Source organism: Vicugna pacos, chromosome 25 (genome assembly GCF_048564905.1).
Source record: "Vicugna pacos chromosome 25, VicPac4, whole genome shotgun sequence".
In the NCBI taxonomy this organism is placed as follows: Eukaryota; Metazoa; Chordata; class Mammalia; order Artiodactyla; family Camelidae; genus Vicugna; species Vicugna pacos.
This window is the reverse complement of record NC_133011.1, coordinates 12,997,750-13,236,728: the sequence shown is the minus strand read 5'-3', so window position 1 is coordinate 13,236,728 and position 238,979 is coordinate 12,997,750. Positions and strand designations below refer to the sequence as shown.

Genomic DNA, 238,979 nt, shown 5'->3' with positions numbered 1-238,979 from the left:
CAAATAAAAGAACTACTGTTTTAGAGGGAAGTATCTTGACATAGCACTTTTATATATTTACTCTCTTCACAGAGTCTCTGGTCACCCCCTGACCCTTTTCTCTTGGCCTCTAGTGAGTTGATCAATGAAGGAGGTATGTAAGTTTCACTCCGTTATTTTGGCCATGACCCCAGCCCTAGCACTCCAGTCCCATTCAGGGGTACTTGTATGCGGGCTAGTTTTCCCTGTGTTTCCTCCTGCTGTATTTCCCTCGATGATCCTTCCTGTAGGACAGATTTCTCAAATTTATGAAGTGATGCTCTCTCTGGTGTCCTGAATATCCACACCATGGCCAGATTTCTCCCACAGCTATTCTCTACTCTGGGCAAGATACCCTGGAACTGACTGGAATGAAAATTGAGACAGCAATATTTCACAAACACGTGCACCTCCCCCAGAGATGATATGTACTGGTTAATGAATTTTAACCTCAGCATTTTAGAAGGTAGACATTGCCAACTGCATACCATGAACAATAAAATCCCTTAACAGTGCTTCTGTGCCTGCTACAAGACTTCCTGTTGAATCAACCAGGATAAACTGGTTTCAAATTCAGCTCCCCATAACTGCATAAGTTCTACCCAATTAAATCTGATCTTGCTAGATTTCAGTCTAATAGACTTCAGCCTATTATTCTATTTGGCTACGTTCTCTTTGATCCTGATTCTATCACTCTTTGCACTAAGCCTTTTATCTAGTTTCTTGTCACCTGCAAGTCTGAAGAGCACTATTTGATAATGAAGTCAGCTAGGACAAGACAGAGGAAAACCCCGTGGCATCACTGTAGACCTCTCTTCAGGCTGGTATTCATCCTCTGGTTCCTCTGCTCTGAATACCGCCCTTCCATCAATGTCAGTTCCTTCTAGCCACATTATCATATTTCCTCATTTTGTCCACCAGAACGTCATAAGAGATACGCTAGAGTTTCCCTGATCATTTCCTACAGTTTCACAGTCATACTAGAAAATAACGACAATAAGAGGAAGGATGTGAGGTTGTTTTGGTTTGATTCCTAAATGATCACTCATTTTGTTTCTAAATTACTGAAACGAAACATTTAATAATCTATTCTGGTGTTTCCATGGCACTGAATCAAACATAACAATCTTTAGCATGTAGACTCCAAATTCTTCCCTTTTGGAAACTTGGAACAAGTCTTCTACCACTTCTTCCATTTTTCATTGCCCTTTAGTGTTCAGCAAGAACTCCTCTTGAAACCCTTAGGATAAATTCATTACAGCCAGGAGAGTTGGACTTTTAAAACGTCTTGGCCCTCTTTTTGCATTGCATTGTTTATTTAATCGCCTCTTCACTAGCACTGCTCTATTCTTTCTGGTGTAAAGAGCCCTCACTATTCTTGACAGAGGGAGGGAACAAATGTTAAGGGTTGAGTAGTGCTTCTCTACCCACTGCATCAGTTTTCCTAACACAAACTGTCCCATAGAGAAGACTTGCTCCATCTCATAGTTTTTCTTCTGAATATAGGGTAGAAGCCCCTTAATTAATGTGATTCATCTGAAGTAGCTGATGGATTAGGTGTGTGTAAACTATCCAAAAGTATATTGTTTCACCATTCCTTTAACACAAGGTGAAGTTTCATTCTTTGAGTGTGAATCCCCTATTTGGTGTTCTGTACTTTTTTTTTTTTTTTTGCATATACCACACCTCTAAAACATAGGCTACAATCTTACACTTTTAGTTCCTTAAAGTGCAATGAAATTTTAAAACATCAGCAAAATCATCTGAATGCAGTAATCTTCTAGATTTACAAAATTTTTCCCAATCTCTTTTAGTTATAATGTAATTTTAAATTATTATTTTTAGCCATTCATCTTTATAGTCTTTCTGAAACATTTAACTTAGTATTAATTTCTTTTTAAAAAAATCTTTTAGTCATTTCATGAGTTTGCATACTATTTAACTACCACAAAATACAAAAGCTGGCGTAAACTGAGGAGAAACACAATTGAACCCTGGGGTGTATACAGCTCCGGTGGCAGGTTCTGCCTGGTACTCACAGGCATCCTAGAAAGGGCCCAAGAACCATGAGCCCTCAGTGGCCTGCAGTCTTTATCAGGCATGTTTTAAAAACAGGAAGACGAGTGTCTGTTAATCTGGCATGCCATTAGGCAGAGGTCAGCTAGGAGAGCTTATTCTATAACTTTCTGAAACTCCTTTTTATGATTCTTAGCAGGTTTCACAAACCACGGCATCTTAGCATTTTGTTCCACGATATAATGGAACTCTTACAAGCTGTTCTCAGTCGTTTTCTTCCTGGGCAACGGCTGCCCACTTCCCTTCACTATGAATGCTTAAAGAGAGAGAGCTTCTTGTAGCAATCGCCTCATCCTCCTTAAAAGTGTCCACTTAAATCCCTCTATTTGTGACAACATGATGGACCTTGAAGGCATTATGCTAAGTGAGATAAGTCAGACAGAGAAAGACAAATACTGTGTGGTCTTACTTACACATGGAATCTTAAAAAAATAAAACAAACTCATAGAAAAAGAGATTAAACCTGTGGTTACCAGAGGAGGCGGTGTGTTGGGGGGGATTGGAGGAAAGTGGTCAAAAAGTGCAAACTTCCAGTTGTAAGATAAATACATACTAGGATTACAGTTAACACCGCTGTGTGATATATAGGAAAGATGTTAAGAGAGTAAATTCTAAGAGTTCTCATCACAAGGAGAAACATTTTTTCTTCTCTCTTCTTTCTTTTTTTAATATGGTAATTATATGAGATGATGGATATTAACTGAAACTATTGTGATAATCATTTTACAATATATGCAAATCAAATTATCATGCTGTACACATTAAACTTATACAATGATGTAGTCAATTATTTCTCAATAAAACTGGGGGAAAATGTATCCTTTAACGGTAGCAGCAGATTTCTAATATTGGTAAATTTAATCTAACTCTATTCAATGAAACCACTGTTGAGTGCATGCCCATTATGTGAAAGGCACTGGGCCTCTCTTTTCTTTTCTTTTTCTTTTTTTTTTTTAACAGCTTCTCTTTCTGCTCTTTCAGCTATGAGAACTTAAATTTCATGTTACTGATTTATTTATTTTTTAATTTGCCATGCTTAAATATGATATACATCTGGCATTCTCTTATTTTTCTTTTTTTCTTGGTCTAGAATTCATCTGGTTCCAAGTGTCAGAACCCTTTAACTGGCTTAAAGAAAAAGAAAAGATGAAGAGTGAGTGAGTGAGTGAGTGTGTGTGTGTGAGTGCTTGTGTATGTAGGAAAACCTCTTTCCTACTGTAGCTGCAAGTCCAGGAGATTTAGTCCAAACTCACAGTGTCATCAGGCATCTGATTCCACCTCCCTGCAGTTCTCTTGGCTTTGACCTCATCTATGATTCAGATTTGTCCTAAGACTGGCTCTTTTCATGAAACTAAAAATCAATCGGCTATGTAGTCATTCAATATGTCTCCCTCCCTCCAGGCAACCTCCACAAGCACAGGGGCTGCACCTTGTTTGTTAGACTTCACTGTGCCTGCCATCTAGCATGGGATCCGGCATGAGGGAGGTACTCAGCAAACATGTGCCGAAGGAATAATGATAGCCTGTCTTACGCCAGGCACTGAACTGGTGAGATGCTTTGTATATGTCATCTCCAAAACGTGTGTGAATATCAAATGGGAATATCAGAGTTTCAGGGTGTCACTTTTTTCCTTTTTCATTTCTCTGAATCCAATGATATCTGCTCCAAGCTCCCAACCTCTGGGCTAAGGAGACTTTAAATCTTAGTCATTAGGGTACCTGTCGCCATTCTGTTTTGTACCATGCAAAACTACTGAACATATGCAGTGCCAGAAAACTGGATGAGAAGGAGCTTCTTTCACCCATGTTCACTGCAGTCCTGGTATTTCCTGTTCCACATCACACATCACACAGGTGAACACTTGTCAACGATCTCTGTCTTAATCACCACCATTCTAGATGGACTCTCAGAGACTTGCCTCGCTGACGACTGACTCGGTATCTCACACACCATTCTGAGTCTTTTGTGCCACTGGCCTTTGTCACATCATCCCTGGTCTAGGGAAACAGACTCCCCCCTCCAGGGGTTACCACTTCTATTCCCACCACTCAAAGCACTTTCCTACATTTCAGGGACAACCCATATAATTCCCCTCACTGAGTCATTCTGAGGGGTGGAAGTGGGCAAAGATGATGTTAATATGAGCTATTCCTTTATTTTTTAAATTAATAACTCATCTTTGTATCTCTCAGATCTGTGTTTTATATAAGATGGTCCTCAAAGTACAGGGTAACATGCAGAAAAGTTGGCAACTCTGACCCCTGTTCAGTGGCAGATTCTGTAGATGTATCCATCAGTCTCTAACATGTTCTCCACATTGTCAGTCAGAACGAAGTGTGAAATGGTCTCCTGTCCCCATTTGTTGGCTTTTAACACTTTTTTCCTGCCATCACAAGAGGAAGTGACACTAAGCACACCCAGCTAATTAGCTGAGGGATCAATGTTTGTCAAAGGGACTCTTCACTCAAAATGTATGCCAACACTAATACACTTTTAATCCCAGTGGGCAGAATTTGACTTGCACAGTGACTGCCCCGTGATGTATTTTTCTCCTAGTGGAGTAGGTACCAGGAATTTTATCACCAATTTTGTTTATCACCTCCAATAATATGCCAACCTTAACTATCAGTGTGAGATCACCACTGACAACAAAACAATCCTGAGCGTTCAATCACAGTTCTAGCCACAAAGAGACTGGACCTTTACTTTCTGGAAAAGACATCAGCATGATCATTTCTCCGAGAGCAGTGGTCCCAATATCCAGTATAAATTCTTCATCTTCAAGTCAAAATACGTAGTATATGAAAACACTGACTATGATTTGAATATATTTTAAACACAAATTAGGAAGAAAGATTCTTGGTTGTTTGTTTTTAATGTCTTGACATGGGGGAGTGTGCACTAATCCGGTCAACCCCGGTCAGTCTAGACAGCTACATAAATCATCTAAGCACTAGTACTCAAACCACCTACATCATCTAAATGAGTTGGATAATCTATGCAAGATCGGGTCCAGTTAGGTACAGTCTTGGCTGACATGCATCTGCATCCTGGAAGCAAAAAGGAAAAGAAAAAAGTGATGATGCTTAAGTTCACAAAATTGGTTTGGACCACTCACAGACACTCTCCAAGAGATGACTGTTGGCAACGCTTCCTTCCCCTTGTGCTAGAAAGGCTCTAAGGAAAGCTTTCTCACATTATCCTGGTATACCTGTGGCCTAGAGAAATGTGCAGAGGCAGAAAAAAAGGGTAAATAATATTTTAAAATCCACCCAAATTTTAAAATTCCAAATCAGCCTACTTTAGTGCTGAAGAAATATCTAGTCACTCATATGAATTATTATTGTTTCCTCAGCTCCAGTTCCATGTACGTAAATAGGTTTATATTTTTAAACATGGAGAAATCCTTTGGGGTGAATACTAGCAACTCTGGTAATACTTTGTATCTGAGGTTTCTATTAAAGTTTGGCTAGCACCATTTTGAAAGAAAGAGCCTTCCCTGTGTGCTACTGTTAAGACCTGCAGTCCTCCTAGATAAGATGCCTGCCTTCCTTAGCTCGCTTCTTGTGCCTTCTAGGTTTAAAAAGGTATGAATAGTCTTCATCCTCACTCTAAAATCCATTCAAAATTGCCTTGCATAAAGTAAGGCAACTAAATTTGAAGTTTAAAATAAGACAATCCTTGCAGGGAAAATCAGTTATCAGTAGAGTTCCATGCAGCTCATTGGAAATTCAGAATTTGGAACACAAATTTAGAATATTGAACATGGCATTATTCATTGCCTGGCACAGAGTCATGCAAGGCAGTTAGCCAAACAAGCTATCTCTCTACTTACAGGTGAAACAACGGTTTGGAGAATCTTAAAAATTTGAAAACATTCATAAATCAACATAGGAGGTTTTCTAAGAAGGAAGTTAACACTCTGCCAAGTTAAGCAAGCTAAAGAAGAAAAAAAAGTCGGCTGTTAAAATGGTTTTCATGACAGATACTTACAGTTCCTCAAACAGTATCAATTAGTGTCTTTAGAACAGACTTCCCAAAGATGATATTTCAATCAGTACATTTTCTGGATATAAAGAGCTTTCTTTCATTGTTCCAGACGGCAGAAAACAGGACGACGGTAGTACGGCTGACAGTGGTAGAGCTGGGGTTTTCTGTGTATGTAAATGCCTGAGCTGATTCAAAAATTACAACTCACCCAGAACCTCAGATGAAAACTCTTCCCTACTTACCAACGATGGAACTTGTTCGTGTGTGAGTGTCCTCAGCTTACATGTATACGTCCCTCTTTGCCAAAAATAATTTTGTCTTTTGAGAACCAGCTAATTTTTGCCCTTGACTTCTAAGGTCTGGTCTGTTCTTACCACCTGATTATGAGGCTGTATCAAGAACACGGATAAAAAGATACGAGATTCTAAAGAAGAGAAAAATGGAAGACCTTCTTTACTGAGTCAATTACTTTTTTTTTTACTGAGTTCTCCTTTGTTGGAAAAAAACCTAGACTGGGAATTGGGCCAAGGGACTTAAATCAATCTATAGTATAAAGACTTGACGAAGAGAAGTATCCACGGGTGTAACACAGAGAAGCTGCCTGGACTGGGTTTTGGGGAGAAATTTTTAAAGTTTGGAGTGTGAAACGTTGCAATGCTGCAGTCAGGGGAAAGAGAGAACACAATGAAGATGTGCAGGATGTATCGTGAATTGAATCCCTTCAATATGTAAACGATGCAAATAAAAGTGCCAAGTCTTCCGTTTGCTGTATTTGTTTCTCTGAAGCCACTTCATGAAAAGTCTATGCAATGCAGTGCACTGGTTACAATCGCACTACAAGTTAACTCACTCATGTCCAAAAAGATTGTGCTCGTTCTGGATCCTCAACAAATTATCCACAGAATAGAGGCACAAAAATCCTCCTTCAGTGGCAGTAACACCAACTATGACCAAGTTGTCACGCTTGGAGCTGCGTCTGAGTTCATTATGTGAACGTATCGCTTGACATGGGTTGTGACTAAAAGAGAGGGGCTGTCAGACTTTTTAGTCTTTCTTATAGATTATAATGGTGGTGGCATTTTGGAAATAGTGCATCATTTGCTTAAAATCACTCAATAATAGGGATAAAACAGAGCTTTCCTAAATCATCTGTTTAGCATTCTTTATGGTCTCTTGTTAAAACCAAAACCCAAAAAAACCTCCTGTCTGAGAAAAACAACTGCTAGGCATGGATATCAAGCTTTTTCTCTTTTTTCCTTTAAGGAAATACAAGTCAGCCGTGAGCACAATTTGACCTACTCAGCATCTCTGTGCAAGCTGCTGCTTGTTCCAGAGTATAGCCCCCTTTGCTCTTCTGCAACACTGATGGCAGACTTGCGTCCACATGATGGATTTACTGGGATTGACCTGGAGCCTCCCTTGGCCTGCTCCAGCCTGGGTGATGATTCTCCAGGACTGCTGCATAGCAGTTATCCTGGGGTATTTTTCTGCTGTCTTTCTGAGAAGTCCTTTGGTTTGCATCTCTTTTACCTGGCCAATCCTGTCCTTATCCTTGCTTAATTGCCTCCAATAGCTCCATAAGAAATGGTACAAAGGGTCCACGTATTAAGTGAGATTACACAGTACTTGTCTTTCTGTGTTTGACTTATTTCACTTAGCATAATATCCTCCATGGTCATCCATGTTGTCACAAACAGCAGAATGTTCTTCTTTTTAAAGGGTGTATAATATTTCATAATATAGTCAAACTTCACTCCTTGGTATTTATCCAAAGGAACTGAAAATTTATGTCCACACAAAAACCTACATGTAGATGTTTATAGCAGCTTTATTTATAACTGACAAAACTTGGAAGCAACCAAGATGCTTTTCTGTAGATAAATGAACAAATAAACTAGTACATCCAGACAATGGAATAGTATTCGGAGTTTGTTGTTTATCTATTTTATGTATAGTAGTTAGTATCTGCAAATCCCAAACCCCCAATGTATGCTTCCACCCTCTCCCCCTTTCCCCTCTGGCACCCGTAAGTTTGTTTTCTATGTCTGTGAGTCTGTTTCTGTTTTATAAATAAGTTCATTTGTGTCATTTTTTTTTAGATTCCACATATAAGTGATACCATATGGTATTTTCCTTTCTCTTTCTGACTTTCTCCACTTAGTATGACAATCTCCATGTCCACCCCTATTGCTGCAAATGGCATTATCTTATTCTTTTTTTATGGCTGAGAAATATTCCACTTTATATATATATATATATATATATATATATATATATATATATATATACACACACACACCGCAATTTCTTTATACAATCATCTGTCTATGGACATTTAGGTTGCTTTCTTGTTGACTGACATTTTCATGAGTATAGATTTCTAGGTTGAGAATCATTCTCCCTCAGAATTTTGTCAGTGAGATTCTAGGGTTGCTGTTGAAAGTCTAAAGTCATTTCTATCCCTGTTCCTTTCCTTATATGTGACCATTGTGACCTATTCATTTGTATATTTCTCTCTGGAATCTGTAAGGATTTGCTCTCCACCTCTGCTGTTCTGAATTCCATAGAATGATGCTGGACATTTTGCACTTTCATGGGCCCCTAACATGATGGGCATTTTCACTTGGTAACACTTTTAGATCTAGAAATTATTATCTTGGAAATTTTCCTTGTATTATTCATTTGATAATTTCTTTCTCATCATTTCCTTTGTTATCTTCTCTAGTAACTTATATTTTTGGATACTGAAACTCTGAGAATGATTTAACTTTCCTGTCCTTTTTTCCTATATTTTTTGTATTTTTAATTTTTTGTTCTTTCTTCAGGAAGTTTTGCTCAAGTATATTATTCAACCTTTACATTGAATCTTAATACCTATTTCATATTTTTTTAACTTCCAAAAGCTCTTTTTAATACTTTGAATCTTTCTTTCTTATAGAATCCTGGTTTCATTTTCATCTGTGCTGTATCTTCTCTTACCTCTCTTGGGATAACAATACAGTTTGAAATTTGTTCAGCTCCCTCAATGGTCTCTTTCTTCTCTGGCTTCCTTTTTCCTGTTTGTTTTGATCGCTGTCTTTTACGTTAAAGTCATATCTCAAAAATCAGGTAATCTTTGGGTCCATTTCAACTTCAGCAAAGTAGTAAAATGCTGGTTGAAACTTATCTGTTTGTGGGTGGGGTCTGTCAAACAGTGGGCTTCAGGAACAGAAACTGGGTGCAGGGCGTTCTCCAGACTGTCAGTGTTCCGGGGAAATCTTAAACGTCCATTTTTGTAAACCTTTTCTCTTGAGTGAGTCAGTTTCCTCAGACAGAAATCCTTCCTTCTCCTGCGTGAGTGGGAAAAGAGAGATCTCCTGTGCTCTGGGAAGTGAAAGTGGAAAAGAGGGATGAGGGTTTCTCTGTTTAGCATGAAATTTCTTACATGGTTGTTCTGAAGATTAAATAATAGAGGAGAAGCCCTCTGAGCAGAAACCAGCCTGTGGTAAAGCAGTGAATACATACTAGCTATTACTACGTGCTTCCAGAGCCCCTAGAAAATTTCCTACCATGACACTTATTAACACTGTGTCAGAATCTGAGGAGTTTTTTTAAAATACATCAGTTGACTGTGGTAAATACACACACAAACACACACTATTCCAAGTACACAATTTAGAAGCAAATTATTTAGCAAATTGGAATGACAGTGCCACAGGTTGTTTTTCAGCAACTGAAATGACAGTTTCAGGGTCCTAGGCACAACATGGCAGCCGAAAGCCTTCAGGCAGCGGTCTGCGGAGCCCTTACTCTGCTGTGACGGGTTTAAGTGCCACTGCAGCTGCTGCCTTGACAATGCAGAATCTGAGTTTTTAATTTTCTGTATCCTACTCCTCACCTTCCATGGGATTATGAGCCCCCAGAGGGCAAAGCCCATGTCTACGCTATTTAACGTTGTATCCTACCACTTAGCGCAGTGCCGTGAATGTAAACAGCATTTAATAAATAGTTGTTGAAAATGAGAGTCAATGAATGAATACTTGTAGGAATTCAACTCCTTTGGGTGAGTTTTACATGTGCAGAAAACAGGTGAGGGTAGAATACTCATTTAGCTTCCAGCAGAAACATGGTCATTACAAGGAGCAAAGGCAGATCCCGTCACAGCTCTCACTTGGAATCAGAAGTGCAGGCTCTAAGGGCTGTATTCTTGATTCCCTGACCATGTGATCCTGGGCAAGTCAGTTAAACCCTCCAAGTTTCACTCACCAAATAGGTTGGTGTGAAAATCAAGTGAGACTGTGTATGTGCAAGCATTCTATAAAAAAAATCAAGTGAGATCATGTATGTGCAAGCATTCTATAAACCCGTAAAGGGTTCCTATAAAAGATTTCTCCCCAGACCGTATCACTCTGGAAGCACAGTTCAGATATTAGTTTAATAAGCCTGTCATTCTCTAAGGTGTTTCATGAACTGTTGTCTTCCCACCATCCTAAGTGCCTGTTAGACTCCTTATTGATGACAAATATATTTAGATTGTGTGAGTGGAGAAAGGGGGTAGGGCAGAGACAGGAAGCAGAAACTATTTGTGCTTCACTTTACCCCCAAGTTCCTAGAGGACAAAAAGAGAACTGAAATGTTTAGAAAAGTTTTAGAAGTGCTAAAAGTGCATAAAGTCAGCTACAGAACCTGAAAGCATAAATAATGATTCCATTTGTTTCTGCAACGGTGCTAGGGGAAGAAAAATCTCAAATTGCTTAATAAGATAGGAAAAAAGAAATAACAGTGAGTTTCATCTTAGACAGAGACCAACTATCACCTCTTCCCACACATTATTTAATTAACAATAAATCAACCACCTAAATAATGTGTATATTTGTTCAATCGATATGTGCAGGGCCTCATAGCTACATCGGCAAGCAAAAGGAAGGGATGTGTCACCTCTCGAAACTTACAGCCTCGGGGACATGCACTCGGCTATCCTATGCCTATGCCTCTGCCTCTGGTCTGGAATAACCCTGGTTTGGAGTGAGTTTTTCTTCATTAAAGAAACTACGATAGTTAACAATGGGAGATGCCCTTCTACAGAGAATAGTAGACAGACATTTATTGGAATATATATCCAGTTTGGAATATCATTCCTGAAAAAGAAAGTGAGTTCTGGTAGTAAGGATAAAAATATTTAAATTTTAAAATCTATATCATATAAAAAATTAAATGATTTTTAAAATCTAAACAGAAGAAACCAAAGTCTAATTTAATTTCTGCATTTAATAAAAGGTTTCATGCAAGAAATTATCATGCAAGAAAATAATGCAGGAGAATTGCAGTCCTCACCTAAGGAAGGATTGGAATGGGCAACCAAGGACACCTAGAGAACCTGTTTCCAGGAGACCCATGGATTACACATCAAATTGTTTATTGCAGAAGCATAAGCAAAACCATCTCTTCCAGTGCTTTTCAGCTGCACAGATAAGTGAGAAGCCAATTAAAATCGATGGCTATTAATTCCGTGTAGAGAAAATAGAATAGAGAAAATGAATTTGTTTGGATTCTATTTATACTTCTATTTCAAAAACCAGACCAGCTCCTATAAATCACTTCAACATTATTGGACCCTTTTTATGTGTCAGGCACTGTACTGGGTGATGGAAATCTACAAAGATTCTTCTATTTTTAGTAAATGCACAATTTGCTGGAAAGACACAGCTCATAGCTAGTCACTGTCAAATAACCCCTTACTTTGTGCCAGGCATTTTGTTAAGTATTTTAAATGCTTGATTTTATTTAATTTTTACAGAAACCCTAGGAGGTATGTATTATCATCTGCATGTACAACAATCCAGAGCCTTTGAAATGTTAACTAAGTTATCAAGTTATCAAGGGTTCAGAGCCAAATCATGGAGCCAGAATTCAAAACCAGTCTACCTGATCCAAAGCCTGTATACTCTTGACCATTGCTTCCCGCTTGGTGCTGTGCTCCAAAGCAAATGATGGTGACGACGACAGTAATGATGACAGTAATAACAAGTGACAGTAACAACAATGACAAACTAATGCTTGTTATAAGAAAGGTATAAAAATGTTTTGGGATTAGAGAAGATGGAGCAATCAATTTCAATTGGAGATCACTGGAAATCTTTGACAGAAGGTCATCTTAGAAAGGTGACTGTCACTAGTATATGTGTCCCTACTTCCCCAGCAGAGCAGTCACTTGGGAGGAGCTACCCAGCCCACCCAACATTTCTCAGCCCTGTGCCATGACTAATTCTCACTGGTGGAGTCTGAGTGAAAGTGATGTGGGTCCCTCCTCCGCCAAGGCAGTAAAGATGCAGACGTGTTTTTCCCACATTCTACTTCTTCCTACTGAACAGGATACCAATATAATGCTGCATAGCAAAACATAAACTTTTATTCTGTTGAGCCACTGACATTTGGGGATTTACTTCGTTAAAACCACTAGCATTACACTAACTAACACAGAAAGCATTCTAAGCAAGGAGTAGAAAATAAGCAATACCATTGAGGCATGGCATGTGCAAGGAGAGTGAATAATTCGGTTCTTTGGAGTATAGATATGGGAGAAAAGGACACTGATGGCAAAGGTCACCAGGGACTCTGAATACCAGGTACAGTGTTCAAATTCTCAGTAATGGAGATCCCTGAGACAAGGCAGGTCATAAGTGAAATGTATCTCAGTTAAAGCTAACAAATTAGACATATGAGCAGAAAGAATACTGGATCATGGATGGCAAGTTGCTCTGCCGTGTTAAATAAATACGGCTATGTTTGGTTTTAGTTGGAATACACACACACCTAAGTTCACACATATGCACACACACAAACATGCACACATATACACAGGCACACACACATCCACATGCACACATGCAAAACACAGACATGCACACTGGTGAATGCATACATTACACATTCACACGTGTGCACACACATACTGACACATGTGCATGCTCACCATTTTTCTCCTCAAGCAGTATTCAATGTTATCTAAATAATCTCATAACTGTATATTTATGTAGCTGTATATTCATTTCTGGAACTGCATCTGTGTTGACACCTGGCTCACATATTTCTGTGAGGAAGAAAAATGGCAATTTATAAAACTAGAGTGCATGGCCTAATACTTGTATTATCATTGCTTTGTGGTCACCATTTCCTCTTCTTTGCCTCGTGAAAGGAAGTCAGAAATGGAAGGGGTATAACTCAAGGACAGACAGAAAGCATATCTTTTTCATTTCTCTGTCTCCTTTTCTTCTTATTCATTAAGCACTTTCTTCTCTTGGTCTCCACAAACCTTCCTCAGGTGGGTTCAGAAGGTCCTGAGAGCTGCCAACACTTCTCCTCCAGTAAGAAACTTGTGCAAAAGGCCGGCTGCTTCCCAGAGGGACGTGGCAGATGGCAGGATCACCGTGCCGAGCTCGGACGGCTCACCCAGGTGGAGAGACATCAGGGAGCTGGAAGCAGAGCCCTGGAAATTATTCCTGGCCTGTGCTAGCTTCTCATATTAACAGTTGCACACCCTTCTAGTCTGTGAATTTTGGAGGTTGCAGAGACCAGATGCATGCTTTTTTTTTTCCCCTGAAAGAGCAAATTTGTTTGAATTCTCCAGCGCCACCATGTCACTGGGGACATTTTCTTTACTGCATTATGTACTATTTGCTAGCCTTCACTGATGCCTGACTCAGTCTGATTTTCTTACCTGGGTGTGATGCTGACTTACTAGTGGTAAACCGCAGAATAACCTCTAACCAGCTTATAAAGAGGGCTCTTCAACACTTCACAGTGCAGCCAAAGCCAAGAGGGCACATGGAATGACATGCCTGGTTGTGGCCTGATATGATTAGTCAAGGCTTTGCAACTGGCCTGATGGAGGAGTGGCAAGTGTGGGACGCTCAGAAATCATAGCTTACTTAGAAAGAACAAACATTTCCTCTCTAGGACACATTGTTTGTGTCCTTCCTCCCAAGAGCCACAAGGGAATGCCAAGCAGGCAGCTTTGCTCTGAGATACGGGCCCTGGATGGAAAAACCTTACAAGGCAGAGGTTGAAGCACCACATCTAACCTTTACTTCCAAATAACAGAAAAAGTTGCAAATGTCAACCCCCTTATCACCATAGGATTAATGAGGTTAACATTAGCATCCGTGCAAGTTACTAGATTGAAGATGTTTACTGCTAGAAAGCAGGAATTCTGTTTATCTGTTGCTCTCTTGTTAGTGAGATGCTGACTACCATAGTTTTGCTATGTCCAGTGGTTGTACCCTGTCTCTTTGTCACCAAAGGAACATCAGCAGAAAAATAAGTGACTAACACCCACCCCAAAGTAGCATCTGGCAACTTGTGTCAAGATGAAGAGCACTTGTGTTAAATTTAAGACTGGAAAAAGCTCCTTAACAGATCCTTGATGTGCTTTTTTTCCCCCCAAAGTTAAGGTGACATTGAGCTTGAACAATGTACTGTATACCTGTGAGTAGATTTTAGTAACATATGTTCCAAGAAGCCCAGCAAAGTGAGAGCACAATGCATGCACTTGGAAATGTCCTGTTTATAATAGATTTTTTTGATGCTTAGCTAAGTAGCCTCCAAGCAGATCAAACCCACAATTCTGGCAACAGTATAACTATATTCTACCTAAAAGGCTTTCAAGTGTGTTTGTCCATAGAAGCACCTGGGGAACGTGATAAACCACAGAATCCAGGGCTGGACTGACTCCCCAAGAGTCTCAGAGTCAGCAAGTCTGAAGTGGGGCCCAAGGATGTGCGTCTTAATAACCTCCCAGGAGATTCTGATGCAACAGTCCTGAAACCAAACGCAGAAGTAGTGTCAACTGAGCCTGATGCCAATTTGAAAGTTTGTATTGCCCTTTCAGATAATAGAACTACACGGTTTTGTCACCGTGGGTTAATCTTATTTGCCACGGTGAAAGCGGGAAAGAGAAAGAAAGTAGGAAAATGACAACGAGAGAAAGAGGGGATGTTTTATGTTGGGTTCCCCAGAGGCTGAGGCTGAGGCAGGAGTTCTCGTGCAGGTGATTTTTGAGGGAGTCCTCTCAGGAGAAAGGGGTGAGGGAGGCAGGCTAGGACAGGACAAGGAGCAAATCAGAGAGAGCGGTCTCTGCTGGAGTCCAGCTTCATCCTGGACTTCATCTAGAGCATCAATCACACACACAGTTTGAGGCCAGATCAGTTTTTTGTAACCCCATTTCAGTTTATCTTTGGCTGTGGGCCATGCCTGAGGGTGGGGCTTAAGCTCTCAGGCATCTCTGTTTGGGATGGTTTCTTCCAGTGGGGAACAATATTTTGGAGGAAGCAGCAGCTGTGAGCTTTACTCAGCCAACCCTTCCAGCAGGTGGGGGAAAGATGCACCAGCCCAACTGAAGGACATTCTGGTGGAGCACCAACAGCATCAGATACAGGGAGGAAGGAAAGTAGGGAAAGAGAGAAAGAATGATAAACAAATACTTCTCAGCTAAGGATGATCTAAACCAACAAAAGTTTAACTGTTCCAGTCAACAACCTGAATGGCACTAAAAAGCCAACAAGCCACTTTCTGTGGTACATTCCACTGAGTGTTCACAAGTTTCAGCATTCTTGAGCATCTACAGATTTGATGCTACTGCCAAGATAGCTGCCTCTAGAGCAATCTGTGTTCATGAGACTCAAGGGCACAGAGGTTTGAGAGGAGGTAAGACCACACACCAAATCACAGAATCTTAAGAGTTGAACAACTTGAGCAGTCTGATTATCCCTACCCAAAACACAGGCAATCATACTCAGCTCTGTGCCTTCTGCAAATCTAGTAAACACAGATTTTCACCACAGTTAAACTAAAATGCAGCGTGTCAATCAAGACCACTAAATGAATCAAAATTTCAAAACCCTTCATGTAAGGTAAACCACCACTAGGATAAATCCGTCTAAGTCACTATTTCCATCTTATCCAAAATTGCATCAATTATTTTGTCCAATAAATGCCTTCTAAAATCAAAGATTCCATTACTATGCCATTTCCCTACCCACTCCAATTGCCTCATTTTAGAAGGAAATCAATTGGATTGTATCAATGGGTCAATATTTGCCCCTAGTATCAATAATTTTAACAAATATTAATAAACCACAGGCATGATCATTTATTCCAAAAACACTGTCAGGGTTTGATAGTATTTTATTGAACATTAAAGTTTTAGAAATTCCACCACTTGCCCCTTTTTAAAAGCATGTCATATACCCCTCTACAGTGCCTTGGTTAAGTCTCTCATTCACCATGATTGCTAAAAGGGCCTGGAGTAACATACGGTGTTCTCTGCACGATCTTCCAGTACCTCACAATTTAATTCATCTGAGACTTTACTCACATAAAGCTAATAGATGTTCCTTCACAATTTATTTTCTCATGTAACCTGGGCCTCTATATCCTCTTAATGATCTTTGTTCTAACTTGTCAAGCTTGAAGATGGTCTTCCTTGCTGGTAAATATATAATCAAAGTAGGGTCTAAATAATTTTTGTATTACCTTGGGCATATATCTACTGTAGCATTTACAGATCCACTTATCTGTTTCTTACTCTCCTTGCTCTCCAAAGAGCAATAAGCCTTTTGGGTTGTATTCCATTGTTACTGAAACTTACTTTTCACCCTGGACTTTAGCTTTCCTAATATTCTTCTACAGATGCACTTCCTGTGTGCTTCTGGGTCTACACCTCCCTCCACTTTTGCAGATGCCCTTCTACTAGATGACTTTATCAGAGGACTTCTTTTTGGCTGCATTGTTAGCTTTAGGTTTCACATTTCTACTTCTTAATAACGCTTATTTGTGTTAAGTTGTTACAAATTCTACTTTCCAAAGATTCCTCTCAAGCCAGATGAACTTTTGACTTCACTGACCATGGAACGAAGCTTGCCCTTGTTACAAACTCTAGTAAATGTATTTCCTAAAGCCTAAGATACAGTATTGAGTGCCTCCTGTGATTTCTTAATTGAATATCTCAAATGCTTTGTCTACTTCCTACAAAGGTCCCTATCACGTCCCTATCACAACAGTTCTCTCAAAATTTGGTTCATAATACTGTTTTCTTTCCTTGCTTCTTCATCTTCCTGAGTTGTCAGCAAGGCTAGAATTTATCAGATGCCCTGCCTTTGGTAGAATAAGACTTCAGCAGACATTCCGACGTGTGTATTTTCCCTTCTCTTCAAGGCCAGTTTTGTAGTCTGCATTCGGAAACCTTTATCCGTATCCTCTGTCTGGTCTGTTGCTCTGCAGAATACTTCAAGAATAATATCACTTCTAATTCTCTTTTATCTTATCCTCCCTGAGAGGAAAATTTGCAGTGTCCATTCTTCGTACAGAAGGAAAAAGAACATTTTAAGTCATAGCTGTCGCCTGGGTTTCCGTATGCTGCTGAACATGTGAATGCTCAACAGAGAAGGAACTCAAAGGCCAATAAAATACATACTTTTTGACAAAGCAGCAAAAAGATCACTTGTCATTTTCTCTTGAAAGTTCCCCATACCAATGACAACCCCTGTCCCAGGTTGTACTAAAACATACACTTATCTAACAGAAGTAGAATTAATTGAAGTATTATGTACAGGAAAACAGAGAGTCATTAACCACAGGAGCTTGAAGCCCTGAGCTGACTGGACATTGAGTCCCAGCTGCAATGCCTATGCTGTGTGCCATTGATAATTTCTCTAAGTCTCAAGTGTTATCTATAAAATGGATTTATTACCAGTACCAATCTCATAGGATGGCTGTGAAAATTCTTTTTAAAAAGCTAAGCCTAGCACCTGGATTTCAATCAATGTATTTATTTAATAAAAAACAATTAACAATTGCTTAGTATGTGCTATGTGCCAGGAAATATTCTACATATTATTACTACAACAGTGAACAAGTATTTCAAGAGTCCTGGCATCACTGGGTGGGGGAAGTCAAATGCAAACTATAAAGTCATCCACACATAAAGCATATATAAATTATGGGCAGCAGTAAATGCAATGAAGTAAATAAAAATACATAAAACAGGAACCAGTAATTAACTGTGTATGTGTGGTGAGGGGGAGGGGAGCTACTTTAGCTAGAATGGTCAGGAAAGGCTTAAAGGATTCTCTAAAGAGGTAACATTACAACGGAGCAAGAGCAATGAGAAAGCACCAGAAATACAAAAGTCTGAGAAAAAAGTATTCTAGGCAGAGGGATGAGCAAGTGTAGATAATAGTAAACTACTTCTCAGTACATATGTTTCCCTTAGACTTTGGCCAAGTGTTCGCCCAGATTGTCTATTATCTGTTTGGACATTATCCATTTTCATTTAAAAATGAACAGATTCCTCTTGATCCTCCTCTATGATGCCACTCAATCAATCATCAATATTTTAAGCTTTTGCAAAGTGCAAGTTGATGTTGTACACATTCACATTTTATCACTGAGAGACTGTGGCTGAATGCCATGTAGATGAATTTGACTCTGGAAAGCCTGTCCCTTCAATTATCTGTTTAATGCCTCTTTTTACACCCAACCTGCTGACAAAAATGAGAAAGCAAACAAATGAGATGAGTTGCAGTGAGGACACAGGAAGCCAAGAGAGCAGAGTATCTAATTGGAAGAGCACAGGAAAATGTTTAAAATAAGTTTCAGAGTAGCGATAAGGATGAAGATGATGTTATCTCTTGGATAGAAGAAGCTATTAAAATACACCAGAGTGTTTTCAATCACTTAATCAGAAAGCCCTTTTCCTGAGAACTGTCTTTTGTCTGTGTGCCATGAACAAACATAAATATTTTGGATTTCCTGCATCCTTCACCCTGATAATGGGCTCTTAACTATAAGCTCTTCCCACCTCAAAGAAAAAGCTAAAAACAATGATAAAACATGAAAGATAGATATAATGTCTTTTCCAGATGAATTATTGAATCCCACAAATAGTTTTTTAGTGTTATTCCTTCCCTAGCTCTTGCTTTTTTTAAACAGGTTATTTTACATGATTTTTATATGTAATACAGTATGCATCTGGGATTTAGAGCATAACACACAATGTACACATGTACACAAGAGCTGAACTTAGGTAAAATGAATAAGCTTTTTGAAAAATCTCAAGTGAATTTCTTTTAAGATGCCACATAATTGTAACCTTTCGTTTGGACATAAATTTTTACCTCACATTTAATATTTTAAAAATTCTTAAATAATTTCATAAAATATTGTTATGAAATGTTCATTTAGGGCTTAAATAATTTTAAATTCTTAACATCAATATGAGTTACTGTGTCTACATGTTTTTTAACAAAATAATTTATGTTGAAATCAAAATACAGAAAAACTTATGTTAACAAGCCTATTTAGGAAAAAATTTAAACTATGTATTTTTTAAAACTATAATTAAAACAAATAATTTGGCAGAAAGTTCTTTTATTGTTATGGGAATAAAGTTTCATGAGATGTTTACGTTCTTATGAGATTTCAAATAACATTTTCTAGATCCAAATAGAAATGTGTCAATCATTTGAATCATAATAAACCAGAAGCTCTCTTTTGTGTTATACAAATAAACCCAAGTGAAATTCTACTTGAGCAAAGGGTGAAATTAAGTTGAAGTGACCATATTCATGAATAAAATCACTATGAGGTACAATTAAATGCATTTTTGCTACTGTTATAAGTGGCAAATTTTCCCATTATACCTATATTTTAATTTATAATTGGAAATTGAAATCCTAGTACTCCAATTGATCCCATCCAGAGTTTTACTTTGAAGTTTGACCTCAGAATTTGTGCAATAATATCAAGTAGATGATAAAATTTCAGGGGAAATTGTGTAATAATAGCACTCCTGTAGAACTCTTTACTTGTAGCCCCTGATTCTTATATACCAACCCGGCTTTGCTTTCCATAAGGATATAATACCCGTATCTATTTGAACCTCGTGTTACCAAGGCACTAAAATACAAATCTGGTTTAATTAAATGGCCAAGACCAACAGAAAGGATCCAATCAATATGAATAATATTCCTGCTTCTCTCTCCAAAACAAAATAGACTGCTTGAGTGTTTTATGTTCAGGCACAGCAAGCCAGTGAGTGCCGGGTGCTGTGTCAGATGATAATTCAAGGGTTAAAAAGGACAAAATTATCATTCACGTATGAGAGAAGCGGCTATCAGCTTGCTTACTGACCTTACGTGTGCTCATGGGTAAGATGCACTTTACTTATAATAAGATGAGAAATGGATTTATCTGGATAAACCATTACAGGCATCTGATGGTCTCATTAGTAAGGTGGCTTCCTGGCCATCAACACTGCCTCCCCTTACCAAGGAAGCCACTGCTAATCAAACATGCTTCTGGAGAACTACAACAGGATTTGGGACTAAATTTTGAGATAATGATGGTCAAGTAGGGCTTGATTTATCCTGTGCCTTGCTTTTATTCTCTTTATTGATTCCTACAAAAATAAAGATGGCTGTGCCTGTTACCGAATCTGAAAGAACTGGAATCATTTACATATGATTTCATTTTTGCAGAAGTTGGGGAGTGGGTAGGGAGGGGGTGGCAGGCCAGGGGAGCAGTGTCCTTTGAACAACTGCCTTTGGAAGAAATATTCCAGTTATAAACTGCCTCCAGCGTTTGTCTAAAATAAAGAAATAAATAAATGCCGCATCGGGTGAATCACATCAAAATCTCAAGACAATTCCAAGATGAACCAACTCGGAGAGTAAATGACCTCTTCATCTGGGTGATAAAGTTCCAGCCAAAATATTCTCTGGGCCCGAGACGTGATTCATTAGAAATATGTGCATGGTGGGGCGCTCCTCTCTCTATCTGGCAGAGTCCGGTCTGCACACTGATAAGAAGCAAATGCAAATGTCCTGATAAGAACTGAATGCAAATATTTATGATATGATATTCCCTGGGAATTATGTGCAGATAAAACAAAGTGTATTATTTTCCTGCTTCTCTTTCAGGTTTGCCAAAATGCCCTTTTTCGCTTTTGGAATTTGCATTTCTTCAAAATTGATTCGGCTTGCGTATTATGTTAAGCTATTTGTTTGCTAAGGATGGTAATTAGTTACTGTAATTACAGCAATGACAGTTGCTAAATTGTTTTTAAAGCATTACAGTGGGCCTGTGCCAGAAGATTGCAGTATTTTTTTGGATTTAAGCAGAGGCTGGAAAAACTCCCACTCTAGGGCCAGCATGGGATTTTCAACTACAAAGCTGCTTTTCCTGATTGAAATTTTTTTTAAAAAGTCATTAATTTGCATTGATTGTAAGTGCTAACTTTTACATTTAGGTTTATTCACATATCACAGAAATATTAGTGATAGTGGACTTTGGTGTAAAAGAGACACAGGGGACACCCATCGTAAATAAAAGTGAAAGCTGATAGCGGAGGAAAAATGGTATAACTATTACATGGAGCCTGTTAATTAAACTTTTTAGCCTGTTTTTAGATAAATTAAAAACAATTAAAAATGTTTCTCTGAAAGCCATTCCCAAACTTTTCTAAGTCTTCCTGGTTAAAATGAGTAATGTGGAAAAGAACAGTTTGGCATACTCTATTTTTGACATGTGTAAAGGAACAAAAAAAAAGGAAGAAAGGTTATTTACTCAAATATTTCTTACAGATTTAGTTTAACAGAAAAGAACTGAGGAGAAGAGACCTGAGCTATAGCTCCTGTCCAAGATGGTTCCTATGATTGACGTTTTATATCAACATCCCTTAAAGGCAGAGGTTAAAGGCAGAGAATGTGGTTCTCTCTACTGTCTATTGTCCCAAGAATGTCTTCTAACACTACTTTCTAGAGTCTAGAAAATTCAGCTGAGCTCAAAGTTTGTCCCCAGACACTTGAGGTCAAAATAATCCAGACTTACAAGTATATACTGGAAAAACTGCAGGGTTTTATACTCACATAGTCACACTCACAAATACCTCATAAATAATAAATACTACTATATTTTAAATGTTGAGCTTCCTCTGCTGGAGGAAATTATTTTCATAACAACAACAACAATAATAACAGCAACTAGCATTTCTTGAATAGTTTTTTTTTTTTTTTTGGTGGGGGTAGGTAATTAGGTTCACTTATTTATTCTTAGAGGAAGTACTGGGGATGCGAACCCAGGACCTCATGCATGGCAAGCATGCACTCTACCACTTGAGCTATACCCTCCCCCACAACTAGCATTTCTTGAGATCTTTCCATATTCCAGACACGGTGCCAAACACTTTACATGCATTTTCTCAACAACTTACAGGACATTATTATTACCTCCATTTTACAGGAAGACATACTGAGGCTTAGAGGTGTTAGAACTTGCTAGAGTCACACTTCTGGTAAAACTTGAACCAGAAGAATTTACCTCAGGAAGCTTACGTCCCCAGCCTGTGCTCTCAATATGAGAGGATATGACTTTGTATTTGAATGTACAGAAATAAATAATATTTTAAAAGCCTTGACTTCCTCCTTTCATTGAAAGCTAAGCTGAAAGCTAAAGCACACAGTCAAGATATCAGAAATTGAATTTTCATCTCAAAAGCTTTTTCTCCTATTTCCTTGTTATAGCTATAAATATAATTTCCTTAATGATGACTCCAAAAGTACTAGTACTTGATGGGAAGTTTGACTTTTTACACAAAGAATAGGAGTTGACTTCTAGGAATTGACTACTTTTGTTCCAAAAAAGACTCAACAATTATTGTTTGTATATTTATCATCATTTGAGAACTATAAATCCCAGTTTGTGTAATATGGTTCTTATATCTATATGAATACAGATGAAATTGATAAATAGGCATTTTATAGCATTTTTTGAATTGTTTTGAAAATTACCTCATGCTGTGCATACTTATGTATGACCCTCATTCTGTAACAGCTGCTTTATGCATGACCCACATACATATCCGCAGTGTGGGATGCAAGTATCTCACAGGTGTACACACACATGAAAGAACAGATCAGTACATTTTACACAAGCAGTATTTCCAATTAACGCATTCAATGATTCTTTATAAAGTGATTCCTGATATACTTTTACCCCCTCCAAGCTGGACATTATCTCTTCAATTTCACAACCCACATGACACTGTAAATTTTAGCCCTTATAGCACCCATCACAAGACTCACAGTGCCTTATATGAGCCTGGCTCATTGTATAACCATCTGCCTCCTCCAGTAGCCTAGAAGCTCTTTGAAGGCTGAATCTTTTTTATCTCCTGGATCTAGCACAGAGCTTATTACATAGTAAATAGCCAATAAAGCCTTACTGAATGAATAAGCGCTGAACCCATTCAAACAGCTACAAAACTTCAGTGCACACACAATGAGCTTTTATTTCTCACCCATGGGCCCACAGGGCAGCTAGGACACCTCTGCTTCAGACTGGGGCTCAGTTGGTTCTGTACATTTGTCTCAATTCAGGTCTAGGATAGAGGGGCACAGCTACCTGAGGCATGTTTTTCTCTCATCGTGAGGGTCAGAAGCTGCCAGAAGGGTAGGTGGAAACAAGCAATGTCTTTTAAGACCTAGATTCAGAACTAGTACCTTTCATTTTTATCCACATTTCATTCTCCAAAGTGAGTTAAGAGCCAAGCCAAATATCAATGCGGGGGCAAAATATACTCTTCCCATGGAGATGTGGAGGGTAGACAGCAAAAGAAGAGTAAATGTTTGCTGAATAATAATATAACAAACAACAAATACTCATATAGTAAAAAGATTACCCTTTCTTTAATGTAAGGCATCTAAAAGAGATAAGAAAGATGGAATAACTGTCTCACTATCAAGACAGTGGAAACCACTTCATGATTTCCACTGATAATTATTTTTTAGTTCAAAAACTGACATGAATTTTTTTTGCACATTCAGTATTAACAGAGTAAGCTACAGCTTGGTGCTTTTCTCCTTTTATCCTTTGTATGTCTGGAGAAGAAATCCACCCTCCTCTTCCATACCTGAAGACCAATAGTCAATTGTTTCCTATGTTCTCTGCTCCTGGCTGACATTTATTTCATCTCCACTCTAACATTTATTTCACTTGTCAAACCATATCCCACTTTTGTGACTCTTCTTTGGGAATCTCCCCACTTAGAGCCTAAAGCTATATCCAAATCTCTTCTTACCATCGAGCAATCAAAACTGGAAAAGGAATCTTATTTCCTTAGAGAAAGATACTGGCAAGTTTCCAGCAGAAGGGAAACATGTGGGTTCACACCCCCACTCCCACATTTTCCTAACCCCCACTCCAATCCGCAAACATATCAGAGTCAATTGGACTAAACTGTACTGGATCAAAGAAGAGCTCCAAAGAGTGTGAAGTCAGGCTTCAAATATCAGCTAAGCTCAGTTTGGTTACAGAAAGGAAAACATCCCTCCTGGAGTGAGACATCTTTCTCGTCCAGACGTTCAAAGAGTGTTATTCATTACGAAGTTTATGGTACCCACACTGGGAGCACAGTTCATTACTTCAGAATTCCTGCCCAGTTTACAAGGAAGGTCTCCTGTTAGCCGCCTCATGCTTTCCATGGCAGATTCAGCCTCAGAGAATATAAAATAGATCATTAGACACTCTCTAACTGCACTTGGTCAGACGGTGACTGTAAACACTCACCCTAGAGCCTGAAACTTTTAAGATTTTCATTTAAGTTTCCAAATTAGGAGGGTAATTTATTCTGCATGTTAGAAAGTAAGATTCAGTCACACTTTTTTTTTCATTTAATTCACCTGTTTAACCAAACTCCATTGAAATAGAGAAAGTTGATATGTAAATGTCCACGTATAGGGAAAAAATCACACCTTTGAAACATAATTTAATATAATCCATGGTGAGAGGAAAAGAAAGGGCATCCAAAATTCTAACTTATATCAGGAGTTCACATATTCAAGTTCCAGACCACAAAATTGGGACCACATGGCATATTAATCAGGGTTCTCCAGAGAAACAGAACCAATAGGATATGTAAATACAGAGAGAGAGAGATTTATTTAAGGAATTGGCTCATGCAATTTTGAGAGCTGACAAGCCTGAAATATGCAGGGAACACTGGCCGGCTGGAGACCAGGAGAGAGATGGTGCTGCAGCTCAGACCCACAGGCAGTCCAGAGGCAGAATTCCCCCTGCACTCAGGGGACCTCAGTCCTTTCTCTAAGGATGAGGCCTGCCCACATTATGGAGAGTAATTCACTTTACTCAAAGTCTATGGATTCAAATATTCATCTCTTCTAAGAAAAAACAAAAAAACCCAAAAACCTTGACGGCTACATCTAGACTGGTTTTGGATCAAACATCTGGTTACCGTGGCTTAGCCAAGTTGACTCCTTAAAGTAACCCTTACACGTGGCAGAATTATCTGCTCTATCACTTACTTAATCACTAAGCATGTACTGAACAACTACCACATACTTGATGGTACCCAGGATTCCTGGGAAAGCTGGGAAATCAGTGAATCCGAAGTACTGTTCAAATGTACTGATTCTCAGAAACATCAGGAAATAAACAGACTTGGAATCATACCTGAATTTGGTCTTTCCTAAAACCTAAAAGCAATTAGCACAAATATGCAAAACATTAGTCAAGCAGGCTAAAAGAAATTTATCAAGATCTACCCAAATGGGATATACCCATTTTGCAGGATATCATATTCGCTAGGGTAGAAGCGGGAGAAATTTAATTAGCTAATAAAATACAAACCAATAGTCTGTGGGCTGGTAGAAATGCTCCTTGGATTGTACATTTTTGTAAAGCTGCTTAACCTAAATCATCATTCACCCTTCCAACCCAAATAGCAAGTCAGTCAGGCTCTTGCCTCATAATTTTAGCCTCTCCGTGCACCACACTGAGTCTGAGAACCTCAGACTAAGCACTCCAGAGGGAAGGGTACAGCTCATCTTGACATTCATGAAGAAGAAGAAATCAAGCAGATGGCAGCCCAATGCAGTGAAAGCTCATCTGACTTTCCCATTCAAGGCCAAATACAAGCCCACATATTGATTGTGGGTGAAATGTTGCTTTAGAAGCTGCTTCTGCTATTTTGTGAGTTCACAGACCTACACGGCCTCTCTACGGGGTAACTGCCCAGATCAGGAAGACATAGGGCTTTTCAGGAACAAGCCTTGCAGAAAATCTGAAACAATTCAGGCAGCCTCCCTTTCAGCACAGAATGTTTCTTACTCACTAAGGAAATCTCAAGTTCCCAGAAAAAAAAAAGAGTGATTTCTCTCCATTAAAAAAAAAAAAAACTTGCACATTCAGATCTTTCTAATTTTAAAACATATTCAAGCTTAACATCATCGGTTCCCATAGGATTGCACAAAAACCCCAGAAAACAGTAGCTCTAGATCTTCTTAGGGTGTACAACCTGCATTATTTCATATATTTCTCTTTGGTCCCCTCAACCACCATGGGGTTTGCTGTGCGTGAACGATGCTGGGACTGCTGGGGCAGACATAAGTAGGCGTCTTAACTCTCTCAGAAGGATGCCTTGCTCCTCATAACATGCTGTTCAACATTTAATCAACTTTCCAGCACAGCTTTCAGGATCAATCTGTAGAAGTCAGGGATTTCCTGTCATACCTTCGAGACTCGCTTTCTATGTTATAATATATGTGTGTATGTGACACGAACTGAATGTTTGTGTTCCTCCCAAAATTCATGCGTTGAAATCTTAACCCACAAAGTCATGGTATTTGGAAATGAGGCCTTTCAGAGGTGGTTAGTTCATGAGGATGGAGCCCTCATGGATGTGAATAGTGCCCTTATAAAAGAGTCCCCAGAAAGAGCTCTCTCTTACCATGTGAGGACCCAGCAAGAAGACAGTTGTCTATAAACCAGAAGGCAAGTCCTTACCAGACACAAATCTCCTGCCACCTTGATCCTGAACTTCCCAGCCTCCAGAACCATAAGTATTTGTTGTTTAAGCCACCCAATCTATAGTATTTTTGGCTTATCAGCCTAAATAGACTAAGACAATATAGGTATGTATGTGTAATATGTAAGTGTGTGTATTTGATAAAATGTTCAACCAAAATTTACTGAAGAACTGCTGTGTATGAGCTACCTTCCAGACACTGACAGCTTAGTGGTCGACCAAAAATCATACTCATAGTTCTCATGAATTTAGTAGTCTAATGTGGGAAAGAAGAAATAAAATGCACACTATATTTAAAATCCTGGTAAAGCATCTGAGAGGGAAGGAGTAAATGCTAAAAATGTCTTTAGCAGGGGAAGCTAATTTATCCAGGGAAGTTAGAAGAGGCTTCCCTGAAAAAGTGATATATTGATTCTATCTTGAAATTTAAAAAATAACTGTCAGGTGATAAGGAATTCTGGGGGTAGTGTATTCCACGCAGTGGGAATAGCATATGAAAAACACATTTGAGAAATATACAAAAATCCAGTGTATCCTCAAAGGCCATTTTAGGTCACCACAGTGATTTTACATTTGATCCTAAGTGCACAGGGGAGTTAGTATAGGGTTTTAAACAGGTGAGTAACATGATAATATCTGCAATCTTAAATGGCCATGCTAGCTGCTGCATAAGGAATTATTTTGAGGGAAGCAAAAATGGATACTGGGAGGCCCATGAAGAGGCTATTGCAGCAGTTCAAAATGATGGAGCAACAGAAATAGGAAAAAACAACAGAACACACATGAGATGCATTTTGTTGGTCAAATTCACTCAAACTAGGCTATTTTTTGAATGAGAGTATAATGCAGAGGAAGGTGCTAAGGTTGACTCCCTGGATTCCAGCATAAACAGCTAAGATAGAGAACATGGGATGAGGATCAATTTTAAAGATATGGGTTCAGTTTAAGAAATGTTGAGATGCCTGTGAGACATTCAACAGGAAATAAGGAATCATTGGTTAGGTACATAGTTCTGGAGGCAGTTGAGACATATGAGTTACAATTATAAATTTAGGAGTCATCAGATCATACCAATGAGAAAGCATGAGAAAGAATTTTTTCATGTTGAGTAAAGAGAAATAAAGGTCCAGGGAAATCTCTGTCTAGAAGAGTCCAGAAGAAAGGCTCTCAGAGGGGAAGGAAGAAAGAAAAAACAAGAGAATGTGGTAACCCAGAAGTCAAGAGAAGAATGCTTCAAAAGGACGAGAGGCCAATCATATCAAATGATGATAAGAAGCAAAGTAGGGGTAGATGACTTGGTGTGTCACCAGATCCCCTTCCAGACTGAGCCCCTGATTCCTCCAGTTTCTGGGAGTGTTGGCAGCAAACAACTCTCAGCAGACCTCTCCTTGAGAACTGCCTTCAACTCTAAAAGAACTTCCTGACCTAAGGTCATACCCTATTCCCAGGGTGGCCAGCATTTGATGACTAGACAACAAGGAGGGGAAAAAGGCTCCCTCTCACCCAATCCAGGACAATTCTGAAGGGCCAAGTCAGTTCCAGAGCTCTCCTTTAGGACTAGCAGCAGATTTTGTTACAACTGCATCACAGTCTTCCTTCTCCCTCTGCCCAATCTTGCTTTCTCCACTGTGGTTGGTCCTGAATGCAACCTACTAACCTCTTTCCATGGAAGTCTTTATTTTAGAGTCTGTTTCCCAGGGCACTCACCTTCAGCAGTAAGATAAATACTAAAAAAAAAAAAAAAAAAGCTAGCTTTGAACTTAATAAACTTGGAGAACATTGATAATCTTAGCAAGAACAATTTTTTTTTGGAAATAGAGCAAAAATAATACTATGGCTGAATGATATTCCATTATTGTAGTGGAATACATGTTCAGTTGATGGTCATTTAAGTTCTTTCAATTATTACTATTGTAAACCATGCTGTGATGCACATCCTTGTACAGATATTTTATTCAGATAACATTTCAAATCTTGAAGAATGTACCTTACCCCAAGCAACACTATAATTTCTAGACAATGTGTCCCAAACCAGTCACCTTATAGCAAAAAAAAATCATGGGAAAACCACTATCTTAACACAAATCTCTAAGATGTTTCTGTTATTCCTGTTCTTAAGCACTCAGGTTCCAGTTTAAATCCACCAAAAATGTCAGTGGAGGAGCAAGTATGCTTTCCTTACCTACTGAAGAAAGTCAAACGCCTTTATTTCCCTTGGGTAATTTAACTTTCATATTACTAAGAGCTTACTTAATGAAATATATTTTCAGTGCAACAACCATACCCAAGGTAAATGTGCTCAGTTATTTGCTTTTTTTTTTTAACAAAATACAAATACAGTTGTTTTGGGGTTTTGTACTTTTCTTTCCTTTCCATTTATTGAGTGTACAGAAATCTACTATACATCACTCCTAGTGGTTTTGCTTCTTAGAGAAAAAAAGAAATAGAACAATTATAACTAATGCCCAGTGTGTACCAGATGCTCTGTTAAGACTCTGTATATATTACAGTAACTAATACCCACAAAAATTCTATGTGGGTCTCTGTAGAGGACATTTGTCCATTATTTGTTTGTTCGGCTGCCTATTACCTATGCATGAGGGTACTGTATGAATTGAAAAGACCAGATACTTTCCCTGACACATCTAGGCCTGGTCAATGACTAGCCAAGGCTTACTCAACTGGATTCCCTACCTGAACTCCAGGTTTGCAGTACGTGATCAAAGAAGCCACTACACCTTAAAGCTCACTCAAAGGGTGGAAAGGGCACCCTGACCAGACTAATCCCAGAGAGGACTGAGCTGTGTATCTCCTCCAGCATAACACGGTTCCAGCCCAATTTCTGAGCTCCATTCTCCAGATTTCTCATGAATTCTATGAACCTTCCTTCCAGCATATTTCTTTTTTGCCTAAGTTTGAAAAAAAACCCTAACTAGTGAGCAGGTACAATTAGTATATATATTTTACAAATGAGGAAAATTAAAGCTCAGAGAAGTAAAGTGACATGCAAATTTTCCCAGATTCAAAGAATATTGATCTCAATCAATATACTATGATGTCTCATTTATTTATTTATTTATTGTGTTTGATTCCTTGTCACTAGACATTTTTATTGGCTCCATGTTGGAAAGCAGAATGTTAGTACAAAAGCTACAAGTATAAAATAGATACATAACAGACCATCTTCCCCTGTAAATATGTGGAAACAGGTATTTAATAACATTAAATAATCATGTATCCAATACTTTTTTCATCTGGTTTAAATTTGTTGATGACAGTTATATTAAGTCTTATTTAGTACATGTAGAAATTTGGATTTTACATTATATAAAATGAAGTCAAACCAAGCAAATACATCCATGCCAAATTAGTTCCTATTTCTTAACACAGCTTTTTGAGAACCATGATTAGCTTCTGCTGCATAATGCAGGAGTGCACACACTGCCAGGCAAAGCCTCTGCTTTCTCTCTTTCTCGGGGACATTTGCAGTCCTAAATAGAAAAGCCAAGTGACTTGGGGCACAGGCGGTGTGTTCATCTCCAGTCCCCATATAAAATTATGGCTTTGGAAAGAAAGAAAAAGGACAAGCTGGACATGTGAGTGCTGCTGCATTTCAGAACGTTTCCTCAGACCATGGCTTATGGTGTGGGAACAATGAGCTCCTGGCAATGGATTAAGTGCCCTGCTTTCTGAAGACAGGGAAGGATGACTCCGGCAGCAGGCGACCCGAGCTCACCAAGGTGGCCGTTATCAGAAGCGGGAAAGGAGAAAAACTCATGGACTGCACTCTAAAACTACTACTATGCAGGTCAGAATTTTGTTAGAGGAAATACAGTATTAAAAAGTCTACAAATCCATTTTCAAGGGAATAAGGCAAAAAAAAGAGATTTGGAGCAATATTTAGATCTAATATATCTCATATCAAACTTACAAAGAATGAACTAGGTCATAAAACAATGAATACATTTAAAAGGATTGAAATTATACCAAGTATGTTCTCTGACTACAGTGGAGTGAAACTGGAAATCAACAACAGAAGGAAATTTGGTTATCCACAAATATTTGCAAATTAAACAACAGATTTTTAAATAACCCACAGGTCAAAGAAGAAATTGCAAGGGAAATGAGTAAGTATTTTTTTGATCTGTATGAAAACAAATTTAAAGAGAATGAATAATAAAGTGAACTTAAAATATTAATAAAATAACATCACAGACAATAGCAAACATACTTTGAATGCTTGCTATATGTCTAGTGTTTTGCACATATTTTCTCCTTTAATTCTCCCTGCAGCCCAATAAGGTACTATCATGATCCTTCCTCAAAAGACATGGATAATGAAACTTAGAGAGTCCACACACTAATGAAGTGGTGGGGTAAGGCTTCAACTCAGGTCTGTCTGACACCCAAGTCTTGTTTTCAACCTCTAAGCTATGCTGCCAACATAAGATTAAAGCGAACTATAGTAACTGCTTAAGTTTGCTTAAAGTCAAGCAATGAATTGAAAAATATGCAATATAACAGGGAATAGCATTCTATTTCAAGAGCTACCCTTGTACTTGGAAATTTGTACTCTTAAGCATGGAAGCTATGCTGAAGAACATTTCCATCACAATAAGGGGAAAGAGGGAGAAGACAGTTTATGGACATGTGTTACCCCCACTCAACTGGAAGAAAGACACATGATTTGGTAAGATTCATTTCAAAATCCTCACAAAGGTAAGATTTGGAAACATTTACTGAATAACAACAGCTCCTGAAATATAGAGACGAATAAGGCTTATTCTGTGCCCCCAGCGTGCTGATAATTTGCTAGAATCAGACAATGAAGACGAAAATACTAATGATTTCAATTGGGTTTCCCTGGAAACAGACGCTGGAAGTTTACTGGTGAGTGCTCTTAGAAGTGAGGACAGTGAGATTGGCCCAAGTGTCAAGTTAGTCCTGTCATTATCTCTCTTCAGAAGACAATGAAATTTAGAGGCCACACACTAAGGAAGTGATGGAGGAAGGCTTCAATTCAGGTCTGTCATGACACCAAAATCTTGTTTTCAGTCACTGCACAAACATAGATCCTTTGCATAACATACACAGTGACTGATAAGTTTTACCCTCTGTAACCTTTCATTCGATGTCACTAAATGTTAGAAAGCTCTTTTCACATGAAACCTGAATCTGTCTCCAGCTTTAAACCACTGGTCTTTGTTCTATTTCCAGAAGGTCTACAGAATTTAAAGTCTCCTTTTTCTCGATCTTAGAATTTCAATTATTTGGAGATACCTTTCAGGTCTTTCCCAGATTGTATTTGGCTAAACATGGACATTTTTTCTGCCTTTCTCCATATCAACTGCTTTCCAGACCTTTCCACCCTTCTGGTTCTCTTGCTGGTAAACAGGTGACACCCTGTTATGTGTTTCATGGTGGGTCAAGCATGAAGGGTTCACCCTGCAACAACACCTACCCATCAGGGGGCAGCAGGCCCTATATACAAGCCTTAGGAGGAAGTCTACACGGAAGACATAACAGCGTCCAAGTAACGCAGCAGCACGCAAGACCTAGGGCGAGGTTTTTAAACTATCAATTAACCAAGCAGTTGGCTGAGTATAAGGAGGTGGAGCTGGCATAAAATATCAGGAGTGTCCTGACAGACGAGAAGAAGGACCTTCAAAATTTTCATGAAAAAAAAAAAATCAACACAAAGGATCATCTCTGCAAGTGAACATTGTTCCTACATGATAAAAGCCAGAAAACCAATTAAGAGGAAGTTGACTTGTGAGCACTAAGTAATTAGTATTTTATCCCATTCAAAGAATTAATGAAACTACTACCACCAAAAAACTACATGTAGCAATGCAAACACATTTTTAAAATGCCTTATTAGGTCAGAGTAGGATCCATCCAATACACTTTTCTGTCTTTGGAACTGCCCCTTGGAAATGTGTTTTTTAGAGATGAAGGTTTTATGAAATTCAGTTTCAACAGCACTGATAAAAGAAATAAATTTGTTATGACAAAGACAGACTATGGAAGGCAACAAATCTGATGATGGCTCTATAAATTTGTAGTTCAACCAAATTTTTATCCTATTTACACTACAATTGGAGGTTGAATATATAAAAGCTAAATGTAAAATTCTCCAAATTCTGTGTGATTCACAAGCCCCTCTGCTAATCATCTCTAGCTACAACTTCTTCCCTAAGCTCCAGACTTGTATCTCCAGCTAGCTGTTCAACATTTCCACCTGGATATTCCATAAACATCCAGAACCCACTGAAGTCAAGGAGAATAAACACGTTGTCTTCATGTCTGAAACCTGACCATCTTCCTGTCCTATCTCTGTGAATGGTACCACTGTATATCAAAGCCAAAAATATTCTGTTTCCCACGTTCTCAACAACAATTAGCGATCTGACCCCCTTTTAATCACCTCTTCCTGAGTCCCATTCTCCTTACTCTCACTGCCACAGCTGTGATTCATGTCCTTATTTTCCACATCTATCTTATATCCATAACTGCAACCGTCTCCTAATGCTCCTCCTTTCTCCTTTCCAGTCTTTCTTTATTATTTTTCTCACCAGAGTGAGGTTTTAAAAACTTTGAATATGAACCTACAACTTCTTCAGTGGCGTTCATTGCCCACGAAATATATTTTACAGTCTCAGGACGTCACCTCGTGGCCCCTCTTCACTGTGCCTTTCCAGTCATAGCTGTTCCTGCTCCACCTGACAATCTACACAGCAGCTATTCTAAAGCATAAATGTTCCTGGAAATCTCTTGCCTCAAATGTTTGTTCCTTTGAATGGAATACATGCCACCCTCTTCTACCTGCATGGTTCGGGTTTATCCTTTAAGACTGACTCAAATGCCAACTGGCAAAGAAAACTAGGAAATGTCGTTCGCAGACCAATGTCAGAGTACAACGGCTATTTCTACTTTGGCTTCTTTTAAAGCTGTTCAGTCCCCTCCACTTTCAGGATACAGAGCATAATCTCAACAAGGAAGTCAGATCTTTACAAAAGACAGAAAAAAGTGTTCATTCCCGGTAGCTTCTATTTTCTGCTCTGCAAAAATGCCAAGGCAGTGAATTATTAAGGACTTTTCTCTCTACTTGATATCAAATTGGAGAGAAAATTACCAAGAATACTGCATTTCAAAAACTTTTCCTTCATAGTGGCACTAACGCAAAGCAGGAAAGTTGAGTGAACACAGGATTTGGTAAAAAGAAATTATAATGGACAACTTTGGCTTGTTTGCATGGCACATAAATCAGTGCCTCCTTGCTTTCTCTTGAACTGCTCCCAACTACATGACGAAAGGGGTGAGATTCCAGTAGCCCTGTTTGTAGGGCATCACCTCCTCTCTTAGTTGCCTACTCCAAAAGTGGGGCTCTTACCTAAGTTGTGCCAGTTGAGATCTCTTCCCTAAGAATTTGGAACCGAGATGAAACGAGACTTAATCTGCAACATATGAACTCAGGAGCTGTGGGACAGCTGTGTTTTCCACCATAGGCCTGAAGAACAGAGAAAGCTGGCTAAAGAAAGAGGTTATTAAAAAATGAAACAAACACACAGAAAAGGAGAGACCTTACTGTCTTAGTTTACCAATGCCTTCCGGTTTTCATTTTAACTTTTTAAGACCTGAACAACTTTTATAACCTTAGGGACTATATGTTTACAATAATACCTCTACACTTTGTTTACTGCTGTTACTTGCAACTAAAAAAGCCTTAAGTAATACAGAAGTGATTGGATATAGTTCCAGAACTTGCAAGCTTCAACCACATCCCATTTAATAACCTTTTTTTTTTTTTTTAGTGTCTTCAATGTATCAGGCACTTTGCTGGGCATACAGAGATGAACTTATCCTCACGCTGGGACAAATCTCTAAATCTAAGCCTCAGTTTTCTATTCTATTTAATAAGGAGACAAGTAACAATGATAAATAACAATGATAAATCAGAGTGAGGCAAGGTTCCCACAGGATCAAATAAATGAAGAATCTTGCAAACAGTAGGTTTCAAATGAATGTTCTTTTACATTCACTATAATATAACTTTGGCTTTGTCCCTTTTTTGTCATGTTTGTAATCTCTGGGATGAGAGTGTTCCTAGTGTGACTTTTATCTCCAAAATCTCCTCTTACTAATAAGGCATGTTCTGGCATATTTCCAAGTCAGCTGACATCAGATCATAAATATGAGGGACTCCTCAGGGGTCAATTACACAAAGATCATCAAGGTGAAGCACAGAAGAAAGTTGCCAAACCCAGCTTCATCCAGCTTCAAGTAAGCTAGCTAAGTTCTCCTCACCAGTAATCAAGCAAGTAACCCTTTCTTGTTTTCCAGGTCCTGTCCCACCTTCAAATCCAAAGTCACCCCACCACTGAGTGATAAATTTCTTTGAGAGCAGTCTTACCACGCACACACTCAAATGTCCCCCGTGTTTATTTTCTTCTCCTTTCACTATTTGCTTTAGTATACATGGGACTTAGTGCCATCACTTTCATAAATTTTGTAGCACGTCTTTCTGTCTGCATACTACTCCCTTATTCAACTGATGAAACAAAAGCATGGGGTTTTACTCATGGCAGGCGATGGTCTATATTTAGTGAAGGGATGGGTAAGGTTATTGTCCAATTTTCTAACTCTGTTCTGTGATTGGTTAGTGAAAAAGTCTGAAGGTCTAATTGAGTCAAGATTTATTTAAGAAGCTCTTGAAGATTCTCAACTTCTAACAGCATTGGGTATGTCTAGATCTTATAAAAATGTAACTACATAGCACTTATACAGTATTATTACTAGGACACCCCATCCTACATGTCCATTTTTCAGATATCACCCTGTAAGTTAATAGTGATCAAAAAACAAATCAAGGATTTACTAGGCTGCTAAGCAATGTACTTACTAATGGTCTAGTCCTTTCCTACGAAGGTTATCAGTCTTCACTTTCCTTTCAAGTCTTATGACTTTTATCTGTGGAATACATTTTAGCCACAGCATTAACGAAAAATATATAGAAGACTCATACAGATTTCAGATTACTAATCAGCACACATAATTCATCACCAAGTACTAACCTAGCCTATCTTCTTAATGCACAACTTAGTTAAAACAAGAAGGACTACAGTGTATATTAACTCCAAAGGGTTACTGCATCTCTAGAGAAGGATGGTGGTACACAATTTATTAACAGTATGTTTCTGATTCCCAAATGGTGTGTTACTGATTATAAAACAATTTGTGATTATTCTGCTGCAGTGCTTAAAGCAATGCACATTAACAGAAGATGAATTCTTTTTTTTTTCCTAGTATGGTTAAACAGTACAAATGTAAACACTGAAAATTCCCCAGACTGATGCAAAGCAAATATCACACTGGGTAAAGATTCTCCATATGGAACTTTGATGTGCAGCGAAAACCTAAGTGCCACAATGTAACACTCAAGTTTGCTTTCTGGAGACTACATCAGAGAGCAGGGTAAGGCACAATGTCTAGTGAAAAACTTCTCATCCTATTTACTCAGAAAATACACAACCCCACTGGTTTATACTGTATCAGGAAGCTCTTTTAAGGCAAGGAAGGGGTAAATCACCTTCAAATAAAAATGATTCTGTAAAATTTGACCATTATTCTTCTGGAGACTTGAGTTATTATATCGAGGTACCAATTATGTACTTACTAATCTCTGTCCCAGCATCAGAGAGAAAATTCAGAAGAACTATTTTTCTCCCCTATGGAGTTTCCCACTGAGTCCTAATCTCCAGGAATCTCACTGTCATTAGTACTTTAGAGCCCTGGGTTCTCTTAAATGCCTCAAGGATCATCAGATAAAGCCAAGCAGGGTGGACGCTAGGCTTCTCAGTGCTCTTCATGTAAAAAATCTCCTCTCTTTTAAGTGTGTGTGTGAGTGTGTGTGTCTGTATAAAATCTCCACAGTTTGTTTTCCAAGAATTATTTCTCTGTCAAACATTTTTGAAGCCTGCCGTTTCAAACAAAATAGTTGACTGACCCAACACATCAGACTCAACTGATGCCTCAGTTTACCTGGAGCTTTTAAAGATGTGGCCAGGAAAGAAAGCCCCATAACTTCTGCCAAGTGTCTACTGCACCATTTATGCACCCACATATATTTGAAATTTCAGTCCTCCATGAGGTTGTAGTGCTTCACTTCTGTGACATTTAAACATGTGACTTTCTAAATGACTTGGAAATGAGAACCGTCTTTCTACAGGTGAAAAATACTGTGAAAAAAATTTTTATATAATATTTTGTGTTTTATATCCCTATCTGCTTTCAAAAACATTCTGGAACAGCAAATAATCACAAATGGGAAAGTAGCTTAAAAGTTTCAAGTCCCTCCCCCCGAAAAAACAATAATGAGAGAAAAAAGATGTATTTTAAAAGTCTGAAGCACCCAAGGAGGAATTGTTTGATTGTGAGACGAGTGATGCTCAATAGCTGAGTGATTTTCCCAGCTCATAAGAAATGATAATTAGAAACTGAGTTATGTGCTATTGAACAGTATCTAAGCTATCCTAAAGGAGACACTTCTCTGAGGAAAAGCAGACTGATCCTTGAACCACTCTAGCTATTTACACCTAAGAGAGTCCCAATTTTGATCACATGAGGTTTTAGTTTCATGAAAAATCCTTCAGGATGTGTACAGGATGTGTTCTGATACTTTCTTTGCTCACTGGAATAGCTCCACCCGGTTCCTTCTCTCCCCAACTTGCCCAGGTGTGAGGGGATATCCCTCTCTTAACCCCATCACCTCCCTTATGGTCCAGAACTTTGAACACTGACCTGAGATCAATGAAAGGTACTGCCCACTCAGAGCAGGTCTTGAGCACAACTCCAGGACACAAGCGAGCACCATTCCTCAAAGACAGTCTAGGATGCTGACAAGATGCTACTGATGAACTGTTTTCAGTCTTTTGCTGGCTTTTTGGCCCTGGTGCTGGACAGTCTCGCTAATATACGTCCGCGCAGCTTTTGAATACCAACTCAGCTTACGCCCACATCAAAGTCTCTGCCAGTTGGAGAGGTAGAGCCAAGTCTTTAACCGACTCCATTTGATAACTACTCTCACTGCACTTTTTGGAAGAGGCCAGAACTTGTATTAGAACTTCTTGTAGACATTTGCTTTCTCTTTCATCAAACTTTCATGCTTGGATGTCCAAGAAGTTTTGGAACACCTTCCACACCTCCGGGAAATTAAAGGCTGTGTCTTGCCTTCTTTTCCCCAGTTCTATTATACGACATTTGTAATTAAATGGTGGTTTCTCTGGGTTTCATTAAGCATGTGAAATACAGGTCCTCTGTCCCCTCAGACTGAGGGTTGGGGTGTCTGTCATGCTTCTCACATGGTACAAGGGGAAAAGTCTACATCAAGAGACAGGCAGGTTGCAGAACCTCCACACTAACTGTACTGCATTCATACTATCTCTTCTCTCTCCTCTCCTCCCAGACTCAGAGGGCCTATAATGAGTTTGGATGGGAGGTGTGTGGACACAGAAAATATCTGATTTTGATCATTCTTACTGCTTCCTAAAATATTTTACCTCATCCTTGAATGTGTTACCTTTTTATATTAGTAAAGATTTTCCATAAAAATAGAAGAAATGTGATGTGTATATACATTGAGATTTATTTTAAGGAATTTGCACCTGCATTAGTGAAGGCTTGGCCAGTTCAAAACTTAATGGAGAAGGCCAGCAGGCAGGCCACTCAGGAAAGAGTGCCAGTTCAAGCCCAGAGGCAGTCTGCTTTGGAAGCAAGAGATGCTGATTTGCAGGTAAAGTCGGAAGGCCACCTGCTGAGTAACTTTCTCTTGTTTGGGGGAGGTTAGCCTTTTGCTCTACTCAGGCCTTCACCTCACTGGATGAGGTCCACCCACATCATGAAGGACAATCTGCTTTACATAAATCCAGTGATTTAAATGTGTTATCTCATCCAAAAATACCCTCACGGAAACATCCAGACTACTGTCTGACCAAATGTCTGAGCCCTATGGCCCAGACAAATTGACACATAACATGAACCATCGCACATTTGAACCTACAAGGAAACAAATGTTTTTTTTCTATTGTTTTCAAGTTTCAATTCTAATAGCCATCCCTTGGGGCTAATGATAGACCTACGTCTTAGAAAAGGGAGAAATGATGGCCGTAATCAGAGAGGAAAGAGAGGGGAAAAAAAAACCAGTCTGGTTAACATTCACTGAACAAATACTCATCAGTTACTTACCACATACCAAGCAATATTCTAGACACTATGTTTTAAATGATTACTCTGTCACATTAGCAAATGTAAAAGGTGGGGATTTTTTCTTCTTAAATTGTATTGATCTGAAATCTGAAAGTATGACAAAGATATAGAATTTTTTTTTAATCCAAAGTTTTCTATCTCACTTCATAGAGTCATGGCGTGAATTAATTCAAGTTTTAGATGTTGAGAGACCTTTACACTCCCCAGTATCTATTTAACTTCATTCCAAAACAGGCCCTCCAGCTACAGAATGTTATTAAGGAACCAAAATTCTGCCTTGAAATATAAGACAGGATGAAAAATCTGTAAACTATGTGGAACTACAGTTACTCACCTGGGGAAGCAAATTCAGATTATAATCTGGTCCCACATTTTCTTTGCTGTGATAAACACTGGTAACTCATGATAATTGCCCCCCCACCCCAGGAAACATCATGCCTGGTCTTTAGATTCAAATGCTTGCATAGTAAATTGTTCTGAAATACATGAAGAGGTATTTTATAAGTAATTTCTTGAAATAGCATCTTTATAGGGGAGAAAATGGACTCCATCTAGGACCGATTTTGCCTGTAAGTCCCTTCCTGACACCACTCACTTTGGAAAGGTTCTAGCCCTTTCTCCTATCAATAAGGAGATACTGTCTTTTCAGAGCTGTTAGAACAAAGAGATTGTTTTCTCTTCCTGGGAGGCCACTCAGACAGGATTAAGTAGCACAATCCAGTAGCCATAACAGAGACAGATGTGTGGCTCATAGACAGCCGATGAACTGCCTCAGTGCTTGGAAAGACCATGTCTATCATCAGTGACAGACAATGCCTGACTGTCCTCAGAGAAAAACTAAAGAAACCCGACCATTACTTATATTGAGAAAGCCTTAGGCCACTTTCTACCATACAGGCATGTCGAGGCAACGTGGGAGGAGAATCATTCAAAATACCTCACTGGCAAGGCTAAACCCACGCACAAAACTTGTACTAATGGTAGTTACAGAACAGCAATTTTCAAACATTTCCATTCATGACCTATAAAGCTTCCTTACTTAAAATCTTTCTAAATGTAAACTTTCTACTAAACAGATTGTGTCTTTTTAGAAATAGGTCAACTTGGAACATTGATTTTTTAACTTATATTCCTGAGTAAATATAGTAGGTGCTTACAAATTATTAAATTGGTCTAAAATCTCTCATTGTCCTCCACTGGAATTTTAACTCTCTCTTTTTTTTTTTAATTCTTCCTATCATTTTAGGGTCAAGAGGCTTTTTCCAAGTTACTGGAGTTCCAAGAACTCAGAAGCTGAACTGCTATGGCCAAAGACACCCTCCCTGTAAAATAAGTCTACTGGTATCTTGTTAGACGAGGGCTTTCCATGTGCCTCGTGAGCTCTGTAAGAGAGGAGGCAAGAGCTGAACACCAAATACCTGGCCTTCAAATGTGGACGGTGTTAAAGTGGTCTTCTGAGCGTAAACTTCTTGAAAAATGGCTTCCCTGAAATAAATCTGAATCTAAAAACATTATAACAAAATTTCCTAGTTGTATTAAAGGATTTTAACCTTAGTATTTATGTGACTCATATACACTAGATAATTTCACAAAAGGCCCTAACTTCTTTTCCAAAAAAGCAAATGAAAATCTCCGTTAATAATGTTTCTTTTCCATGGTGTCATTGCATAAATAAAATGTCCTTATCACTTGTTAAGAAAATTAATTACAAAAGCTGAACACAAAGTGAGTTATTAGACCTTTTAGCAGCACTGTGCAACGCTGAAATCAATTTAAATACGAAACATCTGAAACAGATTAGACTGATAGTCTCAGTATCTGACACGATAGCTAGAGGAGTTCATACGTTAACTGAGCAAGTATTTATTGAGCAGTTATTAATGCAGGCATAGGGCTAGACGCTATGTCAGTTGAAATGATCAATAAAAAAAATAGCCTTTGTCCTCAGTAATTCAATATTCTAGAGCTGCAGGAAGGGAAAAACAAGCAACCATATGAGGTCATATTTGATGTACTGAATAGAGATATAAATGAAGAGTTACTACTGTTAAAATAAAGAGATGAAGAGTTTTAAAAAAGAGATAAAATTAGGAAAAGCTTTATTGACTAAATGACATTTAAACTGCATTGAAATATACTCAGCATAGTGTATTGCACATAGTAGGAGGTTTAATAATTATAAATTAATGAATGAGATTTTGATTGGCAGAGAGATAAGATGGAAATTTCAAGGCAGAAGAAATACTGCTAGAAAGAGCTCAGAAGCAGGAAATGATCAAGTAAAACTGGGGCACATGGAAGAGCTAAGATTGTATTGACGATACATAAAAGGAGTAGAGTATATAAATCTACACATGGATGGTGTTTGTGGCAGTACATAACCGAGGGCTTTTAATAATCATTCAAGGACTTTGAGAGGAAATCATCAAGAATATTAATATTAAAATGGAAAAAAATGAAAAATGGAAACTATTTTTAAATCTTTAAATTATTTCCAAATTTGCTCATGTTTTAGCAATGTGTATCAGAAAATACTGTGGAATAAAAATTCTCTGAATGTTCTTAAACTCAAGTGTCATAACTTTTCCATGTTGCCCAAGCCAATGATTTTCTCTGTGCTCCTGAAATGTTTGTTCACTTGTTAAAACCCATGTCACAAATCTTCAGTGCAGCAGATAATATTTTACAATTGATCAAATAGTCTTGGATATATATTCCAAATATGTGACTTAATAAAAACAACCTAAAGATTTATGCTTCATTTAATGTGCTTAGCTAAACTCATGGGATTTCAAAAGAAGATAAAAACAAAAGGCAACATGGGTTAATGCTTAGTTATCTTTTGGTTAACTTATATAGCTTGGCAATTGAAGAACATGAAAGAGGAATCTTTGATAAAGCTCAGTTGCTTTTTAAAATCCATAAAAGGCAGCTGCTTTTCCAGGAAGGGCCATATTAACATTGGAATGCACCACTTTTAAACAAAAGCTCTTACTAAGCTTCATTTGTAATTGACAGTCAAGACACAATTTTTTAAGCTGTTGACACTCAATGGTGCTAGCAAAATGAGCCTAGGGTGGGAATACCCTTTTTCTTTTTTTTAACTTATTACATAAATGAAACGTCAGGCCTTGCTCCACATTTCCTAAGGAATTCAGTGGTTGAGAAAGAGCAGGCATGGGTTCCTGGGGCTCACTGATGGTAGGTGCAGACTTGATAGAACCAAAGGCATGACTATAAATTTGTTGAATATCTGGGAGTGTCCATTTTGTCTTGGGGGTCCTTCTGAAGGTAATTTAGGCCACATATTAAAGTTTTCATCATTTTCTCAAATATACATCAGCATACTGATCCATCCAAAAGCTTTCTTTAGCAGTATGAACATGAAACACTATTACCAGCAATCCTAGAGTCTTTAGCAGTATGAACATGAAACACTATTACCAGCAATCCTAGGGAGCAGAACTTGGACCACAGGAGGGTTAAGTGGCAGGGTTTGAGCTGTGATAGGGGATGGCAGATGTAGAGTAAGGAAAAAACATAGAGGGTGGCTTGACGTTGGAAGAGCACCGCCCAAGTTTCATGGCATTCAAAGGGCTGGGACAAGATAATGGTGGCTGATGATAAACAGGACTTGGCCACCACACCAACCATCACAGAACTGGGTCCCTTATTCACCAGGTACACATTTGCCTATATCCCAAATTATAAGGCCAATCCTATTTTTATCCAAAGGAAATAAAAGGAAGCAGGGGGCTATAACTCAGCATTAAGTTACATTTGCTTATCAGTCTTACGATGGCAGTTCTCTAACACACCCTAACACATTCCATAGCCACCTCCATCTACTGTACTCCCTAGGGCCCTGAAAATTAACTTTTTCTAGAAGTTTCCCCAAGGTCCAAAGTTCTTGCCATGAAATTAGATCTCTGTTATTAGAGATGCCTAATGTGAAAAGGCAACCCGTCTAAAGGACCTCTCACTGTTGCCTCTTAGGAACATCTTTTAATGTTCCTGATAAACTTGTACCTGTCTCACTCACAGCCCTTGCCAGATACTTGGCACTGTTTATTTTTGCTGTTACTGGTAGCCAAGACCCCGAGTTTCTTGATGATCTTCCCAAATTTCTCACCTATCTTTGGTGGCTTTGTCCCTCCTATGAGCTATAACCTTCACCATCTGGGTCATTCTAAAACTTAGTAACCTACTTTCTGTCCACATGAGTGATGTGCCCTCTAGCGAATATACAAACAAGTAAGGCAAGAACTGGTGACATTACTGCAGGTAAATACCAGAGATCAACGGTAAATAGGGAATTTGGTGTAGATAAGCAAATCAATATTTGACAGGTATGAACTTCCTAGTCACACAATCAACCAACTGAGAACTGCAAAAAATATCTTAAACTTTATTTTTCTAGAGCTTGAGCCCTTCTTTCGTCTGATTCAGAAAACTTAATCTAGTCACTTCCAAATAGGTTCATCAAATTCAGTGTCTTTTCAAGTCATTTTGGCTTTAAAATTTATCCACATTCAGTGTTCCCCAACCTCACCATTTTTCCTCTGAAACTAGTGCTCTGCTCTAGTGGTTTCTGTGCACACAGACCTTGGGAGACTTCTCTATTTCTCAAAATGGTCTATCTCATCCCTGCGCAGACCTCTGTCTCCAGTCTGATCATCAGGCATGTCCTTTTCCATAGGAGCAATCCTTTGACAAGTAGCCACATTCTAAAGCAATCTGCAACCTGGCTTCCTCTGCTCTGAGCCACCCTTGCTTGGCACTGAGACCCTCCACACACCCACCGGTGCACTCACATTTGCTCAAGCACACTCTCTCGATTTCTGCCTCTCAGATAATTTCTTAACCCTTTTTCAAAAGCACAGGGAAGGCCGAAGCTCCCTCCCAAGCCCTTCTGAGGCCACAGGAGTGCTGGAGTTGTGAGCGGGTGACCACCTGCTCTACCACACTCCACAGGTGTCTCTGCACTGCTGTTCTTATGTCACACGTCTACACATCTCTGCGGAGCTGCCCCGCCCAGAGCTCCAGAGGGGAGGAGCAGTGAGACCTCTCCTCCCTCTTCTCACTGATTTTCTCAAATCCATCTGGGATCACAGAAACAGGCAAAATATGAGTTCTCCCTTTCCTTTCTCCTTTCACTCTCTAGCTAGTGGAGTCTTTAGCAGATCTGGAGTATTTAAGAGAAGGGGGTGAGGGACAGAAAGCCAACTCTGACTGCAGGGTCTCACGAGGCTGAAATAAAGGTGTGAACCAGGTGTTCTCACCTGAAGAGTTGACTAGAGAAGCTCAATTCAGGTTGTTGACAAAATTTATTCCCTGTGGCTGTGTGACTGGCAGACCCGTCTTCTTCCTGACCGTCTGCTAGAGGATACCCTCAGGTCCTACAGGCTGCTACACTTCTCTGCCACGTGGCCGTCTCAGTCAGTGACGTGCAACATGGCTGTTCACATCGTTAATACCATTGCAGGAATCTCTCTCAGTCCAGTCTACTAGAATAGAGTCTTAATATACTGTAAGTCAATCAGAGAAGCAACAACCCATCTCCCTTGTCACATTCTATTGGTTAAAAGAAAGTTTCCACCTGTACTCAAGGCAAAGAGATTATACAAAGGTAAAACCTGTGAATGGCCACCTTAGGGTATACCTGTCACAGTGGACCTTTTTCCAAATTAAAAAAAAAAACTGTGAATATATTTTGAAAACTAAGGATACTGTAGGAAGAAAACTAACTTGCACACTCTGATTTTGAGACAGGAAGGGGGCAGGGTACAGCCATTCAAGCAATGCTACAGCAATTAAAAACAAAATGGTAAAAGATTCAACCCCCAGTAGGCCTAGGCCTTGAGGCTCAAGATGATGGAAGATATAACTTCCGGTAAATCTTAAGCTTCACTATACACTCACTGTAATATATTAACATGGTGAATAACACACCCACAGGAACCATGGCAGTCCCAAGGCTAGCCACAAAAGGTCAAAGAATGGGAAATGGCCAACTTTCTGGGAGTCCCAGGCCTTTCCCCAGACTAGTTAGACAGTCCTTCCATTTATTTGCATATGAAGCTACCAAAGCCCATAAAAATGGGCAACACTGCCCCTCACGGCCGACCCCCTCTCTCTCCCTCTTCCGTCTATGGAAAGTATATCTACTTCTACTCTAATCTGAGCACCCAACCCCCACACCTCGTGGCCTCTCTCTTGCCTTTCAATGTGTCTCTCTGAATAAATCTACCTTTACTCACTCTTGTGGCTCACTCTTGAATTCTTTTCTGCGCGAAGCCAAGGACCCACACTTGGCGGGGCGTGTCCCAGGGGCTCAACTGAAGCCTGGGACACGGCCCTCCTCACACCCCACATCTGTTTTCCTGCATCAATTTCAAAGGTAAAACAATTGCATTGTATAGAAAGGAATGTATACTATTAATTCAACTGGTTTACTGCAGCTGAGACTGATGAATGCCCTCTCATATTTAATTGATCTAATTCCTTCTCTTGGTTGACAATATTTTTACTGACAATTTTTAATTAAACTATTTCTCAGGCCTCCTTGACCTGTGGGTGCTCTGTTCTGAGGAGTCTTTTGAAAGCTCTCATCTAACTAATGGTGTCTACCAAATTCAGAACAAGTCCCTTGCACTATGACAATAAATACAGGCAAAATACACTAGAATCCCTAATATACTGACCCAGCCATAACTACCAGTTCAAAAATACAACGTTTGTTACCCTATTCTTGGACCATTTCCCTATTGAGAGGAAAACAAGCCTTAGGAGAACTGTGTTTTACAGCATCAAGCACCTCACTGGACTCAAAAGGAGCTTAAGAAATCCCGTTGGCATAGCTTGAAGAGTATTGAAACAACATTTTTACCAGTGGAGATACTTAATTTTGCAGTTTAATGAATTCCTGGGCAAAGAGGTAAATGAAGAGTTAAATATAAATGCCTGATATGCATTCCCCTAGATCATGCCCTTTTTGTAGGGAAGAGAAGATACTGGGATGTGCTTTTCTTTTGTAAAATTTTCCTTTGTAATTAAATATCCTTCCTGAGAAACTATTCATAGCATCTGGTTTACAGCATCCTGTTGAACAGAAAGTACGGTATCCTGATTACACAGCCTTAGGCTGACTATAAGGAAAACACTTTTCAGTTTTATCTTTTCCCATCTGACTACCCAGAGACTTAATTATAGATGTGGTATATATTGTCCTGACCAAATACTTTGCCCTGTAATACACAAAGCAAATTGATATTATAACCTTTATTTCTCTATCATGTTTTAAATGTACTCACCTCTGACCATTTTCATAACAGAGATCCACATAGATACTGAACAATCTGCTTCTTTCTGAAAGGAAATAAAAAGTTTTCATGAAATTTTGGTTTAAGAACCTCAGTTAAGTAATATATACTTATAGCTTAATTTTCCTCCATGACCATGAAAATTAAAACACATCAAGTTTAATGCTATGGTTATAAAAATCTAATCTGATAATTCTCGATAATTATATAGTTAAAACCATGTCTGATGCTTCTTTCTGTTTTCCTTGAGTCAACATTTTTTTCACCATTTATTAATTTACTGATGATGATGATGATGATGATAGCTAATATTTATTAAGCACCTATAACTTGCCAAGCACTTAAGCCAAGTACTTACCATGCATTATTTCATTAAGTTTCACAATACCCAAAAATACCCATTTTACAGATGAGAAAACTGAGGTTTAGAAATTAACAGCATCCTCAAAAGTCATACTGGTGGCAGATCCAGGACTAGACACAGTTCATTCTATCATCAAAGAATATTGGTCTCTTTGCCCAATCCAACACCATGTATTTTTAGTGGCTAAATTTTATGAATCAATGTTACTCACAGAAAAATATGTGAATCTTCAACATATGTATGCTGGAAACATTTTAACACTGTGTATGGTTACTACAATATCTACTTTCCATAAATTTGATAAAATTGACACAAAGATGGCACCATAGTTGACAATATACCAGATTAACATAATTTTAGCTTCAAAATATCTGTGAGATACGATCTTGTCCTCATATAGCTTAGCAGAATGTGCATATCTGTCATTTCTTTAAAGGTGTTAATATACACCATGGTCATTTTGTAGAGATCTCCCTAGAAAACATAATGGCTAGATACAACGACATGCATGTTACCAATAATGAATATATATATATATGTATGTGTGTATACACACACATACATACACACACACAATGAGACACATATTTGGCAATATAAACTGAAGAATGAATACTGACTGACAAATATCAAGAATATTCTTATCTCTTTAAGAGGATAGTCTTCTTTAATGGGCCAATGAAACAGGGTAGCAAGATTATATTGAAGGCTGGATTAGTTTTCTAAGGCTGACATAACAAAGTACCACAGACTCAGTCTTAAACAACAAAAATTTATTTTCCCAAAATTCTGGAGGCCAGAAGTCCAAGATCAAAGTGTAGGCAGGTTTGGTTTCTTCTCGGCTTGCACATGCTGCCTTCATCATCACGTGGTCTTCCCTCTGTATGTGTCTGTGACCTAATATCCTCGTCTTACAACAATCTAGGGCAAACTGGATCAGGGCGCAACCGGACGACCTCATTTTACCTGAATTACCTCTTTAAATTCCCTATCTCTAAATACAATTATATTCTGAGGTACTGAAGTTTAGAACTTCAATGTATGAATTTCAAGGGGACATAATTCAGCCCCTAACAGAGGCATATCCTGAAGTATGTCGAACAAGTAACAAAAACATTCCATTGGGTTGGTGCCTAAAAATCCTTCTCTTTCCTAACCACAATTGTCAATAAATTATTTCAGGAGATAAAAAGGTGAAAATGCTCACAAAAAAGTAACAATCTCTACTCCTCAAAAGAAAACAAAGCAGAAATTGGTTAAGAATCTACAAAAGGCAAAAATGTTCTCCTAAATTTCAGTTAAGGACTCTGGACTCCACCTTACATTAGATAATAAATAATTTTGACAAATTGCTCAAGATCAGTTTTGATAAAGGAAATCACAATTTTTCCTACTGACTTTTAATATAAAAGTAAGATGTGTCTCTTTCATGGGCACCAGGGACTCCTTTACCTTTAATTTCTGAGAGCGTCTCAGGACCAGTCATCACTTACCTGTTGCTTTTGGATCAGTTCCATCTATCTCAACTCTTCAAATAAGCAAGTGATAAGTAGCAGTGACCCATGTGGCTCCTACACTGCATAGGGATTACAGATTTGTTTACTTTTGCAATTAACACATAGCACAGTATCCCTTCCTGAAAGTTGTGATTGGGGCTCACAGACATAATTACTTGCTAATTCATCTTCATTTTTCACTTTGACTAGGATTTGGCAAAGAACTTGTGGTAGTACTTGACGTTTAAAATTGGGGCTTTTGATTACATTAGTGATAAAGAACAGAGTAGGATGAATATTTTTAAATGTCATAAAGCAGAGGTTACTGTTTATCATTTTTTAAATCATGGACCACTGTGAGGAATTTGTGAAAGCTACAGAGGTTCATTTGTCCACAATCACACAAAATTTTACACCCCATTTTAAAGAGTTCAAAGATTTTTTGAAAACCAGTGGAACTCAGGTTAAAATCTCTGGTTTGGAGGCACCAGTCTCAGTTCAGGGACATAGCGAACTGGAAAGAACCCAACTCCTGATCAGATTAAAACTAACCTCCACACTAATGGCCTAGAAGGTGATAAAGTGATCGCCAAACCGTAAGTTCTCCAAATATAAAAACTATACACCGCGGGTCCCTACTGCTTCGTAAGATGTTTTGCTTTCAACAGAAAATAGCAAGGTATATGAAAGGTTAAAAAAAAACTCCCAAGAAACAAAGCAATCATCCAAACCAGACTCAGACATGACATAATGTTAGAACTACCTGAAAGGGAATTTTAGAATAACTATAATTAATATTAATTGACAAGTTAAAGGATCTAATGGCAATGGTGCAAGACATGCAAGATCAAAAGGATAATTTCAGTAGAGCAGTTTAAAATATAAGAAAAAAATCAAACATAAATGCTAGGCATGTATAATACAGTAACACAGTTGAGGAATGCCTTCAATAAACAGCCAAGTAAAGGATAATTAAATTTAGTTAGAGCTATAGAAATTACCCACACTGAAACACAAAAAAACATTGGGGAAAAAAACATAAGGGAATATCCAAGAGCTATTTTCTATTTGTTACTTCTGTTCTTTGTTTCCAATAAAAATTTTTTTAACTTTCTTAAAGATTTTCTCTAACACATTATTCAAAATGGATAGTTTAATTTTCAAATATTTGGGTATTTGAAAAAAACTTTCTGTTACCGGTTTCCAGTTTAATTCCAATAGGTCAAAGAACATACTTTATATAATTTCTTTTAAGTTCTATAAGATTTGTTTCGTAGCCCCAGGTATGGTCTCTCTTGCTAAATTTTCCACATGCATTTGAGAAGAATGTATGCTACTGCTGTTGGGTGGAGTGTTTCAGAAATGAGTATCAGGTCAAATTGGTTGATAATGCTGTTCATATTATCTATATCATTTCTTACTTTCTGCCTACTCCTTTTTTGATTATTCAGAATGGTGTTAATGTCTCCAAGTATAAAGATAGATTTGTGTATTACACTTTCCAGATATATCTGTTTTTCTTTCATGTAAATTGAAGATCTCTGTTATGTGAATACACATTTAACATTGTTATGTTCTCTTGGAGAATGATGGCTTTCTCAAACCTGTAGAAAAAAAACAGACAATCTGTGTGGTCTTGAGGTTGGCAAAGAATTTTAAAACACAGAACCAAAAGCACCAACCATAAAATAAAAAAATAATAAGTAGAATGCTACAAAATTTTAAAACTTTTTCTCTTCAAAAGGAACTCTAAAAAATTTTTTTAAAAGAAACCACAGAGTGAGACAAAATACTGGAAAAACACATATGTAATACAGGACTTGTATCCAGAATATAGAAAGAATTCTCAAAATTCAACAATAAGAAAACAAAACAACCTGATTTTCTAAATAGGTAAAAGATATAAACAAGCACTTCATCAAAAAAGAGATGCAGAGGGCAAATAAACGTATGAAAAGATACTTAATTTCATTACTCATTAGATAAATGCAAAATAAAACCAAAATGAGTTATCACTACTCATTTATTACAATAATAGTATAGATAGTATTTGAATGTATAATACTATACAACCAGTAATCTAGGTGTTTACTCAAGTGAATTGAAAACATATATTTACACAAAAGCCTGTATCATGAATATTTATTGCAGCTTTATTCATAATCTCCAAAAACTAGAAACAACCCAGATGTCATTCAACAGGAGAATGGATAAACAAACTGAGGTATATCCATATAAGGAATACTACTCCAAAATGAAAAATGAACTATTGATCTATATTAATGATAAGGATGAATCTTGAATACAACCAAAGTGAAAGAAATCAAAACTAAAGAGCTTGTATGATCTTACAATTCCCTTTATATGACATTCCTGAAAAGTCAATCTAAAGGAACTGAAATCATATTACCGGTAGTCAGGGACTGAGAATGGAGGAAGAGCTGATACAAAGTGAGCGTAAGGAAATTCTGGGTGCCATGGAGCTATCCTGTATGGTTCTATGGTGCTCAATGTACAACTTTATGTATTTGGGCAAAACCCATTGAAATAAACATCAAAATGAATCTCACTACAGGCAACTTAAAAAAAAAAAATCAAACACATTGTCAGGCGACCCCAAGATGGAATGCAGACCATGACAATCATACCATGTAAAATGTTAACCTCAGGGGGAGCTGGGTGAAGACTGTTCGGGAACTCTCTGTACTATCTTGCAACTTTAAAATTACAAAAAAATTTGAAGTTAAAAAACCATGGTTGCATGACTATCAATATAATACTACCCCAACACCAGATTAGAAAAGTAGATACAATCTCATAACAAAGCACATTTTCTAAAATTTGCTAAATGTAATGTTTAAAACAAACAAACAAACAAAGGTTTGGCAATCAATGAGAGCTCCAAAAGTATCCTTTTTCAAATGTGTCAGGGAAGAAAATGGAAGAGTATCCATCTAGGAGGTGCTTAAGAAAGACTTCTGAATGAATAAATGAATGAATAAACAAATACATAAATAAATAAATAAATAAATAAATAAATAAATACTCAAATTCAACTCATCATCTTTTTCTTAGCCCAGTGCCTTCCTCTAATTGTATAATTTAAGTTAATGATGATTTTACTGTCTCAGTGCCCCAGACTCCAAACCTTGACATCTCTTTAAACCCTAGGTTTTCATCTCAACATTTCTCCCCACCCTACATGCATCAAGTCACCAATTTCTACCCCTGCTTTTTATTTGCTACTCTTTATCACAATAGTTAAAGCTCCCATAAATTCTCTTACACGTGATTACAATATGACTTTGAATGGCCTCCTTTTGTAAAACAGCTGCCAGATAAATCTTCCTTCCTTACTCTGATCGTGACATGATAATGCTCCAAAACTTACAATGATTCACCATTTACTACTAAATAAATTATAACCTCTTTAGGGCATGTAGTAGCTTCCAGTATTTACCAACACAGGCAAGGACGACATCAGTGTTACAGTTTTCATGCGTTTGTTATTGCTATCCCTTCCCCTGGCATAGCTTTCCTGTCTGTTCGTAGAAATTCAGCCCTCTTAGTTCACATTTCATATTCGTTATAAACCTTTGCCTGGTTTCTTGAAGAGTGGATGCAAACTCCCATGCCCTCCAAAACCCCATGCCATTTTGTATGAACCTCTCTTACAGATTTTATTACATTTTTACCTTGTATTATGATTATTTAACCAATTTACTGTCTCCTTTCATAAGAAAATAGAGGCTGCGATTCACCTTTATTTTTTATATTCCCTACTGAACCACAAAAAGTGCTGACATGTGACCCTAAAACAATAAATACTGAATGAATAAATAAATAAATAAATGAAATACCAGTGTATGAGTAAGTGAATGTTGACTAAATTGTAATGGAGGAGGACATAAAGTTTGCACTTGAAAGTGTAAGTTGTTCCTTTTCTCCTATGATAACGACTACTGGAGAAGAAAACTAGCTTACTAGCAAGGAACACCAGTGGTTTTTCACAAAGTCTGCTGGCTACTGAACCTACTATTTTAGTCACAGGCACACTGGGGACTGTATGGCTTTTTCTGGGAGCTTGCATGACAACAAAAGAAGGCAGTCAGTCTCCTTCAGACCTTAGAGCTGACTCTGTGAGCTCTGGCAATGGCTATCTTGATTCTTAGGAATATAAGCTCTTCCATCAGTTTCCATGTACTGAAAAAAAGGTATTATAAAAACACTTGATTTATCTCTTTTACATAAAAGAAACTAAGCTGTACAGAAAGAACACTAGAGAATTTACCTCAGATAATAGAAATCTCAGTAAAAAGCACCCGCTGACCCATACAAGATTAAGACACCACATGGCACATACATTAAAGATACACATCAAATCAATTCTAATACTCCAAATGACACTCTTCTTTATTAAGCATGATGGAAAGCAAGAGCCTATGAGTGACAGGTATTTTCCTGCATAGCCATAGGTAAAGGGTATTTTCTGGTTGAAACATCTTTTAAACATCACACTGAAAGTTCTAAACAAAGTAAGCCTGCATTTTTTTTCTTTACAAAAACAAAAAACCAGTCTTTCTTGCTGTTTTTTCTTGCTGTGAAATATTTTGCATATTTACACAGAAGTATTTGAAAATCTTTCACGGAAGTGAGCAGATGTTGCCTAAAATCATTCATGAACACAAGAAAAATAAAGAAACCCTCAGTTACTTCTGCTGCTTTGTGCATAGGACCCATCAATGGCCCCATATAAATGAACCTTATTCATGTGGTGGATAAAGTTATGGAAAAACCCAACGTTGAAATAAGAATAATTAACCTACAAGTTATTCCGTTTGGCCTTTAAAATGTTGGTTTTTTTAACATGTCCATACTGACTTCTTACTACTTTCATTTTCCCTCGAACAAAAAACAACAGTAGAAAATTTTTAAAAATTCAACTAAGGCATTTCATTGGGTATAGATTCTATGATAAGCCAAACTCTTTATTCAGATTCATTGTCTGGTGTCATTTAGGTGAATTTTTTTTAAAGCTCTGAGCACATGGGCTAAAACTTACTTCCATGGCTGGATTATAACATTTTATGCATTTAGCCAAGCTCTTTAGATGGTTATCTATGTTGCAGCTTTCTCCAGACTCTGGATCACTGAAGTCTACATAAGCATCCTCCAGGTTTATAATATTTTTCACTGATAAATCTAGAATACACACGTTCACATAAATTTTGGATTAATTTATACTAAATGAGTATATTCTTTTAAAGCCTTTATTGTAAATACTGCTGAACCCCTACTTCAAGAAAATTGCAATTAAAAAAAAAAAGAGAAGAGTTTGTAAAGGAAGCCTCCAGTGAATCCTTTTGCAAAGTGAGTAATCCCATTCTACTTATCTGTTTTGCAAGTTGAGAAACAAGACTCTCGTTTCTGTATCTCTGGTAGAGGAGATGAGAATGAGGGCAAAGAGCATCTCTTGGACGGCCCAAGAGGAAAGGGTGAGATGAGAGGAGAGGGCAGCAGCCCGGGTTCTCTCCCTGGAAACTTAAATGTCAGCAGGGTTAGGCCTTGCCAATATAAATACAATCACAATGATGGTATAAAAAGACATGCATTTTCACCTCTATTGACTTTTCACGTTCATGGGATAATTATTGTAACATTTTCTTAAAGGGCAAAAAGCTTTTGATGATGAATACATCTCATTACATGGAATTTTACGTGTAATCCTTACATGAATCTCATTGTAATTCAATGGATGAATTACGTGTTAATGCTAGCATAACAAGCCTTTAACCTATTTGACTTAATTACAGGCATATCATCAGATTTACTGGGAAAAGGTTTCTTCCCTATGCTCTGAAAAGTCTTTTCACTTTTTTAACCATTTGGTTAAACCTTTGGAAGGCAGTATCAGCTTCTGTTACTCACAGTCTGTCTCCTACTATTATATAGATTTCACCTAGAGGAACAGAGAGGACAGACTACAGAAGACATCACTTTGCCTAACATGGAGAACGTCTATACAGAAGTTGGGGGCTCCCAGTATGCCTAGTCCCTTACAAGCAGGACCATTTTCAAATCAAGAGATGCAGTGAGATAGAATGAACTTGGGCTGCGAGCCAGAAATCTAGCTCTGACAGTCATTAACAGGGTAGCTTTGGAAAAGTCAGTTAAGTAGAATGAACCTCATTTCTTTTCTTTTCTGTTACATGGAGATATGACACCCACTTGCCCAGTCACAGGATTTTGGTGAAGACCTAAGGATGTAATGTAAGCAGTATTTGGAATAGTGCTGTGTGGAAAATAAAACCCAATACAACCTGGGAGTATAGAAGGATGGGAAGGAGAAAAAGAAAAAGAACAAGAAGCCAGTCAACAGTAACATAACAAATCAGCACTCTAAAGAGCATCAGTAAACATCCAATGCACGTACATACAAAAAAAGGGAATGAACAGAATGCCCGGGAACACACGGCAGGGATACCTAATTCAGAGAAGGGTTCTAGAGCAAACAACTAATCTGGGACTAATCTGAAGATAAGTGGGAAAGAACAGGCGTTGTGCTGGGGGTGAGGTGTGTATGGCGGTAAGAAGATGCACAGACTTCATGACAGAGATTATAATGTGTGCCTTCCTACAAAGTCAGGACCCAGTAAATTTTTTTGTTGAATAAATGAAAGGGAGGGCGTATTTGAGCACAGAGTGCAAGATGGGATGGGTTGAAGATGGGACGAGAGGGAAGTGAAGGCATGACATAATGGGGTTCAGTTTTAGAACACTGACTCTGGCTACTACATGAAGAATGCTGTTGAGAGGGGTGGGAGCAGAGAAGCCAGATAGCAGACAATTGCAGCGAGTCCATGGCCTTGAAGAGACAGCAAGGGACTGGACTTTTGATTGGGTTTGGGGTGTGAGGATGTTCTGAGAAAAAAGGGTTAAGGAAACACTGGCATCCCAGGTTTAACGAGAACAGAGGTACCGAGCCAGGGATCTTAAATCTTCCCCGCAGTTACAGGAGCATAAAGGAAGAAAGGCCAAAGTCTTAGCATGTCAGTAGACACTTCCTGGAAGAAGTTCACTTAGCTTATTCCTGAAGGATGAGGAGTCCCCCAGGTGAATGGTACAAGCTTTTTACTCCTCACGCATCTGGAGGTCAGCAGGGGGAGCTGTGCCTCAGGCTATGTACAGTGGCTGCAGTCTTCTCGCTGAAGGCTTGCCCTTCAACCACTTGCCTCCATTTGTGCTCATTCTAGAGCCTGGGCTGAAGAGGCAGCCAACCTGGGGCATGCTCTCCTCAGGGCAATGGCAGAAGCACAAAAGGGCCAATGGAAGAATCAGCTTGGAGTCAGCACACGATCACTTCTGCCCATGTACCATTGGCCAAGGCAAGTCACATGTCCAAGGCCAAGTCAAGGGGCCAGGGAGGAGGGAACTGCACTCTGCTTTTAGCATGAGGTATTGCAAAAAGTGACACAGCAAAGGGCACAGCTACAGGAGTTAGGGTGAGAGGCAATGAGGAGTGGGCTCAGTAATTCCTTCTCCCACAGTTGTATGACATGAACCTCCGGAGAGACATGCGTGAACAGAGAGTGTATGAGAGGACAGACCAGAAATCGGTTCACCTCTGCTTCATGGCACAACGGGGGGTCGGGAGGAAGGGAGAGAGAAACTGAGAAGAAAGGTGGGCATGTGCTTCATGAAGAGCTTATTTTAAGTCATGGAATGAACAAAAGTGCGAAATGCCAACAAGCACAGGGTGCTCTGGGAGCAGGGCTCGTATCAAAGTCTTAGGAGGTTTCTGGGGAGACCTACTGGGCAGAGGGAGTGGGATGAGCCAAGACTGTAGCACTGCAAGCCCTTTAACAAAGCCGGGACTCACTGACACAAGGCCCCGTGTCTTTGTGGTGCTATAATGCATGTTTTGGCAGGGTTTATACTTAAGCAAAGTAGCCAGTCTCCTCTGTTGTGATTTGGTGAATACCAGGAAACGTCCTCTACCCACATCTAGAGAGACAATGGGGGTCCAGGATGCATTGCTCAAGAACAGAGGAGAAGACAGAGAGTCTGGCTTCGTGCTGTGCTGAGCCCAGCCTACCCCATGGCAGGTGCTCCAGTGGGATTAAAGTGTTTGTTCTCCTGTCAGCAGGCTAGTTAATCCTCCAAACCCGTGCCAGGGATAGGCACATAGTAAATACGGCTCTGTGAGAGCTGTCCTGTCAAAAACCGAGAGAGTCGACTCCCTTGCAGATCAGAGCACCTCTCTTAGCTCCCTTTCTCTGCAATTACCAGAGGTGATAACTGATCTCCCAAAATGATACCAGATTTCACAGAAGTCTTACTAATTCCTCCCCTTTTTGTTGGCCAAGTAAATAGTGTGTGTGTGTGTGTGTGTGTGATTGAGTGAGGCCAACAAACTCCAGAGAGTGGCTGGCGGTCACACAGAATCAGTGGCTCAACATGGATTAGCAAAGCCTCATGCCCTGCCTGGCCCCCACTCCTTTTTATCTAACCACAGAACAAGTTGCCATATAAAGAAAACATAAAAAAGCATTAACCTCTGATGGGTTACATTTATTTTTCTCGTGTATTTGGCATTTATTTGGGGCATTTCAATTTGTGTGTCTTGGTATATAGAGTCCTGTAGGTTGTCCTCTGAATTCTGAGTCTTTTGTTTCTGGTGGCATTTCTCTTATTCTTTAAAGTTACAGTTTTCCATTTCAGTAAAAATTGTCTCAAAACCGCCCTTGGCTTTGGTGTCACCTCAATGAGGAATTTAGCAGAATTTCCCTCCCTCCACACCAACGTGAAAAGTCATTTCAGCATCAGCCATTTAAAAAATTTTCTTCTGCTGCTTTTCTTGAGCTGTAATTGACATACAGCACTGCATAAGTTCCAGGTGTACAAGCATAATGACCTGACTTACATGCATCATGAAACGATTACCACAGTAAGTTTAGGGACCATCCATCATCTAATATACATACAACATTAAAGAAATAGGAAAAAAATATTTTCCTTGTGGGGCGAAACCTTAGGATTTACTCTCTTAACTTTCATATATAACACACAGCAGTGCTAATTATATTGATCATGTTGCACATTACATTCCGAACACTTATTTCTCTTATAACTGGAAGTTTGTACCTTTTGATGGCCTTCATCCAGTTCCCTCTCCCCCAACACCCTGATCATCATGAGCCATTCTTGACCAACTGATCTGAATGTTTCCTGGGAGAATACAATTATTTTAACTGTGATTTCACATATTTTCTCTGGTCATTGGTCTCTCTGGTCTTTAAATCTGCCCTAACATTTCCCCCACTCACAATGCAGTTGGTGTCTGTTTAAATCTATGGTGCACTTCATGTCTGTGCATGCCTGCAGCTAATTCTCTTTGAGATGCAGAGCTGCTGACTTCGGCAGGGCAGCACCACAGACTGGACACAGTAGTCTCAGGGCCTCTGAGAGGCCACTTTCTGAAAAGATAGAAATGACTCCCAGAAAATACAGGGCTTCCCTTGATGCAATGTAAGCAGACTGTACTTACCTGCTTTGCACTAACTGTCAAGCATATGTGGTGAGATTCACAGATTGTCTGAGTACAAACGAGCATAAAGATGAACTCAATTCCCTTTGCCACACCATGTTATTCTAAAAGACAGAAATCCACCTGAGAAATAAGAACAGCTATTTCTAAAGATTATCATTTAAATGGTCATGTAGAGCTGGGGGAAAAAAAAAAGCATCACAATCTCCAATAATGTGGTTTATCATAAAATAATTGGGTTTCTAAATTAGGGGAAAAATCATTAGGTAATTGTGATGGAAGACTCATTAATGAGCATCATGGGCTGTCCACATCTAAGACGTTCTTGCCTCCTGTACTCGCAGGGCTGAAACTAGAGTGTGGTGATCGTTTTGGGCACAGAATTTAAGGAGGTGCCAGAAATTCAGTAATCAAGATAAATATTTTAATGCAATATTTTAAAAACCAAAATTAGCGCAAAAAAAATCCATGATGAACAAAATACCAAAACTGATTGATCAAAGTGGATTGATTGTAAAGTGTCTGCCGTTCGGATGGGTGTAACACCAGAAGACGGACAGAAATGACAATCAGTTTAAAAGACACGGTTGTTGGAGCAACATCCAATACGTTCCAAGGGATTTTACAGAGAGAGAACAAGAAAGGGGAGAACCTATGCATATTTAGTGTTGAGCTTTATCCACCTTAGATTAAAAGAGACTGGAAAACTGGAGAAGAGAAAGCCTATAGGAAAAGGAAAAAGAAGACTTACAGCTGCCCAAGGTCATCATTAACTTTGATCTGTTCCATCTACTCAGGACCCCCTACTTTGAAGAGAGGATAACATTCTCTGGCTCCAATCTAAGCTCTGCAATTGGCTTCATTCCTTTATTCATGAGCATCATACCCTGGGAACTATCGTCATGTTCAAGCCATAACTCTGTGCTCACTGAGTGCCTGGCTGTCAGGCCAAGAGGACATGGGAAGTGACAACAACAGCTCAGGTAATTAGACAAAAATATCTGGCTGAAATTATCCTGAGAACCAAGTTGTGGAATATATTAACCATTAAAATTGTATTTGGAGACAGTGGAGAACAAAAATGTTTGTTATGGAAAGACTGGGTGTTATAATGTGTGCTGTATAATTTCAAGTGTGGAGCGTTATCCATCACAGTCACTGGAACAGGAAAGTACACCCACCAAAGCACTGCTTTGGGAGAAGGAGTCCCTGAGCAGAGAACAAGCACGCATCCCACGCAGGGTGAGCTGAGGCCACTGTCTGGGTGCCATGTGATACTTTTATCAATTTCAACTACTGAGAGCTTCAGATCTTTTCATTAGGCTTTCCAAGTAAAAGGCATATTTTTTAAGAATTAAACTTTAAATCATCATCATTAAAAATTATTATCATGAATATACTTTAAAATAAAGCACTGAAGTCATCATATGCATCTCCCAAACTGAAGTGAGGTAAAGGGAAGATTATCTTTGAGAAAGGGAGACCTTGGATAATCAAGTTGTATCAAAGACAAGGTCCATGTTGGCTCAGTCTCACCACCTTTATGTCTCATCACCTGCACCCAACGAATGGACTCATAAACCCATCTCATTCATTCTGTTCATTCACTCATTCATTCATTCACTCAACAAATATTTATTGAGTACCCACTATGGGTCAAGCACTGAATTAGATTCTGAGCAAAAAGGCTACAATGTCTGCTCTCATGGAGCAAACAATCCTGTGCAGAAGACAGCCTTTAAGAGAATCATCACCTAGTTGTATTCCACTATATATATATATGCTGCATCTTCTTTGTCATCTACCGATGTACACTTATGATGCTTCTTTATCTTAGCAATTATACATAATGTTGCTGTTAACAGAGGGGTGTATGTATCTTTTTTAATTAATTCTTCTTTTGTGGTTGGCTTAGATAACTAAGTTTAAAAAGTTAAAGCTCTAAATGTACTTAGAAACAATGAACAGTACATATATGTAAATTTTAAAAATATGTGCAGTATATTGTGTATATCTATGTATATGCCATACACTGTATATGTTGTCAAATTGTAACAATTCTACCTAATAAAACTGAAAAATGAAAAAAAAACTTTTTTAAAAGAGAACCATCACCTAAATAAATGTAGAAGGACACCTAACTGGGGGATCTGAACTAAATTAGGGTTCAAGGAAGAACTTTCTGAGAAAGTCAGATGTATGTTCAGATGTGGATGGGTAAGACACAGGTAACTTGGTGAAAGAGCATCGGCACAGGAATAGTAACAAGGGAAGCATCTGAGAAAAGGTGCAAAGAAAGAAGCTATGACAATGGAAAATGAACATTTTTTTCAATATTTTAATTGAAATGTAGTTGATTTACAATATTGTGTTAGTTTCAGGTGTACAGCAAAGGGGAGAGGGAGGTAGGGCCAAATTAAGAGAATGGGATTAACAGAAAACGGCAGATTCTTTAATTTTTAGGGAATGTAGAGAATTTGCAGGAGATGTAGGCAGGTTCAGGTTAACATAGGAACCAGAGCTTTCAGGAAAGTGACAACAGTTGGACAAGTGGACGTCTAGAAGGATGAAGCTGGAAAATCTGAGGAAGGGTCACCAACAGCTTCAGTCTGGGGGACTGGAGTATGAATGGGGAAGCAAACTCTCAGGGAAGCTTGTAAACAGCCCATCTCAAAACAGAGTGAGCATTTCCAGAAGTCTATGAAGCTTCTGGGTGTGTGACAAAACCCCTTGTCTCAATTCCACAGTTGCCCGAGAATAATGGCTCCCCCTACGCCTCTGCCTTTTAAACCTCACATCAGGTCCTATCATCAGGAATTTCTGACCCAGGACCATAAATGGACAGGGGTATTCTAGAAATGGTAGCTTAGGCTTTGGTGCAGGAGTGGAGATGGGAACAGCCAGGCAGGCAAAGATCACTTAGGGCTTGTTATCCAGCTTAGAATTTGAGATTTAATCCTACAATCAATGGGAAGCCATCGTAGGGAAAAGTGTATTATTAGATGTTCATTTTTTCCATTTTACTCTGGCCATACTACATAGTACAGATTAGAAGGCAGCCAGGGAGAAGCAGAAATACAGGTTAGAAGACTTTTGTAAAGCAAGGGATCATATTTGGACTAGAGTAGAGACTGAGAGAAGTGAAAAGATTTAAGATGTAAAATAGGACTTTGCTATGAATTGAGTATGGATGGTGAAGAGCGGGGAGGAAGAAGTGAAAAAGCACATGGGTTTCATTACTGGTATAATTCTCCCACCATCTTTAGATTCAGACAATCAGGATCGCATGGGCCTTCAGGTCAATTCGACTAACTCAAACCCTAGTTCTGACTGATTACTGTCTTTATTCAACACCTCCCCAGTTGATTAGATGAAGGTTGCATGCATGCATATTTCACGAATTATTGTCAGTCCACAAAATTTTCATGTCTTTGCATGAGAAAGTCACCGTAGCAACACAGATTTAGGAATTATAGTGCAAACCTTTTCTTTCTTACTGCACATGGTTGGTAGCATGAGCAGGACGCTAGACAAAAACTAGGACAAGTGAAGTCAGGCATTCAGTGAAGACAGGTCTCCCCCTTTGGAAGCTGTGTCTGGATTAGCAACCAGAAGATCAAGTTTAGAGATGGGTAAGAGTGGAGCTTAAAGGGGATCTGAAGGTGATTAGAAGAAACCCTATCTCTATATGGATACAGAAAGAGATACCGCAGGCAGCGAAGGCAACGCTCCTCGCCATCTCCTTTAGCTGTCTTGGAAGCTCCGTGGATTGGCAGGAACTGCCTCACTTCGAGAGAAGTGTTAAGATAAGTTAATTACGTGTTTGTATTCGATACCATGTTAGAAAAAAAATGCCAACTTTTTGCCGTTCGGCAATGTAGCTATTATAAACGGAAAGTGCTTACAATCCAAGTGTGCCTTGTTCTAAATAAATTTGAAGATAGGCTTTCAAGTTTATAAAAACCTTACCAAATTAGTAGGAAACTAATGTCTCCCTGAAATCTTGAACTTGGGGATTTTCTGAATTATGAGTGAGATGGCGAGACCTCCTGGCAAAGTGCAATGTTGCAGCCTAGTATACATATGGAGAACAATAACCTAGGCTTGGTTTTAGCCTGTAAACCAAGAAAGGATGCAATGAAGCTTTGCTGGGTTTGACCGCGAAGTCAAGGAACTGGCCAGAAAGAAAAAAATATTTGTGTCCACCTTACCCAAGAAGAAAAAAAGAGGGAGAACGACACCTAACATTCAGAAGACAGGATATCATCAAGTTAAAAAATGCCTTAAGGAAAAGGCAAATTTCTTGTTTAAATCTTTCTTCAGCCAATAAATATTTTATAATCCAGAGATGCACTATGAGACCCAGTAGCTCTAAAACTGAGAATATCTTAGTTAACCTCGCTGACTCCAAAACATTTCAAGTCTCTCCATTTGTGAATTTTCCTCTGAAGGTATTTATTTTTAATTTTACAACAAACTCCAATCAGAAATAGCATTCACCTTCAAGGGGTATGTTTTATAAAAAGCTTCATTTACAGGATATACAACTGTGTTTTATAAACATCTTATAGGAGATATGGGTTTATTCTTATGAAATGGTCTTGAATAATCAACCTTCTCCAACATATCTTAAAAGAACTGTAAAGCCACTATTTCAATTTTAAAATAAAAATGTGATGATATGCAGTTACAAAAATTGATTCTTCATCGCTGTTATTCAGAAATGCAATGCCTCTCTCTCTTCTTTCTAACTCCTTACTTAATATATAGTTGTCAACCAATGAAGCATGAAGCATTGAATAAAATTACTTTCAAATATAAAATAACAGTGTATTTTGAAAAATTAATTTTACGTCCTGTACTGAAAGCAAATTTTCAAAAACTGTGATGTGTTATTCAAACCCAGAAGAACCAATAGCGAAGATTTCAGAAAAAGATTAATGTCAGTATCTAAAGTAACAATTTTCAAGTTGATGAATGAAACAAAACCATTCAGGAGGGACCCATTTGCATCCTGAGTGGGATCATGATCGTTTATATCACGTTGAATGGTAATGCAGCAATGCCCCAAGGTGGTCTGAGATTATTAACCCTCATCAACCTCTTAACTGCACCCCCAGGTCCCATTCCTGCTGCATTTCTAATGTTGTATTGTATGAAAAATAGCATATGGAAACAACATCCCAAGTGTTTGCAAAGACTAAATGAAATAATGCATGTAAAGCACTTAACACAATACCTAACATAAAGTTAATGCCCAAAAAACAATTGCTATCATTATAGTTTAACCTTCCTGACAGCAGGGACATTCCATTAGCTGGAACATGAGAACAGTTTTTCGATTGTGGGTTGAGGTGCTCTCAGTAACTTATACTCTGTCATCTTCATCTAACGACAATAAAAGAGAGTTGACTCCAGATCAGCTAGTTATCCTTTGTGGGTGAATTTCAGGGGAATATAAGCCTGAGAATGTCCCAAATTTGAAAGAATTTTGTAAAATGCCTCCAAGTTTTAAAACTTAAAAAAAAGTACTTAAAAGTCCACCATAATCTGTTCTATCTGTGTGAGCTATATCAAAAGACAGGGTTTCAATTCTTAATTTATAGAGTAACTCATATGAGATCATGCACTCACCAGCAGGCTTCTTGATGCAGAAGTGTTTCAATCGGTAAAATAGGAACATTAATCATATACTACACCTTGTGAACAAACTCCCACAGAGAGCTGTGAAGCTAAGGTCTAGATAACCATGGTTCTCTTCCCCTGCCTCTTCTTTTCTTCTTGTCTATAACTCAACATGCTCCAGTAGTCTTCACAGTTGAGTTTGGTCAAAATAAGCAATACTTGTGTTCCAATTAAAAAAAAAATCAAAGTGGTTTGAATGGTAAAGACACTAAGTTGTTTATGCACCAGAAAAATCCAGAAGTAGAATGGCTTCAGGTCTATTTTGCAGGGTTATACCTCTGTTTGATCAGGGTTCTACCTCTGTTTCTGCACAAATGCACTGTCTCTCTACCCTCCATAGTCAGTCTTGCCTTCAGGCTGGCTTCCCACATGGGGCAAAAGGGCCTCACTAAATCCAGGTATTTCTTCTGCATATCACTTTTTCCAGGAGAAAGGATTTTTCCTCCTCTATGCATCAAATACAAGTCCTGAGCTTCACTCTGAGCCATTTCTCATTCTGTGCCATCCTGCAAACTAATCCTTATGGCATGGAGATGAAACTATGCTCAGTGACTCAGGGGGGTGGAGGCAGAATTACTGCTGCCCGTAGCAAGGCTGTGACTCAGTGAGGAAGCGATGGATGTGGAGACAGCCAGAATTTGTACCACCTGTTAGTTGCCATCACAGGGGGACTAAAAAGCAGCTCCAAGGGACTTAACCAAGATTCTTTTGTGATCCACCTCTGAGATCTACTCGAGTTCCAGACTGCCAAAGAACATCTGAAAAATACATTTCTTTCTCTGCTGAAAATCAGTACTCCTCTGAAAACACTGTCCTGGGACCAAGCTTGTGTATTGCTCCAGTTTCCTTCTCACTTTAGATGATTTCTTTTCATAAAATGCCTTCCTTTTGGGGGCCTTAAACAAATAGACTGCCAGTTATTTCTCCAGCAAAAACTGGTTTACTTGGGATCAGCAAAGAATTGCAATTTGAAGTCTGCAACCACGGCGAGCCATGGGCAAGTACTACACACCAAGGAGAGAACTCTTTTATAAAAGGGAAAAGGAGGTTGGGAGGGCTAGAGTAAACAGAGTCTGGGGCTTTTCACTGGCTGAGTTTTGACAGACTCTCATTGGCTGACTTCTGGCCAGGCAAGAAAGGGACATGAGAGCTCCCTGTTCTGGCCTCCCAACTCTTATTTTAATTGTGTTTTCTGTTTATTAAGTTTTATAGCCCCGTATACAAATAGGCCCTTGATTAGTCCATCCAGACTGTGGGGTATGTGGTTTAAATTGGTGTCTAGGAACCCTGCTGTACATTTATACTGAAACCTTACATAGACACCAAAAATTTTGTAAGAACAAATTGAGATTCAAAGCCACTAGATAAAAGTCAATGAATAAGTAAGAAAGCATAAACAGAAATCACATGGATTTGTCCCTGGATGGATTTCAGCACACAGCACCATATGTGTCCATATTTTTAAGGGTATGATGTAGGAAATGCTGTAATGTCATATTGCACTTTGTCTGACCCTCATTTTTTAGACTGAAAGAAATAACCTAAAGACCTTCAGGTCCTGAAATTTTCTCAAGAGTTTTCAAAAATGGTTTAGAACTTGAATGAAGTGTTTTAACACATTTAAATTCTTTCCAAAAGAATTCTTTTCCTTTGTGGAGTTTAACTGAAAAGGTAACAAGCACACTTTTTTCCCATGTATTTAATGTGTCAAAAGTGTCATCCTGCTATTCATATTGAAAGGAATAAATGCAGATTAAAAGGAAAAACAAACACCAAAAATATAGCTTACTGGGAATGGAGGGGAAAATCATATTTTTTCAAACTTTTTCAGGCCACCCAAGCTATCCACTGAACAGAATTATGTCTCTCTGTGTGTATATGTGTTTGTGTGTTTAGAGAATTTTGAGTTTTCCATAAAGGTTGCATAATCTTTTTGAGCTACAGATTCCTTTGGCTCTCTGATGAAACCTATGAAATCCTCCTCAAAAATAAGACTAGAATAGAAATAAAGTATATTAAAATACAGTTGTCAAAATAACAAATATGTGATACAGTAATATACATGCTTCCTTATTAATATATTAAATAATAAGATGGTTATGGACTGAATGTTTATGTCCCCCTAAAATCCGTATGTTGAAATCCTATCCTCCAATGTGATGATATTAGGAAGTGGGATCTTTGGGGGTAATTAGGTTATATGGGATCATGAGGGAAGGGCCCCCATGAACGGGATTAGTGCCTTTAAAAGAATCACTTCCTCTCTCTGCTCTCCACCACGTGAGGATAAAATGAGAAGACAGAAGTCTGCAAGCCAGAAGACACCCTCACCAGAAGCTGACCATACTGCCATTCTGATCTGACTGCCAGCCTCCACAACTGTGAGAAATAAATTTCTGTTGTTTATAAGTTACTCATTCTATGGTTCCTTTTAATTGAAGCCTGAATGAACTAGGACAAAGATCTAGAAGCAGGTCTACTACCTACCATAACTTTGAAGGAATTATAACTGGGCATATTTTGTGGTGCCAAATTTGTCACCTGATATGAAAACATCTGTGATGCTGGTAACAAAGTCACAGATGCTCCCGATTCCACGACGGTCTGATGCCGTGACAAGGTGACACAGCTGAGATTCAAACAGTCTGGCTCTGGAGCCTTCTCTCTCAACCATGTCACTGTTCAGCCTAAAACAGACCTATGAGGCAACTCAGCTCAAACCAGTGATTGTGTAAATAAAATAACTAAGGATCAGAGAGCAGTGATAACTTACTACAGCAAACTCATTTAAGGAGTGCTCGGTTTTGTTTTGTGGCCCTCAAATATATGGAACTGAACATAATTATTACTTCAAGACATACCATCATTGCTGGTCTATGAGTGGCCCTCCTTACTTTAATTAATGAAGTAATTTAAATAAATAATGAATAGTCATAAACTCACCACCGAACCCAAGGACTTGACTTTGACAATAATTTATAACTACCACCCCATCCTATCCTTTCCATTACAGCTGAGGTAGCCGGAATGTTTATTGTCCTTTTACACACACACAGACACACACACACACACACACACACACACACACACACGCCCTTACTTTTTATCACAATATAGGCATGCTTAAAGAACGTTGTTTAGTTTTAGTAGCTTTTGAACTGTATCGTATAATGGATAATCTTCTGGAGCTTATGTTCCATGTTCAAAATCACATTATGAGGATTCATCCATATTGCTGAGCAACCTATAGTTTAATCACTGGTTCAAAAAAGCTCCTACAAGGTCCAGCTCTATGCTGTTTACAGGAAGTAGATTTGAACCCCAATCTCCTAACTTTTCAGACCAGCCCCTAATCCACTACCACAGGACTGCCACTCTCTCCCTTCCAGCAACCCTTCCTCTTCTGAGTGACATATTTATTCAGAGGGAGCTCTTCCCAGGAGCCCTGAATCACAACGGTAGGTGGCTGCGAACTGTACCTTTGGGTAAGGCTGGCTTGTTATCTGAAACATGTAAATAAATTGGCATTGAGCATCTCTGGCCCAGTGGAGAGAAAAAGGAAAATTCAGCTCACAAAAGTGTGCAGAGGCTGGGGGTATGAGCCTCCCTGGGAAGGAAAGGTAGCTCAAAGTCACAACTGACTGGGCTGTGAGGAAAATCCTCATATTGCTTCACTTGGGCTAAAACCAAAAGCCAACCATGGCTAGACCTTTGGGGGCAGGACTCAGTGCCATGTTGCTATGGTGATTCTTCCACCAGCTCAGAAGCTTCCTCTGTTCTCTAGCAGAACCCAGCCTCCAATCTGGGAGGGGTGAGAGTGGTGGGGAGAAAAAGATAGAGCGGCTGAAGCCAAGGACAGAAGAATTCTACTGTGGGAAGACCATGAGATGAAAATTCCCTTCTGCTGTGAGTGTGCACATATGTGTGTGCATGTGTGCATGAACCCACAATGGGGAGGGAGGGGTGAGGAGTGGATTTTCTCTGCTATGTAACCACTACAGGAGCATAGCTTTAACCAACTCATTCCAAACCTTACCCTCTTCCTAAATGATAACTCAGGTAACTCTGTGATGTAAAATTTCCTAGATTTCTAGGCTATGAAGATGTCTTATGAGTGGCCCCCCCGACACACACACGCACACACCATACACCCTTCTGCCATCTTTTCTAAACAAACAACAGATTGCATTGCTGCTGTTCGGAATGTTATGCCAGGAAAACAAGAGGGGAAAAAAACCAACTTCTTCATCAAGATTCAAACCAAATGTATATGCCTACCAAGTGATATATTGCACAATTATAAGTACTTCATAAATGTTCATCTAAGCCCATGCCTGCAAAGATTTAGAGGAACTGTTGCCCAGCCCTGCTCTCCAGAGAAGGGCCATATGTGAAAGTGAGTCATATCTGCCATCTGCACAGTGCATTCCAGAATGCTCAGCAAGCATTCTCTTGAAGGTCACTCATAATCCCCATTTTACAGATGGACCATCGGAGTGAGAGAGGTGATGTGACACTCGTATTCACTGCTTCTCTCAGGAGCCACAGATATATGCAAGCTCATGTATTCACTGAAATCATTTTTTTAAAAAGCAACATCTTTTGCCAGATCACAGAGTCAGATTTCAGAGTGTGATCATTTTTTCCCCAGGAACCATGGCATCTACCATGGCCGCTATGAAATATAAAATGAAGAACATATTTCCTTCTCCTTTCTGAGATAACACAACTTGAAACTCCCGATGGCAGATGCTCACAGGCCACCATACCAACCAAAAACAACTCTAGGTGAGCCCCTCACAAGAACTAAGGCTCTACTGCACTGTGGCATTTTTACGAGAATATTTTAAGAGTGAAATAGAATTGAGATGCATAAAGCCTATTTTTTCCAAAATGAAAATTTATAGCCATAATAAGAAAAATTAAAACTAGAAAGCTTCCTATACAGCAATCCTCTCCAATGACATTATTAGATTATATCATTATTCCATATATGACTTCAGACAAGTTACTTTAAACTTCCTCATTTTTCTCACCTGTAAAATGGGAGTATAAATAGTATCAAACTCTCAAGAGTTTCTGATTATTAAATGAGTTATTGTGCATGTAAAGAACTTGGAACAGTGCCTAACACACAATAAGAACTGAGTAAATGTTAGGAATTCTCACACCATGCCAAGTTCAAACGTCTTATTGGAACTGGTAAGTGACTACCCTTCCCAATAGGAGTATAAAGAGAACCCTGCTTTGTGAATGAGAGACAGGCATTAGCAAAATACTGCCCAGTGACAGATACATCCTCAAATTATTATTGAGCATCCTTTACTTATAATTTACATGAGAAAAAAAAAGAGCCATTGTACAATTTCTAAAATCATGACAGTACTTTCTGCCCTAAGGTGAACTCTGCCACAGACTTGGGTGAGCTGAAGTGGAGAAATCATATGCAGGGAAGGGATCCAGGTTGTTTAAGGGCATAGATTCCAACTTCATGGCATAGATGTGGGCAGCTGGGCAAATTGCATCAGCCTGGCAGCCGCTAAGCCTAGAGCAGCTCCTTTGAATAAAGGTTTCCAGCTGACTGCACATCTAAGTGGCAAGGTCGTGAATGCCTGTAGGTTCTGGAAGACAAGGCTGTATCCACAATCTAAGAAGAGCCCTTACTCCAGGTATGTACAAAGAGGAGGGCAGACCCCCACCAGTTTCTTGAGCCACAGTTTCACATGCTTGGAAGGAGGACCACCCCCCCAACAAATGCTGTCACCTTTAAATAACAGACTGGTTCGTTATTACGGAGAGTTTCATAACTCAGTGGGTGTATTCATATGCAAGCCTCTTGATGGAACATGATTTCTCCCTGCAGCCACCCTAAGAGACAAATTGCTATTCATCTCAACTAGCAATTGATAAACATGAGGTAATTAAATTAGTTTGTGGCCAACGTCATCATGGAATCCTAGACTTGTAAGCAGCTGGAAAGAATTTAGACATCATCTAATTCAGTATCTTCATTTTGTGAAGAAAATGCAGTCAAGGGAGATTTGTTGACTGGTCCAAGCCTTCATAATCCATCACACCAGATGAGAATGCAGCAACTTAGTACTGCTCCCAAAACTCCCTAAGATTAATAATTCAGTTGAGAAACTGTTACCACTACCCAACCTGAGGACCATGACTCAAATATTTTATCAGTTTAACCATAAAAAACACTTTATCAACCCCCTACTAGTTCTAGGAAATGGCCAGCCACATACTGAACAGCCTCTTTCTCTCTGGAAATCTCCCAAAACTGTTCTTCTGTTCAGCTGCAAGCAAACAAGGACCATCAAAAAGGCCAAACACAAAACCTCCCCACGTTCCTTCCAAAAATCTCACCATAATAGACTTTCCCCTTTCTACCCTATAAAATTCACTCACCTTTCAAACCCTCACTAAACTCCTGCAGGAGCAAAAGTGATGAGAGATGTTGCTCTTGCAAGCGTATGAATAAACAGTCTTTGCCAATTGAGTTTCTTGCTTACTTTTGGTTTTGGCACAACAGAATTTGAACATGAAAGTGTTAGTAAAAATCCCTGTTCACTGAATAACAATTTTGAAATACAGAGTTTAGAATCCAGTGGCTCTTCAACACCTTAACAGCTGTCCATCCATGAGATATTTAAGCCGAGGCAGTGTAAAAACTCTTGTATGATTCTCTAGAACCTTTCTTCCTCTGTTACAGCTACCAAGAATATTTCAGATGTCAAGTTCTCTGTCATCCTGTGTCCCCGAGACACTGGTCATGTAGAAATTCATACTGATTTATTTTTCTCATGCAATGTTAGTGAAATATAAACTTGTGTATGTCAAATCATGGAAATTTGGGGAAGTTGCTTTACAGCACTGTAATCTCTCCCATCCTGCCTAATACACATCAAACAAGTGCACAAGAGAAGTGTACTCACTAAAAATTGTGGGAAAGAATTGATTTAACAGAATTAATTTTTCCAACTGATGGCCCACATCACCTAAAATTTAGGCAACTTAAGCCCACGCATGGGGACTAAAGAAAACATACAGGTGACACAGACACAGATAACTGTTAACACAAAGTCAGCCCATGTTAAATGCTAAAACAGAAAGATAAATAAAGTGCTCTGAGAGCACAGAATGAAGTTGGATTAGCTCTGATTAAGAGAAGACTCTGTGGAGAACTCAAGAAGGATATATATATCATTAAATCTTTGCCTAGAAGCACTTCTCTGGGTGGGACTGAGAAGCAGGGGAAAAGAAACAAGACGAACAGTATGCCCACCCTGCATTTCTGTTGCGCTACAGGGCTAAAACAATAATTAAATAAGAGCCTACAGCAGCCCCCTGTGGCTCTGGCGACTGATAAAATCAAGGGGCTTCAAATATGGCGAAGGCTATCGAAATACAAGACACAGGATAAACACCTTTCAGAAGTCACTTCCTTCTGCAGCTGCCTCAAAACCCAGCCATGACTATTTGCAGAGAACTATGAGCAGACAGGCTGGGTCTAGACACTCCCTGCCACCCTCAGCCACCCAGGCTTTGCTCCAATCTAGGTGAAAAAGAGTCCAGGTCATTTGTGAGTGTTCTGGACCACTCCTGCTTTACCCACCTCAATGTTCCCTTGACCAGATTTGAACTTGAAAGATTGGAGAGTCTGAAAATGATCTGCTCACCTGGGAAACTTCTGCAGCTCAAAACAGTAACACACTCAAGCCAACTCAGAACAAACATGAACAAAGCAACTTGGAAAACCCTAAAGTCATCATACACCCTCACAGATATGAGTAAGTCCACCACCTCACACTGCAAGTTTTGTTCGATTTGAACATCAGTGTCATCTGAATTCACTCCTGGGGTGGGGAATTGGGGCCTGTCTTTACATTAAAAAGGTAGAAAGATCTCAAATCAATAACCTTTCACCCTAAGACACTGGAAAAGAGAAGAGCTAGAAATCTGGCTCCTCCTTGAGGTCCTATGTTCCAGGATCCTGTTTCGGTGCTTTAGAGATTAGTTATGGGTCTAATCAAGTCCACATAAATGGTGTCCAGTATTTTCACTGTAAGCATCTTTGCTTCAAGCAGTTTCGCCACAAGCAATTTTGCCACACAACTAATTGGCCATAAGACAGTTTTGCCATAAAAGTTAAAAATAACAAAAATAAGATAGGGACATTAAAAAAAACATAATAAATCATGAAAAAATGAGTAACAAAAAATTTTAAGATTTTATTATGAAAAATAAAAATGAAAAAACTGAATTAATTCATTTAAAACATACGTCGATTCATGGTGATAGTCCTTTTCAGGTACGTCTTAGAAAAAACAATGATTCTTTCTTTCTCAAAGTCAGTATTAAGGATTCAGGATCTAATGTTGGATGTAAGTTCCTTACAATATTAAAAAAAAAAAAGTGCTGAAAATCTCTTCAGATTTCCCTGGAAGTAAAACAAACAGAAGAGGCATGCTGCTATTTGTCAGTATGTGTAATGTATAAAATTGGTAGTACCTATCTGTACTATATTTAAGTGTTCCATCCCATGTTCGGTCTTTATAGTTCCCTAAATCAGCTAAGCCAGATTCTGTGCCAAATACCAAAATTCTATCTCCATCATGTTCTCCAGTATCAAATATCAAAAAATTTTCACCACTTTCAAGAAACTCACACTCACGAGGAATCAGGTAACCATTTCTTTTTGGGAGAAACAGAAGGAATTTGATTCTTCTTTTGTCTCCAACTTCCAGTACTATATCATACGTTTGGCAAAGATGGCATTAAAGAACAAGCCACTGTATCTAAATTAGCTAAAGAATAGATCATTAAAGCTCTCAAAGGACTTGGGAATTACTGGTCACATCTCTTACGTCTGTCGCAGCTTAGTACGTTTTTGATGGGTGGGAGGGACGCCTGTGCTCACCAAAAGATCCGCAACCGGCTATGTTAACACTTTCCAGCATAGCATGTAATTTGGCTTTACACCCTTCTTATTTCAGTTTCAGAAAGTCTGCTTATCATCATATTTTTCTATCAAGTCGATATACAGAGTTGTTATCACCCACTATTTTAAGACCACCACTCATCACTCTACAGACCATTCTGAGGCCTAAGATTTCCATAATATAAAAATGGGAAGCTTGGAGAATGGAGAAATGAAGCCAAACTGTCAGCCAGTTGAAACCAAACTTGAGGCGAAAATACCTAGAACCCACATACATTCCTACATCTGTCCACATTCATTTGAATCATGACATGCCTGTTGGAATTACTGTGATCCTGAGGCTCTGGATGTCAAAGCCCCAATAAATTGAGATAAACCACCCGAGAAAAACAGTGAGTGACAGCCCTTTTGCAGGAAGCCCCTTCTGAGCAATAGTGATGCTGTGTTCCCCCATAAGGCTCTCTCCATAGTGCTCCATCCATTCACATGTCTATCCCAAATCCAAGAATAGCTGCAAGCAAAAGAAAACAAATACCCAGAAGCTAAATGCATCTCTGTTTGCCAAGAGGACAGACTGCAGAGCAGCAGGTGCTCAGGAAACCCAAGACAGCCCTCTCCAGACCAGCCGAGGCTTGGAAAATAACAATCGTGTTTGCATTGTTAAAAAAATAAATAAATAAAGTATACACTTTCCCCCAGCACTTCATGCTTCTTTTTGTCTTTACTTCCATCTCCCTGAAGGCAAGCAGTGCTGGTGGTTCTCCCAATTATTTCAACCCCTGAAAAGGCACCAAAGTCATCTGTAGAATCAGCCCATAATGTTGCATGTATCTATTAAATATGGTATGAAATTCCTTTTTATTAAACTGTATAAGTGAAACAGATCGAGAAGCAAGTGCTTATATCTCATATAAGGAGCAACTGTGGGAGTCCCACAGAGAGGCAAATTCTGATTGCATCAATACAGAACAAACCTGGGAGGGAAGGAGAAAAAAGTGAGGGGTTCTGCAGAGAAAGGAGCCTGGAATCTTGATCCTCTATAGCTGAGGATGTGACTATCAACCTAAAAGGAGGGGAAAGTGGTAGGAGGACTGGTACCCAGAGTCTGTACTGATGACGAGTGAGAACAGGGAACTCAGAGAACACATCCACAGACAGACTTATTGGAAGCTCTGCTCACATTGGCTAAGAGGACGTTGAAAGAGAATAGTCTTTACCAACATAGAGAAGTAACACTCAGCGGTAAACTGCAGAAATAATGCTAGGAGGAGGGGAAAAGAAACCCTAATCAGGTCTTAAAATAATAGAATCTTAAAGTGAGATAATTCATTCCATCTGTTAAGTTTCTAAATACAGAAAATGAGGCTCAGGAAAAGGCTGTGAGTTGCTCAAAGCCAGAGAGTTCCTGGAGTCTCCCTTTGGAAATACATTTTAGGTGAATTCTCATAAACTTCCATTTAAAAACAAAAGTGAAAAAGCACATACTATTGTCAATATTCATAGTTTGAGTTATCCCAAAAGTGTACCTTAAGACAAGGACCTTTTTGCAAGTTTGGGAGGTGGAGAAAATGCTGGCATGGGAGTGGAGATGTAACACTGATGGGAAGAATGCCAATACAGCAAAAAGACAATAAAAGGTGTGTTTACTGGTGTGTTAAATCCAGCAAATTTCCCCTCTGGACATTCAGAGATAATCCAACTGGGGAGGTCGGTAAGATGGGATAGAACACGTACTTCAGAGTTCTCCCACTTGTGGAAAAGGGAGCCAGAGTATTTATCCATTGGCTCCCATCCATCACTGGTTGAGGTGTATCTAAAAAGAGAGAATTCCCTGGCCCTTCCATCCTGCTCTGCAAATGGGCTAAGCCAACTTCTACCGCTTCAGAAAACATCTTAAGACAAAAAGTTGGAGATGCTGACAACTTGAAATCAGCATAAGTGCAGGTCCAAAGGATATGCATGAGGTATCAGGAATGCATGCTATACCATCCACTACATGTTTAGCCATATTTCTGCTCATCACTAGTCCAGAGATAATTAAGAAGTGCAGATCCCCATTTTTGTTCACTATCTGACCCAGTTCCTTTCGCGCATGATAGGGATGGCATGCACTAAAGTGCTATTCAGTACCTCAGTTTGTCCTTGATCCATTTTTGCAAATTCTGTATCATGAATGCCGTACCATTGGCTTGAAATACGCATAATCTGTTTTATATCCAACCCCTACCCCAATTATCAAAGTGTGTTATTGTAATGCACAGCATGGATGCACAGGTATATAGTTCATTTTGTTAGCTTCCAAACTGGTATAAGCATGTCTTAAAGTTTTGAACATTAAAGCATTTTAAATTTAATCAGTTATAAAAAGATACCTAAAATTCAGATCATGAAATTTGGAAATATGACCTAATCCCAGGTCTTTGTTAATATATTTAAAAGATACATAGGCATATATCACATCAGCTTTACAAATAAGCAAGTACTTCTCCTTGAATTTAAAAAAGAAGTCTATATTTCAAATAAAACTGTATGTCTTCCACTGGCGCTGCCTGAAATACTATTTGAAAAGTTGATTTCTAGAATAGTTAAATTTAAAGTCATTTTAATATACAAATCTCTGACAAGAACTAGAAGTGCAACCTATCACCCTGAAAAAAGATAAAATAAATGTAGATTCAAAAAGGACTTGAATTTCTTTAAAGCTCTCAGAAAAATGCTACCATTTAGTAATGACATTCCCTATTCATTTGACCTCAGCTTGACACGCTGAATTGCTCTGAACATCTGTGGCCAGACACATAAGTTCTACATCTTAACTCTTGCTTTTCTAATTTGTACAGAAATGCACATTAAAAGAATGCCAAGGCTAGAGCCAGAGACAATAAAAGAGGGAAAGTCATAAGTAATTATAAAATCCACATCTACCCGTGCAAAGAGGTTACCAACACTGCTCTGCCAACTTTGATAACATTTCACATGGAAATAGCTCAAACTTAGAGATATGTCATGCTTCTTACCTGATTCCATGGATTCAAAATGCCTGGATTAATAATACCTGACCTATGTCTCTCCAACTGAAATAAAACAGGAACACCCTCATGACTGCAGGACTACTAACTAGACTGTCATGTGACTGATTATGAGAGATGGGAGTTATAGGGTGGACGTGTTGGATTATTTCAAAACAGGCAAGAAAATTTAGGAAGTGAGTATATCTGCAAACTAATTTTCATGGATGTGTTAACTGCTTCTTATAACTTGACACTAGTGGACTCAGCCCCATCAAGCTGGAGGAGAGCAACAGACTTTGTGGTCACAGTTCTTGGTGATTCTTCATGGTTCTCAGCCCTGGCCACACATTAGAATTACCTGAGGGACTATTAAAAAATACAGTACCCAGGCTTCACCTGGCATCTCTGAGGTTAAACCCAGGAATTGAGACAATTTTAATGTTCACCCAGAGTTGAGAATTACTGATCATTTTTGGTAATAAAGAGCAATAATGCATGTGGCCTCAACAGATACCATGTATTAATTTCCTAAGAAGCCACAACTGAAGTATTCAGTTGTCTATAAAAATAAACATTTTATCTTAAAAGTAGGTAACTAATATACTGACTCATTCAACAGAAATTCACTAAGCACCTACTACGTGTCAGAGTAATAAAAAATAATGTATGTGCAAGGACTAATAATACATGGTTGCTGACCTCATGTGTAAAGGGGAGGAAACATATTTGTTGATAGGATGATCACAAGGTACTGGAATACGTATTTTAAGAGGTTATATAAGATACAGATTTTAAAAAAAACAAACAGAAAAGAAAGCAGCTAATTTTACCTAGGGCAGTCTGGGAAAGTTTCATAGAAGAGGCAAAATTTAACTGTTCACTGAAGAAAAGTTAAATCCTGGAAAAGTTGCAGAAAGTAAAAAAATTTTAAAAAAAGATTTGATTCAAGTTTTTAAAACATAGGCTCTTATGGGCAAAGGACTTTAACAGACATTTCTCCAAAGAAGATATACAAACGGTTGGTAAGCACATGAAAAGGAATGCTTAACATCACTAATCATTAGAAAAATGCAAATCAAATCCATAATGAGCTACCACTTCATACCCATCAGAATGGCCACTATTTAAAAAAAAAAACAAAACAGAAAATAGCAAGTGTTGGCAAGGATGTGGAGTGACTAGAACCTTTGTGTACCGCTGGTGGAAATATAAGATGGTACAGCTGCCATGGAAACCAGTATGACAATTCCTCAAAAAATTAAAAATAGCATTACCATATGATCCAGCAATTTGACATTTAAAGTAGGGTCTCAAGGAGATATTTGTACAGCCAAGTTTACAGCAGCCTTATTCACACTAGCTAAAACGTGGAAGCAACCCAAGCGTCCACTGATGGATGAATAAATAAGCAAAATGTGATGTACACATACAACAGAGTAATATTCAGCCTTAAAAAGGAAGGAAATTCTGACAGATGCCATAGCATGGATGGAACTTAAGGACACTGCACTAAGTAAAATAAGCCAGTCACACACACACAAGTACTGTGTGAGGTACTGTGTCTATACCTATATAAGCTACTTAGAATAGCTGAATTCATGGAGACAGAAAGCAGAATGGTGGTTGCCAGGGGCTGGGAAGAGAGGGGATTAGGAAGTTGTCATTTAATGGGTATAGAGTTCCCACTTTGCAAGACAGAAAACCTTTTGGAGGTGGATGGTGATGATGGTTGTATAAAAATATGAATGTGCTTAATTAATGTCACTGAACTGTATATTAAAAATGGTTAACATGGTAAAATTTATGTGTATTTAACCACAATTTTGAAATTAAAAAAAAAAAATCACAGGTTCCCAACAGTCTCTCAGTAGCAGCACCTTCTCTTCAGTTTGGAAATTTTTTCTGGGGTCACCCAGAAAATAGTCAGTTCTTCACAGAGTGAGGGAGGTGGTCAGGTAAGTACCAGTGGAGCGGACAACACTAAAACACAGGGTGCCATTTTGCTGGACAGAGGTTTCTCCACAAGAAACCTTGGGATACCCACAACCAGACTCTGGCAGAGCTTCAGAGTCTGTTAGGAAAAGCTGTGATTTCAACAAGACATATCAAGTATGAAAATCAACTCCAAAGAACCACAAGAAGAAATAAGGTCAGGAGTAATAAGAGACAGGATCAAAGTGAAGGGGGACTGGAAACAGAAAAGGGAGGGATTCTGGAAAATTTCTGAAAATCCTGAGTGGTGGCTGGGTTAAGTCCTTCTTCCCATTTCTATTGCATCATGTGTTAGAAAACACAAAGCGGTAGATCTTCAGGGACAGTTAGAGAAAGAAGGCTATGGGGTTGTTGCCTTAGCCACTACAGAGGGCCCCCCAAAATACCCTGATTTGTAGCAGTCAGTGCTTATCCATTCAACAAATCATCTTTATGTGTATTCATTATTTGTAAGGTGCAAGAAACAAAGTGCAAGCTCTACCCTTCCCAAGTTTACAGTCTAGTGGCAGAGATAAACAAACATATTCTAGTAAATTACTTGAAGATTAGAATGATACTTTATACATATGCTTATACCCTTGCCTCCTTCTACCCTACCCCACCACCATTCCCATCATTGTTCCCAAATGTTGAGAAATTTAATGAGAGAACAAATGAATATATAAACGAATTGTTTAAACTTGTAACATCAGAACTCTGTATGTAAAAAGCTGACTGGAAAGAAAGCTTTAATATTGTGTAGAACACAGCTCTCACTTTATAAGTGAGTAAGTGGTATTAAAAGAAACTGTAACCTGTTCAAAGTCATAGCCAGAATCTGTACTTTGTTTCATCCAGGGCTTTTTTCACAAAACCCTTACACGCTGTCAAAAGCCTTCCTTATAGCTGCAATGAAAGTTTTTCTTTGGGACAACATGAAACATGAGAAACACACAGAACACTACAAACTACACCAATATTTGTCAAAGTAAGAATAAACAGTAATATGTGGCTAAAGGCATTTTGAAAAAGAAGCTCAACAAAAGAAGGGAGATGCTAACCTTCCCAGAGTTCAATATATTATAAAGCGGCAACGATTGAAGATGTGATAAATTAATGAAAGAGAATAGGCAAACCAGAAACAGAGCTAAGAATATATCGAACTTTAGTATGATATAAAATGGGTGTCACAGAGCAGAGAGCAATTTAAAATTACATTTTAAAGGTGCGGGAGCAACTGAGAAGTACTAGGAAAAAATTAGGTTTTCCCTTTACATCATATACTAAAATTCCTGATGGATTAAAGAACTAAATGTAGAACAATAGATTGACCCAAAAAAATCCAAAAGAAATTACGTAAATATTTATTAAGTCTTTGGAGGGAGTAAGACTTTTATAGTTTATAAGTAATGGAAAAACTCACAAAGTGGGTGACAGAAATGATTATAAAATGTTAAGACTGGAAGGTTCAAAAGTTTACCAAAATTAAAAGTCAAATCACAAAGAAAATACCTGCAAGAAATATAACAGAAGTTTAATACCCTTTTTCTACTAAAAACTCATAAAGAAATAAAATACCACAAACCTACAGGGAGAAAACATTAATGGATATCTTAAGCACATAAAATCAAATTGCTAATAAGCACAAAAAAAATACTTTTTATGTCAAAGGCCACCAAGACATATATCATTCATCAGCCAGAAACAGGTCCCAGGTCACACAATGAAGAATAAGAAGTAATTAGTAGCAAATTTTCTCTCAGATTTTGAAATGGAGAAGTGCTCATTTGTTTCATATAGTACCCTTGTCCCAGGCTTCAACTTCCTTATATACAGAACTCTTGAGTGTCTACCTCTTACGCTAACTTTTCAGAACAAATGTATCTAATACTAAAAAAGAAAAGGAAAAATTGCTGAGGAAGGAAGGAAGGAATGAATGAATGGATGAATCAGTAAAATCTTAGCACCATTTATGACTTTAAAATTCAGACAAAATATAGCAGAAGAAAATCAACAAATTATAAGTAAGAACAGAAAAATTGAAAGTATTGGGGGGAATCAACTATATGTATTTCGCCAAGATGACACAAATAAAACCATGTCTAGTCTTTGGCTTCAGGAAAACAAGTGGTTCTGTGAATAGAAGAGTAGGTTCTGATAATACAGCAAATGTGAATTACTGTTAAATGCTCAACAAAACTGTACAGTCCTTTTTGGGGGTAGCTGTAGGATACATATGAATATTTAGCTGGAGGAAGTGCCCACCTGGCTGTACACAGGGGAACAGAAGACAGAGCAGTGACAGGCTACAGAAGCCACCTGCCCTTACATTTGTCTGGGATAGGACAGCACTCTAGAAAAAAGTGGGACCCAAGAGAGAGGAGACCTGGGTTTTGGTCCTGGAGATGCATCGAGGACAGAATCCTAGGAAACGACAAAATGGACTGGGAAGGAACAGAGAAGAAGGCTCAAGGGGAAGCAGGAGAGTTTGATAAAAACTGAAAGGAAAGGAGACTAGTAAGCAGTGAGTGACTGACAGAAAGACATGCCTTACAGAAATCAACAAAGATGATGGTTAAAACAAGCCATAAAGATTGGTAACAAAGAGACCATTAGAGAACTTAATGAAACCAGTTTCATTAGAATAGGGGGAGCATAAACCAGATTATAGCAGAGTGAAGAGTCAATGTGTAGGGAACAAAAATATCAAATGTAAAAAAGTTTTTTTAAGAAGTTTGTTGGTAAAAGAATAATGTGATTCCTTTGAAGTTAATTGGTGAATAAAAAAAAGGAACAAGTGAATATCTGACAAAATAATATGTATACATTTACTTCTTATGACAATTAATCCTGAATGAACTGTTCTGATTTTTAATAAATATACATATTATATTTTGGTTTCAGAAAACCTTAAATATTTTCCAATGTTTGTTAGTGTTTTAATGCCATTTTTAATAACCTCAGGACCCTAATATCTATTAGATTTTTGTAAATGGAACCAAATGATCTCATGTCCCACCCAAGTCCTTCAAGGCAGCGTTATTTAACATTCACTAAGCATCAGTAACTTTATTTCAAGGCCTTTTGATTTTATCTTGCCCACTATAACCCTGGGAAATGTAACCCTTGCCATGTAACTCTTTTGTCAGCCACTTTCTTCTACAAATAGCCTTTAGAGATACTCCTTTCATATGCCATCTTCCTTGCAGAAAAAGCACCCTTATTACATGGTTATAGGAAGAAATTTAGTTAATAAAGACGACTCATTGCAAACAAAAAGGCTAAGTGCTCAGAAAAGCCCTATGCTTCTTGTGTAAGGATTTTTGATCAATTCCCTGGCCATGGAGGACAGACAGGTATGGGGACCCAGGGTCATCTCACAGTCCTGTGTTGCCCTCATGCAGTCCTAAACCTTGCTTTTGTTTATAATTCTTCCACAGCTGTCGTCTTGCTCCCTAATTGCCGTCTTGGCATGGCCACATCAGTGCACCTATAGAGGGAGCTGTCGCTACACTTCAACTCACAGGTAACTGTATCCACCCTGAACACGGCTAAAGGCTCATGATTTGGCCACCTCCCCAGAAATACACACCATCCACAAAACATCAGAATTCTAAAAAGAGAAATCACTACATCTTGCAGAAAGTCCCTATCAATTGTTCTCATGCCGAGGATAGGGCAGGTCTGTTGCCTGACAGGAGATGTTTTCTAACAAAGAGTCCAAATTCCTCAACAGGGATATAACTGGACATTAATCTAGCACCGAGATGCATAGCCTTCAAAGTCTAGGCTTCCCAAGCCTGGCCCTGGGACGTTCAGAATGCCAAAGGACCTATTCTAGAAAAGGAGTCAACTATATAAACACACCAGGAAGACTTGGCTCTTGGCACTGTGGTTATGCCAAGGGCCATTCTGGCTGGCACACCCCTAACAGGGAATGGTTCAGGTGTCAACCAAAGGGAGCACTGCTCCCAGGATATCCCCCAATACTAGATTACCTGCATCTCTTCTCTCAACCAGCAAAGCATCCTGTAGCTGTGGAACATTGTGACTCCTGATCTTTCAACTCCCAGTTTCCTTACTTCTAATCCACCTGTGCCCTCTGAACGCAGATCTCAGTCTGCAACCCTGCCTTGGCTGATGTTGTTTAAGGTCTTTCAGGTTCACATCTACCTAGCCATTATTGTTAGATGGGAACATGGAGCAAATTAATGCCTCGAAAACTCCTCCATCAATATGCTACTCATCTGTAACACAACTGTCCCACCTACCTCATCCCTGAATCTGCTTCTATCAACACCTACTTTCATAGTACTTCTGGCGTCCACAGTGACTTCCCATTTATCAACAAGCCTAGTCCAGTAAAATCCTGCCCAGACTCTGAGGATCCCATAGCAGGAATCCTGGTATGGGTAGGAAAGAGCTGTCAGATCCTGGCTTACCCAGAAGTAGAAGTTAGAAACTCATTGGTCATCAGTAACTTTCAACAGGTAAACATGGGGAAATCTCAGTGTGATTCTAAGGAAATAGTCAAATAAAAATGCACAGTTTACTGATGTCTGTCTCTTTGTATGATTTCAGTTCATCCCCCAAAGGGACCTTCAGAGCAGCATTAAAAGCCTCTTCCCCTTGGGAATTGTTCCAGACCCACCTTCCTTCCTTTGGCTCTTCTACACCCTTATTCTGAAGCTTCCCTCTATCCCAGCTCATATTGATGCAGGAAAGCAGATGTGGGGCATGAGGAGGGTCATGTCCCAGGCTTCACTTGAGCCCCTGGGACATGCCCCGCCAAGTGTGGGTTCTTGGCTTCGCACAGAAAACAATTCAAGAGTGAGCCACAGTTGAGTAAAAGTAGATTTATTCAGAGAGATACACTGAAAGGCAAGAGAAAGGCCACGAGGTGTGGCGGTTGGGTGCTCAGATTAAGAGTAGGTACACACTCCACAGACAGAATGCGGGCGTCTCCGAAGAGGGGGAAAGAGGGCCAGCTGCAAGGTGCCTCACTGCCAGTTTTTCTGGGCTTGGTGGCTTCATATGCTAATAAGTGGAAGGACCAATCTAAGTAGCCTGGGGAAGAGGCTGGGATTCCCAGGAAGTTGGCCGTTTCCTACTCTTTGACCTTTTGTGGCTAGCCTTGGGACTGCCATGGTGCCTGTGGGCATGTTACTCACCATGTTAGTATATTACAATGAGCTTATAACAAAGCTCAAGAAGTTAAATCTCTCATCATCCTGAGCCTCAAGGCATCCTCGGGGTTGAATCTTTCACCATTTTGATGTTAATTGCTGTAGCATTCCTTGAATGGCTGTGTCTTGCCCCTTTTCTGTCTCATTATGACACTGTAACCTGGCCTACAGGCTTGCTTTCTCCTTTTATTCTCTCTTTCTCTATTTTTCTCTTAACTCATTTGGCTTGGTGATCAAGTTTTCTATAATTTACTGTATTCATGTTCTGGCACCTTTTGACATTCAGTTCTACATCCTTCAAGCCCTGTACTCTGCCTGGGTCCCCAATTCCCCATAAGAGGGAAGACAAGTAGGTCCCCAACCTTGGAATTATCAAAGTACAAAGATACACCAAGGAAAGTGCCATTCTGTTTCTTCCAGTGCCTACCAGCTTTTGTTAACTTAACCTTCCCCCTTTTCAGAAACATCCACAAACTTGGAGTTTGGTCACTTCATCCCAACTCTGGGCTTTATGAAGTGAAGGTCCACCATCCACACCACCCCCAACCATATAATCAAATTGAAAAGATTATTCATAACCTTTCTACATTCAAATCCTACCCTTCCCACTTAACTGTCAAAGTTTGTACCTCTGCCACCATTTTAGTAAAATATGAATAATAAAATCTGTACACAATACAAATACTATTGAGGAGATTAAACTATTTAAAAGTCCATGTAATTCATTCATCTACACCTAGCAAATGCTCAATAAATTATAGCTTCATTACTATTTCTGCTCATAAACTCTTGATACCAAAAAATTAAGCCAGCCAGCTCTTTGAATATTTGCATCTTGCAAGATTTGCTTCACTTCAAGAAAAAAAAGCAAAAAAACAAAAAGCAAGCGTCAATTGGGTTCTCCTTCAAGTAACTCATCAAACTCATTGTGTTTAAAACAAAAAAAAACCTAAAGTATCTCATATCTTTGGACAATTCTTTCAAAGTTTTTTTTTTTAAAATCTGTCTGCATTTGTTTTAGGGAAGTTGAATAATCTCCCCCTCCCCACCTCACTCCAGCTCCCACCTTTTCTCTGAAAAGTGTTTTTTTTTTTTTAATACCTGAGCGACAACCTAATAGGTGAATAATTCAGAACCAGAAATGTCTGTTTTGTTTTCCTCTAGTTTGATAAAATGGCAAATATCACTTGATTGTCCCTAAACTATTCAGTCTTAGATGTCTTTCCTTACTGAGAAATAGGACTATACAGCTATTCCTCCTCTACTATATATTAATTCCAAGTGCTACCTTAGCAGAATTATGAAATAAAAATGAATGCTTTTTTAAAGCATTTATGGAGACTGGGGAATAAATGATAGAATTTTCTTATATTTCTGTATATGCAGATAACAGATACATTTAATGCAAGAAGGAAATAGAATTTTAATAGAATTTTTAACTAAAGATCTTGAAACAAAACTAGACATACATTTTAATTGAATTTCTGGCTCAAATTACAGCAAACCATTATAAATCATTAGGAATCAGTTTTAAAACTGCTTTCACTTTTCCCCGTATTACAAACACAGAGGTAAGCTTTTACAGCTCCAGATAAGTGTTAATAAATTACCCGAATTTCAAAATTAATGGCTGCCCGGCTGCTTTGGGGAGATATCATTGTGTTTCATGAATATTTTGATTTTGTGATTAGATCAAAATGCACTGAATTCCTAAACAGTCATAACCAAGGTCTGCTGATCATAAACTGTTCTTTTTTAATAAATTATATTCCTCACAAATCTGCTGATATGGAATAATTAGAAACTGGTTGCCTGCATTTACTGTAATATTTGCATGACTTTAGATCTCCACCTACTGATCTAGAGGCTGCCAGGAAATGTACATTTTGTACATTTCTAAATATACCTTGCCTGCAGAGATAATGGTTTATATTGTGATGGTAAGAAGGTTTTTATTTGCAAAAAACAAAGAGGTGTCACTTGCCAGTTCTGGAAGACATTGATTAGGCAGTTTATGCCATTCCTATTCAGAACTTATTATTTACAGCTTTCTTGTTTCCTTCCCTTTGTAGGAGATAAAGATCTGTACCTTGTAAACTGCTTAAAGAGTGTCTATTTTGTCTTTCTAGGGAGTCTTGAAATACATTTTATAGAATGCAAGCATCCTGAAACTAAATGTAAACTGAGTAAAACAACGAATCCCTATTTATTATAATATCTCCAAGTATAATCTTTAAATTATGTGATTCAGAAATTGTTACATGGTGTAAAAAACATCCCCAGTGTAAATTTATCCTTTACCATGTAAAGCACATGTATCTAAATTTGAACCTGCATAACCTACACTATGTAATCTGATAATTAATCACTGTCATACTGTAGAAACTACTGATTGCAAACACATAAGACTATGTCTATCCTTCTAAATTGAATGATCTTTTACAAAGTTGAGTGACTCCAGAAGTTAAAAGTATGTATTTTAGGATATTCTAATACAGTAGTATTTGTAGAGTATTTTTGCAAGGCTTTTTGAGAGAGAAGTTTTCACCACAGAACAACAATTCTTGATAAAATCCAGAGAGTCAGGTGAAGGGTGCGTGAGACTTTGAGCTGTTTCTTGTAAGCATTTAGAAGCCTGGGGGAATAAAGAAGGGCTCCTGGGGGCACTGTTTACTCCAGTAATGGTACAACTGGCTCCTTCCGAGTCTCCATAAACTAAGGCCAAGGAGTTCAGAGTTCCTTCTACAGTCACAACACAAAGCAACCCTGCCATGGGTCTCTGAAGTTGAGACTGGGCTCCAATCAGTTGCCTTGGTTGTGGTTCGTGGTACCTGGCATTTCTTCAAAAAGCTTTAAGCCTTAGTCAGTCGTAACGACTGAGTCTTAGGATTCGATGTAACTCTTCAATTAACCACAAACACAAGAGGAAGTTAAAAGAATGGCTACATTCAAATGATTATGAGTCCGTGGAAAGGTTTTCAATGAACAGCGTTTAACCTTAAAGAAAGATTCTACCAGTCCAAAATAGTAAATGCATAAATGTTCATTTGTTTGTAGGAAAAGCAGAAGTGAGATAAGTCATATTTATAATTGGAAAGCCAGGCTTACTATGGCTTGGCATGTTAGCAAATATATCTAAGAATCTACCCCCAAATCCTGATTAGAAAGCTAATAACTAACTCCAAACATAAACTAAAATCAACTAGTTTACCTCCCAGGGCTGTTATGTGAATAAATGAGATAAGGCATGTAAGATGCTTAAGTGCCTGGAGTATAGTAAACAATAAATATTACATAAAAACACAAGACAAACCACAGCCACAGAAATACTAAGGTTTTTATGGAGACAAACTTTCAGCATAATTTTTTTTGCTCTCATCTGACCTCTTTTATGCATTCATTCTGTTTCAGCCATCTGTAATTTCTACATAAATCTTTATTTATGCTTCTATTTGCATCGAAAAAAATTCAGGTGAGATTTTTTTTTTTTTAACTCAAAAGAGAGGGCGCCTACATTAGTCATACATGTCAGCATTTGCACACACGAAGGCATCTTCATAGCCACAAGCTGCTCTGTGCTCCTTATGTAAGGTGGAATCTGCACTGGAGAATCACATTTTCCCCAAATCAGAACTGTCATCAGGAAGCTTAAATCAAGTTAAAATATATTCTTCCCTCTGAGTATGTTTAGGCACCACAGATGTAAATTTTTTAAACATTTCAGCTACTTCTTTTCCAAATATCTGGTCACTATTTTAAAATAAAGGAAGCATTTCTAGTAATAGACAGTGGGTTGCTGAAGAATGATTTATCCACTTACCAAATATCCATTGAACAACTGTTCTATGCCAGACATAAAGCTAGGAAGTTAGGATACAGATATGAATAAGGCCAGGCACCACCTTCAGGAAGCTGAGTTTATCAGGCAGAGAAAAGACTACATGCCCAGTTGTAGTTCAGCATCATCAGTCCTGTGATGGAAGCATGCACAGTATACTGTGGGAACAAAGGAACATCTCTAAAACAGACTAGCGTTCAGACAAGGCTTTCTGAGACGCCTGGAGTTTGGGAAGATCAGGAGGAGTGCCATCGACTGAATGGAATGAATTGTATTCCCTCAAAATCCACATGCTGAAGCCCCCCTAATCCCCAGTGTGATAGTATTTGGAGATAGGGCCTTTTTGAGATAATTTGGGTTAAATGAGGTCATGAGGGTGAGGTCTTCATGGTGGGATGCTTGCCCTTACAAGGAAAGGAAAAGACTTCTCTTGCTCTCTCCATGTGCACACAAGGAAGAGGTCATGGGAGCACACAGCAAGCTGGTGGCCACCTCCAACCCACAAGAAAAGACATCAGTATGAAACCTACACTGCTGGCACCTCAATCTTAGACTTCAGCCTCCAGATCCATGAGAACAGACTTCTGTGATTTAAACTATAGCATTCTGTTATGACTGCCAGGGCAGACTAATACAAGGAGCTAAGTGACAGAGTGGGAGAAAACAGCATTTGGAGGAACAGTGCTTGAGGAAGCATGAAGCGGTATATGTTTGAGAAAGTTATATGTTTCATTAAAATGGAAGCGAAGGATGTGAGGTACCCTGTAAAATATGACGTTCCATTCACAATCTACTCAATCACATGTGGGGTACTATTTCAACTGACTTAGGTATAACTATTAAGGTAGTTCTACTTACCACTTTTCCAGTCAATTGAGGTTATAGGGAAACAAAACATAAGATGTACAAAATGGAAATCTTAATCTTCTCATAATTCCTTCTTCCCCAAGCTTTCCCATCTTTGTCAATGGCATATCACCTACTCAATATCTCAAGTCAGAATCGTGAAGTCATTCTTTATATTTCTTTCTCCTTCACATAACCATCATTCAGACCTCTAATACTTTCTCAACAGCAGGCAATTATAACCCCAAATGTGCCTCAGCCATATACTTCTCCCCATTTCTATTACATTACTGTAGTTCAAACTATCACCACCTCTCATCTGAACTACTGCAGTCATTGTCAATCCAATCTCCTCACCTCCTTTCTTAAGGTTTTATAATCAGTATTTCTTACAGAATCCATTGTTAAATGTTAATCTGACTACATGTTTTTGTGCTTAAAATAACTGCAACAACTACTATTTGCTCTCAGAATCAAGTCTAAAGTCTTTGTAAGACAGAAACTGCTAATTGTCCACTAAAATCCATTTTCACTTTCTTTTATGGCTGGCTGCATCAGGCAAGTGGATGTCTGGACAACCACTGAAATTTGCAGTTTCTCCAGGATGTAGGTTTGATCACATGATTAGTTTCCAATCATGATTCCAATGTGAATGGGAGTCACGTGTGCCACGTCCACAACCAGGCCTTCAAACATGGGATGCCCGCACACACCTTGTGTTCTCCTGCCTTCCCATCAACTAAAAGTAGTAACAATCTTGGAAGAGAAGTAATGAGACCGTCAGAACACTTCTGTTATCCCAGGTCTCTGGATGAATTTGCCAAGGAGAGATCCTTTAGCTTCCTCAGACTGTTTGGTGAGGGAGAAATATACTTCCATCTTGTCTGAGCCCCTGCACTTTGGATCCCTCTGTTCCAACAACCTAGCCTTCACTATGCACACATTTATCCAGTTTATAAGCCTTTCACATCTGTGCCCTACCAGCTTTGTCTGGCACTCTCCCCTTGGACACAGCTGGCTTTCCTACTTGAGTGTGACAAGTTCTTTTCTGCCTCATGGTCTTCGCATACTTAGTTCCCTTAGCTTTGAATCCCCACTCTCTGTCTTCTCACCCAGACTTCTGTCTGACTTGACCGACACTATAAATCTATGAAAATTTATATCTACAGACCTAAGAGACATCTGTGGAACACTCTACCCAACTACAGCAGAACATACATACATTCTTGCCAAACACGCGTATAACACTCTGCAGTATAGACTCTATGTCAGACCATAAAACAAACCTCCCACAATTGAAAAGGACAGAAATAACACAAAATATGTTCTCTAACCACAGTGGAATGAAAGTACAAATCAATGACAGAAATAAATTTGCAAAACACACAGCCACGTGTAAACTAAACAACATACTCCTAAAAAATCCAATAGGTTAAGGAAGAAATCAAAATGGAAATTGGAAAATAGAAATTTTGAGATGAATAAACATGAAGACACACCATACCAAAACTCACAGGATGCAGTTAAAACAGGGCTTAGATGGAAAAATTTATACCTGCAAATGCCTACATTAAAAAGGAGTAAAGATCTCAAATCAATAACCTAACCTTTCACCTTAAGACACTAGATTTAAAAAAGAGCAAACAAACCCTAAAGCAACCAGAAGAAAGGAAATAATAAAGATCAGAGTGGAAATTAATAGTAATGTCCCAGAGTAGTGTTGAGAAATGTTCTAAGGCCACATCCAGGCCCAGAAAAAAAGAGTGCTTATAGAATTCTGACATTTGTCATAGTTATGAGGTCAGGGCTGGGAGGAGAGGCACACAAGCCACAAAAGTATATTCTGAGTTCTGGGCCTTGTTAACATAAATCTCCAGGAAGAGTCCTCTCTTTTAGGCATATATTATGAGCACATATAATCTGCTTTTGTCTCTAAGAGAATGCCGTCCTGCTAGGAGCCTTCAGATCCTTCTGCAGTGGGTGTGTGGCCAAGACACCGGAGTCTCCCTGGGAAGAGTGGATTACTTTAGATAGTCTAAGTGTTGTTAGTGGGCCCAAGTAGAACCACAGCACTACCTGACTCCATCTTGATATGCTAGTGGGCTCAATTCACCTTCTTTAAAATAACTCCTCTGGCATATTTTTGACACTAGGATGTTGAACAGGTCAAGCTCCACGCCTCCAAAGCTGTTAGAACACACCGGTCTTGCCCACATTCTTGTACTCTTTTGATACTTATTTTGACATCTGAAATTATCAGAGTAATTCCTACATTTAATAGTACAATATACAGTGGTGTTTAATAACTTGTATTCTGAGTCCTGGTTTCCTGAGTTCAAGTCCTGGTTCTGCAACTTAGTTCACTGTGTGAACTTGGGCAAGTTAATTAGCCTATCTGTGATTCAGTCTCCTTATGTAAAATGGGGGAGAAAAAGCAAACACATAGGATTTTTATAATAACTAAATAGCTACTTTAAAAGTCTTTAGTAGAATGCCTACCATCCAAGTGAATACATGTTGGTCACAATTATTTTCTACAAAGGATGTACACGTACACAATCTTCTTTAAGCCTCACAACCAACTTGGGAGGTATTTTATTCTCACTTGACAAATTGGGAGACAGTGGCCCAGAAGTCAAAGTTTCTCATAGATCCACATCTGTAAAATGGGTTTAGATTCAGATTTTTTCTCCCTAATCCCATGCTTTTCATTTTTCCATGATGTCAGAAGGCAGCAGAATACACTGAGGCAAGTACACAGGCTTCACAGCCAGGTGGACTTGGGTCGAGCCCCAGCTTATCCACTTTCTAGCCATGTGTCTTTGGCCAAACATGTCTACGCCACATCCATGAGTATAAGCCATGTTTATGAGTATACTAATTCCTACCTCATGAGGTTATTATAAAAATAACTGAGAAAAAATATCTAGCCTAGTACCTGCTACATATTATGTGATCAACAAATGTTAATTTTCTTTCTATCACATCTCCTCTTAGCAATAAAAATGTTCTCTCTTTACAGTAAACTGTGCTCAAGAGGATCCCTCTGTGGCTGTAAGATCAAGAGAGTCAGCTCTGAAACGCTCTCTCAGTGCTTTGTCATGTTAAACATTTAATACAATTATTGTAACTAAGATGTGCTCATTATTATTGCATGGAATAAATGTGGGGGAAAAAATGAGACTTCTAATAGCAAGTCTGCCACAATTTTAATTTATCAAAATGCCACCATATAGAGGCAGGAAGAGGTCTGATTTTATTTTGTTTTTTGATCATGACAAAATACAACAAAGAGCATATAAATTTTAAAACAAAAACAAAAAGAGAGGCAGGGGTCCTGGGGGAGATAACACATATAGCTAATATTAATCTAGTTATGGAGAAACATTCCGTATACCCAGCCTTTCTAATGGAAATCGAACACCCAGGCTTATGTGGCCCAGCTGAATACTCACTATAATTTAAAAGATTTATATGAATGGATGGAAAACTTACTAAAGGTATACAAGAAAATTCCTGTAATTGCAGAATTATACAAAAATCATACAATTTTCCTGTCTTTGGAACACAGAAGGAAAAGAGATTTGAAAGTACTTGCCAAATTAAAAAACTAAAGCAAAGGGGGAAAAAGCAAGATCCACTTAATATTGTCTTCCAAGGGGAACCTGGTCAAAAAGAAAGGCAGCCCATCTCCACGAAGCTGAAGGTTGCAGTTTTTCTCATGTGCACTGAGCAAAGAAGGGAAGTAAAGAACAGTTCAGAACAGAGGCTATGGAGAGACAGAAACGTTGGGTTTCAACAAGGGAAAATATGCTTTTGCCAAGAAATCTGGAAGAATAGGATTCAATAAAAGGCAGTCATCAAAAGGATGGAAACCTCTGGTCATTTCTAGATTTAGTTTTCAGGCTGTGGACCAGACCAGAATCATCAATATCAAAAATACAATTTTTTTTTTTTTTTGCCTTCCATGATTGCCAGCCTTTGAGCTGAAAACAAGACAGCAATATCCAGTCTTTGGCTTTGTGGCCACACCCGAGTGACTGCAGAAAAATAGAACTCTGATGGTCATGATACAATATAATGCGTTTCATTCAGCTTCATTGATAAAGCTCTCCTCTCTTAAATTTTCAGAAGTTATTATCCACACCTCACAAAATGGACTGAGCACTTGCAATGGCTCCATTTTCCAGGCATTTAACAGGAACCAGGGACACCTGAAGAATTATAAGAGGTCAAGGGAATATTTTATTAAGATAAATTTAAACTTCATTCTGAAGTTTGGATCACTGCCCTGTTCTTGTATGGTAAGAACACTTAACATGAGCTCTGTCTTAACAGGTTTTAAATGTACAGTATTATTGTGTCTACAGATACAATGTAGTAAAGCAGATCTCTAGAGAGTATCCATCTTGCTTAAAGGGAACTTTATGTCTGTTGATTAGTGATCGTTTCCCTGTCTCCCCACCTCTGACAACCACCATTCCACTCTTTGATGCTATGAATCTGACTGTTTTAGATGTCTCACATAAGTGGAATCATGCAGTATTTGTCTTTCTGAGACTGATTTATCTCATTTAATATAATATCCTCAAGGTTCATTCATGTTGTCACATGTTGCACAATTTCCTTCTTTTATGAGGCTGAATAGTATTCCATTGTATGTATATGACACACTTCTTTATCCATGCATCTCTCAGTGGACTTTTAGGTTGTTCCCAAATCTTGGCTATTGTGAACAGTGCTGCAGGATGGATATTATTTTTTTTAAAAAAAGGCAAGTGTTTATGAGACTGTGAAGAAACTGAAATCCTACTACACTTCGGTAGGAATGTAAAACAGAGCAGCCTTCATGGAAAATAGTATGGAATTTCCTCAAAAAATTAAAAAACAGAACTAGCATGATTCAGCAATCCCACTTTGAAGTATACATCAAAAAATTTTGAAATCAGGATCATGAAGTGATACTAGTCTTCCCATATTCATTTGATCCCTGCCTTTTGACATATCAAGTGCTCTAGTTTTAGATTGATAGTCCCCTTTAACATTTCACATTCTTTTCAACTAACTCATAAGCTACTTGAAGATAGAAATCTTGTCTTACATTTAATAGCTTAAAAAGCACTGACAAAGTGGTGATAAAGTGACATGTTATCTTTGAGAATCTCCAAATTTTACTACCACTATAATACCTGATTTCCCTTCTGAAAATTCACAGTTACAACTGAAAAATGTAAGTAAACCCTTCAGCCTTAAGGACAGTTACTGTGTATAAACAGAGAACCCCCCCCCCTTGGTTTGAGCCAACGGTGTTGAGTCAGCTCTGTTCACTCCAGAGTGAAGAGGTCTAATACTCCGTTCGAGCTTCACTGCACCCAGGATTCAAATGCATTTTTTAAGAAAAGTCAAGTCATTTGTACCTTGCTCAAAGTACATATTCAAAAACGTTAGCTGACTGCATAACACACACACATGCATCTAAGTGACTCCCTTACCAATGGGATGGGCCTTCTGAGAAAATAACAGAGACACCAAGGTATCACTCATGCACCAAACTGCCAAAAAACTAGGGCACTCATAGTAACCTAACTGGAAGCTTAAGCATCAAAAAGGTTATCTATGAGGAGCCAATGTACAGAGGTCCTCACTGCAGGTCCTCCGTATAATGTCTCAAAAGTAAAAAGTACACTGCATATTCCCTGTATGCACTTGAACTTTCTCACTATTGTCCACCAAATTGATATCAGAATCATGACACCTCTGCCTCTCTACACTGAAATATGGATCCTCAAGTACCATAATATTCCTAGCATCTCTGGAATGACCGTAGGAAAGCCCACACAGATCAGCACTTTCCCTGGGGAGGGAAAGACTCACACTAAGATGAGTATAAAGCCATTGAGTGAGGCCCTGAATTATCAGCATACATTGTATATCACACTATCACAGTTTCTGGTTTTGTCTATGAGCCTTACTTCAAGTTGGAATTACAGTTATTGACAGGTGGGATTCTGGTACCAGGGACCCAGGTGGGGCTGCTGGGCCACAATGTGCACATAAAAGAAAGGTCTGGTGTTACTGCCCTCAAATTTTTCTATTTCATGAAAGGTTCATTTTCCAGGCTGAAAACGTGTTCATAGTTAGGAAAGAACAGCCGCCGGCGCCCTGTAAAATCCTGTTTAGGATGAAAGCCATCCTTGTCCCCCATCAGAACTAGGAGCGTAGGTGGCAGGTCGCTTACCTTCTCTCCGCGTTCGCCTGGGAGGAGACCCGGCCTCATCCCAGCAGGAACGCTGGCCTGCGTTACGACCAAGGGAGAGGCGCCCAGAGACCCCGGCCCGCGTCCTATGGAACAAGTCTCGCCCACCCCCCACCCCGCACCCTGGCAGCAGCACCTGGGGAAGATGAGGTCTTGGAGGCGCGGGAGGACCCAAACACCAGGGGCCTCAGGCATTGGCTGCAGCGGAAGGGGGTGCCTAGGCCCAGGCTGTCCGCAGCCTCTTCAGCCGCCCCCACCCCCACCCCGCCTCCTCTCCGGGGCCGAAGCCCTCCTCAGTCCCAGGATCCAGGCCCGGGCTCCGCGTCTCCTAACGCCCCCTCCCCGCAGGCCAGTCTGTTCCCGCGCCCCCCACACCCTGTGCTCCCATTCAGGACACCGACCTGCTCCAGCTCGAGGCCTGCGGCTTTGCGCCTCTGTGGTGGCACAAGACCCGCGCTGGTCCGACCGCGGGGACAGGACAGCCTGTGGTGGGGGTGATACGGGCGCCGCCTTCTTGCGAACCGCAAGAGAGGCACGTGCCGTCTCTTCCTCAGGTGCCGCTGGGAGCCAACCCCCCCGCCCACCCCCCCTCTGTGCGCATGCGCCCTGTGCCTGCCTCGGGCCAGCTGGCTTCCCGGGGAAGGTGCTGGAAGGAGGGGTTGCTGAGACCCGGTGGACGGGAGCGGTCCTCTGCACCCTGCTCCCGGGTGAGCCTGCAGTCCTCCCTTCTGCACATCCCTAGAGCATAGAGCATGTGTAGACACCCTGGGCTTGGCTGTTCCAGAGACAGAATACTTCCTGTCCCGCTCGCTCTCCCGGACCGTCCCCTCCTCTGAAGTGTGTTGAGTTAGGACAGGTCAAGGCCGCTCCTCTGAGCTCCTGGTCTCCTTCCTTACCTGGGCCTGAAGCCACTGACACCTAAGGAAGAAGAGCCTGCGGAGGAGAAGCAGAGAGAAAGGAGGCCAACTTGGACGGACAGACCTGAGAGCAGGAAAATCCACACAGGAGAGCTGAGCAAGTCTGCTTAATTGAGAATTTTAAGTGCATGAGCACCTGATGACCCTGTTATTACTACTGTTTTCAGTGGGGAAGAGTAAGAATAGACCCTCTAAGGAGCATTGAAAGTTTGGAATGACTATGTTACCGGGTAGAAATCGGGTTTGACCAGAAACTGCAGTTGGTGAAACAATAAAAGTTTCCTTTGCCATAAAGAACGGTAGAGGTAGACAGCCTGGGGGCTGGTCTGGTGGCTTCTTGATCTCACAAAGGACCCCATCTAGTTCACTCTTTACCCCAACATCCTTAGCACTGGCTTCCTTCTTCAACTTGCCCTATTATCCAAATACCTGTTCCAAGCAGAAAGCAGGAGGGAAACAAGGGAAATGGGGGTGGCGTGGGGGCACACACAGGGCACACAGCAGCTTCTCCTCAGTCCTCAGTGTTGTTCTTAAGGAGTTTCACTGGCAGACACATGCAGCTTCAGATTTTATCTGTTTGGTTACCCCTAGCTGACAGGATATGTGGGAGGTCTTGTCTTTTAGCTGGGCATATTGCCGCTTGGGATAAACTAGGATGCTGTGACTAAGAGCAGAGAATAGATATTAATTGGGCAGGTAACCAATAGTATCTGTTGTAATGTTTTGAGTAATAAAAGAAGCAATATTCTCCCACCTCCCTTTACTCTATATTGTCCCCAGTCATCATTCTTCTTCCCTTCACAGCTATAAAGGACCATAAACACTCAGCCTTCTCTACCTCCCATTCCTTTCATCACTGCAAATCTAGATTTTGTTACCATTATGACCACTCATCCACCCTCACCAAGGACACCAATGAACCACTTGCTGCTAAATGGCTTGGAAACTTTTCAGTTCATATCACTAAGCCTCACCTCCCAGGTACCAGTCTAACTGGTTGCCTCTACTGGTCCTTCTTAGAGTCTCTGACTGGCTCTCTTCCCAAATTTCTGTCTTTAATGTTCATATTCTTCATATACGGTCCTGAGGTTTTCTCCATCTCATTGCACCTTCCCTTTCTGCATTTTCACCTATTCTCAGGGCATCCAATATAACCAGCATGCTGCTCACACCCAAATCTCTATCTCCAGTCTCTCTTCTGGATATTTATATCTCAACAGAAGACTTCCGTTGTTGTTAGGACATGCACACATGATGATTTTTGTATACATCCTTGGGAAGAAGCAAGATCCCAGCAAACTTTTAACCTCCACAAGTGATATATTACCAGTTGGCAAGTTCCGTTAGACATGCATGGGTGGCCACTACGTTATTTAGACAGTAAGTAAAGTTTCCAACCTAGTCAAGCAGGTGGGGTTGTTGTAGTTTTGAAATTGTTCCCTCTGGAAGTATTTTTAAGTATAACTTCTTTATGTTGGCAAATAGATGGAGACTTAACAATCATTAGGTCTGAGGGGAGGGTGCACCATCGTTTGGAAACCCCGAAGTACACCCTCTGAATAGAAGGCCTTTTCACCTCCCCTTGGTGGGAGTTCAGGATCCAGATTCTCCTTAGAAATAATACATTTGTGGTTCCATGCAGTTTAATACCTCCTATGCGTCTTCTTTCCCTATATAATTTTCCTCTTTCACTTTTCCTTCTAGATTCTACTGTTTTCATTATAGGCAAGAGAAATGGATGAAGAAAAATGGACTATTTGTATATACAGTAAACACAAGAGTTGTTATAATTGTTTTTTTAGAGGCCAATGAACTATCTGGATTCATCCTATTTTGAGCATTTTGCAAAAAAGTTTATGCCTGTACATTATTAAACAAATACAAATTTTAAATAGCAATGATATAGAACTAAACTTTTTTTTTTTTTGGTGAGGGAGGTTAGGTTTATTTATTTTTTAGTGGAAGTACTGCGGATTGAACCCAGGACCTTGTGCATGCTAGGCATGCACTCTACCACTGAGCTATACCCTCCCCCCAAACTAAACTATTTTAATGTTCAATTTTAAAAAATACAAACCTGCACAGCAAGTGTTATGGTTGAACTGTGTCCTTTTAAAAATCCTTCTGTTGAATTCAAACCCCCAGGACCTCAGACTGTGACTATATTGGAAGTTAGGGCTTTTAATGAGGCAATTAAGGTAAAATGAGATCATATGGCTGGCCTAATCCAGTATAACTGGTGGCTCTCTAAGAAAATGAAATTAAGGACCCAGACGTGTGCAAGTACAAAGAAAGATCATATACAGACCATCTGAAAATCATGGAGAGGCCACAAGAAGAAACCAAACCTGCTGACACCTTAAACTTGGACTTGTAGACACCAGAACTATGAGAAACTAAATGACTGTTGTTTAACCCACCCAGTCCACAGTTTTCACAATGGAAGCCCTAGCAAACTAACACACAGGCAATTAATAGAAGAATAGGATAGTGTGGGTTTTTTTGGGGGGGGGTAATTAGGTTTAGTTACCTATTTTTTTTCTTGGAGGTGCTCTGGATTGAACCCAGGACCTTGTGCATGCTAGGCATACACTCTACCACTGAGCTATACCCTCCCCCCGATAGTGTGTTGTTTTGAGTACCACAATATGGAAAAACAAAAACAAACAAACAAAAATTGTAGTCATCACACAAATTGTCAATTCATGTTTCTGATACCTCATTTTTGTCAACTTAGAATGATGCAGGTTGGTATAATCTTTCAAATTATCTGGTATTCAATGAAAGAAAAAATATCTTTGGTCATTGTAAGAATAAAATTTCAAAGAGCCTAGGGTATAACAGAGGAGATAGGAGCCAGTAGAAATAACCAAAATTTAAAATATATAATATATTTATATATAAAGTATGAATATATATATAAGATACAAAGTAACCTGTGCCACAAAGGAGTACTGAAGTAAAGGAGAAACAATAGGAATGCCTGAATTCTATCTTCGTCCAACAACTTCTTCTGTCTCAGAAGCACTGAGGAAGCAATATATACAAGGGACAAAGATGAATGGGTACATTATCACTTTAGAATTAGCTGAGACAGGGCCCAATACCCCAGTGCAGGGTTCTCTGATAAAACTGGTTTGGACAATGTGTCTGATGCCCAAAGCCCATAAAGAGCTACCATATCCCAGCCTTAATTCTCCAACTTCTCACCAGAAGTAATGTGAATTTAGAAGTTTGTTAAGAAATGAGGAGCAAGGGAGACTTTCAAGAGAGCCCTGGTACAGCTTACCAATTACATCTCTTGATGGCAATGAGAAGAAGAAAGAGGTCTTGGCACAAGAGTACATCAGTTTGCAAGAGTAAATCCATCCACTAGTTAACGTGGTCCTATAAATTTCCTTTAGTCTGACCAGATTGGAGTATCGTAAAGAATAAGGAAGATAGAAGGAAACTCTCATGTCCCACAAAGTATCAAATGTCTTAGGAACTCAGAGAAAAGAGAGACATTGAAATAAAAAGGGAAATATGTTTCTGATTATTTTTCTCCTCAGTTATTTCTTCCCTGTTTACTTCCTTACCTCCTATTCCTCCATCTATTCCTTTAGGTGTCCTTCCCGGGTAGTCTGCATTACCACAGACACAGTGCAGGTATAAAATACCATTTGGATTCTGATTAATCTCAACTGTAAGGCTCAGTTCAGACCTGCCTCCTGAGCTTCAGGGAGTATGGGAGTATGCCACACATCTTGTATATTAACCTCATTCATCTTCACCTGATGAGATGATGAGGCCATTTAAATTTATCTTTCAACTTTCCTTCTCACTTCTCATGCTCCCCATGCATTTTTTTTTTAAATCTCGCTTTGTAGCAGCACAATCCAGCCAATTATGCAAAGTGAAATGTAGGCGTCACCATCGCTTCTCTCTACCAATCTCCAAAATCAATTTTAAAAGTGTTACCAATATTAGCTACTAAATGTTTTTTCTTTCCCTCCTTTTAATTCTCTTTCCCCCATAGATTGTTAATATCTTCTATCTACTATCATTAGCTGTGGTTTTTCTTCCTCAAATCCATTCTTAACATAAGTTCTTGCTTTGTCTATCTAAAATGCAACTCTGGCCATGTCATTCCCCTATTTAATTTTATTCATGGTTCTCATCATCTATAGGACAAATTTCAAAGTTTTGAATATTATACAACAGTTACTCCCCAAACCCTGCTTATCTTTCTGATCTCATCTTCTGTTGCTCCTTCCCCCCATCCTTCGAGCTCAAGCAAAAACCTACCTTCCTCTAAAAAGTCTTCTGTGTTTCACCCCTCATCCTCCCTGCCAACAGGAGTGGATTATATTCTCCTTCTCTCTGCTTCCTTATTTGCTTTACCTAGTCATCTCCCCTGGACTGTGAGAGCCTTCATGGCCATGGGATTTCATGCCCTTTTAGAACATAATAAGTGCCTATGAATGTACCTGTTCATGGAAGGAAGGGAAGGAGGAAGGGAGGAAGGGAGGGAGGGAAGAAGAAAAGGGAAGAAAGAAGAAAGGAAGAAGGATTTTCTTCCTTAGAGTTTTAAAAATTATTTTGGTAACCAACAGATACGTAGAAAAGGGAACTAGAATCAAAAGAAACCTCATGAGAAGAGGTATGAAATGCAAAACTCAAGGTAATGGGTGCAGAAAGATATATGGAAGAATATACATGATAGGAAAATAAAATTGAAAGAAAAGTTTGGGCAGGTTGTAAAGGACTAGAACACCAGATTCAAAAGTCTGAATTTCATTGAGCAGGTGAATCAATGAAAAAACTTGAGCAGGGTTGACTGTATTAAAGTAGCTTTATGAAAGCAATTTATGGTTAACGGGTAGGCTGTATTAGAGGAATGGGAGTCTGGGGGAAATGGAAGTGTATTGCTGTACTCAGAATGAGGTTTAATGATGAGTTGAGTTGGAGAAGTGGATTTGGAATGGGAAAAAAAGGATAGACTTAAGAGACCTTTCTGGGAAAATAATTGCCAGAGGTTGGCAAAGGATTGGAAGTGGAGGAACAAAATAGGGAAACTGGATGAGTTAAAGAATGGTGATACCATTAATGGACAAAGAAATTCCCAAATGGTACTAGCATAAGAGAGTTAATGATGCATACAAATTGGGATACACTGAGTTTAAGGGTTCTTTGGGAGATGTATTTGGAGATACCTAACAAGTCATTGGAATTCAGTCCTAGAACTCAAAAGGAGTGACCTTGGCTTCAGAAACAAATTAGGGAGTCATTTGAACAGATATGGGAATTGGGCAAGCAATGTGGTTGTCTTCATGGCCATCATCCTGAGGGTGTGAATTTTATCTAAAAAACATTTTATCAAATTAATATCTAAAATGGGCTGGTACAAAGCCCTCATGATACTATAAGATACTATAAGAATTCAGCACTTCGAGAGAGCAATTCTATGCCCTTATTCTGGATGTAGTAGGAATGTCTCACATTAGGAATCACTCATTCTATATTCTTCTGCTCCAAACTTTTGTTAATGTCTACAAGCTGCCTGGGGGAGCAAATGGACCAATATTCAGAGAAGGTCAAGAGGAATTTTTCAGAGTTTGGTTTTGGAGATGGCATGATCCCAATCAAGTTCTGTGGTGTAGCAGTGCCTAGGAATGCCTGAAGTTAAATAAATAATTGGGTCAGTGAAAGTATTTAAAACATGAAACCATGAGGTCATGGTGGTAGGAGCATCAGCAAGGTGGATATGGAAGTCATCAAGGACTTCTGAGAATAGTATAAAGACATAGGCAGTAGGCCAGTTGCTAAAATCAACATGGATGGTATGTAAAGTGTCCTTAATATTTCAGCAATGAAACTGGATAAAGAATGATATGGATAGACCTTAAAAGAAGTACATGAGAAATAACCTGGAAGTTACCATGTGGAGGAAAGATTATATTTTCTCTCTCCCTCTCTCTCCCTCCCTGTCTCATAAAAGCCAACATAATGCCACTTATGACAAAAATCCAGTTGCTGTGATTTCAAAAAATGGGACTTTATATTTGGAGCTCCATTTTCTGTATCTTTTACATACCTAGTAAGTTCTAGCACACAGAGATTAGTAAATACGCATTGAATTAATCTGATCCAAAGATAACAGTACACAGGATTCACTATAAGGCAAAAATAATTTCTAAAACCCAAACCCAGAGGACATAAAATAGAGGATAAAAATGTCACAAAACATTCAGTCTTACCAAATATTCATAAGCGCTCCTACACTAAGACAAGCTCTTCTTATTTTCTTAAAGTAATAACTTGCAAAATTGTGATTTAAAGACAACTTGAAGGATTTATAATAATGGTGGTAGAAACCCATTTTCCATTGCACAACCAGCACTGTTAGAAGTTTGGACTGTTTCAGCTTATCAGATGTTGAGCATCTCTCTGAGTTCCTGTGTTGTTAATCAAGATAGATGGCAGACTAGTTAATGCTGCTGTTAGTGAGACTGTGGCAAAGATTAGAAGGTTATCAAACAGATATAAACAGGAGTTCTAGGATTCCTATCTAATGTATGAAATTAACAACTAATAGGTATCTCTCTTTGATAGTTGATTTGATTGAGTGCATGTGGATAAAAGTCAACAAGTGAACAACTTGATTGTCTGCTGAATTAATAGAATGGAAGAACTTTAAATGGTTCTGAAAGCTAATTTAATTCAGAGACCTCAGTGAGGTTCCAGCTCTTTTGTGAAACTAGTGAATAAAATGTTGTCAATTCATTCAGAATAAAAATGTGAGTTTTAGCTTCTTCTGTTCCTGAAGTAAAAACTGGTGTTTAAAAATGTTTTTTGTTCCAAGGAGGGAGCATTAAACTTACGAATATGTTCATGTGATCCTCTGAATAAACACTGGAAATTAAAATAAAGGAAAAGTGCCCTTTGAATTTGCCCTGAGTTTACAGTCATTTCGCAATCTCTCTCTTGCATTTGTCTTCCCAGGCAATTTCAGTTATTTGTATTTCCTTCCTGAACAATCAAAATTGTTCCTTTTCTAGGCCCACTTAAATTTCCATCTCCAGGATAATTTGGGTGCTTCAACCCTTGGTGGGCATTTACTAGAGTCTATTGAGGTTTTAATCAAAGTATACAGAATAGAAGACACTGTAGTGTTTGTCCAGATTCATCTCAAACCACCTGTTATGCTCTAACCACCCTGGTTTCCCCAAACCCCAAGCTGCTCTCTTCCTTGGGGAAACTGTGTGTTCTCCTCGATCTACCTCCTCACCTGCATTTCTCCTGGACAGGTTTTACTCATCCCTCAAGCCTCAGGCAAAATCTGTCTTCCTCAGGAAAGCTTTCCCTAATCACCCACTCTCCTCCAGCTCCTGCCCCAAGACTCCACGCTTTCTGCTTTTCTTCCATAGCACTTTCCACCACTGTACTTAGTTAAGAAGTCAAGCAGGCAAATGGCGGTTAAGAGCCTTTCTCCTCCACCGGCTTATAAGCTCTGTGAAAGCAGAGGCCACGTTCATCTCATTAGCTGTGCCTAGCAGAGTGCCTGGTCCAGAGGGAGCTCAGTAAGCACTGTGTCAAACAAGTGACGCTAGAGGACAGGGGAGAAGCTCCAGGTCAGTCCAGAACAAATCCAAATCCAAGACTGACCTCTGAATTGGGTCTATGGGACCCCACTTGAGACCCCTTCTAGAAAGCAGGTCCAGAGTCAGTTCACTCAGTTTGAACATCTCCCCGTATCAGACCCCTTATCGTATCTCTAGGAAGTCTTCCACTAGAGAACACCCACAGACGGTGGACCTGCTACATATGTATAGTATTTTTGGTAAATTCCAAGCTATCTTTTACTTTCTGTAATTTTTTTCTATGAAAATATGTAACTTGGTGTTTTCATGACCCTTTAGTTAAATCAAGGCTTTCTTCTCAGTAAAAGAATAACACTGATCAAATTACAATTTCCCAAAATTTCAAGTAGTTATCCAAATGCTAGCTTCAACAGTGCATAAGACATAATGTTAAATGGAAAACGCAGTATTGAACATTGCTTGTATGCATAAACCCTGTTGTGTCATTCCAGATATCAATCTCTTAGTAAAAAGAAGAATGAAGAGAAATATACAAAAATGTCAACTGTGGTTACCTCTGAGTTGTGAACTGCGTTATCTTCTTTGTTTTTCTGTACTTCCCAAGTTTTTTATGATGATCATGTAATATTTCTATAATCAAAGAAATAAATTTTATTTAAACTTACATAAACAAAGCCTAGGACACAGAATATACTAGATAACAACTTATCCCCTCCCAACTCTCGCTTTCCCTTCATAGGTACTAAGCATATATTCTCCAGCACAGTATCATATATTCCTGAGAGTTTCCCATCCCTCTTTGTATGAAAAGAACATGAGCTTTGGTGGCAGCATGCCAATGGTTTACTAATTTTATGATCTTAAAAGTTATTTAAGCAATCTCAGTTGACTCATCTATAAAGGAACATAGCAATGATTCCATCTACTCCCATTCAAACAGAAAACCCTTGTGTTTTCCAACAAGTGGCCAGAGGCACTAGTTCCATCCCCTTTCCTTGTATTTCCAGGAAGGACTCTTCTGTCTGGGAACTGGCAGGAGGATTTCTGGCCTTGGGCGGCAGTGGCATTAACCCTGCCTAATGGAGTAGGAATAAGAGTTGCTTTGAACATACAGACATTGAAACTGCAAGTAATTCCACATCATGAACAGAAAGCTAGAGATCCAACATACTAAATTTTAAGAAGACTGTCAACATCTGGATGGAGGACTAGCCATGGAGGACAACAAAACAAAAATCAGAATCACAAAGTTTTTGTTCTAAAGCTCAGAGAAGAAGAACTTGAAGTATTTCTAAGTAAAAAATGGTGGGTAAAGAAACCGTAAGGTGGAAAATATAGCACTCTTTCATTCCATCTTTTCAGTATCCCATTATCATTGTCTGATTTCACTGACTATACACATATTCTTTTTTTATATCACAGTTTTCATAGGTTCGTTCCCGAGTCCTGTATTTTTTCACCAACTCTTAAATTCTTTAATTGAAGATTCTCCAATCACAGATGTTTCAGTAATTTTCATGTCTGGGCAATGCAATTTTGGGATTTTTAATTAATAAACAATTAATTAAATAACGACAACATGTATAATGCTTAATGTGCCAGCCACTCTTCTAAGTGTTTTGTAAACTTTCATAAAACTCCTACCAGATAGGTACATAATCCATGTCCCTGGTGAAGAACTGAGACCCAGCGTTTAAATGACCAAGACCACACAGCGCACAGATGTTGGAAGAGGGACTGGAACCCAGCTGTTCCTGTTCTACAGGCTGTCGACTATACTGCCTTTCAAACAAGGTGAGGACTTGTTTGACAAGAGGGCCTTTTAAAAACACAGCTAACTCACATCACATAGCTACTGAAAGGAAGAGCCTGGATTCAATTCCAGTCATCTGCCCACCAGTCTGTACTGCGTATAAATTATTGCACATTCTCTTTTATTACCTTTTGCTATTTAAATCAAAATAATGTGAGCTTTGAACAAGATGTCCTGCCTCCTTTCAGCTGAAGGGCTACTGAAGACCATCTAAAAAGTTTTCAGTAAAAAAAAAACAACAGCTACATGCTTTAGACAGGCAAGAAAACCAGCTGGAAGGCACGGCTTGGCCTTCTAGTTTTGAAAGGCCAAGTTCCACTAAATAAAATCTTCTCTTTGTATATATGTGTGGAAGTGATTAGTCATTTAATACTGGAAGCTCTACCTGGAACACATTTCTTAATACATTTTTTTCACATGCATGATGTCTTTCCACAATTTATTGCCACATTTTATTAAACTCTTGTTACCTAGCGTGTAATTGGAATCATCACTGATACATGAAACATGAGTATACAAATCTGAAACACAGTGTAGGCAGGTCAGAGAAATAACAGCAAAGCTAAATTTTAAAATGGGAGGAAAGACAGAGGCTGTAATGCTATGAATTGTGGTACTCTTCACCAGTCCAGGACAAGTCCTCCCGGAAAAATCACCTTATCCTCTAAACCCACACAAACTAGATCTTCAGTGAGTAAGAAAAGGTGGGGTAAACCATTAAAAACAGACCAAAAACTAAAGGAGTAAGACACTAAATGAATCACCATAGTGGATGACTTTAACATTTTTTGACTCTTCAGAAATACAAATTTTACCAGAGTCAAATACAAATTTAACTTCACCTTCTGCTTCATGAGGCTCCTCTGGTTTCTCTCAATGTTCTGAAGCCTGATTTGATAAGTTCCAACTCGGACCTTTGCTCTGAAACGTAACCATTATGGGGTCATCATTCCTTTCTGAGATCCTAGCATAGCACTTGGCACAGTGTAAGATCAAGGGGGGAAAAAAAGGTTGTATGCATGAAAAGATAGATAAATAGCACACCCAGAAGTGGAATTTTTTTAGCTCTATTAAATAAAACATTAGGAGGCTTATTGGGATCCCAGGGAATCTTTCAAAAGGAAAATTAGGTCCTAGGCTCCTTTTGTGAAATCACCGTATCTTTTTTAGTTTCAGTTTTTTAGAAGATTTTTCTGAATTCAATGTCCTTTTCTTATTTCACCTCCAGGTTGCAGCCTTATTTTCACCCCCGAGCGTTTTACCTGTTTCCAGGTATATTTAAGGACCTTCACAATAAAGATACTGTCACCTGCAGACAGAAAATATGACATTAAAGGAGAGAAAGTAAAGAACTTTTCTTACAAGCCCTATCATAATCTGGCACAACCATTCTTATTTTATAATTACCGTATTTATTGTTATATTGACACCATAATTATTAATCATCATCCACTGCTTAAACATAGCAAAGTATAAATTATTACACATTGTTATTATTACTAATTGCCATCCAGGTATATATGAAGATACATAATCAAAATTTTTTGTCTGACCAAGGTTTTATAGTATTTTTTAAAATACTGTCCTGATTTTAAAAAGAACAGGTTTATAGGAGAAATTATTAAAAATGTGGGAATTGTTAATAAAAAGATTTAAAGTATTCTTAATTCCAAATCCACAAATAAACATCATTATCATTTTGGTTTTTACTATTAAAAAGTTACGATAATGCCATTGAATAAAGTAAATGGTGGAGGCCCCTTCTTCTACTTTTCCAAAGCATATCCACATAGTCAAGGACAAGAGTCTGTCAACAAATCTCTCTTGAGTGGGCCCCGTCCAGCAGGAACCATTCTATGTGCTTGGGACACAGAGCAGAGTACGAGAAATAGAGCTACTCTCTCAAACAGACCTACGTTCTACTGGCTGGGAAAAAAGCAAATCAGCAAAGCAAAAAGAAAAGTGTTACGAAGAAGATAAAGTAGAGTAAAGAGGTAGAAAGTGCTTTGAAAGCTGCTGTCGTGAGCGTGGTTTGAAGGCCTCTGGGGAGAGATGACACTTGAGTTTAGACCTAGCTCTCAGGAACTAAATGTTCCAAGCAAAAGGAGCATTCATATTTGAAGGGCAAAAATAAGACCAGTGTTTCTGAAATGTGAATTAGAGAAGATAACGGCGAAGGATAAAGATGAAAAGTTAAGGAAGGGCCAGATCAGAGAGAGCTTTATGGGAGGTTAGTTTACATTCTGGTTGCAACAGAAGCTTTTGGGGGAGGGTTTAAGCAGGGGCCACATACAGATAACAGGCCATAAGGGGACAAGAAAGAAAGCACAGGCTGGTCAGGAGTCATCACAGCTTTCCACGCAAAAGATGCCAGTGGTCCAGACTGTCTGAGGCAGTGGAGGGGATGGGTGGTTAGAAGAGGGAGGCACTAGTAAAGAGGTAGCACTTGCTATCTAGGGCCAGATGTGGGGAGGAGGGGAAAATAAGAACCAATTCCCGGGTAACTACCATTGACCTGGACGTCTTCCTCACACATCTCCTGTTATAATCTTTACGAATTTTCTAATTCCCTAAATATTGATAATAGGTATCATTTACTATGTATCAGATGCTCTACAGAAATTATCTCGATTAGTTAATATTCATTTAGCAAATTTATTAGATATATGCTATTATTAGCTCCATCTTATAATTAAGAAAACAGAATTAGAAGTTAAGTAGCTTATTAAAATTCACATAGCTAATAAATGGTTGGGGTAGAAAGAAGTTGAACCCAGGCCAATGTGCCACGTAAGCCACACCTTTAATCACCATGCACTGTATCAGACAAATGTGCCAACATTTAAGTAACCAGTCCCCTTGTTACATGTTTAGTTTGTTTTCAGAGTATCCTTGCTAAAAATGATGCTTCTATGAGCACTGTACATACATTTTATACTTTTGAGATTATTTTCTTTAAGGTAAATTCCTAGAAGCTAAATTGTACACTAAAATTACAGAAATTTTAAAAGCTTTTGAGACATGGACATTTCCTAATTTTACCAATTCAGAGTTTCACCAGGAGTGAATGCAACCAATTTACGCATCATCATTATTTTCATGATCATTTTTTTTAAAAATCTCTGTCATATATTCACTGCTATCACACACTTCAAGGCAGAGCTGAAATGTGAATTCAAGAGGGCTGACACCAGATATCTGTGCTTAACCAGCACATTATGCACTTTCCTTGCTCCTTAACATAACATGATGTGATTGAGTTAGAGATCTAACTTCAATTGTTTCACATTTTTAACCATGTAATCCAGCACCATTTTTTGAATAATCAAACCTTTCACAAGTGATCTCAAATATCTGAAATGCCAGATTAATCATCATCATCATTATTAAATAAAACATTTAATATATGATACGTGCTACACAAAACACAGGTTCACAGCAACCATTATTAGTTAATAACCATTATATCACCATATTTACTGGAATAAGTATATATACTTATGTGAAAGTCTGTTTGTTAGTCTGAGTAAAGCTGGCTGCTGTAACAAAACATGACAAAATATTGATGGACTAACACAACAGAAATTTACTTCCTGCTCATGTCAAGTCCAAAACAGTTGTGCTAATTGCCAGGTGGTTCTTCTCAAAAGAGGGATTCAAGACCCAGGGGTTCCACTTCTGGGTATATATCCGGAGGGAACTCTAATGCGAAAAGATACATGCACCCCAATGTTCACAGCAGCACTATATACAATAGCCAAGACATGGAAGCAACTTAAATGTCCATCAACAGATGAATGGATAAAGAGGTTGTGGTATATTTATACAATGGAATTCTACTCAGCCATAAAGGTCCATCTGCAGCAACATGGATGGACCTAGAGATTGTCATTATAAGTGAAGTAAGCCAGAAAGAGAAAGAAAAATACCATATGATATCCCTCATGTGTCTAAAAAAAAAAAAAGGACACGATGAACTCATCTACAAAACAGAAACAGACTCACAGACATGGTAAACAATCTTATGGTTACTGGAGAAAGGGGGTGGGAAAGGACAAATTCGGGAGTTTGAGATTTACAAATGTTAGCCACTATATATAAAAATGAATTTTAAAATAAGTTTTTCTGGATAGCACAGGGAACTATGTTCAATATGTTGTAATAACCTTTAATGATAAAAACTATAAAAAAGAATATATGTGTGCATATTCATGACTAGGACATTGTGCTGTACACCAGAAATTGACACATTATAACTGATTGTACTTCAATAAAAAAAAAAATTAAAAGACCCAGGGCTTCCCACGCTGAGACTCCACTTCTTCAACAGGTGCTAACAAGATGTCTATGATGGTCTATTTCAAGCTAGTGGAAGGGAACTGAGCATAGAGAGTCCCCCACCTTCACAGGAAGTTTTTTCAGAGAGATGGTGAATTCCACTAACTAGAAATTGAACATGTGTTCACATCTAACTGCAGAAAAGGATGGGAAATACAGTATCTCTTGGTGCCGAGGAAGAGGAGAGGAAGAGGAAATGTGCATTTCAAAACCCCTGCAGTCTGTATCACAGTGTGTTATAGGCTTATTATCTTTTCCAGGATCCATACACTTAATGCCAGTTCTGCACTGATTAATCTAGTGGCACTGATCCTCTTTATTATTATTCTTTCTCCAAATTATCTTGCTTGTTCTGATAAACTTTAAAATCCCTTTCTTGTAAAAATCATAGACGTAGAAATATAAATGTCCATGAGGAGTATAAAATTGTCTAACCCTGGGGGTAAGTCAAACACTATATATTTTTAAAATATATCAAACTGGTAACTATTTAAAGTAATAAAGCTGAGCAGATACTATAAAACAAATATTTTCATACCTGCTGATGATAATGTACATTTATATAAACTTGTTGTCTGGGGGGAAACAAGGAGGCTGAAATGTGGAAATCTTAAAAAAAAAAAAAGCTAGAATTTCCATAACCTTCAATAATTTATTCTTATTGCTTTAGCAATAAAAACTTTTTTAAAAATCGAATCTTTTTCTCAGAGTGGGACTCTGGAAAAATCTGACTTACTACTACATTCCCATTGCTAGTACCTTCTAATTTTTACATTACTACACTTTTAATTTCTAACTTAGTCAAGAGCTATTAAGTACAATTTTTGAATTGTAAGCAGTTGTCTATTTGGAAAAATTTTATTTCAGTATCCTTAAAGAATATGATCTATTTAAATTGTTTGGGGGAGGTTTTTTGTCACCTAATATGTAATCAATTTTACAAATGTTCCATAAGCCACCTGGAAAACAAAGTGAACTTGTCCCCATATTTAGTTCACAAAATTAAACATGTGTGTCTATTAAATCAATTTTATACGTACTAATTAAATTCTTTAATAATTTTTTCCCAGTTTGACCTGTGAAATAAGGATGCATGTAAGTCTTGTAATACTATGTTTCTGACAATTATTCCTTATATTTTGACAGCTTTTCTGTTTGAGTTATGTATCTTAACCACTTTTATAAATTCTAAGCCTAAGTCTATATTAATGCGGTTTCAACGCTTACTGTTAAGTAAGTTCATATGTGATTTTCTATTCTTATTTTGAGTTTCTTATTTTGATTCACTTCTCCTTTGGCAGGACATATTGTGAGTACTCTTTCAGAAAAGGACATGGGAGGTAAATCTGATTCTGCTTTTCTATTACTCTTACATCTTAACAGCAATGTAGCTAGATATAAATTTACTGAGCCACAAACTTTCCCCTCAAAATTAAGTAAACTTAATGCCATTATACTATAGCATTTAATGTTAGGGAGAAGACCAGACAAGCCTGAATTTTCTACTTCTGTAGGTAACTTTTTTTTTTCTGGGAATCTTGTAAGATTCTTTCTTTGATGTTGTGATCTTAAATTTTCTATAGAATATGATTAGAAGTAATAATCTCCTCTCCCTAATTTTGTCAGGTACACAGAGAGAGGTTTCATTCTACACACACTCTGAGGTATTTCTTTAGCTTTTTTTAATTTCATTGGTTTGGCTTCTGTTCCATTTATTCTGGATTCATCTTTAGAAACATAAATTATCTTTTGCCTTAGTTTCTATTCTCTGTGCTACACAGCTATAATCTTCTCTTTAATTATTACTACTTTGAGTTTCTTCTATCTTGTAGGAAACTTCTTCATATTTTTCGCCAAAATAATTCTGACTTTATGCACCATAGACTTTGTCATTTTCAATTTCTAGTTAATATGCTACTTCATTACTGCATTTTAGTTTCCTGAAAAACTTGCTTTATCGTATATAGCATCCTCTTTTCAAGGTTATAATTTTTATCTTACTCATAAATAAAATATGTATTATATAGAATTTACTTGTTGATTTAACAAATTGTTTTCAAAAGTATGCTCTTCCTATCCACCTTGAGAATTACTGTCCATCTTTTATTTTATAGAAATTTTTCCTGGGTCCCTTTGCCTTCAAAATTGAGGAGAAAGCAATTAGATGAGTTATTTTTCTATAAACTGAGTTGACAGACTATTCTCAGCTCCCTTCACTTTCTTCCTATCAGACAGTAAGTCAAGGAATGATTCATTTAAATTAGTTACACCAGTTAAACAATTCTGCAAACTGAAGAGAATAAATGCAATGTCAAAGCTGTGGTAACTCCCATGAATCCAAAATGCTTAGTAGGCATTAGTCAATGGACTGGAATGGGTTAAAGTCAAGGAGAGACTTAAGGGGGTTTCCAGCATGTGCAGCATGGAGGAGGAAGAAAGCACAATGTGTCAGGGAAATGCAAATGAAGGCAGGTAGGTTCCAGATCTTTCTGATCATTCCTTTTTTTGGCTCACAAACTTGACTACCCTACAAGCCAGTATTTCTGAAGATGTGTTCCACACCAAACTAGTCCCATGAGACACTCCGTGAAAAAGAAATGGCTTCCATAATCAAAAAATTTGGGAAACCTTGCATATTGTATGCCTCCCTTTTTTAGAGTTTCACGGTAAACGTCAAGCATTAAAACCCATTGTAAAGAAAATTGCTTAACTTACCTTAGAATTTTCCACATTTTTAAATGTCTACTAATAATTTATGGCAGTTATTGGAAAAAAAAAGCTCTTGGAATTGCTGCTGTGGTGGATGGGGAGTCATTGAATAGCTTTTATTGGGGGAAAACTTGATTAGATTTGCATTTACAAAGACTACACTGCATTTTGTGAGAATAAGACAGTACGGGCAAAACTGGAGAAAGAAAGGTAAAGTTAGCAGTTTTCATAATTCAAAGCAGAAACCTAACTGTGGAGACAGAGAAGTCTGTAGGTGTCCTTCAGTGTCACTGGGGAAACTTAGAGAGGGAAAAAAAGCCTTGTCATTTGGGGCTTACAGGGAACAATCAAAAAGCCAGCTCTCAGCTCTGGATGTTTTTTCTCTGTCTGTACCCAGATACCAGATTAAGCCCATTTTCAGGAGAACTGTGACCAGAACTTCAACTTTCAATCTTGTCTCTTCAAATTTCCTTCAGCAAAGAATCCCAGCACACATCTTACTTGTTTTTCACTCCTTAAATTGAATAAAGGACCATTTTGTCCTTTGTGTTTTCTTTTGCCTTTTCCAACTATATTTTTTCCTGAATTGTTCTATCTATTTTTCTTTAAAGAGAGTCATCTTATTTTTGTTCCTTAAGAGCTCATTGTTTTCTTTAAAGGCAGAGCACAGTCTTGTCGCTAAATAGCCGAGGTCACAGAGATGACTAGATCCATTTTATTTTTCTAGTCAGCTCTGCCAAATCTTTTCAGTATTACTCTGGCTTCAGTTGATTTATTTTTACTCTTGACACTAAAAATCTGAAAGTTTTTCTACATAAAAATTCTCTTCTTACGATTCCCCTCCAACCAGGCATTCAGGCAAATAATCAACGCATACATCTTCCAAAAGGGTTAAGAAGAACTACTAAGCATTTCTGCCATTTTGATTCCATTTCATTACTTTTTTACCAACTCCAATTCCATTTTACCCATAACTTTCTAATAGTGAATAAATCCGTTAATACAGCATACTATGAACTAAGAGTAAAGGAGTTGAATGATTTTACCTAAGAAAGTCTATCATTATAACATTTTTTTAGTAGGAAACTTGCACATTGTCCCAAATGTCCTTACCAGAATTTAGGCCAGCATTTAGACTAGAAGATCCTTTTTATTTATTTTTTTAATTGGAATTTCTTTTACTCTGACCTGCATCTATAGAAAAAAAAAAGGTGGGGGGTGGAATCCCGTCTAACGTCCCAAAGAATATAATAAACTATTAAATCTATTACGAGTGGTTGCTCAGTCTCCAGTCTCCAGGTCTTCCCTACTGTGGGTCAGGCTCAACTGTTCTTCGTTGACAAGAGTTGCAATCACCCCTGCCCCACCCCACCCCTGGCATCAATACAACATTAACATCAATGTTGACTGACCACTCACTTTTTTTAAGGTTCTTATCTGGGCCCTTTGGATAAGATAAATGTTAGGTTTAAGATTTAAAAGCCAAGAGACTGATGAGTTTCTTTCCCTGGTTGTATATTTTCTCATGTTTTGAATGGAGAGCATTTATTTCACCATCTACCTCCATAACCTGTGCTGGGGATAGAGGTTACTTTTGAATTGGGTGGTCAGGGGACAACCCTCTTTGAAAAAACAGTATTTGGACAAAGAACTGAAGGAGGTGAGAGTGTAAGCTGGGCAGCTGTCTAGAGGAGAGGTACTCTGGGCAGAAGGAACTGAAAGTGCAAAGGCACTGAGGTGGGGAGGGCCTGGCTGGTTTGAGGAACAGCAGGAGACCAACTGGGCAGGAGCAGAGTTTATGTAAGACAGCACTGAGGGAGTGACATCAGAAAAGTAAAAGGGACCAGACTGTAGGGTCTTGTAAGCATCTAAGGATTTTACTCTGATGAGATGGGAAGCTAATCAAGCATTTTTGAGAACAATTAGTGTTCTTTCTAAAAAATAGAAACTACTTCATATTTCAGGAGGAAGGTATTTATGCAGGGAAATTCGCGTTTACAAACTCACCAGCTGGCTGGAGTAATGAAGATCAGAGAAGGCTGCTGTCGACTAGTTGTAGATTTGTTACTAATTTTCAGAAAGTGGGGAAGAAACAGCTGAGAAAATACCAGCACAGAAGCAGGTGATTCAAAGAAAAATCCCTGAGGATCCCGCAAAGTCTCATGTCTATCTCTGTGATGCTAGAGGGAAAATACTATGGCTTCTGCTTCTAGCCCACCTTCCAAATCTCTGGTAATTTTCTCCCATTGTTGGCATTTGATCTAGAACTCCTGTGGCAGGAATTCTGGGAGATGAAGTTTCGAGGCTGTCAGCTTCCAGGATACAGGAGAGGGTGTAAAAAGGAAGAAGAGTGCTAATGAGCCAATAGACAATTCAGCTCAAGTCACATAATCAGACTTTTATTTTCAAAGCATCACTCCGGCTTCAGTGTTGAGAACAGTCTGAAAGACTGAAAGCATGGAAGCTGGGAGATTAGTTAGAAGATTGTTGTAATAATCCATGCAACAGAAAATAGAGACTTGGACCAGGATATTGACAGTAGTGGGATAAATGGCCATATCCTGGTAATTGAAGGTCAAACAACTGGATTTTCTGAGATATTGGATATAAGCTAGACAGAAAACTAGAAGTTAAGGACAACCCCATTTTTGACCTGAGGATCTGGAAGGATAGTGTTTCAATTAACTGAGATCAGGAAGATAGCAGATGAACAGGTTGGAAGGAGGGGGGCAATCAGAAACTGGAGTTAGCTCAGTACTTTCTAAACTTGAGCTTGCGTCAGAATCCCCCAGAGGCCTTGTGAAAACACAGATGGCAGTGCCTCATCTCAAAAATCTCTGATTTAGATGCAACGGTGTATGGGACTGTTTCCTTAATTTCTCCTTCTGATACTTCATTGTTAGTGTATAGAAATGCAACAGATTTCTGTGTATTAGTTTTGTATCCTGCAACCTTACCAAATGCACTAATGAGCTCTAGTCATTCTCTGGTGGAATCTTTAGGATTTAGTAGTCTGGAGTAGGGACTGAGAATTCTTTTTCTAGAAAGTTCTTAGGTGACGCTGTTGCTGCTGGGCCAGGAGCCACAGTTTGAGAACCACAGTTTTAAAGAATTGATGAGCATCAGAACTTCTACAGATTTTTTTTAAAAAGGTGTATGGAGAGAAAATTAATCTACCAAAAATTATTTTTATCTTGCTTTTAATAAAATGCAAATATAACAGTGTGGTGTTGTCTTTGAATATCTGAGCAGTAACACCACTCATTGGTTAACCAGTCTTCTAAATGTGGGCCTTTATGCCTCAGATACATTACCAATGAGTAAATGATTCTACTGTCTTTTAGACTGAGAAAGAAGACTTATTTACATATGTTTTGCTTCAGAATTTTTATATTTTCTCTTTCAAGCAAGTGTAAAAACTAAAAGATTAGGAAAAAATTACAACATAGTTTTCAACAATAAAATAGCGCTGGTGATAGCTACACAGTTCGCATTTTACATCATTGAATCCAGACAAAATTTCTTTTTGGAAGATGTTACCATTCCCTCTTTAATGGTGAAGAAATTGATTTTCAAAGAGGTTAAATAATGTGCCTGAATTCACGTAGCTGTTAAGCTTTATACTCTGAATTCATCCATAGGTCAGGCTGATTTTAAAGTCATGGGCTGTCTCCATTGTTTCCCAAGCTTATCCGATGAGACAATTACTTGGAGTGGTTGTTAAACACACAGAATTCTAAGCCCGCCCTAGCCCTAAAGATCCAGAATTTCCAAGGAAGGGTTGTAAAAATCTGTGATGTTCAACAAGCACCAGGTGACTCCTAGCATAGGCAAGCTCAGGAGCAGGGCAGCCCTCTCTCTCTAGAATGCCCAGGATTGATGTGTACAGACATGGAGAGAAGACACAGAAACTTCTACATTTTATCTCAGTCTTGGAGTATTAATTTTAAAAAGGTAATTACTAAGATGTGTTTATTACTAGTTCTATTATAGTTTTTTCCCTTCCAACAGTTTTTTGGTAGGGCTAGACATTTCTGTATTCAAAATAACTATTCTAGTTTTTCTTACACTATTAATTTTTGTTTTTTATCTGTGTTGCTCAGGAAATATAAATGCTGTGATACCAGAATAGCACAGACCGCAAATCCTGTAGATGAATTTAAATTTTAAAAGAGTATATTTACTATTAAGGGAAGAGAAAATCAGTTTAAATAATCACATCTTTCATGAAGCTCATGGAATTTTTTGATAAACATTGAGCAAATATTGTACCAAAATTATAACTCCTCAATGCTGGAAGGCTAGACCGATCAAAGAAGTTCCTGGTCTACAGAGGAAAATTAATTTCTCAATTCTAAATTTACTTCTTTCTTCTCTGTATAAGACAATCATGTTCAGACTGAAAAGGATAAAGTTAATATCGGTAATCCCAAAAGGGGTGAAAAAAACCACCAAAAATCCTGATATTCTAAATAAGTTAAAGCCACTTGTTTTAAACAAGGGAAGAGGGAACATATATTGGTGGTGATACTTGATGCTTGGAAATATTCCAGAATATTTAAGCTACATACATATTATTTTAATTTTCAAATAAGGGAGTATAAAATGGGAGTATGGATTATACAAAACATATACCAGTGAGTTGGATGTTAAAATCTGAGCAGATTTCAACAATAAATCCTAAAGGAATAGATTAAAAAAAAAAGATCATTAGATGGGTCAGTAGTGTCTAAAACTGGTTTCTAAGACTATTTAAGTAAAAGTAACCCTTTTATTGTGGTAAAAATACTTAACATGAAATCTGCCCTCTTAAACTTTATATAATACAGTGTTGTTAAGCAGAGGCACTATTTTGTACAACTGACCCCTAGAACTTACTCAACTTGCATAAATGTCACCACCTGCAGCTCAGTGTCACAGGTGATCTGCCATAAGTAGTTGGTGCCCATCTTCATGGAGCTGCACATTCATCTCGCCCAGACCTATGTGAAACTGAAGGGGGAGACTGATGGGTGGGGGCTGGAGGAGCAGACTGCCCTATAGGAGCATCAGGCTCACAGAGTGAGTTCACAAATCCACCCCAACACGCACGAGCTGCAGTGGCACCCAACACCCTCAGGAACTTCAGAGCTGCTGCTTCACTCCACCTTCCATGCATCACACAACTTCCCTCACCAGAAGCCAAACAGTTCAGGAATTCTGAAAATTAGTTCCAGCTTAGCTCATCTGAACCGTACAAACTCATCATAGTCTACCCCTCATTTAGTTAGAAGTTCTTTATTTAGAAGTAAATAAACCTCTTTTAACCTTATTTAACTTCTAAACAAATAGCACAATTGTGCTTAAACCTAACATGATGCTGGGCTGCCCTCCATACAACTGAAGACATGCAAACTCTCTCAATAAAAAATAATACACAGATGTCTCTTCATCCATTTTTGGGCAATGCCCTTTCCTCTTCCAGCTAAATGTCCCACTTGAATATCCTGTAACTTAAATACTGAGATGATCAACATAATTTATGTTAAATGGCAGGGGGGTGAGCGATGGGGAAGAAAAGAATTAGTTAATATATAACCTGATATATTCATCTCAATATAAGGAAATAATACTCAAAATCTGTGCCTATCCATCCTTCCCAACTGCACTCAAACTATGAGAAATGGGTCCTGTTTACACTGTAAGTTGTAATATTCATTTGAATTACAATTATTTGTTTATGAATCTCCTTCCCCAGAAGATTGTGAGCTTCTTTGTGACAGAAACTATATATGGTCCATTGCTGTATCCATAGTAACTAGCACAATGTCTGACAAGTGTTCGATATATATCTGATGAACCCTGCAGTTCTGCAATTTTATTATTAATTAAGTATCACATTCTTACAGTATTTCTCAATGAATAAAACACTGCTAACATAGGGCTTTTAGGTCTTTGACTATCAGAATAAGACAGAAAAGATGAGTGATAAAGGCCAGAATATGGAAATTGGAGGATAGAAACATTGAATTGTCCATGTTCTGTGAGTTGAGGAGCCCATGAACCCAACCAGTAAAAAAGTAGCTGTTTTCTTAAGAGACAGTGGAGTACAGGTGAGAAAAAACACCAAAAACACTAGGAATCAGAATACTCAAATTCTAGCCTCAGCTCCCAGTTTAATTCATTGAGTGACCTTAAAAAATTTACTTAACATCTCTGGTATTCAGTTCCATCTAGATAAAGAGAAATCGAGGCCCAGAATCTCTCAGATCTTTTCCAACTATAATCCTGTTATATTTACTACAGTCTGTTTTTTACCTTCCTAGTCTTAAATGTTTTGCTTTTAGAACTCTCCAAATTAGACCAAAACACCTGATCACCAGAAGTCACTCATCCTTACTTAGCTTAGAATGAATGCTTTGATTAGAATATCTGGTTCTCTAGTCAGTCTGGAAGTAAGAAGATACAGTAGGCTTCAAATATTAAGGCAAAGTAGAATAACTGAATTGAACTGACACAGATCCCAATGTATCCCATCCCAAGTCTGGCTAGACAGAGTTTCACAGCACATAGAACTATGGAGGTCTAGGGACCACGGTTGCAACAAGCAGACCCTAGGTGACCAGGAAATATCTTAAAGCTGTAAAGAGGAAAGCAGATCCTTGTGAAGTTCTCCAGCAAGACCTCTGGCCCTAGATTTCCTGAAGTATATGCAAATAGGTGATAAAAAAGACAGGTTGGAGACAATGAGATACTAGACAGAAGTAGTTGCCAAAAGATAGTGCCAGGAAGAACCACCAAAATGGAGTCTCTATTACGTATCAGGTTTTGTTCTGACCTTTACAGGGATAATATCTCCTAATCCTCCCAACATCTCAATTAAGTTGGAATTGGAATCCCTTTTATAGATGAGGAAATAAAAGTTAAATAACTTGCTCAGTATAGGGACCACCACTTTTACCAATCACTGACAAAGAAGCCAATAATTTTTTCAATCAACTTAAGATCCACTGGAATGAAGATAAAAATAACAAGTCTTTGTAGCAAACTCCTGGACACCGCTTTCTCCCAGGGTCCTAGCTCACTCCTATCAATAGCTCCCTAGGATAAGACTTTCTTCTGTTGGTCACCAAAATGTCTCCTTAGGTAGTTATAGCCTGTAATTAAGCCTTAGATACAAACGTGGCCAATACAATTTGACAACATAGTAGTTTGGCTTTAGCTTTCAAGGCTTTATTTAAAATAAAAGATGTGATTGTCACTTGGCATAATTTTCAGGGATAAATAAATTATTTTTCCTGAGTATGGGGTGATGGCTAACCTTTGTCTATCTGGACTCAAATTTATAAGGACTTCAGTGGTCTAACCCACCCCTAGACACAAGTCATTTTTGACATGATTAGACTTCAGGCCCTTGCCTGCCTGGCCATTACCATGAAGAACAGGTATTTGCATATGTGTGTGTGCACATATGTGTATATGTGTGTGTCATGTGTTCGAAATGCAAGCATGACTGCAGGATCACATTCATTTTAGAAGTTAAATTACTTAAATTTTTATACATCCTCTATGAATCTCTGCCTCTAAACAAATGTCCATTCATTTAGGACGGGAAGAATCTACTCTTGCTGCACCTCTGAAACTAGGTTGTATTTCTTCAGACTAACATGAAGATTCTTTAACAACACAGTGGAAGTCTACATAAAAGTTACATTCAATTTATAAACACTTTTTGCTTTTGAGTTTTTAGTATCACATCCATTGTAAAATAGAATAATACCTAGACAGGTAATAAAAACTACACAGTGGAAGAAAAGGACAAAGCATGTTCTCAACAGACAAAGTAGGATATGAAGTTGTGAAGACGAGAAAATAACATAAACAGAAGACAAAAAATGGCACAAGAGAGATCATAAAAAAACAAAAGGAATGCCTTCATAAGCATTAATCAGATAAGGATACCATGATCAAATAGAAAAAAAAACAGTCTAAAACCAAAAGTTAGTCTGGAATGAAGTTTTCCACTAGGAAAAAGGGAGCTTAAGGATTTTCTAGGACTTTGAAGGCCTGGCCCTGTCACATGGCTGGAGGGACAGGAAGTACCCCAGATCCCTGCCCCTGCACTCTGAAACTTTCCAATGAGAGTAGCAATCTAAAATATTACACATTTCAACCAATGTTATAAACTTCTGCCTCACGAGAGTTGTTCACAAATAAGTCCTCTAACAGGAAAAACTCACCATGAATCTTTCTTGCAGGCAGTGCACATTTTAATGAATGCTAACATGTTTGCAAACATAATGAAAATAGTATTTCCCACAGAGCAGTGTGAGATTATTTGAATAAAATATCTGCCTTTGGACATGAGTCTCTGCCGATGATCGCGGTAGGATCTGTGCTTTATTTGTGGATTAGAAGCCACAGTGCAGTATGGACATGTGCTTTATGAGGACTGGCTGTGGAAACCTCTCACCCGCTGACATCTGCCCAGACTGCCACTGATTTTAAATCTCTGCATCTGAATTTTAGGAGCTAAAACTTTGGCAATGCTAAAGAGCCATGTCTCTAAATGAGAAAGTCTCAGGAGGAGATGAAATTCAATACCAGAATTTCAAATATTTTATCATTGTAGAACAGAAACCGACACAAGAAAAGGAATACAATGAAAATGGCTGGATCACAGGACCCCAACAAACTGAAAAATGGTGGCATTTCAATTATAATGGAAGTACTACACCCGTGGGAAGGATTAACACATGTCTCATAGGCATTTGCTTTGATTGGAAGATACTTTCTTCATTCTCAGGGAGCAGGTTCTAGGTTCTATGGCTCTAATGCTGTATAAGACTGTGTGTTTGCTAAATGAATGTAGAAATCTAGGGGTATTTGTTTCTGCTAAAAACTGTTTCAGACAGCAGTTCATACTCAGTACGCAGTGACACAGCCACAACTAAAGGGCAAAATAGTCTGAAAAGTGTAGTCCAGTGATGTGCTTAGAGGGTTTGTTGAACCCACAACACAGTCCTTGCTACACCCAATTAATTTGGGACAAATTCTTTGTATGTTTTAGGGGAACTTGAACTGATCTAGAGTATGTGCATATTAGTAAGAAATAACAGTAATATATCTGATGATAGACATCAGATTTTGAATACTTTCAACTAATCCTTTGATTCTCCAAAATTAGAATAAATTGGAGTACAGTGACAACACATAATGTAATATATTCACTCAGGGCCCAAACCATGCCCATCTTGCTATCCACTATAGCCTGACAACACCTCATCTGGTAAGTATATGCTCAAGAAATATTTCTTGTATGGACATAAGAAACTTCCACGTTAGCCTCAAATTCAAAGGGGTGGGGTAAACTCCCATCACTTAGAGGCCAAGAAATTGTTTCTGGGAAACCAAGACCTGCTTCTTTGGCTTGAGGGAAGCATAAAACTGACTTCCACATCTTCTATACGTCACGGGTCCCTGTGCTTCCTAGAAACAGACAAACCCTAGTCTCATGACCTGAGCCCAGCGGTCTTCAACCCATCCTCCTAAGCAAGGACAGGTAGCTGGAGCATGGGCTCTGGAGCCAGACATCAGAATCTGAATCTGACTTTATTGATTTCTATCATGAAACCTGAGGCAATATGGTTAACTTCACTCTGGTTCAATTTCTCCATCCATAAATTTGGGATAACAGAACCCTCTCCACGTTATTTGCAGAAGTATGAAAATAATTAATTAATCGATGTAAAAGCACTTACCAGAGAGCCTGTCCAGTAGTGAGCATGTAGTAACTCTTCGCTGTCCGTGATGGCATGGACATGTCTTTGCAGAGGCTGAGGCTGAATCAGTATTGGGGCTGCCCCATCTGCGGTTTCTGATATTCACAGATACCTTTGTCAGATTTGCCGTGCTTTCAGATTTACGACTTGCATTTAAGGTAAATACTCCTCTTTAACATTTGATATCCATGGTTGTAGGAATGAAAACTAAAGTTTAGAGAGCATTTCCTATTTTCCACACAGTTTGCGTGCACTTCCTTACTGATATTTAGGGAAGTTTAAATATTTGCTACAAGTATCATAGTAGAATATGAGAGCTTTAACTTGAAGGTAGAGAATCTCATACTAGAAACTGTACGTTTTTCAAGGATTGGGCAGCGTGATTTTCTCCAGGTTCTTGGAACAGAGAGATACAGCACATTGTCTTCTGTGTCCCCCACAGTACCACCCAATGCACACAGGCATAGAGCACCATCTCCTTAAATATCTGTAAAATTGATGGATACATGGGTGGCTGGGTAGGTGGATGGGCAGTAACCTGATATATGAACTGTGGCACGACATTCACCCTCCCAAACTTAGATACCAGTAAATTTCATCACAATAAATTCAATTTAAAAGCCCCTGAGTGTGATCAATGCAAGAACACAAAGGGAGTGTGTAGCATTAACAAAGAGGAGGCCATTCTAAAACAATTCGGAATGTTTTCACTTTCTTGGATTCCCTGACAGTGCAGCAGGCACTTGATTGCTAGGCACACCTATCTGTTGAATATTCACACTGACGGAGGGGGTAGCGATGCAGAAAATACATAACATCAGATAATCCAAAAGTCATTTATATTTGGCTCAGGAATGCTTTGCATAATAATTTTGCAGCTGATTGATCCTCTTGGGTTTGTTTGTGCGGATATTAAGGCAGTTTTCATTCTGAGAAAATACTGACGAGGGAAACAGTGGGGTGTACGGCTAAACATAAATGTAAGAAAATCATTCGTTCATTCATTTGTTCATTCATTTATGCAGAACCTGGATGAGAGTTTAGTTATGCCAGGCACAGTATTAGGTACTAAGGATAAAAAGAGAAATGAAGTATTTATAGGAGGGACATAAACAAACATAAATAAGAGTTAGCCATATGTCATTTTACTCCTCTGAATACAAATGATAATGTGTCCCAGACTCATCTTTCAATATACAAATACATTTATCCCAACTGAAACAAAAGTTAGCTTAGCTATAGATCTTTTAAATCTCAGGCTATAGTATTTATTCCCATAGAGAATTAATAATAATAGCAGACACATGTAATACTACTACGTTCTAGGACTGTTCTAAATGACTTACAGACAGTAACTAATTCAGCCTGACAAAAATACCTATGAAGGGTAGTATTAATACCAACCTCATCTTGCAGATGAGAAAACTGAGGCTCGGAAAATAACTTACCTAAGGCAACAAAGTTTGTAAGTGGCAGATCTGGGATTTGAATCTGGGCAACCTGGCTCCAGAACCGGTGTTCTTAATCACCACACTCTGCTGTCCTCTTCAATCAAAATGCCAAATTGAATGAGACCTAAAGAATATCAATGAGTAGAAAAAAAATTGAAATTAAATCCCTATTTTCACATCTACAAAAATTAAATTTAATTCATTAGACAACTTCAAACATCATATATGTCAAAAGACAACTATAAATAAATTTCTAAGAAAAATAAAACCTGATGAAAGAAGACATTTGCAAAATATGTCATAGAGAAATATTAGGATAACCTAAGAGGAAAGTGAGGAAATGGTACAAAGTGTTCCCAGAAGAAATTCATACGATCACTAAATCTTTAAAATGATGTTCACACTAACTAGTCATCAAGGAATAGCAAATGAAAAAAATCAAATTGGCAAAAATCTAAAAGTTCAACCTCACTGTGCATTGATCTGGATGTGGAGAAACAGGAACTCCCGTACACTGATGTTGAAAGTAGGGATGGGTAGAGCTGCTTTGGAGAGCAATTTGGCAGGATCTAGTAAAAGTACATGCCCTGTAACTCTTTATTTCCATTAACCTTGAGAGGAAATCTCACCAGAGAGAACCTCTTGAAAGAACACACATGCAAAGATGTTCATTGCAGCACTGTTTGTCATCATGAAAAATCTGAAAGAACTTTAAAATCAATCACCAGGGAAAGGAATAAATACAAGGAGATATCATTCCAACATGGGGACACTAAAACTGTAATAAAGTAATGAATTTGTGCTGTATCTATGTATCCAACATCTATGTATCTCAAGACAACAATATTGAATGGAAAAAAATGACAAAAGTTAAAAAGTCTGATACTGCACATTTGGAAAAACAGAAAAAAAAATTATGGATACAAATATACTTTTGGAAAAAATACTAAACAAGAGCTGGAAGGACACATGCCAAACTCACGAGAATCACTGAGACTGGATACAGGCCCCGGCAAATGGAATTGGATGATCAAAGGAAACTTCAACTTTGTCTTAGTTTTTCCATAAAAAGGCCCACACCAATACGACAACAACAACAACAACAACAACAGAAAGTTTAAAAATAATCAGTCTGGAGTGGAAGAAATCTGGTGATTTTAGCATTAACCTGTGTACGTTATATGTTTCATGTCGCTCTAAGACAAAGAATGAAGACAAGGACATTCTCTTGGGTGATGATGCTTTTATTTTAAATTTGTGAACTAATCTTCATCTACTAGATGGTGAGTGTTATTTTCCGCTTTTGATTATAATTGTTTATACGCAGGCCTTACTTCTTGTACTAGTCCAAGCTCTTTAAACACAGGATTCAGATTCATGTCAGTTTTGAAGTTCCTCTAATTCATACACACACACAGGCACATACACACACATACACTCATACACACACATCTGTACATATATATGCATGTACATGTGCACTTGTAACACACCTATTCCCACACATGTCATATGCTCACACCTTTACACAAAACGGAAAAAATCGTTTGCCGATCCTAGCATATTTTCAACATTTATGGAATGAACAAAGAGTTTGGATATACCACTCTCTCTTTGAGTAACTTGACTTGGATGTTTGTTCTGCTACAGCAAAGGTAGTTTTGGTAAAAATGGGGCAACAGGTGGCTAACCAATCCTGTCTCATTCAGTCAAATCATCTCTTTCAGGGGTTTTAAAATGTTTTTATCAAGTCCTTTTTTTTTTTCAAATGGCATCTTACTTTGAAGAATAAACAAATAAAACATAATAGCAGTGCTCTGGCTGAACCGGAGAAGCACGTCCATACTGTTCCCTAAGACATGCATCCCACAATTCTGGAAAAAGTTCCAGAAAATGCTTATGATGCAACAGAGCAGTGTGTAAAATATCCCTGGAGTTCAAGTGAAAACAGCATTGTGTTCCAATGCACTGTTAGCAAATGGCCAGTGTAAGCAGTGTTGATATTTCCCTGTGTCTTTAGCTGCTCTCTGCATTAACTTGGCCTTCCTCTCAGCCCCACCCTCTCTCTCCTTTGAAACCATTGTCTCCTTGACATGAAAAATGTACTTCAGAAAGCCTAATGGCTAATTACATCAAAGGGAAGAAAGTCCAAACCTCAAACAAGGAATGATTAACTGCATAAGCTTTAACGGAAGTTATCACACCCTCGAAACTACTCCTCTTCTTTAATAAAAATGTTTCCAGTAATTTATTTTCTGACAAAGTTTGTGTTCTCTGCCCAGGAGTGACTCCTGTTTTGTTCACTCCAGGGTTGTACCCTATCTAGGGCTGGCCCTGACCATGGGTAAAGCAAGCAGCCACCTACGTAATATGATTTATGCAAATACAGCACATTGAGGGAATAGATACCAGGCCTCGGGGGAGAGGAAATCCTGCTTGCTTCAATGGTGTCCCCCAGGTTGCGTTCCAAGATGTCTTAGTAGGTTTGCATGATATGCAAAAAATAATGACAGGGGAGGTTGTTCTCTGATCAAATAATGATGCGACAATTCTGGATTAGACAAAAGTACTGGTTTAATTATCAACAGAGATTTTAATACTCTGTTTTCTCAAAAACAGGTACAAGGAAAGATTACATACTCATGTGTTTTCCTTCTAAAAGTTCCTTGAAAGTAAAGACTGTCTGTGATAGTCAATGGTATATCCTCAACACCCTGTAATGTGACAGAATTCAGTAATGTTTCTGAGTAAACTAGTGAATCACTGGCCACCACCGTTGTGAAAATACTTTACACCTACACAACGGCTTGAGTCCTTTCATAAGCTGTGTCTCAACGGTGCCGCAAAAGAATCCCACAGAGATGCAAGATAAGAGTAAAAATCTGTACCCCACACATTCAAACAAGTATGAAAAAAGAGAAAAAGGGAAGAAACTGCCATTTTTGCAGATGTGCTATGTTCCTCTACTACCACTGTGTGGGTCTACTGGGTGGTCGCTACGTGTCAAGTTCCCGATACACATCCTCTCATTTTATCCTCACAACAGTCCTGTGAAGTGCCTATTACAGATGAGGAAATTGAGGGTTCCGAGGTAAAAAAATTCGTCCGAAGACACACAGGGCGGCAATGGAAGCACTAGGGACAGGACCTGTGTCTTCTGATCCTTGATCTGGTTTAATTGGAATATTCCTTTCAAAATCATGAGAAGAGTATTGGGAGTAAAGAAGCAAAACAATCTTTGAACAAACATGAGACAATCTTGTCTAAAATACCATACATACCTTCGGGCACTTTGTCATTTTTCTCTCTCTATTTTATTTATGCATTCTTTGAAATTTTCAGATTCAGCTGGAGATGGTTCACCTTAGAGTCCATGGGATGAGAACAGTCTGAAAGAATTAGGATGTATGAATTTGAAAAGATGGTGGCTGAGAAGAGCCGTGACTGATAAATCAGCAATACAGATTTCTTTACTACATTCCGAAATACTCTAAAATAAAGTCATGTAAATTCAGATACAATACAGCGGTGTTAAAATGTAAAGTGATGATGCCTGAGAGTAAATGCTTTAAGGTCATCATGTTATGGAAGATAAAAATAGCAGACAGTCATAGGCTGCTTCCTATTTGCTAGACTGTACTAAACATTTTTCAGCGATCATCTAAATTTAACCTTAAAACAACCTTGTAAGAGACATACTTTGTATACGCTCTTTATACAGATGAGGAAGCCAAAGGGGTTAATTAACTTGGCTGTGATGACACAGGTAGTAAGTAGTGGAGCCAGAAAACAATCATGAAACTCCCTTTCACACTAAATTTAATCAGCACTTAATTCTAACAGGCTCTGATGCATATAATCTCCTCTGTTCCTAACGTCAGCCCTGTGCAGTAAGCAAGTAGGTATTATTACCCCACTTCACAGATGAGGAACTTGAGGCTGCATCCAGGGCAAGATCACAGAGCTAGGAGTGAGAAGAACCAGAGCAGATCCAAGTCCCCAGACTCTTAGCTCATTGCTTTTTCTATTTCACATTCTTCACCAAACACCGAACAACAGGGGTCTTGTGAGTGAGGCCACACACACACTGTCCCAGGTCTCTCTACTCATACAAGAGTCAAATGAACCTACCTGTGACCTTGGGGACATTACTCAGTGCCCAGCACAACCTCCTCTCATCTCCTGCCCAGAAGAGCAATCCCTTTGGGGTTAAGCAATGCAAGTGGGACTACAATGGCAGCAGATCATTGTTGAAACACACATTTCCCCTCAGAAATGAACAAGGCTTCCATGCTCTCCTCAGGACTTCTTCTGGAAGCTCAGGTTACTTATCCTGATGGTGGGGTAGCCATTCCAACCAAAAGGAAGAACCAGCTCTAACCACATGGAATCCAAGGACACACAGGTGTGGACTCTCAAAATAGCAATTGCCAATTACCACAACTGTGTCTTCTTCACTGAATGTAAGTGATAGTTTCAACTAGAATCAAAACAATCAATACTAGAAAGGTCAGGAATATATAAAGATGTCCCCCTGGAGGAGATTCTGCCAGCACCCACCCCCAACAGAGTCACACTCCTTCCCATAGCTTTTCCATCCCCGTAAGCTCTGCCCTGACTTTAGTGACTTCTCTTCCAGCATCCACATCCATCTTGCTTCTTCAGAGGACCTCCCGCCTTGCACTGCTGGAGCCATTTTGTCCACAAGACCCGAGGATGGGTCCTGGGTGAACTTTAGGCAGTGACTGACTAACGCAAGAGTAAGGCAACCCAGCTCCCTTCCATCAGACTGGGACAGTTTAGAAGCAAACTCTGCACTCCAGGATGTCTTTGCGGCATTGGGCAAAAATCACCCTCCACTGGTCTTTGCTAGAAATCACACTCTTGAGTGTCTTCTCCCCCGCCTCCTCCCTGACTCTACCAGTTTTCTCTGGCAGCACTTGCCTAGCCACTCATTTGCATACAAATCCTCAGCTCGGGGTCTGCCTCTGGGAAACAAGGCCACCAAAGACATTAACGTAGCATGGGCATGAGAAGACAAAATAAAAGCCAATGGGCTCTGTTCCCTTCAGGCAGCATGACAGCATGATTGTATGAATGGTGTACACAGTCCACAGCTGGAAAGAAATGTAACAGGACCTGGATTTGGCCCCTGGATTTGCCTTAATTATCACATTACTCTTCTCTCCTTACAGATCTTAGAAAAGATCCCATTTACTCCACTGTATCACTTTATCCACTTGTTTACTTTCATCTCACCTTTAACTAAAACGTCTTTTTCTAGAGACAGAAAAGATTTTCAACTTTATTAAAATTTTGCATTAGTGAATTGTCTATGCTCCAGAGCCTTCATTCAACAAGCATTTATAAACAAATACCAGTGCTAGGCCCTACAAGAAAGAGAAGAAAAAGACACAAGTAGTTCCTATCCTCAAAAAAACCAACACCATTGCTCTATAAAAGATGATTCTGGTCCTCTGGCGAGATGGTAGCAAGGTGGAGACCAGAATCTAGGTGTCAAAATTTTCAGTCTAGTGCTCTCTTAAGCTTTCTAATTTCTCATGATCCAACCTGTTTGCTTTATAGGGTTTTCCTAAATGGACTGACAATGTGAATAGCCACAGTGGAGGTGTGAGAAGATGGGTGTACAAAGTGTTACAGGTTAGGCCACCACCGGATTTCATGGCCGACACTGGATTAGAGTGTGCAGGGTGAGGAGGGAAAAGAGGTCAAAACTGACACTCAGGATGGCTAGGGCCCATGAATAGATGGTGGTGGCTTTTCTTGAGACAGTGAATACCAAAGCAGATTGTCTAGAAGGGGGTCGGGGAGGTAAGGGGGAAATGAGTTTGGTTCTGAATGTGTTAAGTCTGAAGTGTTTATGGGATATCTAGCCAAAGAAAGTAACACAAACGTAGGTTATAGGGGTCTGAAGCTTAGGAAGAGATCTGGTGTTTTAAAGGTCAAGAAAGAAAGATGGTCTCCCAGGGAGACTCTGCAAAGTGAGAAGGGATTCTGTGGACAGAACCCTCAAGGAGTAAGGGTATTCAAAGAAAGGGCAGAGGAAGATGAGACTGTTAGTGACCCTGAGAAGGAGTGGCCAGAGAGGGAGGGGGACATCTGTCAGGTGTGGTGTTCTGAAGAAGGAGAGTGGAGAAGGAGAGTGTGGTCAGTTACATCAACTGCCGTTGAGAACTCAGTAGACAAATTTTGAAATGTGTTCATATCAACATATAATGAACACCTACAAATCCTGGTCACTCCACAACCCAGCACCCTAACCATGTATGTTGCAAAAGCAAGTATCTGGCATTGTTTTCCAGAATCCTTGGCAAGGGTCTTAGAAAATAGGCAAAACTCTTCACAACCACTATCTGACATCCCTGAGCTCCTAATCTTCTTCCTTTCTCCTGGAGCTAGCCTCACTGTTACAAATGTTCTCCAAATAAAATCAGTTTACCATACATCTTTTTCTTCTTCCATAGGAGACTATAATTCCCTGTAAATTTGGATCTAAATCCTTGAACTCTGCATGTTGACCGCTAGAGACAGCATGGGTAAAATCATGAAAAATGGTGACCAGCATACAGCAAATGCTTAATAAATGTTAGCTGAGTAAGGGTCTTTTAACAGTTGGGATAGTCAAGATTCTCTTTTCTTGTCTCAAAATATTTTGTGTGTCTGGAAGAGGTTGTTAATAACCTCCAGAGCTGTGTGTGATGTGTGGGTATGGGTGTACACACATGAACGTGTGACACATCTATGCCTTTTATGACAACCAGCAACACGGAACAGTTACTGACTAGGAGAATTGAGCTATGAATGATACAGCAGAGAGGAAACCTGAAAGAACACAGTTTTAAATGCAAGGTCTGAGTGTTGATTGACATACTTTGTACGATAGTAAAATCTGGCAGGTGCATTAACTTGCATTCCTCTGATCTGTACACATCCACACTTGTCTTCTTAGGGTACTTGGTAATAAGCTTCTTTAAAGATCCCTGAGTAAGCACTGAAGATAATATCTGAAGTATGTAGCACTCAGTCCTTTTAGAATGGCTTTTTCCTGCTCCTTTCGTTTTCTTAAGAAAATGTCAGTTTAATCATTTCCTAATGCTTTGATAATGTGTTTCTTTACATAGCTGTAGAACACTCACTTCACTGTTTTAAAAGCATAAATGTAGATGTAAAAGTGCCAGTTAAATGAGATTACTTTTTCCTAATGAAATAACCACAGAGGAGTTTAAAGTTTCCTAAACTTACATGACATTTTCAGAGCAAATAATAAAGTCCTAGTCCTCCAATGTGTCTCTTATTTGATAGATTAACATTTCAATAGCATTCCTTGCTGGAATATAATCAATTATTGGAAAAAAGGGAATTCATTTTTCTGAGGCAATCTGTCATATTAATTAGGTGGGCCTCCCTCCAGGTAAGTGGGGACTTCAGCAACGTGGGACAATAAAAGGAGAACATGGGACCAGATAAGATGGGAAGCTGTTATCACTGACCCTGGTGTGGGCCTGACCCCAGCAGACGCATCCGGACTTCAGCAAGCTCAGACTTGGTGGAGACAGGTGCCAGTATAACACATCTAACACATTAATTGAGGAACAAATGTTAAGAGGCCAGGTGGCAGAAACTCACAATTGAGAGGTCACCATGCTTTTGCTCAGTCTCTCCTTGAACTTCATCTCAGTGGGGAGCCAACTTCTTACACTGGAGACAGAAGCCCAGTCTTCTGAAGGCTGGGACAACATGGCAGGATCAGAAGCAGAAGGAGAGAGGTGGACAAAAGGGGGCAAGTTGCTTGGATGAGGCCCAGTTCGGTGCAGCAGCGGCCCAGGGGGTCAGTATGAAAAATGGTGGGGTCATGGTCCAGACCCTATTCAAGACAGAGATCTGGCAAGGGCCAGAGAAAGTGCCAATTTCTTGGTGAAGCAAGTTGAAGTTCAGGGTAGGGTTATGAAAATTTACCAATTCTAAACCTGACTTGTCACCTGAGTTGAACCCCCATGGCTGGGATCAGTGGGAGCTCTGGGCACTCAGGGCTCACCCCAGCACTTTAGATTGAGAGACAGTATTAGGTGAAACTTATGCTAGCCTCCAACAAATACTGGGCCAAAATGTTAAAATGCTCCCAGTGCTGGTAGGATTGGGCTCGGAAATGGGACAGGGCAAAGCCTGCTACGGAAAGTGGACAGGAGTGAGGAAGACAGGCACTCATGTTCTCCTGTATTTTTACATGAACCCCAGAAACCCCCGCCCCACCAGAAGAACATCTTTGCCACTAAGATGAGAGAGAGAGAGAGAGAGAGAGAGAGAAAGCTGAATTAACACAGGGTCTTCCATATTGTTGAATCCATAACCAGGTTAAAATAGTTAAGCCATAGTACTTACAATACTCAGAGGTATTACAATTCAGTTTATTGCAATAACTGGATCTCTAAGAAAAGCTCATTTTAATGTCTTTCTTGTAACTAATGATACAGGTAATATTGTCTCTCTTATAAGCCACTGAAATATAGGAGTGTGGCCGCTTACCCCAGGTCTGAATTTCAGAAGGGACAATGGAAACATTTGCTCCTCTAACTGGCCTTTGGAATGCTCATGGAAACCCTCAGGACTTCCTGGGGATAAAAGATAATATAATTACAGCTAAGGTTTTCTACTCCCCCAAATTTAAACAGCCAAATAAGCCTTAACTTTCACCTTACTACCTCTCTCTCCCTATCAAGAATGAACAACTGGATTCTGAGTGTTTACGCTTCATGTGGTGACGATGGCCATCTCCCAGAGAAGGCTATTTTCTTTTACCTTCTGTCTGGATTGGTTTTCTAAAAGTATCTCTTCTAAAAGATGTGGTCTTGCATTCGAGTACAGCGGCTGGTAGCCACAACCAGTTGACCTACATGTGATCATCTTCCTCATCTTTTCTGGGCTAGATATTCCATTTTCCCTCCAGAGCCACTCTTCACTCTCCTCCAGCCTGCTGTGTGCCCCAGGCCCCTGACATCTGTGAACCACATTGACATCCTGCCTTTCTTTCTGGCTTCCAGATGGGTTCAGCCAGTGAGAGGCACTAGAAGGAGGTCAGAGGGGAAAAGGAGAGAGGGGTTTGGTGTTGACTGCCCTGGCTCCGGCTGTGCGGAGCTCTGGTGGCCGGCGGCTGCCTTCCTGCAGGGAAGACCACAGCTCCTGCTAAACAGCCCTGTCCTCTTGCTCCTTCATCCCTAAGGGGTGGGAGCAGCTCCTGGTCTGGGCTAATCCCAGAGTGTTTCCTGTCTGGTTTCCCTTGACCCTGCCTATAACTTTGAAAATGGTTCCTTCACTAAACTCTTGTTAATCACCCTCTGAGTGTACCAATTGTCTCCTGCCAGGCTCCTGAATGACACAGCCTCTTCTGTCTGTTTCTTTCGTGGTTTCCCAACACAGGGAACACGGGATATGCTGACGAACCACCATCACAAAAGGGAGATGCATCTCTTTCCTGGGTCTCCTAAAAGGCTTGCAAGGCAGTCAGTTGCAACTGAGGGTTAAAATGGAACCTGAGGATTATCTGTGGGTTTCAATTATCCTCGTTACCCTCATTCTATCTTGCACAGAGAATTGGGAATTGGCTATGTCAAGACTAAGTTGACACACATCACAGAGGCTATGTGGCAGGCTATCTGCTCATTAAGAGTTTCTCAGTGAGTGTGTCCCACTGATCTTCCACTTCTCGTAAAGCTTTTGATGTGGGTTTAATCCTAAGTTCTGACAGAGAAAGGGCCTCACATCTACAGTCCTAAATGTAATCTTCACATGACTGTCAAAAATCCAACTATTTGTCCCTAGGCTTAAAGTGCCGGCTCCAAAGAAGGTCAAGAATTCTCCCTAGGAGCATCTACAACGTTCAAGCATGTACAGTACTTACCATCTTCCTTTTATCTGGCGCTCTCCTACAATCTCATGTTAATTTTGGTATCGTATTTCCATCAGCCCAATCTGTGCTGAGCACATTCTGGAAACGCAGTTCTTATTTTCTTTGTAAAATCACAAGTCTACCTGTTGGGCTATGGAAACCCTGACAGGCTGAATTCGAACCCAAGAAATGTAACGAACCATTCACTTTAATGAAAGTCACCTTCTTCCAGTAATTTTCACATGCATCTCTTAAAGTCATTTCTTATTTCCATCCTCAATAGCTTATGATTTGATGTAAGGAGCAAGATAAAGAAATAAAATCTTGTAACAAGCAATAAATTGCAAGTCTTTCATTATTAATTACCAAGGAAATAAAATGTGTCTCCACACATGGCGTCATCTCTCCACACGTAGAATAGTTTTGGCTTGTTTTTTTAAAACTTTTGGTCAAGAAACTATGTAAATCATGGCTTTCATACTACATATCTTAGAAGTCATAAGAGTTCAATCTTCAGTTGCTTTAAGAACTGGAGTCTCCTTGACATTGAGAATTTCTCTAGAAATACAGCGGTAGATAGCATCACCATCACCGATTAATTTTCCCTAATAATGTTTCTGTGAGATGAGTAGCTGCTTTTCCTGATTTAGAGAGGGTTGGTAACTTGGCCAGATTGTGTTCTGTGATTTCACTAGAAGGTCTGTACTTTTTATCTCCACGCTTATATTCAGTTCCTGATTCACTTTCGTCCTCTCCTCTTTTAAACAGCTAAACTGGAGGTTAAGGCAAATTGTGTCATTTGTTTGGCCCTAAAATGAGCTGGAATTGCCCAGGACCAGCTTCTTAAAAGTGTGGGCTTTGGGCTCAAGTCCTTGCTACGCGGCTAATTATGCTACAAGTTATGCAACCAGCACTTTGTTGCTTGACAGTTACACACACACCCTGGGCACATACAACCAGGAGCCCATTTAGAGCTCCCTAGTTCATCGCCTTTGTGTGAAATACGCTAACATGCACTAAAGAAGTGATGGCAGCTATGACTGCTATTATGATGACCATTCTTTAGGAATTCTGTGCACAGTTAACTGCTTCCAAGGAAGGTGATGCTGTTGATTTACATTATCCAGATGGTGAGATTTTCACCTCAAATAGGTGGAAGGGAAAACAGCCCCCACAGTTTCTATCTTTCTATCAAAGAGATATTACTTAAACGTTTTGTGGAGGAAGTTTGCAAAAAAAAACAAACAAGTGATTACAGCATCATGTAGGGCAGTGACCAAAGAATTGGGTTCAAGCCCCAGCTTTTGTCAATAAACCGTCTTTTAACCTTGAGCAGATCAATGAACTCTTTCGGGAGTCAGTTTTCTTCTCTGTTAAAAGAAGTTGGACTTTGGACTTGAATGAGTTCTGAGTTCACATTATGATTAATTAAATCTTATTATTATTTCAACATTATGATTCAACTCTTGGTGTCTATGGCATAACAATTAAACCCCTGGGCTTCAGGGTCTCTGCCAGAGTGTAAATTCTCACCCTGCCTCTCAGTCTCTGTGATTTGGGAGAGTGACTTACTTTCCAAGGCCTAAGTCTCTCATTAATAAAAGGGAGATTCAGTGGCATGCTGGAGCTGGTGTTCACGGACTCTGGAGAGGATTGTGCACAGCCCTTCACAACCTCATCTACATTGCCATCACCCTGGTAGCTGGAATAGGCTATGATGGGAAAATTTACACCACAGAAAGGGAAATTGGAAAAAGCCACAAACTGAGGCTCCTGCTTTCCTGGAGGGTCAGTTGTTAGATATTTACCAGCATGGCACTAGAGATGATGGGTATTTAATCATTTAATTTAATAAGGGGTGTTTTTTTCAGTATTATGGGAGATAATCCATGTAAATCATAAATAGCACCATTCTTCATCAATATTATGCTTTCCAAAAGTTTTATTCTTATTTTATTATAGGCTATACTCTATTTTTAAAGTTATAGGAAAATGTGATACTATTCTCACAAATCTTGCTGATCCTAAAAACAAGTCTAAGGCTCTACTAAAATTTTTATCAGCCTTACTTTTGCTCAGTTACTCTTTCCTAGTCTTCAAGGTTCCTTCTTTACATATATATAACAAAAGGTGTCCCAAACCTTCAGAGCACATATCTGCTTATAATTTTACACTCATTCCTTTTATTATTTACTTAACATCTATCTTCCCCACTAGACCGTGAGTTTCACAGACTAAGTTTATTTAGTTAATTATCATACCTTCAGTAACAAACACACTAGCTGGTATATACTTAGTTAAGGGGAAAAAACACAAATTATCACAAAGTAAACTGTGGTACATCCAGACAAGTGAATATTATTCAACACTAAAAAGAAATGAGCTCTCAAGCCATGAAAAGACATGGAAGAAACTTAAATGCACATTACTAAGTAAAAGAGGCTGTCATGAAAAGACTACATACTGTATGATTCCAAAGACATTCTGTGCAGCGTTGGTGGTATAGTGGTGAGCATAGCTGCTTTCCAATTATATGACATTCTGGAAAAGGCAAAACTATGGAGGCAGTAAAAAGATCAGTGGTTGCCAGGGGAAAGGCGGGGGATGAAGAGGCAAAACACAGTGGATTTTTAGGCAATAAAACTATTTTGTGTGATACCATAATTTTAGATACATGTCATTACAGATTCGTCAAAACCCACAGAACATACAATGCCAATGTAAACTGTGGACTTTGGGTGATAATGACGTGTCAGTCAGTTAATCAATTGTAGTGAATGGGCCACTCTGGTGGGGGAAAATAATGGGGGAGGCTCTGTGTGGGGGGGGGATGACAGGGGTACATGGGAAATCTCTATATTTTCCATTCAATTCTGCTGCAACCTAAATGGCTTTTAAAAGCAAGCCTAGGGAGAGTATACAGCTCAGTTACATGCTTAACATGCATAAGGTCCTGGGTTCAATCTCCAGTACCTCCCTAAAAAAATAATAACAAAAGTAAATTTTAAAAATGTTTAAATAAGTCTATTAAAAAGACAAACAAACAAATGAGTGCATGGATGGATGAATGAATGAATGAATGAATGAATGAATAGATTTTAGCCAAGTCTCTCATTCCAGTGGTCCCCATGGCACTTAAGGTAAAATCCAAGCTCATTTCCCTCCTACTTACTGAACTCCTGTGACCCTGACCCCACTTCTGGTCTTCAACACAACAATTCCTGCTTTACTTGCTCCAAGAAAATTCTTCCTCTAGATGCCATATGGCTGCCTTCCTCTGCCTTTCAGATAGTAACATTAATTTGTAGATCTCGACCTACAAAGTGGAGGCCACCCCGGCGGCCCAGCCCACATCACAAATCTCAACTCAAGTCATCCTGCACTTACGGGAAGTGCCTCACTGTCAAGGAAACTCAACACCAATCACAATCTTCCAACTCAGCTTTACCCAGAAAACAGAACCTGCTCGCCTCTTAGGAAAATCTCCCACCTCCTAGCCAATCATGTGGTTTCCACACTGCCTCCTATACTGCTCTAGAAAACTCACTGTTGCCCAAAATACCTCCAGAAAAGTTCTCCACTGCTTGTGAGACACTACTCCTCCAATCCATGGATTGTTCTTCTTTGAATAAAGGACATCAAACTCATTACTAAATCGTTTTAGTTTTGTCATTTGACATAGGTGTTGTGCCTCAAGTGTCACCTCCTAGAAGTCTTCTCTGAACATCAGATCAAAAATAGCTACCCCTCCCTCTGACTACTCAATTTAAAATACCTCCGTTCCATCCTGTTTATTTTATTTATAGCATTACACTATGCCAAATAATCTTAATTACATATTTCTTCTCTTTTCTTACTGTCTTACCTACTAGACGGTAAATTCCATTAAAGCAGGGACTTGCTTAGTCTTCTTCACTGCCGTACACCCAGCATCTAGTCACCAGGCACCTGGCATTTAGTAGGTGTTCAGTAAATAGTTGTTGAATGAATAAATAAATGTGTTTCGCTGCTTTTTGGTCTCTTGAACTCTTTCCACACTTCCTTTATTTCTTCTCTTTTTTCCCCTTGTCCCCATAAAACTTAAATCTTCGTAGTGGCCACATTTATCTCGGCCTGTCACAGCAGCTCCTGCTCGGAGGTGGTGGGCCAGACCACCCACTCTTCAGGTGTGCAAACTGGGAGAGCAGCCAGGAAGATGCCCCGAGGGCGGCCGTGAGGTCAGAGCCGTCCGTCTGTCCCAAGCTAGATCACAGACCTGCAGTAACCCGACGCGCTGGCTTCCTACGGCAGGTGCTTGGCACTGAGCATGACCTGTCACCTTCCTGTGACCTTCCGCCAAGGGCAGGGACTTGGCCCCGGCCCCCGCATGGCCCAGCAGCCTCTGGAAGGGGAGCTGGGGTGGAAGCCCCATGAAAAGGCCCACCTTTCCTCCACACCTCACCCAGTGTCAGCCTAGGAGACCAATGGCCCAGGGGACACGAGGGGAGGAGTGGTGGGAGCAGCGGGGAGGACAGGCCAGGAGGCCAGGGGTCCAGTAAGGGCACAGGCAGGAGGCAGCAGGGATGGGCCAAGGGGGCAGCAGAGTCCTCACACAAAGGCCCCCTTACCCTGGGGGGCCTATGAAATGTCTACAGAAGAAAAGCAAAACCGCTAAAGAACAGAATTCTACACACAGAAAACCCTAGATTAGATTAAAAAAAAAAAAGCGGGAAGAGAAAACGTATGATTTGAATGCAGAATAGGGTTTGTTTTCTCTGGGTGGGTCTCCTTAAGAGGAAAGAGCGAGGGGCTGTGCAAACGCCGGGAAACGCTGGGCTCCTCCAACAGAGGCAGGGCGCCTGTGCAGACTCGTCCTCGCTGCCTCTCAGCCTGCTGCCTCTCAGCCTGCTGCCTCTGGCCAACCTTCTTACCTTTGTCATTCACCTGGTGCCCGCTGCTCTTCAGTGGAGCAGAGCCAATGTCCTCATCACCCAGGACCTCGTCCGGCTCCCGCCGCTTCTCGTAGAGGAAGATGACTGTGACCAGCACAAGCACCTCAGCCACCCACGCCCAGGAAGAGCCAGAGGGCAGCGAGACGCAGCTGCGCATGCGCAGTGTGATTACCGTCCGGCAGGTGTCCTGTGTGTCCAGGCAGGTGCAGCTGTACCTGCCGGGTCCGCCTCCAGGTCCAGGCTCGAGAGGTGCAGCTCCGTCTTGGACTCCAAGAAGACCATGACGAACTTGCTCTGAAAGCTGTTGGTTTCATCTTGTACCACAGCAAGTTGATGATGGGCGGAAAAGAGTCCGACTTGCAGCCCAGCACCACCATCTCCCCCTCGGTGGCGCGCTCCAACTTCACGGCCACGAAGTTGCGCGGTGGGAGGGCCTTCACTTCTGGGCAGGTCCCGCCAGCGTGCTCCAGGAGGAAGACGTCGGAGTACTGGCCCGAGCCATCGTCCGAGTCCACCTCGTACTCCGTCCTCAGGCCCGGCAGGGCGTCCTCCTTCAGCACCTTGGCCCCCTTCACGCCGTGGTGGCCCATGATCTGCGCTGTGATTCACGACGCAGAAGAGGCAGCGTGTCTTGGAGCCAACATCACCTATAGAAGCCCAGATCCTGCTCCCTTCCCCAGAGCCGCCCTGGGCGCCCAGTACCACGAGCCGCGCGGCCGCCAATTCCCACGCCCCACTGTTATATGAGTTTATTAAAATCAATCTTTCGTTGAAGGTTTTGCACCTTCTGAAGTCTTTTTTAACAAACCAATTTTATATTTAAAAAAAACCTTATAATAGAAACGTATACATGTTTCAAATGTTTTTTCATGTACAACTTTCGCAAATGCCTAAAAATCTTTTGTATATAAAGTCTAATCTAAGACAAGCACTTGGTTTCACCCCACTCTAAGTAGTAGTTGTACCCTTGAAAATAGAACTTTTTTGTTAATATAACCTGAAGTACATAGAGTAATGCAATTGGCTATTTGTTCTATTATGTTATTTGGACAAAGAGCTAATGTGTCTAGTATGTATTAGGCATTAGGATACAAAAACAAGGCAGTTCCTGCCCATAAGGGGTCTACAGTCTGAGGGAGGGGTTTCTATGCTAAATTTTTCTTCATAAATAAAATAGCAAATTTTTTCTTCTTTATCCCTTCCATTTGCATTTGTTTATATGCATATCTTCACACGAGTTTCCAGAAATCAAGGCGCAACTGGATTTAGAATTTTTTTTTTAGAGTAGCATGCCCTTTCCTCTTTCATCTCTTCAAAATAATCCCATAATCTCTTGGGAACTTGATTTCTTTATATGCAAAATTGGAGAATTATTAGTCTCCCTTTCAATTCAGAAATATTTAAACAAAAATGCAATAAGAATATATAAAAACATATAGAACAGAAAAACCAACACAAGGTATTATAGAAGGCTGAGACATTCTTCCCTTTCTGGAACAAGCTTCCCTAGAGTTGCTTTTTAATCCAAAGAATCCACTGATCTTATCACCATATTGCTGTTTCTCCTATTTCCATATTCCTGATAAACTTTGGTAGCAATTGTTCATTTACTCATCCATTCAATCGTTGCCTAATTCTTGGGCACTTACCATGCACAGAAATTCTTAGAATTAAGTTAGCACATACACACAAAAATCACAATCTTAAATGAGTGTATCTTCTAACCATAAATATGTAACCAAAAAAAGGTTGAATATTTTCACTGAAGCAAATCTTTAAGTAAACACTCACTTATGACTTTAGTCCTTGAATAGGCTAACCGGCTTTAATGAAATGCAAATAACTATGTTAATGCAAATGTTAAAGCTACAAATTCAAACATAAAAAAGTCAAGAAATGCAAAAGTTAAGGTTCTCCTAGAAACATTAACTCACTCAAATTGTACATATAGAATATTTCCAATTACAAGGAAGACAGCAAAATGCGATTCCTTAATGTACTATATGTTCAACCCGGATAAGTTAATGCCATTATGAGAACGTTAAATTTTACAACCCCTGACTTTGTTTTAAAAGTTACTGCCTGAATATTGCATAATTCCTATCTGTATAATGCCACTTTCTCAAAATGGAAAGAAAATAGAACAAGTGTTGTATTTTCTATCAATATAGGATTCTAAATTTACACAATACTTAGTTAATAGGTGAGACAAATACATGTTGGGAACTTTCTGAAGCTTTTTCAGTTGAAAAATTTCCACTTTGCTTGCATTAACTAGATGGTACATTGAGATATTCTAGATTGTAGATGTGTAGAAATGTGTAATAAATATATGTGAAGTTGTATTTGCTATCATTTCTGTATAAAAGGTAAATTATTCAAAGAACAAAAATTCCATCCATAAAAAGAATTTTTATAAAATATAGATTTGGGAGGGAAAACATCAAATGATTTTTTTTTTAATGAAATCCCATGATTTTTATCCCTCACCTGGAACCACAGTCATTTTTAGTAGTTTTCCTCAGGGCCTTCTACTTTTGGAGAAAAGCATAACCTTTTGTTTAAATATTTTCAAAAGCCAAAAACAACAGGCAGTTGGCCCTCTGCATCCACAGGTTCTACATCCGAGGATTCAACCAAAAAAGATCAAAAATATTTGTTAGAAAATCCAGAAAATTTCATAAAGCAAAACTTGAATTTGCCACACACTGAAAATTATTTACATAGCAGTTACATTGTATAAGATATTGTAAGTAATCTAGAGATGACAAAGGATACAGATGATATGTAGGTTATATGCAATATTATGACATTGTTACATAAGGGATTTAAGGAATTGGGGTGAGGAGTCCCAATGCCCCCAGATACCAAGGGATAACTGTAATTCACTATTTTCAAATTTTGCTAGCATCTCCTGTAAGTATTCAGTGGTGCAACAAAATGCCTCATTAGTTGCCTGAGGTTTGATTGGCTAAATCTGTCTTAGTTAAATTGTGGGGTTGCAAAAATAAGAGAAATGAAAGAAGGGCAATAAATGTGCAAGCCAGAAAAGTCTAGGATATTGTTGTTTGAAGTGATAATCTCTTGAGTGAGGACCAACAGGAGTCCTGTGTTTCAAGCAAAGTCTCCTAATGTTGTTTTCGGCACTCAGTGTGTGAGACACCACATGACCCAGGTCCCATGCAGAGAGATGCTTTAATGGATGGGGACTTTAAAACTGAAAGGGAAGTGTGGGACGAATGAACAAAGCCCCTGAAGCACACTGTAACCACAGCATACAATGTTCTAGATTGATTACTCATTTCTAGTTTGTTCTTTGCTGAAAGCCCTTGAGTACTGCAATTTTCTACAGTGTTAGTACCCCATTCAGCAGGTTCTCTTTAAAAATTTGTCAAGCTTTTGAACTGCCAATATTAACCTGTATTTTCTCGTCTTCTGACAACAATTATTTAATCAGACTTCTTTTGTAAAGACAGGGGGCTAAACACCTCCACAGTCAGAAAACTATAGTGTCATGCTTGAGCAGCTTGAGCTTAGACTTCATGCTACAAATAAACTGATATCTTTTTAAATAATTACCAGGCAGTTTGTCTACCACCTCTCCTGACTGTTGAAATGCCTAACATTATCTCTAGCATGATGGCAGAGGCTCCTGGTCCCACCCCATGCCTCTTTTCTCTTTGCAGGACTTTTGCATCCTCAGCACAGAGGTCTATGTTTAGCATCGGGCTGGGAGATGGGAATTCAAGCTCTAAACAATCCACTTAACCTCTTTGTTCTTTGTCCATAAAATCAGTGTCATCGTGCGGATTTACCGCAAGGGTTTCTAAAAGACGGTATTTATCACTGCTAGTTCATATGTGGGAAATACCAAAATCAGAAATCCCATGAATTTGTCTCATATATTCATTTCTTACCTGTTCATTTGTTTTCCCCCCTCCATCTGAAGCCTGGGCTGATGTGAATGTTTATGGCAGTCTTTTTTTTTTAATAAAATATTTATCCTAGGATTGAAGGGTTACTGCTGTACTGACTGGAATGGTTCAGGAGTGTCACAACTTTAAACGTGGAGATTTCACAAAATAGAGGCAAAACAAAACAAAAATGGAATTAACAAACAAAGAGGCAAAGGGAAAAATCTTTTCCTCCATTTCTAGTTGGAACTGCTATTTTTTACAGCTAACTGAAATATTTCAACATTTGAAAAACATCAAAATAACTAGAATTCATAAGTCTGAGAAGGGGAAAAGAAAGCACTTTGCTAAAGTGAAGGAAGTTCAGCATTTGCAATGTAATTCAAATTGTACTTGTAATTCAGGTCCTGGAATTAACCCACTCAACCAAAGCTTGAAAAGATTCAGATTTTCTCAGACTAGCAACAATACAACACTCCCTCACAATGGCCCAACCACCCTGTCTTTTGGTGATACATCCAATACACTCTAAATTATAATTCTAAAACTCAGTTTGTTGTTAAAAAATAAATCTGTGCATCATATCAGAGTCTGTCTTGTTGCAATTTAAAGGCGGAGGGGGACTCACAACCCGCTTTAATCAGACTAGGATAACACCTGAGCCCTTCCTATAATCACTTTTTTAAAAATGACTTCTACCACAATTTTTAACTACAGAGAGGTGAATTTGGAATAGAATCCCTGCATTTTCAGCCTATTGACTACAATGAAAAGAGTAACTTTCAAGGCATTGTAGTGTTTGGGGTACAATTCAGGTCACCTGAGCTGCCATTTTATTTTTCCAAGGTTGATTCCACCAGGGTTTACATCACATCTCGGGTGTGAGGATGGCCAGCTTGAGGATGGATTCATGGCACTGTGTGCTTAGACTGCCTGTCTCTGAAAGTTATTTGAAGGTTTTCCATGCAAGCAATTTAGGAAAAGTCAGCCATTTTTACCTGTATCTAGTTTGGCAACAGTTCAAAGCACACAGGAAAAGGTTTTTTGGTTTTTGGTTTGTTTTTTTTTTAAAAAAGGAAAAATTATCTGTCAAGCCTTTTAAAGGGCAGTTCTAATTTCCTCATTTTTTATCATGGGCACTTTTGACAGCAGTAAACAACATGTTTACCTTATATAATTTTATAACGAAAAAGAATTTTGCAAAGCTTTAGAGTTACGCTATGAGTGGAACTCATTTATTTTAGCTCACTAGCACACGAACACGGAGAAAATGTTACAGTAGTAGTGAATACAGTCAAGTTGGCACTTATATACCAGGCACACCAATCAAATTAGAAATGCACAGGCAACATTTTGAACTGCATGTTGCTGGGTTTTTTTAAAGGAAGAACAGCACAAAGTAGCATTTTCATGATATTCTAAAAGACTGATACTTGATAGAGTAAAATACCTTCACCTTATAAATCAGCTGTTTGGTAGAGAAACAGACCTCTTATTTTACTTTTTTAATCTTATGCAAAGCAGCATGGCTTCATATTTATTTAGCTTAGCGCTTTCTTTCTATTTAAGACATTTATTAACCAGAGAGACCTCAGTGACATGTAAATTTCATTTTCTATGCCCTGTAGATGAAAATACATCTGTTTCAGCCATCATTCAGGAAAGAAATAATTTTAATAGTTCATTTTATTAAAAAAAGATTTATGCCAGCATTCAGTTATGACAAGAGAAGGCAAGTGTCTTGCACATAACACTAAGAGGCAGCTTTCTTTCTTCCAGAATTTTATCCAAATTGAACAGAACTGTATCCGTAAAACACAGGAGGTGAGGCAAGTGACTTCGCCTCCTCGTTTGTTGTTACTGACGGTGATTCAGTAAAACAGCGGGTAAAGTGTTCTTTGTTAAGCTTAAAATGTGATGTTCTGGTATTTGCATTATTCCATAATTAAAATAATACGACCCTTATTCCAGTAGACTTCTCTGCTGTGTTAAAGCGAAATATTTAGGGATGCATGTTTGAGTCTGGCATTTAAGGAACTTTCTTTGCTTCTAATTATGTGCAGTGCAGTTTAAAAGCAAATGATGTTTATATAAAATATCCAGAATAGGCACATCTATAGAGACAGTAAGTTAGAGATTCCCAGGGTCTGAGGTGAGGACAACTGAGGAGTGAAAGATGGGTACAGGGTCTCTTCTTAGAGTGATGAAAACGTCCTAAAATAGACTGTGGTGATGGCTGTACAGCTCTGAATATGCTCAGAACCACTGAGTTTGTACAAATAAATTAGTGTATCACATGGTATGTGAATTTATATCTCAGGAAAAATTTTATGTTACAAAAACAAACAAACAAAAAGGTAAACCCAACCTGAGAAACTGTCCGCTGGGCAGGCAGAAGGATGCGTAAATACATAATTAAAATGACAATGTGACTAATAGGAATCCACAAAAACTGAAACTATTTAAGAGTTCTCTGCTTAAGAGAATCCCTTACAGGGGAGATGCCGTTTGAACCAAATCTCCGTATCCAGGGTGACTAAGGAAGACCTTTCCTGACTGAGGGAACAGTATATGAAAAGGTAGGAGGGCAAAGAGGCAGGAGAGAGCATCAGGGTTCAAGATGTGAATATTTTAGCGCTAAAAGTCAAGGAGGCAGTATCTGGAAAAAGGCGGGGCGTTTCAGGGAAGCTACGTGGAAAGGAATTGCCTGAATGTTCCCATCTTCGTTTAAAGTTATAAAGCGAAGCAAGGGAAAGAATTAACATTCATAACAATTGAAGGTTAATGATAAAGGCATCAAATTGTAATTAGGTGCTTATTTTCTTTAATATCTCGTCCCAATTGCATATTCTGTGCAGGAAAATTAGTAGCTGTGGCCTATGTTTATGCTTAGCTATTTTAACAAGGAATTCTATTTTTCTTCAAATGGATTATTAATAGTTAAGTGGGAAAAGCCTGTTAAATTGTTTCTCTTCCTTTCTCTTGGGAGATTATCTGCTTAGCCACACCCATGGCGAAGCTGGCTGCTTGAACCACTAGACCACATTCGGGACCGCCCCCCCAGTCCTCTTCACAGCAGCACATTTTCATAGCATGGGGACATAAACAGCCTACTAAGCACTGGTCTAACAAAATCCAAATCTATCTATCATAGCAAATGCTATTGGAGCTTTTTCAAACATCAAGTCCAAAGGAGAAACAGTCTGGGAAGAAGCGTCTTCCACAATAGCAAAACTAAAATGACTACGATAATATAACAACAGAACTTTAATGCCCAGGTTGGAAAAGGTCATTGTGTGTAATCCCTTCAATGTTGGTAGTTACACATTATGCCAAGTGTTTCACACGCACCATCCCTCTGTAGGAAGCTTCACTTCTTGAAAGGCAATGAGCCACCCACATAGTCTTTATCATATCAGGCGTCTTACCACTAATCTTTCAGCAACCCAGCAAGATAGGCATAGTTAGGGTTAATCCAAACACACAGATGAGGAAAATGAGGGTGAACTAGACTACGTTGCCTGCTCAGGATCAGATACTTGGAGACGGCAGATCCTGGACTGGTGCCCAGATGTGTCTGAAGCCCACGCCCGGATTCTCAACCAATTCACTGGTCTGCTCATCACCCAGAAACCCAGGCTTCATGCTGACACAGGCAGAGGGCAACTGGGAGAGGAAGAAGCCCCCAAGGAACTGAGAAGCAGACGAGCTAGGAATAGCCAGACACTTCAAGACACGGGTGACTAAAGAAGGAAACTAGACAACTAAATGACACTCCCTGCATGGCTCCTACTTGGCGCCATCACTCACGCCCACCTCGAAGCTTTCAGGGCTGGAAAAACTGGGGCTTCCTTGCCTGCTGTAGTTGAAAATCGGCAATGCTTCTCCATTGCTGTAACTTCTTTCTCTCTGACCACATTTTTTCCCCTTTTACTTTTTTCATTTGATGTCATCATCCCGCAAATACTTATCAAGACCCTACTATATGCCAAACTCTTCTAGGCACTAACACTACAAGAATGAATAAAACAAAGAGTGACTTGCTGTCATACACCTTACAATCTCAGGGAGTTAGATCATCCACAGACAAACAAGAAATATATATCTCATCCTATCATCTGTCCCTGAGCCACAGGTCACTGTCTAAATACGTCATGAATTCTTGAAAGGTCTGCTGTCTAAAGGCTTGAGTTTTATAAAGGATATACACTTTAAAAATCTAGAATCCAATTATAAAATATGTGCTCAGAAATCTTTCTTGACCATCCTATAACAGGGCTGGGAGGCTAAAACTAACTTTAACTACTACATGGATCTATTTGCTTTTAAAAGCCAACAGAAGGACCACTTCTCATGAATTACTAAACCTGACCATGCCTTTTCACGCATACACACTTATGCAGTCACCATCTTTGGAGAATCAAACAAATTATTAAGGCTTCAACTGTTTTCGCTTTTCCTTTTAAATCAGTTAGCGTATTGATCTCAAATGGAAAACAATTGATCTACATTTGCCCCATCACTAGAGCATTTAAATATACCAGTCTTCTGACAATTGGGAGGTTTCAAAGAGGCATAAGTCAACTTCCAAAAAATTCACTTCTTAAAGTGAAGAGACAGTCATTCTAAGCTTAAAACAGATGTCAATATTTTGCTAAGTGATATATGACCAACTCTGAGGAAATTTTGATAAGTAAAGTATAGACACAGAAGAAGTTTGTATAAACTGTTTCCCATACGAAATTGAGCTGAGACGTCTATTTATTATGGGGCAGACATGATTTATATTCTTTCCTCTCTGATAGTCATAAAAAGAACACTGTTTTTGAAATGTATAGACAAAGGAATGTGATGATCTTCTATCCAGCTGTATCTCTGGTCAGGAAAAATCAAAGAAAATTGGAATCCACTTACTTAAAAACCAGATTTGCTAAAATTTGGAGCCCATATGAGTGTGAGTTTCAGAAACCTTTTCATAGTTACTTTCTTGAGCCCTCTCTCACCTTACTTTCACTTGAAGGTAGATTTTAGTGGAAAACTGAAACTAAGAAAAGATGCTGCAAATTCATTTTTCTTACATGGCAAGACTGACATTTCAAAAAAATAAGAGCATATTTTTGAATGAGTGGGACCTACTCAAAGAGCTGGACTTAATATAATAAAATTATATTCAATGAAATAAGGTTATTAACTTATTAACAGTTTAGGAAAAGATTAAAGAGTTGCTTTGAAATTTTACAAATCAATTACTTCAGTTAAATTTTAAACCAGGTCTTATAATCAAAATCAAAGATTTTTCTTTTCTTTTTTTCTTTTTTTTTTTTGTAGAAGGAGATCAAAATCCAACTGTTCATGTTTGGAACCAATTAAGTTCCACTTGGAAGGCACAAGAGATATTCTTCTTTTTTTAATTTAAAGGTGCTTCATTAAATGTTATGTTAGGCAGCTTTTCCTATTTTCAATGTTACATTTGCTAAAAGCCGTTAAAAGACGACATTTGTGATAAGAAGACATGTATCCCAATTGAACGGTCATTTCACTGAACAGATCAGGCAAAAGTCAAAACATCTAGACCACAGTTTTGTGCTTTTGTTTCTATAAATGTTACTATCTCTGAATTAAGTTCTTGGAGGATTTTTAGTTAGATGATGACACAGTTAATTCTGACCAAATAGGCTGAAATATCCACAACTACGCTTACCCACAGGCATTTTGTTTTGGATGCAAAATAAAGTGGAATCTCACTTCATTAAACATTCAACTACAGTTAGTCAACTTTTCTTTTTTTTTTTAACAGTAGTTAACAATTTACTGAATTTCTTTTCTGATTTGGGCACAATACACACCTTGCATTTCCTCATTTAACCTCACAACCTTTTTATTCTCATTTTTTCAGCTGAAACACCCCTGGAAGGTAGCAGACCACCCCAAGGTCACACAAACAGCACACAGCAGGGCCCAGATACAAATGACGTTCCTGATTCCAGAGGCTGCCCTGTTAACCACTGACATGAACTCTATTCCCCTATGAGCAAGTGAAAATCACTAATTGTCTTTATTATTGCCTCTTTGTCAAAATAGACCAAATATGAGCCATCTGTTCATCAAAAAGCTCACACAAACATTCTTATAATTTAGGAAGAATGGATAAAATTTATGACTGCTCCCACGAAAGCAACTGATGAGAACCGAGGCTGAAATATAGAATTTGCATCTTAAAACATCATTTTTAAAAAAACAGGATGAAAAGGAACGAAGGCTATTAATTTTTTAAGTTGGGGTAATTTTTAAACATCACAATGATAGCACTTAATTTCTCTTTTTCCTAGCTTTGGGCTAACACAATGTACTGTGGTGATATTTGGAGTTTGTGCTTCAGAAATTTCCATGGACACATTAGCGTAGATGGTTTCATTACCCACCCTCATTATTAAGTAGCGTTCAATTACTGAGTGTTGTAATGCCAAAGAGCATAAAAGAGAGACAAAATCTCAGTAAGATCTAAGGGCGAAATGGCATTTTTATATTGCTATAAAGATTACTTAACTCTAGTGCAGTACTAATGATCATTTCTGTGACTGAAAACATCCCCTTATGATTAATTATGTAAACTCTCATCATTTCAAGCCCAATAAAGACTTTGAAACATTTTTCATGCATCTTGTATCCCCGCAAATTTTTTTCCCATTTACCCACATAAGAATCAACTCTAAGAATTAAAGTTAAACTATTCTCCATTACATTAAAATGGTGTAGCACTTGGAAGTATTCAGGTATATATGTACAATTCAGGTAAATATAGGAAAGAAGTGTTTTAATATGGGGGTGGATCTTTTGTATTCTTCATAAATAATTGATTTATGCTCCTCACTCTTGTAAAAGGAATAGTTTTCTCATATTGGAAGGAATCTCTCAGTAGCCAAGTTCTTCAAACTGGATGTCTTTGAAAATTAGAATATACAATAAAAGTCACTTTTGAATGTTCATTACCGTTTTGCTTGTATCATCAATATAATTGTTTGGGGGGACTTCTGTGCATCATTAAGGGATTGTGTATGATACAAGGCAGCTATTAAATGTAAAATTATATATAAATGCTTAATAATATAGAAAGATATGATATAGCATTTTGTGAGAATAAAAGCCGTAAAACAGTACGTACAAAATGGCTCCTATTTTTGTAAAAAATTTACATATGTATCTACCCGCAGACCGTTGATTGAAAGATATGCAGAAAGGTATTAACAGAGTTTATGTCTAGGTGGCAGGATTACAAATAATTTTTAATTTTTTTCGCTTGAACTATCGGCATTTACTAGAATTCTTCTAATGAACATGGTTTGCTTTTGTTTAAGAAAAAAGAACTGCAAGGAAAAACACACAAGTGAACCAAAATATCCTCCCTTGATGAAATGATCACTCAGAGTCTGAAATTGGAGATGTTCTTGGATAAGATCCCATGCTTGTGGAAACTGGTTCAGAGCTACACCCACAGGACAAAGCCCCTTCTTAGCCACAGCCAGGCCCTGGAGGCTATTTCTCAGGCCAGCAGGGAGCTCACTGCCTTGGGCCAGAGGGCTCGGGCCTGGGGGCTTTTGCTGGCCTGGCTGATCTGTGGGTTGGAACCCTGGCAGGGACAGGTAAGGGCAGTGAGAAGTAAAGTCCATGTCGCTCTTAATCATGCAGCTTTGTAGAAGCTGAAAAGCAGAACACGAAGTGGAAAAGCAGACCGGCCTCGGCCTGAGCCTTTAAATCATGCAGGTGCAGACGCGCCGCCAGTTTGAAGGTGGGATCCCTGGGACAGCAGGGTCACCAGAGTCACTGCCGCCAGTGTGATGCTTCACGGCTTACAATTTCCTTTTCTCCTTTCTCTTCCTTCCTTCCCTTCCAACTGACCCCCATCTGGAGGTACAAGAGTCTCTATCTACGTGGAAAAGGGATTTGGTTTTCAGAAATGTAGCTCTCGGCACCTTCTGAACAGAGACTGGCTATAATCCCAAGTTGCATGTTTATTATGTGGCCTTTATGTGTATTTCTTACAAAACGCGCTGAGACACCCAAACTCATTTCAGATAGCAGCCTAAGCTAAATGGCCACATTCTCCCTGGACAGAAGGTCAACACGTCACAGGCAAAACTGTCCAGCTCCTGAGTTTTCTCGAAAACTTACACAAGAAGACAAGCTGTTTCTGTCATTGTTCTCGGCAAACTGAGGATTTTAATCCTGAACGGCATCACTGCCTTGACAAATGAAAGAGAAAGCAAAGGTTTTTTTACCTCGGGCTTCTAGATTTCTCTCTAAGGTCAAATTGTGATTAAACATTAAAATCACTTTGGAATCTCATTCAGGAAAAAAAAAAGGACAAAAGGCTTAGCTTTCACAGTACAGTTTTATCAATAAAGAGGTTGAAAGTGCCTGTTCTATGGAAATAAAACGGCTGGGTTCACTTGTTGGCTGCAGCCAAGCAATTTTTTAGTGAGGATTTCCTCTTTTAATCAGTTATAAGATATAATGACAGTCTCCACAACCAGCCACACCCTGTGGGGGCGACATGAATAAACACTAGTAGCTTCTGCCAGAAATAAAACACCAGATTAATAGCTCGCAGCCTGCACATCAGGACGCTTCCACCTCCCTGAGACCCCAGATGAGAAATTAATTAAGCTAATGCATTTAAAACTAAATCCATTTTACTCCAAATTACCATCCCCAAAAAGTTCTGGGGGGAAGAAAGTGCAATGCCAAAATTGTAAACTTGCATTATATGTGTATTCAGACCCGTGGTAAAGCCGATTCAAATAAAGAAAACCAGAGAGAAAGCAAGCCAGCAAGCCATGATTGACTCAAGATCTCCATCTAGCGACTCTATGCTGAATAGCAGGTTGCTTGTCTGCACTTCTGGGTAGGGAAACCTAGGCCCGTAAGCCAGATGCATTAGGCTTTTACCTGGCTCGCAGTTAGAGTGAGATGCCTCCTCTTATTACACTTTGTAAAAAGTATCCTCGGGAAAAAGTTTTTACCCCTTTTACATAATTATGGTGATTCACCTCTGGGCCTGGTTTATCTGTTTTTAGCAGAGTCTGTTTCCCTGGATTCACCATTTATTTCCTAATTTTCATGCGCTTGACTGAAGAGGTTGGAAACCCTTGACATGAGTTTAAGTCATGTGAACAAAACTGAACAGTTGCCTGCGACAGTACATAAACAGCAGTCAGACAACATGCAGTTCATGTCAGAGTTGTGCTGATGGCAATGGTTTAGGGGTTAAGAAGAGAGGCAGAGACGAGACAGTAAAGTAAGTGGTGACAGTGAAGGACTTCTCCCAGCAGCCCCGACATGTGCATACTACAGGACTCCATTATATCAGGTTTAAGAACAGACAAAATCATGGAGATTCCTCAAAAGCCTAAAAATAGACTTACCATATAACCCAGCAATCCCACTCCCGGGCATATATCCAGAGGGAACTGTAATTCGAAAAGATACATGCACCCCCATGTTCATAGCAGTATTACTTACAATAGCCAAGACATGGAAACAACCTAAATGTCCATCAACAGATAACTGGATAAAGAAGTTGTGGTATACTTATACAATGGAATACTACTCAGCCACAAAAAATGATAAAATAATGCCATTTGCAGCAACATGGATTGCCCTGGAGAATGTCATTCTAAGTGAAGTAAGCCAGAAAGAGAAAGAAAAATACCATATGATATCACTCAAATGTGGATTCTAAAAAAAAAAAAATGAACTTACATATAAAACAGAAACTGACTCACAGACATAGAATACAGACTTGTGGTTACCAGAGGGGTGGAGGGTGGGAAGGGATAAACCGGGAGTTCAAGATTTGCAGATACTGACTGGTATATATAAAATAGATAAACAAGTTTATACTGTATAGCACAGGGAAATATATTCAATATTTTGTAGTAACCTACAGTGAAAAAGAATATGAAAACGACTATATGTATGTTCCTATATGACTGAAGCATTATGCTGTACACCAGAAATTGACACAACATTATAAACTGACTATACCTCAATAGAAGTAGGAGGAGGAGAAGGAGAAGAAAGAAAGAAAAGAAAAGAACAGACAAAACCAACTGATGGTGATAGAAGTCAAAATACCTGCCCTCTGTGGGTGGGGATAAAAGGAAAATTGATTAGAAGAAGAGCAGGAAAAGATGTTCTCAGGTGCCAGAACATTCTGTTTCTTAGTCAGGATGGTGGTTACATAGGTGTGTACACACGTAAAACGTATGTTTATGATCAATGCACTTAATTCACGTATATTGTGCCTTTCCTGTATGCATGGTATGTCAGTAATCAGTTTTTTAAATGAGGCTCCATAATTGTCTTACCTCCAATCCTGAGAGAGGACAGCCACAGGGGAACATTTTTTAGGCTAGCAAAGGCCACATCCCACACAGACTTCTTATGGATACTCAGGAACTTAGATATAAGAAGCCGAATATCTATCAAACCTAGACATCATTAACTAAAGGACTTGGGGTCTTGTCATTTCTGTCACTTCACTGAAAATTTTAGGGCCACCCCTTAGGCCAGATGGCAAGCAAACGAAGGGAACTGTACTTGTCACTCTTTTCATGGGGACACGGCTTATGTCCGGTGAGGAGCTATGAGTGTGTCTTCTGACAGTCACTGGTTGGGGCAAAGGGCAGAAACAAAGGCAAGTGACAAAGTGAACGGGTGGGTAAGTTTTAACACAGCCACCACGAACAAACCCACCTGTCCCACTTTAGAATGTGTGCTTTTATCACATGTGAAACATGGAATGTTAGAGCTGGAAGGAGACTTTTGCCATCTCCTTGCACATTCCTGTATTCCAAAAGGGGGTCCAGAGGGGGTGCATTCAGTCAAAGCCACAGGATTGATTAATGATCAAGTGAGACCTCCTCCACCCAGGCTTTCTGGCTTCTAGTGCATGTTCCCAGGTCCCCAAGTGCCCCCTAAGCACCGTAGGTGCAGGCCTTCAAAAGCCTTTACAGCTGCTCTCAGAGATAGTACCTACAAAATTCCTGCAACACCTTTCTTCCAAATTTTTTTCTTCTTGCCCTCTTTCCTTTGTTTTAGCTTTTCTTTTGTTATTTCCTCTTGTATTTTCATTTTTTGCTCTTTTTTCCCCTCTCTTTTTTCCATAGTATCCAATCAGCCCTCCATAGTCATGGGTTCTGCATCCCCAGATTTAACCAACCACAGATCAAAAATATGTTGAAGAAAAAAATTCCAGAAAGTTCCAAAAAACAAAACTTGAATTTGCTGCAATCTGGCAACTATCTACATAGCATTTCCATTATATTTACAACGATTTACATAGACTTTACATTGTCTTAGGTATTATAAATAATCTAGAGATGACGAAGTATACGGGAGGATGTGCTTAGGTTTTATGCAAACACTATGCCATTTTATTTATGAGCCTTGAGCATCCTCAGATTTTGGTATCTGAGAGAAGTCCTGGAATGAAATCCCCAGGGATACTTGGGGGACAACTTACTCACTTGCAACCAAAATTTTCATCTCAGTTTGCTTATCAAGAGTTAGGGAGCAATATGAAATTCAGACCTCTGATTTTCAGGTTTTACCCCTGAAATCAGGTTCAAGGGCAATGTAGCCCCTGCTCTCCCTCCTACCCAAGAATGACAGGTTTGCACCACAAGCAGACCAGACCAGGCAGATGTTCAGCATTCCATAGGGCCAGCTTCTCCAAGCAGTGCAAAAGCACCTTCTGTGTTTACAGCTAGGAAGAAGAGAAGGATCCCAGGACAGAGCGGTTGCTGGTGGTCCTTCCTATCACAGAACTCTGCCATTCTGCTCATCACAAGGTGCTTGGCCTTGGCCCTGTATAACAGCTCCCGGTCGTCAAGCCCCACTGGAGAAGTGCCGTCTGAATCCAAGATGGTCTTTTTCTTTCACCACCTGTCTACACCTAATCAATCCACAAAGGGTTATTTATGCTTTCTGGGTTCTCAGAAGTGGCTAAGAATGAGGCCAATCAAAAAATGTCTTGGTAATGCTTGGTTCCTGCCCTAAAATAATTTAAAATCTAGTTGAATTCACAAAGCTACCAGAAAAACAGCCCAAGACAGATTCATCACCAACGGTGTCTTTAACAAAATTTCTTCATCGAACTCTTACTTTGGGCAGAATTTAGGTTTAACTTCCCCAGGAGTTCAAAGAAAAACTACTGTGGAAGGACCTTGGAGGTGACCTGGTCCAACACCCTATGGTACTTAAATAAACATAAACAGATAATTCATGCTCATTCTAAAAAAGTTTTTCAGATAATATTGAATTGAAAAGGAGAAAGCAAAAATCACTTTAGTTGTTCTGATATTAACACTGCCCTCAAAACATCTGCCTTTAATATTTTGATGTAATGACCTCCAGACTTTTCTCTATTTTTTTAACTTTATTCAGATCAGGAGTAATTGATAAATATAATCGTATGTATTTAAAGCACAAAACAAGATGATTTTATATATATATTCTGTATACATATTATATATAAGAATGATTACCAGATCAAGATAATTCATATATCCATCACCTCACATAGTTTTAACATAGGTAACTCTCAGTGTATGTGTGTGTGTGTGTCTATGTGTGGAAAAAATGCTTAAGACTTAACAACAATTTTCAAATGTATAATACTGTACCATTAACTATAGTCACCATGCTATACCTTGAATTCTGAGCTTCTTATCTCTCTGCATATTTTTTTAAAGAGGGGAAAAAATAACTGTGCTACAACAATAACAATTTGTAAGGTTAAAAAAATGCACTTTCTAATCCTTTCTAAAAAGAAAACATACAAGGCTTATAATTAATTGTGGTCATTCACATTTTTTTCTGTGATTTTTTTTTCCTCTGCCTATTTTTAATTCATTCACCAAATATGCTAATTCTAAGCTGCTTTTATGACTTAATAACCATCTTAAAGACCATACTATGCTAATAAATATAAATCTGCATTATCATTGCAATGTCTACATCACATCTCTGGGTTCATTTGCATATAGATTACTGATTGGTATTCAGATGTTTCGTAATTAATTCACTCCACTCTTTATTAATATGTTTGCAGTTTCCAATGTTTCACCTGTAAACAAAGCTGGGATCAACTTCTTCACACATACATATTCACACAGACGTATTTTCATATTTGTCTGATCCTTCCGTTTGGGTAAATTCCTAGAATCGCTGGTTCAAAGGGAAACAAATGGTTTACATTTTGAGCCACGTTACTAAGCTGCCCCTCAGAAGGAACTGAACAATTTATATTCCCACCAGCTTTCCTCACCAGCACTAGGCATTATCATTCTTACCTTTGCCAGTCTGATCATTATACAATGGTAACTGTTGTTTTCATTTTTGTTTGATTCTTTGGGAATACTTTTCAGTTGTAAACCCTCCCCGCCAAGCTTTCTACCTGATTCCTGCCAGTAAACTGCATCTCTGGTCATTTCCCCCCATGACTTTCCGCCCTGGTGCTGGATGGAATGTCTGCAGGCAGATTTCCACTTGACTGCAAAGCTAGCGAAGATGTCTCGAAAGTATCCCCAACCCCACCTGCTACCCAGGACAACGGCCAAAGTAGCTGTCTGTGTGCCCCCCTGCCCCTGGAGTCGCCTCAAGCTTTGTGAGGCTGAAGACCAGCCGGTTCCTGTACAGAGGAGTGACTCCTGAAAAGGAACAGAAGAGGAGCTGGCCCGCCCTGGGGCCTGGAGGGGCCATCCTTCAACTCCCCCGACCTATTTCCAGTGTCTCTGAAAAATAGTTCACAAACTCTGATTTTTGTTTGTTTGTTTGTTCAAACTGAACTTGATTTTGGTGTTGAGCCCCTTTTGAGAGGCAGAAACTTAATCTGCCCGCATTTGGCCGGATCTAAATTGAGTCAGGCCGGAAGCTCTGCCGCAGCATTCAAGCCTGGGTCATCCTGCTCCACCTGCATTGGCATCTGCCTAGATGGCCCCCGTCCCATCGGGATCTGGTTCCTGGTCCACCCAGCACAAAGCCATGTCCTCCACGCTCCCAGCTGCAGGAGCCCCTGAGCCTGACGACCCTCCGGACACCCTGTCCAGGCTGCTCTGCAAGAAACGCCTATTTACCCGATGCGTTCTGAGCTGCAGGGGCTGCTTTGGGGCCCATCTCAGCTCAGGACATCGTTACCCTGCCCCGCAGCACGTGGAAGCACAGGGAACTCCGGTTTGAGGGGGAAACAGGTCATCTCTATTCTCAAATTCCCCAGACGAATCCGAATTCCTTGAATACGCCTCGCCCCCAGGACACAGCTTCTTCAAGGCCGGCTTCTTAGGGACCCAGCTCCATGAAACCTCCGCCCCTGGGATTCTCTTCGGCTTCCCTCCTCACCCAGCCCTGGGAAACTTCATCTATTTTTGGTTTCACAACCCACTTATCAGGCAGTTGTCTAAATATCTTGTTTCTTCCCAGGGCCAGGCTTTTGAAACAAATCCCAAGCAGTGACTTCTGCCATCTGACCTAGGGATGAAAACTGCAGGTCTAACTGCCAAAATTGGGGTGGGGGGGATGGAAAGGTTTAACAAGAAATGGGGAAGGGGGCGTTGGTCATTTCCTTGATGGCAAGGGGCATCCAGATGTGAGAAACAGCACAGGCAAGAGCCAGGAATGTGCTGGAGTCCGGGTCCAGCTCTGCTAGCGTGGAGGCCCCGCTGTAATCTGGTGGAGTGCAAGTCTGGACACGTGGGGTGGGAGCAGCGCTTGCAGAACATTGTTAAGTAAACAAAGTGATAGTGGGCATTCCAGGATATCTCAGTGCAACTCGTGGACATCAAAGTTCCAGTTAACTTGATCACAAGGCGGTCTTTTACTATTTAAAGAAAACGAGAGAGTGGTGCTACCGGACAAGACGTGGGCTTTGACACCAGACAGTCCTAGGGCTGAAGCTGGCACTGCTGCTTACCACCTGCAATATTGAGCTTCCTCCCAAAGGGGAGAATAAGGCCTCTTTTGTCAATTGCTGTTTGTATGCATATGAGGGAACACATACAAACCAACTGGACTTAGAAAATGTCCCCTTCTCCCCTTATTCCCCTCTTCCTTTTCCTATTTTTGGCCCCGATCCTCAGACTAATTCGTATTTGGGAATACCTACCCAAATGACTCTACTGCTAACAGTCCTGGGGTTACTAGAAGTGCAGGCATGACTGTGCATGCACTGTACACACAGGTTTGTATGCGGGTAGCTCACATGTGTTTCCTGTCTTCCACGAGGAACTCCTTTTAACATTCAGTGAGATTTATAAGGAACATTGATGAAAATACTTTATAAGCTGAAAGTCATGTCCATATTGGCATCACAAAGCTTCCACAGGGTCATCGTTCTCAGAACAGCTCAAGCCTCCTCTCCTCACAATTCTTTCTCCCTCCATCCTGCCCCCTCCTCCAGGAAGAAACCCAAGGAGGATCACAGGCAAGAACGCTGTCGGGCAGCCTGCAGGGCAGCAGAGAGGCTGAAGCCCTGGCTTCTGGGTGCAAGGGCCTCTCTGGCTTGGCCGTTTGCAGAGTGCCTCTTCTGTGGGGCTGGTGAGGTGGCAAAGATGGAGACACTTCTCTCTCTAGGGACGCCCCCACCGAGAGAAGACCAAGGCGGGCGGGAGGGATGATCAACTCTGCTCCAGAGCAAAAGCTGTAAAGGCAGAGAACACAGAGTTGACTTTTCCTTCAGGCTCTCTCCTCACCGTGGAAGGGATCCGAGCGCAAATACGAGTTAAGGGTCTGGATCTAGGGATAAGAGTTCTGTTTCTAGTGCAATCCACTGAAGTCTGATTAGGCAAATAATAATAATAACAACAAGAACCACAGCAGCAGCAGCTGTAGTTCGTGTGGGTCAAGCAATGACTCTGTGCCAGGCATCGTGCCAAGTGCTTCACCGTCATTTTCTTATTTAATCCTCGCCACAGCTGCTCTTACACGTTCCTTACAGGTGAGAAAACTGAGGCTCGGTGGATTTACGTAAACTGCCTGAGATTATTCAGGTAGGAAATGATGGAGCCTGGATTCAAACGCAGGCAGTCTGACCTTAGTGCCTCCATGTAGCCCAACCCAGGTCATCAGAATCAGGGACCCAGTGTCTCAGGCCCCTCAAGGTCCCTCTCCTCAGAGCCCCCTCGAGAACTTATGGGTGTGTGAGAGCTGTCTGAGGACTAGGAATCCTTGATCCCAGCAACTTCTCATCCTTTCCCACCTTTGATGTTGTGACCGGTAAACATCATCCCTCCCTCACCTGTGTGGCTTGGCTTAGAGCACAGTGCTACCTTGGAGCAAATTTTGAGAGTCTCTTATAAGAAAAGAATGTCAGGAGAGTCTTCTTTCACTTCCTCATCCCCTGAGAGATACAAGCAGCCTGACACATCTTCACCATAGCAGAGACAAGATGGACGGTATCTTGCAAGGATATTTGTTAGGGCCACATGGCTTCCTGAAAGGTGACACTCACCATAGACCCTCCCCCAGTCTATGAAAAAAATGATGATTTTATTATCCATCTCTGTGAACTCTGATCTTTCACGAGGAGCATCAAGGAACCATCAGGAGGGATGTAATTTATCCCCACCCTACCCCTCCAGGAGTTTTTACAGTTGGCTGTGTTTTAAAAGAGACCCAACCCATCCTTCTTTACTTCTCCCCACTCTCTCCTCCACAATCCTATACAACGACAGCTAAAGCTCAGGCCTCTCAAAGTCATAGCTAGGAAAGCTGTCAGCAGCAATCAAGGCTATGGACTTTCTCACCCTGGTCCAGCAGAAAGGAGACAGTGTCTCTCCTGAATCATCAAATAAGTCCCTTCCCTTAACTCCGACTGGGCTATTGTAGATATGATGACTTCTGAACGAGAGGAATATTATGCACTGACTGGCTTAGGTCTGGGTTAATACCCGTCCTTGAACCAAAAATCTATCAAGGAGGTGAAATTTGCTGAAAGATTTAGGCCAATTGAGACCCATTCCTGGAGGTGGGCTGGATCTGGACTACCAAACCACATGACTGCTGGACATAGTAATGATGGTGGGGAGTGTTTATACCCGTCAAAATCTGGGTGTAGTTAGGAGGGGAAAGGGAAGATGTCAGAATTGAGTAGGAGGTGGATGAATGCCCACTAGAATATATAAAGATCCGAGAAAATATACACCAACAGTTAACAGGAGTTAGTGGTAGGATCAGAAATAATTGTTTTATCTTTATACAAGCATGTAATTCTTATGTAATTGAAAAGATAGTTACTTTTAAAACAATTTGTCGTGGGAGGAACCAAGTGAAAAAATACCAAAAAGAAGACAGTCCTCTAAAATGTCACACCAGGGAGAGGCAGCAGTATGACACTCAAATGCAGAGAGGAGAACGTATTTCTGACAGTTTTTCTGATGAGCCAGTTGGAATGAAGACACATTAACCAAGGAAAAGCTTAAGGACACACAAAAGCCAAACTTCACATGGTGTGAGACCACTACCGAGTACTGGCCTGCAGCCCAACAGATTGGTGAGATGGGTAACAGTCCAAGATGAGGACAACATGTAATAATGACTCAGTATTTGTTGAAATTAACTACATGCAAGTGTCTGTCTGTCTGATTGCGTTTAACACTCACAACAGCGCTTTGCGGTAATGTTATCATTCCCGTTGGAGGAAATGTTGTTGAGGCCCTGCGTGTATTCCCTTGGTGCTCACCGTCATCACACATGTCACAGTGTCCGCCAGCCCTCACCAGCCCTCGTCTGCCTGCGGAGCAGGCTGCAGGTGCACCGGCAGACCAGAGTGCCACGGAGTTGACATCCCGCAAGTAGCCCTATTAATACAAAACAGTACTTGATAAATACATATTTACCAAGTACCAAATACTTGGTAAACAAGGAATTGATAAATCAGTATCTTCCTTGCTCCTTAGGGTGGATTAACTCTGAGGCGTGTTCTACACACGCCAGGGTCAGAGCATCCCGGTGGGATCCAGGCTCAATTGCCCACAGTGATGCCCTGCCCATGCCCACAGCCACACGTGTGCTGGTTTCCCTTTCCCCCTCATCTCACTCTCCCTCCACCTCTGTTTCCTAGGATCCCAACACTACTTACACTCACATTTTTGTCTCAGGGTCTGCTTCTGAGGATATCCACTCAAGACACCCACTTAAAAGATAGAGCAACTGGGGCTTAACAAGTAAGTCACTTGCCCAACTCACACTAGTAAGTGAATAAGCACAGATTCCACCCCACACCTGACTCCACTCCCTCACTGTACCCACGTTGCCCCAGACACAGCACAGGAACCACTGGGGGTGCTTGAGAAGCTTTAAAGTTGTGCATGGATGGGTTGTCTGTTTTTATTTTCATGTGTATTAGAACAGTAAAACAATAATTCATCAAATTTTGGACACTTTCCATTGTAACATGTACCAGCATTTTATGCACTGCTAAAAAAAAAAAAGAACACAGCACGACCCAATGTTTCCTTATCACTTAATATTTCTATTTTATTCTCACTGAAAGAATTCTTTTAGGCTTGTTTGAACATAGCATTTTAAAAGAATTACATGTGGGCATACATAAAAAGGAACATATAAGCAAATTTAATTGGCTAAAATATTTCTTAAATTTCTTTACGATCAAGTGTCCAAGTCTTCTGAATCACTTGTAAACTCAAAGTCAACAACGTCCATGCTTTGCCCCATGATATCACTGTCCATGCCATGGAGATCACCGGGGAAGCTGAATTTCTTCAAGGAGGCTCCCCCATTGTCTTTGGGATTTCAGTCCATGCCACTAACATCCATTCTTCAAGTTTTGTCCAGTGCCGCCTTCTCACCAGAAGAATTGTCAGGCAATAACAGTTGCATCCTGACCGCTGACTGGTCAACACAAAGTGCAAGGATGTTCCCTGGCATCCATTGTCTGAGACATCACGACTTCATATACATTAACAGGGGGAAATGTGGGTCATAGATCTAATGAAATAAGGGATACAAAGGGCACACCAAATCTGATACATGGATTAATTACTTCAGATGAGGCTGGAGTAGTATGTCAATTTTTAAAATATGAGTTAATTTCAGGGAAAATTTTAAATTAAAAATTGAACAGGCAATACACTGAGAGGGCAAAAGCTGTGAAAGATAGTCAATAACTGAACTTTGAGAAACCCAGCATCTCATCCTGGCCCAGTACACGTGGAGACCTGCACGGCCACCCACTGCCGTCCCTCTGACCAGCAATGACGGCAGCCTGTCCACGGCTCACGAGCACTCCTGACTCCATCCCCTGGGCTCAGTCCCCGAGGTCTCCCAACAACTGTTCTTGACGCACGAAAGGGGGCTTTAAATTAATGTTTGGAGAGCGATTTACACTGGGGGGTAGAAGAATGTACCAGAAGAACAGGATCAGGACGATCTGACAGACCACATCAGACTATCGTTCAAATGAGGACTGATGTGTGTGAATAAAGAATGACGACCAAGAGCCTTTATTTAGAGTCAGGTTTACGCTTCTTTTCAGGTGGATGTTTTTTATGTAATTGCAGCCTCTTTTTATTGGTGGTAAGATTCCATGTCATCACTGAAGCGGAATTGTACACCATACCTGCCAGCCTCAGTGCTTTCACACGACAGATGTTTCCACGGCAGAGGGACTTACTAAGACTGATAAATAGTTACGCTCATTATCCTTAATAATCAAACTCAGACAGAACCCCAATTAGGGGAGTTTTCTCACCGTTGTCCCTTCAAGACATTAACACAGGTTCAGAAACTATAACAGACATATGTTCACACTGAAATCCGAACAGATCAACCACTAAAATGCATGACTGTTTAAATCCACTGCGGTGCTTGAAGGAGGTTAAGGACTGTGAAAGCAAATGATTCAACGTGTGAACGTTCCATCTGCCAGATATGCTGCGGTCTACTCCCTGGAGCTAATTAAAGGAAACTTAAAGGATGGGAAAGAAAATGATCGGGTGGCCTGCCTTCTTCAGACTTTAGGTGGGTTGAAAGTGCTAAACTTCTTAAGGCTCCTGGGTAAGATAGAAACTTCACACTTCTCAACTGAAAGTGTTCTCATTGGTTCATAAAGATTTCTTCCGTGATCCTCCAGCCGATGAGTGGATGCACAAGGAGGCCTAAGACTGACTGATCAGAGGGTTCCAGAGTAAACTTTTCCTTACCACTCCTTGCCCCAAGAGCAGACTAGCTGCAAGCGGAGGTTTTCCTCTATCACAGACTGTGCTCTTGTTTCCCCCTCCTCACTGCCCTCCTTTCTGCAGGGCTCACCTTTTTTTCCCACCCTGTCCACTGTCATCGAATATCCAGGCATCCAAGTGGTAAATAAAATGACAATATTGAGGGATATCAGAACCAAACCATCCAGTGAAGATAAACTTCAAATCTCTTTTAAAACCTATCAACATGTCCTTTCAGGGCCATGCTGATAATGGGAGACCAGCAGGGCCAGGTACCGCGCCACCTCTAAGTAACAGAGAAGACCATCGCTCCCAGGACGTGGGTCCAGGTTGTTCTTTGGCCATCTAGCATCTGCCTCCCCTTCGTTGGATACCAAGCTCCAGTTTTGCACCTGTAGATCCACCTTCCTTGAGTCTTCATCCATACAGTTCTAGAGGAGCTGAACCTTCATCTGCCCTTCACCAAACACAATTTCCCAGACCCCCTTTAACCCGGCCCACGTCCCCATCCCCTGGTTGCTCACAGTGCTCAGCTCTCTTTTTCAGGAGAGATGCTTTGGACCAAACAGCACCCATCCAGACAGAAGTTTAGGACTCTTTCCTCCCCATACTCCAGTTCCAGAGGCAGCCCACAGTCAAGGACTAACTAATTGACTCTGGGATACAAAAGGTCACCCCCCTTGCCTTAAGGTGAAACCAACTTCTAGTGCAATTCATACTCACGGGCTCCCCATGGGATTAGTCTATAGCTGGTCTCCTTCTGAGACCACACCCTTGCTTAGTTTTTCCTGCCACCCCATTCGGCTTTCCTCTTCTCGCTTCTCCTGAAACTGTTCCCCAATAAATCACTTGCCCAAGAATCCTTGTCTCAGTTTCTGCTTCTTGGGAACCCAGCCTAAGATGTTATTACTCCTTCACTCCACCCATCTCCCCTTTCTCTCTCCTGAGAGGGACCATATCCCAGGACAATGTTTGAGTTCCCATCAAGCTAACCCTGACCCCTGGATTTTTCAGTAAATAAACTATGGAATCATCTTTTTTGCTTACACCAGTTTGGGTTATGTTTTGAGTTGCTTCTACTAAAGATTGCTAATATGTTACAAGACAGGACTATGTCCTGGTTCATTTATTTTTTTATTCCATAAATACATAGTGAGCGCCTACTGTGTTCCAGCTACTTTGCAAGGATCAAGGGATATGATGGTAGAAAAGACAAAGCCTTTACTGTTTTCAAGGAGATCCTGATGACAATGCAGAGTGATAAGTGTAGTGAGAAAGAGGGAGTTAATGGAACACACAAGAGGAGCAACTAGCTCCTTCCTGTGGGCACCTGGCCAGGGAGTGGGGACACAAAGTCAGGGAAGACTACCTGGAGGAGACAATATCTGACCTAAAACTTGGGGGAAAGCAGAAGTCATTGAGGAGAAAAGCATTTCAGGCAGAGGGATAAGACGTGCAATGAGCAAAGGGAAGAGAAAGCCTGGTTCATCCAGGGAGTCCAGGAAAACTGGTATGAGTACGGGCTGTGTACCCAGCCTGAGTGTGTACTCTGCCTCAAGGCTTTCTCTGAGCTGAGAAGCAGCTTTAAGTCTGGGGGTAGTGAACAGCCCACCTCCAGCTATAACCCTCCAGCCAACGGAAATGGAGTCAGGAGACACAGACACATGACCGATCCCACCTGCAAGGGACAATTCTGAGAAGGATACTACATGGACCCTCAGATGGTCCCCAGGAGATTGAGCCCTGGTGGCCCATCATAGCAAGCAGCTCAGTAACAACCCTGTCGTGATGGCATGAGCTAATGGAAATGTAGATTCAAGACCGAAAAACAAGGTGGAACTGACAAAACGTAACTATTGGCAGGATATGGGGATTGAATAAGAGGAAGGGGTCAAGAATGGTAGATGGAAAAGGAGCAAATGGGTATAAGGAGGTCTTTAGAGGCAGCTTTGCACCCTAAAGAATATCAATGGGTGATTAATCTCCATGCTCCTCTTTACTCATTCACTCATCCAAAATTATTGTTTCCTCTATATGTCAAATCGTAACAGATACTCATTTAATTCCGTAGTGTCCACAGCACTGTAATAGTTGCCATAAAGTATGTGCGTGCGTGCGCACACACACACACACACACACACAAACACAAGTATGGTCCTTGATCTAAAGCAGTTTACAATGTATTTGAGGAGATAAGGTGCAACTATGGTAAACAAGCAGGCAAAACTAAAAAAATGTAACAATTACAAGATAATATTATTTAAATGATAATATAAGTTCTAAGGAGGTTGCCCAAAGCAAAAAAAGGGATCAGTTGGGGACTGGGTTTTAGGGTGTGGATGAGCATGAATTAATTTATTTACTTATTAAAGCTTATTCTGTGCCAAACAGAGCATTCAATGTGTTATATTATGTAATCCTTATAACAGTCCCTTGTGATTAGCACTAATACCATTTTTTTTTCAATTTTCGAGGAAGAATTGCAAGAAAGAGGAGAATGGTAAACGTGTGTGTGTGTGTGTGTGTGTGTGTGTGTGTGTGTGTGTGTGTGTAGGGTATGTGTGTGCCTGTTGTGGATGGTGAAGAGTCCAGCCTAAAGGAAGTAGGGTAATTGTACTGGGCTATGACCGTCAAAGGAAGGAGAGGCAGCTGGACAATGTAGAGTCTGTCATGCTTAGCGTGAGTTAGAATGAGATGGTGTGATGGTTAATTTTATGTGTCAACCTGACTGGGCTAAGAGATGCCCAGAGAGCTGGTTAAAAAAAAAAAAAAAAATATATATATATATATATATATATATATATATATATATATATATATATATATATATATATTTCTGGTTGTGTCTGCAAGCATGCTTCTGGAAAAGATTAGCTTTACTCAATAGGCCAAGTCAAGAAGGCCCCCCCCTCATCAAGGCAACTGAAGGCCTCACCAATCCATTGAAGACCCAAATACAACAGAAATGCAGAGGAAGGGTGAATTCTCTCTCTCTATCGTCGAGCTGAGATGTCCATTTTCTCTTGCCCTTGGACATTAGAGCTCCTGTTTCTTAGACTGAACTACACCCCCAGCCTTCCTGGGTCTCAGGTTTGCAGACAGCAGATCCTGGGACTTCTCAGCCTCCATATCTGTGCGAGCCAATTCCCATAATAAATCTCCTACCTACATATCTGCATATTTCTTATTGGTTCTCTAGAGAACTCTAATACAGACGGAATATGTAACTAGAGACATTAGATGTTCTTGGGGCAATGGAAGACCGTTAAAGATGTTCATAAAATATGGCTCCAGGAACCACAGACCAAGTTCACCAGATTAGGAGCAGTCGCTCAGGAGACTATTAAGAAATTAAAACATGTTGTCATGAAGAACTATACTGTCTACGATAGAAAATTAGATAAACCTGGAGAAATAGCCAATGACTAAAAGAAAAAATAATGACACAGGTAGGTTTAGACCAAGAGTTTTAGAAGGATAGTGCATTTAATGGAATGGAGAATGAAGCATTTTGGAACGACAATACAGAGTGCAAGAGAGTGGCTCCAGGAGAAGCTTCCAGGTTCCTTTAGAACAGGGACAACTTGATCCCTTCGCCTCACCTCCATCCTCAGAGTGGGATGAACATGTGTTGCATGCCCTGTGTGTGTTAAGTACACTATAAGCACCTGCTGAAAGAATAGGTAAATGGATGAGGAAGGGTAAACCAGGAATAATGAACAGTGTTTCCTCCTTCTCTCCATGGTCTGTTTAATCCCAACTGTAGGCTGGAACCTGGCAGAACGGGGCAAAGCACCAAATCTGGAATCAGAGGATTCAATTTCCAAATCTTGGCTTCTATCCTTATCACTTTTTATACTTTGGACAAGTCAAGTATTCTCTCTAAACTTTAGCTTCCTCTGTAAAAGGACAGCACCTGCCGACCTGTGTTAACTGGGCATCTGGGCATCCCTACCAAGGACTTTATTCATTTACATGGTAATGTCTCTTTCCCACAGGGCTATGAGTTTTCTTTCAGAATCTCTGTCTCTGTCTCTCCCTCTCTCTATCCCCTTCAGCCCAAATCTTCTGGATATTTCCAATAGTTACATGTTTGTTATTTAGAACCATAGCCCAAATCTCTCCTTTAAAGAAGGACAAAAGCATGCCTCTCTTCCCCGTCCTCCCTCAATGCACTGATAGTTAATAAAAGCAGGGTGGCACTTAGCTAGACACTTAGAGGAACACTCGTTGGCACTCGTTTATTCCCAACAAGGAATTAACAATGTGATGAACAACAGGATGAAGAATGAGAGTTTATTCTGCTCAGTTCTCACTTCACTACACCAGATAAGCATATTCACCATAGAACCACAATCGCAGAACATAGTCAGGGGCTTGTAAATTTTTACCAGTTGCATTTTCACTTAACTCTTAGGCTCTTTTCTTTCCTTTTTTAATGCTTAGAAAGGGAGTGTGCCTTGTGTCTTCCAAGTGACCCCAACTGGATTAAACTCTTGGAGGAAAGAGCCTCCATTCCTCACTCTAATGAGTCTTTAAAGGTTCCCAGCACAATTCTCTCCTAAGAACGAGCACTCAGTTAGTACATGTTTATAGAAGGAATGAGTGGAAAAGGGAATGAAAATGATTATCATTTCACCAATCTATAAAGTAAGCACTTAAAAGGACAGGAATGTCACTGACTCCTTTCCTTCTATTCTGGCAAAACTCCATGACATTTTAAAAATCTGTGCATTGTGTTCTCAAGCTATAAATCCCATGGCGCTCAACCACATTGTGAAACACAGGAGAATGTCTATCAAGGACATTTCCAAATCTTCCTTTCGACATGCAAATTCACACGTGAAGAGGGTCTAAGAAAACTCCCTAGTCCCTATCAGTGAATTTGGCTACAATGTCAAGTTTGGCTACAATGCACAGATGCAGCTTGTAAACCTCAGAGGTTTGGTTTGCAGCATTAAGTCCTCTTGATAGAGCTGGAGTGATGCTCGGAGGGGAAAGTGTACAGGAATGAATACACACACAGGCCGGGTTAAGGGCCTTTGCAGAAATAATGATGGGTGTTGCAGCCCCTGCTGAAACGCTGGACCCACATTACCATATAGGTATGTCCTATAATGCTGCTTCCCAGTGATGGCATGGAGACCACAAAGATGCCATGACGCTTTTCCCTTGTCTATGACTGCCACCACAACACACCTGTCTGTGCTTGAAATTCTACCTGGGAGACCCATTTCCTTGGGTCTCAAACCCTATGTATTCATCCATTTACTCATCAGACATTCATTAAACATTTACTGTATTCTAAGGATTGTGCTAGGGAGACAAAGCCAAACAAGACATGGTCGCTGCCCACAGGAGACTTAAAACAAGTGAAAATACTGTTAAGACAGAAACATTACTGGAAACCGTTGCCTGTTAAGCTGCCATCAATCCAATTTCTTTTTTGTCTCTGAAAAAAGTCAACTTGCCTATTAGATCCCAGAAGGACTTTCTCGAGTTTCTTTTTGCCTGCAGTTTGAGGTTTGTAACACCAGATGGTACAACTGAGTCTCACACCAAGTAATTAAGTTCTCTTTGAAATACTGAAAAGAAAACAGCATGGCTGAATATGTGTCCTTTAAAAATATCATTTATTACTATAAGCTGAACAAATTAAAAAACATATCATCATATGAAATAATCAAATATTAAAATAACAGAATAAGAATTCGACAACTATACCACATGCCCTTTGAGGGGACTTTAAATCTCCTGATCACATTTATTCTTTCATTTTATTCATACGGAAACTCCCAGGTCTGTCCTAATTACGCGCCAGACTTTCCATTATCACGACCTTTGGGTCTTTAACACGTGATGCTAGTTATGCTGCTTTTCCGTCTATTCCTCTGGCCTGTAATTTTGTTTCAGGTGGCTACCCTATCAACCTAATTCTTTTATTAAACTCTGTTTCAAAGTGGGGCTTATATTCTCCACTTCTATTCAAATTCTGACACTTTCTGACTCTAAAACATAAATTCTTTAATCAGTAGTTCTTGACTGCGGACTGTTTTGTCCCCCAGAGGACCTTTGGCAAAGTCTGCAGACATTTCTGATGGTCATGACTGTGCAGGGGAAGGTGGGGTGGGGGTGCTGCTAGCCCCCCATAGAGGGCAGACACCAAGAATGCCACGAACATCCTAAAATGCATAGAACAGCCCCTACAACAAAGAATTAACCGGCCGATTACGAAGCAGTTGAGAAACTCTGACTTAGCAGCGGCTGCAGGAGGCCCTGGGATCCTAGGAGTCCTATCAAAGCAGACCTGGGTGTGCCGAGAAAATGCATGTTTCTTTCCTTCATGGCTGAGATTTCCATGTAACGGACCAAGTGAATTGTCATCTATGGGAAGCTCTGCTTTTAAAGATTAACTGTTAAAATCGGCCTCTTTTTCCTTTAAAAGTCATAACATAGTCCAAACGTAACCTCACAAATATTCACGTTTATGCAGATCAGAATCTTAGGTGTTTCACAGTCTTTTAAGAATTATTTGACAACTAGCTGGGAACAAGATAGGATGCCAGCTGTGTGAAAAGAAGCCTTTAACCACAGGAGGGTGTTATGCTTAGTAAAATAAGTCAGACAGGGAAAGACAAACACTGCAGGTTTTCACTTATACGTGGAACCTAAAAAATAAAACGAGTGAACAAATATAACGAAACAGAAACAGTCACAGACACAGAGATCAAAGTAGTGGTTTCCTGAGGCGGGGAGGGAGGGGTGGGGCAAAATAGGTGAAGGAGTTAAGAGGTACAAATTGCTAGGTATAAAATAAATAAGCTACAAGGATGCAATGTATAGCACAGGAATTATAGCTATTATTAAAGTTATTATAAATTTGTATGGAGTATATTCAAAAAAATCAAATTACTATGTTGTACACCTGAGACTAACATAATATTATAAATCAACTGTATTTCAATTTACAAAAAAGGAAGCCTTTAACTGCAAAGATGGGAAATAGCAGCATACACACATTTGCTTTATAGTTTTTCCCTTGACAATGTTGGACTTTATCTGAACCCTGTGTTCCCAGAAAGCAGCTACAGTTAGAAATCCCCTCCAGCGCTATCGTGTTCCCAGAAAGGACAATTTACAAAGGCTTCTGTGCAGCATCACCTATTGGTAGAGGTCTCCCAGAGAGAGAGAGTGAAGGGGGAGACACAGCTGCTAAAAAATCAAAAATCACCCACATTTGGGAGCAAGAGTTGAGAAGAAAACTCAACAGCAGTGACGGCAAAAACAAGAAGAAAATGAAAGAAGTCAAGAAAGAACTTTTTTTGTCAAGTTGGAGGAAACAGCCCCCGCTATCCAAATGCAGCAGAGGTCAAGACAGGTGAGTCTGAGGAAAAGCAATTGAATTAGGTCGTCAGAAAAGCACCAGGGACCTCAGAGAATGGATGGAGTGGTGGGAGTTAGAGTGTAATCAAACCTCTGGCCCTGCTCACCCTTAGGAGCTGGAAGTCATTCAGGTCGTTTGGGAAGCTTCTAGGGCACCGTTATTTACAGGAGTCACAATCTGCCTTTTTACATAAGAACAGCTTCCTAAATTAAAGTCTATATTCGCAATTGGAATTTGAAGAGAAGTGTAACGGTGGGGAACGCACTGATTTAAACCAAGTCCTTGGGTCAGCTGATGTTCTGGTTCTGCCGTTTACCAACTGTGAAAACTTGACCAAGGCAGGCTCTTTGGTCCTTTATTTCTTCATTTCTTTCTTTCTTATTTGCTGTTACATGTACTTCGGTGGGAAAGTTTGAATAGCATGATTATTTTGTTCTTTATTCTCTTTTTCACTGAAGACATAATTGTAAAGACCGTTTTACCTCTAGTTGGGAATGATCTTCAGCTTTACCAGCCGGCTTCTGTTCTCACTGTTAGTCACCTATGTCAACCCACAGTTACGTGGTTTGAAGAGCTCACTTGATAGGCTTGTTATGCATCTGTCTTGTTCTCGTGTCCTTTCAGTCAGTCTTGAAAATCTCTCTTAGAACAGGGGCTGTGCCTAACTTTTCTTAGATCCCTGGCTAATGTCCACATGTATATTTTGCATGCAACAGGCACTCAATCCATTACACTGCACCAAACCAAAGACTGCAGAAGGCTACTTATTACCATTGGTTTTAATAAGTCACATTATGGAAACTTACTACTTAAAAGTACTGTTTTAAAGCACACTAGCTCATCTTGAGAGAACTTTGTAAGATAAGTCAAAACACAAGACAGAACCAGAGCTAGAGATCATGTCTCCAGAAAGCTTTTCATTTAGACAATCAATCCAAAAATATTTACTGAGCACCTATAATGCACTAGGCCGTCTTCTGGGCTTAGGGAAACATGATAGATAGGTAGATAGATAGAAGATAGACATAGCAATGATATAAATATAATCTCCCCACGGAGGAAGAACAGACATATAAAATAATTAAGAAATCACCAATTTCCTAACTGCAGAAAGAAGTTCAGGGAGCCATGGAAGCAACACACAGAAAGGCTCTTACTTGGATCAGTGAACATTAGAGTCCCACTGCTGTCTACAAAATCTCCTTTCAGATGCCTCTCTTCTACTGTCCCGGGTCCATTTTATGTCAGGAGGCAAAAAATGTGCCTAAGAAAATGCCAGAGCTGGAGTGATAGAGGAGCCAAACAATGGGAACAAATATTTAGCCTAAGATGTAGCAACTCAGCCTGTGTCACTGAGGGAAGACAAGGTTCAAACAGAGCCTTCTCAACATGGGAATATACTTCTTTACTATCATGTTTGCCGTGGACTTGAATTTTGATGGGGCAATTTTCAGCACTTAAACACTTGATTGCTACTAATAACCAAAGTAATAGCACATCTGCATTTAGCTTTAATTTATGGGCATTTAACATAACTTCAAGTATGGCTTTCTCCAAATGCAGCTGCTATTTTATTAGAGCTGACTTCTAAGGACGTCCAGTCCAGATGGAGTAATCACAAGCAACGCAAATGACCCCATACACTTATCTCGACCCTACAGATCCCCTGTAATACAGAGCTTGATGATCACCAATTGCTATACCAGTTTGACAGGTACTTTCTCCCTGCAGTCTTGTTTTGGTAGCTTGGGTAGTGAGAACAAATTAATTTTGATTTTTTTTTAATCCCCCCTGGCTTTTAAATAAAACCGTCTTGCTTTTTCACTTCCTCGCTGCTTGTCTGCAGTTGGACAAGCGAACTTCTCCTGGAGTCCACCAGGGGCCGCTGTTCTGCAAGCAGTGACAGCGGGGAGGCCTTGCCTTCCACCTCCGAATCGTTCGAAATTGCTGGTGGAGGCAAGAAAAACACTCCTTTCAAAAGATGTTTTCAAACAGTGAAAACACTTTGCTAAGTGAAGAAGATGGATACGATGATCACATATCGTATGATTCCATTTATGTGAAAGATCTAGAGTAGGCAAATCCAGAGACAGAAAGCATATTCGCGGTTGTAGGGAACGAGGGGAGGGAGGTGGGAATAGCGTAATAGGGTCAGGGTTTCCTTTTGAGGTGATGATAACGTTCTGGAACTAGATAGTGAGGATAGTTCACTGTATTTAATTTCACTGAATTGTACATTTTAAAATTAAGATGGTCAGTTTTGTGTTATGTACATTTCATGACAATTAAAAAATTGTTTTCCAGTGTTCCTTGTTCTCCGGCATTTACACCTGTCCTGCCTCATATAAATCTCCTATTTAGGGAACATAAATGGATCCTACCAGATATGACAGTGGGTCTGTGTTTGTTAAGTCCTGCTTGCATTCTGGAGGAAGCTCCTGACCTGAGTCCCACGTTCTGACATCTCTTGTCCCCGCCTCACATCCTCTCCGCCCACTTATAACTCCAGCCCTGGCTGCACCATCAGCACCGCGCCTCGGCCGCACAGTGTTTCTCCACTCCCTGGGAGGGACCCTGCAAAATCCTGCCCAGCACATGCACGACCTGGAAGTGCCTGAGAGTTAACACTGTGGTGGGGTAGGGGGAGGCTGGTGGGTACCCCCACCTTCCTCCGTACACGGCAGGACGATTGTGAGGTGCATTCTGCACGGCTCCTCAAAAAACTTCGGTGGAATCAAGCAGAAATCCAGTTTCTCACAGCAACTCAAGACCACACTCCTAGATGGTCCCCCTTCCTTCCACCTTCACTCTCCCCAGTCCGTACCTCTCTTCTCTGGAGTCACTCCCCATGAATAAATATGGGGGAAATGGTATATAGCCTCGGGATCTGCTTGCTAGAGGGAAGACCAGGCTTTCAGGGAGCACACTGTTGACACACAGCGTCAGGTGGAAGAAGGAGGTCATTGAGATTTTCAGCTTCTGAGACAGCTCCTCACCTCCTCAGCTGATGCTAGAGTTAACTTCTGCCGCTTCTGTCACATGATAAATTCTACCTGCGCGCACACACACAGGTTCCCATCCTTATTTCTTGATGCACGAGAGGAAGTCATGTGCCTAAGAGGAAGGTGTATTGCCTTGAAATCAAGGATACTTAGATGGAAACTGAGGCTACACGAGGAACTCCATTTGTGTCACTTAGCACAGGGGTCTCTGTAAAGTGAGGATAAACATACAGACCTTCCGGAGTTGCCTTGAGGGTGAGGTGACTAGGTCTTTAAACCGAGTTATAGAGTAGCTAGTTCCCTTCTCATCACTGGAAGTTTCCTTGGGGATAATAACCCCGCTTCACGTGAGGTTTCAACGCAGCAGGAGCTGTGGACTCACCTATCACCTATACTTGGTGATTTATTTCGAGTTTACCAATGTATACTAATCCACACAGCTTTCTGTCAAGGTCCATATCAAACACTGCTTCCTGCCCAAAATTGTTGGAAACCTCTCCCCCGCGTACCTTTTATCTCTTTAAACTTTCATCATACTGGGTGGAGACTTCTTAAATTTATCTCACTCTGCCCTGCATCAGGACTGCAGTGTGTCTGTCATATCTCCCCCATTCTTTCCTTATACGCAATTTTAAACCCCTTAAGATCTGACTCGTCACCTGCGTGGCGCCCGCGTTAGGCTGCGCTCTGGGCGGCACTCGCGCTGCAGTGCGTGGGAAGTGCGCCCCCTAGATGCGAGCGGTGCGCAGACCTGCCCGCGGTGATGCGGTGTGTGTAGTGGACTCCCCACCATTGCGTTAGATTAACCTCTCTGTCCCTCACACTACTGATCTGTGTATCAGGGTTTCCTAGCCAGAGAATCCTTTTTCTAATGTACGTTATACAATACAGATCAACTAGAGAAATCCTAGTGGAAGGGAGAGAAAGTTGAGGATGGATCCTGACCTTCTCGGCACCCCGCACAAGCCAGACCCCTCAACAAGTCTTGGATGCACCTCCAAGGAACCCGTGACTCAATCATCTCTGAACTTGCCGGCAGAGCTGACAGTCCTGCCCACTTCCTCGGCGCCCAGAGGGCAGTTCCAGCAGTGAATTTATGTGGCTCTGAGGACCACAAACATCTGAGATGAGCAGGGCTTGCTTGGGTATGAACATCACGCCCCTCTTCACTGGTGTTAACTTGAAGAACGGGCATGGGGGGGATATGAGATGAGAGGTGGAGGGAGGCTCAAGAAATGATGATCCTGTGTGTAGTGTCATTGAAAGTGTAACTTGAAACTTACCAAAAACATAAAATGGAGGACAAGTATAGAGAAGACACCGAGGGCCGTCTTTGCTCTTCCGTCTCAAGAAGCCACGCTGTTAGCGGCAGGAGCTACGTGTGCAGGTGGGCCTGCTGAGCCGAGTGTGGGCTGGATGGTTAGGATCCTGTCTGTCTGCCAGAAGGACAAATCCAACACCGAGTGGCTTATGCCAATCACACAACCACAAGCCAGGAGGTAAATGGTGTAGGGCTGGCATGTTGGCTCCATCATGCTTTTAGAAAGGTGGACTTTCTACCCAGCCACCCTTGACATGTGTCCTTCGTCCTCACCCACGTCATTTTATGCCACAATTTTGGCATCATGTCTGTGCTCAGTGTAAAAGTAAGGAGAATTGAGGCAGTTCCTTGTCTGTCTCTTTTACCAAGAGGCCGAAGGTTCTTTACAGGAGCCCCTAGAATACTTCTCTCTCCAATGTCTTCTTCAGAATCCACAGCCCGTTCCTTTTAATATTCTCATCATTTACAAATCCCAGCAACTGTCTTTTACTGAACAACTAATGTGAGCCAGGCCTTCTGATAACTACTTTACATGCCTGATCTCACGTCTTTCTCTTCCGTTCCTTCGACAATTACTTGTTAAATGCCTAAAACATAAAAATAGTAAAACTTAGCCTAACTGCCAGGAAACACAGTCAGTTGTGACTCAGACTTTTACATCTCTGGAGACTTTCACTCCTAAGAGCTAAGCCATGAATGAGTTACCGGGCCTTCCCAAAAGTTTTCTATCCTGAGATGAGCTGCAAAAGAAGTGGGGGGAAAGCCAGGTACATCTGTTGGGGAGGGGAGGAGGAGTTGTTTTTCAAATGTTATTTTAATCAAAGACAGAACTTTCTGTTTATCAGAACTGACCCAAAATGTACCTAATCAGAGCTGCCGACAGTCATACCATAATTTCACCTCCACATATCGTCTTCTCTCTATTCTGAGAGCCATGTTATCGGAAACTCAGTTACTTTGCATACGTTTTACATTTGCAAATGAAAAAAAAAAAGAAGGAACTCTATCATTGTCTATGTGGTTTTCCTTTGATGTATGTGCCAGGAAATGAACAGAACAGCCAAGGACTCTGCCCCTGAGAAATCTATATTTGGTCAAGTGCCCAAATTCTGGCTACATTTATGTACATTTTTATATAGAAAAGACTGTTATTATATTATATTCATACCTTGTGTATGTCACTATTATTGTTTATTAAACATCCTTATTGATAATGTTAATTGATTGGACTAATCAATTTCCAAAGCACTTTCAAATGCATCATGGCATTCATCTGTGCTTCAGCCACTGAGGTGTGTATCGTTAAGCTAATTTTACAAACGAAGAAACTGAGGCTCAGAGAAGCTTAGGAATGTCTCAGGATTAGGCAGCCGGTCATCAGGGGAGCAGGATTTGTGCCTGGATCTCACAGTTCCCTGTCCAGAGCTTTCTGTCTTCTCTCTTCTGATGACACTCCCTGGAAGCTCCAGGCTGTCCCAATGTTAAAAGTCCTGTCCCCCGTCCCCATAAATACTTGACTCATCAGGTAACCCAATTTCAGTTCAGAAAAAGTGGTCCCAGCCTTGACACCCAGCAATGCCGACCACAGCGTCCTCGGGCAATGTTCTCTCACAAGGGTAAGTGGCAGCGAGCTCTCAGACTCAGCCACTCTCGTCAGATATGGAGGAGAAAAAAGGAAAAGGCAGCATTGTTCCGGAGGCCATTTGCTCTGCTGGTTGATTTGGTCTGTTTTTATCCCACTGACAGAGCTTCTGAACGCTCCACTCGGTGAACCTGGGTCACACATCCAAAGGCAGAAAATATCTTCTTCCTCCCAGCCTCGCCATTTCCCCCTCCAGGCTTCATTTCAGCACTGTTTTCTTCTTGACATCAGTACTAGGACCAGATCACTCTGACGCTCTTCTGTGCACTACAGAATGTCTACCAGCATCCCTGACCTCTACCTACTAGATTCCAGTAGTTTTCTTCCAGCTGTGATAACCGAAAATGCTTTAGATGTAACCAAAGGTCCCCTGGGGGGCAAAACTGCCAGCGGGGAATACTGGTCTCCATACGACTACGTATGAGGGAATTCAGAGAGAAGACAGGAAAGCACAGATATACTGGCTCCCTTTAGTACAGACAAGTGGCAGAGTGGCTCTCCCTCATCCGCCTAGTCATAAGAAGGCAACACTGTAAGAACAAAGAGTTGAGCATCTACTGAGCGCCAGCTGCTCTTCTAACGCTTTACCTAAACATCCCTCATTTTCACCACATTTCTGCCAAGAGCATATTTCCAGTCCCATATTCAAAAGTGAGAAGGGGAAAAAAGGTGTGTACAGAGTTGAAATAACTTGCCCTACACTAGCTGAAAAGCAGCAGATTCATTTCAAAATTTGGGTTCTCTACCTCTAAATCCCATGTGCCTTCAAGGGGTGGGGGGATAGTGGTAAAGTATCAAGTGGTAAAGTACATGCTTAGCATGCACAAGGTCCTGGGTTCAAGCCCCAGCACCCCCATTAAAAATAAATACATAAATAACCCAATTACCCCTCCCCAAAAAATAGAATATGAAAAGGAATATATATTCTATATGTACAACTGAATCAGTATGCTGTACACCAGAAATTAACACAACATTGTAAATCAACTACACTTCAAGAAAAAATTGAAAAAGAAATCCCATGTGCCTTCAAATATACCACCTGGCTCTAACCAATCGCTTCTTCTCTACTACTTCTCATCCCGCTGTTCCTAAAAGCTGAGCATCGTGCCCAAAGCCACAACGCTAAGGTCAGTGCTGGGATGCAGATTCTCCTTGTACAACCCAGACCAGGAGAAGCTCTAAAGATACAGCCTGGGCTCTGAGCTTTCCACATCCACTGCCTGTGGACAGCCCGCCTGGGCATGTGGTGGGAAAAGCAGCCAGAAGGAGACTGTTCAGTGGGAGGCAGAGTTCCGACTCTGAGGCCTGGAACTAAATCCCATCTCTGCCACAGTCTCAGGGCACGAACTTTTGAGCAAGACTCTCCCTCTGCCTTAGTTCCCTCACCTGTAAAAGGAGGAAGACACCATCCACTTCACAGGTGGTCGACCTGATGAAATGAGACAGAACAAGCCAAGCACTCAGCATGGTGCCTGGTGGACAGGAATAGCTCAAAGAATGTTAGCTCTGATGATTAAATCTGGTCACTATTCTATCTCTCCTAAGTGAGTCGGGTTTATCAGTGCACCGTAACACTGCCCCAGATCCTCTACTCTTTCCGCAGGCTGCTCTTGCTCACGCTCTCCATAGCGGAAGCACAAGAGTTCCCCGACTCTCCTCAAACCTCAGGCTCCCAGCACAATATCCCCTTCATTTGAGCCAGGCTGTGCCGTCTGTTTCACAGCGCAGACGAAGGCCATGGGAAGCATTTTGTCCTCCTTTCCTTCCCTTCTAAACATACTTGTCACCCCTTAGCAACAGTCATCAATGTCTATGTATTTCCACTTTACCTCCTTTGATTTTTAACTAGAGGCAAAATGACTCTCCTCTCCAAAACCAAACCCACTCTCTTTTGCCACCGTCTAGAACGTCTTCCATTCGTGAGCGCCTTCCTCCCTCCCCTATATCTTTAATCTCATCCTTTCCACTGGGCTTCTGCCCTTTAGCAGCAAATGCAGATGCCAGGAGACTAGCCTTCAGGCTGAATTAACTCGGTACTGAGGATATTTCCATGAGCAAAGTTCTTACTCCAATGAAACCTGTATTCTGGCTGCAAACTTTGTTTCCTTCTTTCTCTCCTTGCAACCCAGTTGGTCTCCATTCTGTACATTTTGTCTTCCAGAAACCTACTCTAAATCCCGCCCCTCCTCCCAGCTCCACTGCCACTCTCATTCTCATCTTTATTTTTTTTTTTAACAGCCTGCTATTTGCCTTTGAGGACCTCCATCCTACAATTTATTCTCCACAGTGATGCCAGAGTTTTCCTCATAAACAGAAAAACTGTTTCTTTTCACTCCTTTGCTTCAAAATCCCTGCTGGCTCACTAGCACTGGCTGATAAAGTTCAGATTCCCTAATTAGGCACAAACCGCTCTACACAATCTGGTCAGAACCTAACTCTTCAAACTCATTAATGCTTCCATCCCCACACCCGCGAGCCACCAAGCCGCTCCTGCTTCTCTGAACGACACTTACACATCTCAGCCCCTTTGCAAATGCCGAGCCCTCGTGGGGAAATGCTCCCCCTCTCCCATTTCATCCTACTGACCTCCTTCTCATTATTCCCATCACTATAAAAGGCCATGGCTCTGCTCCAGCTCAACAAGCCATTTATTTTCTCCATCCTTTGGTTCTCAAAGCACTTTGGGGGATAACATGGTGCTTAGATCATTTTAATCTGTATCCGCTGACAAGGGTGTCTCTTCCACAAAACTGTAAGCTCCTTAGGGATGGGGGAGCGGTGCCCCATTCCTTGTTGCATTTCCTACATCTGTAGAGGACCTACCTACACGTGGGCATATGTGCAGTCCTAACGAGGGGGGACTTACTGCTGTTGAGCTGCCATCACTCAGTTTTGTCTCAGTTACAGTTTTTGGCAGCAGAAACCACTATCACTAGTTTAAGCATAAAGAGATTTATACCAGGGATCAGGGGGCTTATACACTTATTGAAAGGGCTGGGGGAGCAAACTCTAGACTAAACTTCCAGGCACAGCATCCCCATCATAAGGAAAGTGGACTCTGCTGCTGCAGGAAGCCCCTCGCCCCAGGAAGCTGCTGACAGCCACCACCTCACCTCTGTCACGGTCTGTGTCAGCAAAACGGGCTCTTTACCTCCCGCAGTCTCTTTTTCTCCTTAAGTCTGTTCCAGATTCAAGTCTTATTTGGGTGCATGTAATTAATGGAACTGAAATCAAATCCAGAACTTCAGCTGCAAGAGAGTCTGAGAAATGCTCTTTTTAGCTTCCCAGCCTCTGCAATGAGGGGGGTACCCCATAGGGAGATTTGGACTGGATGCTGAATAGCCAATCTGTAGTGTCCACAAGCATCTCCTGTGTGGCAGGCACCTTGCCGCCTGGGTAAGGGAGGTACCACATCCCCACTTTACCAATGAGGAGACCACGGCTCAGAGAGAGTAAAAACTTGTCCTGGATGGTGTAGCTGGTAGGGGTGGGCTCTAATTCAAAATCAAATCTGCTTCATTCCAAGACTGTGTTCTTTCTACCACGCTAGTTTTTCCCATTACCTTAGTGAGAGGTGTCTCACATAGGACTAAAGCTCATTAAACTGTGAACAACAGACATTTAACAGTCTATCCCCTGTTGTTGCCATCTTGTTACCATTACTCTGGGTCTTAGGGAATATGTGTTTGTGGCAGAAATCGTTCTCTTTTTACTAAGGTCTAATGACAGAGTTGAGTAAGTGTAAGGCTGCTTGGAGCCTGGTTAAAAAAAAAACATCATTTACACTAAAAGTTCCTGGATTCCAAATGTAGACTGAGTGACAGTGATTCCTGAAAACAGTTAACCCTATTTCCCGTTGCCCTGTTCATGTTCTAAAGCACAGCACACTCTCATTCTGACTCAAGTCAATACAAAATTACCCAAATCAGCACCAGTATCACAAGAGGACTGGTCCTCTGTCTCTACACAAAACGTCTTTACTGTGGCTTCTTGAGTCATTTATTGATCACTATTAGAATTAGGAAAAATCAGTTGAATTAACTGATCTCAAACAAGATAAGCAAGAGAAAATTCTCAGAAATATACCAAGGGCTGAGCTCAAATCAGGCAGCTCAGCCAGAGAAACGCAAGAAGGAGCAGCCACAGACAGGTCACCCCCAGAGGGCCTTCATGTCACAGCTCAAGGCGGCTCTTTGAGTGCAGGTCTGGGAGAGTCAGTGGAGCCCGAAGAGAGCTCCAAGGAGCACGTGACCAGACAGTGAAACAGGGTCCTTGGTCACAACCAGAAAGTCAGGCTCCCGTGCGTGTAAGGGAACGTGGCAGTGTGTGTGAAGACGCGCACCAGACTCGGGGGCAAGAAGCCTGGTACCCAATTCCTCTTTGCAAAGGCCAAGGTAGACCCACGTGGACGCAGGAAACCAGTGTTGATACGTGGCAAAATGGGACAGAGTTTCATTTGGATGGTTCCCTGAGCAGCCAGCAGGAGGAAGCACGGATAGAAGGAGAGAAATCGCCTACCATCAAGGAGATAATGAGATGAGATGAGGACAGTCCGAATTCTGTCATCAGTCCAAGGGCCATGGGAGAAGCTGTACATCGACAAAAATAAGGGAGCCAGAGGTTAAGTGGAGACGACAATGCAACCTGGGGGAAAAGTGCGGACTGAAGTAAAGCCTGGGGTGAAGGACAAGTCACTCGGTTTTCAGATTACCTGAGGCTCATTTATACAGATTACTGCATACCTGCCTTTGCAGTCTTCCCTCCAAAATCCTAATGTGGAAAGATACCACACTCTGATCACACCCTCTGCTCCCTCCAGTTGACCTGCACAACCAGCTTGACAACACCTGTCTTCACTGCCTTCTCTATTCGATGTGAATTCCACACTAGATCTTTCCGATCAGTCCCTCGTCCACACACTCAACATCTCTGCTCACTTGTCCTCTCTTCATCTTCCCCCCTGACAACTTCCATCTGTGGCTGAGCACACCTCACTGCCTTCCTCACACCTCTCAGTGGATCCAGAGAAACTACACAAGTGGAAAGACTGGTACCAACAAAAAATTCATAGTCAACAAACTTAAAAGGGCACCTAGGAAAAAAAAAACTGATAAAGAAAATCTGAGATGGGGCCAGGCATGGATGTTTAAAAAGTTCTACAGATGATTCTGACGTGTCAAGAAGACCTCTCTCCCTGTCTGTCTGTCTGTCTCTTTCTCTACCTCTCTCTCTCTCCCTCAAATAATTATAAAAACTGAGCTCCTAAGTGTTTTAATAATCCCTATCTGAAGATAAGCACATGAGGAGGACAACTGTCTGCGAGAGAGAGAGTCCCTCAGGCAGCAGTGGTGTCCAAAAGCACTGGGGGTCCCTGGACAGCCAGCAGCCTGGTGACTCTAGGAGGGACCAGCAAGAAGTAACGCCAGCTCCAAGAGCGCTAGGAGGTGGATGATCTCCAGGAACCAAATCAATGATTGTGTGTCCTCTGGGTAAACCACTCAGCCGTGACCAGCCCAGGGCAGAAACTATGAGGTGAGGACTGAAGAAAAGATTGCTAGAGAGGAGATAAGATGAGTGCGTACTGGGATCTAACAGGCACTGGTGACACCCAGCCTAGACGGCATCCTCTGGGGAGCAGCCTAGGTGCAGCCTCTCCAGGACAGAGTGGAGCAGGGGGAGTCAGGGCCTGGCTCATCACATCTTTTCAAGTGTCCCCAAAGCAGTTCCAATATGTTCTGAAGATGCAGGTATGGTAAAAAGAACTGAGCACAACTAAGAACAGACACAAAATGCATATCCTAATCTGAACTGGATTAAGACATTGGTCAGATAAAGTCCAAGGATTTGGACTTGGGGAAGGGCGCCCTAGGATGACCTTGAGACTAGCAGGCCATACTTTGGAAAGAAGTGTAAAAACATTTGGCAAAGTCTGAGAGCAAAACAAGAGAGCTCCCCTGCTCCCAGTAAGGAGCCATGAACCCCCATCACCCCTCAGTGTTTCAAGCACTATTGAGGGAATTAGATGAAACCTGAGGCTTTCTCAATATCAACTGGACCCCTCCTCACCAGCACCACTCATGGTATCAGCTTCTTAGATTCTGTGTTCACAGTCTAATGGGTTCAAACTTATCCACAGCAGATCCAATCTACTTTGGGGAGATTAGTTCTAACTGTCTAGATCCATTGACAACAAAAGTCAAAAGAGAGTTTGCTTCTAATCTTTGATCAATAACCAAGCCTTGAGTCCACCTACAGTATCACTGCTGTCATTTTTTGAGCCCATCTTTGTGCCAGGCTCTTTACCTATATTATCTTATTTAATCCTCACAACAACTCTATGAAGTAGACGCAATTATTGTTTTTATTTTTCAGATGAGGAAACTAAGACTCAGAAAAATTAAGTAACCTGCAAAAAGTCATAGCAGCTATTAAGTGTCAGAGCTGAGATCAGAAGCCAAGCCTGAGTGCCCCAGTGTCTGCCGTCTCCATGACCAGGACACACTGCTTCTAATCAGCCTGAAGGTAGTTGCAGCCACACTGGGAGAAAGACAGCAGCCCAGACTAGGCAGCACCCTGTCTTGGAAAGTAAAAGAAACCACGGCAGCCCGACAGCAAAGTAAGCCATAGTTCTAACAGAAGTCCCATATGTTTTGCCTCTTTTATATCTGCCTCTTGAGTTGGGGTTTTACAAAATCTTGTGCTCTAAACTCAGAGGCAGTCAGAGGCATTTATCTTCGGTCTGTCTTGGAAACTGATGTACAGGAGAAAGTGGTGAGAATAATGTCAGCTCACAGTTTGGGGACATTGGCCACGTGGCCAGTGTTGTGCCCCAGTTAGCACGTATTTGCCTCATTCATTCTTCCAACAACCTTAGGAGGCTGGTAGTTGAGCGTCCCTGCTGTACAGATGGATATGCAGAGAAGATGGAGATACAAGAAGGTTACTAACTTGCCTCGAGTCACACAGCTAGTAAGGAAAAGCAAAAAGATGCGAACCTGGGCAGTCTGATTCCACGGCCTGTGATCTTGTGCCTCCTTAAGGAGTTTCCGGGGAGAGTGCAAAGTTCATGTTAAATGACACTTTTTTTGTTTTCAGCAGAGGTATCAAATATTCTCACATTCTGTGCAGGACCCGCTGGGACACTGTGTTCTGCCACTTGAGCCCACCGCTAGCTCCAGGCTGTGTACAAGACACTAAGAAATTCGCTGAGCGTTTGCAGAGGCAGGCAGGGCGGGTCACTTTGGGTCCCGTCTTTCCCTTCAGTCTGGGTAACCCATCCATGGTGGAGAGCAAGGAGGCGATCCTGCTCTTTGCCACGTGAAGCCAAGTGAGGGGGCTTCAGAAGAGCCATTTAAGGAGTGAAACGCATACTCTCTTGAGTTTAAGGGCTGCAGGGACCAGCTCCTCACTTGCACCTGAGATGTCTAAGTGGGGAGGATCTGGGGCTGCCTGGAGGGGCCTGTGGGAACCTAATCCAGAGTGGGGGAATCTGCAAGGATCCTCCATAGGGGCCCTTGGGAGAAAAAGGTAACGCTGGATATTCACTGTCCACAAGAGGGATCAAGTCATAAGACTTTCCTGTGCCTGACCTGTCATACACGCCTATAACAAGACCTGGAGAGACTCCAGACAGTGGGTGCTGGTAACTGGGGGGAGGAAAGCTGGAACAAGGATTAGATGCTGACCACCCTCACCTGTCCCATCACAGGTTTCCCAGACAAGAAGGGCAGAGTTTTAACTTAACAAGACCCCAAGACCATCAAGATGAGGAATACTGCTCTTTAGAGCCCCGGACTGGAATAAGGTATATCTATTTATTTTTTAACACCTTTGTTGTGGTATGGTTCCTGTACAGTAGAATAAGGTATATTTACATTGAAATTTTGCTTACTCACATGCTGGCCCTGTGATCTTGGGCAAGGAATGTACCACTATTAATTTTCAGTTTCCTAGAACCAAGAAAAGTGAGGACGTGGGTTTCTTGTGAGGATTAAGAGAGATACTGAGGCAGGCTCTTACATTGCCTGCCACATGGTAGGCAACCAACACATGATAGGTGTTATTCTTATGACTGCCTGTGATGTCACATTTAATTCTCCCAAGAAGTCTGTCGGAAGCCCATGCAGCTTTCTGCAGAATAGCTCGAATTGCAAAAGCAGCATAAAATAGTGTGGTCTTTGGAGAAAGACAGTCCTGGGCCCATTCTAGCTTTTCCACTTATGGATTATAGGATCTCAAGCATGGTATTTACTTTCTAAGACTTAGTGTCTTCATCTGGATTTTTTTCTGTCTTATTCACTGTTTTTTTTTCTCTCTCTCTCCAGAGCCTGGAACACTGTAAGGCAGAAAGAATAAATATTTATTGAATGAATTAATTCTTTCCATAAAATTGTAATAACAATACTTCTCTCACACTGTGATTTGGAGGATTGGGGAGATAATGCATACAGCAAGATAATATATTGGCATATTAATTTTTGTCTTATTCTTGCTTCTCTAGAAAATTCCAAAAAATGAACAGTAGGTTTTTTTTTTTCCTTTTTTTCCCCTCCTGCCTCCCTCTCCGGTGTCCTAGCAGAATTGGCCTCTGTCTTGGACTTCCTGGCCGCAGAGGGAAATGGCTTCTTCTTTGGTGGCACGAGCTGCCCTGAAGACAACCCCGACATGGGACAGTCTGGGAGAACGGATCGTTGGAGAGGAATTATGGAGAAGAGATGGGAGGAGGCAGGTGTTTGATGAAGAAGGGAGTGCCCCTCCCTCCAGCTACCATGAAACTGGTGCCTGAAGGAGAGCCGGAAGCCTGCTCCCAAAGATGGCAGAAGCCCTAATGGAGGTGCCCAATGGATGAGTGGGGATTTGACATCAAGCCCTTCAAGGTGGAGAGGCCTAAGCCATGGCCAAGGGACTAAACTGACAAAGAGAAGAGACACATAAAATAAACGTCCTGATAAAAATGGGCATGGGTCGAAGACCAGAGGTCCTTCCTAAGCATCCTGGCTGGTGCAAATCCTGAAGTTACGGTTCTCCCCCAGGGGAGGGGAAGGAGCCTCTTCCTCTCCGGCAAGAACTGAAATTGAATTTCTCACCAACCCTGGCTGGTCTGGGCCAACCCAGGTATAATCTGATTTAATAAGAAGAGAAATAGGGTGGTTGTGCACGTGAGTGTTGTGGAGCTAATTCATTTAAGTCCTGTATAGGCACAGCTGCTGATCTAACGTCTGGCACTTAGGAGAATCTCAACAGGTACTAGTTTCCTCTTCTTACTAACTAACATGACAGAAAACTCTGTCATGGTCGAAGTTGTTGATCTTGGAGATGATGAGCCAAGGCTCCTGCTCAAAATAGGAGCCTCATATTGCAAAATAAAGACATAAACATCTTTATTTTGCAGCATGAGTCAAATTCTTTGACTTCATTAGCTCTCCTCCCTGCCTCTCCACTCCTATAGGCAGCTGAATGCGCCCCTCCAACTGCACCAGCTACTATCTTTTTATTCTTTAAGATGATATCCCACTCTGGGGCATATATCCAGAAGGATCCCTACTTCAAAAAGACACCTGCACCCCAATGTTCCTAGCAGCACTATTTACAATAGCCAAGACATGGGAACAGCCTAAATGTCCATCAACAGATGACTGGATAGAGATGCTGTGGTATATTTATACAATGGAATACTATTCAGCCATAAAAACGACAGCATAAAGCCATCTGCAGCAACATGGATGTCCCTGGAGAATGTCATTCTAAGCAAAGTAAGCCAGAAAGAGAAAGAAAAATACCATATGAGATCGCTCATATGTGGAATCAAAAAGAAGAAAGAAAGAGACAAATGAACATAAATACAAAACAGAAACAGACTCATAGACATAGAATACAAACTTGTGGTTGCCAGTGGGGAGGGGGTGGGAAGGGACAGACTGGGAGTTCGAAATTTGTAGATACTGACAGGCATATGTAGAATAGATAAACAAGATTATACTGTATAGCACAGGGAAATATATATAAGATCTTTTGGTAGCCCACAGTGAAAAAGAATGCAACAATGAATATATGTATGCTCATGTATAACTGGAAAACTGTGCTCTACACTGGAAATTGACACAACATTGTAAACTGACTATAACTCAATAAAAAATATTTTTAAAAAAGGATAGAGAAATAAATATGACTGTTATGAATTTAAAAAAGAAGACAATATGCAAGTTCCCATCTCTCTGCCCTTTCCTTGCATCTGTCTCCCTGCCTCGAATATTCACCCTTCTTTCCATACCTCTAAGTCCTCTCCACCCTCCAAGTATTGCCTCCTACCTTCATTCCTTCACAAAGACTCCCCAGTGCCTGCCAAACACAGGGCTTGCACGTAACAAAGGCTCCCTTCCTTCAGGTAGGCTTCTTTTGTTTTCTTTCTTTTTTTTAATTGAATTTTTTATTGAGAAAATTGTAGATTATTGAGAAATGAAGTCAAATTGCAGTTGTAAGAAATAATACAGAGAGGTCTCGTATACCCTTTACCCTGTTTCCCCCAATGGTAACATCTTGCAAAACTGGTTCAATATCACAACGAGGAAACCGACATTGAAACAACCCACCGATCTGACTCAGGTCTTCCTCAGGTTTCCCAGCTATTACTTGAACTTCCCTTTGTGTGTGTGTGTGTGTGTGCGTTTAGTTTATCACCGGTGTTAGTTTGTGATCATACACCGCAGTTAAGATACAAAACAGTTCCATCACAACAAGGACCCCATGGGCTGACCTTTCATATTTTCATAGCCAGATCTCCCTCCGTCCTTGGTTTTATCTTTTCAGATATGCTTCTTATTCAAATACTTATTCTTTCATTTAACAAGTATTTTTTCCAAGTGCCTCCTATAGTCCAAGCTCCATGAAAACCAAAGTGGTTTGCCTGATTTGTTCACTGTTATATGCCCAAGGCCTATGATAGTGGTTTATACTTCATAGGTGTCAATAAATAATTGTTGAATGAATAAATGCCGGGGATACAGTGGTGAACAAAAGAAATAAGGCTCCTGCTGTTAATTACAGTTGTCTTCCTAGTGATAACAATAGCAATTTTTTTTTCTCCATGACTCATAAATGATGATATCCACCAAGGCTCTGTTCTAGACGCTCTTCTCTGTCTCCACCCACCCAAGGGGCAATGCTGTCCACTCCTGCTGCTCCAGCCATCATCTCTATGCAAGTAAACTTGTCTGATTAAGGACTGATTTTTCTTCTTCCAGGGGAACAGATAAAGATAACTTCTTTTCTATCTGTATAAGTGGACCTAAACCAGAGACACACATCCTCAGGTGAAGGGTACCATCCAGCCTTCACATCATCAGCTAATCTCTCAAGATACAGAGAAGAAAGAAGAACCATAGACTTGTGACAAGCTAGGACTGCACTTTCTCACCACTCCAGTGAATTCAGCTCATGCTGGCCGAGGAAAAGGAGCTTCACATGAGATTCTGGGTGAGCAGGAGAGGAAGGGTGTTCTGGTATCCACAGCCAAGGATCTGGGTCATAGTAGGAAAGGCACTTCCATCAACAGTCCCAGGAGTGTAACAGTTGCCCAGCCAGATATTTCATGTGTATTAACTTTGTTAATACAACCACCCTGATACTACTCCCAACTTACAGATAAAGAAACTGAGGCAGAAAAAGGCTCAATAACACCCCCAACATTTATGGAGTCTCTAAATAGCTGGGTGAGACCCAGCTGAAGCCAAAGGGAAAAGCTTTTAACCACTCTATCATATTGTCCTTGGAAATACGAAGTGATATTTGCATGGAAGGGCAAAGCCTCCAGGCATGGGATTAGCAGACACACCTTAACCTAGACAGCCATTAGAAACAAACATATTTCTAGCCCTGACCTCCTTCCTAAGCTCCAGACCATGTTTATGACTGGGCTCTAAAGAGTTTCACCAGATTGTCCCACCAGCACGTCGAACTCAAAATGTCTAAAGACGAAATCATTACCTTGTCTTTCATACCAGTTTCTCCTCCTGAATTCTCTAGTCCTGTTAACATTACTCCTACCTTTTCATTTATACTATTTGGATATTTTAATATCTGCTTTTAATCCTCCCATTCCTATTCACTCTACTCCAAATTAATTGTCATGTCCGATAGATCTGACTTCTGTAATGTGTTTAAAACATGACTCCTTAATTCAGTTGCTACAGCTTCAACCCTGATTTCAATCCTTCACTGCATAATAGCTACGAGCCTTCTGTTTATCCTACATCACTCTCTCACATCTATCCAGAAAGCTTTTATAATAGTAGTCTTCCTGGAGCACAATTCTAATCACATTGCTACCTGTTCAAAAACCAAACCTTTCATCACACACGTACACAAACACACACACACGCACACATCTTTATCTATATGGCTTCTCATGCTTTATTTTTCAGAGGTCGCAGGATCACTGAAAGGGAGTGGTGGCAGGGAGAGTGCATCACTCCAGACAGATCCACAAAGGTTCTTATTCTACTGTCAGTCAACCAAATCGCTTTTGTTCCTCACCACCACTTTCAAAAGTATTTGGACACCAATCCATCCTGCTTTCAATCACTGTAATTATGTCACTCCTGTGCCCAGAAACTCCAACAGTCCCCTTCCCCTTCCACTTAATTGTCAGTGTCTATTCTGTTGCAGTCTTCAAGTGCTTTCCTGCACGTCTCGTGCTGTGCTATGCTATGCCAGTTCAACAACATACCACAAAATACCACACACTACTTTGCAGCTTAGTTTTGTGATAAGTTGACTATCCCATTACCAAGTAGGAAGTGTCTATGGTAGATGGCCAACCTGTCCTGCTTCTCCAGCATGATGGTTTGTTTTATAGTTCAACTTGGTTAGACTAAGGTGCCCCGTTGTTTGGTCAAATACTAGTCTAGATGTTACTGTGAAGATATTTTGTAGATGTATTAACATTTACAATTAGCTGATTGTAAGTAAAGCAGATTATCTTCTATAATGTGGGTAGGACTCATCCAACTAATTGAAGGTCTTAAGAGTCAAAATGGAGGATTCCCAGGGAGGAAGGAATTCTGTCTCAAGATTGTAACAGAGAAGTCCTGCCTGAGTTTCCAGGCTGCTGGCCTGCCTTATGGATTTTGGACTCAAGACTATAATATCAATTTTTACCTAAATTTCTAGTCTGCCTGCCTGTCCTACAGATTTGGGGCTTGCCAGCCCCCCCACAATCATGTGAGCCAATTTCTTAAAATAAATCTCTCTCTCTTTCTCTCTCTCTCTATCTCTGTTTCTCCCTTCTAACTGGTATAATTTCCTATTGGTGGGCAGATAGAATTTCTCTGAAGGACCCTGATTGATTTGCCCAACTTTGAGGCACATGATTAGGTTACATCTAATTTTATTTTAAAACCAAACAATTCAGATCCCTATTTCCACTCATCTCAATAACTCATGTCCCTCCTCAATAGAAAGTCTCCTCCCAACCCCTTAGCTACAAGATAAGTCAAGAATACAATGGGCTGGAAAACTGTGCCTATCTTTTAAAAAGCCCCATTCTCTGCATCATGGTGTCTCTGCCCAAAAAGTGCCCATAGCTAGGCACTCTGGCAGTCCTGAGTAGCCCCCGCCCACTCCTGGTCATGCTCTGGTAACAAGGAACTTGCCCACACTGACATTATTTCCTTGGGTGCAGGGCAGGGCTGGAATAGAATCTCTCCCCTGGGCTCACGTGCAGCAGTGCTCACAGCACTCTGTAACTGGCCTGGACTTCCCAAGCCGTGATCTGTTGTTGACTCAGCTCTCACGTTGACACGCACACTGGCCTTGGCCACCGCTCTAGACTGCCCTCCTCCTTAAAGTGAGTTTCCTCTTGAGATCTTCATTTATAAACAACTGTCCTCAATCATAGTTACTTCAGTTCATCAGACATGATACGGAACACTGAACCTCAACACAAAGGGATCGGTTCCCTTCCTCCAAGAACCCCCTTTGCTCCCTATCCACATTTGCCCTACGTCTGACAATAACTAAGTGGCACTGCCGAAGTCGGTCCTTTCCAAAACAAAGAAGGTGTGCTGCAGACTAAATTAGTATTTCCACTTCCAGCTGCCAATAAATTATTAATGACAATTTTATCGTTCCATGATTGTTTTGAGTACCATTCACTGGGCAACTCCTTCAGTTACTTCTCAGGAAATAGACCTCAAAGGAATCAATGAACCAATAACTCCTTTGTTCCATGCTCCTGTCTTCCCCTCTGGCCTCAGGAATTTCCCCTACATCTGAGTACTGTATTTTATGGTATTTTTACTTAATAAAAGTCCATTGCAATCTCACATTTGGCCTGTAGATGCTGGGTATGTGGTTCAGGCCTTTTGAAACCCAGGCTAAGGAATCTGTACTTAATTTGGTAAGCAATGGGGAGCCATTGAACCTGAGCACTTAATTTCAAAGTAATAAAAAACTAATTCTTTGCTTTATCAAGACTACACATTCAGCATACTATATACCTGGGTTTTTTAGAGCAAGGGATAGTTCTTTAGTTTTTTTTTTTTTCCTTTATAAGATGCTACTGGTATTTTATGCCTGCAAGGCAGGATCAGGGTTTTCATAAACTCCTGTTAAAAAAAAAAAAAAGCAGCCCTAGATTGGAGAATTTTCAAATATTCCTCATCTTTGCAAATCACATTTCAAAAGGGAGAGTATTTGCATATTCAAGGTGAAATCCCATGGAAATATGCCGCATGCCCAGTTTTATAGAGTAATTATTTCTACATTTTTGAACTGGCACCACCTTCAAAATATGTCAGCTCAAACAGCACAGTAGACATAGGTATTAATTAGCCAGACTAATTATCCGAACTTGTTTAGACTAATCAAGTGATGAAGCAGCTTCAATCTGTTGGGGTTTTCTTGAACAACTAGCAGTAAAACATGAACTTGTTATGACTAGTAAACTGCACAAACACAATTTGCCACTGAGAAAGAGATTCCGCGTTCCGGGAACGCGGGTCCTTTCTCACAAAGCCCAATCCACAGCCAGCTCTGCCTCCAAAGGTACTTTGAAGAAAGGTCTTTCTGTCTCCTCACAGCAGATAATCAATACGACATGCTGGAGGGGAAGATGGAGAGTTAAAAACGTCCTCTTCACATGAGTGAGTAAACACCAGCTCCGTGCTCGGGATGGCGCAGCGGCCCAGAACTGCAGGCTGAGACAGACTGCAAATAAACCCTTCCCGGAGCAGAGAGCGGCCAGGCGAATGCTGAGCCCCAAAGCTGGCACCTCAGAGCCCTTTGCCTCGTATAATTTCATTTCCCTGCGACTGCAGATCAGTGTGTGCCTGCAAAATTGCATAATGTGCCATTTACGCAGCTGTTCTCGGCAGACCTATTCTTTGCACACCGATTTGCCCGCCTGCCTAATAAATCCACAGGGAGGGAGGGAGGGAGAAGCAAAGTTTTCACCGTCACACTATGTTCTTGGCCTCTCCCACGGGCAGAGGAAATCACAGGCCTGGAAGCTCCAGTGCCTAGGAGCTTTGCGTGGGTCCTGTTTTCCCCAGCTTTCAGCACTTTGGGGGGAAGATAAATGTGTTTTGTTTTGTTTTGTTTTCCCACATCCTTAACCTGGTTCTGTCTCCTTCTCCCTGGGTCTGAAACAAAGCCTCCTCTCCTCCTGGCTTCTCCCCCACGCTGCTCTTATGTTTTTCCTGAATTGCTCCTGTATTTCTGGCTTCTCCCCATGTTGAGTCAGCTCTGAGTAGGGGTGGCAGAAAGCTTCTAACGTCATCATGAAATACTAAAGGTAGGCAGGCTGACAGCTTTTACCAGCCCACAGCCTCAGGCTAGTATTTTTCCACTACAGTGATGATAAAAGATAAGATGTCTTTCAAACGGTCCTGTGCTGGGGACCATCTAAAAGCAGGGCTTTCAAAATACAAAACACTGCTAGTTCCCAGGGGCAAAATTCACCTCTTCCTTTGTTCCACCACAAAGGGTAGAAGGGAGCCCTGTTCCTCAGGGTTACAAGGGAGCTGGTGTATGAGGGACTGGCAGCTGTGACCCCAGTGAATCAGAAATCAGAGTAAACTGCTAGTGTCCTTTCTCACCAGAAAACCTCGAGCCTTGCTCGGAGGGAGCCACTTGCTTTTTTCTACTGATCTTTTTCACTATTCACTAAACTGGAACACGAAATAATTTCTGGACTATTCATCTCTCCTATTGTTAAAACTACGTTTGCACATGTGCTATTTAGGTTACAGCATAAAGTAAGGGGAATGCACTTGTGTACGTGAACTTCCCAGCAGACATGCTTTTGGAAACGTGGATGAACTGTATTTTAGAAATTAAATCAAATCAAAGCCCTTGGGGGCTTCATTGTTTAAAGATATTTTATAGCATATCTGCTTATTGAACCCATAACACTTCTGGGAATGTGGTTTTTCTCATGCATTTTTTTGAAGTAGGAACCTATTTTCTCATCTTAAAATGAACATGGGAGTCTATTTCTTCACATAGAAAATTCTGCAAATTTCCCTAGATTCCTGCCCATCTACTGCAGTGCTCCTTAAGGCTAGATTTTGAACAATCCACAGTCCAACGTCTCCCTCATAGATTTTAATTCATTTTAATAGTGAACTTTCTAACAATCAAGCAAGCTTACTTTTGAGATAAAATGTTCTTCTCAGTGAAGATATTCTGGTAAATTTTGCATGACCACTCATCAGGTATGTTACAGAAGTACCTTAGAGACTGACCAACAGGCAAGGTGATTTTTTTTTTTTAAGTTTGGGGTGTGTGTGTATGTGTATTTTTTTTAACATGGTAAAATACACCAAACATAAAAATTACTATCAGTGACATTTAGTATCTTCACAATGTTGTGCAACCACCACTATCTAGTTCCAGAACATCTTTATCACCCGAAAAGGAAATCTGTACCCATTAAGGATCCATGACTGTATCACCAACCTCCCTCTCCTCTTCCCAGCCCCCAGCAACCACTAATCTGTTTTCTGTCTGTCTCTGTGGATTTGTCTTTTCTGGATATTTCATATAAATGCGGTCCTACGATATGTGGTCTTTTGTGTCTGGCTATATTCTCTTGGCACCAGTAAATCTTCTCTAGTTAATTGCTTTGAGATCCATCTTCCATTTCCATCCTCTTTTCTCCCTTCCCAGGCTCTCACTGGTGTTCTTTGCATCTTATTCGGTGTGAAGTCGCTGGTCTGGGATTGCCACCCTGTGGAGCTCCTGGGAGGAGGGGCCACCACACTGACAGCCCTCTGCCACTACCTGTTTCAGGGCTGGCTGGGGCCGTCTGTGGGGCTGAAAGAGCAGCCAGTCACCCTCCAACTCTCCCAAGGTTTTTAGATTTTAAAATAAGATGTGAGAGGTGCTTTTTCCCTTCTTGACAAATTTAAGCGATAATTAGCTGGTAACAGAAACTCTCCCCTGAAGTGTCATGACGTGCTGGTACTTAACAGACACCCTCGATCCGCACCACAGATGAGCTCCAAGTAGAACATTCGCTTATGGCCGGAAGAGCTGGCACTGCTCACCCCGCTCCAGGCGCCCAGCCATATGCACAGTATGCACGTGGCACCTGCATTTCCTTCTGGTTAACAGAAGCCACAGAAGAAAGAGCAGCCCGTGGAGCACTGGTAACAGTGCTGGGCTCCGAGTGAGAAGATCCAGGTTTGAATCATACTTGCTGCCATTTACTAATGTAACCATGAGCAAGTCATGGAACATCCCAGCCTTATGTTTAAAAGGAAAGTCATTTAAACAGTGGCTAACCTCACCAGACTGTTATCAAGTTCAAAGCCAAGAAAACAATTCCCTACACAAAAGCTGTTTGTAAACTGTGACCATTGTCCCTAAAAATCCACAGCATGTAAGCATCATGAAGGCAGGAACTTTGCCCTGTTTTCTGCTTCCACACCTAACACATCACTCAAGACATAGGAGACGCTCAGTAAGATTTTCATGAATTTGTGCAATAAAGAATAGTGTATTCTTGTCAGTAACCAGGCCCACCCCGTCAGCCTCCAATGAGCATCATCCATAGATAACTATCCAGATTTTTTTTATTTTTTGCATTTTATGCCTTGTAACCAGGTTATCACAAGGTAAGAGTCTCATCCCAATATACTTCTTCTAAATGATGCTAGACTTGGAGAGGAAATGAAAAACATTGTTCTACTGAAGTGGGGAACAGGAAAGAAAGCATGACTTCAATTTGAGATGAGCTCTTACCTTGAACCTGACAAACCTGACTCAAATCGCACCTCTTCTAGGTTCATTCTCTTAGTGTCCATACACCCTGCAGTCATGCTTTGCCCCATCGCAAAGCTAATTTACTCATCACTGGTATAAACTCATAAATGTGTTTTCAAGTCTAGAAGCTTCTCCTGGACCAGAACCAGCTAACCTCCTTTTCTCTCCCTCCTTCCTCCCATCTTTCCTTCTTTCTTTCATTCTTTTCTTTCTTTCTTTCTTGTTTCAGTAGTAATTTTTATTTTTTTAAACAAACTGCCGCAGAAGTGACAATATTTTAATGTAAATCCCTGACATCATATTATTTCACCCTAAATACTTTGAATTTTACAACTTTTTTTTTAGTTTTTTTTTTTTTGGTGGGGTGGGGAGGAATTAGGTTTATTTCTTTATTTTTAGAGAGGGTACTGGGAATTGAACCTTTGAACTCATGAATGCTAAGCATGCAGCTCTTCCACTTGAGCTATGCCCTCTCCCTTTTTTTTTTTTTTTTTTTTTGGTGAGGGGAGGTAATTAGGTTTATTTATTTATTTTAACTTGAGGTACCAAGGATTGAATTACCACTTTTTAAAAAGATATTCTGTCACACAACCACAATTGCTGCTATTACAACCTAACAAAATAATAATGATTTCTCATCTTATACCCACTCCACATTCAAATTTCTCTAAAAGAATGAAGATGTCCTTTTACAGTTGGTTTGTTTAATTCAAGGTCCACCTCCAGCCTTGAATGGACACAAATGTTGCATTTCATTACTTCTTGGCCTTAGTGCAGCTGGCACTTATTGTTCAGTGGGCACTCAGTGGAACAGAGATTTTTCGTGGAACAGAGATTTTTCGTGGAACAGACATTAACTGACCCCTCCATGTACCAGACAATGCCTTCATCGCTGGTGATGCAAATATAAATAAGATACATTTTTTTGTCCTAAAGCCTCAAAATTTGGGCAATCCAAAATGAATTTGAATTGAAGTAACTGAATGAAGACCATCAAGGCGAATGCCTCAAGCCTCGTATCTGCTATTTTTCCTTCAGAGAAGGCTTTGGGGCAGAGTTTGATGTGTTTTCCTAATAGCAGCACCGCTTTATCATTTCATGTGAAAGGTGGTGTTCTGTGATTTGGAGGTAGAGATTATGTATTTGCAAAAGCCATTGGTGATGCAGAGCGGTAAAACTTACGGGCTCAAGACATCATACACATCAGTGGGACTATATCACATATTGTTCACTGTATGGAATTTAATACAATTATAATTCAGATGCAAAAAAATGCTAAATGCAGCTAATAACGCAGATTTCAAGTTCCATTGTATAGGCAAGACCTCAGAAAGTTTGCTGAACACACATTATTTTTTGTTGGTGGTTCAGAGCTGCTCTTTATGTTTCATTTTCAGAAAGAAACTGGATATTTAAATTTTAGATCACCCTGCTCAAATGTAAAGCAACCCATCATGTGACTTTCTGTTATCTATAAGATAAAAGGCTACTTCTATAAGCAGCCTGCCAGACCCTCCATAATCTGGCCTTGCCTGCTTCTCCAGACTCATCTCTTGCCTTATATCTAAGGCTCCACCAAAGCTGAACGGCAAATCTTACCCCACCCCGAAATCTTCCCATATTCCTCTTATGACTTACGTCCTTGGCCTGCTCCAGGTCTCTGCAAGGAATGCTCTGCCTGCTCTTTTCATGTCCTCTGCCTCCACACCTGGCCCCAGTACATCATTTAAGACTCAGTTCAGGTGTCCTTTCCTCCAGGAAGCCTTCCATGAACCCTTGGAATTGGTTGGGTAACTGTCCTTGAGCTTCTAGGACACCTTGTATAAATCTCATTCAGCATGCACATAGCATGTCGTGCTGGAATAATCTGCTGATGGTCTAGCCTCTCCCTCTTTTCCTCCCCCTAGACCAGACATGACCCTCACCAGAGCCAACACCATGTGCCCTGCACCTCAGTTTCCCCAGGGCACAGCCGAGGCCTGGTGGTAGGAGGCCCTCAAGAATTCCTTGGACAGAATGACTAGAAGATGACAGTGGGAATTGAGTAGACAGTTACAACATTTTAAGAGATAAATCACGATTTTCAACAACTTTATGATGCTGGAGCTGGAAAGATGTAAGGGAATGTTCTAGTGTAACCCTCTGATTTGGCAGTCGAAGAAACTTAAGCAGAAAGGACATGAGTGTCCATAGACACCCAGGATGTCACTAGTGCTGAGGTAGAAAAGAAAGGAATGGGCATTGAAACCTGAAAAGAAAGACAGTCCTGTTACAAGGAAGTGCGTGACCCTCAGACAAGGCCACATGTAACCCAAAGTGAACTCAGAGGGAGAAGGTCAGGGGAAGAGAAACCCTGGTCTCACTCTCCTCTCTCCTTCCAACCTCCTGCAGAGGCTCTGCGTGGGCTCCCCATGAGCCAAGCCAGCCGGCGGCCAGGTGCACACTGGCTGCCTCCAGGGCAGAGCGCAGGGCACAGGCGGGTGGAGGGTGAGCTCAGAGCTCAGCACTCAGCTCAGCCCGGGCGCACAAAGAGGCAAGACTCCCAACTGCCCTCCCATAGGGACCTCACAAGTCTTTTTTTTGTTTGTTTTTTCAGACCATATTTATCTGTTTTATATATAGTAGTTATTATCTGCAAATCCTGAACTCCCAATTTATCCCTCCCCACCTCCTTTCCCCCTGGTAACCTTAAGTTTGTTTTCTATGTCTGTTGAGTCTGTCTCTGTTTTGTAAATAAGCTCATTTGTGTCCTTTTTTTTTTAAGATTCCACATATAAGTGATATCATATGGTTATTTGTCTCTCTCTTTCTGACTTACTTCACTTAGAATGATGATCTCCAAGTTCATCTGTGTTGCTGCAAATGGCATTATTTTATTCTTTTTTAATGGCTGAGTAAGTGCTCCACTGTATATATATACCACAGCTTCTCTATCCAGTCACCTGTTGATGGACATTTAGGTTGCTTCCATGTCTTGGCTATTGTATATAGTGCTGCTGTGAATATTGGGGTGTATGTATATTTTCATATTAGAGTTTCCTCCAGATATATGCCCAGGAGTGTGACTGCTAGATCATAAAGTAAGTCTATTTTCAGTTTTTTAAGAAATCTTCACACTCTTTTCCTCACAAGTCTTAATGCAAGCAACAGGATGGTATTACTCAAACCCTCTCCATGATTCCCAAACATCTGCAAAAATGGGGGGGGGGTGCCTTTTCATTCTTCTGCTCCCTTCTGGCTCCCACCTCCTCTTCAATCAGCTCATCACCTTGCCACCCCATGGATGTTATCTCTGGTCTGCGTTGCAGCTTCCAGCGTAAGTTGCTGTCCCTTTGTCAAATTCCACAAAAAACATCCATTCACAAAGGCAGTGTCTGTGTTTATCAGATTGTATTGGAGATTTGGAGGGAGATCAAACAAGAGTTTACATCGCAAAGAACTTCAAGTTGAACAAGCATCCTTGTGCTTGGAAGCCTTTCAGCCCAATACCAGAAGGCTCCATGGGCTACCTAACGCTCTGTAGTTCCTCAGCCTCACACCACATCTTCACGCATCTCCCCACTCCTCCACCGCTCCCCTCATACCCTCCTTCAATAGCACAAAAAAATGCCCCTCGAGTTGAAAAGTTAGCCATTTTCTTCTGGGCTTCTGCAGGACCAGTCACACCCAGACCCTCCAGATCTCACCATCTTCTCCATCCCACCTGTGCCAGTTTGAGTCCTGCAATGCATTTTACCCCCAGTTGTCAGTGGAGAAGTTGTCACCTCCTGTTATACATTATTCTAGAGAAAGTAGTTGATTTGGGTGTAATCCTTTGAAAAGGGTATTAATCAACTTGCATAAAAGCCTGTATCAACGGCTTTCTTGTCTCGTGGAATTCAATTCCTCCTCTGAACATGTCACAGTGTGTTACCTCGCTCAGAGTTAGCGTATTTGAGCATCTTGTAGTCGTTGGAGGAACATGGCCACGGCATACTGAGCTTGTCGATTTCTTTCAAAGGCTGATTCAGGCAGCTTAGGATCTCAGCACTCTAAAACTACACTGAGATGAGCCTTACAGCATACACACTGCCAGTCCGAGCGTAATTTTGATTTCCAAATCCCGTAAGGTACTGTATCTTAAAGCGTTCTATTCAAAACATCATCTGCACACCCAAGCCTTTTACCAACTTTACATTTGCCCTTAGTGTAGGAGCAATCGTGAACAAAGGCCAAGTCCCTTCAAGAAAGCTCAGAATATGAGAGAGAAGCTTCGTTTTCTATACTGCTAGTCTCGATATAGAAAGCCAAAGGGAAGGGTCTAGACCAGGCTCAGAGCCCTGGGGAACTGCTCCCAGTTTATGCTGGTTTTTTTTTTTTCTTTTCTGAATAGTAAGAGAACATGCTCACTCACAGCTTGACTTCAGGGTGGAAGAGGCTCTAAAGGAAACCAGGGGAGGAGCAAATTAAATTAGTATTAAGTCATTTAAATCACAGAGTATGGGATTTCAGAGCTCCCGCATTGTTTTGTCTTAATTCAGACTTTCATACAGATATTTGCATCTTTAGGATCTACTTGGCCTCACTTCTGCTGTCTTCTTAGCTGGATTTGATCAACTTTAAAGAGTCTTATAAATCAAACATAACTTGAAATTGTCTTTTTCTATATTATATGTGCCTTTTTCTATACTTCTATATGGTCCACACGTCTTATTGTTCAGTTGTAGTAGTTTGTGTTTCTTTACCTTTATAAACTGCATCTACAGAGTCAGGGAGGCGTAAAGGAAGAAGATTCCTGTAGAGAAGAGTCCTTGGCTTTCTTTGAACTTTGGAGATTGAGCTTTAGTTGTTGAGTTGCTTTTAGCTGTAGAGTATAAAAACACCACTGGAAACACCTACCACAGTGGGGTTCCTGATGTGTCAAGGTGCTGGATCTGGCATCTCTGCAATTCTCTTGAAGAGAGACTCCCTCATGGTCACAAGGTGGCTGCCAGGGCTGCAGCCATCTCACTTGGCTATAGTCCAAGACAGGAAGCAGGTGAGTAGCCAGGGCAGTAAGAAAATCCTGTCCCTTGTCCTATTTTCTTTTTACTAATGAGGAAAAATCCTTCCTAGAAATCCCCTCACCCATCTCATTGGCCTGAATCAGGTCTAGTTTAAGGGGAGGCTGCAAAAGTGAGTAATTTTATCAGACTTTATGGTGGCAGACAGGGGAGAAAGTTTTTAGGCATAACTGGGACAGCTGCTGTTCCTAAAAACCCCACATTAGCAGAGAAGATCCCTCCTGGGAAAATGCTTTCGAAGTGCCACATTTAAACTGTCACCAGAGCCTCATGACTCTGTAGTAACACAGAAGAATAATTCAAATCAAGCAGTAGCCTCCACAATTCACATGGTGACCCTAAGGAAAACCTTCCCATAAGGAAATACTTCAAAAAGAAAAGCAGAAACAGAATATGGAAGAAGTTTCACAAATGCTGAGGGTCACCAACCAAATGATACCCTCGGCCTTTCATCATCTAGATCACTTCCTAGCAAATCGAAAGTGGACGAGTGAGCAGCAATTTCACAAAATCATAACGTGCACTAAATTAGGAACAGACGGTCCCAGCAAATTTAAATGGGAAAACAAACTGGTAAACTTCTGTGTATCTCCCCTGGCAGGGTCTCCATGCGCTCTCCTTAACCACCCCTGGGTCCTCTTCCAGAGCACAGCCCCTGCAGGTTTGGGTGCAGGGAACTGAGTGAGTTGATGCAGAAATTAAGCTCCAGCTTAACAATAAGCCTGTGGTGACTCGTGGAGACACGCATCATGAGAGAAATGTCACCAACTTGGCAGACATAAGTGTCTGAAAGAAAACATTCCAATAGAATGTACTGAAACACAAAATCCAACCACTGAGCCAGGCTTTCTGAAGCAATCCAAGCATATCCAGGGGCTGGGAAGATCAGAAAGATTTTAATATATATATATACTTTTTATATGAAATGTAAAAATATTTTTATATAAAATATTAAAAAGTATACTTGGAATAAAATTCCAAATTCATGTTTCTTCGTTGGTATGTGGAAATGTCACGTCTGGGGTTGTGGGACATGGCACATCTGTGCCAAGCTAATTTTGGTTAGATATTCATTAAATGCTTTTTGATTGACATGATAGAATTTCTTTCTACCAACAAATATCCATCCTCTTCCCAATCAGAAATAATCCAATCAAATCCAGGTGTGTAACATTTTCCCAGCAGGTCAATAGCCACATATACGTGCTGTTCATTTAGCTAATAGACATGGAATCGGGGAGAACCACCATCAAGTCCTGTCCTTGGCGTCCTTCTCTGGACTCTGGAAGGAACACAGCAAATGGAGGTGACAAATAAGCATAAACGAGGCAACCCCCTTAGAGGCAGGAAGAGCAGAGGAGAGGGCCTCGTGCAAGAGACTGTGCAGTGGCCCAACCAGGCAGGAGATGCCACAACCCGCCAGCCTTGGGAGCCCCGGAGCCTCCAGATACCCCCACTCAGCTGCCCTGGGAACCTGGTGACAGAGGGGCTGCACCCAGCCCAGTACGAGCAGAGTGGAGACTCGAAACCGGTGCTTCTCAATCAGGGATACTGTCCCCACACAGGGTGTATTTGGCAAAGCCTGGAGACATTTTTGTTCACCACCACGGGTGAGGAGTGCTGCTGGCAAACATCCTACAAGGCACAGGACCACCCCCTACCCCAACAAAGAATGATCCAGCCCCTGAAGTTAATAGAGCCCAGACGGAGAAGCCCGCCCTAAGCCAGGGCGAGGAAGGCCGAGGCTAGGGAAGGGGGAGCAGCTGCACGGTTCTCACTTCCGTGTCATCAGCCCTCCTTACGTTGTATTGATTGTAATAAACTCATTCTAAACGCAGCTCTACTGCTAACAGACTTGAAAAGCTTGAGCTTGATCAAATCCCTTCATCTCATTCTGCTTCGACTTCCTCACTTGCAAAATGGGGATGATAAAAATACCTATCAAATCGGGTTGTTGTAAATAATTCATATATTATTTTCTGACCTTCATTATGGACTTCCACAAATACTATTTATCTCCTGGAATGTTTCAAGGACAGGATGAAATAATGCATGTGAATTTGTTATGGAACTTTAAAACATTACACAAATGTAAGGGGTAAGGGATTAGAAAGCTGCCTCTATGCTTTGTGCTTTATATATAACTTAATGCTAATATTTTGAGAGGGGAAAAAATAGTGTGCTCATTTTCTTATTGGGAGTTTTCTATTCGTTTCAGTAGGATAACTAAGTTATTTTAAAAACCTATTCCTCACTCTACTGCCCATGTAAGAGAGGAAAGTCTTTTTTTGTTGCAGTCTTTAAAAATAGGGCTCAGTCCTGAGACTTCTTTTCTCTGTCTACATTCATTCCTTAGGTGAACTTGTCAATCTCAGAATTTAAGTACCAGCCTACAATTCTTTTCTCCAGTCCAGAACTCCCCTCTGAAATACCAATGCATAGATTGTCACTTAAATACCTACTTGGCATCTCAAACTTAGCATGTTTAAAACTGAAAACTCCTGATTGCCCATAAATAGCAACTCCATCCTTCTAATTGCTCAGACTGAAATGTAGGAGTCATCTGTGCCTCCTCATTTCTCACATCCCACATTCAATAGGTCAGTCAATACATCCAGAATCAAAGGACTTCTTGCCTCTTTCACCATATGGATCTTGACTGAAGCTACCATCACCTTTCTTCTGAATTATTACAATAGTTTCCAAATGGCCTCCCTACAGCTGAATCTCAACAGATTAGCCAGAGTGATCCAATTACAAAATAAGTCAGATCTTACCAGCTTCTGCTGGAATCCTTGCTATACCCCCCATCCTGCTCAGAACGAAAGCGCCAGTCCTTACAGCATCCTCTGACATCCCACCTGTCCCGTCTGTCCCTCACCTTTTTGGCCTTATCTCTCACCTTTCTCCCGACTCTCCTCCTCCCCAGCCTCTCGAGGCTTTCCTGGTGGCCTTTGCCTTTGCTGCTCCCCTACCTGGAACCTCCACCCTCACCTCAGGGCTCACGGGGCACCTCCTCATCATTCTCTTTAAAATTGTAAACTACTCCCCCGCCCCAGCCGCCCTCCTGTGCTGTTTTTCTCTGCAGTAATCCTTTGCACCTGATGCATTACTTTTGCCTTATGTTAATTATTGATTTGATTCTCTTCCCCTACTAAAAGGAAAAAAGCTCCATGATGGTAAGAATTTCTGTCTTTTTTATTCATTACTGTATTCCCAGCAACTGCATCAGTATTTGATGCACAGTAGGCACTCAGTAAATATTTATCAAGTAAATGAATAGATGAATCAGTGCGTGGACTATTAGAACACACACACATACATAGCCCAAGGATAAATACGTCTTGGAGGGGTAGTCCAATTTTATATAAGAAATGGAAAATCATTCACTAATGTTACCTAATCTGTATAGCCATCCCATCTGAGCATGGAGATGCCATTTAACATGTCAAGTTCCTTAATCTCTTGGAGCCTCTGTTTGCTCATCTACAAAATTGAAATAGTAGTACTATTTTGGTACCTGCCAGGACTGGAGATGGCTCTTTGTCTAGACTGAGCCTTATTTCATTTCTTTTAGGGCAGAGAGTAGGAAATTGCAGGACTCCAGAAGCCAGAGGTCAGTCAAGGAAGTTTTCTCTCCTTTCATTTCCCATTCAGATGTTACCCTCCCTGCTCCCATCTCTCTGTCAAAGATGAAATAGTTGGCTGTCTAGTTGTCCGAAGCCTCTGGGCTGGAACAGCTTACTAGGTCAGAAAGAGGGACCCAGAGGAGTTTGTCTGCAACCTTCACACACCTTAGACACCATCTGGCAACTGTTCCAAAGGCAGAGGATGTTCTGGCTCTTTAATAGATTCCCCAGAGGAAATAGTGGACCAGTGGAGACAGCCAGTCGTATCTCTCTCCCATCATTTGGGATATATTTATTTTGTGTTGCTCTGTTCTTAAATGGAGACATGGAAAGCAGACTAGCATACTTTTAAACAGAGAGACTTTTCCCAGGAAGTTTGCAAACATTGCTTTTTTTTTTTTTCCTTTTTTACTATATATGGTCTATCTTCTGGGAAAGGGCACATGGACCTTTATAAGAAAAGCAACAATCATCACAGCCTGTTAACTCTTTCTAGAAAGAAAAGAAAAGAAAATCACATGGTGAGTATGTGTGGCAGGGGTGGAGGCAAGGAGGTGCTTAAAGCTAGGAAGAGGATTTTACCATGGAGCTACATAACAATTACTTGTTTCATGGGGGTACTGTAAATGAAATCAGTACATAAATTCATAGCACAATGCCTAAGCACTTGTGCTTAACAGACGGTAGTTCCCTCCTGCCCCTTTCTCTTACATTCACATCAGAATGATGTGAAGTTGCATACTTCAGCAGCTCCCTAACATCTCTTATTGCCCCTAGAAAATGGAAGGAAACATGGTGATGCCCTTAATTTAAGAAGCAAGCAAGGGTGGGTGAGGCAAGGGCTGGTAGAAACAGGATTTGTGCTCTCTGTGGACTGGTTCCAACACATACACATGATGTCATAAGAAGAAGCTAGAGATGCAATTGGTGAATATAGAGCTATTAAGACATTTTTGTAACTATACAAATGATTAAATTATTTTTATTGATAGAGGAATAATGAAATGAATTATGATACATCCTTACCATGGAATACCAAGCAGAAGTTACCAAGAATGAGATAGATCTCAATGTAGAAATTTGATCCTATTTTACATATAACCAACCTATATATGTGATGTATGTGATATATATATATGCACATGGGCTTTATGGGATCTGAAAGGCCACAATTTAAGCAGTCAAATACAAAATATTTGACGGAAAGAGAAAAGTGGATATTCAGTTTTTATGCTGTGCATGTGGGCAGAAACATTTAATTCTCATTGACTCTCACTGACTATCCATAAGCTTCTCCATTTTTGCATTTTCCCATGCAGTTAAGTGAGATTTTGTGACTGGTTCCTACCCATGAAATGTGAGCAAAATGATATACATCACCTTCTGTCTGGGATACTTAAGGTTGTGAGTCATCCAAGTAATTTCCCTACCACCAAATGGAAGCAGCCTGGATCACTAAGTCCCCATGGAGGACAGTTTCTCAGGTACCTGACTTGAACTAAAGATGTAGTGTGTGTGTGATTGTATGTATTGAAGGAGGGTGCTTATTGTGTAAAGGCCCTGAGATTTAGGAGTTAATGAATATAATGGACATAACCCATTTCCCCCTCCTCTCCAGGCTTAGCAGCTAAAAGCAACGAACATTCATCACCTCACTGGTCAGGAACTCAGGAGCAGTTCTGACTGAGGACCCCTCATGAGGCTGCAATCAAAGTGTTGGCCAAGAGTGGAGACATCGCAAGGCTCTACTGGGGCAGAAGAATCTTCTTCCAAGCCCGCTCATATGGCTGCTGGCAAAACTTAGCTCTTTGGTGGCAGTTAGCCAGATGAGAAAGTGGCCTCTCCACAGGGCTGCTCAAGGCAAGGCAGCTTGCTTCCCTAGAGTGAGAGACTAAAGACAGAGAACGAGAAGGAGAGGTCCCAGGATGGAGGTCGGTCTTTTTATAACCCAATCTCAGAAGTTACATCCCATCACTTCTGCCTATTTTGTTTGTTTGAAGTGAGTCACTAAATCTAGCCCCTACTCTTGCAGATGAGACTTTCAAGATTGAGACCACCAGGAGGCAGCCCCCAGGGCCATCTCAGAAGCGGACAACCACATGCAGCATAGCCCAGTCTACCCTGAACAATGCAATTTTCTCCTCCGTTGCATGACATTTTTTGCATGAATTACTTTTATTATATAAAAAACAAAGAGTGAAACCTTCTATACCATGTTAAAAAAAAAAGCTACCCAGCTAGAATCTCAGTTCTTTTCCCTTAAAAAAAAAAAACAGCCACATAACATGATAGCCAAATGATAAAATCACCCATTTTTGCCCCTCTTAAAAGTAGCCCATTGCTCTGCAGTTCTTAAACACACATCTTGGAAGTGACTCATTTTATTCCTACTCCATTTGGTACTTTTGTCACACTCAAGACATTTCCTTTGCTACAATCTAAACTACTGGGAGGTCTCCTGGGCATTTTCTCCAGAAAAAAAACTTTCCTCCTCATTGCCTAAGTTTTAATTGGAGTGCAGTGGCCATTGAAATGAAAATACAAAGTGAACCAGATAGTAGTTCTCTTCTAAAGTCAGGTTCCCAAAGTTTACACCAAGCTTTGGAGATGCCGCCCTTCGGTAATTAGCTACAGATGTGCTCAGGGCTGCTACTGTACAGACACCTCACTGTTGACCTTCACCTGGACCATAGCTCTTCAAAATTCTAAGATAATAAGACAGCTGGGAGATGACGCTAAACGAGGACCTGTCAGCTCACCAAGCCAGTAGGATTTGGGTCAATCTTACAGGATTATCACTCGTTTTGGGTTAACTGTCTTTCTTGATGAAACTGGAAAGGAAGAAGGTGAATATAATTACATAGTGAATGCCTTTAAATAAAGAAAGGGTAAGGATAAACATTTCAAAGGTTTTCCTTTATATTTGGAAAGAGAGGACTAAGCAGGCAAAAGCTCAGAGATTCTTTAGTGAGAGGTAAATTCCGAGGTAAAAATTAGCAGATACAGGGAGACAGGATCTAGGAGACAGGAAATAAGATCAAATAGAATAGGGGATATTGGGGAGACAAGATTGACCTTGATGGTGTAGTAGACTTCAGCTTTCTCAGTAGTAGTCATCTAATTCCATCCACGCCATTTTGAGAGTGGACTTACTTTGAGAGTTTGTTCTCTTTTTTTAAGAGCTGGGTAAGATTCCAGTGACTCTAACAGCGTGGTAAAGTTGGCAAGTGACGATAAATCATTTTTAATAGTTGCAATTTGTAAAATAATGGGTCCTGTGGGAAGAGAGTGAGGAGTTTTCACCACAGCTGGGTAGTCCCTATAATTTCCTCAATTTTCCTCTAAAAGTCCCACATCAGCAATGTAATTGTCTGCCTCACTGTCTCCCTTCCACCCCAGATGGAAGAGAGAGAGCACTGAAGAGAATAATAATGTGACATTCGATAAAGTGCTGTCGGCAAAGCTCTGGGTTGGGCGGAGGAGCGGGTGGCGCCCGGAGCTCTGCGCGGGGAACACAGCACCGCGTCTGGGCTCAGGCCCGGGCTTCGCAAGGCCAGGGTGACTCAGCAGAGCCCCGGGGGGCCAGGAGACGGCAGGGTTACAATGCTGGGCTTGGTCCACATCCTTCTTTCCGAGCATCTTGGCTCATGCTTATTTCACTTACTGGCTTTCACTCAGGTTTCATTTGAAAGGGCTTGGAGGCCAAAAAAGAAAAAACTTCTTTTAAGAGAAATGGTCTGGTGGAATATCCCAAAACATCAACCTTAGCCCTTTTGTTCTTCCTTCCAAGAGGCGACATTCTTTTCGACAGAGGAGGGGAGAAAAAATCTCAAGACTGGTAACAGGCTCGTATTCTGATAACAGCGCAGGACCTCCCGGGAGACAGTCAAAGCAGCTCACCTGGGCTTTCTGTGTCTACCTCGTCTCCCTGAGGTCTTCTAGCCTCGGAGTCTACGGATGGATAAGGATCTGCTGATTGAATTAGGATTAAATGCAGCTGCATGTGACAGGTAATCTACCAACAGTGGTCTAAACAGCATAGAAATATGGCAGCTCCAGTGTCCAAGGGCCTCCCAGCTCACCTACTCCACCATCCCTAGGGTCTGGCCTGCATCCTCTCTCCTCACAAAAGTGGCTAGAGCTTGAGGTCCAAATCTGGTTGTCCAGACAACCAAACAGACAATGGAAGAGCAGACACAGCCGAGCTGCTCTTTCGGGAGATTTCCAGGGCTGCCTGTGTCAACCACTCCACAGTGACACTGGGCTGCACCCCTCTTGTGCTCCCAGCTCTCTGACCTAGGCCGGGCAGCAGGTGACTCTGCCTCAGGCTGCAGGTCTCACCCGGCCTGAACCACCCTGCCGTTTGGACACTGGTCTACGTCATGTGTATTCATTCCGTGCCCAAGGTTGCTAGAACCAGCAGCTCCATGAAACATGTTTTTCCCAAGGAGGAGGTCAAGTGCTCCCAGAAAGTCTAACAGAAACATTCAGTGCCTCCTACGGCCTAAACTTTAAACTGGCACAAAGTCACTTCACTGGCACAATGTCGTTGGCAAAAGCATGTCGTACGGCCAAGTTCAGTATAAACCAGATGGGAAAGTATACTCCTCCCATGAAAGCTAAGGGAGAGGAATAAGTATTTTCTGACTAATAATACATTACACTACCGTGCCAGGGCCCCCCAAGACCACTCATGGATTTGGCAATTCACTAGAAGGACTCATAGGTCACTACCCCCAGTTCTGGTTTATTATGGTGAAAGGATACAGAGCAAATTCAACAAGGGGTGAAATCCAGAGGAAGCCTAGTGCTAGCTTCCCAGAGTCTCCCCCAGTGTGAATTAAGTGTGTTCCAGTCACCCAGGACACAATTAATTCTTCCAGCAAGCAGTTGTGACAACCCATGCAGTGCACTGGTCAGAGAAGCTTGACTGAGTCGAGGGGTCCAGTGTCACCTGCACAGCTGTACTGTGCCTGTGTGACTAACTGAGGTCACTGAAGCTCCAGACCCCAAGAAGGAAACAGTTTGCACAGAATATCTAGGCCAGATGGTGCGATGCGATCAAAAGCCCAGGGCCTACAAAACAACCTTATCAGTTAAAGCATTCCCAGAGCTCAGTTCCTGGGAACCAGCCAAGGGCCAGGCATGGAGCAGACCCGTCTTGGGAATGTGCAGATTTTTGAGTGATTTGGCCCTGCTCAGTTAACACTTTCCTGCACCTTGTCCCATATACCTTCCTCTGATAAAGACCCCAGTGTAATTACATTGGCCACACTCAGGTGCATGGGAATCTGGGAAGGGTAATTTTCCCTCCAGGTGAATACCTAACCAAGCTAAGAAGCAGAAATGCTACTCTTAAAAAGTCGGAAAGAGATTTTTGGGGTGTCACACTGACCACTCGAGGTGAACTGTAAAAGTGAAAATAGGAGATCCATGTCAGGGAAATACTCCTACTTGACCAGTGATCATGATAATATTACTGTATTTTACCTTTACCAAGATGCCATTAATTAGAAGACACATCGTGATTTTAATACTGCTAAGAAAAGGGATAAATGCTGCCGATTCAATAATAACACAATGCTTTCACTTTACACAGTTATCAAAAAGTACGACACTCACAAACATAGCTCAGTGAATTTTCATAATGTGAACACCCCTGTGTAAGCAGCTCTGACTGAGAACTAGAAGGGCCCCAGAAGACCCTTATCCCTCTTCTCAGCTACTACGTTTCTCCAGAAGTAACCATTATCCCGGCTTCTAACAACATGGATCATTTTTAGTTAATTTTGAATTTTATATGAATGGAATTTTTTATTATGTGCTCTTTTGAGTCTGACTTTGCTCTACATCCGTGTTATTTGTATGTAGTTGTAATATATTCCTTCTCCTTGCTGTATAGTACTCCATGCATGAATATACCACATTATATTTATCCATTGCATCATTAACAGACATCTGGGCTATTTATTTACAGTTTGGGAATACTACAAATAGTGCTGTTATAAACAGTCTTCTATTTTTATTTGATGGCTATTTAGGCGCACTTCTGTCGGGTACATCTCTGGAAAGAGAACCGTGGGGTCAGACTAGATATTTAGTAAATATTGCCACAACAGTTTCCAAAGTGGTTGTCCAACTTACAGTCCCACAGTGTGGAAAAATTCTAGTTGTTCAACAGCCTCACAACTTGATATTGTCTGCTTTTGTTTTGTTTTTGTTTTAGCCATTTTGGTGAGTATGTAGTATTGTTGATTGTGGTTTTAATTTGCGTTTTCCTGATAACTAATAAGGTTAAGTCTTTTTCATTTGTTTGTTGACCATTTGACATCCTTTTTAAAAAATTTTAATGTTTTTAAGTTTTATTTATTTATTTATTGGGGGGTAGGTAATTGGGTATATTTATTTATTTTAATGGAGGTACTGGGGATTGAACCCAGAACCTCATGAGTGCTAAGCATGCACTCTACCACTGAGCTATACCCTCGCCTCCACCATTTGATATTCTGATTTGAGATGTGCCCATGATTTTTCTCATCTCTCTGTTAGAATGTCTGTCCTATTACTGTTTTGTAGTTCCTTTGTTATATGGAATACAACTCTTTGTCAGATATCCATAGTGTAAATATTTTCTCCCAACTCATAACTTGCTTTGTCGCTCTGTTAATGGTTTGTCTTGATAAGGAAAAGTTCTTAATTTTCATGTAATCCAATGTATTTATGTTTTTCTTTAGAACTAGAGCTTTTGAGGTCCTGCTTAATAAGTATTTCTCCAACCCAAACTCATGAAGATGGTCTCCTATGATATCTTTCAGCAGCTTCATTGTTTTGTCTCTGATTCTGATCACATGGAGAGACCCACAATCCATCTGAGGCTGATTTGGGTGACGAGTAAAAGAGTGTGCACATCCCAGTGACCAATGTGCACATTCAATTGATTCAGAGAATTTTTTTGAAAGACTTTCCCACTGTACTGCAATGTCACCTTATCATAATCATTATTTAGAATCTGTTTTGTTATGGAAACAGCTCTTTTAGAGTTATTTTGATAAAATGTATTACTTATCACTGTTTTGCATTTAATAGATCCAAAAGAAAAACAAAAGCAAAATGAACTGATTAAAATAGTCCTAAGACTTTTCCTCGAAGTCTGACTCTTTAACTTTACAACTTTTCAACCCAGCCATTGATGACTGTTTTTCCACAAAATGTGGTCCCCTGTGCCATCAAGAATGTTGGCAATGCAGCAAATGAATGCTCTGTTGTTGTCCCAGGGTTTTCTGCACATTTTTATTTCAGCGTGCAGAACTGACATTAAACAACTTTAGCCAAGGCCACCGTGATTTTAAGACACATTCTGATTTCAGAACTGTTACAGTATGAAAATATGTGTGGCTTAAAATCAAAGAAATATGGTTTTTGCCTTGGGTCAGTTTACTAGAAGCCTCTAACAGACATTCAAGTGCATATGGCTTATTGAGAAAGTACTTTTTAGGGAGGAAAAACAAAATTCCCTAACAAAAGTAAACAAACAGGATAGGAAAGGGGAGGAGCTGAGCCAGGATGTGATCTCAAGAGGAGTTTAGTTCTTGCCTGCTCCATGCTAGGGAGTGAGGGAGGGCAAGGAAGGCAGGGATGGCCCATAGCCTTTTGTAACCCATGTTAGTCAGCCATTGGCTGCCAGCAGCAGAGAGCAGGGTGTGTTGCAATCTCCCTATCGAGTTTCCTCCCTCTTGACAAGAGCAAGTCCTTAAAGAAGGGATTAATTGTGATCTTTTAGCATCAGCACTCAAAACAGCTGGAGGATGGCTGCACTGGTAAGGGGAATATAGGCTGGGCACCAGTAGTGTTTCCTATAATCATAATACCTAAAATTAATTGAGCATTTACTACATACATGACATTTTACAAATGAGGAGCCTAGAGTTTGGAAAGGCCAAAGGTACTGATAAGTGCTTACAATTTAAGGTACGTGGTCACACGGCTAGTCAATGGCAGAGTTGAACCCAGGCAGTCTGATTCCAGGGCCCCCGCTCTTAATTTCTCTACTGTACTACTTCTAAGCAAACTCATACAGGTAGGTAATCAAGTGCATTACTTACGTGGTAGAAAGGAGAGGCTCCCTGGGTACACAAAGCTGGCCAAATAAGCAAGACAGGAAGATTATATTCATGTTTTAAATGCTGGTTACTTTTCCAAACTCAAAATTTTGTTCTGTTCTCAATCCTATTTTCTTTAGATCTCTAGACAGATTCTCATCTCATCTTTGGAGCCAAGGGAGATTGATAAAAGTAATCAGTACTTCACCACATACCTTAAATTGCAACCATTTATCATCACCTTGGGTTTAGCTGTCTTGGACAGTTATGAGTTGCTCTCCAATGTCTCCATGTAGAACCAGCAATTAAGGCTTTGTCTTAGGATCATGGAAGATCTTTACAATATTCATGGCTGATTTTCTTATTGTGGCAATGATTATTTTGGCTCTCTGTAATTTGGTTTTCATCAATTCCCTTTGACATTCAAAACCATTTTCTTCCAACATTTCTTCCACAGCTTTAAATAGCATTTCACAGGCACAGACAGTAAAAAGCTGAGAATCACCTTTGTGTCTATTTGGTTGACTTGCCTTCAAAAGAAGCACAAAGGTTGGGTCTTTGCAAAACTGCTTAGTGTCATATTGAAATGCTTATCTAATTTTTTGGCCTCAACCATCGCTGATTCATCTTGATTCTTTCCCATCCTTCCCCACCCTCCATAAGCTCATCTTGAAAAAAGAAAGCAGTACTTTAAAGTGACAAGCCCCATATAAACCAAATGAGCACCTAAATCTGTAGCCTAAAATGCAAACAAGTGAGTCCCAAAATCAATTCCAGGGTGCTGCAGGCCTCTCTTACAGTAAGCGGTGCGAGCCCGAGACGATCAGGGCTATCCTGGGATTGTACTGAATTCCAAGGTAGCTTACCTGGTCACACCTGGTAAAGATCAAGGCCCTCAGAAATGACTTCATGCTTTATAACCGAGCCGAGTGATAAAGCAATCCAAAACCTGCAATGGTTCCTTGATAACACATATGAGAGGGAAAAAATGGTGCCAAATGTTGGCAGGAATGAGCACTGGCAGGTGGCGGGGGGCAGAGTTTCATAGAAGCCAAGATACTCTAAGGACAAAACTGATCTCCATCTTAAAAATTCTGTTTCGCCTTCAAATTGCAAGTAAGACATCTAGAGAAATGTAACAACTCACATTTGTACTTCAGTTCTTGCTGCTCAGCGTCTTTCACCATCCATGCTTAAAAAGAGGCAGGGTGGGAGCAGGACAGGTCAAGGACAAGTCAAGGACAGGGTGGGGCTCCGCAGGACAGGTCACGGTAGTAATCAGAGGGGATAAAGGTAATCGCCAGTATCTTCTCACTTTCTCTTTTTAAGTGACTCTTTGTGCAGCCAGTGCCTCTACCTCTCCAGGGTCACCTGGTACTCTGGACCTCATTTCCGCCTTTCTTTTGTGTGACAGTTCAAAGAGATTTGAGCAGAAATTAACACCTCACTGAAAAGAGATAGAATCCCTAATGGTGGATTTGGGGGCAACAATGGCAGAACTTTCGGAGGGCAGCAGGGCCTTCGGAGGTCACACTGGCGATACTGCGTGGGAAAGACCAAAGACCAGAAAAAACTGTTGATCTAGAAAGTAATGGAGACAAAGACTGACGAAATCCGAAATCCTCACCTCTCCTCGTACTTCTGTTTCTCCCGCTGCCACTTTAGTGTTTCTTACTCTTGGTGTGAAGGAGGACAACTGAGCGTCCGAGTCCCTAGGTGGTCAACGTAGGCATATTAAGTGAAAAGGTTTGCCTCCCAGTGTGAGGAAACGGAACAATGTTGAATTTTTTCATGGAGATTCAAATGAATCTTACTGCCTTTGTTTGGTAAACTAATAAACAAATCCCCTTAATCCTGGAATAAATGACTCCAATATTTATAGAACACTCAGCAACATGCCTTCTCAAATGTTTTCTCATTTATCTTTCCATAACTCTGAAACAGAATGACCTGTGTATCAACATCCCCACTCAGAGATTAACGGATAGGCCAGCACTTACATAAGAGTCAGTGAGTAAGTCCGGGTGTGGCCCAGTCTTTCGGCTTCTAGCCTAGGGTCCTACCACTGCATGTCTCGGATTTTTTAGGGCAATATAAGGACTTCAGGGTAATATAAGTATTTGTGCTTCTACTTGTGACTCTGAGGTTTGAGCACATGCTGAAATCCGTGACAACAGCTCCCTCGCCCTCTATTTTTTTGAGCCTGGTATTAGAGACTGGTTTGTCCACAAGTCTATTCAACTAATTTCATGTGTCTTCACATCGCTCCCTCCTAGAGCCATCGGTTTCTGCCCAAATCGACCCACTTAATTCCCCCTTTCTTCTGTTAAGATAAAGCACACAGGTGGATTTTCTCCTTCACCTGGGAAAGCAGTAATGTGAGACACTGAAATGACAAACAAGACAGAGCAAGAGGAAAACAAGACAAAGTCTTTTTTTATTACCAGCATCTCAAAGGAGACTGCTTTTATGATAAAGCTACCCTGAAGAGCCTCTTTAAAATCCTAGTAAACAGCACAGAAAGATTATTTTAGTGATAGGGTCATTTTGAAGAATTCAACAGTGGCCAGGCAAGTAGGAATCAAATCCAAGAAAAAATCTGGTTGTTATGGGAAGTGAGTTTGATGAGCCATCCTTTCTTTCCTGGAAATCCTGAATTAGCTAATAGCTAGTACAGAAAACAAGCGTATTCCAGACTTCAGTAGAATGGGTGCTTTATGGGCAGAAAGGATAAACAGCCCCACCCTCAGAGACAGACAATGAACCATCAAGTAATGAATAATTTGATTTTATAGTGTGTTACTGCTGCAGAAAAAGAAAAAGTAGAGTAAGATATGAGGAATTAGGAGGACTAGTATTTACAGCTTGCAGTTTTAAATTGGGTGATGGGGTAGGCAACAGTAAGAAAGAGATGCTTAAGTAAAGACTTGAAGGTGAAACAGTTAGCCAGGAAAAGCCAGTGCAAAGGCCCTGAGGCAGGAGTGTGCTTACATGTTTGAGGAAGAGCAAGGAGCCAGTGTGGCTGGGACAGAGAGAGCAAGGGGAGGATTCACAGCAGATGAGGTTCAAGAGGAAGTGAAACTCACCTTTGCTGGGCTTCAGAAGCCACTGCACAGATTTGGGCTTTCACTCTGAGTGAGAGCCAAATCTCCCTGTTTCTGAGGAGACAAGAGGCAAGACTGACCTGGATCACTCTGGCAGCTATATTGAGAATACCAGGGAGAGACAGGGGAGGAAGGATGAAATCGGGGAGACTGGTTTGGAGACCACTTCAAGATACTGTAGTCTAGGTATTGCTTATGGAACAAATTTTTAATCACTCCCTTTTACAAATTCTCCATACATGGTCTCACATCTGCCTTAGAATGTGGCGATATTTGGAATCCATTATTCTCAGCTTTGAGGCTTCAGACAAAACCCCCGGACAGGAAGAGTACTATTTTAACACCCTAGTCTGCTCACCTTGTGTTACTGGAAAGGGCCTCTCCTCTGGCCTCGCTGTCTCAAGGGCACTGCTATTATGTGGACCAGCTGCGGGAGAAACTCAAGAGATTTCAGAGGCTGCAAATATCACTCTACACAGGCCCTGATCACTAAGGCCCCAACTGTATCTCATGTATTGCCTATTGGACACCACGGCCTGTGCTAGAGATATTTAAACACCAACCCCTGCCCCGCCCCCCAAAACACTTTTCTGATCTTTAAGAGACCACAGTCTAGTAGAAAAATCAGATCTGTAAATAATAACTACAATATTAGGGAAAATGATGAATATGTCAAGAGACGTATGAACCACATGCTGTGGAAACAGAATGGAGGTGCTTCATTCCCGCCTGGCTGACGAGAGGGGGGACTCCCCGGAAGTGGTAGCATTTGAGCTCTGCCTTGGAAGTTTGATCTGAAGGCTGGCAATTGCATAGCATGTTCAGGGACTGGGGCAGGGGCTTGTAGGGCTGCCTTGTGATCAGGACAAGGGCTGGGATGTAGTGTGGGGGTGAAGGGGCACAGGTGGGGATGGGACTGGGAAGTGTTTGGGGTGAAGGTCATGAGGGGCATTGCCATTACACCAGCAGTGGGGTGCCAGTGCCAGCAGCAATATTTAGTCCGGGGAGTGATAGAGTCATATCTCAGATTTTGGGAAATGATCTGGAAGATGAGTCGGAGAGAGTTAAGAAACCCAGAACGGCATCTTTTAAGGTAAGAGGTAACAGGAGCCTGTACACAGGAAGGAGGGGACAGAGTCAAGGGACATTTTGTAGGTAGAAAATAAAAAAACTGAAATATGACCGTCATGTATATGACAGGGAAAAGAAGAGATAAAAATATGCAACAGACCTGCAGAACAAGCTAATAAACACTAGGGAGGGAGGTCAAGGTTGATGATCTTGGTTTTCTGCATGTTAATAGTGTTTTCTTCCCTTAACGAAGGCTTACTATCTACTATGCCAATGTTTCCATACCACAAACATATCATACTACCAGTCCTTGAACATAAGAAACCAGATGAGTAGGCAAGCAGAAAGAAAAGGCAAACCTGGGAAGGTGTAGACCGGTAAGACGTTAAGATCTCAAGCACCTCTAGAAATGTCCTAGGCAAGTGAGGCAGGAACCCGAAGTCCGTAAGACCCAACCAAGCACATGGCATTATTGCTCTGGGATCTCAAGACAATGGCCCTGTGTTCCCGGTTTTGCTCCTTGCTGCCCATGGAGGAAGGAGAGCAAGGGCCAGTGGGTGCTTGTGGCAGCAGAAAGGAGGTCGGGAGCCTGGATGGTTCCTGCCCTTGCCTGCAGGTGATCCCTGCTCCCGCAAAAGGTGCTTTAGACCAGACTTGCTCTTTCACATAGATTATACTTTGTCATGCAGGGAAACCATTATTTTTCTTTTTGAATATTTTAAAACATTATCAGCACAGGCAGAAAATACAACACTGGTTTCAAACTACAGCACAACAATTTCCCCCGGTGATGGGTTGGATGGGAACACACAGAATAAGGCATTCGGGCTGTAGGATTCCCTTACCGCCCTCCTTCACTCTCTCTCATCTTTGGAGAGAGAAGCAGAGGAGACAAGGAGAATAAGAGGCACTTCAGGGAGAGAAAGATGTGGGTGGACTAAAAGGGGGGTGGGAAGGCAAATTAGAGGAGAGAGTCAGGAAGAGGGAGGGGAGCCAGGAAAGAAGCAGTGCTGAAGCCAATTAAAATGGCTAAGAGCAAATTCTGCATGAAAATTAGGAAGGCAGGAAGGGAGGGAGGGAAGGAGGGTGGGAGAACAGGAGGGAGGGAGAGAGGGATGAGAACATAACATAACAGAACATAACAAGATGAGAGCAAGGGAGATGGACTCGGTTCAAAAACAAACTACAATTACATGTTTCCATTCCACATGAGGCTGACCTCGAGTCTGCCCAGAGCGAGTGACAGAGGTGGGACCTGCACCTCCTTTTGAATGAACGGTGCCTGGAATTAGGCAGGACGGATATTGCCTAATTGTCTGATTTTCACAATTTCCAGCCAGCATTTCCATTGCACATCTGCCTCCCTTTTCTTAATTAGTTTAAAAGCATCAGCTTGCTCTTCTGCCCCTCTTGTCTTCTCTTCTGAACCGTTTCCCTGAGCCCTTCTCTCAGCCTTCGGGCTGACTCCATCCCATGTCCCAGGTACAGTCTATTTCTGGATCATTTGTGCAGTAGGACAAGCAGGCAGACACATCAGGGTCACCTCATCACTGTCCTTCCATCGTCACCAGTAGCTCCAGATGCCAGCTTTGTGTTTTAGAAACTGAATGACTATCCGATGCAGTCTTTCTCACTGAGGTTCCGGGAGGCTGAGGCCCTGGGTTTCTCACGGGTCTGCAGGCACCTCCGAGGAGGCTGTGCTGGGAGCAGGCGGTGTCTCTGCGGCCAGAATGCCCAGGACAGGACTTGTTAAGTTGAGCCTGTGGGGCCGCTCCCTTCAGCTCTCTTGGCCCGATCTCCTCATCTGTAATTGGATGATGGTGCTCACTAGGATCCCAGATGGGATGGAGGATGTGGAAGTGCTGTGTAAACTCTAAATGCTCTACCAGGGAATTTCATCTGTGTTTCAGAAAAGCCTGGGATTCCAGAGGAGAGCCTCAGTGGGCGAGGAGGAATGAGGGGGCTGCCTTCAGAGCTGCCCACCCCCAGTTCAAGCAGAGAATGTTAGCTCTGGTTAGAGTTTTGTATACAATTTAAATCCCAGAGAAAGGGTTCAGTAACCTTAAAAATTGGAAAATGGTTCAATTTCACCAATTATTTCTTTTCTCCTACTTTTCCCAACAGTATATCCCTGGTTAAGACAAGCCCCTCCCTCACCCCTACCCTTTTTTTTTATTCTTATTTTTCATTGAAGTGTAGTTGATTTACAGTGTTAGTTCAGGTGTATACCAAAGCGATTCAGTTATACATATACACATACACATATACATATACATACATATTTTTTCAATTTCTTCTCCATTATGGCTCATTACAATAAGTTGAATATAGTTCCCTGTGCTATATAGTGGGTCCTCGTTGTTCATTTATTTGGTATATAGTGATGTGTATCTGTTAATCCCAAACTCCTAGTCTATCCCTCCTCACCCTTTTCCCCCTAGTTTGTTTTCTATGTCTGTGAGTCTATTTCTTCCTACCCTGTTTTTTGAAAAGAGGATGACAGTCCTTCCTTAACTCCAGCCACAATCCCTCCCCCACCATCCACTTCCCTTCCTTTTGTGTGATCCTCAGAGAGGACAGAGGCCAGTGGTCCCCACCCGACGTGAAGGGCCCTTTCGTGTTCCAGAATGTTCATCCGATTGCCCTTCAGCTCTGTCTCCTCTGGGCAGCATCACCCACTTCCTTCCATCTCTCCTCCAGGGGTCTCCTTGGAGCCCTTACACTGTAGAGTCTGCGAGCGCCCCCACTCCCTCCCTGAGTGAGCAAGCCACCCAGAGAGACACTGGGTTTACAGGGCTGGGTCAACACAGAGATGTCACAGAGCAAACTTCAGAAGGGCCAGAGAGCCAAACACAGGCGGATTGGGGAGGAACCCACAGGAGGGTGAGGATAGGGAGAGTAAGAGACTGGAGCGGGTGGAGCATGCAGGCAGGGTTACGGGGCGGGGAGAGCTTTGGGAAGGTGCCCCTCCTGAAGCATCCTCTCCTGATGACCACCCCCACGACGGGACACTACCCCAGGACTGTGCAGGCAAAGAAGCAAGCCATCTCCTCCGTCAGATGCCCTCGACAGCCCTCCGCCCCAAGCAAGGCCCTGCATAAATTCACAGCTTGATTTTTGGCCTCCTTCACCTTCCCTTTCCACTCCCTCCCCGGGCTTACCTGTCCAGATTCATCCATGCTAACATGTTAAGTGGCTTAATGTATTGCTTCTCTTGAGAAGATCTATACTTTTAAATAGGCAGCTCCAGCTCAGCTCAGCTAAGCAAACATTTAACACAAGGGAGGTGACAAGTATTAGGCCAGCAAGGGTGGTGACTGGCTGCTAAAAATCACCACCCAGAGAATTCTGCCTTCTCTACCCAGACCCTGTGAAATTCTTACCTGACACCAGTTCCTGTGCTGACAGCTCTCTTTGTATCTGCAGTTACCCTCGACCCAAGCCTCCTCCCTAAAAAATGCCCTAGCCCTTCTTGGTGGGAGGCTGACCTCAAAGCCCCCTTCGATAGCCTCTCCTCTGTCCCCCACTTACTATCTCTCTGAACTGTACCAGGTTATGGCTAGAGAGCTGCAGCTTCTGAAAGCACGTAATGAAATAAGACGGCAAAAGGGCCGTCTTGATTGCTGCTTTGATGAGAGTACCATTCTTCTAATACACAGAACTGCAGAAAGCGTCTGAAGGCATCACCTGACCTTCCATCCAGCCCCTGGGACAACAATATAATTAACTTGCTTCAGCACCAGCTTCCCTTAAAAAAAGATATAGAACTCTGGTCTATGGGCATATTTATGGGCTGTATTCCTTGGAATAGAGAGTTGTTATTTTCCATGGAATTGCAAACATCTTTATGTTTATTTTAAGCTGTCTATTCTCTGCCTTCGTAATTCTTTAAGTATTAGTTATGGCTTATCTGGGGCTTAAGAATAAGAAAGAGGCTACTACTCCGAAGTGCAGTAAATAACTTCATATGTAAGCTCCAGCTGGGAAAAGAAATTGTAAAGCTAAAGAATTCAATTTATTTCCCAACTCCCTCTGGGCTGTGTAACCTTACAAACCCTTTGAGGCAAGTTTCAGAATTCCAGCAGAGTTGAACTGGAATATTTTTTAAAACATTGCTTGAATTAAGTAAGGATGGGGTCCCCAGGATTGCACAAGAGACAGTCCAAGGTTATACAATTGTTTTCCCACCAGGAAATATCTTGATCCAGGATACAATCCGCCTCCAAATGAATGGTCTCAATCTATTGAAGAATCAACCCGAAGAAGTCACTTTCTCCCCAACCCACTTTCCTAACAGAGCCCCATTGCCCATTAATCATTGGAGCTTAAAATTTTAAGCTCATTTAATATTTTCTGTACAGACTTGCTCCAAGATGCCTCCAATGACCTAGATGCTATGGTCACCATCTGCTCTGGGTCGGTGATCTGGGAAGGTCCCAACACAGCAAATTGAAGACAAATACAAAACTCTTTGAGTCGTCTGGAAGGAGAGAGGAGGACTGCCCTGTCTCACAGGGTTGGCGCTATAATTTGGCATTTGCGCTACAAGCCTCGCTAAGTCACTCTGCCTTTGAAAGATGCCTAATCAAGTGGCCAGAAGTGGAACAGAAACCGTTCTGCCCTCCTGTGCCTTGGATGTGACTGTTAATACCTCTCTACAGGAAAGGAGCTAAAAACATTTTCAAAGAGAAGGGTAAATCCTCACCCGCCAAGCACAAACACATTGCCTACAGTAAATAAGCTACTTTACCGTCCTAACCCCTGCATCACTGTGTATGCTGTTATGAGAACAAGGTACATTCTCATACATTATCTTATTCAATCCCCATAATAAACCCACAAGGGCAGGTAGTCAATGCCTGTTTTACAAAGTGGTTGCACAAGGGCATACAACTATTGAAAAATAAAGCTTGGGTTGAACCAACAGATTCTCATTCTGATTCTTGTGCTTTTGTGCTACTTTTATTACTCTATGTTGCTTCCCAGCCTGATTTTGATAGAATTTGATAGAACTGTCTGCCATACCGCTGAGGATATGGTTAACCAAAGGCGAGAAGGGAGTTGCCAGATGTGAAAAAACCCTTAAGGGTTGGAGTGAGTTATGTTTCTAGATGCTTAGAAGGACAATTTGCCTAAATGAGTGAGTGATTCACTGTCTGTTAGGTTATGGGATTCAATACAGATTAGGTGCTGACAGAGAGCTGCAAATGTGGAGACTAACCGAAGTGAAGTTAATGGTTGAGGCATTCCATTTTAGGGCACACATTTTGAAATCCTGTGAGATTGCATGGTTAAGGGTACTTTCCTTGGATGGAACTTAGGAGATAGGATTGGACAAGTCACAGTGGACTGGCCAGATCCAAAGGAAACAGAGATCCTGTTATTTGCTTCTAGCCTTTTTTTTTTTATGGTGAGCAAGATAAAACCAAGCCTAGGAAATTCCACCAAGTGCTAACCTAGAAATTTTTACTGCTTGAGATTTTTACATTATTTCAGGCAACTGTATTCTTAACAGAAAAAGTTTAGGCAATTACTTTCTAATAAAAAAAACCTCTGTAAAGTATAAAATACATATGGAAAATTGCACCTATCATAATGATAGGACTCAATTTTCACAACTGCTCACTCTATAACCAGCACCCAGGTCAAGAACATTGTCAGCACCCAGATGACCCCTCCTCTTTCCTTTAAATCAGTACTTTTTCCCCAAGGGTCACCTCTCTCCTAACCGCTAGATTTGGTCCTTTCCTATAAAATAAACTAACCTCCTGTTAAGATATTTCATTTTGAAACACTTCTCATCTGTGTGAAAGATTAGAAAACCTCAAATAATTACCCGCTTACAACAGATCGCTACGCTGACAACCAGTCAGTATAGTTAAAGCATAAAAGACCGATTTTCTAAGGCTTTTTAGTCTTCATGGAGACTGCAGGGGAGCCTCAGACATGCCATATTTGGAGACAGTCAGGCTTGACATTTGAATCTTCAACTTTTTCATAGAAAAAAATGTTTTGTAAGATGATAAGCAAGAGTAAATATTTTCAGACAATTTCAAGAAATGCTTTTGAAATCTTTCCTATAGGAGGTTGGGTCAAGCTCTCCATTTCTATCTGTCTTCATTCTTTCTGGTAAAATCTTGATCTATTGTTCAGCACAAGGATTATTCCCCGTCAAATCCAGAGCTGCATACGTGTTGTTAGAAAAGTAGTTAGTATTCAAGACACCAGCAGAAGCCCTTTCTAAATTAAATGAAATTTCAGTGTGGTTATATAATACCAAATCAGATTGTCTGATTTTAACAGAGATTTGGTTAAACTCAATTTTATATGTAATTTTCTATTTGTAGAAACTAATAGAAGGAAATTGTAATAGACATGAAAGAGAACAGGAATCTTACAGAGTTTGTCATATTCTGCCATGTATTAAAATGATAACACTGATTTCATGGTCCACTATTTCATTAAATTTCCTGCTGTCATTAATGCTTTTATAATTAAAATAGCCTTAAATTTAATTCAGAACTTACTACATATTTACAACTTTCCCCTAACAGTCAGCAATCAGATTTTAGAGGGTTTTCTCCTTAAAGGGATGTGATTAACCTTTACACCAGAGCCTGTATTTGATTTTGGCAGCCCAAAGAAACAGGAAAGAAGAGTTTATTTGATAGGAATTTTGCATAAAGTATTTCTTAGGAGGTAGGATTATATATCAAATGAGGTTTAGTGTGCTCCAAGGGGTTTTCTTTTGAATTATTAGCCTGTTGAGGGGCAATCTTTTTGTTGAATGCAGCATTGGCTCACAACCTTTTGAAGCTGATACCTTATTATATACATGTGCATGTATGAATGTATAAACATACTATATATAAACATATGTGTGTGTGTCACTCTCTGCTCATCTGTGAAACTTCCTTTACTATAAATGTCTCTGTGTAAAAATACATATGAATTTGTGTATATTTATGTACATGTTTGTATGTATTTGTATGTATACATACAAATGTATATATGCCTTATACGTATGTATTTGTGTGTATATATACATACATGTATGTATTAGCATGTATGTGCATTATATATCTAGGGATATACACATACATCTGTATCATGTGTATGTGTGTACGTATGCACGTGTGTACAAATACACATGTATAGTATATAGATACACAAACATTTATAATAAAGGAAATATAACAGGTGAATAGACGAGAAACATGTTTTTATATGGTATGTTTATATATAGTATGCTTATACATACACGTCTACACAAACATATAACAAGGTGTCAACTACAAAAAATTGAGAGTTAGTACTGCATGCAACATGACACCTATATATATATTTGTGTGTGTGTGTTCATTCTCTACTTATCTGTGACATTTCCTTTTGTTATAAATTACATTCTGGGTACCGGTAGATGGATGGATCAAAGATGATAGAATTCTGACTCATTTCTCTGAATTCTTGTACCAGTTCCAAATAGCTCTGTGATACATTTAAATATAAATTAAAACTAATGACGGCCAAAATTTATTGAGTGCTAACCAAGTTCCAAGCATGTTGCTAAGTGCTTTAATCCGTACAAGCACCTCACAAAGTAGTTGCTATTACAAGCCCCATTACGCACATGAGAAAGCTGAGACTTAGGGAAGTCAAGTGACTTGGCCAAGTCCCACAGTTATAAATGGTAGAGCCACAGCTCTGATTCAGAGCATTCTAATGACAGAGCCACATTGTATCCCCTCCGCTGCCATACTGCCACCTTCGTGCTCCTAACCTCTGTGCTGCTGACCTCTCTTCTCTTTTCTGGAATTTTGTTGATAAACCCTTTGGCATATTCTCCCATATTCACTTTAGAATTAGGTAATAATGTTTCCAAGCATCCTATTTGGATTTTGATTGAAGTTGCATTTAACCTATAACAATATAGGAGAATTGATTTTTTTCATAAATATTTAATCTTCCCATGTAAGAATATGGCATTGTTTTCTATTTTCTTGTCTCCACTTTTAATGTTAATAAAATATTGCATTTTTCTTCATATAAGTCAAAAATATTTTTTCCATAAATCATCCCTCGTTACCATATTTTTATTAGTGCTGACAGTAAGATCTCTTTTGTTTGTGATATTAAATAGCTATGGTAGTTATTGTCAAGAACCATGCAGCATCTGAGATTTTACTCTAATTACAAGCTAGCATGCCAGACTGTTGCTGTTTCATGAATACTGCTAGAAGACATGAGACTCTTGGGTCAGAAAAAGGACTTTACTATTCATAGTGGAAGCAGTGGCCGGAATGTCAGCCTGATGCTCTTGTGGCTTCTCCATCTCCCTGTGGGGCTGAAGCAAAGGGCTTGTCACCACACACGGTGGGCAGCATTTGCAGAGAGGAACGCTGAGGTTGGGGGATCCTCTGCTTGAGAAGTGTGCAGTAGGAATCCTGCTCTTTCACCGGGTGGAGATGTTATCTCATCCCTCAGCGTAGCTTACTGCAAACCCAAGCCTGAGAGCCAGCCAGAGTAAAGCGTGTCAGGCCAGGGCCTTGAATTCTTGGCACAAGAAGCAAGAATATGCATGGACACTTAAGACGATGGGGGACTGCCTCTCACGAAAGGGGTATGTGAACGTTCTTGGGTTCTATGCACTTGTCTCATACGCAGCAACTTTGTTGAATGCTTACTTTGAGTGACTTTTCAGGTGACTCTTTTGGATGAGGTACAATCATTATTTCCTTTATACATATTTTTTTAAATGTATATGTCAGTGTAGTCAAATAACATCATCAAGTCAAATGATATATCAAACCTGGATAGCAAATTTCATATCTGGAACTTAAACCCTAGTATTCCAATTTCAAGTGCTTAATTGTTTGAAAATAAATTATCTATTTTATTTGAAAATATATTTTTTATAATAGCATTTACATTACCATATAGTATTCTCATCTGTTTATATATGTGTCTCTGAATTTGAATTCTAAGCTCTTTGAACAGAGGCTGAGTTTATTCATCTTTTCTGCCCTAGTGTCTTATATAGTGCCTGGGGGTGGGCCAGGATAGATGGGCCAGGATATATACGGATGGATGGATGGATGGATGGATGGATTGATGGATATATGACTGCATCTTTGCTCTACATTTTCAGTATTATCTAAGAAAGTTTCTTTGTTTACCAAACTTGTTCTAAAAAAATTCTGTCTAAATTTTACTAGATTGTTTCTGGGTAAACAGAAAGCAAACAGCATGAATTTCTAAAAAAGTCTGGCAAAGGTTAATGCATTTGTTTGATTTTAATGAAGACTATAATGTTCGATGGAGCTGATAAATATGAGTCCTCACATTTACCTTTAATTAATAAAAAAATACGAAGCAAAGTCAGCATATTTTACGTATCATATTTTGGCTTTAATTTCTTAAGTACCCAGGACATTTGTATAAAATGAAGAGGGCCTGTTCCAAGAGTCTACAATTTGCCTTAGCCTAGTACTGATGTGTACTGTCAAAGTGAGTTCTTAAAAATGTACATCTGATCATGTCACTCCTCTCTTTAAGGAGTCACACACACACCCCTTTCAGAGGTTCCCTTTTGCCTTCAAGATACAAAGAGCTTGACAAGAAATCAAAGCCTCTTTGATCTGCCCACTTCTCAAGCTTTGCCGCTTAGGATGACATATCCCCAAACCTAAGCTTCAACAACGTCAAAATGATTGGAGTTTCCCAAGCAAGCCCAGGCCCCCAGGCCTCTGCATACCCTGCTTCTCTCTGGGACACTTTCCTTGTGTGGCTCCCTGGCCGCTATTTAGTCATCTTTCAAGATTCATTTCAAATTTCACATTTCACAGAAAGCTTTCCCTGAATACTCCTCACTGTAAACTAACCACACTCATGTTTTCATCTCCACTGAACTCAAATCATACTTCATAATACTTTGCTGCAATTACTCATTTGCAAGTCTGTGCATACCTACTGCATCTAATTCATTGTTTTGCCTCTATAGTCTAGCACAGGACCTGCAGGTACCTGAAACTATTCATTCTCTGCCCTACCCTTCCCTTCATGGCCAAAGTCTTATGACCAATAAGGGTATTCATGAACATTCAGCTCTGAGACCCACCTCCTGTGAAAACACAGGAAGAATTGGCATCTTAATGTTGCTCAATGTGTTTTGTTAATGCTCTTCAGCAGTCAGGAAGTCTGATGAAAAGGACATTATACATTATATATGACAATACAGATCCTAGGGGTATGGCGAGGGACAGGTGCCCACACACACAGGAGGCAGAGCATCAGCGACTGCACAAAAGCAGAGCTGGTCTTGAGTGGATGTGACAGTGCACTTCCAGATACCTCCTAGGGGAGCGGGGAGGGGGCTGATGGCTCAGCCTAGTTCCCCTCTGGAAATCTCCACCATGGTGAAGGGTCATCCCAGTACCTGAGCTCTCTGTGGGACTGGCTGAGGATTTCCACATTGCTCAAAAGCACTTCCTTCACTCCCATGTCAGCGTGGCTCCTCCGAGCACTCCCCAGTGAAATTCCTGCTTGAAAATCTCAGTCTCAGAATTTACTTCCTGGAGAGACCCACCATAAAACAGAGGTCTTATATGTGGTAGAATCTTACATTTGTGAGTTCATGGAGAATGCCCTATTTAAAATACTTCTCCCATTGCTTTGTGTTTTGAAAGCTTTGGAATATTTTTAATTCTGTTATCTAAATGCTTCCGGGAGCGATATCTGAACTTCCTATTAGCTAGAACAACCAAATGAATGAACAAATGGACCCCGTGTTTTCAAACATTTTGTTTCTTTTTTATTTGTCAACAGTGTAACTCCAAATCATAACTTCAATTCAATATGAGTGAACCAGTGTTTAAAAATGAGCTGATATGCTTATTACCTAAAAACAAAGAAACATGACTTTTTTGTTAGCTTATATGCTTTTACTGCAAATAAATACATAATGTTTAATCCTGATTTCTTATTCAGTTATTGAAAATAGCAATATGGAGTCTCATTATTATTTCATGTCCCCCAAGAACAGCATCTCCTCTAATCTCTTCCTTTTATTTTAAGAAATGAGGAAACTAAAAAAGGAAGGAACAGAAGCCAAAATGATAATGCTTCATCACCAGGACTTCCATCCGTGATAATCACACCTACAGGTAACTGGAAATAACCCGCTGATGTAAACCAACGTGCGTGTGTTCTTTTTAATTAACTGAGCTCTCTCTTCCTTGTCATAAACAGACTCTTTATTCAAACCAGCAAAATATCGGGGCCAGAGGATCAGTATCAACTTGCTGACTGGCTTCAGTATCTGAAGTGCTGGAAGGCAAGCAAAGCCTTCTGCAGTGTCCCATGAAACTGCGCCCGTAAAGATGGCTCCAGGTGATGGCACGTTCTCCACTGACAAAGCTATTTGGGAGCAAAGTCGTCAGGTAGGCAAAGTGTTTCTGGAAACCTCCACTGCCTTTTTTTTTTTAAGTACTCCCTTTACTCTCTCTTTCTAGAATTCTCATTCTTCCAAAGGACCCAATACAGTTCTGCCATTTTGCCCTTCCTTTCTTCCTAAGATAAATCAGACAGGGAAGCATATCTGGAAGTCTGTAAGAAATTCCCAAATCATTCAAATAGCTGAAAAGCTTGTTTATGAATACAGACGTCCATTCACCTCATTAGGTATTCTGACTCCTGCCCGGGTCTGGGGTCAGGCCCTGGAATCTGTATGCTTAACAAGTATCCCCAGAGGCTTGGGACGATCAGCTAGATTTGGGAACCACTAATCTATGAATTTCATTCATATCGAGCATTTACAACTTCATGATTAGCCTTCTCTAAGGATTTGCCTTTTAAGGAGCATCTTAGAGAAAGGCAGTACTTAACTCAAGGGAATGAATCAGACCAAAAAGCAGAGAAGAAATTGGAGGTAATTGGACAATCCATGTCAACTTATCCAATGAAACCCCACAGGAGTCAGCTACTCTATCTGCCCTTTGAGGTCCATTGAGGTCATCTGTGCCTGTGTCGATGTCTCTCCCCTCCCTCCCTAGCTGCTCCCTCTCCCTCCTCTCTTTCCCCATCCTTCCTCCCCATCTCTCTCTCTCATTTCAGAGATTTATATACTAGTCCTTTCCTTTTTGAAAAAGCAAAACAATCATCACAAGATGCTGTAATTTATAAAGGAATGCGAAGGACAAAATTAAACTAAAGAGCTCAAAATTAAACTGTACACATGAGGACAAGCAGCCTGAAATTGCTCGGTTATACAGCACTGCCACAGGAGGCGGCAGCCGCTTCCTCGTGACTAACACCAGGCAAGTGGCCCCGTGCTCTGAAACTGCGTGCGTGCGTCCTTGCTGCCCACACTCTGATGCAGGCAAACAACACGAGGTCTCGGTACCAGCTGTTAAAAATAAACTGGGAGCTCTCAGAGGAAAACCAGTCTGTGCATCGAGGACACACCACGGGGCCTTCAGCAAAGCAGCTCTCAGCCCCAGGCGCTGGCAGCCACCCCAGTGCGCACAAGTGGCCCAGCCCTCCAACCGGCCCCGGAGAAAGACTGCTGCTTCAGCACCGTAAACGGGAAGACAAAGAAGCAGCATTTCTGGGTCCCTCTGTGAGAGTCATTTTTGCCTCAAGATTTTAAGGAGAGACCAAACCAGCCCTGACGGGGGTTAGGAGTCAAGCACCTGCAATTTTCTTGCATTAGACACGTGGGTTCAATAAAAGTCTCCACGATTTTCTGAGGCTATTTTTCCCTGCATCTTGAGCTCATGGGTCGTTTAAAGGAAGATTAATCCAAGGGCTTGCTGTATTATACTTTCCTCGTTAAAATACTGCATTGGAAGACGTGTTTAATACCCAAGAATCCTGCTGATCCTCTTTATTAAGCTCTTTAAGGAAACTCTTTAAACAGTGAGTGGAGCTGAATATTACAGCTTTCATTTAAGCTGAAGATTCACTTTACTACCAGGGTGCTTCCAAGCAAGGTTAGATGATCCCTCAAGACATATATACACACAGCTCTGTAATCTACATGTTACCCTGAACTTTTCCAAGGAGAGAGAGACAGGGAGCGTCTGTAGGGAGAGAAAAGCAGCTGAGTGGCCCTACCTCTGTCCGCAGCCGCACTAAGTGTTCGTGCAGGATAGGAACCAAAACAGCACATTGTCATGAAGCGCCTGTTACAGAAGCACCATTCAAACACGGATAAACCAGCAATATTACGAGGTGGGTGCTACTGGGAACGCTGTTTCATGAGGAAACTGAGGCAAGTAACTTGCGCAGATAACCCACCCAGGAGCAACTCAAGTCCACAGCGTGGTCATTCAGGATGCCACCAGTTCATCAAACCTCCCCATCACCTCCAGCCCTGAGCGCACGTTGTCGGCCGCGCATCCTTCCTCACTGAACCCCAGCCTTTGGTCCCTGTACTCCCTCTTCAATCTTAAAACCAGGTCTGACCCAAAGGGGCATCAACACATCACAGCAGAAAGAACAACCTGCTCCTTCCCTGACTTTTTCCTGAGTCATCTTACACAGGCCTGAGCTTCCACAGCCTCATTTTTAATCAGGGTTATTACAAAGCTCCTGTGAGTTAACATATGTGACAAGCAAACCGTAAATTGTAAAATGTTCACCAACCTTGGTCATCCTTATTAATAACGTGTGAGACATACTCGATAGCAGTGAAAGAAAACACTGCCGGGTCAGACACAGCCACTGTATTTGGTGGGAAACCAGGTTATGTTGACAGCTGAATAAGGTCATAAAACAGACTAGGATATAAATATATTCCTAGGACCCCGAGTCAGTAATATTGAAAGCAGGTAATGAATAAATCTTCATGGTCATCATAAGTTATATCTGTACAATATTTTAGAGTTTATAGAGCTCTTTGGTTATGGTGTTCATTTTATTATACAAAGTTATGTACTATAGGCAGAGTATTGTCAAGTGCAATCTGTGAGCCAGGAAAATGATTGCTCTGGACAGACATGTTCAGATAAACGCCCACTCTGCAGCGGACTCATTCCAGCTCCTCAGGGGATCCTGAACCCTAAGTGTAACCTTCCCGACTTTAGTAAGGGAATGAGAATAATAGAGGAGTCTCAGAAATGTTTCCCCCACCCTCACTCCAAGCCCTTATTTTCAGATATTTTTACGAGAGAGTGGTCCCCTAGGAACCATATGTGTACTAATTCTTGTTGTCTGTGTAACTCAGAAATCACCAGGCAATGGTAGTGAAGGCAGGGCCAGTGCACACCCGGGTTCCCAGGACCCTTTCTGCGTGAGCGCCAGGATGCTTCGCACAGGAGAAGGGGTTTCACTGAAGGGCCACGATTCATCCCATGATGGGAAGATCATCTATTTTAGAGGGCACAGGCTCAAACCTGCTTCCTGAAGAAGCCCCTCGAGGACATCTAGGGCTCCAAGAGAATGAACACCTGTGTTGCAAGCTTATCAGTTAAGGTGTTTTCAGCTGCAAATAAAGGAACACTCAACTGAAAGGTGTGGTTTAAACAGTACAGATATTTTTAATGTCGCATAATAATTAAAGGTATCTGGTTTGTAATAGGCTCCATAGAAGTATTAGCTGCTATTATTGCCAGTAATACTAATAATAATCCCTATTTTTACTATCATTATCACAAGTAAGTCAAGACAAGGAAGGTCCAAGTTGGGTGCAACAGCTCAGGGACCCATGTACTTTTCTTCTTTGTGCTCTGGCATTCACAGTGGGACCTTGATGCCCCGTCTAATGCCCCTCAAAAAGGCTGCAATGGTTCCAGAGGGTCACATGCTGACAAATCATGTTCAGAAAAGAAAAAAAAAAAAAAGGATGCTGCCTCTTTTCTAGGAAGAAAAGCCTTTTTTCCAAACCCTTAGCAGACATCTCTTCGTGTCCCATGGGTCAATCCTGAGTTACTTGCCTATGCGCTAGTTGTAAGGGAGGCTGGGAAAAGAGGAACTACATTTTCTGTAGCAGGCGAAGGGTTTGTCCTATAAAGAAAGGGAGTGGGAAGCTCCTGGAAAGGCAACTAATACTGTCAGCCATCCATAATATTAGGCTAGTTCTCTCACTAGAAACTGCTCAGAAAGGTTAGGGCACTATCGGTCCTACAACACTGGGCTTTCCGCAGAGGTAGGGAATTCCTACGAGAGAAAAAGATGCCATCAGACAACTCGAGGTTGGCAGGAGGAGATTTATAATTTGGAGTGAGTCTTTTCCCTTCTGCCTATGTTAGGAAAAGGCATTCAGAGTCTGAATAAAGGTGCCACATATTCCCTAGCAAGAGATCAATGTAATAGAAGCAGATCTCCTTGGGAAATGGCAACGTTTGTAATGGAGGTTCCTGGAAACAGCAGATCATTTCCAGCCCAGCATCCACCAGAGCCCGTCAAACAGACAGCCGTGCAGGGCAGCAGGTCACTGGAGAAAAGGGACTCTGCTGGAATTCAGTACCACTAGAGGACAGGGAATGATCAACATCTGGCAGCTGTGGAAGCCCTTATGAAGAGAGTGACCATTGCCACACCCTTCACTGCCCCATTGTCCACTGATGAAATGGAATGAATACATCAAACTCCAGGAGAAAATTTCTGTGGAGTTACATGGAATGACTGGATATAGAGGCAATCTGGTTCAGACACGTTATTTTGAAGAAGCAGACGTTGGGGGTTGAATTCCTATGGCTCTAGAGTGAAGTGCTACTCTAGTTTATTTCCACAAAACTCACCCTAAGGGGTGTTTATCAGGGATTTGTCTACAGTCAGGCTGAGCCCACAACGGGGAGTCTAGACCTCAGGGAGATCCTGGCAGTCGACTGGATGTTAGCCTCAGTGCCAACTATCAGAATGAAGGAAGGACTGGGACACTGGGCTACGGGCATCAGAGAACATGGCCCCGGTTAAGAACTAAGGCTCCAATATCAGGTTATACTTCAAGTCCCACTTATTGGATGCATGAACTCTGGCCAATTATTTAACCTCTCTAAGCCTCAGTGTCCTTACATAAAAACAGAGAATAATGATTATACCTTCCTCACAGGGTTGATGTGAGGATGAAATGAATTAATATCTGTACATTTCTTAGAACAGTACCTTGCACATGTAAATATTAGTGACTCATTGTCAGAGAGCAGGTGAAGAGAAGGCCTATAACCAGTCTGAAATCAAATAATGAATAAGTAACTGGATTGTGGTAAGTCAGTTAACCAAAGGACCCAATGCAAGGGGGTGGGAAATCTTGGGGGGGGGGGTACAACCTCTTTTGCCCACAATATAAATTATTTTTATTGCATTGACTGGACTTTTATAAGGCTATTTGCCTATGTTGGGGAGGCAGGTAACAAATCTCTATGAAACTATTTGGAATGTCTCCCAGCTGTGCACGGGGGAGAAGCTGGGCTGCAGAGGGCTGGACCCATTGCAGTGTGCAGCACAACACCCACCGACCTGAATGGAGACAAGGCACACGTGCTATTTAACCTTCCTCATGTTACGTGGAGGAAAGAGATCTGGATGATGTGAGGGTGCACGTGGAAATGTGGACGACAAGCATATCTGTGGAACTTGAGGCGACCTGAAACACTAGTCCTCCCGGGACAGGAACGAAGCTCATGAGCTGGGATACGGCTTGGGATCCATGCAGCCCTAGACCCCAGTGACTCTGTCGCCCCCACCAGCCCCAGAAGTTCACAGAACTCCACTGGAATAATGAGTCAGCCTTGTACTGTCTCTCCTTGTAACTCTCCTACTTTGGCACTTGACTAGGCATTAAAGGACCCTCAGAGGCCCAGGGACACAGACAATGATGAGACAGTACCCAACCAAGCCACCTTGGACACGAGGAGGGAGGAAAGCCTTAACTTCGGTACCAACTTCCCCTTAAAGACCTTCGCGAGTTTAGTGACGCATGTTGATACTTCTATTGGGACAAAACATAACAAAGCTATAATTCTGAGAATTTATTATTATGAGTTGTTTGTTTTTCCCGTATGTTTTTAAAATCTCTTATTTCTCTCTTTTTAATAGTCATTTGTGAAAATTACAGCCTGCCGAAGGGAGGCGCCCAGTGTAAGGGAAGAGAGGCGTATGCCCAGGGTGAGAGCCACAGGGAGCAGGCAAACCTCAGGGCCTGTGTCTCTCACCCTAGAATCTGTTCTTGGGGGCTCTTATTTGTTTGGGGGGCTTTGTTTTACACAGCCAAGCTCAGCCTAAAGAGACATGACAATGAAATGTATTGTGGTGTCCTGGATGTGATCCTGGAACAGGAAAAGGGCATTAGGTAAAAACTAAATAAATCTGAATATAAACTGTGGACTTTAGTTAATATGTTCCATATTTAAGTAAGATGTTAACAATAGGGGGAACTTGGTGTGGGGGTGGCAGAGAGAGGCATACGGGAACTCGCTGTATTAGCTGCTTGACTTTTCTGTAATTCCAAACTCCTCTAAAAAAGCAAAATATTTGATTTAAAAAAAAGACCCATCCCTAGCAATACATAATTTAGACATTTATCCAATTCACTTGAATGGCAAGTGATTCAGGACACTATAAATACTTCCGTATAAGGATAAAAGATGACTCATGCAACCAGAGGAAGATTATTAGAGAAAACATTAAGATCACAATTTATTGGGCCACCATTTGACCTTGTCAACCATCATGTATCAAAACTGTCATCTCTTTACTGTTCAAAATGCAACCTTAACTTATGAACAGAAAAACTTACTGAGGAGAAGCAACAGGTTGTAAGTCTATTGCCATGACTCTTAGCTTCAAACCCTCACAATGAGCTACTTGATTTAAAAAAAAAAAAATCAGAGTAGAAAGTGCCAAGCAGGTAGTGCTTGACAGAGGGCTGGAACAGGACATTGAGTTCCTCGTAATGAGAAAGTTCCTAACAAGAGCCGTTTCAGACATAATCAGCTCAGGAGAGAAACTCAACAGAACAGAATGAACATTCTAATTCAATTTACATTATTATATTGATGATGCATTTATATAGTGCTTTTCGCCAAGGCTGTCAGGCACGTTAGGCTAAGTTCTGCACAACAGAATTCAAAATATTGAAAAGGAGATCTGCCCTGTAATATTCCTCACCTTCAAAAGTCTTTAAGGAAACCCACAAAACCACATTTTGGGGGCAGATATGGCTTAGGAACTGCAGCTGCCTCAAGAGAAACATTCATCAAGATTTTACTTCTCATTTTTCCCAACTGGATCTTGAAAGAGAATGGCTGCCCCACTTTCCCAGTCGTTGTGGCCAAGGATGAAAAAGTGAAAGCCCCGTTCAGTGTTGGACGCGCCGTGAGCCTCTTACAGAGGTGGTGGGTGATGGTGATGGAAGGTGAGAAGGCAGGACGTAACTGACCTAACCAATGTCCCCATTTCCCCTTTAAAACTTAATTTACATTATTATGCTAATAACTGTGTTCCTTATAGAAAAACAGAAAATTAAGATAAGGAAACATATTTTGAAATACTTGCAATCCCAAATAGAACTATCACAAACATTTTGGCACAACTCTTCAGAATTTTAAAAATTCTGTACTTCCATGTAGGAATTCATATACATGTTAATATTTTTAGCAAAAGCAAGAGCACTTTATACACACTACTTTAAAACCCTTTTCACTTCAAAATATACGTGAGTATACTGGATAGATAGCCATGCCCATGAATATAAATCAATGTCATTGTTAACTGCTGCATAATATTCATTCTGTGGATGTGCTATAATGTAAACAGGCACCTCTTGTGGATATTTAAGTTGTTTCAATTTCTTTCTTGTCATTAACAAAAACACCCCAGTCAACATCCTAATATACATACGTCTATACAATCTGCAACTTCCTTATTGTAAATTCTTTCAAATGGATTTGCTTGGTTAGAAGTTAGAAGGTTAGAAGAATTAGAAGGCATGAGACATATGACCAGAGTATTTTGCACAAATACATCTCCATGGGTGCTGTATCTATATGACGTACCAGTGTCTCCATATCCTAAGCACTTTTCCTTAACTGGCTTGTTTTCCTCTAATTTGCGATCCATGTGGCAGCTCAGTGTACAGTCGTATGGGTTATAGGTCCCTTCAGACCAAAGATACCGTGTCTGTGACTCTCCGTGGCCAGATGTTTCATTTGAGAGAGCATTATTTCCAGTCTGACCTTTCTCATTCTCACTGTCTTTGTAACTTGCTAAAATATTTGTGTTGAGCATCTGCCTTTCCTTTACCAGCTGAGATGAATCCAGAAGTATAGCTTTCCTTCTCTATTTAAAGCTGTCAAATATATCATTACCAGGTTTAGCCCAGAGAATTTACTGAATATTTGTCTTTGTTCAAATAGTACAGACATATCTGCTGAAAGAAATTGACAGTCTGGTAAGTTATCTGAGGGTCTTATACTGAATCTGGCTTTGCCATAATGGTCTCTGCTTTCTGTTTAGGGGAAACACTTATTCATTCACCCCTTCATTCATTCATTCATTTATTCGCCTATCCATTCACATTTGCCAAGGAGATTTAAGCTATAAGTATCTGGACTCTCTCAGGGGAGACCTTTCGATAGAGTCATCTTTAGCTAGATCACTTAATGTTACATAGTTTACCAACAAGGACAAATGAGATAAGGGTAAGCATTTATGCAACAAATTTAGGTGATCAATAACAAAATATTTTAATGATTCTTTTTAATAAAAGCAAATCAAGTATAAAGAAAGCAAAAAGCAAAAGAATCATCTGTAATTGTATAATCCAAAGGTAATCAACAGAAGCAACACATTTATTTCTATTTTCTGAACCTTTATCTTCAACATAATCCCAAATAATAGCTGTCAAAGAATCACTTTCAAAGGCCTCCAGGATGCAACTGAAAACATCTTTCAGCTGTTGTTTACATAAAATGAATCATAACTGACCGCAAGGAAGGAAGGAGGGAAGGAAGGAAGAAGAAAGAGGAAAAGGAAAGAATGTAACACCAGGGAAAAGTGGAAAGAAAATAAACTGAGAAAAATACACAAAAGAATGAAAATTGCTAGCGGTTTATAAAAGCAAAGGAAAGAATACAGAAGAAGGGGAGAGAAGGAGCTAGGATCAGAGCAAATCCTTTTATTAATCAGTACTTTTAAAGGTTGCAAGTAATAAAAACTCGATGTGAAGTAGGATACACAAAGAGTAGAAGATTATTTGGAAGCATACCGGTGTCTTTCCAGTCACTGAAGAAAAGATTAAACAACCAAATCCATGGCAGAGTTAAGCTGTTCCTCCCACACAGTAGGAACCAGGGATTCAAACCCACTAGGACTCTTTTAGTCTGTCTCTTATCTTTGCTTTTCTCTGTGTATCACGTGCATCATGGCCCACTGCAGACTGTCTGATACCATGTAATAGAAAACACAACTGCCAAAAGTTGGCAAGCTTCTCAACCCAAGCCTCCCATAACCTGAGAGAAACTCACTCTTTCCTCAATTCCAGTTAGGAACACCCCAGGGGTTACTTTGAGTTGCCCACTTTGGATAATTTGTGCACACCTGAACCAATCACCTGTGGTGAGATAGGTGATGTCAGGTAAGAACGTGGTGGCTCCCTCTAGAACCTCAGAGCTAGAATGGAAGGAAAAGAGTTACCGAGAGAGTGGGATTGATTCCAGAAGGCTCTGGACAGACAAACTAGAGGTGCTCACTGTTTTTCTCAAAGCAGCATGATTCCAAACCATTTGGAAGCAGTTTGAGAGGAAACAGATCATGGTAGCTTGAAAGTGTAAATCAAGCAGGCTCCTCCATGGGTCACCCCACCAGTGTCTGGTTTGGGGGTTCCTTTCAATGCCTGGCAGCAGCCCCCACAATGCTGGCATAGTTCCAAGAAATATGAAGCACCCAGAAAGACAGATTCCTCCGAAGCCAATGTGTTTTCTGGTTCTAGAGTCTTTTACAGCTCTCCCATTTCTGAAATCCATCTCCTAATATTAGAGTTCATGAGCAAGCCAGACCAGTAGAGGGCACCTGTGAGGCACAGAGGGCTGGGGAAGGGGGCTCCATAGTTGCCTGGGAACTCTCCTGTGCTGAGCTTATGCCAGAGCCCAGCAGTTACTCATGATGAGATGGGGAAATGGGTGGGGAATCAGGGTGACACTGGAGAGGAAGAAAACCAGCCTGTGAGTCAGGTCTTCACTCAAACAAGAAGCCCTGGCATTCAGTGGCATGGCTCCGGGCGCATTTCACCTACCCTCAGAAAACACGATGCACCCAAACCTGTTTTTTTTTCTTCTCAGTGTCAGTCCAGGCTCTTATTTCCCTTTCATTTACCTGGTACTCTGAGTAAGTGAAGTAAGACTTTGCTTCAACGGCATTCCAACTGTCTCTGTTGACTCAACTTTTAAAAAACAGGCCATCTGTCCATCTGTCCTGCTGGATTTTAAACTCCCTGAAAAGCCGGGGATCCATTCGATATCCTTTGTACTACTCTCTCTCCTGCCTTTCCAGGCTCTTGGTGAAGTGTGGCAAGGAAGGCTGGGTAAACATTTGTTAAATCGAGTCAACATATAATCGTACAGTGCTTTGACGTAGTAAGAATGCCTACAATGAAAGGAGGCTTTACAACACATTCCCTGTATAAGATTTTGCTGATCCACCCTTTCCGCTTTTAAATCTTATTCAGTTGGCTTCAACCAATGTTTATCGAGTGGCCTACTCCGTACAGCTACTGTGCTAAGCACCCACTACACGGGTTCAGTGAAATGATTGCTACAGCTCCGAAGAGATGGACAGATGGAGGCTCACAAAGAAAAGTTAGACTGCTACAGAAATAAGGAGTAGGCAGACCGAGCTGTAACCACTATTTGCTGTCAGGATGTGGGGGATGAAGCTGACAGCTTCAAGCTGGCTCCAGATCCCAGCCCCCTTCAGCAACTCTTGCACCAAGAAACCCAACAGGCAAAACCCAGCATTTTGCTGCTGCTGTTGTTGCTGTTTTAAGAACAAGCAGAGTGAGTCAGAGGGGCCCGTTTTTTTCACTTCTCTCCAAAGAAGGGCATGGAGAGTTACTCCATTTGAAGAGTCACAATGAATGTGGAGCCAGCCACTGCCTTCTATCAACTAGATTATTCAGGAACCTTTTTTACAGACCACTTAAGGCTCAGTTGCACATAATTGCACATTTGGACAGTTAACAGCATGGTCTAGTTTTGTTTCGTTTCCCTTAGGTCGTTCCCTTTTTGTGAGTTTAAACCTTCTTTTTCTCACTTGGCAAAAGCAAATTTTGTTTTGTTTTTTTAACTCAATGTCACATGCGTTGCCAAAGAGAGAGTGATTTCCCTTCTCTCCAGACACGAGGCTCCCAGTGTTGAAAAACTTCCAGGGAATAAGTTGCAAAGTCAGTTCAAAAGAAGCCTGAACATCCCAGGCCATCCAGCTCCAGAAATGCCAGGAGGTTGAAGTTTTGCTTCTTAGTCATCCTGGGGATAAATGAGGATGACACAGCTGTGTCACTAAGAGGAAAGGCACAGCATTCAATAGATCTGTCACAGGTCTTCCATCACCCTGACAGATGTGGGCCCTGGGGAACAGTCAACAGAACTGTTAGTCTGACCACGTCTCATCTCTAAACTCTGCCACCACCTCTCATGAAGGCCTGGCCTCTCACTGCCTCGACTGTACACAGAGGAACCAACAATTCCTGCAGCCTCTCCTCCCTACCTATGTTCAGCGGGCAGAGATGAGGAGTATCTTCTCCTATCCATCCATCAGAAAAAATAAAGAATGTCAAGTATCAGACAGAGGTTGAGACATATATATAAATGTTTTATATATACATACATCCTCTATATACATATACAAGATTTATGTGTGTGTATTTATGCATGTATAACATATGTGTATGTATTTATGTATATAAATATTTTCTTCCTCTGATTAGACTGTGGACTTTTAGAAGCCCCTGGATTTGGGCCACAAATACTTCATTCCTTCACACTATCCCTTTGCTTTTTTCCTTCACTTTCCTCCTGTTCCCTGGTTCTCTAAGCTTTAGTGATAATGGTGACTTTCTGCTCCTATGCCACACCAGGATGGAGGCTCCCCAGGGGCCAAACCTGTGCCTCCTTCTGACTGGGATGCCCGTCTTCCCACCCCCTGCCCCCTCCCAGCTTTGCCTGATGGTTTACTCCTCTGCTTCATCACTGCTTCATACCATTTCCTCAAGAATCCTCCTCTGGAGTCCCCCAGACTCTCTTTATTTGGGTCTGTGAATTTCTTTTTCCATGCTTTCCTCACATGCCTGTTGAGCCTTAGGCATGAGACACTCAAAAGCTTTCGTTAAGCCTGTCTACTGTGGGCTTTACCATGGGGTGATCTGACTGATCCATCCCATTGGCCAGTCCCGGATGTCAGCATCTTTACATAATCTGTCTGGACTGGTCAGGTTCCCCAGAGAAGATTCTCCCAGGCTCCCGCCTAAAGGACAAAGGCCTGGCTGCCAGTATTCTGGAAACCATCAGACCAAGACCAATGGGCGTCGCAGCATTTACTGTGTAAATATTCACTGGCTCCTACCATTGTCAGGAAACACCTACATTCGTTTTCTGTTGCTAGTCCAACAAGTTACTACATACTTAGTGGCTTGAAAGAATACACATTGATTATCTTGAAATGATAAAGTTTAGAATCAGAAAGGATTTTACTGGAATAAAATCAAAACACAAGCAGGGCTGGGTCCTGTTTGAAGGTCCATCTCCCTGCCCTTTTGGCCCCTAGACGTACCCACCTACACTCCTTGGCTCATAGCCTCTTCCTCCATCTTCAGGGCCAGGAATAGCAGTCAAGCCCTTCTCATGCTGCTGTCTCTCTGATCCTCCCTTTTCTGCCTCCTTCTTTCGCTTATAAGGCCTCTTGTGATTACATGGGCCTACCCAGATAATCCAGGACAATGTCTCCTCGCAAGGCCAGATAATTAGCCACCTTAATTCCACCTACGACTTCATTCCCTTTTGCCATGTAACCTAATATATTTGTGGTCCCAGGAATTAAGATATGATCCTGTTTGGTGGCCGGTATTTTTGCCTATGACAGCACCTGAGTCTTCACATGTGCCCTGTCTGCCAAGTCCAGAGACCCTTGGTTTTATCCTCCTCATAAACTAAACCTCCTGTCTTCTCTGTGATGAGATGTGGAGGGGGTGGCAATTAATGACTAGGAAGACTGAGGAATAGGTTTGGAGGGTCTAACTACAGTACTTCTTAAAGAGAATTTCAACAAATCTTCCTGTTTTTATTTCTACCTTCACCCTCCTACGTCTACACGTACCTGGTGTATATGCCAGATAAGCCAACTCCTGAGGCTGTAGAAGAGTCTGCAGATCACACCCGCACACGGAGTGGCTTCTTGGCTTTCTCCCCTGACAGTTTAGGACTCAGCTTTCTCAGGTGTCTTTGAGTCAATTGCCACTCATGTGTTTTCTTTCCAGTTTCCAAAATTTCATTACTGTCCTCTTCTGTTCTCTGTGTCCTTGTGGTAGATTGATTACAGAAGTATTTCTTTCCCTCCTCATATGCATGCACCTTGTAATGTAAGTTTGCAGCTCCTCCAATTAAGAGATGGGGCCACCATGCCATCCCTTCAATCCAGACAGGCCTTGTGACTTATATGGCCCAACAGAACCAGGCAGAAGTGACAATACGTCAGATCTGAGGGTAAGACCTCGGAGACCTCACATGCTTCCTTCCACTCACTTGTTTGGAATTCTCTTCCTTTTCTATATGAACAGGGTCCCTCTGACCTGATGGAGGATGGAAGCCTGAGTCAGCCCAGTGGTCCCGTAGAGGTCAGCACAGCTGCCCCTGCCCTGCAGTTGACTCTAGATACTGAAGCAACCCTGCTGAGACCAGGTAAATCCTCTATTTGAAGCAGCTCGTACTGCTGATCCACAAAATCATGAGCTAAAAAAAGAGTTGTTGTTTTAAGCCACTACATTTTGTGGTACCTTGTTACGTAGCTAAAGCTAACTTATACAACCTTTAAAAAGTCAATTTACTATTCTTGAGAAGGAATTTAGGGACTGAATGTGAGTGGATATGTTCAACCCTCCATCTTTACCTGGACCTCTTGATTGTTTTCTCGATATGAGACCTGTTCAATAGGGAACTACAAAGCTATGCATAGTTATCACATCAAAACTTAGTTCTG

The 238,979-nt window shown here is 40.6% G+C and overlaps 1 long non-coding RNA gene, 1 other non-coding gene and 1 pseudogene across 3 annotated transcripts; 1 reads left to right on the top strand and 2 right to left on the bottom strand.

The window, feature by feature from the left end:
• Nucleotides 1-22,174: 22,174 nt before the first annotated feature.
• On the bottom strand, nucleotides 22,175-22,249 carry TRNAG-GCC (transfer RNA glycine (anticodon GCC)). Its single transcript has one exon. It is a non-coding gene; the product is annotated as a tRNA-Gly (tRNA).
• Nucleotides 22,250-114,852: 92,603 nt separating this feature from the next.
• LOC140689110 (uncharacterized) lies at nucleotides 114,853-125,755 on the top strand. 2 transcript variants are annotated; one of them, XR_012063988.1, is made up of 3 exons: nucleotides 114,853-114,992; nucleotides 120,851-120,957; nucleotides 125,593-125,755. It is a non-coding gene; the product is annotated as an uncharacterized lncRNA (long non-coding RNA). The 2 variants fall into 2 exon arrangements; XR_012063989.1 differs by lacking the exon at nucleotides 125,593-125,755 and adding an exon at nucleotides 122,216-122,511.
• A 1,828-nt stretch (nucleotides 125,756-127,583) lies between these two features.
• LOC102530747 (basigin-like) lies at nucleotides 127,584-237,791 on the bottom strand (annotated as a pseudogene).
• Nucleotides 237,792-238,979: the final 1,188 nt, after the last annotated feature.